At 33.3% G+C, this 270,048-nt stretch overlaps 6 protein-coding genes across 8 annotated transcripts; 3 read left to right on the top strand and 3 right to left on the bottom strand.

Annotated features, from left to right (window-relative positions):
* Positions 1-41,700: 41,700 nt before the first annotated feature.
* LOC129226338 (guanine nucleotide exchange factor for Rab-3A-like) lies at positions 41,701-63,227 on the bottom strand. The gene is made up of 10 exons (XM_054860940.1): positions 62,908-63,227; positions 61,574-61,742; positions 59,688-59,783; positions 57,615-57,692; positions 56,473-56,715; positions 51,842-51,970; positions 47,387-47,466; positions 47,145-47,244; positions 46,078-46,144; positions 41,701-41,777 (listed from the first exon to the last, which is right to left on the bottom strand). The coding sequence occupies exons 1-10, from the start codon at positions 63,225-63,227 to the stop codon at positions 41,701-41,703; spliced, it is 1,359 nt and encodes a 452-aa protein (XP_054716915.1).
* A 4,792-nt stretch (positions 63,228-68,019) lies between these two features.
* LOC129226535 (protein LTO1 homolog) lies at positions 68,020-82,369 on the top strand. The gene is made up of 5 exons (XM_054861144.1): positions 68,020-68,126; positions 70,400-70,505; positions 76,418-76,488; positions 78,322-78,436; positions 82,252-82,369. The coding sequence occupies exons 1-5, from the start codon at positions 68,074-68,076 to the stop codon at positions 82,351-82,353; spliced, it is 447 nt and encodes a 148-aa protein (XP_054717119.1). The 5' UTR covers positions 68,020-68,073; the 3' UTR covers positions 82,354-82,369.
* A 12,878-nt stretch (positions 82,370-95,247) lies between these two features.
* LOC129226397 (degenerin mec-10-like) lies at positions 95,248-139,595 on the bottom strand (the record flags this gene model as incomplete). Its single annotated transcript, XM_054860998.1, has 13 exons — positions 139,491-139,595; positions 131,747-132,054; positions 127,943-128,012; positions 122,101-122,225; positions 118,108-118,229; positions 111,160-111,320; positions 110,956-111,051; positions 103,915-104,023; positions 102,302-102,371; positions 101,321-101,369; positions 101,065-101,117; positions 100,076-100,151; positions 95,248-95,382 (listed from the first exon to the last, which is right to left on the bottom strand). Coding segments are annotated over exons 2-13 (1,359 nt in total), but the record flags the coding sequence as incomplete, so codon positions are not given.
* Positions 139,596-140,253: 658 nt separating this feature from the next.
* On the top strand, positions 140,254-181,427 carry LOC129226524 (acid-sensing ion channel 5-like). Its single transcript, XM_054861133.1, has 7 exons — positions 140,254-140,909; positions 147,589-147,658; positions 148,046-148,170; positions 159,375-159,496; positions 159,841-160,007; positions 163,414-163,510; positions 181,346-181,427. Exons 1-6 carry the CDS (start codon positions 140,473-140,475, stop codon positions 163,495-163,497), a joined length of 1,005 nt encoding a protein of 334 aa, XP_054717108.1. The 5' UTR covers positions 140,254-140,472; the 3' UTR covers positions 163,498-163,510; positions 181,346-181,427.
* Positions 181,428-202,189: 20,762 nt separating this feature from the next.
* On the top strand, positions 202,190-222,747 carry LOC129225652 (phosphopantothenate--cysteine ligase-like). 3 transcript variants are annotated; one of them, XM_054860122.1, is made up of 8 exons: positions 202,190-202,408; positions 204,854-205,008; positions 208,292-208,380; positions 211,129-211,271; positions 213,625-213,839; positions 216,708-216,824; positions 220,766-220,831; positions 222,143-222,747. In XM_054860122.1, the coding sequence occupies exons 2-8, from the start codon at positions 204,877-204,879 to the stop codon at positions 222,302-222,304; spliced, it is 924 nt and encodes a 307-aa protein (XP_054716097.1). In that variant the 5' UTR covers positions 202,190-202,408; positions 204,854-204,876; the 3' UTR covers positions 222,305-222,747. The 3 variants fall into 3 exon arrangements, with proteins under 3 accessions (XP_054716097.1, XP_054716096.1, XP_054716098.1); XM_054860121.1 differs by having other exon boundaries at positions 204,831-205,008; XM_054860123.1 differs by lacking the exon at positions 202,190-202,408 and having other exon boundaries at positions 204,839-205,008; positions 211,146-211,271.
* Positions 222,748-223,572: 825 nt separating this feature from the next.
* Positions 223,573-264,594, bottom strand: LOC129226336 (selenocysteine insertion sequence-binding protein 2-like). Its single transcript, XM_054860938.1, has 11 exons — positions 263,026-264,594; positions 255,970-256,018; positions 255,724-255,857; positions 251,059-251,133; positions 250,870-250,971; positions 247,717-247,783; positions 244,401-244,914; positions 242,426-242,531; positions 236,924-237,038; positions 235,086-235,240; positions 223,573-223,803 (listed from the first exon to the last, which is right to left on the bottom strand). The coding sequence occupies exons 1-11, from the start codon at positions 264,592-264,594 to the stop codon at positions 223,573-223,575; spliced, it is 3,117 nt and encodes a 1,038-aa protein (XP_054716913.1).
* Positions 264,595-270,048: the final 5,454 nt, after the last annotated feature.

Below are 270,048 nucleotides of genomic sequence, written 5' to 3'. Positions count from 1 at the left end.
ATGCAGCACCTATAGCGAAAGCCGTCTTCAGGTTGCATCCATGTCCTACACACACGCGCATACATACACAACTACACACACACGCACACATACACACACACAAACACATACACACATACATCTACACACACATACACCTACCCATACTTACACAAACACACACGCATACATACACACACGTACACACAACTACCCACACATTCCTGCCTGCACACAGACACAAACACAAATGCCTACACACATACACATACCCCCCACACACACATACACATACCCCCCACACACACATACACATACCCCCCCACACTTATGCCAGCACACAGACACAAACACACATACCCGTACACACAAACACCCCCCCCCCCCCACACACACACAAACACACATGCCTACATACACACACTCGTGATTGCGAAAAACATAATTTGAATTCAAGATGTCAAAATTCAAATTAATTTTTTTTTTTTTTTTCTGATCCCTCCCCATGCTTGACGAGGAAGCAATATTCCCAACAAAAACAAAATTACACATGCAAAAACTTGACGACTATCCCAATGTCTGAATTATTGCAAAAGCAAAGCAAAGAGCGAAAATTGAAAGTTTTTTTAAAAGCCTTGCTTGAATTAATTACAAATATTTTATTTGTTAACAAACATAAGATGGCAACAGTTAAAAATTTTAAATCATTGAGATAATATTTCCTATCATTTCCATACAATTAAAATCACGAGAAATACGCAGACGACAATCTATTACGATTTATCTTTCTTATTGTTGCATTAATAAAAATATTTTTATTCGCAAAAAAAAAAAAAAAATCAACACCTCTTGGAGCGATCGGCGTCAAAATTGAACCAAAGCCTGTTTACACATGGATTCACATATATTCCAAATTTCAACCAGAACGTAGCATTACTTCTTGAGATAGGACACTCAAAATGGAAAAAAAGAACGGGTGATTGCGCTACCCCCCCCTTTTTAGCTGTTGACACAAAAATAAAATCAGTTCTTATACCCACTAAGGGCTACTTGCCGATAAATTTTTCTTTCATTCCGTTCATTATTTCTTGAGATACAGCAGTCACAATTGACGACAAAAAACGTTCTATAGCTCAACCCCCGTTTGCGTTATTGACACCAAAATTGAATCAGCACCTGTTCCTGTTAATACCAACATATGGACCAAATTTTGTTTGATTCCGCCAGTTACTTCCTGAGTAATAGCAAGCACGCGTAACTCGAAAAACGTCCCATTGCTCCACCCCCCTTGGAGGAATTCGCGCCAAAAACTAATGGGCACAAGTTCACATAGGGGCACATATGTGTACCGAATTTCGTTCGATTTCATGCGGTAGTTTTTGTTGTAGAGCGGCCACAAAAAACTGGTCACACACAGACGTGACACACATACACACACACATACACACACACATACAGACAGACAGACATTTTCCAAAAATGGTCGAAATGGACTCAGCACACCTCAAAACGTTCGAATCCGTCAAAATTCGAAATTCGAAAATTTGCACGAATCCAATACTTTCTTCTATATATTAGATATAGAAGAAAGTAAAAATACATGCATTATCAATTATAATCTGTGCTCACTTTAAACTGAATTAAATCTGATAGACTACATCTGAAACATTTGTATGTACAATTACGATCAGCTTTTTACATAAAATGACTCATACTTTTTGGTTGCTTACGTGAAACTAAAGCACCAAGACTTAATAAATACCAATTAGCATTAATTTAATACCAAGTCATCAGATTCGAATTAAGCTTTAGTTAAAATCTTTAAAAACAATATTTTTATTCAACTCTGTTTCACTTAAAGAAATTCAAACAATCTTAATTTAACATGTTCTTTTAACGATACAAACTGTATTTCAAAAATAGAAACAGGAAGGAAAAAGAGAGTTATTACAATTCGAAAACTCACCCATGTGACGGGAAAAAGTCCAACAAAATAAACATAATTAGTCGCACATCCTAAATGTACCAAAATATGAGGTCGGTGAATAATAAACTTACACTACAATCAATAAACATAGCTAAAGAAACAACTTTCATATGATAAAAAGAGTTAAGAACGTTGAATGTAAAAAATAAAAAACGGACAGACGATAAAATAAAGGCTATGTCCGAATAGGGCAACCAATTTTAAACTAATTTAAAATGAAATTCTAGATGGAAACGTTGTTTTAAGATTTGGACAGCAGCCAAAAAATCTCTTTTAAAACAATTATTAGAATTTTACTTGCTCGCGCATATGCAAAATGGCAACAGGAAAGAAATAAAAATTCCTGAATAACGTTATGTTAATTAACGTTTTAATTTATATCTCTGCTAATTAAAGTCGCACAATTACGAGATTGATCCTACTGTTTTCTCTGGAAAATTTCAAATTGATCGGTATCTCGTTTGACTCCCGATTCGCAGTGGTTCTAGAGAAGATAGATCTTCAGACAGACAGACAGACAGACGCGAACAGATTTTAATATTATAGTGGATGGATACAATGCTCTTTGTGTACTGTAATTTTCAAAACAAATTTCTGATTTGTTCGTTTTGAAAAAACTTAGTATCTTAATCATTTCACTTTGCCCGACATTCCCCTACTATTTAAAACGTGTTGCATTTTTTGAAGAATTTTTGATATAGTTAGAAAATATTTCAAAGTTATTAAAAAATATATTTTATTAAACTTATAAAATCTATTATTTAATTCAAAAAATTTACTGATTGAATTGCATTCACTCACAAAAACCACATGGAGTTATAAGAAGAGCATGAGATAACTTATGCTCATAGTGTAAAAGCAACAAAATGAATTTATTTTATTACTTGAAGCATGGAAATTAATATTAATGCATTTTTGAAACATATTGAAAGTAAAAAAATAAAAACCCCGCACTACTCGAGCAAGTAGCATTTAAAATAAAGTTTTTTACGCAGAAAAAAAAAGAGTTATTGTCTCAAAGAAATATTTTAAAAATAGCATTTTCTGTATAATAGTACTTGATTAAATATGCAAAATAGAAAGAATGTATTATAAGAAAAAAAAAGAAAGGAAGGAACACATTGCTTACATTTGATGAAACCGGGAAGAGCCGGAAACATGGCGTTCGAGCGGACGGTGGAATACAAATGGGATGCTGCACATGATGGAAGATGTTGGTTACCACGGTTGCCATGGAAACCACCGGCCCGAATTCGGCCAAGCAGACTTCTGGGAAAACAACACGCGTATAAAGGAGGGAGCTCAACACGTGTCCCTACGTCACGCGCTTTCGTCATAATCAGCAGTGTGCACGATGAGACAAGAACGCGAGACGTCAAGTGCGGGTTAAAAATGTCGACATTATTGGCCTTTTCGATGTATAGGCCCTTTTGGGCCATTCCACAGAAAATGGTCATTTTGTTCCGCACGTGACACTTTATATATTTAATTAAAAATTATATTTAAAAAGTTTAATGAACATTTTTTTTGTGCTTAACAAATTACAAACTTATGTGTGTCTTCTTAAGCAAAAAGTGTCGTCATTACCCTTTAAAATTATTACTTTTTAATGAAATATATAAAGCGTCACGTGCGGGGCTAAGGGTTAACTTTTTGTAAAATGGTTCTTTTAATGATAGAAGTTTCAAGGAACCTATTTTCCCGACAAATGGTTTTTTCACATATTTTTCATCCATAAGCTCATTTATTTTGCATTGAAAAGGGGGTTTCTTGCAACCCCGAAACACGTATATACAGTAATCTACAATTTTGTGCGATAAAAAGGTGATATTTCTTATTTTGTTTTCAAGCACAAAGGAATCTACACAACTTTAACCCCTTCAGACCTGGTGTCCGGTATACCGGACACACACTTTAAACAGCTGCTAATCATTTAATAATTGAATTATTTAGTTGATATTTTTTTTGTAGTTGAATCTTTACATTCTACTTATTATAATCTGTGAAATAATTTTTCGTTTTGGGATTGACAACACTAACATATGAGGATTGAGAGATAGAGAGTGGCTCATTTTTCCAACTATGGATTTTCATCTGAAAAGCGAGTTTTTTTTTCCTGATTTTTAAAAAAATATATAATCATTAATTAATCGTGTCAAACGTTTATATTATGTTTTATAATTGTTTGTAGAACATTTTATAATGAAGTTTGTTCGGTATTTTATCGTTTTTGTATATGAAATATTGATTTAAAAAATATAAGTCCGGAATATTGGACGTGCCATAACTCTTTTAATTTTTCTCCTACAAACTCAAAATTTTGTCTATAAAATACCCTTTACCATAGTACACTGTGTACCAAATATCAACATTTTTGGTCCAATATTTCATAATTCCGACTGAAGGGGTTAAACGTGTTTTATTTGAATAGGAGTATTATCTCGAAAGTTGTTTGGAAGAATCAAAAGCAAGCAGTACTGCAGACACACATTTATCTAACCCATAACAAATAAATAAGTAAGAAATCCTCTTAAATAAATCTTTTTCATCAAAAATTATATCTTTTGTAGCTCTTTCCTTCGGTTGAAAAATAAGCATTCCGAAATTCCTTCTATTGTAGGTGCCAAAAGGAAAATAATAAATTAAAACTTTGGAATGAAAATAAAACGAATCGTCTCAACAATCATTAATTCACAGTAAAATCGTTGAATACATTTCATTTTGATTCAGCCCTATTTATCTCTGACTTGCGTCAATGATAAGCCTGCGAGAGATTTTTTTTTTTTTTTTTTTTTTTTCAATTTTTAGTGAAAATCGTTTTCCGATTTCTTGAAACCAAAAATTTAAAACATATTTAGAAATAGCAAAAATTTTTCAATTTCTTGGAAAGAAAAATATTTTTCAGTGTTGTTCGTTTCTTAGATAAATATGTTTGAAATTCTCCCGTAGGTTTTTATGTTGAATTTTTTGTATTTTTAATGATTCTTTTTTAAATTAAACGATTCTTTCATTTTTTTTTTGTGGAAGTTTAAATTAAAAATCTAACAGAAAGTGTCAGATTTGCGCATTCGCAAGTTTCTAGGTGGGATGCCGAATCCCGCTCCGATGGTCGGTGCAATTTTTTTTTTTTTTTTTTGAATTGTAAAAAAAAAAAAAAAAAAAAAACCCTTAAAATACCTCAATCAAAAAATAATGAAAAACCTTTTCTGTAGTACACATTCTTCATCAAAAGCTGCTTCCAACAAAATTGCTGAAAGCGAATATGTCTTTAAATTCGGGATCTATACTTGCCTAAAATTCCCCCGTAAACGCTTATGTTAAAATTCATTGAGTTGTTTAAAGTTGAACGAAATATTATTTAAATCAAAAATGAAATATGGGATGAGATGTCCTTCTAGAGATCTTTCGAACAAAAAAAAAGTTCGTTTCAATGGGGTGGTTTCCTTCAGACAAAAGTACTACTTTTAGTCATTGAAATGGATAGAATGAGCAAAAACATTCCATGGACCCAGAAAATACTTTCATTTTTCCAACAGTTTTTTTAAATTATTTTTTTTAAATATCCGATTTTTCAAACAAGGCGTGGTCTTGATGACGTCACAAATGATGCAATTGGCGCATCTTTCTACTACGTTTCCACGTTATGATAATCAAGCAGCGAGTTAAAATTGTGCTCTACGCTTGCTATCAACCATATCGTTGCCAATACACCTGAGTAAAGATGTGAATTAAATATTTTGTTCTGTGAATGGCAACACTGAATGGCATTTCATCATTTGTGATGTCACACGACAGAAGTGTAAACAATGAAAGCGCAATGATTTAAGTATTTTTTTTTTATGTTAAACTTAATCAAATTATTTAAAAAATTGTCAGATCCTATGTTTTTAAGCATGCTCTTTCAGAAAAAAATACTTTTAAAATTTTGGAAACGACCTCATTGAACTATTTTCACTCAAAAGCTATTAAGGAAGACAGACGGACAGCCAGACATATTGACAGTAGTTTTCCCCATCTCAAAATCCAACTTTCCAATTTTTAATTTTTTTAAAGTATTTTTTAAATTATTATTTTATTTACGTTTTTATTCATTTATTTTTTTTTTTCGTTTTTATTTTTGCGGTATTTTAAATATACATTAAGCATTCTCGCATGCTTTTTTCACCTTTCCTTTTCTTTTACGAGAAAGTAAGCTAAAAACCAAATATGGCGGGCAGAAGTTTAACTCAGTGATTGTTCTGTCAAAAGTTATACGGAGCGTTTCGCTGCAGGTTAAATGCGAAGAATGGAGCTTTTTAAGGTGAAATATTTACCTAGACAAGGTTCTGCGGCAACTTTTTCGAAGAAAACTTTTCTAAAGTACGTCAACAAAGCATTCGAGATTGTTTTGCAGAATCTCTTAAAATTTTAAACAATGTGAATGCTTTAAGGCATCTTTAATCTAAAGGATATTTTATTGGATGACACTTAAGAGCTTATAGATTTTTATTGATCCGAGAACGAACTTTCGAGTTGCAAAAACTTCCGGCTGAGTTATTAGTTTTAAAAAATGAAAGGTTAGTTGAATAGATTATTTCAGAAAGGGCGTAAATCCAATGGATTTCCGCAGGACTTACGCCTTTTCTGAAATAATCGAATCACATAAGATTTGAAGCAAAAGTTTTAAATGGAAAATTGTAGTTAACGAGCTGATGTGTTAATCACATGACTTCCTTTTATTCCAATTTAATGTCATTTTCTTATTATTGGCAGTTTTAATATGATCCAATAGTTTACTCTCTAAATATCACCAACAGTGGCCAAATTGAAACCATATCATTAAATACATATAGGGGAAACCCGGCTAAAGTGGATACCCTGGGCAAAGCGAATTTTGCCTATAACTCCCAAATAATTAGTTGGCCGGTAGCCGCGTTGTCATAGCCACGGTCGCCTGTTGCCGCTCCGTGTGCGGCAAACACGTCGGGACAAGTTTACCTAATACAACGCCAGTGAGCGAACTAAGTATGTTTTGGAGAAAAAAATATTAGTTTACAGAGATTAGTGTTTCCTTTAAACCTTAATACTATTTGTGACATGTTCTTTGTTATGTGTAGGATTTAATGTACGATTATGTAGCTTTCAATTATCCGTAGATGACGAGTTTAGATACTCTGGTTTTCTAGTAATTTTTAATAACCTCAAAAATGTACCTGAAGGGCAAAGTGGATTGGGCAAAGTGAATACCATATTCACTTTGCCCGGTCATGACACGTCACTTCATTCGAACCTAAAAGTCCTTCAATATTAAGATCTCAAGACAATAATACCATTGAAGACCGTCCTTATACTCCCATGGGATCTGAAACAACAGAATAATTCCAAGGTAATGATGTTCTCGTCGCTTCACTCAAACCTGAAAGTTCTACGAACTACTACAGTCCTTCCGTTTTACTACCTATTCCTCATCCTGTAAAACCAATAACAACACGTAAATAAAAACTATAGAGATCTACACTCCAGGCAAGTACTCCAGTAAAGGACAATCAAAGACAAAAATTTGAAAAATTAAAAAAAGACTCTTATGAAGTAACTAGATGATGTTTCGACTAAGCCTTCTCAGAAGACTATTAAAAAGAACAAGTACCAAAAAGACTAATCAAAAATCTCTACTACAAAACATAGGACTGCATAAGAGAATGATAAGAAGAAGGAAGTAAAGAAAATTCATGATGTAAGGTGCATTTTCTGTGATGAAATTGTTCATTGAAGAAGATGATCAGCCAATGGAAAACAGGATACAATGTCATATTTGTACTGAGTGGTGTCATAGTGTTCAGCATTCGAAAATGGTAATGATTTTGTTTGTGATAACTGCAGTGATTAGTATTGTAGCAGAAAAATGTTTTTTTTTTTAATATGCTCCTAAATTTTGGATGTTGAATTTTTAAAAAAAATTCTTTGCTTGTTACAATAATTACTGCAATAATTAGTATTGTAGAAAAATGCTTTTTAATATAAGCCTTTAATTTTCGATGCTTATTTTATTCTTAATTTCAGTTTTTTTTTTGTTTGTAATGCAACAACAATTAGCACTGCGGAAAAAAAATGTTTTTAAATGTGTTCTTTTTATTTTCTACGTTTATTTTATTTTTAAGTTTAATTTCTTTGTTTGCAATAACTACAATAATTAGCATTGTAGCAAAAAAATGTTTTTCGGAGATGTTCCTTTAATTTTCGATGGTTATTTTATTTTCAGTGTTTAGTTTCATGACAAATAATGTTGTTGTTCGCTTTGCCCTAGTAATAAATCCACCTTACCCTGGGTGTTGGGCAAAGTGAATATTCATGCCATTGTTGAAAACTGGCCTTATATCTAATAGTGTAATTAATATTAAGGACAATTGTTATTGCATTACGCAAGTGCATTAAATGAAGTCTGATTATAAACATTTGTTTCATTTTCTAAAGTTATAACTAAACGACAATAATCAAGAAAAGCTTAAGGTATTCACTTTACCCGGGTTTCCCCTATATATATATATATATATATATATATATATATATATATATATATATATATATATATATATATATATATATATATATATATATATATATATTAAAAATTCGCCAGATTTGTCGCCAATTTGGCGACAAAACTTGGCGACCAAAAGACTGGCGATATATTGCCAAGTGTCCGTCAAATTATAACACCACTTGAGTTTACATCGAAATTAACAATGATTTCCACCCAAAAAGGGGCAAAAGACCCCCTTTGGAGCATCTGAATGCAACCAAAAAAAAAGGTGCACAACGAGACCCCACTAGGAGTCTACGTACCAAATTCCAACTTTATAGGACATTCCGTTCTTGAGTCTTGAGTTATGCGACATACATACGCACATACATAGGTACATGCATACGTACATACAGACGTCACAAGAAAACGCGTTGTAATTAACTCGGGGATCGTCAAAATGGATATTTCCGGTGTCTGCTTGTTCCTAGTCACATATCCGCGTGTGGTCGGGTTGAAAAAAGAACTCAACATTCATATGGGGGTGAGCAAAATGGAAATTAAGGTCTATTTTTGGGTGAAAATTTTTTCGCGAATACAATACTTCCTTTTTTGTAAAAGGAAGTAAAAATGGAAAATTAAATGCTGAACTAGTTTTGTGAGTGCACTGTATGTGTTTTTGTTTCAGAAGTAAGGTCATTTAGGGATACCTTAAGCCATGTCGTTTAACTTTGCGCGACTTAAACTTTTTTTGTGTAATTGACTTCGGGGGAAAAAAACTTGGAGGCGCTGCACTCTCCTGTCAATTTTTTGAAAGTTTCCTACTCATTATTCCGCAAAAAAAAAAAAAAAAAAAAAACCTGAATTTTGACATTTTTAATTCAAATTATGTTTTTTGCACTCACGTTTTTTTTTTTTTTTTTTTTTTTTTTTTTTTGCGTGTGTGCAGGCATGTGTGTGTGTGAGAGTGATAGTGTATAGGTGTTGGTGGGTATGTGTGTGTGAGAGAGTGTGAGTGTGTAGGTGTGTGTGGGTATGTGTGTGTGGGCATGTGTGTATGTGTGTAGCCATGCGTGTGTGTATGTATGCGTGTAGGATATGGGCGCAATCTGGAGACGATTTTCGCTAGAGGAGTAGCATCGTGAGCCGGTCGACGGTGGTGCTGCAGAGGAAAGCGGGGGGGAAATAAAATCATAGCACGCCAAAAACAGTCAAGTGAGAACAATAAGCAATCGTGATTGCTCAAAAAAAAAAAATGCTTGCAATAGTACACAAAGCAAATTGCGTCATGCAATATTTCTGAAGTTTCTGGATGGAATCAATTCTTCAAGCTGTTGAAATTGTTTTTCCTACAATGTTTTTTTGTGCAATATTACAAATGATCAGAACCTTGTGATGTTGTGAAGTAGTAAAAAGGGAAATTTTTAAACATTTAGAAAAAAAAATTTTTTTTTTTTTTTTTGGTTCAAAACTGCTACTTTTATTAAATTAATTTTGCACCCTCTTTCTGAAGTGGCTCAAAGTTACCCAAAATGGCAGGATAGCTTTGAACCAGGCTAATAATTCAACCAAGATACAGTTACTCAGGTTTATAAGGAAGTCGCATATAACGAATTTATGGCTATAACGTCATAAATTCAACTTCCCTTTACATAGTATTTTGTTTTGTTTATCTTTTACTTACAAAAAAATAACAAAAGGGGTTTTTTTTTTTTTGGTTCCTTCGACTTTTCTATAAACCGGTGCGAATACAACATGTCCTCGTTTAACCTGCAAGACCTCTAATTCGCAACTCTATTTTCCTAGATGCATACTTCCCATTTCCAATTCCAAAAACGGTTGAGAAAAGATGCAGAGTTAAGATGTTGAAGTTTGAAGCGAGAAATAAATTAGTGAAAAAAATACGAAATCTAATAAAAAAGAATGCGAAGCAATCTTCGATGGGGAGAGTCCGTGAGCCAAGAGCGGAGTCCCCTAGTGCAGCTTTTCTCAAACGGTGGTCTGGCAGGCCAGCACCAGTCCTCAGAAAAATTTGGCCGGTTTCCAGAGAATTTGACTTGTCTACGATGAAAAAAATTTTCATTCTCAAAAAAAAAAAAAAAATAATAAATAAATAAATAAATAAACAAAAAATAAATAAATAAATAAATAAAAAATAATAACTATTAAAAAGAAAACAATATTTCATGTTTTTTTACAAAATCTTTTACGTGACTTTTGTGATTAATTTTCGTACTTTTCTTCAGTAGTACTGCAGAATTTGTTACTTATGTATAATTAATACAAAATTCACTTATCTAATTTTTATCATTTAGCAGGTATTTAACACGAAGCAAAGTGTTATTTGGGTATTTATTAATTCATTTTTTACTATTACTATTTTGTGAAAAAAAGAAAAAAAGAACCCTCAATTGCTCGCAGTATTTGACGGATACAGAGTTCAAAGTTTTTTTGTTTTTTTTCCCTGCAAAGAAAAAATACCCCTCATAAATCCGAAAGAAACAGAAAAAAAGAAAGGAGGGAAAAAAAAACATCATTTGTCATTTTTTTTTAAAAAGCTCCTGCCGATCCGTGGATTTAAAAGAGGTTGAGAAATGCTGCCCCAGGATAACATGTAAATGTTTCTGCACTGCACACGTAGTATCTTCGCAAAAAAACAAATATACAGTCAACTGAGACGCTCTTCCCCTCTCGGCTCAAGGCGCTACGGGATGATAATTTTCCATTTACTCGTAGAGGCTGATTGCGATGGATGGCTTACCCCTGTAAAGAGTAATTTCAGAAAAATCCTAAAATAAGTTAGCTGTTATGTGTTTTCCTATTTCAAAATAAAATATTTCGAATTTTTAATCATTACTGGAATTTTTGTAACTAAATTTTAAAGTAAAGTTTGCACCCTCTAATAGTCCAAAAGGCTGATTGCTGGTTTAGAGGAGAATCTCACTCCGAAAAAGTGTTTGCTGCCGATTTCAAAAAAAAAAAGTACCGGTTCAACTTTTTGAAATGTTTTATCGATGTTCAGAGTTTTATGTAAAATAATAATAATAATATAAATAATAATAATAATAATAAATTCGGACCGGCACCGGTCTTCAGAAAAATTTGACCGATCTCCAAAGATTTTGGCTTGTTTACGTTAAAAAAATCCTTTCTTTAAAGAAAAGAAAGAAAAAGAACATTTTAACAATATTTAATGTCCTTTTACGAAGTCTTTTACGTGACTTTTGGAATTAATTTTTGTACTTTTCTTCAGCAGTATTTGTTACTTATGTATAATTAATACAAAAATCAATTATCTAATTTTTAACATTTAAATTCTTTTTATAGCCGATATTTAACACTAAGTAAAGTGTTATTCATGCATTTATTAATTCATTTTTTATTATTACTATTTTGTGGAAAAAGAAAAAAAAACCCTCAGTTTGACGGGTACCAAGTTCAAAGATTTTGATTTTTTTTAGTTGCATAGAAAAAAGAAAGAAAAGAGGAGAAAAAAACCCTCACCAGTCCGAAAAGAAACAGAAAAAAGAAAAGAAGGAAAAAAACATCATTGGTTCGCCCATTTTTTTCAAACGCACTGGCCCATACGCGGACTAAAAAAGGTTGAGAAAGCGCTGCCCTAGGAATACATGTAAATGTTTGTTCACTGCACACGTAGTATCTTCACAAGAAAACAAACTTACAGTCAACTGACGCTCTTCATCTCTCGGCTCGAAGCTCAGCGAGATGATAATTTTCCTTACACTCGAAGAGGCTGATTGCGATGGATGGCTTAACGCTGTAAATGGTAATTTTAGAAAAATCCTAAAACAAGTCAACTGTTACATGTTTTTTTACTTCAAAAGAAAAATTTTCGAATTTTAATCATTACTTGAATTCTGGTAACTAAATTTTAAAATAAAGATTGCACCCTCTAATATTCCAAAAGGCTGGTTTAGAGGAGAATCTCACCCCGCTAAAAGTGTTTGCTGCCGATTAAAAAAATAGTACGGGTTCAACTTTTTGAAATGTTTTATCGACGTTCAGAGTTTTATGTAAAATAATAATAATCATAATATAAATAATAATAATAATAAATTCGAACCGGCACCGGTCTTCAGAAAAATTTGGCCGGTCTCCAGAGAATTTGGCTTGTTTACGTTAAAAAAAAAATATCCTTTCTTAAAAATAAAAAAAAAAGAAAGAGAACATTATAACAATATTTAAAGTCTTTTACGTGACTTTTGGAATTAATTATTGCACTTTTCTTCAGCAGTACAGCAGCATTTGTTACTTATGTATAATTAATACAAAAATCACTTATCTAATTTTTAACATTTAAATTCTTTTTATTAAGATATAAGCAGGTATTTAACACTAAGTAAAGTGTTATTCACGCATTTATTAATTCATTTTTTATTATTACTATTTTGTGGAAAAAGAAAAAAAACCTCAGTTGCTCGCAAAGTGTTTGACGGGTACTGAGTTCAAAGTTTTTCTTTTAGTTGCAAAGAAAAAAGAAAGAAAAAAAAGAGAGAAAAACTTTCACTAGTCCAAAAATAAGCAGAAAAAAGAAAAGAAGGAAAAAAACATCATAGGATAACATGTAAATGTTTGTTCACTGCACACGTAGTATCTTCGAAAGAAAACGAACTTACAATCAACTGACCCTCTTCCTCTTTCGGCTCGAAGCTCAGCGAGATGATAATTTTCCTTACACTCGAAGAGGCTGATTGCGATGAATGGCTTACCCCTGTTAACAGTAATTCAGAAAAATACAAAAACGCGTCAAATTTAATTTCTTTTATTATTGCAGGATAAAAATAATTAAATTTTAATAATTACTTGACGATTCGTAACTAAATTTTAAATTTAAGAGTATGTTGCACCCTCTAATATTCCAAAAGCCAATATTTAGAGGAGAATCTCGCCCCGCTAAAAACGTTAACTGCCGATTTTTTAAAAAAAAGTACCAGTTCAATATTTTGAAATGTTTAATCGATGTTCAGAGCTTTATTTAAAAAAATAATAATATGTAATAATAAAAATAATAATTAATAAATAAATAAAACCGGTTTTTTTTAAATGTTCTATCGATGTGCAGAGTTTTATATTAAAAAAAACGTGTTCAGTTTTTTTTTTAAATGTTCTGTCAACGTACAGAGTTTTATTGGAAAAAAAAAACGGGTTCAATTATTTTTTTTCCTTGTTCTACCGATGTGCAGAGTTTTATTCCAATCGGTGAGTGACACTTGGGTAGGGTTACTTGTAGCAAATTCGTTTTGAAATTACCTCTCAGTTTATTCTGAACTAATTTTTGATAGTACGTGACGTAATGGTTCATTAAATAATTTCAATGGGGTCGTTTCCGAAATTTTAAAAGTATTTTTTTTTTCTGAAAGAGCATTCTTAAAAACATAGGATTTGACCATTTTTTAAATAGTTTGACTAAGTTAAATATTTTTGAACAATTAGTTTAATCGGTGCGCTTTCATTGTTTAGCTTCTGCCAAAGACATCACTGATGATGAAATGCCATTCACTGATGCCATTGACAGAGCACACAATATTTAATTCGCTTCTTCACTCACGTGTACTGGCAACGATATGGTTGATAGCAAGCGTAGAGCGCACTATTTAATTCGTTTCTTGATTATCATAACGTGAAAACACGGTAGACAGTTGCGGCAAAGTACATCATTTGTCGCGTCATAAAAACTACGCCGTATTTTAAAAATCGGACATTTAAAAAAATGATTAAAAATTAAGCGTTGGGAAAATAAAAGTTTTTTTTCTCGCTCCACGTTATTATTATTATTATTATTATTATTATTATTATTATTATTATTATTATTGCTCGTTCCATCAATTTCAGTGATTAAAAATAGTACTTTTGATTGAAGGAAACAACCCCATTGCGCTAAGAAAAATAACTAAATATAGATGACATCGTATACTGAAGCAAATAGATTACATTTTGTGTTAATAACACAAAAAATATTCAATCATTTTGGATCATCTCAGCTATTTCAGCCATTAAATATACAGATGAATTTTAACAAATATCCCGACCTCAAGAAAATCATACGCTAGATATTTAATTGTTGTGTTAGATATGCATAGTAGTAATCAGGATTAAGAAACAGTAGCATTGCGATTACAAATATTTTAACACGCTTTGTTTATTTGTTGAGCGATCAAGACTGCTAGCTGATTTCATTTTGGATGAGGTTTAATGTTCCCAAAATCTATTGTTGTTGTAAATGGTTAACAGCGAGTTGAGCAACCTGTTGAAAGGATATCAATCGAGAAAGTGAATTATTGAGGGGAAAAGTTGCCTTACTGGAAATTGATACTATCGGCTAATTTTTTCGAATGTATAAATAGTGTTAGTTTTAATTGATTTTTTAAAAAAAGTTTTACTTATTCACCTATTTATTTATTTATTTATTTATTATCAGGCGATAAATCTTTTCGTATATAATGGAGTGTTTTTCTTTTGTTATTATTTATTATCTTTTTTTTTCGTCTTTTTTGCAATTTATTTCGGACTGGATTTTTCCTTTACGTTATTATTTTACTACTAGTGGCACCCGCACGGCTTAGCCCGTAGTAGAGAATTAAAATTTCTTTTGGTTCGCATGTACATTTACAAATAATGTAGGATGAATTTATCGCCAATTGGTTTGCCCATGTTACGCTTCCACGTTATGATGATTTTGTAATTTACTCGTCCATCTTATGATAATTTTGCTCGGGAAAATGTTCTTAAAATTGGAATAGAAAAGGAACAAAATCGAATTTTTGAAAACGCTTCAAGGTGCACACCCCCATGCTACAAACTAATTCTGTGCCAAATTTCATGAAAATCGGCCGAACGGTCTAGGCGCTATGCACGTCACAGAGATCCTGACAGACAGAGAGAGATCCGAACAGAGAGGCTTTCAGCATTATTATTAGTAAAGATAATGATAAAGATTTAACTTCAAACCCTTACAAACGATAATTATGAATTACTGGAAAATCGCGAGTCAAGGTATGACGGGTGAAAATTGCTTCCACATTTGAACGAAGCCATTGCTTGTTTGGTGATATTTTGATAGTTGAAATTGTAACCCTAACTCCAGTTTATTAACCCTAAACCCAATTAGGTAGCGTTCATTGTTGACCATTTTTTCGTTTTTTCATTCCCCTGAAATGACTTAACAGTGAAACAGTTAAGTTACCGGATCGAGTTTAGCCTTGTAACACTAAAGCCTTTCCCTGCGTGTTAAACATTACCGAAACATATTATCAAATTATCATGCCGTGGCGCGAGTTCCATATTTGAGACACGCGGGTTACTCGATCATCGGCTATTATTTATATGAGGATGAGGATTATTATTACGTAAATCTTATCCACCTTAAATAGTAGAAAATATTTTTCATAAACACGTGTATGCAATAATTTTGACTGTTCTGTGTTTCATTGAATAGATTATCTGTAAATGATCACCCTTCATCTGCCATGCTTCATCTAAACTCCTTATTTCCCCCTTGTCATAAACTGTTACAATCTCCCCCCCCTCAAATCTTGACATCATTTCTAGACGTCTCCAAAGAACATTGCTTTCGTCAACTGAACCAGTTTGGTTCTTCGCAAAACCTTCTAGAAAGCAATTAAAAAAATAATAATAATAACTTGTTAGTTTATGTTTTTATAAAAACTTCACGGAAAGGAACTAACTGAACTAGACAAATTCGCAACATCGAGGTTCTCCGTGCAATAAACAGAGAATGGCGCCCTGATGGGAGGCCACTGACCTTCCAAAATTTTTCCTTACTCGGCAAGTCTTTTCTGAAGATTCAGTAAATTTGGACACATAACTGCAATATTGCAATTTTTACTGAATGTCCTTTTTCATTTGATGTAGGGGAAAGTGAGGCAAAGTGAAACAGGGGGGCAACATGAAATGGTGAAATATATACCCTGCTTTTAGCGCCACTTATCTGGTAATATTTTAACTATGAAGTAACATATAGTCTATTCCCAGGAAGAAGTTACCTCTGATGATCAAAGCATACGATAATACAGGCAATTTTCAAAAATTGATACTCATATTGTAATATTTTGGTGTAAGTCAAAAATTAATTTTTGTTATTATAAAATGAAAAAGCTCTTGAGATATTCTAATATTCGGTGCGTATTTATTTAGTTAATATTAAGATGATTTGTATTTTAAATATTTTGTACAATTAGTCAAGTACATGCGGGGCAAAGTGGATGAGGCAAAGTGAAATAGTTCGCATTGAGTTTCACTCACTCAATTATTTATTAAATCACTTACGTATTCATTTATTAAATGACTCATTTAGTAATTCACTTAAATATTTGTTAATTTTTTCTCTTATTTTCTTCTTCATTTGCTTTTTTATTCACTCATTTGTTTTTGTTCATATATTAATTAATAAATAAATTTAAATATTTGTTCATTGTTTCATTATCTTTTCATTTATTCATTCACCCTTTTATTTACTGATTCATTTGATCGAAAATATTTTTTATAATCGAATAGCAAATATTTCATTAGAAAAATATTTTATTTTTCACTTTGCCCCATGAAAAAACAAAGTGAACATTTTCCACTTTTTCTTGAAGGCTCAAATTTACTGCCAAAAATAAAAATAATGTTTCAATGCAAGTTTTATTGTAAAGTACAATATTCTTGTCGTAGGTACTGTAATATTCACAACAAATTTCGAATTTGTTAATTTTGAAAAAACTCAGTTATCTTAACTATTTCACTTCGACCCACATTACCCTACTTACGGGTGCATACACGTACTGTATCATTCCGCAAAATTTGGACTTCCATTTCGCAAATTGAGAATTGCCGCTCTCCCAAAATTTTTGATTTAAATAGATTTTATTTTAGAACATGAATTTCTTTCAAATAACCTCCATTGCATCAGAACCACATACTCAGTTCCACTAAGGCTTCTTAATACCTCGCTTTGAAAATCTAATTTAACGAAGCCACTAAAACGTTAATGTTGATAAAGAAGCCATAACAATATCACCTCAATCTCTCACGAATAGTTAATCTAATATTAGTATCGATTACTAGCCAGCATATATTAAATGACAAGTATTCGAACCAAGAATACCCCGTTACATGAAAATCTATTTTAACGCGAGTGTTCGATGAAATCTTTAAATAGAATAATGTATTTTGATACAATGAATATATTTATTTTGGCTTAGGATAAATGGAACAATTAGTTATCTGCTGATGATAGTATTAATGCTATTATTGATGTTCGTTTGTGAATGGGTTTGTTTCCTTCAGTCAAAAATACTACTTTTAGTCACTGAAATTGATAGAATAAGCAAAAAAAAAAAATAACATGGAGCGAGAAAAAACTTTCATTTTCCCAACGCTTAATTTTTAATTAATTTTTTTAAATGTCCGATTTTTCAAACAAGGCGTCGTCTTTATGACGTCACAAATGATGTACTTTGCCGCATCTGCCTGCCGCGTTTCCGCGTTATGATAATCAAGAAGCGAATGAAATATTGCGCTTGCGCTCTACGCTTGCTTCAACCATATCGTTGCCAGAACTCGTGAGTAAAGATGCGAATTAAATATTATTCTCTGTGAATGGCAACAGTGAATGGCATTTCATCATTTGTGATGTCATCGGGCAGAAGCGTAAACAATGAAAGCGCACCGATTAAAATATTTTTTTTTTAAATATTAAACTTTGTCAAATTATTTTTTAAAAAAAAATAGTGAGATCATATGTTTTTAAGCATGCTCTTTCAGAAAAAAATACTTTTAAAATTTTGGAAACGAACCCATTGTTGTATTGCTGACTGTAAGGCCGTTATATTAGGGGTTTTTGGTTAAAAAGAGAATGCTTGATACCAGTAGTATTTGTACCAAAACCGTGTTAGATTTAAGACTTTTAATTATTTTATAACAATCAGCTTCATTTACATAATTTTATTAAATGTTTTTTCTCGGAACTACAGTTTGGCGACACTTTTAGTTTTTATACGTGCTGCATTCTCATAAATTTAGTGTACCAGTTTATTCCATTTCTTTTGTGCGCCGTGTGCCGTTTCTACGTTAAATTTTTAATGTGTTGTTTTTTACTTCCTTTAAAAAAAAAAGGAAGTATTGTATTCGCGAAAATTTTTTTCTCAAAAATCGGCCTTAATTTCTATTTTGCTCACCCCCGAATGAATGTTGGGGTTATTTTTCAATTCGACCACACGTGGATATATGCCTAGGAACGTATAGGCACCCGAAATATCCATTTTAACGATCCCCGAGTAAATTACAACACGTTTTCTCGTGACATCTGTATGTACATATGTATGTGCGTATGTGTGTATATATCTCGTATAACTCAAAAACAGTATGTCCTAGAAAGTTTAAATTTGGTACGTGGACTCCTAGTGGGGTCTAGTTGTGCACCTTCCTTTTTGGTTGCATTCGGATGTTTCTAAGGGGGTCTTTTGCCCCTTTTTGGAGGGAAATCATTGTTATTTTCGATGTAAACTAAAATGGTGTTTTAATTTGGCGGACACTTGGCGATATATCGCCAACTTGGCGACAAATTTGGCGGATTTTTTTTTTTTTTTTTTTTTTTTTTAAATCTGGTTTCGATTTGCCACTGTTGGTGATATTTAGAGAGTAAACTGTTGAATCACATTAAAATTGCTTATAATGGGAAAATTATATTAAATTGGAGTAAAAAGAAGTCATGTGATGCACACATCTGCTCGGTTTTTTTTTTTTTTTTTTTTTTTTTTTTGGCTATTTTTACTTTTAGTCAAAACAAAATTGTTTTATATGAGAATATATCCGAACTCTGCTGGATAATTCAACAAACCACGATGAAAAAAATTGGTGTCTAAGCTTCAGATATTTTGCTTCATTAATGTTTCGCTATTTTACTCTATAAAATGAGAAGATTTCATAAAATGAGATTCGAAACAAGTGAATTTTGCGAATTATGAAGCGAAATATTTAGGATGGTTGGAGTGAGTGCAGACCCGGATCTGCGTACCTGCAGACAACGCAGTGTGTGTGTGTGTGGGGGGGGGCACGTCCTTAAGGCCCAACGGCCGAAGAAATTAAAAAAAAAAATAGCACACTGGCCTCTGAGGAGAGGTCCTACAGATTTTATTGCAGGGGGCCCAAAATTTATAGATCTGGGCCTGGGTAAGTGGGACCCCTTTCGAGAACAGTTCGTTTTTGAAACCTTATACAAAAGTTTTGAAACAAAAAAATTTAAACTTATTGTCTTGTTTTGGACATTATTAACAAACAAAAGTTCATCATTATTTTCTGAAATAATACTTTAAGTATTCTGAACGATTACATTTTTTAAAAAATCAGATGGGTGTCGCATTTACCCAAAAGTTTCTACTGTCCATAATAAAAGTTAACTGGAAATTTTAGTTTTATTAAACAAATATTCTCAGTATATTTCTTCAGAATTCTGCATAAAGCTCATTACCATTTACTTCTTTAAATAATTCACTTCTGCGAAAGCAAGAAATGCTACTTCTTAAAAAAGGATTTAATTTAAAATCTCTATTCGGAAATTTAATCGCGACTCAACAAAAGCTAAAAATAGAATCAAGCTTTTACTTAGAAAGAGCCCTTTCTAAAAATAGCGACGCAGGTCCGTTCATTTCTCAAATTAAATAAAGAAAACAATTCAAACGAAAAACCAAAGAAGCTGTCTGCTCCAAATGTATTGAATATCTCTCGCAATTTATCAAAGCTGCGTTTTTTGAAAGTCACTTAGCGAAAATCGTATCAGTTATCTATAATCGTTAAGATTATGTTTGGTGATTTTAATACAGGAATTCAAGTATATGCGTCGTTTAAAAGTACTAATAAAACTAAAAGTAATTGATTCAAATATGAAACTAAAGGAGCTTCATTTGCCTTGCTCACAGGTTCGCTATTTTGGCAATATGACGTAGTCGTGATGATGCGTCATCAGACATCACCAGGACAACAAGCAGGAAAGGAGGAGCAAGAGTCTTGTAAACAACTTCCTGGTAAATTCGTTGCTCGGGGCAACCTCATAAAATTCGATAATTCCATCAGAAAACTTAAATAAAGCAAAAAAAAGTTCTTGAATAGGAAAATTTCTTCATTTTCATAGAGCATCTTAAAACCATAAGATATCTAAAAGGACTGTTTTTTCCCAGAAAAAAAAATGATAATGATTTTGGTATAATTGCTAACATTTTGAGGTACATATAACACACTGAGTTCCGCTCTAAAAACAGTTGTATTAGTAGCCTGTAATAGGAAAAATAGTACCCGAAACAGTCGCAAGAAGCAGAAAAAAGTTTTTTAAGTAGTATCCTTTTTTTTAAGTAGCATTTATATCATGTTAATGTAATGATACTTCGATAAATAGACATTAAAAAGCAAAATTTTAATGGCATTCATTCAAAAAGCAAAATAAATTTAAAAAAAATTTTTTTTCGAATTTTCAAAATTACTTGAATTCTGAAATTTTTAATTCAAGTTATGTTTTTCGCAATCACGAGTTGCGACAGGGCCCTACTCATTGGGGGCTATTGTTTCTAGAAACAGCTCCTGTCCCCCCAAGCCTATCCCTCCTCCTAGGCGGTTACGTGTGTATATGTGTGTGTATATGTAGGCACGTGTGTGTGCGTAGACCTGTGTGTATGCACGTAGGCGTGTGAGTATGTGTGTAAAGGCTTGTGTGTATGAGCGTGTGTGTATGTGTGTATGAGCGCGCATGTGTGTGGGTCATGGACGCCTCCGACCAGGAAAAGCGGATAGCTCAGACCGGAGCAGCCGCGCCGCGCCGTCTGCAGAGGCCGGTGAGCGGTGGGTGGTGCTGGTGTCCCTGGTCCAAGCTGAAAAAGGAACCAGACGCCAAGGACGGTCAAATGAAAGCAATAAGCAATCGTGATTGCTCAAAAAAAATGTAGCAGGTATGAATATTTTGCAGAAATCGCTATCAAAAAACGCAACTTTCTCAAAAATATGAATGTCATACATTTCTGACCGGCAATATGTATATTAAATTTAATTTTCGTTCTTTTTAAAGCGCTTGTTTTTTCACCTTAGGAAAATTGAAGAAAAAAAGAACGGAGTTTTTATGTATTTTAGTTGCTTTTCACTAAAATAGTTACCGGTTTTTACAATTGATTACAATAGTCGTTTATGGGAATATTTTGATTAAAATAGTCGCCATAGTCGTCTTTGCTGCGAAATAGTAGCTTTAGTCGATAGGGGCAGTTCAAAAAGGAGCAATGCAAATTGCCTGCAAGACACTTATTTCACAGTTATAAGCAGAGATCGCCAAAAAATGTTAATATTGAAGTCAGGAAAATATTTTAGGCACCAAATTATTTCACCGAGTTAATAGAAAAATTCTGTGCAATATAACCTGTGAAAGATTCTTATATACTTAAAATTAGTTGCCAAGGTTTTTTTTTATTATTGAGCAATCACGATTGCTTATTGTTCTCACTTGACTGTTTTTGGCGTGCTATCATTTTATTTTCCCACCGCCACCCTCCGCACCATCACCGTCGACCGGCTCCTCACGATGCTGCTAATACAGCGAAAGCCGTCTCCAGGTCGCATCCATATCCTACACACACGCGCATACATACACACACACAAACACATACACACACATACACATACACACATACACCTACACACACCAACACACACATACATCTACACATACACACACAAAAACATACACACATTCATACACACAACTACCCACACACTTATACCAGTACACAGACAAACACACATGCCTACACACATATACAACCCCCCCCCCCCCCACACACACAAATACACACGCCTACATACACACACTCGTGATTGCGAAAAACATAATTTGAATTCAAGATGTCAAAATTCAAATTAATTTTTTAAGTTTTTTATCGACTGGGATTTGTCGAAACCTGGTTATAAGTTTCTTCTTCAGTTCAAGATAATGTGACCAAAATAGCAAAACCGAAACGAGAACAGTGAAACTTAAATTTACAATATTAGCCCATTAAATTTAGGATTTTTTGCACCACAAATTTATAATTAAGAAATATTTTCGGAATTAGTTCCTCAGCATAAATAGTAAATCCTAAAAAGTCCCCTAAGCTTATATGTGAGCAGTGGCGGATTGGTTGAAAAAATCGGCCCTGGCATTAGGAGGTGTAGCAGCCCCATAGCTCTTATAGACATTAAATTTTGCGTAACGATTGGGATATCACTTAAATATGAGGAAATTATTCTTAACAACTAAATATATTATATTTAAACAAAATTTAACAGATATGAGCACTTCTGCGCTTTAATGGTGAACAAATTGATACAGTATTAGCTAAACCTTATTTTGGGGGGAAATTATGATTGTAATTGTCCATTTAAGTATTTTTATAATGCCCGGAACTTGATTGAATATTTCCTTAATGATAACACTGCTTGGCTAGTATGTCCTTTTCTGCAGTCATAACAAGTAACTAAATTGCCCTGTTACATGAAACAGATCTAGCAATGTTCATAGGTGAAATACTAGGGTCATATTCGAACGTGATGGTTCCCTCGACACAAACATACATTACTGGGCCCTGTCATAAACATTCCCTTTTATATACTGCCTTATCCTGACGACCCCCAGACTCAATGCGAGGTCAAAAACCTGGTGGGAGGAGTCGGGTACGAGCTTGACAGTCCCTTAATATTTTTTCAAACGCATGTATCAATACAAAGAAAGAGAGAGAATGTGGACTTAGCTTTTTGGATTCTAGGAGCCATTAAAACTTAATGGAAAGATTTGAGTCTGAAATAAGGGGGTCTGGGGGGCCTCACCCCCAGAAAATTTTCAAAATTGTAGTCTTAAAAACTAATTTTACACAGTATTTGGTAATGTTAGGGGAGCGTAGGTTCAGGGTTTCTCCTGCTGATATTTTTCAGAAGTGGAAATCCAAAAACAGAATTTTAAATTATCTTCGAGTATGGTATGAAGAGCGGTTCCGGGGGCTTTCCTCTGAAATTTTTAAAAATATATTAGCTCTGAAAACGCAGTTTTAGAAAATCTTTGGTGATTTTTAGTCGATATAGATTCTAAGGCCATCCAGTAGAAAATTTTCAAATTGGAAGTCTTAAGAGCCTTTTTTGGTAAAGACTAGGATACCGGCAGTTACTCGAAAATTAAGTTCTAAAAACGAAATTTTTGCTGACCTTCAGTGATGTTAGGAAAAGGAGTTTTCAGGAGGTTCACCCGGGAAAATTTTCAAAATTTAAGCACTAAAAACGAGATTTAAAACGTTCTTCATTGATGATGCCAAGAAAGAGGAGGGGCCGGGGCACTTTCCCAGAAAATTTTTGATACTGTTAATTTAAAAACACAGTTTTAGACCATCTTTGGGAATGTTAAAAAAATGGGAGAGGTTCGAGTACTTTTTTACTCCAGCAAATTTTCGAAACTGGATGCTCCTTAATGGTATTTTAAGATTGCATATTTTTAAATAATTTTACGGAAAAATATATTTTGTCACTTTCATTCCAATTGTTATAAACAGGGTCGCCGAGAGAAAAAGCGGATCCGGGAAAAAAATGATGAAGGTCAATTTTTTCACAAGTCTCCTTCTACACCTTTCAACATTAGGATATTTTATCCTCTGCTCGAGTTCAATTCCAAGCCGGTCCCCTATTCTCCAACTAAGCTGACATGACCTCACGTCGGCCCTTGTTGTAAGTTGCAATTGTGAAGTGTCATTTATAAATAAAAGCGTTAAAGAGACTAAAAGTATTTTAACTTTTTACGAACGCTAAGGTTTCCCTGCTTTTTTTTTTTTTTAATTTATTCATTAATTTTTTTTTATTATACCACTAAAAATATATTGGCAGCCCCAGAGCCCGACGTACTAAAAGTGAGGCCCTAAGCCCTCATTAATTTAGAAGCCCCCTGAAGACTGTGCAGTGTTTGATTTACATTTTCAAAGCACGAATGCACTTTTGGAGGTCTCTTTGTCTAATCACACAACTATGTATAAATCACTTATGTGCATTTGTGAATCCCCTTTGGGACCCCTCATAATCGTGACCAAGTAAATTCGTTACTGGCAGAATGATTAAAAATTTCCCTTTAAAGAAGTTTTTTTCCAATTAATAAGTCATTATTTTTTACTTTTTTAAAAATACATGTATTTTTCATATCGTTGCAATGCTATGCATAATTCTTTAAAAAATGTGGGGCCCCTTAAGAACATGGGGCCCTAGGCCTAGTCAGCCTGTGTGGTAATCAGGCCCTGGAAGCCCCATTTCAGAAATCCCCCCTTCTCGTGGTGACGGCCCTACCTCCCTCCACCCGCAAGCTTTAGCCCATGCGTAAAGAGGAACTGAGGCTGTGTTTTGCGAATTTGCGTTATTCTAAACACTTGCGCGCAAAATGTACATTTTGCTGTTAGTAGACAGGCCCGAAAGACTTTGCTGTTAGTTGATCGGTCCCAAGCATGACCGGCCCACCGGGCAAATGGCCGGTTGCCCTCCGGCTGTATCCGCCACTGTATGTAAGCTTCAATCCAAAATGGCGGATCAAAGATAGCTGCCTAGTTCTTTTGGCCTCAAGCCTTTCAAAAATCAAGATTTTTCAGTTCTGAAAAAACCTGTATGCTCTAGAAGTAATGCTGTTTCGATATATATCCTGAAATAACCAATAAAAAAAATTCAAACTATTGTTTTAACACCAAAAGATAATATTTCTCTGTTCTACGCAATATGCAGCAGAACACATAAGCAACATCTATAAAAAATGTTTTAGGCACTTAAAAAAAAAAAAAAAACTGCAAAATAATCGATATATTCCATTTATTGAGTAACCTAGTAGCTTTTATTCCATTTCTGAAAGAAATCGTGCTGTTTCTAACTTTGGAGTGAGAATATTAAGGGAAACGAGCTGATGTGTGCATCACATGACTTCCTTTTACTCCAATTTAATGTTATTTTCTCATTATTGGCAGTTTTAATGTAATACAATACTTCCTTTTTTGTAAAAGGAAGTATTGTATTCGCGAAAATACGTTTTACTTCCTTTTTTGTAAAAGGAAGAAAAAAGGACCCTCATACAGAATTTAAAAAAAATATTGTACATTATTACATTTATTAATTTTCGAACTAAATATAATATCGAATTGAAAAAAAAAAAACATACCTTATATAAAGAGAAAATAACAATGCCCTTAAAAATAAAAGCTAAAGCAGCATCGTAATTCAACATCATTATCTTCGAAACTACACAAAAACCAATATTTACATGTTTCACCTAAATAAGCAATTGCAAAACTTGGAACGTTGAAAGTCTGCGTTTTTGCATTGGCATCTGGGATCACAGTCTCACATAATTAGTTATTTTCGAGAAGTAATAAGGCACTGCGCACACCACCTTCTTTCATTACATGTCCCCATTTAGTTGGATTAATGTTGTTCTTTTAACTGTTATACTTGAGGATAAACAAGAAGTGAATGCTGTGAAGCTGCTGCATATGTGGGTGGAAGAGCTGCCATATTAAATTTTAAATTATTATAAACATCTACTGAATTAAATTTTCTCCAAGAGAAATTTTTCAGGAACACTTCTGCTTTTTCAAGGACCTTTTTAATTTGGTATCAAAGATTTTCTCAAATTAATCGCCAATTTTTTCAACACTAATTTCCTTTGTTCAACGTTATTCATTTACTCATTCCATCACTAAGAAAACTTTTACAGAATATTTACAATTTTACAGTGGATTTAGTTTGTGGAGAGTCAGAGTTTAGTTAAGGTTTCTGTACATAAAATACTTGCTTTCAATCAAATTGATGAAAACAATCACACACATTTTTTTTAAAAGCACAATCTTTACAAAATTATATCTTCTAAGTAATGTATTGTGTAATAACTATACTATATACACAGAAGCACATACAGGTTGTCTATAAATTAGTCGGCCAAAAAGAATGTTTTACTGAAAATGATTTACAGGAAAACAAATGCAAGTAGTTCTAAGATAGGAAATGGTCCAAGTTTACCACTATCAAAACCATTGATGTGGCTACCTTTCATTCTTTTGCAAATGTTCCATCATAAAATCAGTCCTTGCCAAAGATTTGTTGGCATGTTTTCATTGATTAAATCTTTTGCAGTATAGATTCTTGATTTTAGCACAGATTTAGTACAGATTCTTAATTTCAGTGAATATAGAAAGTTGCTGAGGTTAACTTACTTGGTATCCAGTAAAAATACTACCACCCAAAACACGCAGACTAAAATACTGCGTTCAAAATGTTGCTGTACAAAATTGTCAGCTGGCAAAATTACCAGTGAAAAAATGTTGTCATTCCAGAATGACGCCAACCCAAAATGCTGCCAGCATTACTACTAGTTGGACTGACTTTCAACTAGATAAACAAGAAGTGAATGCTGTGAAGCTGCAGCATATGTGGGTGGAAGAGCTGCCATATTAAATTTTAAATTATTATAAACATCTACTGAATTAAATTTTCCTTCAACAGAAATTTTTCTGGAACACTTCTGCTATTTCAAAGACCTTTCCTGGATCAAGTTGTGAACTACTAAGCTGTGAGATCAAAGAAAGCAGTTCAAGATTTTCCTTTAGCAACTTGAAATTTCTAGATTTTTTCTTTCTGAATATTGCAGACACAGTGTTCCATCCAGTGGCTGCGTGGAGAAAGAAAAGAGAATCCATCAAGGTATATGAGGCTTTTTGTATTTTCAACATATTGTAACATATTTCTTTGTACTAAATTGCTTGGGAATGCGAAAATTACCTTTATATTACTGGCATTTAGATTTCTGAGCTGATCTGTATCAGCACCCTCACTGCAACTGAGGGTGAAAAAATGCTAGCAAAAACTAGAATAAAATATCCATGGAAACCAGTGATTTTCCTACATCAGATAAAATTTGTTCCAATGTTCCAAAGTAATTACAATGTCAATTACAATTTTTTAACTAAAATTCATACTAAAATGTAGGCAAGTCTTCAATTACAAATTCATTGTTGATTACGGTCATTGTTGAACAAGGCTTTTATTAAAATTTGTAGCTTGAAGAAAATGGTTCAACCCCAGTTTCGCGGACATTTAAAATTTCCTCCCCCTTTAAATGTATCAAAATGTATGATTGAAGCTAAAACAGGGGGACACTAAGAAAATCATTGAGAAGAAAGATCTGTTGCCATTTTTTTCTGAACAAATAAAATTCTGGCTTTGTTTTGAAGTTTCTCCTGCAATCGAGGGACTTAAAAATTTTCTTTTTTCTTTATTTTCCCGAAAATTTTAGATTTTGTTTATTCAAGCCTTTGTTGAACACATGTCACTTGACATAACTTTTATTTTCGAGGTAGATCGAGCAAAGCATGCGATGCAATTAGGAAATAAATATTTTGCAGTAAGTTACCACTGCCATCAGCCAGGGCTAAGGCAGAAATACATAAAATACACTGCCAGCTCAGTTATTCCATCTGAGGACTGCAGTTTCATGCTTCTTAGCACTAATCAGTCCAGATTAGGAAATAACAATTATTAATATATTATTTCCTATTCCGGGCTGATGAGTGCTAAAAAGCACGAAACTGCAGTCCTCGGATGGAATAACTGAGCTGGCAGTGTATTTTATGTCGTAAATAAATAAACAAAAGAAAAAATACACTATATGACTATTATAATTTAATAACTGCATTATCTTACAATGCTTGTTTTGTACAGCTAGGGGTAATAGATCCCTTGTATAACAACTGAATTTTGTACAACAATCAATGTCACATTTAAAATAACAATTTTCCAATAATATATTTTCATCATAATGCTACTGAATGAAACAACAAAAAATGCAAATGAATGGAAACACATAACATAGTGTAATACAATTGTAATTGAAATGACTTAGCAAAACGAAAAGAGAATAAATTAATAGTTTCTTATTTGAAAAATGAGTTTCTGAGTGAGGGAAGAAAATAACAATAATAATTTTTGAATATTTTCCCACATACAATCAAATTTTGCCTCAGTACTCGGAACAAAGACATGACACAATAATAAATTTTTAAAAATTGTCATTTGTAAGGAAAAATATAGTTTTAAAAACATGAACTTTTACAAAACTTTGGCAAAGCATGGCTGAGGGATGATCATGCCCGTTTTTTGGAATTTGTTTTTATGGATTTTGATTTTTTTAATGATGCCTATGACTTTTTATTATTGACTGAATCAAAACTTTATATGTTGGCTACGGAATTGTTATGTCTACTCTGAATTTAATTTAAGGTAAGGTTTTACATTTATTTTGTATCTGCTAGATAGCAGGGGTGCCCGCCCCCCCCCCCCCCCCAAGAACAAGGGCGCATCTCCTCCATAAATATTGCAAAACCACCACCCAAAAGCTGGAGGCTCCCTCCCTAAAAGTGAAGAATAGCCCTCAAAACACCCCCCCCCCCCCCGCCTAAAAATTTCGATGCCGCAGTCTACACCATGACCCCTCCTCCCCCTAGGTGGGCACTCCTGTGGATGAACCGGTGGAGGGATATAATTATGGCCACCATATGGGGGGGGGGGCAAGTGGGGGCTGAAGCCCCCTCCTTAGAAATTAGAACTTCCTTGCTTTTAGTACTTTTTTCTTTGCAAAAATATTCCTTCTCCAGTCATTAATAAATAAGTTATTAAAAGTTTCAAATGTTAATAACTCTAATCTGTACTGAAATTGGTTTCCATGGGGAAAATATCTGATCCTCCCCCCCCCTTAAAATTTCTCATAATGGCGCCCATGGATATTATTGATAGCCTAATGGCTTTCAATAGCATAGACGAAAAACCAGCTTTAATTTCAGGTAAAAGCTTCCGTTTATTCGTTTGCAGGGTAACAATTGGTGGGTTTGCCCACTGCTATTCTGCATGCAAATTTTTGGTACTTATACATACTTCTTTAGTGCGTTAATAAATTTTTTTGGTTTTCCAACCGTAAGATGGAGTTTCCACTGCTGATGAGTATTGGCTCCATCACTTTAGCTTTAGTTTTCTATTTTACTTTGTATTTCTACCTTAATTTCGGTTCAATTTAAATTGATTGTTTCTTTAAAATGCTACTTACTTAGGTTATTTGGTTGGCCTCTTTAGCGAATTTTTAAGCTTTGGGTTTAGTTTTTTCCTAACTTTATAAATGTTTTTGTATTTATAATTTATATATGTATACACACACACACACACACACACACACACTTATATATATATATATATATATATATATATATATATATATATATATATATATATATATATATATATATATATATATATATATATATATATATATATATATAAACACATAGATATTCATTTTTACTTAAAAAAGTTTACTTATGTATGAAAGACTTAACTTTAACTTAAACGCAACACACACAAAAAAAAAAAAAACAGCACTTATATAGATTTTACTTTTTGATCACAATACTTAGCACATAAAAAAGACACAGGGAAATTATACAGACAAATTTCTTTACAGAAACTATTAACACGTTTCAAATCAGATTTACAATATGGAAGAAAGAGATTCTCAAAAAGCTCAAATGAAATTTTCTGTACAGGAATACGACAAAAATAAATAATGAACAGCTACATAGTGCATTTTTTAAAACATAATTTGGTTAATTTCTATAGCAGCTTTACAAGTTCATAAATTCAACAAAAAAAAAACTTTAATAAAGTTATTAAAATTAAAAGTATTTGAAGTATTTAATACATTTTAAATAATTTACCATCGTTCATGCAACAAATCGAAGTTTTTTCAAAACTTTAAAAACCAGTTTTTATAAAAAAAAAAAAAAAAAACAATTGTCTTAAGTATTGTACCATTTTCAAAGATTATTTTTATCAGCATAATACAGATTTCAGATTTGTAAACTTCAGTGTTTGCAAGCATATATGAAATTTAGGTTATTGAATTTTATTGACTTAAACTGATAAGATTCTCAGCTGTTTAAAAGAAAAAAAAAAACTGGTTGTTTCTTTAGCCAAAAAGGAGATAAAGGAGAGGTGAAAAATATGCAGCTCTAAGCAAATTGAATTGGAAGAGCTTTGTAAAATGTAAACAAACACTGAACAGAAAAGAAATCGTGACACTTTAAGCATCATTCATTGCTACTCTTCTAATTAACACATGATCATCAATCTCAATTACTCACATGTATTAATCAAATAAAAAATTCTTTTTCAATGTCGACTTGTTCGCACTCTACAGCCGTGGACAGAAAAATGCAGTATCCGTCGTAATGAGTTTTTCAAGATATTTGAAGAAATGCATTTTGGATTCAATCCTAATAACAGGAGAATGCTGGAATTAGAAGTCTTTTTCGTGCATTTTTTTTTTCAGAAATGAGTTTTCAAAATATTTGAAGAAATGCATTTTGGATTCAATCCTAACAACAGGGGAATGCTGGAATTAGAAGCCTTTTTCGTACTTTTTTCTTTCAGAAATGAATTTTCGAGATCTTTGAAAAAAAATGCATTTTGGATTCAATCCCAGTAACAGGGGAATGCTGGAATTAGAAGCCTTTTGCGTGCATTTTTTTTTTCCAGAAATGAGTTTTCAAGATATTTGAAGAAATGCATTTTGGTTTTAATCCTAATAACAGGGGAATGCTGAAAATAGAAGCTTTTTCGTGCATTTATTTTATTTTTTTTTTTCAGAAATGAGTTTTCGAGATCTTTGAAAAAAAAATGCATTTTGGATTCAATCCCAGTAACAGGGGAATGCTGGAACTAGAAGCCTTTTTCGTGCTTTTTTTTTTTTTTCCAGAAATGAGTTTTCAAGATATTTGAAGAAATGCATTTTGGTTTTAATCCTAATAACAGGGGAATGCTGAAAATAGAAGCTTTTTCGTGCATTTATTTTATTTTTTTTTTTCAGAAATGAATTTTCGAGATCTTTGAAAAAAAAATGCATTTTGGATTCAATCCCAGTAACAGGGGAATGCTGGAATTAGAAGCCTTTTGCGTGAATTTTTTTTTTTTTCCAGAAATGAGTTTTCAAGATATTTGAAGAAATGCATTTTGGTTTTAATCCTAATAACAGGGGAATGCTGAAAATAGAAGCTTTTTCGTGCATTTATTTTTTTTTTTTTTCAGAAATGAGTTTTCGAGATCTTTGAAAAAAAAATGCATTTTGGATTCAATCCCAGTAACAGGGGAATGCTGGAACTAGAAGCCTTTTTCGTGCTTTTTTTTTTTTCAGAAATGAGTTTTTAAGATCTTTGAAGAATTTCATTTTGGATTTAATCCTAACAACAGGAGAATGCTGGAATTAGACGCCTTTTCCACGTGTTTTTCTCAGAGGAAACCAGATAAGCAAGCTTGCACAATAAAGCTAAAGTACAATAGAAGACAAAAAAGAAAAATTTGCAGTTACTGCCTTTTACCAGCCCATGGCAATGTATTGAACAGATGCCTCAGAAGTTTCGACCATCTTTTTGAGAGACTGTTATTTAACAGAAGAAAAAATTTTTTGGCTTTTAAGACACTAATTTTATAGATGATAGATTTTTCAAAAAGATTTTAAACTAACATTGAGAATATTTCAGAAAAAATTATGCATGAAAATAATTTGACTATTTGACATTAAGTCATGATTGAAAAACTTAAAAGACATTAACATAGTCCTTAAAAAGAATATTTGAGTCTTAAAGAAAGAAAGAAAAAAAAAAACATAAAAGAATTGAACGTATACTTTACATTAAAATCTTGTGTGACAAAACCTTCACAAGCACACTATTGAAAGCACCACCAAGATATATATTTACAAAATATTAACATATGCCACATACTGAACATAAACTTACATAAAACGCAACAAACTAATGCAGACAACTCTGTATTTTTTCATTAAAAAATCCTGCTGTGTAGTGCACAAAACAATCCTTAGTTGACTAATAACAATACTAATAATAACTATAAAATTAATAAATAGATTTTAAGACTTTTTTTGTTAAAAAACTATAAAAAAATTCCAGCAAATAATATTGAACCACATAGGACCAAAAGATGAAAAGAAAATAAAAAAAAAGTGCTACAGAAACCATGCATCTATAAAAGATAATTTTATATTAAAACCATTTACTATGCTCTAAATTATCTGAAGTTAGCAATAATTCACAATCAAACTGTGATGGCTACTTTTCCCCCATCATTTTAAATGCCACACTTCGTTTAATAGGATTTACTTCCCTTTTTGACATTGGTATCAAAGATTTTCTCAAATTAATCGCCAATTTTTTCATCACCAATTTCTTTTGTTCAACGTTATTCATTTACTCATTCCATCACTATCTAAGAAAACTTTTACAGAATATTTACAATTTTACAGTGGATTTAGTTTGTGGAGAGTCAGAGTTTAGTTAAGGTTTCTGTACATAAAATACTTGCTTTCAATCAAATTGATGAAAACAATCACACACATTTTATTTAAAAGCACAATCTTTACAAAATTATATCTTCTAAGTAATGTATTGTGTAATAAAAACTATACTATATACACAGAAGCACATACAGGTTGTCTATAAATTAGTCGACCAAAAAGAATGTTTTACTGAAAATGATTTACAGGAAAACAAATGCAAGTAGTTCTAAGATAGGAAATGGTCCAAGTTTACCACTATCAAAACCCTTGATGTGGCTACCTTTCATTCTTTTGCAAATGTTCCATCATAAAATCAGTCCTTGCCAAAGATTTGTTGGCATGTTTTCATTGATTAAATCTTTTGCAGTATAGATTCTTGATTTTAGCACAGATTCAGGACAGATTCTTAATTTCAGTGAATATAGGAAGTTGCTGAGGTTAACTTACTTGGTATCCAGTAAAAATACTACCACCCAAAACACACAGACTAAAATACTGCATTCAAAATGTTGCTGTACAAAATTGTCAGCTGGCAAAATTACCAGTGAAAAAATGTTGTCATTCCAGAATGACGTCAACCCAACATGCTGCCAGCATTACTACTAGTTGGACTGACTTTCAACTAGTGAATTTCATTTAATATTTCAGAAGTTCTTATCTTATGAAATTAGCCAACCAATTTGTAGGCAGCCTGTGTGTGTGTATATATATATACACACACAGAAATGAAAATACAGTGGACTCTCTCTAACTGAACACTCTCTAATGTGAACACCCCGATATTCTGAACACATTTTGATGGTACCCGGCGAAACTCCATAGACTTAACATAGGAGTACTCTCTGTACTCTGTAATAACTCTCTGTACTCGGAACAACCTATAATATGAACACCTCAATATTATGAATGCTATTTGTAATCAGCTTCAATAATTACCTCTCTGTATGTTGAACAAGTTCATAATCAGTACTTGGGAATTTCTATCAACCAAATTGGAAAACCTGAAATAACGTCGCAATTTTATCAATGATTAAAGAGTATTAAGAAGATGAAGAGAAGAAGAAGGAAAATTATTTTTGGCAGATATTTTTTAATTACGTAAAATCATTCAACGGAGAAATATGAGCCTAAAGTTTCTGCCACTGAATTGCACATTTCGAGAATCGAACCATTGTATCAAGTAGTATTCAAGACCTTTAAAGTACGATTACCCGCAAGCAATATGCAGATAGAATCACCTGGAAACCTTTTCACTTAAACAATTTGATGGTAACATGTACCTTGCACGAGAATACACAATGCGAAAGCAAATTAAACTTAATCTTTTTATACAGTTTTTTTTCGATAACAGTTTTTGCTTCGATTCTGCACATCTATCTAAACATCTGGTATACTTGACCAGTAACTGATAACACTTGGTAAAGAGCTGAACATGGTCCATTAACACAATAGAATATACATGCATGCATTTCCGGTCTCCCTATATAATGAACACCCCATAATCTGAACACTTTTGTACGGTTCCATGCGTGTTCAGAATAGAGAAAGTCCACTGTATATATCTGGTGTGAATTTGTACATTTTCAGAAACCTGGATGTTGATGAGAAATAATTATAATTGAGTCTTGAGTTATGACCAGTTGTATGTGAGAAGAAATTATTTTTCCAGCAGTACCAAAACAGCATTTGTCACCAATTCACTACTGATATATCTTATACATATAAAATCTGAGTATCTATCTATCTATCTATCTATGTCCAAGCTTCTTCTCCCGAACGACAGTGAACTGACCATCGAACCAGGTATCGATGGATTCGTCATCTTCCCGTCTTCATGTTTGGCTATTTAACATAATCCTCCGATAATAATTAGCGGAGATATCAATTAAAAACTATTAATTATGACTCTTAGATTTCAAAATCAAATCCCTATTTTTCGAAGGCTTTCCTCCATTTAAATTATTATTCAGTGCTTCATCTCAACTTTCCGCAACAATGCTTTTATTAAAATGTATGTGAGCGTGAAGAAAATCATTGAGATGAAAGATCTGTTGCCATTTCTTTTTCTCGAATATGCTCAGGTAAAATTCTTGTTTTTGTTTTGAGGCTTTTCCTGTAATCAGGGGATTTAAAATGTTTACTTTATGGGGGTTTTCCGCAATCTGCCACAAAATTTCACTGACTTTTTTTTTTTTGGTTCAAGCCTGAGTGTTGAACTCGCGTCACATGACATAACTTTCATTTTCGAGGAGGACCGTGCACGTCGTAAAGTAAATGAGTGATTTACAAGTTATTTGAGTTCTTTGAGGGTTTGTACCTGGAAAACGGATTGATGTAATTCTTGTACGACCATGTGGATAGAATCCATCCAAATATTTATTTGAGTGGTATGTTGCATTAATAAACACCCGGGCAACGCCGGGTAGTAGACTATTTTATGTAAAAAACGGATTGTTATTGTGCATAAATATTTCCGATATAGTCTATCAGATGTAATTCAGTTTAACGTGAGTAAAGATTATAGTTGATAATGCATATATTTTCCTCTTTTGTGCTGACTGAAAATGTACTCATAACTTGTATCATTGATAACGATTATTAACGTTGATGAGGTGTTTTGGCAAAAATATGTTTTACTGGTGTTTTGCAAACCTTGCTTTACGCGCATTTATTTATTCCTTAACGCGTTAGAAACTAGTGTCAGTGTACTACAAAAGCATCAACTGGACTGCTCTTACATTTTTTAGGTAGCCCGTGCAACGCCGGGCACGCAGCTAGTATATATATAATATTTGAATATATGTACACACACTACTCCGGGGTTGTGGGTGAACTGGCGTTAGAAGGTACTAAAATGCTGTTTGGTTATTGCTTTTCTGGGAAAATAAATTCTTTTTCATAAGCAGCTGGTCACAACTCAGGATTATACAATTTTTCTTGGTGTTTTGGAACAGAAAAACATACAAGTTCACCTCTGATATATATATTTGCAAGCACTCACAAACAATATGAACACTAATTAAAGCCAGATACATTTTTTATGTTGAAACAGAAGGTACAGAATTTCATATGTCACATTCACATTGGTATAGTGACAAGTACTCTAGTGTTGAATTTTAAAACAGTATCTTTAACCAAAGAGACCCCCCCCCCCTTCTTTGAATTCACACGCAACAAAGTCATGAAATAAATATTCAGAAAAAAAAAAGGATAACAAAAATCTATTACTTTAGACAAACATTTAAAAATCCCATATGGTCTAAACATGTACAGCTAATTACAACTTAATATGTGTGCAGAAACCAACTTTTTTTTCCTGTAAAAAATTGAATTAAACAATCAAAAACAAGGGTGGGGTTAACAATAACTATTCTGCATGCAATAATGAATCAGAAGTGAAAAACACTTTTGGATGAACAACAAGTAACAATTTGAAAAAAATATGCATTCAGCATAAATAATCATGATCTAGCCAAGCACACTGTTAAATGGGAGAAGGTTAAACACACACTAAAACAAGCAACATTCGGAATATAAGTCTTTTTTTAAAACAAAAATAATACAATATATATATATACAAATTTTAAATGCAACTCATTTGATTAATGGGAAACAATAATGGCACAATTTTTAAAACATAAAAACAATATTAAACTTCAAACAATATTAATGATGGCTCCTGTGCTTGAAAAAAAAAATACTATTGTTTTCAGCGAAGTACAAAAAAAAAAAAAAAAATAATAATAATAATAATAATGATAAAAAAAAAAGTATAATTGCACAAAATTGGATTACTGTAGGCATGTGTTTTGAGTTTCAAGGAACCCCTTTTATAATGGAAATGAATGAATGGATGAAAAGTCCAATGTCTTTTTATCTATGAGCTTGACTGAAAAAGGTGTTCCTTGCGACCCCAAAACATGAGTGTGCAGTAATCTGCAGTTACAGTCGACTCCCGATGTGATCCGACTTACGCAAAATGGTTATAACGCGATTTTTTTCAAAGGTAAAGAATTTTATTCCTAGCGCGAATTCTTCACCCGCAACACGAAAATTTCCCGAAGGGAATCGCAGTTTTTTCGTGAATGGACCTTCATCCCTTTGGCATCACTAAGTGCGGAAGTTCCCACACCGTACTAGTTTGAACATCGCTTGTACAAATAACTACTCCTCATTTTCCATTTATTTTTTTCATTCTATATGGGAAAGTTGATGAAATAAAAAGACACCTAAGAGCGCTGTTTCATTTAAAGTTTGTGAAGATATAACAAAAAGAGAAAGTTTCTGACAATTAAAGAAAAGCTAAAGATTATGTGCTGAAACAACTATAAAATGCGTGAAAGGTAGCACGACAACTAGGTATGAGTGAATTTTCCATATCTACAATTAAAAAGCAAGAAAAGGAAATCGGTAAAACTTCGCCGAGTAGTTTCTTAGCAAAATGCAAAAATTGTGAAAATGGAAGCTGCTCTTGCATTGTGAGTTTAAGAAATCAGGAAGAGGGGTGTTACCATAGATGGAAACGTTATAAAAGAACTAGTGAAGCAACTGTATTGTGTACTTAAAATTATATAAGAATAACGGTTTGATCACGGAGCATAAATCATCACCATCTGTAATTTTTTAAGTTACAAATATCATTACTAGATCTACTGTACAGTATATGTTCTTTGGTACAACTATAGTGCATTTGTTTTTCTTATTACATAATGTACTTACCGTAATGGTTTATTTTACGTCTTTCTTTCCCAATTGATCATTGATGTTGTGCATTGTAGCAGTTTTTTATGATAAATAAAACGGTTTTTTTTTAAATACAATAAATAAAAATTCAATTTTTTATTTAAGAAACAGTAATGTATAGTTAAGAAATGGTTTTTAACAGTTTGAGGTGGTGTTTACAAGTGTCTTTAATCGTATGGATATGTTTATAAAAGTTTTTACACATACCATTTCCACAACGCGAAATTTCAACTTACGCGAAGGGTCTTGGAACGCATCCCTCACATAAGTCGGGACTTGACTGTATACGTTGTTATTTTGTACGTCTTTTTATCTGTGAGCTATTTTATTTTGCATTAAAAAATGGGTTCCTTGAAACCCCAAAACACATGTTTGCAGTAATCTGAAATTTTGTGCAGTTATAGGTTGTTATTTCTTATTTTTATTCTGCAAGCACAAAGGTAATTATTCAACTTTAAAGTGCAAAATGTTATAAATTACACTGTCAAAATAATAACAATAATAATAAATAGAATAAAATAAATAATTTTTTTCAATAAAAACATCAATAAAATAAACTTCATGAAAACAATCATAGTTTTAAATACATAACACAGAATAAGGGAAGAAAATGTGTAAATAAGTAAACAATACACATCATAATGGCATATTTAACAAAAAGCTTTTAGCATAATTTGAATTATATTTTGAAAAATCATTTTGAATGTGTGTACTTTAGTTCAAAGAAAAACATTTAATCTGAAATGGTCCCGAAAAGCTTAAAAACCAGACTTCCAAGAAAAACAATAGAATGTAAAAAAATAAAATTCATTATTAAAAATAAAAAAAATATGACCCGTACAGGTATATTTTGACAATGATGCATAAAAAGGAATTTTGTACAATATAAAAAAAAAGTACATGTAACTAACAATGTTTTGCAATTAAGTATAAAGTTATCATTTTTACTCTTACATAAAAATTGCAAAGTTAACATGAAAGAATGCTTTAATTTTCCAGTATACATCCCTAATTTGCTTCAATAACAAATAGTAGCAGCGATTTTTTTAAAAAGGCAGTTATTACAGCTACTAATAGCTTCGCTCTTGGTTAAACAGTGATATCATTCGATTTTTCATATGCAAACATTTTTTACAAATTATTAGCTGCATAAACTAAGTTTTAACAATAAACTAAAATGGAATGCATAGGAAAAGTAACAAGTAATAAATAAAGAACTAAAACAAAATAATAATACAAAATTAATAACAATAATGATGAATTATGAAAAGCTGAAACATATTTAGCTTACAGTATAATTTTTTAAAACAAAATATTACTTCATGGATGCTACAGTAAACTCTGGATATTTTCTCAGGAAAGATTAACCTCTTTGCTACTTATTCAAGGTCTTTTGCACTTACTTTTTAAAAAATAATTTAAAGAAAGTAGAAAAACAAGCACACTTGTTAAAAAATACACATAAATCATGATCAGCAAAAGCAAAAGATCTTTTCAGCAACAAACCAAAATATGAAGCACATGTTTATGTACATATATCGTGACAAGACAAATTTTCCAATGACATAAAAAAAAAACCACTTTAAACAAAGAGGAAAGGAAAAATAAAAACAACTAGCTGACTAATTTTGCTACAAAAATGTAAGGCTACTGATAATGAAGTCATATGTTAACATGTAAGCATTTGATCAATCCATTTTGACATGAAACATTTTGCATTTATATTTGCACTTAATTCCTGGAATTTTGAACTTTAGCTTTTAATCGTAATGTACAAATACAAATGTGACGACCAGCGACAGGCTCTAAGCCTAGCTAGGCTGCTTCTAGTTAATTATTAATCCACAATGAAGATCAATGTCTCTCTTAAAGCTATCTATCCCCTTGCTCATTACAACATCTTCCGATAAGCTGCTCCAAGAGCCCACACAACCCTACTAAATAGTTTTCCCTAATTTCCAGGTTAGCCTGAGATTTGAATAGATTAAAACAATGACTCCTTGTCCAGCTTTCCGTGCAAAAATTTACCCCATTAGCATCTTTCATTTTGATTAAATTTAAACAACTGAATCGTGTCCCATCTCCTTTACTCCAGGCTATACATATTAAGCCTTTTAAGTTTGGTATCATAATCTAAATCTGAAAGTCCCCTTACTAGCCTAGTAGCCCTTTTTTGAACCCTTTCCAAAAAATAATAATATATTTTAATATAAGAAACTATTCTTTTTGTTTTCTTGTGTTTAAAAAAATATTGGTCTGCTGAAGATATGGACATGATCCCATGGTCACAGCTGAACACATACAAATCATTACTTTTCAAATGCGAGGGTTATTCGTAAATTAAGGTCCAAATTGCCGTATCCATTTGAATGTCGCGCCTACATTGAAATGCGCATGCGTACCGACTCCGGGCATGCCTTGTTCATCAAACGACGCCATTTGCATTGGTATTGATGCAGTGTTCTTTGTACAAAGTCAGTTTAAAATGTTTAAAACAATTGATCAGACCGCCAAGTGTGAAATATGGTCGGTGATTCGGTTTTTGACCGCAAGGAATGTTCCAGCAGCAGAAATCCATCGACAGATAAGCGAAGTGAATGGCCCCAATGCGATGAGTGACAGCAATCTGCTATTCACACTCAAAATCTGATCAGATCTTTTGCATGGGAACGGATCAACCACTCACCATAGTCCGGACTTGGCACCAAGTGATTTCCACTTGTTCTGCTACCTAAAGGAGTTTCTCAGCGGCAAGCGTTTTGCCACAGATGACGAGGTGAAAGAAGCTGTTCAAGACTGGTTATCCTCACAGCCGGCAGACTTCTATGACTTAGGCATATAAAAGCCTGTAGAACGTTATGACAAATGTTTAAACAAATATGGTGGCTATGTAGAAAGATAGAGAAACATGTAAGGAATTAAATAAAAAAAGTTTTTGGAAAAAATCTGCGTTTGTTTATTTTTTATAAGAAATCGGACCTTACTTCACAAATAACCCTCGTACAAACATTTTCTTTGAAAATTTGATATTTAATATTATGATACACAATAGTTTCTTATATTTAAATACAGCAAAACCCCTTTAATGTGGACACTAATGGGACAAAGTTTTTGTCCGCAATAAAGGAGCCGTCCGCAGAACAGGGGTTTAATATTGTTAGTTGCCTTACAATCGGGGAGTTAAAAATTGTCTGCATTGGAGGGGGGGCTTTACTGTCTATCACAATTAAAGCTAAAGTTTAATATTCCAGGAATAAAGTGCAGATATATGCGTAAAATATCACACTGGTGTAAATGGATTGACCATATTATAACTAATAAAAAGTGCTTCAATGCAGTTTTTGTTGATTTTTGTACTGCTTAAGCTTTTTGCCAATTAGCTATGAAATTTCCTTATTAGTGATTACACGGCTCACAATTTCTTGGAAAATCAAGAGATTATTGCATGTTTTTCAAAAGATGCCATCTTACAGGCAGAAATGACCAAGGCTTCAAATCAACTGTTTGTAATATTTTTCTTTTCAAAACCATTTTTTTAAGATGAACATTGTTCCCCACTGCTATCTTTTATTGTTTTTAACAATACCTTCATAGGACTGTAGTAAACCATAAATTCATAACGGCTCCCTTTTTAAATACATTTTTCTATCATACAAATTGAAATCTCCTAGAAAAGAGTAACTATCTTGAAACTGATTTTACAATATGGATAGACACAGTTTGCACGTACCTCAAGAAACAGCAAAAATTGTTTTAAGCTGAAATATTTCTTTCAAATTAATTTTTTTTAAAAATATTTAACAATATAACGCAAAAAAAGTTTCAACTTATAGTCATGTTTTTCTATATAGTAAAAACCAAGATGAAACAATTTTTACTCATTAAAATTTTTCGCTTAAAATCCATTGGAAGATAATATTGAATACAGCATAAAATCAAACTTCATTATTTAATGAGAAAGCTGCAGACAAAGTACAAGAGCAACAGATTCATTTTCCTATGTATTAAATATTATATATATTAATTACAGCACAAATACAACAGTTAATTTCATATTTACAAAAGCAGTATTCCCAGTCGGGCCAAGCACACATCTCGCCGTTTTCTAACAACTTCCCAATAAATTTCTTGAACTGAAATTGAAAATAAATATATGAATTACCTAGTTAAGAAAAAGATAAAGTAATACTTGACACCTGACACCCTCAAAGACCACCCGCACCTACTAATTGATCAGTTTATCGGTTTAAAATCTCAGATAAATCTGAGCAAGTGGGTCTCTGAGAAACTTTATTTAAATATATAAAAAACTACATTATTATCTGTTACAATTTTGATTTGCTCTTGACAAAAATTTTGGTAATTTAACATCAATATATGTAACTAGTGAAAATACCCGGCGTTGCCTGGGTCAGTAATAATTAAGAGAAAAAATCGTTACTTGCTTTTGTTTTCTGTTTTAAGTGAAAGAATTTAAAACACATCTTTTTGACGTGATTAAAAATCGAGTTTCTTCCTTACCCATAAAACTAAAATAGCAATAAGTATAAAGAAAAAAATAGTATTGGTTTAGAAACGAAAGCACTATATTTAAGCATATACAAATTTCCAAACCATGAAATTAATCTGCTCATGTTTAAAAAGATTAAGCTGTTGATACTTTTTTTTTTTCCATGGAGTCTAAAACCTTCTCTGTATGGCTAATGAAGTACGAAGTGATTTAAAAAAAGTAGCTGCGCTCGTAATCCCCTTATACTTGCTTTAGCTATTTTGGGAAATTTCAATCATTGTGGGCTCTTGGTGCGATTTTACCGAATTTGCGAGAGTCGTTTTGGGGTACCTTCGATGATTCTCCCCCCTTCTTTCCTTCCTTTGTACAACGATATGATATTAATTTTCGTTACAGAGATATCGTCGCCAGATTCTGAGATACTCTTGGTCACCGTAAAATGGCGCTACACAGTTTCATCCGACATGTTTCCAAAATAAGTTGTAAAATCTGGTGATTGTTTGAAATTGTGCAAAAAGGAAAGTTAATGGAAGTTTTTGTGCTGTTTATGGATTTGCCTAATTTAGTTGCTGGATTATTTAACACAGTAAAAAAAGTCTTTTGAAAATTCTTTGATTGGCGATATTTTGTTTATATGGTGAAAGCTGAGAAACATTATTACGTAGTCTTCGGCTTCAAAAACAGCAACGTTGAAAAAACTGCCAAATGCATCAGCTACGGAAATCTTTCTGCAAAAATTTTGGCGATCTGCTGGTTGTTTGGATAATGAGTAGGTGTTCAATCAGCATAAATAATAATAAAAACCATTAATTACATTAAAGTTCCGTTTAAATGGAAAATCATCAGCCAAATCATGTATTATTTGCCAATCTTGTGCAAAAATCTTTCTTCAAGATTTGACTTGAGAAAAGCCTTGAACAGTCACGAAAAGCAAAGATAGTCAACAATACAACAATTGCCGCTATCGACAGGGAGTTGAGATGATACACTAAATACTGTATTGAGTTGAGGAAAGCCTTCGAACATGGAACTAAAAAGCTTATAACTCGTTTTTTATTCTACTTAGAAATTTCGAACAGGTGCCATCTTCAGCAGAAAAATCAGAGCTTTCGATGGACATATAATGTAAATATGTGCAAGTATTTTTTCATCCCAATATTAGAGAATTTATACAAAAATTGTGTTTTATTGCCCCCCTAAGGGGGTTTTGCCCCCCATAACGCGACGAAAACTACCCTATGTGTTATTCTGATGCATAAGCTATATTATTGTAAAGTTTTATGAAAATCCGTTCAGTAGTTTTTGCGTGAAAGAGTAACAAACATCCATCCATACATCCATACATCCATACATCCATACAGACAAACTTTCGCATATATAATAGTAGTAAGATAGAGTAGACAAAACCAATGCATAAAAGCTTTACAATGATACAATAAAACAAAAACAACACTAGAGAGTTGTTGCTTTACAGAAGATATAACGTGTTTAAGTGCAGAAAAAAAACTAAATTTAAACAATATTAACTGTTGAAAATAGAAAAAATATGTTTATTAGTCAACGCCTTGAAACATGAAGCCTTCAGTAGCAAAGAGACTGAAAATCGAGTTGAGTCTGATGAGGGTATGATGTTGTAAAAAGGCAATTAATATGTTTTTATTGAGTGAAAGACTATGATTACGTCTGATATGCAAAAGCGATGTTAGTGGGCAGAAGAAAATGTAATGTTCCGGAGAACCTAATTCCCGGTAAGAGCACTTAGCAGAATCAGAAAAGTTAAATCTGTGAAGATATTGTGGGAATGGTCCATGGCCAGAAAAGAAAATTATCCCAAACCTACTTTAATGGATAAAGTAATACTGCTATGAGATAAATAAATACCTTTGTGCTGAAAAGTAAAATAAGAAATAACAACGTCAAAAAGTACCAATTGCAGATTACTGCAGATGTGTTTTGGCATTACAAGGAATGCTTTTTTGAATGCAAAAGAAATGAGCTATGGATGAAAAGACATCTGACAAAAGCAAAGAGCCAGATAACTGACGGGACACTGAGAAGATGATGAACTTATTAGCAATCATCAGCGCTGCATAGGAAGTGACTGAGCTGGAGGTGGAAAACCTCTTAAGGAAGCCAAGAGTGCCAAACAAACTGGTAGCTAATATAGATTTAGCAGGGCCGGATTTGGAAGTGTGGAGGCCCCGGGGCAACGAAGAAGTGGAGGCCCCTAATCAGGGTTCGAAAAGATCATCATATTTTCGAAAATATCCGATACTTTGATACATATCCGAATATTTTGATATATATGTATATATCCGATATTTTCAATTTAAAAAATGTCCATTCAATTCATTTCGTCAAATAATTTTAAAATTTTTGAGCTCAAGAAGCGAGAAGTTGTAAGGATGACCTGCAAAGTTACCCATTTTTCGGATTTTTTTTTATTTACTTTATTTTTCTTTAACTCATAGGTTCAAATTACAAATTAAATGAATAAAAAAAAATATATTGCCATTGAAATGCTCGATCAAATAAAAAATTGATAGTAAATGGATACTCGCAATCAGGGCTTTCTTATATATCGATAATAATATTATTTTTGTGCAAGCATTTTTTTTAGAAATACAAAAAAAAAAAAAAAAAATGTCCGGGAGAAAAAACGTAAAATTTGCTGACCCGTAAAAGTTAAGATATTTTGTAAAATTTTTATTGTTGGGGCCCCTTTTTGTGGAGGCCCCGGGGCAGTAGCTCCGCCTGCCCTCCCTTAAATCCGGCCCTGAGAATTAGCGCTGACCAGACGAGTGACCCAAGCAACGGTTCAGTTCAACTCAAAGATTGAAGGAAAGGCAGTGGTATTATATCCTTGGCTTTCCTTATCTTGGCTTTCTTAAGAGGTTTTTCCACCTCCAGCTGAGTTTCTACCTATGCCGAGCTGATGAGTGCTAATAAGCATGAAACTGCAGTCCTCGGCTGGAATGACTAAGCTGGCGGTGTATTTCATGTATTTCTGCCTTAACCCTGGCTATAGGGTGGTAACTTACTGCAAATACCACTGCCTTGCCTTCAATCTTCGAGTTGAACCCAACCATTGCTTCGGTCACTCGTCTGGTCAGCACTAATTCTATATTAGCTACCAGTTTGTTTGGCACTCTTGGCTGCCTTAAAAGGTTTTCCACCTCCAGCTCAATCACTTCCTATGCCGGGCTGATGAGTGCTAATAAGCACGAAACTGCAGTCCTCGGCTGGAATGACTGAGCTGGCGGTGTATCTCATGATCATCAAAAATTCTCAAACATCTGAAGCAGAAATTGTCACTTGTGACATTAGACCAGAGTTAAGTGATAATGAAAATTAACTATTATTACTATTTTTATGCTTTTTTTGCTCTTTTTGCCTTGAAATATTTACTAAATATGTATTGCTTTCACAAATAAAACTACTATGAAACTTAAAGACTTTATAATCTTCATTCGAATGGTTTACTTGGTCCATTTTTAAATTTTTGTAATGGTGATTTTTTTTAAAGATTTTCATTTAATTACTTAAAAAGTACTGTTCACAATTTTATAAAACTTTAACCATATGTAAAACATCAAATTTTAATTTCAAATGAATATTCTGAAATTTTTGTTTTCCAAAAATTTTTTAATATGAAGCTTTTTTTATTTTCTGAAAAATTCGTAATTTGTAACTTACGTCCTTTCAACAAAAACCAATTCATATAACTTATACGATTAACAAAATGGGTGCTTCTATTTTAAAGTGACTAAACCCATCTTTAACACTTACTTTTAGACAATTTATGTGAAAATTAATTGATAATTTTACTAAGTATACCGAATTTTCGTTAGATAAAAAATGACAATTTAAAAAAACGGACAAAACACAGCTATCTGATGCAATATTCTGTAGCAAAAACTTACTTCCGCTTTTAACAAGACCTTGCTGGATGTACCTAATGTAGCAAAAGAAATCACAAACTGCAGCTATCTGAAATGAAAATAAAATTTGTTTGAAACAAGTTTTCATGCATTGCGGCATTATACTTTCAGCTAAATTTTTGATTGCTTTTAACAAAACTTAGAAAATATGAGTTCAAAATTTTAGCACAATATTGTAATTTTGTTTTGTAAGACTTGCCTGCTTTTCAAAATGGCTATTAGTAAAACTTTTACATAAATACTACTATTTCATCTGATTGAAAGTTTGCTTGAACCAAATTAAGAACAGAAATAAGAGTGATGTATACAAGTACACAAATTCAAAGGGTTGAACAGGCTAAAATATTAAACAGTTAAATCAATTGATATGATCGCCAAAATAAAATTTAAGAAGAAATAAGGGGGAAAGAAAACAAACAGCTAAAAGTGATGGGGGGAAAAACATTCCTGAATTTAAGTAATTCTCTACACGTAATGACTTTTACATTGTTTTACAATCTATCAATGTCAAAAAAAAAAAGAAGAAAGAAAGAAATCGGTGATTTGGCAAGCTAAAAATGAATTTTATAAGAGCAGAATCCCATCAATGAATGATTTTTTGTAAGGCTGATATTTACGTGACTACGATGTGCTTGCAAACACTGAAAATAAATGCCTTTACAGGATAGAAAATTTTAAAAGTGTAATTTCATGATTTTTTTTTTTTTTTTTTTTTTGTGCACTTTTAAAATTATTGGTTCCTACACAAGAAGGTTTTTCAAGAAATTAAAAGATATTTAAAATATAATAGTTTTTTAGTTGCTTGACAAAATAGCATTGATAAATTTAATTGATCAACTTAAAAGTACTTCAAGCAAATTAACAAAAAAGATCAAATGTCGTTTATTGGCAAATAATTATTTAGCAAACACATAAATATATTGAAATCATTCAAATAATTGATATTTCAACGCAATCAGATAAAACATGCCAGATTATTTAGAAATTATGCACGTTCAGAGTAGTTCTATGAAAGCAACAAAACTTATACAATTTAAAAGTGTATTTACTCTATTTCGGCACAACTGTGATATGTAGTACCACTCTGGATCATCTTTTAATTTCATTCGATACTTGCAGAGCCTTGGTGCTTCCAATAATGAGCATTTCCTATTTTAAAGAGAGCATGACTTCAATAATATTACAGAAGTAAATAAACACATAATTGAATTTAAAAGCTTCAATTTTTAATTGCTGAACTCAAACCAAAAATACATTTATTTTGACCTCAAACAAGTGAAATTATACTCACTTTGGAAATGGATTCTTCCCGTTTACTAATTCAATAGTTATGGCATTTTCCTCTATAGCTGAAAGCACAGCTTCTGACAACTGATTATGAAAGAAAAGAGAAAGGGAAAAAAGCTTGAAGATTAATCATTAAATCATTTAATTAATTTTAACAAAATAATGTCAGCAACAAATTTACAAAAATATTACACATAATTACCATGTTATAAAATGTTGCTATCATTTTATAACTAAAAGACACAGTTAACAACTAAAGGAGACAGTTTTTTACAACTAAAAGAGACAGTTAATGTATACATAATCAATCTTTTTTTATGTATTTTTTCAAGGACACTAAAGAAGCCACAGCCAGTGTTAATCAGACTTTTAATTAAATTTATGTATTTTTAAATACTTTCATGGCAAAGTACTGTCAGCTACTTTTTAGAAATTATCAGCAAACAGTATTTCTTTTTCAAATAATAAAACATACATATTTAGTATTTTTATTAATAATTATGATCTATAGGGTAGCAATTAATTTGGTTTTATTTTGTTTATTAATTAGGCTAGCCAGAAGAGACAAACCTAACATAAAAAATAAATGTTTAAGGCATTAAGTGAATGAAAAAAGTAGATATACATTGAAATTGTAATGCAAAACATCAGAATTCAAGGCATTGTTTGAAATCAGAGTAAAAAACATAACAATTTAGGCATTTGGGAAGAGGAGTGGGGTGGAATGCAAAATATCAGAATTCAAGGCATTGTTTGAAATCAGAGTTAAAAAACATAACAATTTAGGCATTTGGGAACAGGAGTGGGGTGGAATGCAAAATATCAGAATTCAAGGCATTGTTTGAAATCAGAGTTAAAAAAACAACAATTTAGGCATTTGGGAAGAGGAGTGGGGTTGAGTTTGAATACCCTTGATACTCTATTACATTTTGATCAACGATACAACAAATAAAATTAATAATTTGAGAAAGGAATATTTCAAAATATTTCCTTCATTAACAAGCGGTACCCGCACGACTTTGCCCATAGTAGAAAATTAAAAGGTCATTTGGTCCGCCCGTATATTTAACAAATAATGGATGATAAATTTCTCACCAATTTGCTATGCTAATTTGTTCGCCCTTGTTATGGTAATTTGCTCGTCCGTAATGGTAATTTCAGGAGTCGGAGTGGCAATTTCAAAAATTTTAGGACAACAAATATCAAGTTTTTTACACTTAAATGTAATTTATAAGCTTGATTTTTGTAGTGGATGATAAAATGTTTCAAATTTAATCTTGAGAACTACAATAGAATGCATTCCATCTTTTATTCTTTAACACTGACACATTATGAGGTAGAAATATTTACCAGTAGGATAAATATATGTCCAATTGTTTCTTTATTTGTCTTGTTGTTTCATCAAAGTTAATTACAAAGAATGGTGAAAAAATATCCTTAATAAAGAGGGATTTAAAGTAGGTTGAAAGTAAAAAATTTATTATGTACTTAACCTTTATCAGATAACTTGACACTTTTTACTGTCTCAAAATTATCAAAAATAGCCCTGTAAACTAAAGATACATCATTTAAAGATGCAAATGAATAATTGTTTTTTACGGCAACTAAAACTAAGAAAACCTCTACTTTCAAAAATTTATCTTGGAGTGAATTTGGCACAAATGCTTTGCATTGTTTCATCATAACCAATTTGTTGTCAGTAGAAGACGAAGAACATGGAATGTAAAATACAGCTTGATTTTTCGAGCTACTTGTCAACCTCTTATGTCTCACCGCATCAGCATGGAACAATACCTGAGAAAATCCTTAATTATCAATATTGGAAAGGTAATGTACAAACAGATCAAAATGCTTTAAATTCATCCCTTTCTGCACGGCGCCATATGCTGATCTTGTGTCCATTTCTGTCTTTTTTCCTATCACAAGGAAGAGAATTTCGTTCTCCGTTTCATTTTAATTAAAGAAATTACTATTTACATTTTTAAAGCAAAACGTTAGTGACCAAATTAAAAGACTATATGAGCAAAAAATAATTCAACTTCACTGAACAGAAACACAAAGCAAACTGACTCTTTGGGCTGGAAGAACAAGCTAATGCTCAGGCCACAGTACAAGATAAGCACTATAAAAATAAATATTACCCCCCACCCGGGGATAAAAAATTCAAATTTCGCTCTGAATATATTTTTAAAACCCAGTGTTTATATTTGGGTTCTAACTCATCACATGTATTTATTTTATTCAGTGAGCTATGATACCTCACCCCCCTCCGCTCCAACCACAGAACTGCAATTACAGGGACGGGGAGAATGCTCCAACCCCCCTGGTTTACATATTTTTTATTTCTTCTCAAAGAGGAAAAAAATCATAAATATCAGATCTTATTCTTTTCCTCTAACACTTTTTCTGCAATAGTTGCTGCGCAGCTTTTTTTTAATTTTCTTTATTATTTTATTTTTACATCTTTTCTGAAAAAGAGTGACTGCAAGAGTTACAATGTATAGATAAAACAAACAGTTTTATATTTTGCACATGTTTTGGTAACTTGCATCCCCCTCCCCCTTTTCCAGAAAAAAAGCAGCATCAGCATAGATTTTTCTTTCTTTTTTAGAGAAAATCTCTTAGGGTCTATGAAGTTTATTTTGTTCTACAATATAGGCATATCATCATGAAAAGTTTTCTTTTTAAGCTGAATTTTATTTTTCTGCACAAGTAGGGAATAAAATAATGAAAATTTTAGAAATTTTAGGACAAAACTCGAAATTTTAGGACAAAATTTGAAATTTTAGGAATTTTAGCACTCTTACCCCTGTAATTTGCTCATTTACGTTATGGCGATTTACTCATTCATGTTATGATAATTTGCTCTGTAAAATGTTCTTAAAATTGGAAAAGAAAAAGAACAAAATCGAATTTTCTAAAAATTGTTTCGAGGTGCACACCCTCATGCTACCAACTAATCTTTTACCAAATTTCATGAAAATTGGTCGAACCGTTGAGGCACTATGCACGCCACAGAGATCTGGATAGATATGCCAAAAAAGATCCTGACAGATATCCAAATTTTCAGCTTTATTATTAGTAAAAATAATTATTACCATTTTACAGCGAGAAATAACTGTCAATTCAGATATTACATTTTTCATGTCCTCATCAAATTATTATATTCTGTTGTATTTTTACATGAACATGACTCAGACAGACAAATTAGAACATTTAATCTAGATTAATTTTGTGAAGCTACTGGCATGTAAATCATAAGCTTTCTTTGCAGACAATTTTCAAACAAAGAAATACAATTTGTGTAAATGTTAAGAAAGCTCCAGAGAGTCCTTAAAATATCTCTCTGTATTAAAAAAATCTGTCAAAGAATTTGAGTGTGTATGGCTGTGCAGTTTCTAGATGAATCTATAGCTATTACCCGCTTGAAATTAGGAACGAAATTCCTTTGATGCAAGAGCTTTAACCCTGAAGCAAATTTTCAAAGTTGTGAATTAGTTTTTTCGGTAGTTAGCTTTTTAAGGCTAAACTTTCCCATAAATTGTCTAAAAAAGTGGAGGGCAGAAAAAGAAATGATAGAGCTTTTTTCTATACAAAACGAAGTTAATTTCAAGTTCAGAAATTAATTAGAATAGAATATTATTAGTTTGAATGTAGTCAAAATCCTAGACCATATTTGAAAATTTTTAGGCTCATTAGCTTCCCGGCAGATGAGTTTTTTTTCCTCGCAAACCAAATAAAATTGCAAAGCAATTATTGGGGGGTAGTTAAAAAATATGTATACAGTGAAATCCCATTACAACGAATGCCAATACAACAAAATATTTGTTTCAGTTAAAGTTTTTAGACCCGATGTAAATTCATAACATTGCTAGAAATCCATTACGAAGAAATTTTCGTTACAATATACAAAATTGCAGCCCCTTGAAATTCGTTGTAACAACACTTAACTGTATATACAAGCTTTTCAAATTAGTAAGGAGTAAAAAGTTAAAAGAATGCTTTTGAACACAAAATAATCGACATATGAAAGAATATAAAACAAAATTAATAGGCAAATTTTCAGGAAACTGAAGATGGATATTTGGGCGTTACACAGAACCCTTTTTCCAATGCAAAGAAGTGAGCTAAAAGATTGAAACACATCTGACAGAAGTAAATTTTTGTTGGATGTCTTTTCATCCATAAGCTTATTTCTTTGCAGTAAAAAAGGGGTCTTTGTAACCCCGAAACAAGTCTCAAAAGTCTCCTACAAATTAGATACTTTTAACAATGTCTTTTTTTTTTACTTTTCAGCACAAAAATATTAATTTTGTCTTTAGTAGACATAGTTTAGCTTAAATACCACTCAATTTAGTTTAGTCGGGAGGAAAAGCATTTTAGTTTTAGAACTAGACTAACATATGCAGAGTTTGCTACTTTGACTGAAAATAAAAATAGCACTGAAAAATTATACTACCTTAGTATTTGTAAAATGCAAGCATGGAAGGATATCTTCATTATATACATCTTGAAGAAAAGAGTTCTTCTTGTCAAACACCGGGTTTTGATGCCATTCTAAAAATTCCTGATGAAATACTGGATCAACCTTGAAAGAACAAAAGAAAAAAAAGGTGAACAATTAGCAAAATAACAGACAAAGTGATCAATGCAGATCTTGCAACGATTTTCTGTTTTGTGTGTCTATGACTGCATCTATGATACACAAAATGAGGGGGCGCCGCAAGGCATCCCCTCATTTTGTGGCACCCGGGCCAATGGCCCCGCTGGCCGCCCTCCCCCCCCCCCCTTTTTGGATGGCCCTGCCTGGGAGTAGAGGAAAAAGGAAAGAAATTCACATGAAGTTAATTGAAATTAGGTCTCAGATGCCAAACTTTATTCCACATAGGAAAACTGGAAATAAAACTGGAATACATAGGAAAACTGGTAAAATTAAGGGAATCTGCAATTTTTATGTGCCTCCAGTTAAGACAGCAATATTTACAGCATATTTATTATAATTACAAACAAAGTGTAACTCGTGGAACCTCTGGAAATGGGGTGTAAAAATCAGAAGACATAAAACATTCAAATAAATGTTATACATAATGCAAGTCATTTTCAGTGAGTTAAACACGGGTGCCAACCGGGGGGGGGGGGACTCACGGCGCAGACTACACTATTGAATTTTTTTTATTTTAGGGGGGGGTTTAAGGGGTATTCTTCTCTATTGGGGGGGATTCCAATTTGAGGGGGTATTTGTGGTGTTTGGGGGGAAGGTTCACCCTTGCTCTTGGGAGGATGTTTACCCTTGAATTAAATATTTTATCCAGTGAACAACCATCAAAGAGCAACTATGAAAGACTGAAACCATGAAAATGTCAACATTCATTTGCATAGACATTGGTGAATGATGGAATATTTCTAGTGAATCACCAGTGAATAGTGACATTCCAATTTCAGCATGGGTGCAAGTTTGGTGATGTGTTCAAGACGGAAAATATTTTCAGCTCCCCCCCCCCCCCCCCCCCCGCCCTGTGTGCTTAATGCAAAATTTATGTGTATAAATGATGGAGATTTTAAATATGCCAGTTTTGGAATCTGTTTCATTTGAATTTTATGCTTTTGATTTTTCTAACAACATGAACTTAGTTTAAATTGTAATATTTAAGCGTTTTGATATCATGATTCCAAAAAACCTAAAAACCACCAATAACAGGGGGGTCTGCGAATTCTCCCCCAGAAATTTTTTTAAATTGAAGTCCAAAAAACGCAATGGTAGGCCATTTTGGTAAAGTTCAGGGAAAGGAAGGTTCTGGGACTCGTACATCAATTTTTTCAAACCGATAGTCCCAAAATCACAATATTGGGTGACCTTCAAAAATATTAAAAAAAGAGGGGGGGGGTATTGACTCTCCCCGAAATTAAAGCTTTAAAAACGAAATTGTAGTCCATATTTCATAACGTTTATACGCTTTTTGAATGCATTATCGAAGGGATGGAGTTCAGGAACTCTCCATCGGCAATATTTCGAAATTGAAGTTCCAAAAACGCAATTTTAGACGATGTTGGATAATGTTAGGGGTAAAAGCGTTCGGGGCTCCCCTCCATTAGTTTTTTGCCGATCGTAAACATTTTATTGCAGCAATAAAATCGCTTGGGACATAAGATTTTCACTTTTGCAACATAATTCAGTTATGATCGGAAAGTCTACCCAAGGTAGCACCAACAAACCAGAAAAGAAAGAAAGGTGGGGGAAGGGTATGCGTGACTAATTATAATAAATTGGCGCCATTCCCCCACACAGTCTTCATTTGAAAAAGAATTCTTTTATATGATAACAGGGGGTGAAATTAGCCATAAAAAAAACCACTTCAGTGAAGTAGATACATTTTTTAAACGAGGTACAGTTTCCCAATATTCATTAATTAAAAAAAGCAATAGGGGAACTGAATCCTCACCCCAGGGAGGGGCCCCGAATCACATCCCTCTTAAGGCACTCAAATATAGTCTAAAGTAGCGTTTTAATTATTTCAGCATCAACAAATTTTCGGAACAGAACTCCTGAACCCCTTTTTCTGAATTCACCACAAATATCCTAAATTTGAGTTTTAAGGCTTTAGTTTCTTAATTTGTTTTAAGGAACAGTACCCCGCCCCCCCTTAGCTATAAACATGACTTATGACCGCCTAAAAGTTTTAATACTTTAATTTCGGAAACGTTTTGAAAGAAGCTTCCTAATCCCTTCCCCTTTAAGTCATCCAAAAATAGTCTAAAACAGAGCTTTTAAAATTTCAGAAACGGAAATATTTCGGGCTGGGCGGCAAAATACCTCACCCTCCCTCTCTTTGTGGTTATTAAAGGCAGTGTAAGTTTGTGTTTAAGATTTATTATTCTATTGTAAGAGCAACTGCCCTCCTCATATCGCCAAAGACAACCCAAAGTTTTTAGACTTCAATTTCGAAAATGTTCCGAGAACCCCCCCCCCCCCCCGAATTCCCTAACTCTTAATTCACTCAAAAAACGCCAAAATAGCTTTTCAATATTTCAGCATGGAGAAATGGTCGGGGGGAGAGCTCCCTCTCCCCCCCCCCCCGAATTTCGAGCTAATTCCCCTAAGTTCACTAAATTTGACTTAAACTTGCAGTTCCCCCCTGTTCATCACCGAAGTTTTAAGAGCTTAAGTTCTAAAACTTATTGAGAGAAAGTCTTTGAAGATTATCTAAAGCTGAGGTCTGAATGCTTCAGCTTTGAATTTTTTTCGGGGAAGAGGGATCCCGAACCCCAAGATGGTCTAAAGGTTCGCTTTTACGTCTCCAGTTTCAGAATTTCGCCTAAAGAGAGCCCCCTCTCCCCCCTCTTGACATTGCCAAAGACAGCCTAAAAGTTTTAAGACTTCAATTACAAACACTTTTCGGGAGAGGGGCCCCCTTTCTATTAAGAAATTTAAGTATAGCCTCAAATAGTTTTTAATACATCAGCTACAAAACATTTTTAGGTTAGAATACCAAAACCATCTCTCACCAATTCACCAAAGATTGCCTAAATTAGTGTTTTTAAAAAACTCCATTTTCCGATTTTTTTTTAAACCTCCCCCGCTCCACTTTTACATCATTAAGGACAACCTAAACATTTTTGACTTTAAAAATTTTTAACAGTTTTCAGAGGAAAAATCCCGAACCACTCCTAGCTTCAAAAATGACTTTCAATTCTGTTTTCCGATATTTCATTAAAGAGCCCTTGAGTAGCCCCTCCCCCTCTTAGATTGTCCAAAATACAAACGTTTTAGGACCTCAGTATCGTGGGTTAATTTGCGAACTAACCCTCTTTGCAAGAGCAGCGTTTTTTCGTAAATTCGGGCTGCCGTTATTTTTCTCGTTTCTTTTTTCTCCTCTCCCCCCCCCCCCTCCATATTTCCATTCTAGCGAGTGTTAAGATTGAAAGACATTGGAATTTAGTGATTTCTCAAGTCTTAGATTATATTATCAGAAACATGTCAAAACTGCAGGAACTGTTGCCCATCAGTGTTTCAAACCAGCTTGAAATCCCCCCCCCCCCCCCCATTCTTTCCAAAATTCCCATTTTCATTAAAATCTTTAAGTCCCTGATAGTTCCCATTTTGCCTAGTATGTGAACGCCTCTGCTGAGGCGTAAACATTTCATCCCGTCTGCAATCACTCTCAATTGGTGATTCAAATGCAACTCTAAGACATTTTTTGCAAAAAAAAAAAAAGAAAATGAAAAAAAAAAAAAAAAAAAGCCGAAAGGATGATTGAAAATACAAAGAGAAAAGGCTGAATTTTCAAATAGAAACGATAAATTCGATAAATCAGAGAGAATAGTGAGCAACTCCATGGTCTGCAATGCAATGAGTTGAAAATAAAAGAGCAACCTAAAAAAAAAGTTAAACGGCGCGAGTCTATAGCTGCTCCTCCAGAAGCACACGTTGCAAATAAAACAAGTCCATGTCGGAAAATCGAGAGAATGTCTATGTAAATTCGCGATTATGAAACGGTACAGTAATATTAAAGCATATTTTTCAAACACTCAATTTTTCTTTTTTGAATAAAAACTGAAGGAAAGTCCTCGAATTTCTCTCCGTCCCGACCTCCGTCTCGAAAATTTTGTCCAAGACGGAAATCCGTCCTGAGACGGAAGGTCTCGCACCCATGAATTTCAGTCTTTTACTTTCAATATTTTACAGTAAAACATACAATTATTTTGTTTATGTAATTGAATTTTAATTTATACCTTATAAATTAATAAATGTTTCTAAAACATAATCAATTAATGAAATTATATTTTTCTTACAATATACTCCTCAGTAAATTAGTTTTTTAATCACTGAGATAGAAAACAGGCAACACATGGACAATTACTGTCCAGAAAAATGTCCCTAATAAGGGGACAATAAATTATTCATATATAAATTCTTTAAACTTATGTATAGTAATAAATAATAAGAGTAAAATAAAACTGAGCTACAAGGAAAATACTTATAAACATATTTCTAGGAAACAAAAGGTACAAAAATAGTGACAAGAAAAAGCAAATTTTGGGAAACTTAGGAAAAAGATATTTCTTTTTAAAAAACAGATTTAACATTTTTACTTCATAGTTATCTGGAATAAAGTCTGAAAGTTGAGCTTCTTTAGTTGGAGACCCAGGAGGCGAGTCTTTGTACGAACAGAGTTCATAATTGCTAGGAGATCGTTTATGCCCTGGAGTAAACAAAGCCCTGACTCCATTATGGCGTTTGTCTATCTGCGGATGCAAATGAGGGTTGGGCATACTTGGAGTTGAAGTGATAACTAGTGTTTTTAAAGCTTGTACTTCTGCCTGCAGAACTTCAATCTAAAAATTAAAATGTAAAAAAAAAATTAAATTAGGAGAAACAGTAGTCAAAATGATAAGCAAAAATATTTAACTGAACAGTGGAGCCTCAAAAATCTGAGTATCAAAAGTTCAAGATTCTGTTTAATTTAAAGTACCAAAAAGTTCAATTTTTAGTAGCTTATTCAATAGTATGAATGACACTTTTTTTTTCTTCACTTATTTTTTTTTTCATGGAACAAAATTAAGTTTTAGAACCACACATATATATATATATACGCTTTCTAAGTGTCTTGAAAGAGAAAGGAGCAAAAACTTAGCTGTATTTTTTAAACTATGATATTCTTTATACATTATTAGAGTAAAAGAAACATATCTGATGTGTATACCGCATCATACCTTTCTTTGTACATCTATCAAATGGCAAACATTTTTAATAGTTGAAGACGATTTTTCTTACGAATATCATATACTGATGAAGCAAAGTACTGTCTAGTACATGCAGAGTAGATACTCCAAACACTAAGGGTATAAAAGTACTGTGGTTGGTCATTAGTAGTTACCACGGCACAGAGCTACTTAAGATTTCCTCTCCCCTTCAGAACCATTTTTAAGTTGTGGAGGTGGTGATACCTCCTATCAAATTCAAAGTCGAACTTATCTCCATTCAGAAATTTTACTTTCTCAGGAGCCACTAGCTTCTGCTAGAAGTGCATATTAGTTATGTGATGGCTATGTGAAAGGGGCTTGGGTCCCCTCAAGTCACATTAGTAAAACAGAAATTGCACAACCACAACCATAATAATTTCGAGTCAAGAAAAGAAGTAATAAAATAAGTTTTGAACATTTCTTTAAAATTAAAACCACTGCTTTAAGAATAATAAGCTCGATTACAATATTTCGTTGTTTTTTTTTCTTACCTTTAAATTGGCCTCTTTCAGTAGTTTTTCAGCATAAGCTTGTTTCACATTTGCATCTCTCACCATATTATTTGCTTCCTAAACAAAATATTATTGAAAAATATGAGATTATATTTTAAAGACACATTTGCAAGATTAATGAAATAATCCTGCTAAGGTTTGGCCTTCAAACCAGTTAAAAAACATGGATGAAGGCAGTGACTATTTAAAAATATTATATGCATTTAAAAATTTGTTAACCCTTGATTGGGCATGGTATTACTGGTGCACAGACCCACTGGCGCTTAACGGGCCTTGACAATTTATGACTTTTCTGTGTTAAACCAATGCAGCTCATGCATCCACCAATCAATGTCAACGTTTCAAAGTTTTTATTTTTGATTGGATGTCGCCCATTTTGACTGCAAGTGGCGCTACAGGGAACCCCTGCATGCACCAATCATTGGCAAGGTAGGCAACATGACGAAAAATAGGAGTTCCCTATAGCGCCCTCTTTGTTGCCATGAGTTTCAGTGATTGTCACAGCCTATAAGAATTAAGTGGAACCATGACTGGTGGTACTACTACTTTTTGCAGTAAGTTACCGCCCTCAGCCAGGGCTAAGGCAGAAATACATAAAATACACCGCCAGCTCAGACTGTACTTGCGGTGTATTTTAAGTATACTACAGCTTTAATTTTATTTTTTAAATTGGGGGTTTATGGGAAATTAAAGTATCAGAGCAGTATGCAAATGTAACGCCCAGTTAGGCAATCTTGGAAACTCCAATTGTGCAATCCCCTAAACCACTGCAAGGTTAACTGAGAATCTGCGCAGCAGAGCATGCTATGTCACTAGAAGAGAGAGAGGATGCAGTTTCATTTAATAAGCAGTGCTTTACAGAATGCTGTGTTCTATGTGGTCAATACACTACCCCCAGAGGTTAGCTATTACAGTTTGTTAATGAAAGGAAATTAGATCAGTTACAGTTATCAACACTGTTCATAGCGAAACAAACAATCTGAATAATTTTAGAAGAAGCTAAAAGCTCTCCAGTCGAAACTACAAAAGTTTGATTATGAAAAGACCATGATGACACCAAGTAAGTTCATAATTTGCTCATAATAAATATAATAAACTTTTGAACATTTTGTTACTTGATTTTTTTTAGAATCTCTTTAAAGAATTATACATCTAGTAGAAATACTTTTATTTGATTTAAAAACTTACTTTATATGAAGACATCAGTTCGTTTATATAAAGATACCCAGGTATGAGGCTTTTAATAGTAAGCAAAATAGGATTATTTTCATGATTCATTTTTTTTTTTTTTTGCTGATACAGAGCCCCCCCCCCCCCCCTTTATGCTTGTTTTTTAATGCTTCTGCTCTTCTTTTTTCTTAGTTTTGTTTTTATTGATCTTGGAAGGGGATGGGTATCAGGAGAGTACTCCTTGCAACTCCTTTTAAGCAGGGTATAAAAAATTCCCAATTTCAGAGGGTCGGCAGAATTTAAAAAAAAAAAAAAGATATAAAACCCTGCATATTTTGACGGCTTAAGGCGTAGTTGGGACTACAAAAATATCCGAAAAAAAAAAGACAAACAAAAACCTTCAAAATTTATATTCTTTTGAAAATAAATATCAATCAAATTAAAATTGTTTGCTTAGAGCTACAGAACAATCAAATGTTTAAAATACAACCCCTTTAGTGAAATACTAATACAATATTATTGCATTGGATAGGCTTTCTTTTGAGCAAGGGTCCTCTGATCAATTTTTGACTTCAGAAATTTTTACCAGTATGCGTGATAGCACTTTTCCCTTTAAATTGATGTTTTTTCATTGGTTATTTTTAAAACTAAATAGTTTAAATACTATTTTTCATTGCTTATGAAACTGATTAAAAATACTTTTGTCTGTTGGTATTATTCCTGCAAAATTGGTGTTTTTCATTGATAATCTTTGGCATGACCCCCCCCCCCCCCACTCCTAAAATGGTAGTCTGTATTTGCCGATGGTAGAGACTCACTATAAGAATAATTATTTTTTCCTTTATCATTATTTTATGTATTTTATGTATGATCAAAACATACTTCAAATAAACTAGCAGTTAATTCTTCCAGCTCAGCGCCAACTTCATCTCTAATTTGACTCAGTCTTGCAACCTCTTCGTCTTTTAGTTTCAATTCCTGTAAGAATCAGTTTTCATAGAATGCACTCAACAATATTCAATTTATTCCCTCAAATATACTTTAAAATACATCAGATAGTAAAATCTTACTTTTTTTAAAAAAGAAACAAATAAATTCACATTAATGCACAATATTTTTCAAAAACAAAACAAATTTCTGATGAAAGTTTAACAGTTTATGATTTTAACTTTAAATACATTCAGTTTAAGGTGAAAAAATTGATAATAATATAATGAAAGATTTTGCAGAGAAATACTTTGTAAATTATGTATCTACAAACACATATAAAAACTATCAATTGCAGTTGCAAGTGCTCCCCTTGTAATTGCTATTTGTGTATTTGACATCACACAGGTATATCAGGAATAAAGGGTGAGTAAATTAGTATTTAATGTGTGTTGGGGATTTCTTTTCCTTTATAATTGCAGAATTTCAGAATTGAAGTAGGAAATAATGTTAAAACATAAATTTAAACCAAAACTTTGAATCACAAGCTCAAAAGAAATGATAATAATACTGATTTTTAATCAAACAATTGAAAATGTTACTTTTTATAAATATTTCAATTTCAAAAAAAAAAAAACTTGACGTTGTTACCTGCAGAAACTTAATAAGTACTTAAATAATTTGTTTTCAGATTTAAGTTGATCCAATGAGAAGTTATAAGGGAACAGCAATGAAACTTTTTTTTTTTTGAGACATCAGTATGCTATCATTGGTTATTTCTTTGCGAAAATTGATGAACTTTCACAGAATTTTTCAAATGTTACTTTACTATGTATAAAAATAAATATCTATTAGCTGTGGCATCATAGAAATTTTGGAAATATGTTTCTTTTTTGAATGGAATTGATCTTATTCAACCCTTAAAAGCGCCTCCAATGTTTCCACTATTTAATTGTCTTTTATGCTCAATATTAAAATCTTTTCCCTTTAATTCGATGATTTTTTAACTTAAAAAAAGTTAGAAGCGGCTGTGTTGGGAAATTAAAATAAAAAAGCATAGCCTGCAAATTGTGTTTATAGAGAGAAAACAATTAAATATTTCGGGAAAGGAGGGAAGTAAATGTTAGGAACAGATAATTGAGTTTTTCAAAAACATTTAAAGCAAAAAACAGCTTCTGGCTAGCGTGTACATTTTATTTGAACAAAATACATTATGAGCAATTACCAAAATAAGCAAAAAGGAAACAAAGCATTATATAACATTAAAACTTGAATAATTTGCTAAATAAATTTAAAATACTTCAAAGAAACATTAAAAGTTCTCTTAACTTCCAAATAAGGTTCTAAATAAATGAAAGCCATTAAGTAAATTTAATGTTCAATTGAAATGATTTACTAAATATGTTGAACCACATCAAAAGATGCATTCCGAGAATGTTATCATAACTGCAATTTTTAATTCAAATGTAACAAATTTTAATCAAAATACAAGGAGAGTATCTAAAAGATATGAATAATTATTTTTTAAACCGATAATTTAAAATAATTTAGAGTGAAAAACATTCCGACATGTAAAATTTTATAAAATGTTTTAAAGATCTAATAAAAATCACCTTTGAGAAAATTAAAAATATAAATCTATGAAATTAGAAAAAAATAATAAAAAACCAACAACAATTTTGTGTAGCGAGCTTTGAAACCGTTGATTGGCCTTTAGAACTGTGAATCATCTTTGTTGTAGGATTGCCAAATTTGCTCCATCACCAAGATAAGGTAGCGGGTTGTCAAAATGAAATATTTATAGCTGCGACCCGGATAGCATAATTCTACCTAAAACTCACCAACTGTGCTTTATGAAGTTCTTGCTGAAGACGGGAGTATGCGAGCTCCTTCACCTCAGCCATCAATGAATTTCGTCCAGGTAAAGGATCATCCGTAGCTTTGAGTTCACACAAAACACCAGCAGGACCACCACTTGTAAAAACACAAGTGTCTTCAGGTGGAATCATTCTAAAAAAGACAATTATGGCACAAAGTTTTGATAAACAACAAGCAACGATAAAATAGAAAATTTTAAAACCCCTCAACTGAGTCGCAACTGTAGAATCAAAAGGGAAAATTGAATATTCTTTTAAAAGCCTTGTACTATTAAAAATCAGTGTCAAGTATTTTATTTGCTATTAAACAGAAACTGGCAACAGATAAAATATTTAAATCATTGCGTTTTATTTCCTTGTCGGCCAACTTTTATGCAACAATGAATTTGGTTATCAATGGCATGAATAAAGGCTGAGCCATTATTAAAATCTGCTTTAAAAAAACGTTATAATTTGAATTCTATGAAAGATAAAAATTTACCAAACACATTTTATCAGACGCAGAAAAAAATTCTTTTTTTTATATATTAAATTTTTAACTACGTTTTCACTGCAAAAAACTGTTTAGAGGTTTTTAATTAATATCTTTGTTAATTAATGTCATCCAAAGATGCAGCCTAGCTAAGAACACTCTTGATCAACTCTCCTTTCAAACAAAATTTTTTTTTCAAAATCAGTCCATCCGTTTAGGTGCTAAATTGCCACAGACAGACACAAAGACATGTCAAGCTTATAACCCCCTTCCTTTGTGTGTCAGGGGTTAAAAAGGAAAGAAAAATCCATAGTTAATATAAAATATTCCTGTTTTTCAAAGCAAAACATGCTTGTCTATATAAAAATACCTTTACTTTAATTTCAAAAATAAATTTTGAACGATTATTCTCGTCAATAAAGGCCTGAGCTATTTGGTATATGCTATGAAATTGCAAACTTAAATATATTGCTACAGAATACAATTTTTTTTTCTGCATGAAAACATCTTTTATTCAAACAAAATCTGGCTAAAGGCGAGTACATCCATTTTCCAATATTTAATTTTTCATAAAAACGAAAAGCTAAAAAAAAAATTTAGGTATGGAAGCTTAAATTAAATATATATATATATATATATATATATATATATATATATATATATATATATATATATATATATACACACAATTTAACAATTGTATAGTGTATAAAATACAATAAAAAACATAACCTTGAAAAAAAAAAAAGAAAAACTTTTAACTGTATCAAAATTAAAATATTGTTAAGTTATCAGGAAGTCAATTGATTTTTTAAAGGCTCATTACCTAGGATCTGGAGATAGAAGGGCGACGGTTTTGTCATTTAACTGCAAAACAGCTTCTGAAGGCGGAGAATATCCATTTAAGGTAAGACCATTAGCGGAAGCTTTAGCTGCCATTTCCTTATCTAACTGCGCATATTTTTCACTAATTTTTGCCTTTAACGCTGCAGTTTTTTCATCAGAGTCAGAAAAACTGTGTCCTCTCTCTGGTTTAGAGGCATTCCCTTGCATAGCCTTCAGAGCACCATCACTGGAACACCTCCTAGAGGAGGCCTTCCACATCGATGCAGAGTCCCCGTGGGTTTCTTTGTCATTGGGCTCCATGAGGCTTAATTTGTTTGCATTAGTTCTTCCTTCTGGCGCATCAGCAATTGTGGAATTCCTTTCATTTTCAATAGAGAATTTAGCAGCATGGTTCTTGTTGATTGAGTCCTGAGGGAGAATGCCTGGTTGCTGATTGTTCAAAATTTCATTGTACATTTCCTCCTCAAGTTATTTCGATATCCATTGCAATTACTGACTAAACTCCATGTGTCCAAAATCTGGAAAAAAGGCACAATTGTTTCGTAAAACATCAGATAAACTATCAGTACAACAAAAGAAAAAGAGAACATTATTTACAATCTAGAGTTTGTTAGTCATACTTTACAATCGGATATTTCAATTTGACGCCCATATGCCAAATTTGAAGGGTAAAATTTTGGACTGCATCAAATTATTCCCCATATAACAACTTGTACTTATGCAAATGAATTTTAACAAAAATAGTGCAAAAAGTTGTAGTTATCACCATTAGAAAAAATAATTGGTGCTATGGACCAGTAAGCGTGAATATATATTGGTACTGGTGGAAAAAAGAAATACATGACACAAAGATCTCCATTAACTGGTTTTGGAGATTTTTTAGTAAAACCATTGTTACAAGGGCATATATAAGGGAGGGGCTGAGGGGGCCCGGGCCCCCTCCAAAATCTGTAAAAAAAATAAATGAAGATAGTTAATTTTGGTTTTAGTTGCTCACAAATAATTTCTAAACTTTTAGCTACAAAAAAGAAAAAATAATAATAATGAATTAATAACTATGATTGTGGTAATAATAATTATAATACGTTAGATCAGAGATTTCTGAACTGGGTGCCACAGGAAGATGTGAGGGGTGCCGCGAAGTGCCCATGGTAACGATGTACATAAAACTAGATGAGGATGCCGTGAGAAAATTTTAGTTCTTCAAAGGGTGCCGCGAATCATTAAAGTTTGGGAACCCTGCATTTGATGGCACCAGACAATGGCGTTCAGAAAGGGTCAGGGGATCCGTACCCCTTACTTGCGAAAAGAACATGTCTTGGAGAAGCGAAGTTCATTTAACAACAAGTTAGTTTGAAAAGAATGGTCTCCAAAATGTTTCTCTCACTAACTCTCGTCCCCCGCAAGAAATTTAAAATAAGTTTTAGTTGGGTTGAGTAACAATGGAAATTTATGTCCTAAAAACGCATTTATTTAGGCCTTTTTCGGAGATCAATTTCAAAACAATTCTGGAAGAGGGTCCCTGAACCAACACCCTTTAACTAAGGTTACTACCAAAAATAGTCTGATATTGTGCCTTTAAGATTTAAATTTTGAAAAGTTTTGGAGGAAGATTCCTAAAATCATTCCTCACGTTTAAACCACTCCAAAGATGACCTGAAATTGCGTTTTACCTTTCAGGGGAGGATTCTCGAACTCCTCCTTTCCGAAAATTGCCTGATGTTGGGAAAAAATCTGAATAGATTTTTAAAATAACATTAAAATAAAAAATAATCAAAAGGTACTGACTATTGATCTGATAATTACGACCAAGTACCCCTATTTCTTTTACCGGTCTCCACCCCATTTTTCTTTCCTTTTTCCCTATTGGTCTAAAAATACGAAAGGATTCAAAATGCTATGCTTAGCAAGCCCCATCCAACCACTAAGACTATTGAAGAGCTTCTCAAACCTCGTTTTCAGGGCTTCAATGTCGAAATATTTCCAACGGGCAATTATGTAACGTCTTGCCTTCTGAAAGCATCGAAAATCGTTTAAAATTGCTTTCATCGAGATTCAATTTTGAAAAATGGCAGAACTCCTAACGTTCCACAGTCACGCTTTTAAGATTTCAATTACGAAAAAATTTCGTATGAGGGTCCAACTGCTCTCATATGAAATCGAAAAAGGAAAAACTACAATTTCGAAAAAATTTTAAGGTGGAGAGCATTTACATCCCTCCACCTAATATTACTGAATATCTCTTTAAAACTGCAGTTTTTAGGACTTTAATTTCAAAATAGTTTTTGGGGAGAGTCTCAGAACATCCCTGCCCGTGACATTATCAAAGTTAGTCTAAATCTGCGTTTTTAGAGCTTCAATTTCGAAAAATTGGCTCGGACGGATTTTGCTCTATTTTTTAAAAAAAGCCATCGGGGCAACTTCAAAAAGGCCCATTCCTTTCATTACACTAACGTCAACAAATATAAAAGCGTTTTTAAGATTTAAATTTCTAAAAATTTCCGCAGGAGGCCTTCCGAATTTTCCCCCGTAGCATTGCCAGAGATGGCCTAAACTGCGTTCTTTGTATTACAAATCCAAAAAAATTCTGGGGAGAACTCCGTACCCTCCCCCCTCTTCCACTGACCAGAAGCGAGAACATTTTGAGTGCCCTCCTAAAACTATTTTTTGGTTGGGCCAATGGGTGACAGTATGAAGTCCTAGTCCCACCTCGAAAAAAAAATGAAAAGGTCAAGGCACTGTTGCTCCCCCCTCCAAAACAAAAAGTGGCGGGGGAGGGAGGCTAATCTTGGTTATATGGGCTCCCTCCAAAATAAAAACATATATACGCCACTGCATTTGTTAGGCAATATTTTTAAATAATCTAAAAAGAAAGTCAAACCTTTAAATTTATTATTGTATATTATTGTATTGTTGCAGCAACAGGGACTGATTTAAAACTGCAGAAAGCATGGAGATGCAAACTTTCGAAAATTTTGAGGTTGCAGAAAAAAAGCCTTTTTTTTTCTTTCTGTTTTCCCATTTTTTTCAGGGAAAAATGAAGAAATTGTGCACCCATTAATTAAAAATTTACAAAAGAATTTACTTAAACATTTTCAGTAATTAATAATATTGAATTCTAATTCTATCCTGTGTATACAAAACAGTTTTATAAGAAAAACAGTTATACTTTGGAGCACAGGGAGAATAAATTATCTGACAGCTTGCATTATCAAAAAAAAAAGCGTTTTTATGTGTAATACTGAACACAATTTAAAACATTGAAAAAAATGTAAACATTGAAAATTTCTGAATACATTATTTTGTGCTAGAAATATTACAATTTTTTATTTTTCTTGAGTGAGAATAAGCCCTCTTTCAGAAAAAAGAACTTTCTTCCCACAAAACATTTGATTATTTGCCCCGGTGATACCCATCAAGTAAGCAAACATTTGTAAGGTAAAAAAACATTCATACACAGAAGTATAATAATGGAGAAACAACAAGAGGAGGGGGAATGGGGGTACTGTCGCTCTACACTCCAAAATTCTTATGGTGAACTAAACATAACTTAAAACAAAAACATTATATTGGGCACGAAATCACATTCAGAAAATATTGTAAAGGATCTTTTTTACAGACAAATTTTATGGTGGTTTACTTCGAAAATAAACAAGAAACAATTTAATTTTAATGTTCAGATTTTTATGAAATGTTCATTCCTTAGCACATGGATTCTAACTTCCCCAGCTTTTTAACAATGGTTCACACAGCCTGAAAACTAACAATTTATTACTAGTTTGATACACAAATTAATAACAGCTATCAAATGTTCATAAAAAATCTAACAATAAGAATTGTTATTATTATTGATTTTTTAATATTGTTTATGAGCAATATTTTTCAAAATTTAGCATAAAATCAAATTATACTAAAATGTAAAAAAGTTTACTAAAGCTTGTCCGAGAACTGGATTTGTAAAATAATTTTAATCATTTCACTACTTTAAATTTTGAGATAGAATATACTAATTAGCTTTTTTGAAATTTGATTTTCAGAAAAAAGAATTTCTAGTTCTAAGCAAAGATCTATCTACTAAACGTCAAAAATTTGATGATCAACTAAAACATGTACCTACATAAAATCTTTTGAAATTGTTATCAAAAACGCAAATAATAGTTAAAACACTGAAAACAAACTAAACGACGCATCAAGCAGATAACTTCAACAGAATAAATTGCGAAATTGAAAGAAATACAAGGATTTAAACGAACTGTGAAGGTCAGTCCAAAGAAAATGAACCATCAATCAGCCTATCTACAAAGAAGAAGGATAATAAATCAGACAACAAATTTGTTGACTTGCATTATGCTCGACAAAATCAGGTAATATAATAAATTTTAGTAAATAAACACACTCGATCAACAAGACAAAAGAAATATTCAGCAAGACAAAATGAAATGCAGAGCAAGCAACATTCTATTGACGACAAATGTGTAAAATTTTCATAGTAAGCAATTTGATGCAAGAAAAACAAGAAAGCCAATAAAGTAAATACGATGTAAACAATAGCGCAGGAAACGCCTCCTAACAAATAGATCGCTTTTCAATTTTTCGGTGCAGAAAATTCGGTTTCCTTTTCAAGTAAGAAACAAAGTGATCGCACTAAGTCTTCTCAGAAAAACTTCACAGGAGAGTAATTAAAGCACTTTAATGGCATCAAATTTTACCTTTCATCAAAATTATTTTTTTTGGAAGAGCGATCAGTTAGTGAAAATGTTTACTCGCATACACATGTTGAAATATTATTCGACTGCGCTATACGCCATCTCGTGACAACAATGTGAAATACCGTCAGCTGTCATTTCTAATGCAATGGTTAAAGTGAATAGTTAATAATATTTTTTGTTTCAAACTGGTTGAGCGGATAAAGTACAAAATATAAATATTTCAGACATTTATTCAACTTGAAAAATATTTAATGCCAATGAAATATTTCGAAATGCATTAAACAATTAAAAAGGTTGATTTATAAATTTATATTTATTATTTTACGTTGAATTGAAAAATAACTTGAACTTTCTTGTTTCACTTGCTTCTTGTTTCTAGCAAGCGAAGCTTGTCGTCTGGTCGGTGAGGGAAGGAAAGGTCAGAGGTGGAATGAGAAATGGAACGAGATATTAATGAAGTATTTAGTGATATTGCATTAGCTGAAAATAGGTTTGATGATATTTTGTTTTTTGAACTCATTTTCTTTGCAACCAAAATATTTAGGTAACAGAAAACACACACATAACGCACTGCGAAGCTTAGTGTTACCTATTCAATTGTGGGAAAACTTGATCCACATTTTGCCTATTTTTTCGTTGTGAAAAAGTAAATGGAAGTCTCTAAACACATTAATAAGTAATTTTTTTAAAAAAAATAGGGGAGTCTTTTAATTTCAGTTCAAAAGTAAAAACTTTTTTTCTGAAATTAATTGTTAAGTTAACGTTCTAAATCGTTGTATAAGGTTGATGAAATAATTGAAGTCTAAGCATTTTTTTTCGCAAGTAAAAAAATTATACAAGAATTTCATGGGGAAATCTAACATATCAGTATCAGTCATTTTTAAAGTAAAACTTTCACTGTCGTGGTTTCTAAACTTTTTGACCAAAAAGCCATTTTTTAATATTTCTCGAGACTTGCAGACAAGTATGCGTACAGATTTTGCTCATCATACAAAATATAATTCAGAATCACAGGCAAATATTTGTAATTGAACTAATTGATACATAATAATTATATATTTTTTATTTACCATTACTTTGGCATTCCTAGAATTTAAAAACATGTGTTACATACTGTACATACAAATCTCCAGTTTTCATATTGCAAATGTTCGATTCATCACTATGGGAAGTAAAATAATTTTCTCTCTTATTATCAAAACTAACATTCATTGATCTTTTAGCTAAGACTTTCAGTAATCAAAATTCCTTTTAAAATGATTACAAAATGGTTTATATCAGTAGCTACCTATCATCTCCATGATATTAAAATTTTCTTCATCAGTTATTCATGAAATAATTCCATTCATAACCTGTCAAACATTTTGTTTTACTGAAATAAGTACCTTCTTGATTTGGGAATAATCTCCTATATCATTTCCAGTTCCTATTTAGGTTTCTTTTCTTTTTAAATGGTGATCATATCCTTAGTTTCAAATGAAACAAAGCATAAAAAATTGTTTTGAAAATTTGTATTTCAACTGAATTATATGATTTCATTGAAGGTTATGTAAAATTCATCCTAATATGTGCCATTAGAAACTCCAAGAATATGTATGCATAAGAAATTCTCACAGTGGAGCTAAATATACAGTAGCCGCCGATTAATGCGATCACTTCGGAACAAATATAATTTGATAACAATAACCGAAAAGAGTCCAGGAGACACAAAATAATGATTTTTTTCTCCAATTAAGGTGCATTTATTTTGGCAACCTCAAATTAAATCATAATGACTCAGCTGAATGCAGTTTTAAATTATAAGTTGTTAAATTTACAGAATGGAAATATCTACATTATAAAGAGTTAAAGCTAAATTACGCAATTTTTAATCACATAGTATAATGGGTGAAGTAAAATATAACAGTTTTCCCTGAAATTCGTAGACCAGTTTCAAATCACATTCAGTTTTTCTATCTTTTCCAGCATGGTTTTGCTTGTTGTTTAAATTTTAATTTAACTTTGCTTTGTTTTCAATCTCGACACAATTCTTTAACAGCTTACAAAGTAATGGCAACAATGGAGTTCGTACATCAATGCCTGCAACATGTCCATCGACTGAATTTTTTTAGGTGCAAAAGAAAGTTTTCTTAGGGGGAGTCTGTGGTCACTGAAGGGCGAACTTTCTGTAGCTTCATTCCTAGAAAAATTTTGAACTGCTATTGAAAACCACAAAATGCTACACAGAAAATTAGTCTCGTCACGGTTTGCCTATGTATTTTTGTTAACAAAAACGGGGGAAAAATTGAAAGTTTATGAAAAAGTGATAACACTAAACAAAGACGCAGATTTCAATATCCGACTTTTTTAACGTGTGTTAAGATACAAGTGTTCCAAGACTTCGCGATTCTGATAACATTAAGCGAATGATAACATTAACCATGATCACATTAAGCGGTGCCTACTGTACCTTGTAAGTATGACTTTGTTGATTTCTGCATCTAAAATCTGGTATTAGAATTGGCGTTGTAAGTTGAAACTAAGGTTTCTAGGGAAGAGGAATTGATCCCCAACCCACCCCTCTCATTGAGCTGCTGCAAAGTACTAAACCTTTAGCCTACGCAACCAAATCAACATGATTTATTTTTGGAGTGAAAACTATGGGTTTTTTGTGCTTGTAAATTTTTTAGGTCACAGTTTCTGATCTTTTATGTTACTTTTTTTTTTAACTTCATAAAATATTTGACTTTTAGCGTTCGTCACCTAACGTTTTGTCTGTCATAGATATCAGAAGATTGGTTTCACTCGAGGATTTAGTTTAGGAGAAGAAACTGGTTATAAAGAAGGATATGCTTTGGGTCTACAAAGAGGAGCACAGATAGCATCAGAAGTAAGTTTTATACATATCTGTAATTGTTCTGTAAAATGTGTATATTTTATGTTTCAGGTATGGTAAGAATGCTAAACAGTGATATTCTCTCTTTCATGTTGCAGGGATGCCAATTTTCTGTCACTTGGCAAACTTACTCTTTTTCTTAATTTTATTCTTAACCCCCCCCCCCCCCCTTCGCAGCACCTATTTTTTCCGCACAGAAATTTTCATCCCCTCCTTCCAAAGGGGAAGAAAAAATTAAAGTTAAAATTGCTTTCTTTTTTTTAAAGATACAATAACTGCTGATTTTTAAAAAGTAGGACGATTTGCAAAGTCGTAACATCAAACGTTCAATCGTATGTTTTTTTCCAGCTTGCAGGACGGTAAATTCAGCCAAATTATGTCAATATTCATAAGCTGAAGCATCTTGATTTATTTTTATTTTTTTAGCTCAATTAGCTAGTTCTGCACCAAAGCCGTACATCCCAATTTTGGCACTTCCTACTGTTTCTGGATAAACTGAGAAAATGTTCAATTAAAGGCTTTTACCAGTCTTGCATAATATAGACGAATGTGCGAACGGTGTTTGCAGAAAATTTTTGGCTCTATAGAAATTTATTTTTAAACTGCTAACGTTATTTTTTTTTTTTTTAGAGGGAATTAAAGAAAAAAATCCCAGTTTATTTCTGTTAAAGCCTTTCTCCAAAAGCCTTTTAAAGCACAAGTGTGAAAAAAATAATGGTTTTGGAAGTTTTCTTCAGTTGGTGAAAAATAAGCCCAAACTATATGTTATTGCAACAAAAAAAAAAAGATCTAAAGCTTTTTCTTTTTGTCTCTTTCATATTTGAATACAAATTTAATTCTTTATTCAAGGGTGAGTTAGGCAAAATAATTATTTGTAGAACATTTTCTAGTTAGGATTTGTGTTTGCGGAAAGCTTTTTATTTTATCTAAGTCTGGCTTTTACTTTTCTCCTTATCTTATAGTTTCATTTCTATTAGAAAGCTAATCATAGGTATTTTTGTTTAGCAGTTTTCACTTACATTCAGTTCTGACTTTTCTCATGCATTAGCTAATTTTCTTTTGAAGTCTGTCAATTGTATCCCCCTCAGTCTAGTGGAACATAAAGTAAAAAGATTTACAAATGGTATTCCATTGACAAGGAAAACATATGACCTATATCAGTTATTTAATTTTATAATGAAAGTGGAATCTTACATATTTTAATGTCTTTTCCCCCATTTAGCCTTCATAATAGAGAATATATCTCATGTTGAGGAAAATTGTTTTAAATATTTCGTTTCATGTCTAAAGCTAAAGTATCATAGGAGACTGCTGCTTACTTATGTCTTTAATTTCCTGTCTATTTGGAAATACAAAAAGCATAACACATTTTGTCATTAATATTGTACATTTATTTCTTATCTTTTTAAATTCTTGTGACTAAGTTCAAACATAGAGACAACTTCTTTAGAATTTTTTTTTAAAGATGTTGCATCTCATTCAAACAAATGTAGTTAGAAGCTGCTCTGTTGAGTATTTTGTTTATCTGATCATTTTAAGGTACTTTGAAGCAGTATTTCTTTTAAACATTGAAATTTAAAATGTTCATGCAAAGTGCATGGAAAAAATGCACTTGTGCATAATATGTTTTTGGTTTGAGTTGAACATTTTCTGCAAAAAATACATTTTCTGCAATAGATTGAAAAATATTTTATTCAAATACAGTGCCCGCCACTAATAAATCACTGGATTATAAAATCAGCCGCTTTATAGAATCAAATCTGAAAGAACATAATCATTTCTATATCAAAACATGTTAGGTTTATCCTTTAATAAAAACATCCTCGCCGTTTTATAAAATCAAACTTTTGGAGAGCATATGTTAAATCTTCTCTGAACAGAACCAGGATTTTACTTTTTCTTTCAAGGATTTAAAACATTGCAGTACTAATAAAATAACAAATTCCACAAAAACAAATATAAAAAGGTGAAGGTTTTCCTTTTTTTTTTTTTTTTTTTTCCTTGGGGAGTTGAGTGAAAAAAAAAAAGAGAATGAAGAGGTCTCAAGAGAATTGTTTCAGAGCCATATATTTAGTTGGTGCTGCCTGTTTCCACTTCACAGAACTGTTTTGACATGCAGCCCTGCTCATTGACCACTGAGTCAATCAGTTCATGCTCATTCAGCTATCTACAGGGGTTGACAGTTCATTTTTACAATTGAGTTAAAATTGTTAGCTAGCAAGTCGTGATGACTTGAGTGTGAAAGATTAATTCGAAATTTTGAATAAGTATGAAAAGTTTTCTAAATGTAGTTAGTGTGATGCTGTCATTAATTTGGGGTTTTCTTAATCTTTACTTTCAAATTCTCTTATTCAAACAATAATAAGTCAATATTTTAAGACCCTTGTGAAATTTTAAAAATGTACCTTATGTAAGTTAAAATGTCAACTGTATTTTGCAACTGAACTAAAATAATACAATACAACTAGACTAAAAATAAAATACAACTAATCATAATTTCTTTTTTAGAGTATTTATACTTAAAAACCTTTTATTTTTTTTCAGTGCATGGGTGTCGGTTTATAAAATCAGCCACTTTATAAAATCAAATGTCCTCAGAATGAATGTGATTTTAATAAGCGGCAGGCACTGTACTCACTTAAATTTGTTTTCTTTACAGGAATTGTAATCATCTGGTATGCTATTTGGAATCAATCATTTTAAATGTTAGCACTTCTTTGATTTATTATTTCATTTTTTTTTAAATTTAATTTTATTTATTTTTTTTAACTTTTTTTATTTATTTACTTTTTTTATTATTCCAGTGTTGTAAAATAGTTTTGAATTTCGTTCATTTCTCAATTTAGTTTTTATTTATCATGTCTTTTAGGAGTTTGACTTATTGCTCAGCTCCCTACTCCCCAATTTTCTACCTCTTTCACTTTTTGTCATTTAAGCACAATAATGTCAAAAATGTAAGTCACTTTTTGATTGTACCACAGAGTGGATCTGTGCTTTGCTTCTGTGAGGCAAAGTCAACTTTCTGGCTTCGAATCTTCAAAAATAAAAAATTCGCCAACTGAGGTATTTTTAACGTAAAAGTGCCTGTTATTATCAATGTATTTCCTATTTCCTTATGAATGTTTAATTGTTGATCAAAGATCTCTTACTTTTTTATCAGGGTGAGTCAGAGTTGCTTAAGTCAGAGGTTCCAAAACTTTAGACCGCCACAGACCTCTCCAGCGAAAATTACGCATTTCACGGACTCCCCTCCCCAGGGTTCGCACGGGTCATGGAAATCCTGGAAAGTCATGGAAAAAAAAATAAACAAATTTCAGACTGGGAAAAGTCATGGAAAATTAATGTTTTCATTAAAAGTCATGGAAATTTATTTAAAGTCATGAAAAAATGTCTTGAGTAGTAAGAAAGTAGCAATATCTAAAAGAGCACTAGAAATATTGAGTGGTTTAGTAATATTGCATATAACTTGAACAATCTGAGAAACAAGTTCGAGTTTTGGAATCCAATTTCATCCGCTTCTGTAACAGCCGCTCGCCTTTTTTTGTAATGTGATTTTACAAGTAGGACATCACTAATTTTGAATTCACCATTATTTTCTGCACTTTTTATATTTTATATTATGTAGTAGTGAACTTGCACTTTCTTGATTTTGCCACGCCCCCTCAAAAAAGTGTAATTCAATTGCACCCGAGTTCGTTTCAACTACTTGTAAAAAATCCATTAATTTACCAAAGTTAATCTTAATAATTATGTTGATGACTTTAGAAAGTGAAAATTTTAGTCAGGCAATAGAACATAGAAACAGGGGAATTCTAATACTCTAAAACAGTGGTGCCCAACATACAGCTCGTAAAACTGATCCCTTTGTGGCCAGCTGAATTATCTGATTTAGAAAAATGAAAAAACTGAAAAACGTGGCTTTACGTTAATGAACGAATATAGTATATTGTTCAGTTACATTGGTGAGTAGATGCACTATTGGACACCAAAGGGCAATGTTTTTATTAAGTAAATTTATTATTGGAACTTAGTAATGACCCATTCAATTTTTGTCCCATTCATTACTATTCTGCCATCGTTATTGAATATTTGTTAGACATTTAAACATCAGTGTATTGCATTTTTACTTTACCTGAATTGATATGATGAAGACAAATAAGAATAATTTATTAGTTTCTGCCTGCAGTGCACTGATATTTTTTAGTCACAAGTAAGTGCCTTCTAATGAGTAACCGCCAATGAGGTAGTGGCACTCACATAAAAGTTTTTTGAAAGCCCATTTCCGAAAATTGGTAAGTTTGGCATCTAATAGTATTATTCTCTTTGTGTAACAAGGTCATGAAAATTTTTATGAAGTCATGAAAAAGTCTTGGAAAAGTCATGGAAATTTTTTATCCAAATTGAGTATGAACCCTGCCTCCCCCTCCTCGACACATGCAATGAAATTAATGATTTGACACAGTTAAATCTATTTTTTTCTTATATACTTTTCCGCTTTTTTCCTTTACATTTATTTATTCGTTGTTCTGTATGTTTTTCAGAGCTCTTGTCTGGTTTTCATTTCTTACGTTATTATTTTGAGTTATGGAAGTACAATTCTATTTAAAATTCAATTAGGAATAAAAATTTGAAGTTAGTTGAACATAACACTGTTAGCCTAGTTTAAGTGTGAAAATTTTCCATATGAGTTGCATTTTTATAGCGCATTGGGATTTTCATTATTAACTATGGTTCGGGCAAACTGGTCTTAATGCTGTGATTAGGATCTGCTTAGCCTTCGTACTGCTGCCTGTTTAAGTGTGCCTCAATTATAGGGAGCTACCGCCCTCTGTTCGCTATCGGACACCAGTCTCCAGAAACTGCAAGCAGTTTCATTCATTGCAATCAATGTATCATTAATGCTTTCAATGTTATTATAATACTAAAAAAGTATGCTTATGGTTAATATAGAAAAAAAACATCAACTAATTCCTTTTACACCGGTGCTACAACCTTGCTCACCGCTCTTGTTCATCAATTCATCACATACTAACTACATCAACAGAGTCCAGCAGGTGCAGGTTCAATATAGTATGAAGTATGCTAATATCAATATATTCTCAGGGCTAAAAATTTTAGACCTTGATGATTTGGCTAGAATGAAAGGATGATTACCCAAAATTTGGTGACTATGAAAATCTCAAGCGTCAAATGTTTTCTTTCATTTCAAATGATTTTGCTGAATACATGCAAGCATATTATGCTACGAATTTATAAAACAGTGGTACTCCATGAGTATTAAAATCAAATGCAAACTATAACGTTTGATCTATTTCAGCCTTTGCTTGAAATTTTGAATGTTGACTAGTAAATTTAGGCTTGAAAATTTTGGAGTAAAGGTTCTATTTGAAGTATAATATCCCAGCTGTAAAAATGTGCCTCAATGTTTGCATTTTACTTAATATAGTTATGTAACAATATAACTTCGTCATGTACACAAAACTAATCAATGTGTAGTGTGTTTACTTCCGATAATTTGGAGCCCCCCCCCCCCCCCTTGTTGCATCTTGCATGGGCTAAAGCAAGAACATTTTTATTCCTCATAAATGTGCTTTCTTTTCGAATAAAAATATCATTACTCGTCCTTCAATCTTAATTATATTTCACGTTTTAAATGGATAGCTCCTCAGACCCCCTGGCATGGACTCGCAGATCCCCTGACCACAGTTTGGGAAACCCTGGCTTAAGTGATATTATCCTTAAATAACATTAAATGCACAATATCTTTTTAAGCAAATCATCCTTGAAATGAGATTCTTGTCAAGCCAAGGACTTTCCTATAGCTGAAAAATACTGTTTGTTTGAATATTTTTGCTTAGTATGAAAGGTTAACTGTGATTAAAAAAGTTTTTTTTTTTAAATTTCAGATTGGCTTTTATAAAGGATTTGCAATAGCTTGGATGATTGTGTTAGAAGGTGAAGAAACTGCAAAACAGAGGTAATATTTAATTATTCTGGCTTATAGATTTATTTATGTTTCATTTACTATTGTTGATTATGAATTCTCTCTCTGTGTCTAGTTTCTTCTCCTCACGATAATTGTATTTTTATTTGCAGTCGAATGATGTTATAGACTGGCAGAATATAGTGCCTTTTCCTCTCCCTCTTATAACTAACATAACTTAATTTATCTCTGCCTCATCAGCAGTGTTAGGAATAGGTGATTTATAGGTGTATTTTGTGACTCAATATTTTTTTTCTTTTTTTTTTGACACCCAGATTTCAAAACTTAGATGCCAAACTTGTCGCCTAAAATTTTGAATTAAATTGAACTTTTTTTATAACAACTCATCATGATCTTAACCCATGATTAAAGTATAAAAAATAAAAAGAAATTTTCTTCGAGTTTCGTGCATTATTTATATTTAATGGACTATTTTATAACTTAGATGATTGACATTTGCATACCTCCTGTACATTTGTGATAACCTCATGTATGTTTGGTTTTTAAAAAACTGCTTCTAGAAATTTTATTTTGATGACTGGAATACTTATCCCAGGCATCATCATGATGCCTAGCATAGGCGGCTTGTACGAGGGGGGGGGGCAACTGTCCCCTACTCCCAAAGGTAAAAGGGCCTTACCCCTCACTTTTCAAAGTTAAAAACTAATGATTGATTGAAGTATGAGTTTTTATAGGGTGGATTGATTTATTTACAAAAGTAAAAACTTAAAAATTCCAAATAAACTTTTCTCATTTTTTTTTCATAATTATAGAACTTTAAAATGGGAGGATCTGCGGTGGTCATCTATTCCAAGTTTTGATGCCATATTCCGCTTTTTTAGAAGTTATTAAATCAGTAACATTAAAAGTCAGTAATGTAGCCCAATTTTATAAAAAAAGAAAAAATAAACAGCTTCAGGGACCACGTCCCCTAATGCCTGCACTTCATTTGAGTGTGTGTTCCTGCCCCCCACTTTTTGAATGCATCAGCCGCCTATGATGCTTAGATTTGAATTCTTATGTCTAATACTGCTCATCAATTCTGATTGTGTATCATGATCCCTCAGTTCATGCTTAAAATAACATTGATGCACTTTTTGCCTACAAGCCCAGTGTCTACTTGAGTCATGTGACATTTGTTTCTATGTGTTTGTGTATATTTATCCAGTCTCCAGGCTTGCTCACTTGTAACGGAGCCCTGTTATGCTGATAATCAAATAAAATCTAATCTGAACCTTATTTGAGGTGATGGATTTTCCATGTACCTATTTCTGGTCTGCTACCTCAGAGGAGGAGTGGACCAGATAGCTAATCCATAACATGTAATTAATAGCCTAAATTCATATACTTTTTCTGCATTTACATCTAGTTTAAAATAGAGTTGTTAGCATTTAAAGAGCTTTAAAATGGTTGGTCTAAGACGATGTTTCCCTCAGTGGGTTACACCTGAGGATAAGGGTTGTGTCACAAGTTAGTTAAAGCATAAATTTTACTATTCATACATGAACTACAATTAACCAATGCGAATGAATATTTTAACACTAGAGCTATACGATATTAATGTCCTCAAGAAATAGAAATGTCTTCTGGTAATTGCAAAATTCAGATCCTTGGTGATAGTGCAGAAGATTGCAAATTGCAGCTAGTTTTATTTTACAAAAGTGAAGCAGAAGCTTCTGAGACACAAAAGTACTTCCTGAACAGAACTAGTCAGAAAATTTATCCATTTAGTTGAATTTGTTTACTCAATTTTTCTATCTTATGTGTGTGTTTTTTTTTCCGGTTCATAAAATAATATTTTCATGTGTTACCTATTTTTTCACTTAGGAAAATAAATGCTTTAAAGTCCTTACAAGAAATGACCGAGAGCTTCCCTCACACAAATATTCAAGATGATGATGCTGTCAGCAAACTGTTGAAAATCCGAGCAAAGTTTAAGCAGGTTAGAGTTAGAAATTCTTGACAGACCTCAATATTTTTATGTGTTAATATTAATAAAGACAGTTCAATTCATTTTATATTGGTGTGACTTTCTTTAAAATTCTCTGAGTTAAAATTTTTCAATATACCTTTCTACAGACCCTGATTTCTGCAAGGACAGGTGGGACCAGAATTTTTCATTTTCTAGGGGGTGTCAAAGCGTTTATTTTCAGTGTATAGCATATCAAAAAACAGCAAAACCACACCAACTAATATAAATACATTAGTTAATGAAAAACCAATTGGGGGGGCACTTGCCTTCTCTTGACCACCTTAATGGTGGGCCTGGGTCACTTGCTCATGGCCCCTGATTGTTTGGGGGCTAATAACCCTGTTATTAATTTGATTTATGTATTTTTCATTAAGATTTTTTCACAAATAATTTTGTTTAAAAAACTATTTTGCAGTGCAATTTATAGATTCCCTTGTTTCATGACATATTTTACTTTTTCAAATTAAGTTGTTTTTACAATGACCATTGTTACTGTACACTTAAGTCCCACTGTGAATGAGGTAAAAGAGTATTTTTCCTCAAAAATTTAATAAAACTTTGAAACCTGAATTTACAGAAATCTGCATTACAAACAAAACAAACACTGCAAAAAACATTATGATTTCTCTTCCAAACAATAACGACAGATATTAGAATACTTTTAAGAAATTAAATCCAGAAGGATGGATTTAAAATACGTAACCATGGAAAAACAAAATAAAATAAGTTTAAGGAATTAAAATGCAAAAGAAAATGGTTCACAATTTGAATGGAATCGAGATTTCTTAAACTTGATTTAAAAGGCTTGTAACTTTTTTTTCCCTTTTGAGATAAAAGCTTATTTTTTCGACCATAGTTCGAGTTAGATCTGGAGTAAAAAGGTCGCTTTTTCCAATGTCGTCAAAAAGAAAGCTGTGGGACAATTCCTTCACTTTTTAGCCTACTTTCCCTGTAAAAGTCAGAGAAAGAAGAAAAAAGCATGCAAGAAGGCTTAATGCATCTTAAAAATATCCCGAAGAACAAAAAAAAAATCAAAAATAAATAAAATAGTTAGATAAATATTGAAAAATTAAAAATTGGAACGTAGGGTATTGAGATGGGGAAAAATGTCGGTCTGTCTGTCTGTCCCCACCTAATAACTTTTGAATGAATAGTCCGATTCGAACAAACTTTTTTTTGTTCGAAAGATCTCGGCGAGGACAACTCATTTCCATATTTCACTTTTTAATTTGAACTATTTTTTGTTCAATTTTGAACGGTTCAAAAAAAACTTAACATTAGCGCCTACGGGGAAATTCAAGGCAATTCCGAACTGTGAGGCGAATTGCTTCAAACAAACTTTGTAGGAAAAAACTTTTGATGAAAAACTTGTATATAAAATATCTTTTTGATTTGAACAATTTTCCGTTCAATTTTGAACAGTTCAAATCCCTTAACATTAGCGCCTACGGGGAAACTGAAAGTCAATGTAGATTCTGTACTTGAAGGTGGATTTACTTCAAACAAATTTTGTTGGAAATAGCTCTTGACGCCATTCTCCAGACTTCGAGAATTTAGGGGCACCCGACTCCGACTCCTGTGCCCGATAATTAATCGGACTCCGACTCCCCAACTTCGACTCTGACTTCTTAGCTTTGGCAAAAATTTATACACGGAGGACAGACGACTGACTCCGATTCTTTGATATTCAACTCCAACTCCGCAGCTATGGTTTTAACTATGAAATAATTATTGTTGATATGACTTGTTTTTATTTTCACGCTAAAGTTTAAATTTAGGCATTCAGTCTTCGGCGAATGAACTCAAAGTCATTCATGTTTCTACATAAAGATATGCGCAGACGATTTTTTTTTTTTGACAATGAAAATTATTTCTTTTAATTGACATTTTATTGTTTTTATTTATTTTGGTAATTGCATCAATTCATTTAAAACATTATTTTTGGCAACAGGGGAAAAAGAAATTATTATTATTATTTTTTTTTTTTTTTTGATGTATTTATTTTAATGAACTTATCAATTTTAATTATTATTCTTTCATTTTGAAAGCTGTTAAAGAATTTTTTTAATGGAAAAAAAGTGTATAAGCTGCTTTGTTTAAAAGGTGCTTCTTTTTTTAAAGATGAGTGAGGAATATTTTATTCCTAGAAATCAGCTTAAAATATTTAAAAAATATTTTTGAAACAATTTGCGATTTTAGCTATTTTTGAGAATATTTATTGATCAGGTACTAGAAAGTTGTATGGGCATATGGGAAAGTAGGCTCGTTTAGTTCTAGACACAACTTCTTGTTATTGATTAATTCAATGAAGAAAGTAGTACCTAAATTTCAGCTGAGTCTAAAAAAATTTGAGCAAAAAACGCAAATAACTCCCGCCGTAATAAAGTTAGCCTTGAAACAAATGACGTAGAACGCAGAAAATTCTACCCTTTCAAACAATATGTAATATTAATATGTGCAAGTTGGTTTTTCACCCCCATACTTTTGGTTTTTAACCCCCATACTTGAGAATTTATGTGAAAATTAAACGGAATTTTAAAAAAAACTATTCATCGAGTTTTATTCGAACTGGTCTGCAAACCTTTTCAGGACTTAAAAGAACAAACTGAAAATTTCAGCGCAATCGGCCAGGTTGTTCTCGAGTTTTGCGAGTTCAAACACACACACGCTTTCATTTTATACTATGTAGAGATGATGTTCTTAAAAACTTCGTTTCCAGTTTTGAAAAAGTGAAAGCAAAAGCCAGAAACATTATTATTTGACTTAAGAAAAGCCTTGAAGAATCACATGAGAAACAAAAACAATATCAAATTTAAAGTTTGTTATCAACCAAAAGTTGAGATGAAGTACTGAATAATGATTTGAATGGAGGAAAGCCTTCGAAAGTAAGGGATTTAAATTTCAATTGCAGGTTTTCATTTCGCAGAAATTAAGGGGTTTTAATTAATTTCGCCTAAACTTACTAATGTTTCGAAAAATCCTTTCTTAGTAGATACTTTTGTAATTATGTGGACATGCCTGCCAAATTTCAAGTCAGGTATCAGTGGTATTTGCTGTGCGTTGATATATATATGTATATATGTTATCTCAGAACATTGATTTTTATATTAAGGGATTTAAAAATATCCCTTTTTTATTAGAATGTGAAATGTCGGAGTCTACAATATTTTTTTTGACTCAGGCTCCTTGAAGTCAGATCCGCACCAAACAATTCTGTAGTTGTCATTAAAACATTTTTTTTCTTTTTAAAGAGAGGGATTATATTTCTCAGCAAATCATTCTTATGCATTGTTTGACATTTAACTGGGAATTTTCTTGAGATTTTATAGTTGTGAAATTCATGTTAAATCATATTTGTAAATATAAATTGATTAATAACTAGGATATCTAAAACCTTTTTTATAAAAATCTGATTTAAACTTTTAAAAGTTTGGTTTTTTTTCTTTTGTAAAAAATGCATCTTTTAATGCACATTTAGAGACGTTTTTTTTTTTCATCCCAGCATCTATTGGTTAACGCATCAAATTCCTTCCACAGTTGCGAGTAATGCCTAAACATGGTTTGGTCTAAAAAACATGCTGAATGACATGATTTGAAAATTAACTGCAATTTTAAATTCCCTGTCTGCACGTCAGCTTGAAATACAGATTGAAATTTCATCAAAGTTTTTTGAGTTTATGAAAAAAAGAACCCAATTAAAACATTTTTTTTCACTTGATGATGACATTTCATTTGTTTGATTATCAACTACAAATTTCAAAGCATATATTTAATTTTTATTTCAGGTCATATCTATTCTAAATGTGGAAACAGAATATGTAACTGAATTAAGGCCAACTAGTGAACAACAACAAGCACCACCACGACCAGATGAACTATCATTTTGATTGAGACACACGAAAGTATCATTCATGTTTTTTTTTCTCTTTATGTTTATAATTTGTTAGTTTTTTTTCATTCAGTGCCAAAGATTTTTTACATAAATATTATTTAAGGATTTTAATTTGAACTTGCTTTAATTCTTTTGGTAAGCACTAGAAAAGCAAAGATGTTCATTGGTGTTAAATGAGTGTGATTTTCAAAGTATAGTTAAAATATTTTGCACAACTGCAAATTTTTCAAAGTGTTAATTTTTGCAAACAAAATATCATAATTATATTTTTAGTGCAAGAAAGAAAAAAAAGGCCGAGTTCATATAAAAAACACACAAAGCAAATTATTTGTTTTTACTGTAAATGTCCAAAAGTATGCAATACAGGATCGGAACTCATGCAAAACATTCTGATTATATGCATCATTTATATGTACATACTGTGTATTTAATCATTAACAATTTGTTTCCAAGCTCTTTGTTAGGTCTCAATGTTTTAATGTATATAAAATAATATCAATATATTTAAACTTGTTTAAAAAGAAACTGTATATTTTGTAAAAGACAAATCATCAAAATTGCTGTTAGATTAAGTCAATGCTAATTAGAAACGATAGAAATGCTAAAGAAGAAATGGAAAAATCACTTTATCAATTTAAGTTTTACTCTGCCTGTTTAACTCAATATAATTCTGTTATTTTACTGATGTTGATATTTCAAGCTTTAGATACACATAAGATGCAGCATTTTCAAATTCCATGCATTTCATAATGTATTTGAAGCATTTCAAGTTACTCTATTGCATTTTATTTGATCCTTTGCTTTTATAACAGAATCTTTTTTTCTTCCATTCTATATCTCAATTGCTTCAGTTATATTTTACAATTTTCATTTTAGCTTTAACACTTAGATCTGCATTTGCTAACAAGAAACATTGCTGCATGGCAACAATGTGTACAAAATATCATTCAAATTCAAAAAGAAGTGTAAATTATAAAGTGAAATTGTTAAAATTACAAGCTTTTTAGTTTTGAATAATGTAGCAGAGAGGCACTCACTGCCTGCAGAATGCATTGGCAAGTGTATCCTTGAAAATGATTAAAAGATCATTGCATCTCATCCCTCCTTGTCCAACTTTCTTAAGAAAGTTTTCAAAAAGTTCCACACTTGATAAAATGGTATGAGACCCCAGTTTAGGAATCCCAAACTTTTCCCTAAAATATTTTTTTTAATCACTTTTTTTAAAACAAAAAAAAAATATATATATATATATATTTTTTTAGTTTTAAATGTTTAAAATTGTCAACGTTCAGCAATTACTTGTTGAGAACAGCTTATTTTCAAACGTGTAATCGATACCATGTGTTATGCGTAAATAGGCGTTTTGCTGTAATTGTGCAGCAATCTTCTAACATCTCCTTTTGGTTAACAATAATTCTTTTGTTCTTCTCAAAAGGATGCAATACAAAGCCGCTTGAACAAAATTACAAAATTATTTTCAGTAGAAATATGATTTATTTTTTATATTGATCAGCCCATTGTATAATAATAAAAAGCAATATATGCAGACCAATGCTGCTGCTGCAAATTATCTACGGCTTTTGTTTTAGCATAATGAAGCATACTTCAATTCAGATTGATCAAAAAATAAAAGAGAAACCAGGAAAGATGTGACAAATAACACACAACTGAAAAGTTTTCAATTTTTTGAGTCAGAATCCAAAACTGAAAATTCCAAGATCCCGAAAGGTAGGGGTCCGGAGCATTCCAGATTAGGGGTCCGATCAATTTCATTTTATTCTATTGCCAAAAGCAGACATTAAAAATAAAATGTAAATTTTTTTATTCTTGCATATTATTTTTGATGGGAGTTTACATGCTGTTCTGTAGACAAACTGGAATGTTTTTAATCAAAAGTATTGGACTTGTTACTCCTCTCCTTTCTCACCCCTACTTATTCTTTTATCAGCTCATACCCTGAAAGCTTGGAAAGTATGTGCCTATGTAGAATGGTTGATTCTGTTCATGAATTAAATGAACAGCTCAATATATTATATGTAACATAAGTTTAAAATTTAAACTTCTGTATTTTAAACTTTGACAGAACTTCTATCTGATCGCATGGTATTATTCCTATGCTATACATCATATCTTGTAAAAAAAAAAAAACATGTATGCAAGTTGATAAAATCTTCAATTTATCATCACTGTATTATTAGTAATGTATTTTTCGAGTCTGCCAGTTTTAAATTTGATATTAGTGTAGATTATATTATTTGATTTTTTAAACATTTTTTTGAAAAAATTATTATTTAACTTTCTAATTATCTTTTTGTTTTGTCCCATGAATAGATTGATATTTTCTATCTTTTTGATTGATGAAATTGAATTGTGTGATGCTGGTGAAGAGCAGTATACAAAAACATTCCACTAATGTTTATAAAAATAACTTAACAACTGCCAAATTGTTGCCTTCTACACAATCATTACAATGTCCAAAGATAATTTATCATTCCAAAGTATAAAGTTAATGAATAAGAGTTTTTACATGAAAATTGAAGAAAAGTTGCTCACTATTTCACATATAATACATTTATCCTCTTACTAAACATTAGCTTTAACAATTATGCAAAAATGTGCATGAATGAGTAGAGAAAAAAAAATTAATATTTTTCTTTATGCCTTCACTTTAATTTCACTAAAATCAAAGTGATACATGTCATTTATTACTAGTTCATATCTTTTTAAGTTTGAAATTTTAAGACTTGTTACTGTTTAGTGATAGAGATTGTGTAAGGAACTGTGTGTTGAATGGTTTTTTAAGTGCTGTTATGCGCAGCATTTGCTCTTACGTGTTCAATATCGCACTTGTACTTTGTCTTCTGTAATTATGTAGTAATTACAAATTAGTTTTTAATTCACTGAATCATTTCTTAGAGGTTGTACTTTATTTCATGCTTTTAATGTTTTTGTCCTTTTACAAGTTTGTTCAGTGACATGCAGTGAGTCAGTATTTTTTTTCTCAAACTCAATAACTCATCAAGCATAAACTACATAAGTTGCTTTAAAATGTCATTTTATAAATCCAATTTATATCAAATTCATTATGAAGTAACTAAACAAAAAATTAAGTATTTTAATCAACAATAGTTCACATTGATGCCACTTCTAAGCACCGTGGGCGCCTATATTCAAAATTTTTAGGGGAGGGGCTCAGATATGTTCCCGATGGTTTAGCAGGATATTTTCCCCATGGAAACAGATTTCAGGACAGATTAGAGTCATTAAAATTTGACATTGTTAATTACTTATTCATTAATGGCTGGAGAACTAATGTTTTTACATTTTTGCAAAGAAAAAAGTACTAAAAGCAAGGAAGTTCCAATTTCTAAGGAAGGGGGCGAGAGCCCTGACTCCCCCCCCTATATGAGCGTCCTTGCTAAGCACTAAACATGGAATTCTATCTTTAAAAAATAAACAGCTGGACTTGCATGCTTCAATTTGAAGAGGTTTTGCACCCTTTTTAATTTTAGGATAGAAATCCATCTGCCGATTTTTTTTTTTTAAGACAGAATTTTATCTTCAGTACTGAAAGGTATCACCCATGATAGTTCAGCATTTTCATCCTTGGTTTTTACTGGATCTGGAAATCAATTAGTGTAATTAAGGATGCATCAAATACTATATTTTGCCCAACAGAATATCAAATGTTTGGTTGAAATTCTAACTGAATACAGTCGATTCTCACTCTGAACGCTCATGGGACCAAAAAAAATCTTCACATTAAGGGGTGTTCATTATAGAGGGAGATGGAATTAATGCATTTGTGCTCCTCAAAACTATTAAAATGTGTTCAGAATATTGGTGTTCGAGGTAAATATATAAAAACAGCTCACCGCTAGATGCATGCTCTGCAGTAGCTATGTTGAGTCTTTGTGTAGAACTCGTTCTGAAAACCTAATGTTAATACTCATGAGTGTAAATATAGTTGTTTATGTTTCTAATTTGTTCAGTTATCGTGCCCACACCCCGCATGTCACCGTACAATTGGTGTGTTCACATTAAAGAGCGTTCAATATGTATTTTTTAAAATCCTTTTACCTGTAATATTTGTATTTTTTGGTTTGTCTGCTGAATAGATTGTATATCGAATACCAACTGAATATTTGGTGCATCCCTAATTGTAATGTCCTGAGAGTAAATATATTATCTGATCCAACAAAGCAGGGTTTCTAAATTTGAGTTTGGTCACTTAATATCCATTTCTTTTCATTTCCCCCCTAATTTCACAATTTAAATCATTAGTTCAACTGATATTGCTCAATTACTTGAATAGTTCAAGTGATGAACTATTTTTGATACAAAAATCCTAAATCAAAGAGCTGCAAAGTATTGCTCATTCTTGAAACGTTATTATGTATTTGGAGGTGCTTATTTATTTTTTTTTTATTTGGTAGAGGGGGGGGGGATTTCATTCCCACCAAAAACATACCTTCATTTCATTCTATGCACTATAATTCTATTACTTACATACTACTTGGTGAATTAAGAGTTAGTAAATTATTCATTCTTAAATTTGCATCATCCCTTTATGACAGGCATTATAGGTGGTCATTATAGTCATATCATCTCAGTGTACCACAGATTAATACTTAATCTGTGGTCCACTGAGCCTACTTATGAATGGGCCAGTCGTAGTCTAATGAAGATTGTCGAAATACTTAACTAACATAACATAAACTTATCTTTTTTCAAGGTACACCCCAGAAAAAAGACTGTGGCCCTTTTTTCACTCAAGTGCCAATTGTTTTGGTTCTATGATAATGTTGCTAGAGTGATCTGACAAAAGGACCATTTGCTTTGCTAAATGTTTTCTAGCGATAATATGAGAATAATTGAGTTACAATGCACATTTATTTTAACTCATAGCCTACACTTGCATTTAGGTGTGTGTTTTAAGTGTTTGTGGTCCAAAGGATGCAAAAAGGTCGAATGGTGCTGTTTATGGCCAAATCGGAAAATGAGCTCAAGAAAGAAGTAAATTCCTGATTAAACAAAAATTCATCGACATGGAAATTGAATTCCGAAAATTTATCTGCTTTAACACAGTGAAAATGATTTGAAGCTTTGTTTATAGTAAAAAAAAAAAGTTTGACCTGGTTTATGTAAAATAGCTACGAAAAAAACTGTTCCCCCATTCTAAAAAAGGGGGCATGGTGCTTCCAGATGAAATGGCACTTTAAATCAAATAAAAGGCACCTTTGTAGAAAGTTTGTTGTAGAAAAGGTGTTTTTTTTCTTTTATGTTTACTGTATGCATACAAAACCGAAGTATTTCTCATTAATTATTTTTCTGTCACTACTACTGTAATTTTTTAAAAAGAAGTGCTAAGAGTCTTTTTAATGTTTAGTTTAGAAGATTATGTTAAAAACATAGAAAATTCTGATTTATATTATATTTAAACCAAATTATAAGGGAAATTGAGGAAATGCATATCAAGACCTATATAATGAAAAAAGCCTGAGGGGGACCACTAAAAATTAAATAATGAAAATGAATCAGTAAATTTCGATGTTTGCTTGAAAAATATTCAACATTAATTTTTTAATGATTTTGTTTTTCAAAATTTAAGTGTAGTCAAAAAAAGGTGTGCCTAAACATTGTTCATAAAACTTGTAATGTGCACTAAGCTATTTTGTATTTTAAAACTATTGCCTTAATTTAACTGCAAATTAAATGTTGGTTACTTATTTTACCACTTACTGCATGTCATTTACAATATTATATTGTGCGTTTGGTGCTATAAGTTAATTAAATTGGTGCCCCGTATTAAAGATGGTTCTTCCTCTATTTCTTAAATGTGTAGGCACTGCTTTTTGAAAGTGTAAAAAGTTAAATGCTCAAGACTGTCTTTGAAAAGATCATCACATCTTCTATAATTCTGTACTTATATGAAATATAATATTTAGTTTTTAGTGAAATCTAAATTTGTTCATTGATTTTGAACAATTTATTCATAGTGTAAATATATGCATGATGGAGGTGCAGTGAAATATGTGCTGTTATAGCTTATTTTTGTTGGCTTTAACAATCAATCAGCATATTGTACATTTTATAAAAGTTACTTTATTGTGTGTTGCAGTTATCCTGTTGATGTATCTAAAATAAAATGTTTTATTGTTTTTATAATCTTTATTATGAAATCTAAATTTAAAAATAAAATTTATGTAATTCAGCAGAACATGAAAACAGCTGTCTTCAAGTTAGAGAACTATGGTATAAGTCTTGAAAGAAATTTTCATATATAAATGGTTTGAAAATGTTTCATGAAGCAACTAAGGTAAACACACCAGTAGTGGCCACTTCAAGGTTTAAAATGCACTAGTGGCAGCTACAGTGAAGTATATTTTTAAACTGTGGTTCTATAATATTAATTACCTTACACTGACGCAAAGAAAGAAAGAAAAAGGGGGGAAACTCCGAGAAAAGGTAAAGATTAAGTAAAATTAACTTGTTAGTTTTAAGTGTTGTGGCACTTAAAATAGTTAATTGTTTTTCGGTAAGCAGTTTTGATTTCTTTTTCCCGCCACCCCTTTTTTCTTCTTTTCCCCATTTTCTTTTCTACCCCCCCCCCTTTGTTTTGTTTTCTTTTTTGGTGGGCGGGACGGACCCGCCTTGGCTCTCTGCAGCCGTGTGTGGAGTCCATATGACAAGCTGCCTGAAAAACCATATTGTCTCCTTCAGAACGGGATTTGTGGTCAGCTTATTTATTAAGCATCTCACAAGTTGTACAAAACTTATGTTTACTTAATTTAATTTAGTACAAGAAAATATTTCTTAGACAAAATTTCTTAATGTCTTTCTTTGATATTTCTTTCCCTCTTTAGTTTTACAAAAATGAAAAACATTTTTAAGGTTCAAAATTAACCAATAAATTGCATGTTTTATTGTGTGAAGCTCAGTTTTAAGAGAATTTTCAGATACTTCAAAAATTCTCATTTGTTTTTGATCGATGTTTTGGCCAGGATTCGCCAATATATATCAGTAGATATATATCCAATATTTATTTTGAAAATAGCATGATATTTTGATATTTATTTTTTTAACTATGGTATTTTCAATACAAAAAGTATATTAATCATAGTAATATTGGTCATTTAATAAAAATAACCAAAAAGTTATGTACTATATTTTTATGATGCACAGTAGAACCTCTCGATAAGGGACACTGAGGGTACCGAAAATTTTGTCCCTTAAATAGAGGTGTCCATCCTTCGGAGGTATTCGAGTTTATGTATTCAATGTATTCTACACAAAGTGTGCCGTCGACCATCCATCGGCCGTCAGCCCACACGAATGAATTGAGGAGAGGGAAAAACATGCGTAAATACATGAGAATTTTATAACGCATCATGCATTATGAAATTCTTGAAAAAATACATCCTATTAGTGCACATTAATGTCAAACTTTCACCAGTTGAATTTTAGATTCTTAAATTGCAGTGAATTCAATACTTAGTAGGCGTTCACATTCATTTTTTAAAGCTTTTGCTGTAACTGTCCCTTAAATAGAATGTCCTTTATTCAGAGGCAGATACATGCAGATCTCCATTCAAAGGGACTGGGATTAGAAAAAATGTCCCTTATTTGGAGGTGTCCCTTAAAGGAGGTTCTACTGTATTAATACATCATTAATATAACAAAGTAATATAATATTCATTTTTTACTTGTATTTTATATTCATAAAATTACTAGTAATGTAACAATTTTAATACATATTAAAAGTGCCTAGTTAAATATTAAACGTAGCTCAGAAAAAAAAGAAAATGTCTCATGACTATGCACCAATATTTATTTCTGAATCAAATAACTGTAAAAGTAACTAACGGAAGCAAAATGAGTAAAACAGCTAATGCAAAATTAACTCCATTAAAAGTGATAGATATGTAAAATGAAATATTCAACATAAATATTAAAAGAAACCTTAATTTGAAGTCTTCATATTGTAATTATAATGTAAGAAAGCAAAGAGTGATTGGAGGATGCATTTACTATTTTGAAGATTTTAGTTCTAGTTGAAAATATCGGATATATGTATCAAAATATTGGATATTTTCGAAAATATCATGATATTTTTGAACCCTGGTTTTCGCCCACAGGCAGGTTTCCATGGCAAGGTAAGTCTGCTTTATATCCCCTGTGCTTTTGGCAGCTTGAAACAAACATTATGCTAAACAATAATGTTGAAAATATGATTTCTACTCAACCAACTTGGAATTTCACTACTAGTTTGAAATCATTTTAGTCTATCGAACAGAAGTTGGTATTTTCAGAACAAACATGTACATAGTTTGCATGGAAGCTCCCAGAAGCGTTCATTCTTGGTTTCTTCTCATTTTTGGTGTACTTTACAGATTAGATGTATTTTGAGACCATTTAATCATAAATATTATAGTGCATTGAAGGATAAGTGATAGTGGATGTTAACAAAGAGAGCTGCTGTTTGGCACCAATATTTTACACTTTCATGAGTTCCTTGTTGGACTGGCGATTCTTTTCATGATTGTTTCACTTCTGACTGGCGCTGCTTTTAATCATCCCTGCGCCAATAAGACATTGGTATCCCCAAGTGCCACGTTGCTTTGTTTACTTTCACTATCATTTCTCGCTGAATGCACTATAGGTTGGTGCGAAAAGAACAACGTTTTCCGAGTCACTTTAGTGTGGAAAAGTTGTGGTTGGTAAGACATAAAAAACAAATACAAAAAAATCTTTAAATCAAACTGTATCAATTTACAAATTGTGTAAACAAGCTTGAAAGTTCAAAAAACAAACAATTTTACCGTTTCTCTGATATATAAAAAAAAGCTTCAATGTTTTTTTTTTCTTTATATTGTGCTTTAGGACAAGAACAAAAACGTTGCAACATATACTATATCCGAAAAGCAATTTATTTTCTGCTTGCAGATCACCTTTCGATTCTCCAGTTAGAAGGGAAAGCCTGTAAGAGGGTTTTGACGAACTTTCCAATGAAACTAAAAGCAAGGCGATCCAATAATTATTTCGCGTACAACGAACCATTTTATGCCATTGATCCTAAAATTAAAATTCAAACGATTTGGTACATTTTTAGAGTTTTACCCACCCCCCTTGATCACAGCTTTTTCAGGGCTTTAACATACTTAAAAAAAATCAAAACGCAATTTTTCTTTTTTCAATGAAATACTCGCAAATTTATGATTTTCTTTAAAATTGGAATAAAAAATCCTGGAATACCTTGTTCTTGATAAAAAGGTACCCTGTGTTCTATTCTGCATCCCCTGACAACATGTTAGATGAGTAGTTAAGGCATGAAACATAACAAACTCACTTTCATATTTATAATATTTGTAACAATTGTCCAATTTCATTTTTTATAGTAATTTAGCAATCGCCAATCAACTCCCCTGCTCCATGATAAAAATGTCCTGCTGTAATTGCTGATTCTTTCATAGTCCCACTCTGAAAATCTTTAATAAAAATCATTCACTTTATTGAAGATTGAATGTAGTCAAACCTTGTTATCGTGACACCCGGATTTCACAACACTCAGGATGTCATATCACTTTTTCAAAGTTTCGAACCTATGCCATATAATTTTAATGTTAAGTGGCTCCGGATTTTACGACAGCTTTTTTCCGAGCAACTCCGGTTACGACGACGCTTCGAGCTGAGCAGACTGGATCAAATATTTCTTTGCAATTGAAAAATTTTCAGTAAAATTATGAAGACATCTGGAAATGTTTTTATAGGAACTTCGGACTCTGACAAGAGATTTGACCGGGCATGGCACCTTGAGAATGGTGGGGGGCGAGTCGATAAGTTCTGAAAGGTACAGGTTTCAGACTTTGACAAGAAGGACAATAGAAAGGACTTCAAAGTAGGTGGATTGTAATACTGGAGGAGGGAAACAGCAAGAGAAGAGAAAGACCATAGCTACGTTAAGCTGTAGGTGGTCACAACAAACTTCTCCCAAGAGAGAAAAAGAGATAAGGGGCTCCTCATTAGATTGAAAATGGACACACAACTCTCAAAGTGGATAAAAGGATTAGAAAGGGTTTTTTCACCTTCGAAAGGTGGGGCTTAGCCGTCAAAATCTAATCAAATTGCAGACAAAAGTGAAGTGTTTTTAATTGGTTTCTTTCTTGCTGGTAAATTTATGAAAGAAGGAGTGAGGTTATTCAAAAATTTATCAAACATTTTATTGGAAAGTATTGTAGAATTGAAAAAAATAATAATAATAATGTTTTTTTTTTTGAATAATTTTTGTTATATTCACCAATAATTCAAATTTACATTAGTTAAATTTAATTAAAAACAAACAGTATTAATTTCTTTATTAAATCTAATTTTATGGTTAACTAATGTTAAATTAAGAATTTTTTCAACTATTCCGGTTATGCCGTCGCTCCGGCTATGACGACATTTTGTTGACAGTCCCAAAGGTGTCGTGATAACATAAGTTCGACTGTACTCTCTATATGAAACCCTGTAGCTCTCATAAAACTTGAGTCATAGCATTTTAAAGCAAATTATAGGCTTAAATTATTTTTTGTGATTGCTGATTTTTATCCCCCTCCCCACTCTGAAAACTTTTAGATGCGTTAATTAAACATATCTTATAATTTTTTCAATTTTTCAAAAGACACTATATCAAAAATTTTTGAATTTGAAAAGTTTTTGAAAAAACAAAAAAAGAAAAGTTTTTTTCGAAAATTGTTCAATTTACATGTCAAATTGAAGGGCATGTACTAATTGTTTCAAAAATGAGCTTTTAACAACTCTAGCTCCCATAGAACGTGAATTGAAAAAATTTTGAAGCACTACCAGCACGTTAAAAAAAAATGGCTTATTTAATTAACGAACTTTAAAAACTAAACTACTCAACAATTACTTTTGATGGACTTTTTTTTTAATTATGTAAATTTACGATGTCAGATCGTTATATTCTTGAAAGTATCATGAAGATCTAAGATGATTGACCCTTTAAAAAGAAACAAAATTTCTTGATACTCTCAATTAAAGCTGTTGTAGCTTTGTTTTGCTTGTTAAATTGATAGACAACGATTTTCAGGCTTTAGTTTTATTTATTTTTTAAAATAGCAACACCTAGCAAAAAAGGTTCATTAGCCATTAGATTTTTGTAATTCTAGATTTTGAAAACATTCGTTCACGAAGTCAAATAATAATAATAATAATTTCTTTGAAAAAGTATTTTATCAATAATTAACTTTTATTTTTTATGCATTGCTTACAAATGATATGCCACTCTTTAATTATGTCAAAACAGTGATGTTTTTTTTTCGAACAAAAGTACCTTAAGGAAAAATAATTACCGTTAGGTATGTCAGACACATGTAAACCAAACAACGTTCTTTTTGCACTTCCTATTCTTTCAGCAATAATTTTAATACAGTTTAAGCGCTAGAAGTCATTTTGGAAGAAATTTATATTGATTTATCCACATCACTCGGAGTCGTACAATTCCTGGTTCGATTCCGCGGGTCCAAGGTACAGAACATTGTTGCATCGAATCATAACTTCCCCGAGATTGCTTGACGACTTGTCATTAACAATTTCTTCACAATCGGCCAGCTGCAAATTCATGTATCCATCCACTGCAATTAGATATCCTCTGTATACCAATCCCCATTTCGTTCGAACTATGATGCGTTTACCAGTCAAATTATTCAGAAATGGTTTGGGGTTCACAGGCAAAGCGGATGTTTCTTGCTGCATTTTATATGTTAATCCAAGACAATCTACTTGAAAACAATCAAAATCGTAATGGACTGCGTTAATTTTATAACAAAATTGAAAACGTCCTATTCGATCACTTTCGATTTGATTTATGCGATAAAAATGAATTCCGAACGGCTGCAAAATGATTCCGTATTCCATTTGCAGTTATTTATCGCTCTTTGGCTTTTTAATCTTTTGAGGAAAAAATATATTAAAACAAGCAAGGACAAATGCATTGATATCCAAAAAAAAAGTCGATTTATCTAGTTGACAGGGATGTCCACCTGGTGGGGGGGGGGGGTCATGGCTCAGCCTGCGCCATTGGAATTTTTAGGGAAAGTTGTTTGTGGGGTTCTTTGCGATATTTAGGGGGGTCCCCCCTTAGACCCGCGCTTTTAGAAAGGGCATGCACCCCTATATCGTTGACACATTAAAAAAAAAAAAAAAATAGCTTCAATATTCGAATGAAAGACTTCCTTTCGACGCTGCTAAAATAATGAGGTAGAATTGAATATGGTGATCATAAATTGTTAGCAAAATCGTGTGGATTTAAAAAAACTGATTGCGTAAGCTCTGTTTTATAATTTAACAAAAAAAAATGAATTGCCGAAAAATCTGTTTTAATTAAGTTTCTGAGTAGTATCATTACACAGAGACAGGATTTACAAGACAGAGTTTTTTTCTTGTGTGTGGGGGGGGGGGGGAGGAGAGGATCTTGACTGATTCAAACCCGGCATTTCAAAATTTTCCGGAGGAAGGGGAGGGGGACAAAAGATTAAATTTATGCATTCTGCTGTGTCACTGGGCTCTAATAAATGTGTGTTATGAATTTGGACAAGCTAATCTTTAAGTGGAGTTGCACGGTGAGGGAGGTGTACAATCCCCCCCCCCCCAAGCCCCATAGTTAAAACAACATTGTTAATCCTAGTGATGCAGCGACGGAGGGTTTTGGAGGTCAACACTTTCCCAGAAACCTTTTGTTTTCACAAAGAATACTAATTCTAATGTGGTAATTTATGTTCAGGTAAGGACTTTTGTTCCCTCTCCCCAGAAGGCAATATCTGGCTACACAAGTAACTCAAAAGAAATAGTTTTTTATTTTCCTTTTGTTATACATTTATTTGTTCCAGTACATTTTTTTATTTTTCTTCCTATTAGCAAAACAGAGGAATACACCATTCACAACATAACTATAAACATCTAGTAATGAAATGCCAAGCCATAAACCAATGTATCCTCCAATGATACTAAATACTTGAATTCCCTAAAGAAAAATAATTGTTGTTAATTGTTATCAGAATATTTGGTACGTTTCCAACAGGTAAATATAATGATCTAAACTGCCGTAGGATGGCAAAGCACAGTAACTGATTTTTTTTTTTTTTTTTTTTTTGAGCAATCACGATTGCTTATTGTTCTCATTTGACCGTTTTTGGTGTCCGTGCCTTTTTCAACTTGGACCAGAAGCCTTTGCAGCACCACCGCCCACCGTCTGCTGCTGTCCGCGGCGCGGCGCGGCTGCTCCGGTTTTGAGCTATCCGCTTCTCCTGGTCGGAGGTGTCCATGTCATACACACACATGCACTCACACACACCTATGTGCATATACACAGGTCTACGCACACACAAAACTATGCACAAGTAAGGCAGGGCAGAGGAGAGGCAGACTTGGGGGGGGGGGGGACAGGAGCCGTTTCTAGAAACAAAAACTCCAATGAGTAGGGTCCTGTCTCAGTTCGTGATTGCGAAAAACATAATTTGAATTCAAAATTTCAGAATTCAAATTAATTTTTATTATTATTTTTTTTTTTTTTTTTTTTTCATTTTTGTCATAAGATCTTTATTGTATAAGCTTGCTTATTTGGTTTCCGCTGAAAATAAAGCGCGAAAAAAAAAAAATGCGTCTCATTCCAACGTCTTCCAATTTCTAGTATGGAATCAAAAATGCGTTTCTTCAAATATCTCTAAACCTCACTTTCTGCAGATACTGCGCTTCATCTTCCCACGGCAGTAAATATCTCGACCAAAACATACGTAATGTGTGTTTGAATCGTTATACTTTACTCATTTGATTTAGAGTCGCTATATAGACAGGCCGACGCATCAGCTTAAGTTAAGCCATTTCGGATCGGATTTCTCATTGTTGTACTGCTAGGGTTACCACAGCAAAGTTTTGGATTTCGCCAAATTTGCTGAAAATAAATTTTATTTAATGAACAATTCACGTGCCGCTAATAATTGCTCACAGTGAACAATCACCAAACGCGATAACTTGCCAGAAAAGACAACCACTCAAACACGCGCTCCGATCCAAAAAGGCTAATCTTAAGCTGATGCGTCGGCTCGTATATATAGGGGCCTTAATTTGATCGAGCCACTGACATGTTTTCTCAATTCGGAACTCCAGCGCTCGAATACGCTACCTTGCGGTGATTTACAAAACTGCCGATGGAACTAAAACATTGCCACGTTTTAGTTCCATGTGTGTCTGTTGACGTAAACACAGGCAGTTTGTTCTGAGTATTTATTAACGCAATCGATGTGTCTTAGTTTGCTTTCAGCTACAGAAATTAATTCGTCCCCTAAGAGTATTCTCGAACTTCTCAAAATAATGTTAGTTTTCCTTATTTCTTTCAAAAAAGTATTAAATGGTGGACGCGTAAACAAGAAAACTCTGGATTAACAAAATTGGATAACGTTATACCAGGTAAAATTTTTTATTGTTTTGTATGAATTTGTAAGAATATGAGTTTTTTTTAATCTTAAATTAATTTAACTAATCATATTTTACAGCAGCATTTAGTTGGAATGGACAGTATGCAAAATATTTTCTTGGATTTATTATCGTAGAACAAAATGAAAAATGTTTAACCTAGAAAGAATTTACTTTATTCCTTTTATTCTCAGCTGAAAGGTTTCGCCAAATTTGTTTAGGGTTATAATTTTGGTATTGTGCGAGCAAAGTAGCCTTGGCGAGATTTCGCGTTTTTAGTTAAACCATTTTTAATTTTTATCATGAGTGGAATAAAATGGTAGTAAGATTACAGAATTCGATAAGTGAAAAGAAATAATGGTCAATCAACTGAAAAGAAAACTACCACCATATATCCGTGAGAATTTTGTTGATGATTTGCATAACATGACACAATTAAATCGTAACTCAGAAATTAGAAAAATCGAAACAGAAAATTTTTAAATGAACCGATTCGGGAATTCGAGAGAAATAACTCAGCTACAAATGGAAAAAAAATAAGCGCTAGCCAAGCAAGGCAAAGAAGTATCATCTTCTTTCGATAATAATTTGTAATGCCATATTGAATTTTCTAGCATTAATTGTTGTTCTTGTCAGGCCACAATTATTATTTAGTTTTATCAAGAATTGATAAATATCGAATTCAACATCATGGAAATAGCTGCTTAGAACTACGAACTACGTAGTTTGCATTAATCTTTGACGTTTAGTAATGCTTCTTGAATTCTCATTTCTTTCTACGTGGGCCAGAATATCCACAAGACTTTGAAAATTAATTTAAAAAGAATAAAGCGAAAAAATCATACGTACGAACAAAAATCACAACACTTTTAGCATTTTCTTCGTTACCATGTGCGTTTGTTTTAGTTTTCAATTCCGCCATTAGACAGTGACTTCAGTGCCCCCTACAGTTCGTTGGAGTTGCGAATAGGATTTCCTTTTTCTTTCCTAATTTAATGGAGGGATTTAACTGTTATTTACCAAAAAAAGGGAAAAAAAGAAAGAAGCAGATGTTATTTTATTTAATAATATAATTCCTGCTAATTTTAGCTTCCCGTTTTCATCTTTAATGACAGGATATTTGTCTCCAGCTAGGTTATGGCTGTTCTAGATTAATATGTCCAAACCAAGGACGAAACTGCAGTCTCTGGGTGTCGTAACCGGCTGTCGGTATATGCTTGTAGTTCTGCCTTAAGGCCGCTCAGTGCAGTAACTTTCAGTTTATTTTTGCACCTCATTGTATCGACACCCCAAAGTCTCTCATGGTCACTTCTGAGCAGGGGCGTGCACAGAAATTTTGGGGCCCGTCACAAATGACTTTTACGGGCTCCTCTCCATATTGTTTACTCCTATATTTCATCACTCATTTTAAAAGGGCCACCTGTTGGCCGGGCTTGGGCCCGGGCTAACAAGTGTCCCTTCTCCCCCCCCCCCCCCCCCTCCTTGTTCACGCTCCTGCCTCTGAATGGTTTTGGCCGTTTGCGTGGGCCTTGAAGAACGACTCTGCTCTTTTGGACAAGACGAGGGTCCGAGCATCTCCTGATCCAGTACCCGTAGAGGTAATTGCTTTGTTGTGGGAGCTCATGGGACTCTGTGACTGTTACAGATTTAATGCGCACCAGTCACAATTAACGGTCTTAGACCGATTGGTACCGAACCCATAACATTAGGTGCCGGCCACGAGCAATGTGAGGGCAGCGCTGTGTGGCTACTGGAGATATTAGAAAAATATTTCTTGTATTACGTGAAAAGATTGCTTTTGGTTAACGTTTTTGAGAATGTAATTATTCAAGAAGCGCATGGGAGCGGGGGGGGGGGGATTCATTACAAAAATAGTACCGTAAAGTGGCGCTACTTGAACCCAAAATTTAATATTTTTTGCGAGTTTTACTCTGAATTTTTGGTTAAACCTCTGAATTTTGGTGAATTTTTGGTTTTTAATGTGAACTAATAACCTTGTTTTTACCACTTTTCAGACGTTCTGCTACCACTTAGAGCCTTTTTAAAACAACAATTGTAACTCTTTATATTGTTTTTCTATTTTTAAAAATTGGGTTCAAGTAGCCCCGCGCTGGGGCTACTTCGTCCCACTCAGCAAATCCATTAGATAAAGCTATAAAACAGGTTGTGGTACCAAGAAGGACCAGTGATTTTAAAAGAAAATTCAAAACGTTCATTCTAGTGAGCAAATTATTTAGATAAATTTCAAATTGTTTATGTAAATTAATATGAAATCAACGTATACGTAAAAACGTAGTTTTAGGCAAACATATAATTTCTCAAATAGAAATATAATCTAACTACAGCTTAAACCAATTGAAATGCTCATAATTTAAACATTAGAAAGAATGAAAACTCCTCAATTTAATGGTTTGGGTGGATTTATTTTTTCTGATATAATTTATTACCTGCTATTCATCGCTACTATAAATACTGCAAGATGCCCAGACTTTTTTGAGAACGATTTTTTAATTTCCTTTTTAGAGTCAAAATGGGCTGATGCCGAAGACATTTCTCCGGAATGAGTTGAATCTGGACACAATTGTAATGTTTCCTCTTAATAATCCGCATTATTTCCTACTCTAAGGGATATCTTTTACTTTCTGACCCTTTTTATCCCCAGATCTGCAAATAAACGGGTATAAATAGTAACTAACCTCTTTATTTTATAAGATTACAAACCTTACTTAACATAATTTAGTGATGAAATGTGGCCTGGAGCTGCTTGAGCACTGGGTTCAAGTAGCCCAATTTTATGGCAACCAGTGCACTTTTACTAACTTACATTAGTTACTGTGTTAATTATATAGCTATAATCTTGAAACACTGTTATTTTATTGAGAAATGGAATGCAAACATAAAACTATCTTTACCTTGATGATATCAGATGTTTCCATGAACTTACATGTGAAAGTTTGCAGACACTAAAAACAACTGTTTATACAACTTGCAATCATAACCTCAATCAGAAAAAGACGGGAATAGCAGAAACTTTGTTTCACCAGCCTCTGCCTAGTACTGCTACCTGTAATTTAGGAGGTTTTTAAATCTATACATTGAGTTTTATAGGACCAGGACGGATTTTAAACACTTTTTTCTCATGGGTTCAAGTAGCCATGGAGGCTCAAGTAGCCCTCCTTTACGATACTGAATGAGAATTATTTTTAGAGGGAAAAAATAGCCACTAAATTTTCAAGTCTACTTACGTTATATTTTGGCTTGTGACTATAAACTTCAGAGTCTGCCGATGCATAAAAAACTTTCAGACATATGAAGTTTTTCCTGAAAACACGGAAATCGAATATGATTAGGGAAATTTTCCACAATAGCATTTTTTTCTTTTAATCAAATAGAAACATTTCAATGAATGGAAAATAAATGGATATTTTTAACGTTAACAAATTGTTAGGGGGCAGTTGTATTTTGTGTTTGATATTGCTTATATCTGAGACGTTTAACATCAAAACCAGCGCTATTCATTTTTTAAAATTTTACCGAAGAGGAAGAAAACATGTTAACAACTGCCCACTTTATTTCGCAACCAAAAAGGAAATTATTTTCGTTTGAATAACATTGACATTTAGTGTAATACTTCATCGTTGTTGTCAGTGAAGCCGGGCGACGGACGCAGCTAGTTTTAAATAGTTCTCTGCCTCAATTTTCTGGTATTGCTGTAGCAAGCGATTCACCGCTCCAATTATCTAGGTACTTAATAGATGGCGCAACTAAAATCAATTATTTGAATGGCGCTATTTGTTGTATAATTAGATAACTGCAGTGGTAGAACAACTGCTACAAAATTTTCTTTACTATTTTCCCTAAACTATATCCTCGATAATTCGGGAAAATTGCTAATCAGGGATTTTTCTCAACGTTCTTAACAAAAATAAAATGAAAAAGAAAAAGAAAACTTTTTTTCGAGAATGTCTGAAACAACTCAAATATAAAAAAAGAAATTGAACGTTTATTGATTTACAAGCCTATACCGTCAGCATGATTATAATATCCAGAGACTGCAGTTTAAACTACAGTCTCCGGATGTCATAGCTGGGTTGTCGGTAGTATTGCTTGTAGTTCTGCTTTAGCTCTGGCTTAAGGAAGGTAACTTGCAGTTTATTGCTTCATTTACCGCAGCATAAACTGGATGATGTATTGAAAAAAATGCATATAATTTTGATTTAAATCATTACATTACCTGTTTTCTTCTGAGAGTGTGCGATTGAACAAATCTTCACTGTAACATGCTCCCTGAAAAATAGTACGATACATTAATTGAGATAATCGACTTAAGTGTGCTTTTCAAAACCTCACAGCCGTTTCATGATTTTTTATTATTTTTATTTTGGTCTTTCAACCATTTTTTCGTCCTTTTTTGAAAAATATATTTTATGCTTCAAACATCAGTTTTACTTTGAATAAAGTAAAAATAAATCTTGCATTTGCATTATTACCTGCTGCAAAATGAATGAATCCACAGAAATGTAGCTGTATGTTATTTTCCTGTAACAAGAATTAATATTAAATTAAAAAGTTTTAAAAAAGTATCCGACCCTTAGGTTCGATCATCATATGAAAATGAATCGTGTGGGTCAGAACACACAAAAAATTTTAATACATTAAACTTTTGTCCCAGATAACAGGGAAAACACAGTAAAGGATAAATAATTACAACTACTTCACCCTCGTTTTATACGAATGGTCGAAAATCCGGATAATCCGGTTAGTATAAGAGTAAGCAAAGCAAATCTTCAAATAAGCGGACTTATCCTTCGACAAAAAACCACATTTTGTAACAGAAATAGTTTTCACAGTATTTTGAAGCACAGAATTGTTTAAAAGACATTTGTTTAAAAAAATCACATAATTTCCTAACAAAGAAGAAGAAAAAAATTACACGGGGCGACAGTCAATTTGGTGTCGGGGTATTTGTTGCCGGGTTGCGTATAAATTTCGTGCCGAACATAACATTAATTTTTGTCTAGGAGCTCAAATTTCTAAGACATAGCATTTTAAAGAAATGTACGTGACACGGGTTTAAGTTCAATTCGCGGGTGAAACAAAATATGAAATTTCATTAGTATTATATCATACAAATATTCAAAGTATGATTACAATTATACCGAACAAACCAACTAGGCTGTGGTCTTGGGTCCCCAAATTTTAAGGGCTCAAAAAATACTAAAATTGTTCTGGTCTGTTACTGAAGAAAATTAAGGTTTTATCTTTTTTTTATTTAGTTTTCATTACCTGCACTCCAAAAAAATATTTAGAGCTGGCGTTTGAGGCCCTCAACTCTCTTGTTCGGCCAAGCCTGGTTTTCCATGAATGCTTGTGTCATGAAAGCCAGTCAAACTGACTCGGCTCTATAAGATACTAGTATTTGTACAAAAACATAGGTGAGAATCTGTTGTAACTGGTAAACTATTACTTACCTGCAAGGCATTCGACATTCAGGGTAGCAAAGCTCTTTTATTTGTTGATCGTATTCTTTAAGACATTGATCTAGAAATATAATTTATTCAGAAATTTTCTTAGATAAAATATACCATATAAAAATTATGTATAATATCTCATTCTGCAGCTTACTTCTGTCGAAAAGGTCATAATTAGAAGGAAAAAAATCCAGAGAATTTATTAGCAGTCTTTGTTGAGTACAAATATTGCTTAAGTAAAAAACTACCCGAAAACTTTGTTTACGGTCATACACTTCAGTATAGTGGTTGAATATTAGCTCTGTAGTATAGTGGTTCTAATAGTGGGATCTTAATGCATTTTCTGATCTCGTTAATCTTGAGCAGGACGAATTGATGACGAAAAAACGGGTCGCTGTGGCAGGAGTCATAAAATTCAGGTAATTCAACTTGTAAAGAGCATGTCTTTCTTACATGTCCCATTTCGTGTCATTTCATCTATGTGTTTTCAATCAAGATATGCTTATGGATTTAAGCAAAGTGTGAAGCGTGCTTCTGCTGACTAAAGACCCCCCCCCCCCCCCCCCGTGGTATACAGGAGTATACTGCTGACAAATCTTGGGCACCATTGCACTTTTCCGTAATTCTACAGGACATGAATGCCTGTTTGCTTATGGTTTAAAAATCGGAGCTCGCCCTTTTGTCCCTTGTGCGGGCTAACTCATATGTTAGACGCCTTTTATCTTGACTCGTGATCTGCCCTTGTGTTTTTATCCGGTAAAGTTCAGAGGTATTGTTAGAATTTACTTTTCTCCGCACGCACCCCACCTCTTAGCCGTGGGCCTTAGGTTCCATCTCACGGGGGGTCCGCGTAGCGGGCCCCCCGCGGGACTGAGTGCGGCGGTCGATAGTCATCTGTGCTACGGACGGGCTTGGTGTTTATTGCGCCGGGGAAGGTCACCATACTGAGCTTCCGCTCAGCTGGGTGTTTACCCCTTAATGTGTGGGTCTTGCTCACCGTGAGATACGGTATATCTCCCCGTACCTCGTTAGTGTGCCATGACCCCCGAAAATTTGCTGCGCGAGCAGCTTGTTAGAAGGTACTAGGACTAATGACGTCATAGCCAATCTTCTGGGCATCCTCAGAAATATAATAACGAATTCACTGAGCGAGTAACGCTCCTGACGTCACCAACAATAAAATCCCTCTACGGCATGATAATTTGATTAAAAAAAAAATTTTTTCGTAACGTTTGACATGCAGAGAAATGCTTTATTTTGACAATGCTGAACTAAATCCGGTAACTTAACTGTTTTACGGGTAAAGACTCATTTTAGGAGAATGGAGACAGGAAAAAATGGTCAACTACGAACTTGACCTGGGGTAAAATTTCAACTATAAAAAATATCACGAAAGAGGTAATTGTTTCGTTTAGATGTAGAAGCAATTTTCACCCGTCGTACCTTGATGGGCGATTTTCTAGTTTGTTATAAATAAATACATTTGTAACGGCAAACTGGCATCCTTGCAAACTAACAGATGCGCCCATTTCCATCTGCGAATCCCATATCGCTGGTCAAACAGTAACAACGCTCATTTTTATTTTCAAGATATTTATTGTAATTAAAATTACCTTCTTTAGGATCCCAGCAAGTTCTTATGTCGTAGATGAGAGAGAGCCTGTGAACAGTGCAATCACAGAAACGGACATGCATGTTGGCGAAACATTCTGACATGCAACCCTGAAAGACAAATTTTAGATGCCTTTATACCAGAGTTGGGTTTTGGACTGTCCAAAACTGGTTTAGAACAGGACAGATGGTTTTTATCGTCCAAAACGGTCTAAAACTGTCCAAAAGTGTCCGAAACTGTCTTAAAGTGTCCAAAACTATGCTAAAGCTGAAGGGGTGTAATCTAATCGATTTGTTTTTACTGCAATATTCGTAATGAATAAATATTGATATTAATGCGTTTTAATTATATATAATGAGTATTTGATAATATTTTTCTCCAACATGTTCGTTTAAAAATATTTTACTTAAAAAAATTGCCAATAACTATTATATAAAAAATTCCTTATGTAACAGTTGGTAGAGTTATGAAAGGAAATTCCCAACGCCACCAAGACAACTAATTTCAGGTCCATTTATAACTCAAAGGAATGTTATTAAATGTATAATATTGAAGGAGGGAAAAAATCTTAATTTTTAAATGGTTTTTGCAAATAAGTTTTACATAATGTTTTAACGAAAATTATTTTCTTTGATCATAGATTAAAGAACAAGAAATTAATGATTAAATATTTAATTATAAAACTTGTGCTATGCTTTTTTTAGTTCATATTTTTAATATAATACATTCTTTAACTTCAAAAATTTGTAATTTATTGCACTATATTTTAAATACATTCTTTTTCACTCATGCATAAATTAATGAAAAAAAAACCTCCTGCATTCAAATTGAAATTTTTAACGCAGAATTTAATTTCTACGCTTCTCAGCTGCATAAATAAGTTATATGTATATATGTATATATATATATATATATATATATATATATATATATATATATATATATATATATATATATATATATATATATATGGGTGTTCCAAGATATAATGGCAAAAAAAAAATTGTGAAATCGAATACGCATACCCTACAAATTTTTTCCATTTCACCTCAGAAACATGAGAAAAAAGTTTCATTGCAATAAAATAACGGGAACCCGTGCCGACTTGAGATCAAAGTTGGACCTGAAATCCTGTACGGCGACTACAGTGGAAAGATTTCTAACTGCATAATTCCTTACTACACGCGACGTCAATTTATTTAAAGCAGATGTTTACAACAATATTAGACTAAAAGAAACATTACTGCACATATTTTTAATTCAATGTCTGCTTTTTGCAGTCAGGATAGAGCTTCCGCTGCTCTTGAACTCAACGTAACACAGATTGTTTTTGTTCCTCATCAGCTGTTAGCAAACCATGAAAGTCCTGCATCATTTTTACAGCTCTTTCAGCTGCATCGTTTACTGCCCTAAGCATCGAGACAGTCTTTTTCACATCAAGGAATGAAATATTATTGACCATACCATAAAAGCTGGATGAATTTTTGTAGAGCAGCTTTTGAGATAATTGGGTCCACATTTTCGTACACTTTTATCAAAAAGCACAAATCTTTGTTGGGTGCTTTGACTGCCAAAATGTATTGAAGCCATGGTTTCACGTATTTCTCACTACATACAAGCAGACATCAAACAATGCTTCATTTTCCTTCGTATCTAATTTTAGTTGTGAACTAAATAAAATAGTAATAATTTTAGGGAGTAAATCGCTCGAGCCATCCATTGAGCTTTGTGCATGGCTCCCGATGGTCTTATTTTAAATTCATTTTCTGTATCTCCACCTAAAAGTATGAGAGGCAATTTTATGAACTCTTGATAGTCATATTACTATGTTTAGCATGGTAAAAGCCAAGTAAATTTTCCAAATTAGGGTATGCGTTTAAAAAAAAGACTTTCATTTTTTTTGGGACACCCTTATATATATATATATATATATATATATATATATATATAAATTATTTATTTATTTATTTATACTTGAATGTTCACATTGGATATTAAATAGTCAAAAAAATAACTTAGACACATTTTGTTCTTCTTTTGATATTTTCTCACAAAATATAATTTCTCAAAAAATAGTTTTGGACATTTTCGGGCACAAGGGTTTTGAACAGGATGGTAAAAATCTGGCCAATCCTTTCTTCATTTACGCACATGCATAAACATAGGGAAATTTGGTTACTATTATCAAAAAAATAAAATAAACTCATGCTTACAAATTGAAATTATAATCAAGAATTCAACTTCTATTTAACTAGATTAAAAGGAGCTGCACTAATAAGTTGAATGTTCTCATTGAATAAATGTTCAATATAAAGCGTTTCTTTGATACATTTTTTTTTTCTGTTTTAAATGTTTTTTCACAAAACACAGTTTTTCGAAAAATATAGTTTTGGACACTTTCGGACAGTTTTGACACAAGGGTTTTGGACAGGACGGTAAAAACTAGGGTTTTTACCTTGGTTTTTACCTTAGTGTCCAAAACCTTTTCAACCCTGCTTGATACATATACAGGGTGTTCCGTTTTAAAAGCAAAAATAAAAATGAGTCAAAAAATATAAAGTTTAACTTTTCATACGAGCCCCCGTTCCTCTAACTTATATTTAGGGAAATAATCTCCATTAAAAAATAATTCCAACCCAAAACGTTTGAAATTACTACGACCAATATTTATCAAGATACGAAACGCAGCGTTTTGTGACTTACACCACTTTTCACTCGCGTCAATAACGGGGGAAAATATAGCGATTAATACAAATACAAATACAAAAGTGACGACCAGCAACAGGCTCTGGGCCCAGCTAGACTGGTCCTAGTCAATTTACAATCCCCAGTGAAGATCAATGGCCCTCTTAAAACTGTCTACTCCTTTGCTCATTACCACCTTTTCCGGTAAGCTGTTCCAAGGTTTCACTACCCTGCTAAAATAATAATTTTTCCTAATATCCATGTTAGCCTGAGATTTAAATAGCTTAAAACAATGACCCCTTGTCCTGTTTTCAGTGCTAAACTTTAGCCCCGTAACATCTTTCGTTTTAATAAATTTAAACAGCTGAATCATGTCCCCTCGGTCTCTTCTTTGCTCAAGACTGTACATTTTTAGCCTTCTAAGCCTGGAATCATAATCTAAGTGGGAAAGTCCACTTATTAGCCTTGTAGCCCGCCTTTGAACCCTTTCCAATACATTAATGTCTTTCTTAAGATAAGGAGACCAAAACTGAACAGCATACTCCAAATGGGGTCTTACCAAACTTCTATATAAGGGCAGAAGAACTTCTTTAGATTCATTTGAAATAGATCTATTGATAAACCCAAGCATCTTATTGGCTTTGTTGCTAGCAATGCTGCACTGTTGGCTAAACCTTAAATCCTGACTTATTAGGACCCCCAGATCAGTAACTTTGTCTGCCTGACTAATGACTGAACCTTGCAAATAATAACTTGTACACTTATTTCCATGCCCTAAATGTAGCACTTGACATTTCCCAACATTAACAGCCATACCCCATTTATCAGCCCACTCCGTAATATGATCTAGATCCTCTTGCAGCTGATTTGCTTGTTCTTCATTTTCTACAGTCCCCATAACTTTGACATCATCAGCAAAACAATTCATGTTCCCAGAAATATTTTTGTGAATATCGTTCATAAAGACAATGAACAAAACAGGCCCTAACACTGATCCTTGAGGAACCCCGCTTAAGACCTCACTCCAATTAGAATAATTTCCCCTTACAACTACTCTTTGTTTCCTTCCGGTCAGCCAATTTTTTACCCAAATGAAAGTTTTCCCTCCTATTCCTATATCAGCTAATTTGCTAAGTAGAGCAACATGCGGTACCTTATCGAAAGCTTTTTGAAAATCAATGTAAACAACATCTACAGGCTTCTTATTGTCCAAAGCCAACAAAGTGTTTAAAATTATATGTGTGCATAGAGGTGGTTTTTCAAACTGTTCGAGGTTCTGTCGTGTTTTTTTGCGTATCATGGCATTACATTTGCATTTATTTTTGAATAGGAATGAAAAATATAAACTACTTTGTTTTTTTGCTTCGACAACCTGTCATTCTTCTGAAAGAGCGATAAGTTCTAATCTCATCTTTTGTATGGTCCCTTAAAACTTTAAACTAGAATATCTCCTTGAATTTTGGTCGCACAAATGTCAAATTTTTTGTGTTAGTTTTTTCTTTCAATGGAGATTATTTCCCTAAATATGAGTTAGAGGACTTGGGGCCCGAATAAAAAGTTAAATTTTGTATTTTTTGACTCATTTTTATTTTAGCTTTAAACTATCAATATCTTAACTCTGCAACTGATTTTGAACATTTTTGCAATTGGAAGTATGCTTCTAGGACTAACGGTTGCGAAGATAGAGGTTTTGCAGGTTAAAACGGAACACCGTGTGTATATCTACAGTAAAACCCCAATTTTACGGCCCTGGAATCTACTTTTTTTCCCTCACTTTAAGTTTTTTCATCGGGTCCCATCATAAGTTTTGTTGCCATTTCCGTATTTTACGTTTTTTTAACCAAACCATCAGTCCCTTGAGAAGCGTAAAATCGCGGTTTCACTTAAATATTTTACACCTTTCTTCGTCCCAAATTAGTTGTTGATACTTTTGTACTGAATATTGTTACTGATGATTTTATTATTTTGTTAAAATACTTTTTAGAGATTTCAGATTACAATGCAATCAATTAAGAACATTTACCCTACTCAGCCTTTCATCTTTAAATCAGAACCAAATTACAGCACTCTCTTAACCACGCCCATTATGTAAAGACTATCCCACCAAAAACATTCTGTAAAAAACTAGCCAAGTCTCGATGGAGCTGCTTGTTTATCTCTAAAAAGTAGTGAAATCTAGACAAAGTCATGACAAGTCTAAAGGTTCCTTACTGCGATTTCTTTATTATTATAGTTAATGTTGTGTGACTTGGCCGTTAGACATTCTTTATACCTTAGTGGGTACAGGTCAATTTTGTTTACACGTTTTCCAAGTGGCAATTTTCCATCGTCAATGGGTAGCGGTTCTGGCGCAAGATTGGTGCACTGGTGTCATGGAGCACCTGGTTTTGTACCCTTGCGTACCCTTTAACGGCCAAGTCACACAACATTAACTATAATGATAAAGAAATCGCAGTAAGGAACCTTTAGACTTGTCATGACTTTGTCTAGATTTCACTACTTTTTAGAGATAAACAAGCAGCTCCATCGAGACTTGGCTAGTTTTTTACAGAATGTTTTTGGTGGGATTTCACTTCTTTTTGTAGAAACATTTAATTTGTGTAATGTTCGAGTAGACTAAAGTTAGGCTAGATTAAATTAGAAGATGTGTCCCACTACGCTGGACTTTTGCAATGACAGTCGATTTTTTTATGTACCAATAGTAGAAGGGGGCATTACCATATCTCTAATACACCTGAGGGTTCTTCATTAGATACTTCAGCTTTCGATTTTTGACATCAAATGAAGCGGCCCGCCAAGTTGAATATTTTTTGTAAAGGCGTTATGTCGATCTCTAATAGTTTGGTCGGGCTCTTGTGTTTTCTAATCAGGGTCACTCCAGATCTTCAATTAGCCTAGTTTTTATAGTTTTCCCTTTATGTGGCCATCAAACCCTAACTCTGTACCAAATTTCACCTCTCTGAGTTTATGGGAAGTACTAGTTCTATTTTGATGATCATGAGTGAGTGAGTGAGTGTCATAAATGCGAAACTTTGCTTTCGCTTAACTTCGGAACTAAATGACCTACAGACTTGAAATTTCGGATTTTAAGTATGTGATTATAGCTTACTAGATGACGAAAATTTCTGCGTTCTAGTCTCATCAGAAGGTTCTCAAATAGGGGCCTGAAAATGCGGCGAAATGGTTCCATTAAAGGATGGTACGGCAGTGTTTGCTTCGCGCTCGACTTGGCGGAGGCACTGCCGTGCCCCCAAATACCATCAATACACACTTATTTGATGCATATGATGCTGGCCGTGGTGTTATGAATAATTGTCCATTTATAAGTATACAGTAAACTCTCGATTATCCGCGCAATCGGGTGGCGCAAGTGCTGTGAATAAACCGCAAAAAGGCTAAAATGAGGGACGAATACGGAAAAAATTATCCTTCCTCAAAAAAACTTAGCTGTATTGATTTGTAATAACTTTCGACCGACAGTGAAAATATATATAGAACTGAAAAAATGTTTTGTATTTTTGCTCAACAAACCTAACATCAATAAAGAGCAAGTTTGTACAATGAAGAAGTCACAAAAAATAAACCAATTAAAGTAAAAAAAAAAAAAAACAGATGCAATTGAGTTTAAATTTACAATTTTCGACTAAAAACAGCAATTGTTCTTTTCTTTTTGCTGCAAAAGTACATGTTCCTGATTGTCAATTGACTCGTGGATAATCCGCTTGCAGATAATCGGGAGTATGCATATTTTTAACATGCGCTACAGCTAAGCGTAGACTAATCACAAATCAATCTGACTTCGAATGAACTGCAAGGACACATATTATTGAACAATCACGATTGCTAATTGTTTTCATTTGACTGTTGAATGATGTCTTTTTATTTTCCCCCCGCCTCCCTCTGTAGCACCACCGTCGACCGGCCTCACGATACTGCTCCTATAGCGAGAACCGTCTCCAGGTTGCGTCCATATCCTACACACACACGCATACATACGCACACATACACACACACACACACACGCCTACACACATACCAATACACTCATGACTGCCCGCAGACACAAACACGCACGCATACACACATACATACGCACTCGTGATTGCGAAAAACATAATTTGAATTCAAAATGTCAAAATTCAAATTATTACTATTTTTTTAATATACATTTTGCTTTCATACCTGTGAAACATTCCTTTGGAAAAATTAAGATTTTTGTAACCTCATTTGTCACCAATGCGTTGACTTTGTAGCAAAGCTCTTTTCATGATAATTCTCAATAAAAGAGTTCTAAAAATAGTGGTTTTTCTGAAATATAGAGAATACAATCTGTTTTATGAAATATTTCACTCCATACCTCTTGAGTTTGCTTTGATAACGTCCGCACTTCTTTCAACCCAGAATAATTTTTGCAGTCCGTTTGATAGGGTGAAGGCAAAACATGAACCATGCTCTGCAAACCAAAAAAGATCAAAAAGTTGAAGATTTTCCAATGCTCTGTATATGTTTTTTTTTTTTTTTTTTATAAACTTGCGTATTGATGAAGAAAAATATATCTTACTTCTCTTATTCCGTAGTTGTACGTTCTTCCTGGTTGTAGGCTCACCCCATCGTATTGGGGATTAGGTATGGTGTTCGGGTCATGTATAGTCATCCGGGCTCTGACAACAGGATTCATAGGGCTGTATTCATCAGATTCTAGATTCATCATAATTGACAACTCTGTAAAACAGTGAAACTCCGTTACAACGAATACCAATACAACGAAACATCCATTTCAACGAAATACATTTTTAGTCCCGATTTGATTTCCACTACATTGCTTGAATTCTGTTACAGAGAAATTATGGATCCAACGAACAAAATTTGCGGCCCGTGCAAGTTCGTTGTAACGAAATTTCACTGTAAAATAAGACGACCATAAAGAGTATTTTCAAAAGAAATTTCGTCTATTCGTGCTGGTTTTGCTTGTAAATGTTTTCTATTATCCCTTCCCCCTTCTCTTCTTTTCGTCTCTGTTGCAACTTATCAATCATTAAGTTTAATTTCTCCAAATGACCGTCCTTTTTTACTAGCTGCGTCGCCCGGCTTTGCACGGTCTACCTCGAAAATAAAAGTTACGTCAAGTGACGCCTGTTCAACCCCCAGGCTTGAACAAAAAGAAAAGAAAAAAAATCAGTAAAGTTTTGCGGCAGTTTGCGGAAAAACAACCAAAAAGTAAACATTTTAAATCCCCCGATTACAGGAAAAGCCTTTAAAACAAAATGAAAAATTTTACTTCTTCATATTCGAGAATGAAAATGGCAACATGTCTGTCGTCTGAATGATTTTCTTCACCGCTATAAATTTTAATAAAAGCATTGTTGCGGAAAGTTGAGATGAAGCACTGAAAAATAATTTAAATGGAGGAAAGCCTTCGAAAAATAGGGATTTTATGTCGAAATTTAAGTGTCCTAATTGATAGTTTTTAATTCGGAACTCCAGCGCTCGAATACGCTACCTTGCGGTGATTTACAAAACTGCAAATGAAACTAAAACATTGCCACGTTGCGTCCCACGTGTGTCTGTTGACGTAAACACAGGCAGTTTGTTCTGAGTATTTATTAACGCAATCGATGTGTCTTAGTTTGCTTTCAGCTACAGAAATTAATTCGTCCCTTAGTAGTATTCTCGAGCTTCTCAAAATAATGTTAGTTTTCATTATTTCCTTAATAATTGGTGAAAGCGAAAATTCTGGATTAACAAACTTGGATAACGTTATACAAGGTAAAAAATTTTATTGTTTTGTATGAATTTGTAAGAATATGGGGGTTTTTTTAATCTTAAATTAATTAAACTTACCATATTTTACAGCAGCATTTAGTTGGAATGGACAGTATGCAAAATATTTTCTTGAATATATTATCGTAGAACAGCGGTTCCCAACCTTTTTCTCTTTGCGAACCCCTTGGAACAGGCAAAAAAGTTCGCGAACCCCCTGATGTTGAAATTAGTAACATGTAAGAAACAATAAAAAAACAGCATGTTTGCTTTCCATTTTTTGCAGCATTTGATTGCAATAAACAAAAATATAATTGTAAAATATCATTAAGTGCAAACATTAATAAAAAGTTAAAACTACATCTACAAGAAAAATTATAAACAAGAAGTTTTATAAACCAACTATTTTTTTTTAAGCATACTTTAAATTGGGGAAAAAATCCTTAATGCGATATTTGTGGCTGTTTGACGGAACAAAGAAACTGAAAGTTTGGTTCAATGTCTGACAGTTTGAGTCTTAAATCAGGCTCTGCATTCAATCTGCTTCGGTATTTATCTTTGAGATAAGTATAGGAGGAAAATCCTTTCTCGCACAGATATGTTGTACAAAATGGTAATAAAATTCGAATTGCTTTTTTGGACAAAACGGTATAGTCATTTCTTACACTGAGCCAGAAGTCAATTAACGAGAGCTCTTTAAAGATAGTTTTCAATGAATTATCACAGGATAACTCGATGAGCATTTCCTTTTCAGGTAATGTCAGGGTGTTCTCTAAGCATGGATTTCCTTCAAAAGGATTGCGTATCCAGTTGTTTGAGAGAGGGACGTTACGCCTATTAGGAAAATACTCGTCAAAAGTTAGTTCAAGATGTTGCAGATGTTCACATACATTTCTTTTAACGCTTTCATCAAGTTTCATTGAGTTTTCTGATAAAAAACTACTAAGAGAAGTGAAACAAGAAAACTCACCCATTTCCAGGCATTGGATCCAGAAATTCAATTTTTTTTTACCATAGCTTCAATTTTATCATATACAACGAAAATATTAACAACTGCACCTTGCAAGGATAGATTTAATTCATTTAATTTTGAAAAGATGTCAGCTAAATATGCAAGCCTTTGCATCCAAAGAGGATCGAATATGCAAGTGGACAAGTGAAATGGATGATCAACAAAAAATGCTTGGACTTCTGACTTCAATTCAAATAAGCGTGTCAAAATTTTGCCACGGGAAAGTCATCTAACTTCTGTGTGAAGAAGTTAAGTAACATGAAGGCTTCCCAATTCCTCACAAAGCGCGTGAAATAGACGGCAATTTGTGGCACGTGATTTTATGAAATTTACAATTTTTACCGCATCATTCAAAGTAGCGGATAATTCTGCGGGAATACGCTTACATGCTAATGCTTGTCTATGAATGCAGCAATGAGTCCATTCAATTTTCTCGTTGATCTTCTTTACTCGCACCACAAAGCCAACAAATTTTCCTGTCATTGATTTTGCACCATCCGTGCACACACCCACACACAAAGACCAATCTATTCCATTTTCTTCAAAGTAACTGTTGACCAGTTCGAAAATTGCTTCTCCAGTTGTGTTGGTTTTCAAAGGTTTTGCAAATAGTACATCTTTTTTAATTGTATCGTTAAAAATATACCTAACATAGACAAGTAATATTGCAGCGTTTGCTACATCAGTCGACTCATCAAGCTGGATCGCAAAATTATTCTCTTTTATTCTATTCACAAGTTCTTTCTCTACATTACTTGCCAAATCAGTAATTCTGCGTGATACTGTGTTGTTTGATAGCGGAAATAGGTCAATTTTTTTTGCTGACTTTTCTCTCAGCATACACTTAGCAATATCTTTAGCACACGGTCCAATTAAATTTTCTGCAATTGTATGTGGCTGTCCAGATCTTGCAATTCTATAACTGACTCGATATGAAGCTTTAAGGGCCATTTTACTATCTTCGTTGAATTCTAACAGGAACGTAGAGACGCTACACTTTTTATTATATTCCAATTTTCTTTTAAAATATTCGATAGGTTTGTCCTTGTGTGTCGGATGCTTTGTTTCGAGGTGTCTTCTCAGAAGTGACGGTTTCAAACTGCTGTTCGCTAGAACTTCGTTGCAGAGAAGACAAAGCGGTCTAGGTTCAGACTCTTCTCCAGTAAAATAAAAGCCCATTTGTAAATAGTCACTGTCATATTTTCGCTTTTTTCCTAGTTCACTTTTCTGTTTAGTCGGGGGAGGCGGCAGTTCATTACAGCTATCTATTTCAATATCCTGTGTTGATTCGAAAGTTACTGCTGATGTTGAGGGTTGATCGATTGACTGCTTGTCCATTTGTCGCTCAACCAAACTATCAGTTTTCAACCATCGATCCATAACAGCAGAAAGTTATTAAATCATAAAAATTACCAACACGATTATAACTTCACAAACAGAGTAGCAAGTTCATGTAGCGAAACCAATTGCAAACAAAATCACTTGTTTTCAAGCATCTCTAAAATATCTCTAAATACGTCTGTTAACAACTATTTCCCCAGAACTATGAGCATGCTGATGTTATATATTTTTGAAAACGAACAGATGGGTAAAATCCAGTAATAAATTTTAAGTTTGGAGCCTTTTGCTGTCATGTCTGCTATTCGATGACTGAATTCGAAGGAAATTCCCGAGTTATATTTCAACCAGATTAGAAATAATACCCCTATGATGCATTGTTTGAGAATTCTTTATTTTTTTCGACATATGTATATTATGTATATTGTTTGATTGACTCCGCGCGATGGCGCCTTTTTAAGGTCATCGTGATCCCCGCCACAGCTTAATACAACGTTTCTGCATGGCGCCTCGCAATAAAGAAGGAAGGATATCTCTTTTTGTTGTCTATCGAAAAAAAATGAGAAAATTTATTTTTAACCAAGATTATAAAACCGCTGAAAGTTTTTTTTTTTTTTTTTTTGAGCTTAATAAAAGAGTCTGGCGCGTTTTCAAATTAAAAAAAAAAATAGTAACTATGTGTGCAAATTGAATATTTTATAATTTTTCACCAAACTAGGAAAAATCCGCCATTGCACCGAAATTTTCGCGAACCCCCTTCCTGCACCTCGCGAACCCCTGGGGGTTCGCGAACCACCGGTTGGGAACCTCTGTCGTAGAACAAAATGAATAACCGAGAAAGAATTTACTTTATTCCTTTTATTCTCAGCTGAAAGGTTTCGCCAAATTTGTTTAGGGTTATAGTTTTAGTATTGTGCGAGCAAAGTAGCCTTGGCGAGATTTCGCGTTTTTAGTTAAACCATTTTTAATTTTTATCATGAGTGGAATAAAATGGTAGTAAGATTACAGAATTCGATAAGTGAAAGGAAATAATGGTCAATCAACTGAAAAGAAAACTACCACCATATATCCTTGAGAATTTTGTTGACGATTTGCATAACATGACACAATTAAATCGTAACTCAGAAATTAGAAAAATCGAAACAGAAAATTTTTAAATTAACCGATTCGGGAATTCGAGAGAAATAACTCAGCTACAAATGGAAAACAATAAGCGCTAAATAAAGAATAAATACCTTTGTGCTGAAAAATTAAAATGTCAGTAATCCAACGTTATTAAGCACAAAACTTGCAAATGATTGCAGACACGTGTTTCGGTGTTACAAGGAACACCTTTTTCAATGCAAAGAAGTGTGAGCTTTTGGATGAAAAGTCATCCGAGAAAAGCAACACGGTGGAACAGGAGGTAGTATAAATATCAAAAAATAGAAATTAAACAAAACAAAAAAGATAAAATGACACATGGAGACAAAATTTATTATATAATTCCATCAGGAAAAAACCGTTAAGTAATAAATTTTAAAAGAAAACCCATAAACAATGCAAAAAGTCCAAAAATGAAACCACTCTGAATAAATTAGCAATAAATTTACCAGCGGGAAAAACTATGTATGGAAGCAATGTATCAAATGGAGAAATGCAGAAAAAACAGAGTGAAGGATAAACATATTGGAATTAGTTAATCACAAAACGAAATAAGAAAGCAAAAAATGAAAAAATAAAAGTAAGAAATGTACGACGTTTACATAAAAATAATAGAAAATCTAAACCAATTTTAACAAAGGAGTCCACACAGAGGAAAAATAGGGAATTGCAGTAAGATCGTTAACTAAATTAGAACGGTTCCTCAGGATGTGAAAAGATTCCCAAAAATCAAGATCCAACGAATTGGGGCATTTTTGGATAATTTGATAAGAGTTAAAATCAAAAGAGTGATTCGATTCCCAACAGTGTTGAGCAATACTGGATTTATTCAGCTGTTGTTTTCTCACATAGCTTTGATGTTCTTTTAACCGAAATTTCGGTTAAAAGAACATCAAAGCTATGTGAGAAAACAACAGCTGAATAAATCCAGTATTGCTCAACACTGTTGGGAATCGAATCACTCTTTTGATTTTAACTCTTATCAAATTATCCAAAAATGCCCCAATTCGTTGGATCTTGATTTTTGGGAATCTTTTCACATCCTGAGGAACCGTTCTAATTTAGTTAACGATCTTACTGCAATTCCCCATTTTTCCTCTGTGTGGACTCCTTTGTTAAAATTGGTTTAGATTTTCCATTATTTTTATGTAAACGTCGTACATTTCTTACTTTTATTTTTTCATTTTTTGCTTTCTTATTTCGTTTTGTGATTAACTAATTCCAATATGTTTATCCTTCACTCTGTTTTTTCTGCATTTCTCCATTTGATACATTGCTTCCATACATAGTTTTTCCCGCTGGTAAATTTATTGCTAATTTATTCAGAGTGGTTTCATTTTTGGACTTTTTGCATTGTTTATGGGTTTTCTTTTAAAATTTATTACTTAACGGTTTTTTCCTGATGGAATTATATAATAAATTTTGTCTCCATGTGTCATTTTATCTTTTTTGTTTTGTTTAATTTCTATTTTTTGATATTTATACTACCTCCTGTTCCACCGTGTTGCTTTTCTCGGATGACTTTTCATCCAAAAGCTCACACTTCTTTGCATTGAAAAAGGTGTTCCTTGTAACACCGAAACACGTGTCTGCAATCATTTGCAAGTTTTGTGCTTAATAACGTTGGATTACTGACATTTCAATAAGCGCTAGCCAAGCAAGGCAAAAAAGTATCATCTTCTTTCGATAACAATTTGTAATGTCATATTGAATTTTCTAGCATTAATTGTTGTTCTTGTTAGGCCACAATTATTATTTAGTTTTATCAAGAATTGATAAATATCGAATTCAACATCGTGGAAATAGCTGCTTAGAACTACGAACTACGTAGTTTGCATTAATCTTTGACGTTTAGTAATGCTTCTTGAATTCTCATTTCTTTCTACGTGGGCCAGAATATCCATAAGACTTTGAAAATTAATTTAAAAGGAATAAAGCGAAAAAATCATATGTGCGAACAAAAATCACAACACTTTTAGCATTTTCTTCGTTACCATGTGCGTCAGTTTTAGTTTTTAAGTCCGCCATTAGACAGTGACTTCAGTGCCCCCTATAGTTCGTTGGAGTTGCGAATTGATATCTCCGCTAATTATTATCGGAGGATTATGTTAAATAGCCAAACATGAAGACGGGAAGATTACGAATCCATCGATACCTGGTTCGATGGTCAGTTCACTGTCGTTCGGGAGAAGAAGCTTATAGATACGCTCAGTTTTTAATTATATAAGAGATAATTGAACTTAGAACAAATCTTACCTGAAGATCGGCCACTTCGAGGTCTGAACATGCTGGCATTGAAGAGTTTGACTGAATCATTTGCCCATTTTGCGTTGATGGTGAAGCAATTTGTGTATTCGTAATTGAAGTAGCTTCCGATGCTGAAAGTGAGAAATTGCAACAGAAATTAGTCTATTTATTGTATCACGTTAGAGCCGCTATATAGACAGGCCGATGCATCAGCTTAAGTTTAGCCATTTTGGATCGGATTTTTCATTGTTGCCCTGTTAGGGTTACTACAGCAAAGTTTCGGATTTCGCCAGATTTTCCGAAAATAATATTTTATCTTATAATCAATTCACGTGCCGCTAATTATGCTGACAGTGAACAATCACCAAAGCGATAACTCACCAGAAAGATAGCCACTCAAACACGCGCTCCGATCCAAAATGGCTAATCTTAAGCTGATGCGTCGGCTCGTATATATAGGGGCCTTATATCACGTAAAAGCTTCGTTATGATAAAAGTTAGGCAACTTCGTGACAAAAGTGAGAGAAAACATAAATTTGAACTTACCTACGCACATATTCTAAGCAGCAATAAATCTATAACTATCCTTTGTACAGATTTGTTATGAAAAACATTATCGTATCATATTTCATTTTGTAAAAGATTAAAATGCTTTAACATTTTTAAAAATTTATTTCAAACCTGAAATTATTTTCATTCTCTTTTAAACAGTATTCTTAAATAGAGCATTGTTTCCTTGCTTTCTTTTTTTTTCTTACTGCATTCATACTATTGTTTTAATGCTGATGATTTTGGAAAGTATCCTCACATAGATAATAGACAATGATCGAGTAACATTCCTGGCGTCGTCAACAATGAAACTGGCGCCATGGCATGATAATTTGATAACATGTTTTGGTAATGTTTAACACGCAGGGAAAGGCTTTATTGTGACAATGCTGAACTCGATCCGGTAACTGAACTGTTTTACTGGTACGACTGTACCATTTCAGGGAAATGAAGAAACGAAAAAGGAGTCAGCAACGAACGCTATCTACTTGAGTTTGGGGCTAATCCACTTTAGTTAGGGTTAAAATTTCAACTATCAAAATATCATCAACAGGCGATGGCTTCGTCCAAATGTAGAAGCAATTTTCACCCGTCATATCTTGACGAACGATTTTCTAGCATAAGAATAAATGTCGGGAGCTCTGCTGGCTGGTACACCATACTTTAAAGCTACCTTCTGAGCAAGACTAAAATGTTTGATGCTACGTAGCAGCAACACGTTCCACACAGTTTTTCTGCAATTTTGTACCATGGACGCTTATAAAAACATCAACGTTATGTCGTAGCTATGAAATTTCATCCAAATCCCTTTAGCAGAACCGTAGCTGTCAGCCTCTGAATACTATCACTTTAATTTTAACTACCTTGTGTATGTTTAAATTAAAATGTTACGGGTAGTAATATTAAATGAGGAGTAATTTATCAAAAGAAAACATATCCACTTTTAACAAAAATTCATTTTATGACATTTTCTAAATCGTTCATATGACCTTTATCAAATCACTTACTCTTAAGAAGTCCAAACGAGGAAAATCCTATTTTATTTAAGGGTAAAGTGTGGCTTTTTGATCAAAAGGTAACAAATCCGTTCTCTGCACTTTTTATTTTGAACAAAAGGGGACATATCCTGAAAGAATCTGTAGTACGAAGACTTTTAGATTCAAAGCAACACATGCCCAAATTCCTCAAATTTTAATCCACTACTTTTGGGTTCATGTACTTCGATAAGAGAATATGAGAAGGTGAAATATTAGAGTTTTCATGAAATTGGAATATTCAACATTCAGGTTTTCGTTTAAAAGGGCACATATCTAAAATTAAGATGGTGATGTCTCCTCTGGGCCATGATTTGCTGTGCTTTTGTGCTCAATTCTGTACCCAGAGAAGTTGATAAAACTCCCTTGATAAAACTTCTCACTTCCTGCACATTTTTGGAAAATGGATATGTTCTCTTTCGATAAATTAGTCCTCAAATGCAAAGTTTCGTTTCCAAAATATCATAATATCGTTAAAAACTACACATCTCATTTTTAATGTGAAGTGTAATTGTTTAGAAAATAAGAACTTTTATGGTCTTTTAATTTTTATGCAGCAACAGTATGCAAATATCAGTCGAGGGCAAAAAAACAATCTACAATAGAACCTCATTTATCCGGCCCCCATTTATCCGTATAAAGTTTGTAAAGTTAAAGAGAATTGCATTTGCCGAAATAATAATTTTTAATTATCTTTGCAAGAGCGGATTAATAAGTTCGCCAAATATTCAATTTTATTTGATTAAACGTACAATTCCTTTATAGAACGTACAATAAAGTATCTAGTACTAATCTAACAAACAGCATGACGAACTTTGGAGCGTCAATCCGACAGCACTGCAGCTGAACTATAAATGATAAAGTATTTGTGAGAAGCGGTATTACAGTGAAACCTATGTATAACAATACTGTCTACACTGTAAAAAAAAAACTGTAAATTTTGAAGAAGTTATCCGTATTTTTTACAGAAAAAAACTGTTCGTAATAAAATACAGGATTTCTCTGTTTTTTTGAATCTGTAACCGGTTATATTTTGTTTTTCTTCGAATCTTCGAAATTTCGCCCGCGTGTTTGGATTTTGGTTCTCGTGCTCGAGTTTTTGATCTTATATTTATTTAAAGCGAGTAAGCCTTAAATCGTTTGCAACTTCCATTTCATTGCATCCTAATCAATATTTTATTATTATGTTTTTTTGTCATCTGTTACAGAGGCATATTCGGAAATTTACCTTTGTATACATGTATTTCGTAGTAGTATAGTAAATATTGAAATGGATTTATGAAAGTATAGTTTCTTTTTTTAATCTTCATAAAATAATAAATCAGCTTGAATAAATAATAAAAATACGGAAGATTTCTGTAAAATAAACGGAAGAAAACTGGCGTCCTGGCTGACAGTTTTTTTCTGTAAATTTTACGGATTTTTTTTACAGTGTATAACAATAAATCTGTCTATAACGATATTTTCCTTGGTCCCAGCAAAATGTCAGCATAAATAATCGAACTGCCTATAACGATAACTTGTGTATAACAATATCTTTTTTAGGTCCCAACCCCAACAATACCGTTATAGACAGGTTTTTGACTGCATGAGTTTTGTAACAAAGCATTGTTTTTACTTCCTTTTACAAAAAAGGAAGTATTGTATTCGCAAAAAAAAATTCACTCAAAAATCAGCCTTAATTTCCATTTTGCTCACATCGAAATGACTGTTGAGTTTTTTTTTTCGACCCGACCACATATAAATATGTACCTAAGAACGTATAGACGCCTGAAATATCCATTTTGACGTTTCCCGAGTTAATTACTACGAGTTTTCTCGTGACGTCTGTATGTACGTATGTATGTGTGTATGTATGTCGCATAACTCAAGAACGGTATGTCCTAGAAAGTTGAAATTTGGTACGTAGACTCCTAGTGGGATCTAGTTGTGCACCTCCCCTTTTGGTTGCATTGAGGTGTTTCTAAAGGGGTCTTTTGCCCCTTTTTGGCGGAAATCATTGTTAATTTCGATATAAACTCAAGTGGTGTTATAATTTGTCAAACACTTGGCGATATATCGCCAGTCTTTTGGTCGCCAACTTAGTGACAAATTTGGCGATTTTTTTTTTTTTAATTTGGTTTCAAATTAGCCACTGTTGGTGATATTTAGAGAGTAAACAATTGAATCATATTAAAACTGCCAATAATGAGAAAATGACATTAAATTTGAGTAAAAGGAAGCCATGTGATGCACACATCAGCTCGTTTGCTGTAGTAATGATGAGTGCTTATTTAAGAATGTGTCTTGCTTATACCCGGATTATTTTAAAATCTGGATTGCCTTCGGTGTCAGTTCGTCCGGATAACAATGCTGTACTGTATTAAATAATAAGAAAATGCAACACCATCAATAAACAGCGGATCAAATCAATACTTACAGTCCATCGCAGGTGGAATCTTCAAAAGAACAGGAGCGTATGAAGCTCTCTTTTCGAGTGCCCAAAAATATTCTTATTGATCTGTTCAGGTATTTATAGGTGTCCTGCAGCCTTGTAATGTAGTTCTGATTAATAAAGAACAAAGTAAATTCATGAGTTAGCATTTAAAATATTACAGAACTATGGATGATCTCGGTGCAAGAAAGGGGCAGCTCCTTTTTTTTTTTTTTGAGCAATCACGATTGCTCATTGCTTTCATTTGACTGTTTTGATGTGCTATCATTTTATTTATCAGCACCCTCCGCACCATCACCGTCGACCGGGTCCTCACGATGCTGCTCCTATAGCGAAAGCCGTCTCCAGGTTGCATCCATGTCCTACACACACGCGCATACATACGCAGCTACACACACACGCACGCACACACATACACACACATACACCTACACAAACACATACACATACACCCACGCATACATACAGACACCTACACATACACACACACAAAAACATACACATACACACAACTACCCACACATTCATGCCTGCACACAGATGCAAACACATATGCCTACACACCCCCATACACATACCCCCCCCCCCACACACATTCATACACACAACTACCCACACACTTATGCCAGCACACAGACAAACACACATGCCTACACACACATACACATACCCCCTACACACAAACACACATACCCCCCACACACAAATACACACGCCTGCATACACACACTCGTGATTGCGAAAAACATAATTTGAATTCAAGATGTCAAAATTCAAATTAAATTTTTTTGAGCAATCCCGATTGTTTATTGTTCTCACTTGACCGTCCTTGATGTTGTGGTTCCTTTTTCAGCTTGGATCAGGGACACCAGCACCACCGCCCACCGGTCCCTGCAGGCCCGGCTCCGAGCTCTGCCTCCTGGAATCCTTTTCTCCTGGTCGGTGGCGTCCATGTCCTACACACAGGCACGCTCATACACACACACACACACGCACACGCTCATACACAAGCCTTTACACACATACACACACGCCTACGTGCATGCACACAGGTCTACACACACACACAAGCCTACACGTGCACGCACGCGCTGCTACACACACAACTATACACACATAACCGCCCAGGAGGAGGGGCAGGCTTGGGAGGACATGAGCCGTTTCTAGAAACAGTAACCCCCAACGAGCAGGGTTCTGTCGCAACTCGTGATTGCGAAAAACTTAATTTGAATTCGAAATTTCAGAATTTTCAAATTAATTTTGAAAATTAAAAAGTTTTTTTTTCTTTTTCGCCCGTTTTTCGTATTACACACAATTATTGCGTATTGCACAGAAGAAAATTATTATCTTTCGTTCTGTACAAAGGCGAGACATCTCCAACCACGGATAAGATATTAACGGATAGAAATTTTAAACAGTCCATGTTTCACTAGGAAGTAAAGAGAAAATTACCTATTTTGTTGTATTATTTTGAAAACATTCTTTATTAATAGAGAGGCATTGCATTTTTAGAGCCAAATGTTATTTAAACTATTATTAAAAATTTAAATATTATTTGAATTATATTTAAATATTCAAATATTATTTGAATCTACTACATTAAAATTCGACTTCTTTAACGTGAAATGGCAACACCTGTCTGTATGTATGTATGTATGTAAATTTGCCATTCTAATTCTTGAATACGGTAGCGATTTGAGGTTTGAATCAAGTATCGAAAGATTTGTAAGTTTTCGGGTACCATGATTAGTCAACTTGCATCTTCATTCAACTTTATTTAGTGGAGGTATTGATTAAAATCTTCGATTTTTCGGGGTCGCGTTTTCTCTCCAGTAGTACAGCGTCGAAGGCGCTGTACTTTGGAGGTTTCGGTACATCATCGGGGGAACAGAGTTGTACACCAATTCGACGCAGGCGGCTATTATTAAAAATCCAAATTTCCTTTTAGATTATTACACGTATTTAGTGGAAGAACGGGACAGTTCGAATTCGTAACTAATATTTTGACAAAACTTACATTATAATTTAAAAAAAAACATTGAAATTGGTTTCAACAAAGGCAATTTCAACATAATATCAAATCTAAAGACAAAATCTTTTTTTTGCGATTGCTTAAAGTTCGACCTAAATGTAGCGACTAGTTTAGAACTGGATAGGGGGAGGGGGGAGGCGTAAGAAATTTTCAAGTTTGATAAGGATTAATCTTTACAAATAATAAAGCTGAAAGTCTCTCTGGATGTCCGGAGGATGTCTGTAGGATGTCTGGATCTCTGTGACGCGCATAGTGCCTAAACCGTTCGGCCAATTTTCATGAAATTTGGCACAAAGTTAGTCTGTAGCATGGGGGTGTGCACCTCGAAGCGATTTTTTGAAAATTCGACGTGGTTCTTTTTCTATTCCAATTTTAAGAACAAAATTATCATAAGATGAACGAGTAAATTACGAAATTATCATGACGTGGAACCGTAACATGGACACAAGCCAATTGGCGAGGAAATTCACCATACATTATTTGTAAATATACAGGCGAACCAAAAAACCTTTTAATTCTTCTATTACGGGCAAAGCCGTGCGGGTACCACTAGTGAATAATAATTCCGAACTACTGTTTTAAAGAACCTCAGGTAAGCAATACGACATCGTATTTATCTAAGGTTCACTTGTCACATAAAGTAATGGACCATGTGGCTCGCTATTTAACAATCCCAAAGCCAATAAAATGCAATCTGTAAGCAATATTGATTGCTCAAATTTAAAAAAGAAAAAAAATTAAATTAATTTGAATTTTGTCATCTTGAATTCAAATTATGTTTTTCGCAATCACGAGTGTGTGTGTGTAGGCGTGTGTGTTTGTGTGTTGGGGGGGGGGGGGTATGTGTGTCTGTGTCTGTGTGCAGGCATGAGTGTGGGTAGTTGTGTGTATGAGTGTTTGTGTGCGTGGGGGCGGGGTATGTGTGTGTGTGTGTGTAAGCATATGTGTTTGTATCTGTATGGGTAGTTGTGTGTATTTGTGTGTATGTGTAGGTGTCTGTCTGCATGTATGCGTGTGTGTATGTGTGTAGGGGTATGTGTGTGTTAATGATATGGACGAACCTGGAGACGTTTTCGCTACAGGAGCAGCATCGTGAGGCCGGCCGACGGGTGGTGCTGGCAGAGGTCGGTACCGGTGGGAAATAAAATGATAGCACGCCAAAAATAGTCAAATGAAAGCCATAAGCAATCGTGATTGCTCAAAAAAAAAAGAAATGCAGCAATTTTCGCACAGAACTCTTTTTGGGGGAGAGGGAGGGGTGAACCTATTTAAACTGCCTTCTGACTACTACAGCTTTGCTAAAAATTCGTTGTTGTCAGCATTTAAAATATTAGCGGTCAAACCAAAAAATTAGACATAAAAATTTTAACATGTTATTTCATTCAAACCTAAAATAAATTTAGTTGTTACAGACAGAGACCGAGATTATCTGATGTTAATATTACATCATGCAGCAGATGAAAAATAAGTGTGGTTTGTTTTCGATAAATTGAACGCTAAAAGCGTTGAGAATGATTAATTATGCTGCATTTTTATTCACTGCGAAGCATTGCGTTGGAAAATTGCATTACCAACTTGTCAGATCCTAAAAATTTTTGCGCTCTCACCTTAGCTTGCAAAATATGAACTATTAAAAGACTAATCAGACTCAAACCTGTTTTGGTGCTGTGGATAAGGATCGTGTCAAAGAAAACTCATAAAACAAATCACACAAAATTTTACCAGACTCAAAAAAAAAAAAAAGAAAACAAAAAAAAAAAAATAATAATAATAATTTGAATTTTGACATCTTGTATTCAAATTATGTTTTTCGCAATCACGAGTGTGTGTGTGTGTGTGTATATGTATGTGTGTGTGTGCATATGTGTGTGTATGTATGTGTGTAGGCGTGTGTTTATATGTGTGTGTGGGTATGTGTGTGTGTGCATATGTGTGTGTGTGTGTGTAGGCGTGTGTGTATGTATATGTGCGTAGGCGTGTGTGTTTGTGTCTGTGTGCAGGCAAGAGTGTGTTGGTATGAGTGTGTGTGAAAGTGTATGTATATATGTGTGCGTGTGTGTGTGTAGGTGTGTATGTATTCAGGATATGGACGCAACCTGGAGACGGGTTTCGCTAGAGGAGCAGCATCTTTACGGGCCGATCGACGGTGGTGCTGCAGAGGGAGGCAGGGGGAAATTAAAATCATAGGAACGCCAAAAACAGTCAAGTGAGAACAATAAGCAATGTGATTGCTCAAAAAAAAAAAGAGGTTTCGCAACAATTAAAGTTTTTTTTTTATAATGCAGCGAGTAAGGATCACATAAAAAAGTCCCACAAAGAAAACAACTCAAAACCTTGCGGAATGGCTTTTAATCGCTTTTTCAAAACAAAACCAAGACACGAGGATTGGCAGCAACTTGGAATCTCGACCAATCATTTAGAATCTGATTTAGAAAATTCACCTGTACACCTGATAGCATTTTGAAATATTTTGTTTGCATATGTTGGGGAATGTGGGGCAAAGTGTAATGGTAGGGATAACTTACTTTTTTCAAAATGAACAAATTGAAAATTTGTTCTGAAAATTACGGTACATAAAGAAAGGATAATGTATTTTAGAATAAAACTTGCATTAAAACATTATTTTTCTTTTTTGGTAATAAGTTTGTACCTCCAAAATAAGATGGAAAATTTTCACTTTTTTTCCTTGGGGCAATGTGAAAAATGAACTAATTTTCTATTGATTTTCTTTCTATTCGATCATTAAAGATATTTTTGATAAAATAAATAAGTAAATAAAAGAATCTATGAATAATAGAAAAGAAAATGAAACAATAAATGAATACATAAATAAATTAATGTATGAGAAAAAATAAATGAGTGAATAAGAGAGTGAATCAATAAGAAAATAAATGCATGAATGAATAAATAAGGGAACTATTGAACGAAGGAATGCAAATGAACTAATTAATAAATTAACATGCAATTAATTTGATAAATACTGAATAAGTAATTGAAATGAACTATTTCACTTTGTCCCGCATGCACTTGACTAACTGAATAAAGCATTTAAAATACAAATAAGCTTAATACTAAATAAATGAATAGTGATCTGACTATTTGTAGATCTTAATTAATAATTCAAATATTAATAACAAGAACTGTATCATTTAATAATATCAAGAATAATTTTTGACCTACAACAAAATGTTACAAGATGAGTATCAATTTTTGAAAATTGCTTGTGTTATCATATTCTTTGATTTTCAAAAGTAATTTTTCCTTGACTGGAATCGACTACACATAGTACTACATAGTAACATAGTTAAAATAATACTGGATAGGTGGCGCTAAAAGCAGAGTCAATATTTCCCCATTTCACTTTGCCCCACATTCCCCTACATATACAAAACTTTTCAAAACGTATAACCATTATCCTTCGCAGTCTGTCAAAACGCAAACTCTCATGTAGTAAGTTCAAAATCGTTTTCGTCGATTGGGGGGAAGATACTGCCTCGTTTTGTTCAGAACTTTGAACTTCGTCAATTATGCTTTAATTTGATTGAAATTCTCGTATACAGCACAGAAAAAATCCCCCCTCCCCCCCCCCCAAAAAAAGAAAGACCGAACAAAAAGTTTTTAATGTATACTTATTTTATTTAACACAAACAAACGTTAAATTATGCACTAAAATGTGTCACTCATTTTGAATCTCATTCCTTATTCGTATCATCAACGAATTTACTAAACGTAGTGCAAAATGAACAGAGAATAAAGAGGCCATAAGTGCAATTAGGAAAAGAAAAAAATACTCGCCTCATAATTCTCGTTTTCCCTTGGCTTACAAATTTCTGAATCGAGTTTGCACCACTCTTTGTGACGAACTCTGAAAAATTCAAATTTGCACATTTACAACCATAACTGACCAAAAAACTTAAAACTGTACTAAACATTTTCTGTTCTTTGTAGTTATTTTCGTTGTACTTGTGTTCATTAACAACTATACTCACAAAATTAGATACAAAATTTTGAATTTGGAAAATCAGACGTAATAGAAAAAAGTCATCTACTTTTCCAAAGCTAACGAAATCTTCAAGTGTCTTGACAGTTACGAATTTTTGCGATCTATATGTTCTTTTTCTCATCTTATAATATTTTCTTAAAGTTGCTTCTTACGTATTTTTCCACCAAACGTATTATAGTCCACCTCAGCATTGTAGGAGAATTGGTAGGAAATGGGGAGGGCAGTATACGCGATAATAAAGCCTTCCACAATGTGCACTAACCGGGAGTTTGACTTGAGTTTCAGTTGAAATTTATTTCCTAAATTTTACGAACGAAAAATCTTGTTTCGCTGCCGCTTCATTATAGCAACCCTTGCTTCTCGTGTTTTCAACCTGCTTTGAAGTGGACTCTTCCAAAGACGAATGCCAACAATGCTGAGGAGGACTGACTATATATATTACATATTTCTGACAAAACCCCATCAATTCAAAACAACTTTTAATTGAAACTCGCCCGTTATTTTTGCTGCATCCTGTATAACGAACGATTTCAATGGCACCTTCTATACACGAGTCAGTAAGATAATATGTGAAATATTGCTTACCTGTTCTTCATTAATGAGATAAAATTTTTTTTACCCTACAGGATTTATAAACAATATGTGATTCATCAAATTATAACAGAGTGTGGCTTGCTGTATAAGATCTGATAAAAAATATCCATTAATGTATTTTAGAAAGGAGTGTCATTGAATGAGCATATTTTATGGGAGGTATTTGGAGCCAAATTTGAAAATGTGCATTAATCGGTATATGAGACTGTTTCTCTCTATCTTTCCCTTTAATATGATGGGTCATAAGTTTTGCAGTAGTGTTTGACAAATGTGAGTTTTCAACAAGTGCAAATCCAGAAATTGTTCAAGGACGGCGCGGTTGAATTTTTAAATTAGCTCTATTACTACGTATCTAGTTTACATATGCTCGGGGGCGGGGACTTTCAAAAAATTTTTACCTAACACAACTAAAATATAGAGATCTATCCAAGGAGGTCCCCGAACCTATTCCTTTGATTTTCCGTTGAAAGATGTATTCTAAAACTGTGTTTTAGGACTTCAATAATAATTCTGGGGGAACGTTTCTAAACACCCTCCACTCAACGTGATCAAAGGTCGTCTAAAATTTCGCTTTTTTCGAATTTCAGTTTCGAAAAATTATTAGAGGAAAGTATTGTGGAGGGAAAAATTATTGGAAGGAACCGGTTTTCCCGCTAATACTACATGAGATGCATACAAGTGCGTCTTTAAGACTTAAATTTTGCAAAATACCCTGGAGAAGGCCTCCAAACTCCTCTTCCTAACATCATCAAGAATCGTCTGAAATTCCCTTTTTGAAACTTCAATTCCGAAAAGCTTCCGAGAAGGAGATTTGAGCCCCACTCATTTCCATAGTGTCGTCAAAGATGATCTACTCTTGCGTTTTAGAGCTTCAATTTGGAAAAATTGCCGATGCAAGGTCTCCCAAGGAAGGGGCGATCGTCCCCATCGTCCATCCCTTGACGGATACAAGGGTGTATCCGTCCTTGGTTTTCCAGATGCTTAGTTAACATGTGTGCATGTGCGTGAAGCAGTAAAAAAGGTGGTATTTAGGCAAGCTTTTCCCAAAATATGATTGAATACTGATTCAAAGTAACCAAATTATGATTATCAGCATCTTATACATATAAAATCTGAGTATCTATCTATCTATCTATCTATGTCCAAGCTTCTTCTCCCGAACGACAGTGAACTGACCATCGAACCAGGTATCGATGGATTCGTCATCTTCCCGTCTTCATGTTTGGCTATTTAACATAATCCTCCGATAATAATTAGCGGAGATATCAATTAAAAACTTTTAATTATGACTCTTAGATTTCAAAATCAAATCCCTATTTTTCGAAGGCTTTCCTCCATTCAAATTATTATTCAGTGCTTCAACTCAACTTTCCGGATGAACGCTTTTATTAAAATTTACAGCGTGAAGAAAATCATTGAGATGAAAGATCTGTTGCCATTTCTTTTTCTCGAATATGAACAGGTAAAATTCTTGTTTTTGTTTTGAGGCTTTTCCTGTAATCAGGGTGTTTAAGTTGTTTACTTTTCGATTATTTTGCCGTAATCTGCAGCAAAATTTTGCTGTGTTTTTTTTTTTTTTTTTGTTCAAGCCTGATTGTTAAATACGCGTCACATGACATAACTTTCATTTTCGAGGAGGACCGTGCACGTCGTAAAGTAAATGAGTGATTTACAAGTTATTTGAGTTCTTTGAGGGTTTGTACCTGGAAAACGGATTGATGTAACTCTTGTACGACCATGTGGATAGAATCCATCCAAATATTTATCTGAGTGGTATGTTGCATTAATAAACACCCGGGCAACGCCGGGTAGTAGACTATTTTATGTAAAAAGCGGATTGTTATTGTGCATAAATATTTCCGATATAGTCTATCAGATGTAATTCAGTTTAACGTGAGTAAAGATTATAGTTGATAATGCATATATTTTCCCCTTTTGTGCTGACTGAAAATGTACTCATAACTTGTATCATTGATAACGATTATTAACGTTGATGAGGTGTTTTGGCAAAAATATGTTTTACTGGTGTTTTGCAAACCTTGCTTTACGCGCATTTATTTATTCCTTAACGCGTTAGAAACTAGTGTCAGTGTACTACAAAAGCATCAACTGGACTGCTCTTACATTTTTTAGGTAGCCCGTGCAACGCCGGGCACGCAGCTAGTAATAATCATATAAATTGTCATTAAAGCAGTGGTATCGAAGAACTGACTGAAAGAAGAGAAAGTGGTAGAACATGATGGTTCGTACTTCAAACGCTAGTTAACAGTTCATTATTTAAAAAATCAGAAGTAATGCCTTGCAAAACTTATGACTCATCCTACTAGTTCTGCTGCGGCCGCGTGCTGGTATGGCCGAAACGCGCCGTACGGTTAGACAAATCAATGCGCATTGGAAAAAAGAAATATTACACATTATTTGTTTTGGTCGATTCGTATCCACCACATCAACACATGGAAAAGAATTGGATACGAGTTCACTGGGTTTTAAATTATACGCAGTATTGACGTGAAATAATTTTCATTGAGAAATTTAGCTGGCGTTAGAACGTGTTTTGTTTTTCATTTTATTAATAAATAAATTTTTATTGCTCATTTCAGTTTCATCCTTTTTTTTTTCTCCCACTTTATTTTTTACTGTTGGTAATTTCTAAATCAGGCAGGACAAAGAAAATTTCCATGCCTTTAGGTCTTGTGTGCAAATTGGGGGCATGGAGTTTGCGAGTAGCGCCATCTATCGATGGTCAAGCCGGTTGTTGACGTTCTGTGTTAGGAGTAATGATGGTTCTCTGTGCTAGGTGATCCTTAAAAAAAATTTCCATCAGTCTCGTGGAGTTCAAAAAGACAGTATTTGGAAATAGTACTTCCACATTTGGAAAATATTAGGATAAACTTTTCGAAATCTGACACACAACTGACATTGGTCCAAAAAAGAAAGATAGGAAAAGGCGCCATAAAAAAGGGGGAGGGGATATAGAAAAGAAATTGGAAAGGAATTTTCACCTGTTTCCGTTGCACACAGTTACTCCCGGAAATGTGAGTACAGGTTCTTGGACGACATTTACCTCCATCGTAGTTGGGTATTGAAAATACAAGTTTAAGAAGGATGAAGTCTGGTAGAGGCAGCCAATTAAGTACGCAATGGAACCTAAGGCATACAATACTCGGAACAATCTATTCTTTTTCGAAAGATTCCACCTCTGAAGTTTGGAAGTTTTGTCGACACCACTGTCGTTTGGTGTTTTCTGATTTTTCCAGTCTGGTGAAAACTTTTTCCATTGAACCTGTTTTGACATTCTTTAATGGACAATCTGTAACAGAATTATTGAATTAATAAACTGTTTGACTTTTTGTAGAGGCGTCAATGAGGGGCAGGAGAAGGATCGAATTGGAGACTGCGCCATTGAAATTTTGAGGGGTTGGTGGCATTTTAGAGACTTTTTGAGCTTATTTGGTGGGGTCTCGGGTGTTTCGTAGTACTTGAGGGCAGTGGTGTTCCCATAGCCATATACTCCATATACGCCGTATACTCTCAAACATTTTTAGACGCATAGTGTATATCCCCTCAAGCTTCAAAAGTTTTCATATTATGACATATTGTGTATATGATCGCATACACATGTTGTGCGTAATGGATTACTGGGAGTATACCCTCAGAAAAATTGATGGGAACATCACTGCTTGAGGGGGGGGGAGAGGGGGCTTGTGAGCCTTTCCACTTGGAAGGGGGGGGGGGTAGCCTCTCCTATTTCTTAAGGTAACCATTTTATAATCTTACTAGCAAAAATACCCGGCGTTGCCTGGGTCAGTAATAATTATTAGAAAAAAATCGTTACTTGCTTTTGTTTTCTGTTTTAAGTGAAAGAATTTAAAACACATCTTTTTGACGTGATTAAAAATCGAGTTTCTTCCTTACCCATAAAACTAAAATAGCAATAAGTATAAAAAACAAAATAGTATTGATTTAGAAACGAAAGCACTATATTTAAGCATATACAAATTTACAAAACATGAAATTAATCTTCTCATGTTTAAAAAGATTAATCTGTTGATACTTTTTTTTTAACATGGAGTCTAAAACCTTCTCTGTATGGCTAATGAAGTACGAAGTGATTAAAAAAAAGTAGCTGTGCTCGTAATCCCCTTATTCTTGCTTTAGTTATTTCGGGAAATTTCAATCATTGTGGGCTCTTGGTGCGATTTTACCGATTTTGCGAAAGTCGTTTTGGGGTACCTTCGATGATGCTCTTCCATTCTTTCCTTACTTTGTAAAACGTTATGATATTAATTTTCGTTACAGAGATATCGTCGCCAGATGCTGAGATATTTTTGGTCACCATAAAATGGCGCTAAAAAGTTTCATCCGAAATGTTACCAAAATAAGTAATAAAATTTGGTGATTGTTTGAAATTGTGCAAAAAGGAAAATTAATGGAAGTTTTTGTGCTGTTTATGGATTTGCCTAATTTAGTTGCTGGATTAATTAACACAGTAAAAAAAGTCTTTTGAAAATTCTTTGATTGGCGATATTTTGTTTACATGGTGAAAGCTGAGAAACATTATGACGTAGTCTTCGGCTTCAAAAACAGCAACGTTGAAAAAACTGCAAAATGCATCAGCTACGGAAATCTTTCTGCAAAAATTTTGGCGATCTGCTGGTTGATTGGATAATCAGTAAGTGTTCAATCAGCATGAATAATAATAAAAACCATTAATTACATTAAATTTTCGTTTAAATAAAAAATCATCAGCCACACACACAAATGATGTATTATTTGCCAATCTTGTACAAAAATCTTACTTCAAGATTTGACTTGAGAAAAGCCTTGAACAATCACGAAAAGCAAAGAAAGTCAACAATACAACAATGGTCGCTATCGACAGGGAGTTGAGATGATACACTAAATACTGTATTGAGTTTAGGAAAGCCTTCGAACATGGATCTAAAAAGCTCATAACTCGTTTTTTATTCTACTTAGAAATTTCAAACAGGTGCCAATTTCAGCAAAAAAATCAGAGCTTTCGATGGACATATAATGTAAATATGTGCAAGTATTTTTTCATCCCAATATTAGAGAATTTTTTCAAAATTGTGTTTTATTGCCCCCCTAAGGGGGTTTTGCCCCCCATAACGGGACGAAAACTACCCTATGTGTTATTCTGATGCATAAGCTATATTATTGTAAAGTTTCATCAAAATCCGTTCAGTAGTTTTTGCGTGAAAGAGTAACAAACATCCATACATCCATACATCCATACAGACAAACTTTCGCATATATAATATTAGTAAGATTATAATAAAGGTAATATATAGCAAACTCGGAAGCTTAACCAGTGATGAGGTAAGTGTACGAACTATCTAAAGGTTTAAAAACAATCATGTGACTCCAAGCATGGTAAAGTCCAAATATATATATATATATATATATATATATATATATATATATATATATATATATATATATATATATATATATATATATATATATATATATATATATATATATATATTGCGGAAACAATACATTGTAAAAGCACTTATTTTCGCGAGGCTATAGTTATCGTATTTGTTTTCGCGAAAATTACGGCTTGCGTAACTATCAGGGTCAGTCAAAAATAACGAGTCAGAGGATGTAAAAAATGTTTCATCCGACATTCCTCAAAAATATTAACCGACATTGTTTAAACACTTTTCCCACTGGAAAATTAGTCGCATAATTCCATGCTCATAAAAGTCCTCTGGCTGCTGCTGGAACCAATTACGATTACGCACGTGCTCCTTTACTTCATCGTCCGAATGAAATCGTCGTCCCCGAAGTGCCTTCTTGAGTTTCCCAAAGATGTTGGATCACACGGGAATAGATCTGGACTATAAGGGAGGTGATTCAAGACTTCCACTTAAAGTTTAGCAAAACTTCCTTTATTGCATTGTATGTCGGTGGTCTAGCGTTGTTGTGCAACAGGATGACTGCACGTGAAAGTTAACCAGGACCACACACAGCCAATGCAACAAAGGAACTTTTGCGAAAATTTTAAAGTGGAAGTCTTGAATCACCTCCCTTAGAGTCCAGTGTGTCTTGCCTTCTTCAAACAAATCTGAAACGATATTGATCGGAGCAATAGAGAAGAACATCAAATTTTCGTGTTTGTGAGAGATGACGGTTTCGAACAAAAACAAGGTCGTCACACTTAGCATGTTAAGAAGTCATTTTGTTTACTTTCTGCCGAGCTTCTCAAAAAACGATTAACATTTCAGTTTCAGTGAGAAGGTCACATTGATTATGTAATTGATAGGAAGGTGTAGGACGGGCAATCCCTAAGAATGACTTCACCAGAACAAATAATAATGCAAGCTTTAAAGGGCGGTTCCACCGTATGTGTGTGACATTTTTACACTATTTTTTTCTTTTCAAAGTTATTTTTTTCATTTGCTCAGCATCAAAAAATCAATTATTGTTCAATATTATTTACTTTTCATACTCTTAAAAAACAAGCATGTTTAATGTAATTATTCTCAGTTTTTTACTTCCTTTTGCAAAGAAGGAAGTATTGTATTCGCGAAAAAAATTTCACTCAAAAATCGGCCTTAATTTCCATTTTGCTCGCCCCCGAATGAAGATTGATTTTTTTTTTTTTTGCAACCCGACAACACGTGGATACATGCGTAAGAACGTACAGACACCTGAATAATCCATTTTGACGATCCCTTAGTTAATTACAACGAGTTTTCTCGTGACGTCCGTATGTATGTGCGTATGTGCGTATGTGCGTATGTATCTCGCATAACTCAAGAACGGTGTGTTCAAGAAAGTTGAAATTTGGCACATAGACTCCAAGTGGAGTCTAGTTGTGCCCTTTCTCTTTTGGTTGCATTCGGATGTTTCAAAGGGGGTCTTTTACACCTTTTTTGGGGTAAAATCATTGTTAATTTCAATGTGAACTTAAGCGGTGCTATAATTTGGCAAACACTTGGCAAAATATCGCCAAGCTTTTGGTCGCCAAGTTTTTTCGCCTACTTGGTGACAAATTTGGCGGGTTTTTTTTTTAAATCTGGTTTCAATTTGGTCATATTTAGAGAGTTAAAACTGCCAATATTGGGAAAATTTATCTATATAAAACGTTTTCTTTGCTTCGGTTCACAACAGACTTGGAATGAAAGTATTTAAAGTTTTTTTTGCTCACTCCGAGTCACTATGATCTCTAAATTTAAGTAAAAGGAAGTCATGTGATGCACACATCAGCTCCTTTTTTTTAATATAATTCATTATTAGTTTCATAAAACTTGAAACGTGTGTGACAACTGAAATCCTTAACTGTCACACACGTTTCAAGTTTTATAAAATTACTTATTTATTATCATTTCAATATAGGTGCGGCCCGCGGGTGAAAAAAGGTTGGCACCACTGAAGTATATGGAGGCGTAAAACGTTAAAGCGCAATATCTCATTTGAACTCAGCTGCAGATAAGTCTTTTGCGCTTCTGAAAAGTGTTACGCGAATGCATAGGTTTGTATACATAGAACACAGTCCCCCTTCAGGAATATAATATAAAACCTGGAAGACAAAGCCATGCCAAGAAAATATGGGAAAGATTGAAGATGTTAACTGATGATGGATAATAAAATGTATAATGTGGGGACACATATAATGTGCCCAGATATCCTCATTTTATCGGGAGTAGTGTTCTGATTTTAAAATCTTGTCTTGATCCTGAAAATGTCCAAATTTTGTCCTGAAATTCGAATTTTCGTTCTCATTTGACCTGATGTTTCTTAAAATTTTATGATTATCAAGTTAAAGGGACGTGCGCAGTAGGGTGGGCCGAAAAAGGCCAAAAAAAAATTTTTTTTTTTCGAAATTCATTTTTGGATAGCACGCAAAAGTTGCGCAATAAGCTACCGAAACCTCAAAACATTTTTATTGAATTTTCAATAATATCTAGCAGCGCCCCTTTGACACTGAAAATCATGAAAAAAGAGAGTAAAATCATTTTTTGTAAAAAAATATTTTTTGAAATACACTTCAAATGTTAAACTGGAATGCAACTAAAATGTTATTATGAGCCATTTTTTCAAAATCAATTCATTGACTGATTAATTAAATAACATAATTTAGTCTTAGTTATTATGTCAGTACTTGAAAATCGTTCGTCAAGGTCTGACGGGTTAAAAGTGTTTCTACATTTAAACGAAGCAATTGCATGTCTGGTGACATTTTGATAGTTGAATGTTCAACCCAAACTCCAGTGGATTAACCCTGAACTCCGGTAGATAGCTTTCATTGTTGACCACGCTTTCGTTTCTTCATTCTCCAAAAATTACAGTTTTACCAGTAAAACGTTAAGTTACCAGATTTAATTCAGCCTTGTCAAAATAAAACATTTCCCTGTATAGCAAACATTGCCAAAAAATATTACCAAATTATAAATAACTTACTGAGTTTTTGGTGCTTCAACAATGAAATACTGCCGTCATGCATATAATCGCGCGAGTTTCATTGTTGTTGTCAGCGTTACTCGATCATTGATTATGGCTATTATAGATATGAGGATTAAGAAATTGTATCACATATGTTCTAGAATTACATGCATAGAAAATAATTTTTTTAAAAAAATCTACAAATTTGAAATGTTTTTGATGCTTTATGCATGTTGAATATTAGGTGTTTGAGTAATATTGTCCCTTGGTGTCTGACGTTGGAAACACTTTCCAAACTTGAAGTTAGGCACGAATGTATCCCTCTCGTTCTGTTTTACCACAAACGTTCATATTGCAGATCCTAATATTAGTTTTACATAACATTCAACAGCCTGCGTGTGACAGGAAAATTTCTTGTAAGTTTAAATTCTGTAAGCTCTCTCTCTCTTTTCTTTACACATTTTTTTCTTCAAGATCTTCTCTTTCAGATGCATTGCAAGAGGCGGCTTTGTTACAGCACAGTTTGACCAACCAACTTAATCAATCTGATCTGTTGCTTCGAAATTGAGTTTAAGAAGCTTAAAGAATCGTACACCATCCGACCTCTTCATCTTTCTTTTTCTAGCCCTGAGATTCGCCTAACTGCTAATTACCGAATGCAATTTTAAAGACAAACAACCACCAAGTGAAACGATACCTCTGGGGGTGCCAGACCAGAAAGTTATTCGGCTCCTGGCCTGGTTCTAAATTCTCGAACTGTCCATAGATGGGGACCACCATCTGTTGCGTTGTCTTCTGAAGGCAAGGCACCTGGCACGCAGTCCTTCATAGTTTGACGGCCAGGGGTCCCTTTGATAGTTAATAGTTGATAGTAAAGACAAACAACATGTTAAGTATAAGTGAAATATGCATTGTTTGAGAAAATTTATCTGTTCTACATTGCCTGGAAACTGCCTTACATCATTTTACAGAAATGTTGGACACCATACGGAAAATTTGATTTCATTTTTATTTCAAACCACATTAGATCATAAACCAGCATTACATACTTGATGTGCAAGTATAAGATTTTGTGATGAACTTACTTGGACTGCTTAGTACAAGTGCAACAAGCAGGTTGCAGTTGTCAGCCATCGTTCATGGTTGAGTTTGCCTGAGCTAGTTTCAACCACGCTAGAAGTGCAACTACCAACTTTTATGGCAAGACATATTCGATACAAATACTGTTGTATAGTACTTAAATTGTCGATGTATTTCGAATTAAATGCCTGAAGGGTGCAGTCAATTTTATTAAATTTGACCCCTGGATCCTTCAAAACTCTTTTAAGAACTAACCGATAGGTCCAGAATATGAATGTGATCCTTTTGTGCAATCGTCCATTTCCATAATAAGAATCATTTCATTAGCTTGTTGAAAAAAAAATATATTCCATTGTAAAGTCCATTGCATCCAATAACTGAACAAATATCGCTTAAAATTGATTGAGTTTTGTTTACATTCTAACAAACTCATTGCGTAATACGTATTTCCGTTGTATTTTAGCACTAATTTCAAATATACTTATAAATTATTGTTCTTTAAAAAAAAAACTTTTCTTCATTTTCTCAATTTTTTAGTTAAAGGGACGCATCTAAATACCGCACGAAATCTATGAAAGTTTCTGGGCGTTATAACTTTTTCACTGGTTAACATTTCTGCTGTATGCCTGAACTATTTTCGTATTTTTTTAAACACATTGTTTTTTAAAAGAAAAGTATATCTTTGCCATTTTTTCAATTCTTTAAGGCCAAAAGCGTGTGGCTAAATAGTCAAGCCAGTTGGGGAATTTTTTTGAGGGTTTTAACCAACCTATATAGCAACTTTTCCACACTATCCAAAAGCGGATTTCCAAAAAAAAAAAAAATTTTTTTTTTTGGTCCACCCTAGTGCGCACGGGAATCACCAGGGGTACTCCCATTAGATTAGAGAGAGAGGGAAAAAGAAAAAAAACGACGAGATTAAAAGTTTAGAGAACCATATTGTTTTGCTCTAATGCAGGCGGCTGAAAGGAAACTAAAGTGGATGTGGCTGACTATCAAGGAACTACTGTACTGCCATGTTAAATGGCCTCTAAATTAAAATAACTCGACTGTACAGATTAATTTTTGGGTTTTAATATCTGTTTTACCTTTGGTCAGGTTTTTTTCATAGTACAACCATGGAAGGCATTAAACTGCAATTCATTAGATATTTTACGTAGATATTTTGTGAATAAATCGCCTATGTCTCTGCAAATAAATTCCGAAAGAATTATATTAACTTATACATGTTACAAAAAATAAGAAGTTTACCTGGATTATCATGCGCACAACAGCTTAGTTTCTCACACTGTGGCAATGTAAACGCTTGATTATGTTTCGGTGCAAAAAAGAACTTTTGTTTTAAACCGAACACGCAAGTATTTCATCGATCTCAAGCATCCCAATAGGTGGAAAAAGAAAACCATTTACGGGCAAATGAAAACAAAACGGAAAAATGGCATTTATCATGTTCTTTTCTGTAAACGGCAGGTGCAACTTTATTGACAATCATAACACAGTGATCCATGCGGCATCCACTATATTCAAACTATTTCAAAACTACTAAGCCCTTTCATTCTATGATTGATATTTCCTCGCGTAGATAATACAGTAATTGCGAGGTTGATATTAGATACTATAGAATATTTTTCGTCTTATATCTACAGTTGAAGTTTTCATTTTCTTGGAATGTATTTTCCTAGCCGATGCTCAAGTTGCGAATAACAATGGCGGTTTTATTGTCCAGATTTGTAAGTTTATTATATCATTTATTTCGCAGACGATAAATAAGAAAACTTATTTTTCAATGACGTACAAAAGACTGGAAAATTCTTAAGAGATAATATTGATATAGTTTGAAGATTTCGGATTTCGTGTATAAGAGTATTGATTCGGGAGAATATTTTTCACATTTATTTTACATTCTTCTTTTAGTTTCAGGAATACTTAAAAGTGCAATGATATGTTTTCTGAATACAACTAAGCACTGTTACAAGCAGTTAGCAATTTCAAACTCTTTTGAATTTCCGTGTGCATGTTTAATGAACAGTACAGAATAGGACTTTCGGAGAATAATTTTGTAGCAATAAAATGCAATGAAAGGAAAGAGCGGCAATACAATGAAAAAGATAATAATCGAGAATGTATTATTATTATATCCGAGTGATATATTACCAGTTGGTTATTTGATTTACTAAGCATATTGCATCTGCAGTACATTCCCTTCGGACATACTGTCTTTCAAGTTTCATGGATGTGTTTGGCTAAATCTTTGCAAGTGTTAGAAAATCTCGAAAAAGAATTTGACTTGATGACACAGAAAGGCAGACGATGCAGAAGAAAGAATTCTTTTTACAGCGAAAGAAACAAAAACTATCCCCTAAGAGAAATGCAGTATACTTCTGAGCACTTACAGTCAAAAACTAATAACGAATCATATAAAATATTTACAGAATTTCCTCAAAAACACAAGAACGAAAGAAAGAGATTTAAGGGCAAGAACTTTTTGAACCATCAGCAATCGCGAAGGCTCCTCAAGATTAGCGGTTTCCTATGCATTATAATCGGTTGCTTGTACCAGTGTTTTTCGTTTCTGCTGATGTATTTGGAATATCCTACGACGGTTGAGTTTAATGTTGTTAATGAAGCAACAACGGATTTTCCAGCAGTCACAGTTTGCAACAGCAATCCGTAAGTAAAATTTGCTTTTATTTTTGGGTTTTTTTTTTTTTTTTTTTTTTTTTTTTTGAGCAATCACATTGCTTATTGTTCTCATTTGACTATTTTGAATTCCTATGATTTTATTTTCCCCCCGTCTCTCTCTGCAGCACCACCGTCGACCGGCCTCACAATGCTGCTCTTCTAGCGAAAGCCGTGTCCAGGTTGCTTCCATATCCTACACACATACACATACATACACACACCTACACACGCGCTTACATACACACACACCTACACACGCGCTTACATACACACACACCACCGCACACACACACACCTACACACACACACATACACACAAACGCATACCTACACACTCACACACCTTCACACACATACACACTCCTTCATACACACACAAACAAATACACATACACAACAAACAAATACTCATGCCGGCACACAGACACAAATACACACGCCTGCATACACACACACACTCGTGATTGCGAAAAACATAATTTGAATTCCCAGTTGTCAAAATTCAAATTAATTTTTATTTTATTAAAAAAAAATTTAATTTTTTTTAAAATTTATTTATTTATTTTTTAAGTGTAAAGTTACTTGTCAGGGTATGACTATGATGGACTTTGAACCACAGCCGGAGCCTTCGTTCAGACTCCTCTTCGCAAAATCTAACCTGATTTCTGATTGGCTGGTTCAATGTTTCATCAATTTATTAACTTTTTGGAGATAGTAATTAAAATTTAAAAACAAGGAGGGGGCACTAAACGTTCTCCATTTCACTTTACATCATTAAAGTTAGCCAAAATTGGCACTTTTTAAACTTTATTTTTGAAGAACTTCCATGGAGAGAGGAGCTCCCAACCCCCTAAAATCAATTGACATAGCCTAAAATCGACTTGAATTTAGTAAAAAAGAAAGAGGCGGAAAATCATTTCGTGGATGGTAATAATAGTAAGTAAGCAATTCCGAAAACACTGCAATAGTTGAAGTTATGGAACCTCTGTAAGTTGACATTCGCTTAACTCGACATAATTTGGTGGTCCCTTAAAATGTCGAGTTACCCAGGTTCCACTGTATTGAATTTAGTAGAAATTTGAGAGAGGACCATACTGTTCAAACAGCTTTCTTAGAATTAAGAAAAATAGCTTATTTTTAAGCACATAACTTACTAGAAATCGCTCCAAAACAATTTGGCTAAGAGTTGAAAAGCAAGAGTTCTTACTTATGAAATGTACCCCCTTCTCAAAAAACATGTCCAGTCAGTTTTGAGAAAAAGAGTGTCTCAGAAATAAGCACAGGCTGTATCATTTCCGAGTATATGGTTGCCTCAAAAATGAGAACGTGCCTAATCTGTTCAAGAACACGAATGTCTCGAAAATGAGCATATAAAGAGAACATGGCGAATCATTTTTGAGAAGGGGGTATATTTCAAAAGTAAGAACTCTTGCTTTTCAATACGAAGCCAAATTGTTTCGGAGCCATTTCGAGTAAGTGATATGCTTTTAAAAAAAAGCTACTTTGTCTCAATACTAAGAAACCTGACTTACCGTGTAAAATCCAGTTATTTTGCAAAACATATGTAACTCTATTAATAGAGTTACATATGTTTTGCAAAATAACTTGATAGCATTGAGGTAAAGTAATAAAAATTTTGAATTTTTCAAATTTATCATTTTCGCTATTTATAATAATTGATCTGATGCAATTTTAAAATTTATTTTAAGGTCACTAAATGTGCAGTCAAAAATGTATGCGTGACCTACAAATGTTTTGAAAAAACATATTCAACAAAGAAATATTTGATAAGAACCGTTAAAATACAATATATCACATTCCCTCCACTAAAACTTTGATACACAAAAGACAAAATTTAGCCGAATAGCGTATTTCATAAAAACATTACTGTAACATTATTAACAATGCATGATATTGAAATGTGGGGAACATTTGCTTTTCTCATCAGGTTTACTACAAACGAATGATTTGTACGAATTGTGGGAATGTCAATTCAGTTATAAATTTAATGTACTGAAACGTTTATGAATGATCAATAAAAACAGTAAATTTTTGAACGATTTGAATACTGACACTCAATTCAATTATACAACTGTTTAAAAATATATAATATTTTGTCAAGCAAAGTCTTTCCTTTGTACAAATGAAAATCTAATCGAACAGTAAATTTTGTAAAACTTTTAAAACAATGTTAAAATATTTCTGCAAGAAAATATATTTGTGAATTTTCTGCTATTATTATTAACAATTTACAATAAACAAATCGCTTAATGCGGTTTATGGAATCATCCTTTAGTTCATAAAAAGTGTATTTTAGTATTAACCAGTAATGTGAATCTCTTTTCGAAACATTTGAACGGACATTTTATTTGAATAGCAAAAAAATATGCAATAGGGTAGACCGGGGCACATTTACGCATTGGGTACGTTTACGCAGTGCCCTTTTTCCAAAACGAGTTATAACTGGAAAGCCAACGCAGTGCCCTTTTTCCAAAACGAGTTATAACTGGAAAGCCAACAGCTCCCTAGCCAATATTCTCAAAAGTTTTTGAGCATCAGTCGAGCTTCAGTTTAACATGCGGATAGGAAAATCTGTTTTATGCCAAGTTGAGTAAATTTTGTGTTGAACGTTTTGAAGCTTATTGTGAGTAAATAATACACAGTTAAGAACAAATAAATATACAAAATTAGCAGAATTTTATCCTTTTTTGAGAATTGTATTTGTATGGACAGAAATGTTATTAAATTTTCTTGCACGTTAAAAATAAATCCAAACTTGCCGACGGGGCACGTTTACGCATTTTCATTGGAGTACATTTACTCACGTTCTTACTGTGTCTTGCTATTCTGTCTTACTTCTAAACGGGCCTCGGACGCTTATTTCGCTCTGTACTGACTCAAATCTTTAGTATTTTCAGGTTATTTAGTTTTGAAAATCACCATTCAGTTTAAATTAAGTAAAAGATTCGTATCTTATAACTTACAATCACATAGTGTTGTCTTCATGATTGTTCAGCTTTAACTTTACACACTATTCAGCCTGTAATACATTTTCTTTATTTTTAAGATAGTAAGACATTAAGTTCAAAACACTAAAATAACCACGTTAGATGTCAAAATAATGAAAAGGCTTATCGATTATCCAAGTATTTTTACCAGTAGGCCTTCCACACCGTCACATATGTACTACCCCAACTGAGACCATTTGAAAAAGTAGGACCAAAGCTTAAGAACCAGGAAAGGAAAAAGAAATAAGAATACTCAGAATCCTAACTGATACTCCGATTGAAGAAGCCCTCAGACAAGAGCAGTTAGAAGCTACAAAGGAAAAAAAAAATAGGCAGAGCAAAACAAGAATGAGAAATTACTTTAAAATTTAAAAGTTTCTGTTGAAGCAGAAATAGAAGACATCAAAGAAAAAAGTATGAAACCAAAACAGGAAGTGCACTCTGTAAAAAGGAAATTAATGAACGATTCTGTTTACGAAATAGAAAATTGTGCTTGCATCTATTGTTTGAAAGTACACAACCAATCGAAAAAAGGATAAGACAGGTTTCCATGTCTTAGAAGTCAAAACGCAGTCCCATGACAAGTATGCGAAAAGAAATACTTTATTTTTGTTAGTAAAATCTAACAGTGATGAAGAAGATGACTAAATAGTTTATGTTTTTAATTAGCAATAAGTCCTATGATTTTAGGACTATAAAATGTTCTTTAATTAATTATTTGAGATTTTCTTATTTTTAAAATTTTTTAAGAGAAATAAAATATTTAAATTTGATTAAATATCTATTTCACTTGCTCCTTGGTATCATTTTAATATGCGTAAACGTACCCCACTCGATGCGTAAACTTGCCCCGTGTTTGGGGCAAGTTTACGCAACCGACTTGGACTCAAAAAACATTTTTTTACAGTTCAAAACACAAGCTGAGCAAAAACTGAATATACAAATTTGGACTTCATTAACTGCTTCATAAAACCACAATGTCTAAAATTTCCTGTGTTCAAACATAAAAATTAGAAAATTCATTGGAAAAAATCCTCGTAAATGTACTCCGGTCAACCCTACTTTTTTCAACTATAGAAATGCAAATTAATCGAATGAGAAATTTTTAAAAACATTTAGCTTGACGTTATTACTAATTATTAAAACATATTTCTACGTTTCATGAGATTTCGTGCCATATTTGTTATCAATTTGAACAAATGATTTGATGCAATTTATAGACACATAAATATTGGTAATAACTTACAAGTAGTACCCTTTTGCAAACTACAAAAACGTCTCTTTTTGAAATATTTCAGCAGAAAAATTATATTTGAGTTAAAAGAGGATAGTGCTCAAGTGGTATTTTCATACATTAATACGAAGTAAAATTTAATCCAATCAAGATATAGTAACTTAATAGATGCAGTGATAGCAAATTCATTGCAATTGCATCTAATTTTGCCAACGGTGAGAAATTTAGTGCAATGTAAGCTAACTGACGCAATGATTATGAATTTAACGAAATATCAACTTAATTGATGCAATGTCCTTTAGAATTTTATTAGAGAGGAAATTTTGATTTTCAGTGTATTAATCTTTCTTCACTTGCAATCACATATTCTTATATCGTCAGCTAACCGTAGTTGGTATTCCTTTGATTTTTCAGATTGCCTTGACGGCGAGAATAAGTCTAGCTCGTTGTTTTTAACCCCTGACACACAAAGGAAAGGGGTTATAAGTTTGACGACTCTGTGTATCTCTGTGTCTGTCTGTGACACTCTAGCGTCTGAACGGATGGACTGATCTTGAAAAAAAATTGTTCGATAGGAGAGTTGATCGAGATTGTTCTTAGCTAGGTTGCATCTTTGGATGACATTAATTAAGGAAGATATTAATTAAAAACCTCTAAAAGGTTTTTCGCAATTTTTGCTGTGAAAACATAGTTAAAAATTTAATAGCGAAATAAAGAGATTTTTCGGCGTCTGATAGAATGTGTTTGGAACTTCCATGTTTAACAGAATTCGAATTATAACGTTTTTTTAAAGCAGATTTTAATAACGGCTAAGCCTTTATTCACGCGAATGATAACCGAATTCATTGTTGGCCGACAAGGAAATAAAACGCAATGATTTGAAATTTTTATCTGTTGCCAGTTTCTATTCAATAGCAAATAAAATACTTGACATTGATTTTTAATTAACAAAAAGCTTTAAATGATTTTCAATTTTACCTCTTGATTCTACAGTTGCGACTCAGTCGGGGTTTTTCAAAATTTTTAACTTTATCGTTGCTTGTAAATATTTATTAAGAGAGACTAATTTTTGTCGTCATGGTTACAAATGAGTCGAGGAATTCAAAAACCAATCTTCTCAACAAACTTTAACAAACTAGATGACTGATTTTTGTACTCATCGATTCAAATCGCATGCGGTTTGCGCTTGTAGTGGAACCTCGGTAACTCGACATCACAAGGGACCACAAAAATATTTCCAGTTGAGCGGATGTCAACTTACCGAGGTTCCATAATTTCAACTATTGTAGTGTTATCTGTATTGCTTATTTACTATTGCTTACCATCCACGAAATGATTTTTTCCTTCTTTCTTTGTTTCTGCTTTAAAGCAACATAACAAAATAAATTGGACAATTTTAAGGACCATATTAGGTATAAATCCAAATTTTTTGAAAAGAGGTAAGAGCTTCTTTTCAATCGCTCTTAAAGAGAAAAGTCCTGCTCGTACTTGTTTGAAAAACATGTCTTCCTAGCCCTGGGACTGCACCAAAAGCAGAGTGTGGTGGCTGATTCTTCTGGGTACAAGGGAGAATTGTAAAAAAGCTCTTTCTGAAAATCAATGAATTGACTGACCTATAAACCACAAAATTCTCAAAAGTGCTCAGTGTGAAAGAATATCGGTGGCAAAAAGGGACTAAAAAAGCAAGTGGATGTCGAATTATACAGGTTCCTGTAAATGTGTGTCAAGTAAATGTGTGTTAAATGTGTGTGTTAAATGTGTGTGAGAGGTTTGCATCCATTGAAATTAACATTTGATCAACCATTGGAAAAATAAATGTCGACTAACCGAGGTTGTGGAGTTACCGAAGTTTCACTGTATTCATTTTTTTAAGGCTTAACTCAAGCATATATTACATTAAAAAACAGCGTTTTTTTTTAATAGTAAAATCACTTTTTTTTTTCAGAAAAGCACCTATTTAGATGAATGTAAAAAGCAAAACCTCACTTAAACACAAATGTTTCAGATTATTAAAGCTCTCATCGTTTAAGATTGATGAGAAATAAAAATAGCTTAGTGCATGAGTGCAAATTGGCCATAGCAGCCATATCTTTTCTCCCCCATCCTAATTACCATTCCTTTTTTCTTTTTTTTTTTCAATTTTTTTTTAATGGTTATGCCTCGTATTACCTGATCTAGAAAATCACCAGTCATAATATGGTGAGTAAAAATTTCTTCATTTCCGTCCCATTCCATTTCTTGAAACAAGAAACTCAACGGGTCGGGTTCTATCGCAATTCGTCATTGCGAAAACATTAATTTGAATTCAAGATGTCAAAATTCAAATGAATGCTAGAGCCTGGATGCTGTATGTTTTCCCCCCTGTTTTTTAAAGGCAGGAACTATTTGAAAAACTTTTAAAATTCAGTTTTTGTTTTCTTTTCAGTGTGCGATATAAAATATGGTGCACGGAAGAGAAATATGTCTGTGATCACAGAAGAAATGAAACTTTGGAGGTAAGTCCCACATTGGATAGAAAATCTACTTTTTTTCTCCTACTGTTCGAAATAAAATGTTCGAGTTTCTTTCAAAAACAGCAGGTATGTATGAGTAGCCTTATCTTAGTTTTGAATCCTAAAATCTACACTATTAAAATCTGTTCGCGTCTGTCTATGTGTGGGTCACCAGAGCCGCCGTTGGTGGCGAATGGGGGTTGGCGGGATAGGCGAGCAGGGGGTGGAACTCCTAGTTATTCTTATATTTTCTTAATTGGTATGTATTTGAATTTGTATGTATATTTCATTTGTATGTATTTATAAGGAGTAATTTCTCAATATCAATGAAAATGCTTTCAACTGAATGCTTAATGTTTCCCTGAGTTAATGAATGTATGCTTGTCTTAGGATCTTAGAATACGACAGGGCGATCTGTATGACCGTTTGAGCAAAGATAAAAGAATAAAACTTGGTTATCAAAAGCAAGACTTTATTATATATGCTGAATATGAAGAAGAAAATGTTACTGATGAGTAAGTTGCGATTTTTCTTTTATTACAAAATTCATACAATTTGGCGTTGGCTTGGTTGAAGATACAATTTTCACATTGATTGAAGACGAATTTTGATAACGATAAACCTCTATATTTTCAAAGAAAGGCATTAGTCGGAAATGTAGAAAACTTGAAACAACATCTCTCATAGCCCTAAAATGTATTTTTTTTTTCCACATTGTGAATAGCACTAAGCATTTTACAATAAAAAGTTAGATTGCAACAAAGAAAATAATAATTTACTATAGTTGGGGGAAAACGTAACCTTGTAGCATTGTGAAGGGTACACAGATCCTATTCCTATTCAGAGTCACAACTGACTACAACTGTATTTATGTCGAGGACTGCATACTAAGTGCCTTGCCTCCATTATTTTATATACCGATAGATGGCAGCACCATCACCGGATCGAACAGTTAATGAGAATTTAGAACTAGTCCAGGAGCTAATAGCTACCTAGTACTAGCACCCCCAGAGGTATCGTTTCACTTGGAGGACATTGAGACCACGAGCATATTTAACGTCGCCCAGTCCCCTTTAATGACGACGGTGGGTCTTCGACCATCGAGGTTCGAACCAAGACCCTCCGGCCCCGAATCTGACACTCTACCGATCGGGCTACCACGGCCCCTACACAGATCCTAATCACAGCATAACGACGTTGCCAGGTTAGGTTTGCTCCAGCTATAGAGCAAAAATCTAATGCATATGCAATTACATTTCGCTTCTTTTGATGTTGTGCATATATTTACAAAAAACAGCAAATCTTTTAAAGGAATGCATATGACTGTAACTTTCACTCCTTTTCAGATTTTGAATTAAAAAAAAAAAGACAAAACTTTTTTTCCTGACAAAGAACGAAAAATTGAGCGAACTATGGAATACCACTCAGGCAAAACAAATACTGCCCTTTCTGGTAGCTGCAAGAAGGGAGGGGGAGGTGGGCTGACAGCCTAATGGATTTAAATGATTGTAAAAAATATCAATGTTATTAATCTTAAATTTGTTTTCCATCATTTTAAAATGTATTTGATTTATTAAACGTTATATATTTTATATCGAAAAATAGCACAAAACTGCTCATATTTTCTTGCACTCGCGTTTGTCAAATTTTTATCATTCCACCAAAAAAACACACGCCCTTCTATGTCAGAAGCCAGGGGTGCCCATCCCCCCCAAGCTCAATGGCGCAAATTCCCCCCCAAAAATTTTCTCGCTTTCGAATTGGGTTAATAATAACAGTTTTTATTGTATATAATTTCCAGTGAAATTCACGGGGGTGGGGGAGGCAGCGCTAACAAATACCATTTGAACTGAAATTTTGTTGGATTGTTGACCTGCCTTCCCTAATTTTAAAACGTGGACCTTGAGTAAACAAGTTTTGGGTACCCCTTAATTTTGCTACACCTTTTTCTTTCAAACGTATGAATAATTACAGGGACAACTTTCTGGCTTGGGATGGAGCCATTACTAGATGTATACAATATGAACCGTGAAACGGAAATTTATTGTCACTTAGATAGGGGGTCCGGGGAGTTTCTCCCACGGAAAATTTTCGAAATTGTAATTTTAAACTACAGTTTTACACGATCTCTGCTGATGTTAGGGGAATAAAAGGTTTGGTGGCCCCTTCCCGGTAATTTTTCAATATTGAAACTTTAAAAGCGCAATTAAAAATAGTCTATCGTTGTGTTAAGAATGTCTTTCTTTTGTTTTCAAAATTGTAGTTCTAAGAACACAGTTTAAGATTATCTGTGGTAATGTTAAGGAAAGAAGAGATCCTAGGGCTCTGCCCTGGAAAATTTTCAAAATTTGAAGTCTTAAAAACGCTATCTATGGTTGGGGGACAAGCAGTTTTCTGAAAGTGAAGTTCTAAAATCGCACTTGTAGCCGACCTTTGTGACGTTAAGAAAGAGAGTTTTCGGAAGCTTTCCAGGAATTTTCTCGATATTGAAGCCCTAAAAACCAAATTTAAGACGACTTTTTAATAATGTTAATGAGAGTGGGGAGGAGGGAAAGGGGCGCTTCTCTTAAATTTCCGAACTTGTAGCTTTAGAAACGCAGTTTTGATATCTCTTGATAATGTTAATGAAAGGTGAATTTCGGTGCCATTCCACCGGCAATTTTTTGAAACTGATACTACAAAAACGCAATTTTAGGCTTGTCTTTGATCGTGTTAAGGAAAGAGGGGGGAATCAGGGCTCTCTCCTATAATTTTTTCAAAATTGCATTACTAGAAACGCGGTTTTAGATGACTCTTGATGATAAAGAGGGTGTCATTCTGGCGTTACAGTGGGGGCGCTCTCCTGGAAGTTTTCCAAAATTGAAGTCGCATAGCCAAAAAAGACGGATCACACACACCGTGACACATATTTTTCGGAAATCCTCAAAAATGGATTCAGCAATTCAGCAACATCGAAAATCAGAACTCGGGAACTTTAAGGAATCAAATCTCCTTCTATACATATCGGACATAGAAGAAAGTAAATATGATTTACGAAAAATAATTTAAACACCTTAAGAACAGACTATTCTACGTACATCAGCGAAAACCAACATCACTGAAAGTTTTAATAAAAATCATCTAATGATAAATTAAAACAATCAGTTTAAAAATGGTAGAGAAGATGGGAGTAAAGTGAAGTGAAAAATTCTTCATAAGCTTAAGCTAGTTAATGAAGAAAATATATAAATTGTCGATTGGAGGGATAAAAAATGTTATTCGCAAACTTCTAAACTAGTTCTTAACGATTGTCAAGGTGCAAATGAATCAATGAAAGACTGGAGCATACTAGTCGGAATTATCACAATCCATGAAACATTTTTGGCCTCCCTCCCTCTCATCACTGTCACACGTATTCAGTATGCAGAATTGTGCTACTTCCAGAAAATTTATAAGATATTGAAAAGAAATCAAATCGTCTGATCCAGATTTGAAATGGACACCAACTCCCTGCCGTCTGTGATGCTCCTTTAATTCTTTAATTGAAAAAGAGACACGGTAATTAAGTTTTGAAAAGAGTACCAGGGCCGTTGTTATTTCAAAACACTGGGGGGGGGGGCTTTTGGCGGCCCCTTCATTTTTTCAAACGCATCCTCGAATGTGCAGAGAGAGACAAGATTTGGCTTCTGGTTTAGCAGGTATAATATTACTAGACCTCAGTACTAGCAATATAAATAATCGTAAGGATAATATTCAATCAGAATTAGGCTGTGTCGGAGGGCTACCTTCTTACATTATTTGCAATTTGAAGACATAAAAACACAGTTTTAAACTATATGTTAAGTTTTTTTGGGGGGGGGGGAGGGGAGAGGACTTCCAGGATAACCTCTCCCGATAATTTTACCAAATTTAAGTTCCCAACACAATCGTACGTTACATTTAATTATGTTCAGAAGAGGGGATCCGGAGGATCTCCCTCGGGAATTTTCAAGACTGTTATTTGAGAAACACAGTTTTAGACGATCTATGGTGATGTTAAGGGAGGAAGAGACTCGGGGTCCTCGTTCTATAACTTTTCAAAATGCGAACTTTAAGCACGCATTCCCAACTGTGAATTATTTGTGATTGTGACACGTAAAGGGGGGTCCCGGGGCTCTCCCCCGGGAAAAATTTGAAAATTGTAGTTCAAAAAATGCAGTTTTAGACGATCTATGGTGATATTACGAGGAAGAGAGATGAAGCCTCCCCCCCCTCCCCGAAATTTTTTGAAATTTCGAAGTCTTCGCGATTGTAGACTTTTTGTTAAAATTTAGTGCACCGCCAGTTTTTTGAAATCAAAGCTCCGAAAACGTAATTTAAGCCAACCTTCGATGGAAGGGGGAGGAGAGGGGGAGTTTTGAAGCGGCTCGTGACCAGAAATGTTTCGTAATTGTAGCACTAAAAGCTAGATTTAAGACATTTTTCGATGATGTTGGTGAGAGAGAGAGAGAGAGAGGGGCATTCTATCGAAAAAAACTTCGATCCGTAGAAACCGCAATTTCAGACGATTTTTGTTAATGTTAATGGGTGGAGAGATTGGCAAATTTTTAAAATTGAAATTCAATTAAAGTAATCGTAGACGATCTATTAATACTGTTAGAGGGGTAGAAGGGTTCGGAGATCTCACCTCCGAAAATTTTTCTAAATTGAAGCCTTAACAAGAAAATTTTTGAGGATCTTCGGTAATATTTGGAGGACGACAGTTTCGGGACAACCCAGGGAGTTTTTTTTTTAGGGGCACTTTCATGGTTTTTCGAAATTGCAGTCCTAAATACTCAGGTGTATGCCATCTTATTGACGTTAGGCTAAAGGATGGGGTTTGAGAACATTTTTCCGGGATTTTTTTCAAAACCTAAATTTTAAAAACTCACTTCCAGGCCAGCTTTGGGAACGTAAAAAGAAGGGTTTGGAGTTCCCCAGTCTTCGTTTCAGTTTGGCTACTTCCCTCCTATCTTCATTGTCAATTTTAATTACTGATAAACGTATTGTGGTAATATTTTCTTCCAATTTTCCTTTGCCAAACACGATTATTTGCTTAGATTTTCCATAACAAAACTTTCAATTTCCCCCCTAATATTTTTGCTTTCTTGCAATACAAGCGTTTGCGGCCTTGGAAAAAGGACTTATAACATTTTGAACAGATGTGGTAATTTTATACGATACCTTAGGTCTCCACTTCCACTTCATTTTATTTTAAATATGCCATCTGCATCTCTTGATCAAGCTATGATTTACTTACAATTTTTACTTTCAAAAATTTAAAACTTTTGGTGCGAGTATTCATTACAATACTTTGAATCTCTCTTTGCATTTAACTGTTACTACTATTATTTTTTTCTCTCTCTATTTCAAATTTATTTCGGCGAACCATACATTTTTCTCCACTTAGCAATGATTTTCAGGACAATATTTTTCATCAAAAAAAAAAAATAATAAAAAATATGGGAATGTTTCGGCGAACCCTATCCTATGGGTTATTCCAATGAAGCTGTCCTATTTATTTATGTTTTTTTCTTTTTAACTGAAGAACCATGAAGCATAGTTTTGTATAACGAGGGCCACCGAGAGACAAGGCGTGCACCATGTTAGTTTTGTCGCCTTTCCTCCCTCCCATTATGCTAATTTTACTCTATGCACAATACTTTAATTTGAGCCGAGCCCATTGTTTCCGACTAGGCAGACATACCCATTCTGCGGCGTAGTGAAGAGTGTATTGTACTGAATACTTTTTTTTTTTGCGTTAATAAAAATGTTTGAAGCGTACATTTCCGATACTCTTAATAAAAGATTCATGGATGTTCCTAAATTGTATTTTAAACTTACATTTTCTATTCAAATTTCATAGAAAAATACTTTTTGTCACTATTATTTCAATTGTTCATTTATAATTGCTGTTTTAATTTTTTTAAAACAACGAAGAGTTTCCCTTTCTCTTCGTGCGTTTTCATCGCTAAAATGAAATTGGCTGCTCCACTTCTGAAAAACTGAGACCCAAGAGGGGGGGGGGTGTAGCATCCCCCCTCTTGGCAACGGCCCTGAAGAGTACGTGAAAAAAAAAGTATTATTAATTCATCTATTTCTTGTTGAATAAGTTTAAATATTTTTTCGTTCCAAAATTTCATGTTCTAAAGAAAAAAAATTGAAAAAAAAATCCCCCCCAAAAATTTTGATGGCGCAACTTGCGCCATAATCCCCCCCTGTGGGCACCCCTGTCAGAAGCCAGGGTGTCATCCATGTCATGCCCAAATCTACTTGTGGGCCTCACAAGTAGAACTTTTAAAGCAGTCTGCGACGCTGAGTAAAAACTCGAAATAGTTTGCAGGTCGACCCAGGATTCGATTTGTCATAACGCTTATTATTACTAAGGACAACATGCAAATAAAATACAAATTTGAAAATTGCGAGCAACTAGCGAAAGTTTTAAACTTTGATTTAAAATGGGGAACTAAAGCGCAGGCAGCTACCGGATCGGGTGCTTTTGGCTCTCAGCCACCGAGGTCTCTTTTTACAGATGTAGGCACCTTTTTAGTTTTAGCTTTTTCTTTGTTTCCTTCTAAACTGTTTTTGTGCTTTAAACTCGATAAATTTGTGCAGAATGTAAAAATACAAGGGCCGTGGTAGCCCGATCGGTAGAATGTCGGATTCGGGGCCGGAGGGTCCTGAGTTCGAACCTCGATGGTCGAAGATCCACCGTCGTCATTAAAGGGGACTGGGCGACATTAAATATGCTCGTGGTCTCAATGCCCTCCAAGTGAAACGATACCTCTGGGGGTGCTAGCACCAGGTAGCTATTAGCTCCTGGTCTAGTTCTAAATTCTCATTAACTGTTTGATCCGGTGATGGTGCTGCCATCTATCGGTATAAAAATAATGGAGGCAAGGCACTTAGTATGCAGTCCCGACATAAATACAGTTGTAGTCAGTTGTGACTCGGAATCGAAGTAAAAATACAGTTAAAAAACAAAAGTTGATTCAAAAATAAACTGCTTGCCAACTTGAATGAAACTGGGGCCTCAGTGGCCGAGCGGTCTAAGTGACTGCTTGACACTGGCACAGTTGAGGCGGTGGGCTCGACTCCCACTCTCGCTCCGGTTGTACCTTCCCTTTTTTGTGATGGAAATTCTCCCCCCCCCCCATGTGTTTTTTATATGTCTAATAAAAATTCATTCATATCATGCGTAAGGGAGGCAAGGGGCCTTGGTGGCCGTGTGGTTTCGCCAACTGCTTTGTAAGCAGAGAGGCGCGGGATTTCCCGTCGATTCGATTCCCGCCGTAGCCCTGGTTGCTCCCGCATTCCTATGTAATGTACATCTTTCATGTGTATTGTCGCGGAAATAAAATATGGAAAAAGTTATTATGTGGATTATTAGAGGTAAAAGCTTCTCCGCTGAGAATAGCTATATATCCCAATGTGTGCTATCATAAATCAAATCAAATCAGGGAGGATCCTTAGATTGTAGTCCTCATCAAAATAAAAACCTGTGCAATTATGCACCAAAAGAAAGAATGAAGTGGCGACGGAAGTCGCAACACAACGATGTTTTTGCTACCGGGGTATTATAACTACTTGATTCGTTTTTGAATTGTGCGGTGCGTTAATAAATTTTACGTTAGCATGTGTGGCGAAGCTTTTTCTTTCCTTTGAGGTAGGAATGAAACAGAATTAACTTTATGGTAAAGACCTCATTTTTAATGCAGTGTAAGATTAGATTGAAAAGATTACTTTGTGACTAATCCGTTCTAATATTTACGTGTGCATTGGTTTAAAAAAAAAAAAGATAAAGAAAAAAAGATAAATATTTTTCGTTTTTTTGATGTTTTCATTTAACTAAAGCGTATTGTTTGGCTCCCTCAATTATTTTGTATTTTATTATTTTACAGCATACAGTAGGCGCCGCTTAATGTGATCACTTTGGGACAAATATAATTTGATAACAATAACCGAAAATAATCCAGGAGACACAAAATGAAGATTTTTTTTCCAATTCAGGTGCATTTATTTTGGCAACCTCAAATTAAAATCACAATGACTTAACTGAGCACAGTTTTAAATTTTAAATTATTAAATTAACAGAATGGAAATATCTGAATTATAAAAAGTTAAAGCTAAATTATGCAATTTTTACTCACATAGTAATAGGTGAAGTAAAATATGATCGTTTTCTCTGACATTCGTAAACCAGTTTCAAAGCACATTCAGCTTTTCCAGCATGGTTTTGCTTGTTTAAATTTTAATTTAACTTCGCTTTGTTTTCAATTTCGACACAATTCTTTAATAGTTTACAAAGTAATGGCAACAATGAAGGTCCTACATCAATAACTGCAACATGTCCAGCGACTGAATTTTTTTTAGGTGCAAAAGAAAGTTTTCTTAGGTGGAGTCTGGTCACTGGGGGCGAACTTTCTGTAGCATCATTTCTCAAAAAATTTTGAACTGCTATTGAAAACCACAAAATGCTACACAGAAAGTTAGTCTCGTCAGGGTTTGCCTATGTATTTCTGTTAATTGAGGAACAAAAAGGGGAAAAAATTGAAAGTTTATGAAAAAGTGATAACAATAAACGAAGACTCTGATTACAATATCCGACTTTTTTAACGTGTGTTAACATACAAGTGTTTCGGGACATCGTGATTCTGATAACATTAAGCGAATGATAACATTAACCGTGATCACATTTAAGCGGCGCCTACTGTAGTTTGTATTTACTTGATTCCATCTAATTTTCTAATTATTTAATGTATCATCATTTGTATGGTAAAACGAATCAGAGACCGAAAAAGTGAAAACTTACTTGTAGTTACGTAAAATGAAATCTTTAAATTTATTACAAAAAAATAATAATTAAAAAATATTGGAAAAATTATTTTGAACGAAAGTGGAGCACATATGCGTCTTGGGCAAGTTTTACATAAAACGCGTACATTTATTAAATTTGCCATTTAATGTATATTCGCTAGTTGAAACTAATGCTACACCACTTAAGTTCAAAAAAAGAAAATTTGAATTTTTGACATCCTGAATTTAAATTACGCTTTTCGTAATCGCGAGGGTGTGTGTGCAGACGTGTGTGTATGAATAGGGATGTATGAGTGTGTAGGCGCGTGTGTGTGTGTGTATGTGTGTGTTTGTAGAATATGGATGCCCCGCCCAGCAGCTCGCTGGAGGAACAGCATCGGGGAGCTGGCCGACGGTGGTGCTGCAGGTACGCCACTGCATGGTATGTGTATATTAGTGGCGTGCAATGATATTCCCATCAATTTTTCTGAGGGTATACTCCCAGTAATCCATTACGCACAATTTGTGTGTATGTGATCATATACATAGTATGTCGTAATATGAAAAATTATGAAGCTTGAGGGTATACGCTATATGTCTAAAAAATGTTTGAGAGTATACGGTGTATATGGAGTATACCCTATGGGAACACCACTGGTGACGTGCGGTCCACCCAAGCAAACCAGACCTTGATGGATACTCCAAAAATAATTTTTATTTCTCTTTTTTATGCTCATGAAAGGTAGGAAGTAAGAATCATAAGTTTTTTACAGTTTGTGCAAATTTGCGTGTCAAGGTTGCAATGTTTTAGTGTAGTTTCAAGGCAGGGGGTCCTAATATACAGACCACCATCACTATTTAGACCTGGACTGCATTTTCAGGAATACAGCTGATAATTTCCAGTGCCAACTGTCTACGATAGTCTTCAAGATGAGTTTGTTTGTTGTAGTGGAGTGCAGATCGAAGTGGAAGAAAACTCTTGGTAGTCTCTCTGAAGGATCAATGCAAGATCTTAAAGATTGAGACTCAACTTCTTGAAATAACATATTTTGATTTCTGCCAAACTAAAACCAAAAGGGCTGTAAGTCTTTACTCTTTGGTTGTTGTGCCAAATGTGCAGATACCGGGAAGTATGATGTTGGGGGTCATAGCTAGAAGTTTTATTAAAGTATTTAATTAAAGTTAGTCTTGAACAGAGCTATACCAGAAGAACATCTGTTTGTGAGTCCAAGTATAATGCCAGCGGCGCTTAGTTGGACACGTTCTAATTTCTGAAGATTGATTTGGATGCGCAGGAATAAATTGGTTAGTCATATTCCAGAATAGTTCTTATAAGTGAAAGACCTATTAGTTAAGAGTGCTTACATCTCAGCTCCCCAATCCCTTTCTACTAGAAATTGGACGATGTTAAGGCGCTTATGGGCCTTTGAAACCAAGTGGTCTATATGTCTGTTGCTGTTAAATTCAGGATCCAGAATGAATCTTGGTACTATGCTTGGGAAGTTTTTCACATATTAGAAGTTGGACATCGAAATATAATTTTGGTTAATAACTGTATGGGTGCTATGACACTACTGATTTTGCTGGATTGAAAGTCATTTTATGTTCTTTTACAAACTTCGAAATTGCAGCTAAAGTTGCGTTAAGGTAAGGATCGCTTCGATGTTAGTCGCATCTGTCTTTGAATTTCAAAATACAATATCATCAGAAAAGATTGTTATATCAACAAGTTTTGATTTCCTTTTTTCTACACCTGCCAGAAACAGGGAGAAAAGAGTTGGGCTTAAGACTGACCACTGGGAGGAACGCCTTGTCCCAGTCTAAACGAATCTGAAAAGATTTTATTGAATTTAACTCTAATGGAACTGTGATACAGGAAAGCTGCTATCCAGACCAAGGCTTTACGTTTAATATTTAAAGGGTCGTGTAGATTAATGATAAGCTTAGCTTTCCACACAGTATCCGTCACACACAGGCCTTGGGTAGGTCTAGCAAAGCCGCCATAGAATATCGAGTTGGTTTAAAGCTTTGGGCGCATCTGATCTTTTTGGCAAAAATAAAGTACTTGATCAGTAGTACTATGCCCATTTCTAAACCCGTATTGTTCAGGTGAAATTAGTTGATAAAGGTCTAGAAAATATTGAAGTCTTCTAAGGATTATTTTTTCCATTGGTTTACTAGTCATACTAGTTAAGGCTATAGGTCTATAGATTTCAAGGGACCTTCTTTCTTTGTCCAGTTTTCTGATAGGAATAACAGTTGCTCTCTTCCAGTAACTGGGAAACTGTCCACAAGTTCGAGAATGTTTTTATCTAAAAGTCTTTGCTTGCTAATTATGCTCAGGTATTCTAACGTTTGGCCTTGTATTCTGTCAGGGCCAGGACATTCGTTAGAACTAGGAAGGTTATAGCTGGAAGTAGTTCTTGGGAGGAGTATCTCCGAGTGAGGTGAGTGACCCTAAGATCTGTACTGCGACAACCATTGATTATGTTCTTTACTCTTTTTTAACAGGCCTGTCTTTAAATGAGAATTTCAATCTGCTAGTTACTTAATAAAAATGTTTATCAGTGAAGTAAAGATGCTTCAAAGTTACACTTTGAAGCACAAAATTTTGTGGAACACAAGAACTAACATTCAAACACTATTTACAAATGGCTACCTGACTGCAACTGAGCAATGGCGATCCCACAGGTTGTTGACAAAAAAAAAAAAAGTGAACTAGTTAACACGTCTACCGATAGTATGCACCACGTATATGGGGGAAAAAGTCAGGGGTTCCATTAGGGGGGTAGGGTCCCACATTAGTAAAATTTCTCTACCATTAAATCACGATTACAAGCTATGTCATCTGCGTAACGTCAAGTGTTATGCTAAATGCTTGTTCTTATTTCCAGCAAAATAATCCTTTTCATTTCGTTCCTTTCAGATTTTCTTGGTATTATGATTATGAATTTACAAATTGTTTCACGTTCAACGCTCGCTGGGACGGAAAGAATAACGGAAGTAGAAGTGCATTTGTTTTCAATCCGGTCACAGGTATGGCTTCAGGTAATCTCTCTAATTTATTCTAATATTGAAGTTGTTTGAACTAATTTCCACTGTTTCCGAAGTTATGTTTCTAGTGGAGCGATTGAAAGAGTAATTTCATCAGGTAACGGAAGTAAATGTTTGGTGTGACGTTACAAATTTTTATAATTCAACAAACAGCTCAGCCACAGGACGAGTTTGATATCAGATTGCTGGATCGGATGCGATTTCGCTCACGTGACTGGTTGAAAACGACAGTGTTTTATCTTATATTTAGTAGTGAAAAATATATTGATCATGCTTTTTAAATTATGGATTGAATGATTTGAAAAAATAATTATAATTGAAATAATTATTCATTTTAGAACTCTTGCTGTGTGTAAACATGGATGTAGACAACTACAGCAACATTACTGGCTCAGTTTATGGAAGAATTCGATTGACAATTCACGAAGACGATATCGTGCCTAATCCTACGTATGATGCAGCAAGTTTGGAAGCGGGAGGATTCTATTCATATGGCGTGCAAAAGGTTAAATAAAATCGTATATAATTTAAAACTGAGTGTATGTATCTATGTATGTATCGGTGTATGTATCTATGTCCAAGTTACTTCTCCCGAACGCCAATGAACTGACCATCGAACCAGGTATCAATAGATTCCTAATTTTCTCGTCTTTATGTTTGGCTATTTAACATAATTCTCCTATAATAATTAGCGGAGATATCAATTAAAAACTATTGATTATGACACTTAGAATTTCGACATGAAATCCCTATTTTCGAAGGCTTTCCTCCATTCAAACTATTATTCAGTGCTTCATCTCAAACTTTCCGTAACAATGCTTTTATTAAAATTTGTAGCGGTGAAGAAAATCATTGAGACGGAAGATCTGTTGTCATTTTTGTCTCGAATATGAACAAAATAAAATTATGGCTGTTGTTTTCAGGCTTTTCCTGTTTTCGGAAAATTTAAAATGTTTTCTTTTTGGTTATTTCTCCACAATCTACCTCAAAATTTTACTGATTTTTTTTTCCTCCCCAAATCTGCTTGTTTAAAACGCGCGTCACTTGACATAACTTTTATTTTCGAGGTGGAGCGTGCAAAACCAGGGCAACGCAGCTAGTATATTCTTATTTGTCTGATAAATATGATTTTGCTAGATGTTTGCATATATTAAAGAAAAAAAAAAGTCGCACTGGTTTATTTTGATTCATGATTTCTCTATTTTTAATTACTTCGCCCACTCACTTTAAAATGGCATAATTGCCATTAACTGATGAAATTTTACTATAGCATTGTATAGTTATGAAATATTAAGAAATGGTGATAAAAAATATTAAAAATGAATTTTTAACCTTGCTAAAAATTTATCCTACAACTTAGAATAATGATTATGAAAATCATTTAAAATGTAATTATTAACCAGGTTCAAAAGTTATCCTGCCATTTAGGGTAGTTTTGAAATGTGAAAGATGTAATCCAGAATCGATTTGTTCATCAAAGTAGTTCAACTTCGAACCAGAAACATTTACTAATATGTTTCAACAAGTTCTAAGGACGAGAGATTTCAACACCTTCAAATAAGCTTTAAAGAGTAAACTTTCAAACGGTAACTTTGGAATTATTGAATTGTAGAATTTGCCTGCAGATTTTGTAAAAAGAGAAAGAAAACTGATATTGTAACAATGCTACCAGACATCAGAGTGGAGCAAATTTCCTTTTGCAATTTTTTTTAAAATTCAAGTACAGTAAACCCTTCATAATCCGGAAAGCCATTTTACAAATAAAAGCCCAGTTAGAGCATTAATGTATTTTTGTTGGCCGTATTTAGTATTTTTGTTATTTTTTCTTTATGCAGTTTTATATTTCATTCGCTTGAATTCAAAATACAATTTTTACTGCGTACAGTAGTGTGATAACTTCCAGTACCACTAGTTAGTTTATGTACCTCCGTACTTTTATTTATTCAGTCGACCCGATCCCCTATTAGTCAGGATTGATGAGAGTGTACCCTACTGCATATTATAACAAGTTGATGTGTGCCCCACATGACTTTCTTTTACTCCAATTTTAATGTCATTTTCCCATTATTGGTAATTTTAATGTGATTCAATAGTTTACTCTTTAAATATCACCAACAGTGGCCAAATTAAAACTAGATTTAAAAAAAAAATCGCCAAATTTGTTGCCAAGTTAGCAACAAAACTTGGCGACCAAAAGACTGGTGAAATATCGCCAAGTGTCCGCCAAATTGTAACACCACTTAAGTTTACAATTTGGCGGTGATTTCACCCCCAAAAAGGGGCAAAAGACCCCCTTAAAAAACACCCGAATGCAATCAAAAGGGGAGGTACACAACTAGACCTTACTAGGAGGTCTACGTACCAAATTTCAACTTTCTAGGACCTACACGTTCTTGAGTTATGCGACATACATACGCAGATACGCACATACATACATACGTACATACAGACGTCACGAGAAAACTCGTTGTAACTAACTCGGGAAGTCGTCAAAATGGATATTTCGCGTGTCTATAACGTTCTTAGGCACTTATCCACGTGTGGTCGAGTCGAAAAAAAAACTCATCATTCATATTCGGGAGGTGAGCAAAAGGAAAATTAAGGTCGATTTTTGAGTGAAAATTTTTTTGCGAATACGATACTTCCTTTTTTTGTAAAAGGAAGTAAAATAAAAGAAAGAAAGAAATACAATGGAGTAGTATTATATTTACATGGTTTCGCGGCTTTAAAATATTGAGAGGAATCGATCAAAACTGGTCTCACGTAAATGAAAAATTGCCGCATGTCATGTGATTCAATAGCAAGATAATTTTGATGTAAAGAGAAATTTCCCCTTTGAAATCCCGAAAAAAAAGCCCACAAAGACCTGCAACTTTCCTCATAGTCAGGTGACAGGTGTTCGCAAGCCCATTTGGGAGCAATAATTTACTGCCAATCATTAGTTAGTACTACATAAATTATGGTCTACTCAAGTTAAACGAAACATTTCTTGCTGAATATGAATCGACTTTCGCTATTTAGACAATAAACTATTAACAAAAACAATTAATGCAAGTTCTATTGAATAAAAAGTGCTAAAATCACATTAGAAACTACATACTTTTTTTGTAATAAATTCGTCATAAATTGGATGGGGGGGGGGGGGGGGGGGCGAGATGCACATTGTCGGAGAAAATACATCTGTACACCGAATTTCATGTTTCTAGGCCTTACCGTTGTACAGGAAGCTCTTCACACACAAACTAACTATCATCTTTTTATTATACAGGTAGTTATCAAAATAATGGAAACACTGAGACAAGTGTGGTGCTGGAAATCGCTACTCTGCCGTAAATGTTCTGTTAATAAAGGCGCCTTCTGACTGTAATCACTCACACTGGTGAATCCAGATGGTGATTGAGTACTGTGGTCATTTTTTGCTGCTATTGTTCGGTTTTTTTAGACATTACAATGCGCTTCAATGCCCGTCGGTTTCTTTCACTGAGCTTTTTCCATCCACTATTTTGCTTTGCCGAGCTTGTGTTACTGTGCTCTGATGTGCTGTCATGACTTTAGATACTGTAGCTCTAGAAACACCAAAAAGTTGAGATGTTTCAGTTACACTTGCTCCAGCTAGACGTGCTCCAACAGTTTGGCCTCTTTTAAAATGTAAGAGGTTTGGCATTTTACGTGCTTGAAAAAAATTCAATACTTCCAGAACTTCAGTCGAGCCATCTTATACAACCAGAATATGTACATTGCTACTTATAAAAAAAACCGGGGCATCTAGTTTTATTCTTTATTACTTACGAAGTACAGTCAAAAAAGTCACTTTTATTCACAGGTGTTTCCATTATTTTGATAACTACCTGTATGTATAGAAAAGATGGATATGAATAGAAGGAAAGATGGAAGATTTATTTTTTTGACAGGTAACAACTACTTTACTGGAATGGCCTTATCAAACAAAATGCCGTAATTACAAAGAAGAAAAAGAAATCAGGGACTGGTGCTAGAATGAGTCAAAAGGTAAGATATCTTTCAAATAGAATGATGGTTTCATTCTTTCATTTGTGTAGGAAATCATTGATTTTGTCAAATCCGATCGGAAAGATCGAAGTAATAATATGTTTGTTCATTGATATTTTAACATTATCATTAATTATCTACCCCCACTTTTCCAATTTTTTTAAATCGTGAATCTCCCTATTATCAAAATATTTCCGCAAAAGAATCAAAGAGCAAAACTGAAAAACCATTGTAAAACGCCTTGCTTAAATTAATTTCAAATATTTTATTTGACGCAAATAGAAAATGGCAATAAATAAAAATTTTAAATCATTGAGAGTTTTCGATATTTTACCGGAGCGTCACGAAACAAATTCGAATAGAGACACCCTGATTAGCTGGCGATATGAAATATACTTTACGTCCTATTCTCATACCTACCAAAATAAACATGAAAAAAATTCATAAAAACCCAGTCATAGCCGTTTCGGCGGAGTTCAAACACTAACATCGTGACAGAAGATTTTTATCTATTAGATGAGTATGCTTTTCTGAGTACGTGTAACACCTCAACTCTAACCTTAGAAAACCTTAAATTTGATTTATGACAATTCTCCAATTTTTTTGCTCTGCGAACAATTTTACACTCACTATCTTCCAAGAAATGCCATAAAATCCCCCCGTTCCTTCTTCCTCCTACTAGTAACCAGGGAGGTAGAAGGTCCTACTCCGTGCTGGTAACATAGAGAGGAAAAGATCTTTTTTTCCTGGATTTTTGAAATCATATTCCTTATTCGCTTACTCCTACAGCATGAGAGTCGTTTACAGCTGTGTTGCTGTCTTGAAGGGGATTTTCTAATCCCAAAATTTCCGAACATTTTGGGCTGACAACACATTCTAAAAACGGGTGAAATTGTTTTGAAAAAAAACTCTTAAAATGGTTGTATGCATATTTGAAGAATTTTTTCGGAAAGAGGGGGGAGGGGATCGAGCTTCATCATAGTTTCCAAACATTTTACTTGGGTCCACTAATCACTCCCTGCGTGCCTTGTCTCATTTTTGCTAATTGATAACGTTCCAACATGATTTCGGTATCATACCTGTTTCAATATTTGCTGTAACAAAATAAAAGCAAGTTTTCTGAAACTCACATGAGCTCTCGCAAAAACACTCACCCTTCGACTACTCCGGCTATCAGTATCGCACTGACAAGCCGCGTTCACAACACACTTTTCTACCCCGTAAATCCCCGCTCCGGCTCCGCAAAAACCGATTGAAAAATTCCCCGTTTACATGTAAAAAAGAGACTATACAGAAACCAGAGGAAACCCTCCCCAGCATCTTTAGTTTTTACCCAGCATCTTTAGCGGCTATACCCAGCAAGTAGACGAACTTGTTTCGCGCAATGCATTCTGGATAAAAACTCCGCTTAGACTCTAGAAGGAAGCAAGAAGGAAAAAAAATCCACATACACAACACAAATTCAAAAAATAGAATACTTTTATTTTTATGGGAAAACGCTTAATCTAACAAAGTATAAAAGAGCAAAGAGGGTTTTTAAACGAACTTGTCGTCTTTCTTTGACTTGAAAGTGTACATAACATTTCATATAAACTTAATTAAAAATTATCTTAGTCAAAATTATCCAAAAGTTTTATAGTGATGATACTTTACATTGAGTGAAAAAATGGAACATTAAAATTTAAATGTTAAAAATCATTTTGTAAACGAAATAATATCAGTATTTTGATCATCAGCGTCATTTTTAGAAAGAATAAACATCTTTAATCTTTCAGATATATTTTCCACCTGCTTTTTACATTCAAAAGGATACCATGATACTCTTTCCGCACTCTCTTCAATGCGGAAATTAGTTCAATTTTGTTAACAGGCCTTAGGTCTTGAACCTTTTTTCCATTACATTTGAGGCGATGCCACAGAGCATATTTTAAGGAATTTTTACTAGGCGACAACAAGTTCATCATAAAGAGTAAAAATTATTGAGAAGGTTACAGCCTTTTTTCTCAACAAATGTATGCATAATCGTCGCCTCAAAGTGGAATTTCTGTAAGTACTGTTTGTTCTAGTGGCGGCTGTATAGATCTTCAGATTTAAAAGGAAGCCGATATGAACCAAACCTTAAGAATAGTATTAACTCCGAAGTAAAGGGGGTCCGGGGGTTTATCTCCCCCGGAAATTTTTTCGAAATTTTTAGCCTTGAAAACGCATTTTAGACGATCTTTGGTAATGTTAGGATTGAAGAGGTTTCGGTGTCACTCACCTGTCTATTTTTCGAACTTTTAGCTCTAAGAATGCAGTTTTTAGACGATCTTTTTGATGATGTTAGAGTGAGAGGTGAGATTTGAGGGCCCATATCAAAGGAAAATTTTCTTTTATTTGTAATTCTAACTGACTTTCGTACATATTATGCGCTCCGGTGCGACTCCCTCCCCACGCACCGTTTTTTGAAATTGAAATGTTCAAAACGCAAAACATTATGTCCAATAATGTTCAGAAGAGGGGTGGTTCGGGGTTGTCAGAGCGGATTTCTTTCTGCAATTGTCGTGCTAAAAACGAAGTTCAATACGTTACTTTTTGTGATATGACTGTGGAGGAGTAATTCAAGGGCCCGCCACAAGAAATTTTTCTAATTTGCATTCTTAAAGATGCATTCTACTTGTCTTTGATAATGGTAGGGGAGAAGAGGTTTGGAGCACTCCCTCGGAAATTGTAGCTCTAAAAAAATAAAAGATGAAAAAACTAAAACCACGAATACGGCTAAAAAAAAAAAAAAAAAAACCCTAAAAGATAAGAAACAAGGTAGGTGCTGTTATCTAATATCATCGTCCTATTGAGTAAAACCAGTAATTTGATAGGTTAGATACTCCTGTTTATTTAGTTCTATTGAAAATCCTCTGCCACTTTCGCATTAATAACATTATAATTCAATTCAAATGCCGTTGTGTCAGTGCGTTCTCAACTACAGTTCTACTATATCCGCCTACGACTACGGTATTTGAATTGAATTATGTTATTAATGCGAAAGTGGCAGAGGATTTTCAATAGAACTAAATAAACAGGAATATCTAACCTATCAAATTACTGGTTTTACTCAATAGGACGATATGGTATTAAACAGCACCTACCTTGTTTCTTATCTTTTAGAGTTTTTTTTTTTTTTTTTTTTTGAGCAATCACGATTGTTTATTGTTTTCACTTGACTGTTTTTGACGTTTTCTCCCCCCGCCACCTTCCGCACCATCACCGTCGACGGGCTCCTCACGATGCATGCTCCTATAGCGAAAGCCGTCTCCAGGTTGCATCCATGTCCTACACACACGCGCATAACATACACATCTACACACACCACGCACACTACACCTACACGCACATACACAAACACATACACACTACGCATACATACAGACACCCACACATACACCACACAAAAACATACACACATACACCATAGGCGGATTTAGGCTGTGAATTCTGGGGGTTGCAACAATATAGCAGTGGCGTAGCTAGGGAGGGGGGAGAGGGTGGTCCGCCCGGGGCGGCGTACTTTTCGGAGGCGGCGATTCAGCACTTTTTGGTGTGAAAAAAAAATCAAATAAGGGAATCATACTTTAAATCTAATACTGGAGGCAAGGAAAAAGAAAAATCCTTTGAAATGTAAGGTTTTTGGTATGACTGAACGGTCATTTTCAGTGTTCAAAGTTGAAATATTTCCGTAGTGAGCCCTTGAACCTTCCTCATTCACTTAATGTCCTTAAATTGTAATTCAACACTTAAATTGTATTTTTTTTAAAACTTAAATTTCGGAAAATATTCAAATATGTAATATCAAACATATTTCTAAAATATATAGGGTCTGGTGGGGTAAAGTGGTCATAAAATCGTAGGTTTTCAACTTTGGTGGATAATAAATACAACAAGTAATTTAAACACCTCAACTTTTCTTGTTGTTATTTTACATTGCATTATTAAAGAACACAGTACATTGAAGTTTAGAAAAAAAAATATTGATTTAATTAGTTTTATAACACTTTCTTTTCCCTTTGTATTTATGACCACTTTACCCCATGGGATGGGTTGAAAGTGGTCATAGCATGGGGTAAAAGTGGTCATAGTTAAAAATAAATGCAAAACCGTATTAAATAACCCTAATATTTGTATATTTCAGTTATTTTTATGGTTACAAGTATATGCACTAATATATGCGTGTATTCACGAGTATATACGTGTCGGTGTAAACATGAGTAATCATGTTCATATATGAGTAGATACCGTGCATACCTGAGTATATAAATGTATAGTAGACGTATATACGCATATATGTACAAGTGTACATGTGGGTATATACATAACTGTACATAAATGTATATACGGGTGTACACGAGTTAATTCGTGGATTGCATCCAGTGCGTGTTTGTACGTGTCTACTCACGTATATACACGTATATATGGAAGCACTAGTATATACGTATGTATACGTGTAAACACAATTATATACCTGAAAAAACGTATATACGTACATTTATGTGTCCGTGCATATTCGTCAACCAGTACATATATGTATTCACGAGTATATACGCTTACATACATGTATGCATACAGAGTGAATCCAAGCTCTTGAGCAAAAATCTAAGGGGTGGGTGAGAGGTGAGGATAAAAAGCAAAGAATAATAAGGAGTTTATGGTCGTTGACGCGCTACATGCACACAAAGCCAGAAACTGATGGATGCAAAACAGGTCACAAATTTTTTACACAAAGATGATTTTACTCAAAATTTAGTTTTTAAGAAATATTTAGAGCACTTTTTAAAAGTTACGGCCCGTAGTAGTTCTAATACACGCATCGCAACAAAGGCGCAGCGACGGATGAAAGTTTTTCAAAAGTCTCGTTATTAAAACAGAGAGTGCTTTGTGATTGCGACGCATGCATTACAGCTGCAGGCCGCAAATTTCTTCAATCGCTTTAAAACCTTCTTACAACCTAAAATGTTGTGCAAAATTGTCTTAGTGTAAAAAATTTGTGACCTGTTTTGCATCCATCAGTCTTTGGCTTTGCGTGCATGTAGCGCGTCAGCATTGTGTTTGTGACCATATGTTCCTTGTGATTCTTGCTTCTTATCCTCCCCTCTAATACCTGGTAAAAATTTTCCCAAGAGTTTAAACTAACCCTGTATACTTGTATGTCATATGCTTGTATGTAAGTATCTACTCGAGTACGTACGTGTATATACGTGTCTACCTGAGTATAAAAGTGTTCGTATACATACGAGTAAAAGCAAGTATATACTTGTATAGTCGAATGTATATCTGCATAGATAAAAAATACCCATATCGCAGATACCCATATACGTATTTATTGGTGCATTTATGTGAATACGTTTGTTTACGTGCCTACACGAGTATATGCGTATGCATACGTATATACTCGTATATTTTACCCCATTTACGGTAAAAACAATACATATTAAGTGAAATTAATATTTAATTCATATCTGCCTTATACATAACTCTTAAGTGACATTAGAAGAACAATATTCGTTAAGCCTAATATTATGACCACTTTACTCCATCTTACTGAAATTGTTCTAAAAAATTATCTAAAATATATTCAGCTAACTGCTAATGAGTAAGTGATCTTAAGACATGTAGGAAGCTTCCTGTGCCGTCAATCTGTTCATAATTCTTACAAACAAAATTTCCCAAAGAAGTTAAAAGAGGTGTTTAGATTTTTAAAATTTTCATATTTACACAAAATATTTTTTTTACCAAATAAAATTTTGCCAGGTTTGGAAATTTTGTATTCAAAATGTAGTTTCTAACTCCCCGAACCTAAAATAAAATTTTCACATTCATTCGAACATTTATTTCCAAGCTATAGTCATTTATTTGACGTATGACCACTTTACCCCATTGACCACTTTCCCCCACCAGACCCTAATCTGTTTATAAAAGGTTTTCTCCAGGGAGTAGCTGATATTTCTTCTAAACTTGATTTAAAATATGAGACTGAACAATTTCCTCCCTCCTTAAACCCCATTTCTGAAAAAGGTTTCTCCATTCGCCTTAATTTAATTAAGAATGTGTTCAAAGCGGAAACAAATGATGTAGTGTTAAGAGCTCTTGCTCTCGAAACAATAGAATCCTGTTACCCCAGAGAGAAATGGTTGATAATATATACTGACGGCTCTAAAGTGAATGGATGTGTTAATACTGGTGCTGGTGTTTACTGTGAATTTTTTTCCTTTTACACCCCCATTGGCAACCATAGATCAGCTTTCGATGGCGAGATTGCTGCCATTTGCCAGGCCCTGTCGCAGCTCCAGCCACATTTCGACTCTTTTTCAAAAGCAGTTGTATTAACGGACTCAAAGGCTGCACTCCAAGCTATCGATACACTTGCCACTCCCGAACTTTAACCACCGATAATTGTTTTGAAGCTCCTTAACCGGCTTGCCAGAAATAATAAGACAGTTGTTCTTCAGTGGATTCCGGCCCACTGTGGAATCCAAGGTAATGAGATGGCCGATTTTTTGGCCAAAAAGGGAGCATCGGTTCTTTAGAGAACCAATCCTAAGCTTCCATTTAGTAACATCAAAAGTTTAACAAAGAAAATCTTTAAAAGACACTTTTCACGAAGAACTCAAAAATCGCAACAGCAACAATTGAGCTGATTCTGAATGTCCCTAATTGGCCTAGGATGAAATCTGTCGCCATGTTTCGTTTATTATCTGGCCATGATTGCCTACGAAAACATCTCTGTCGTATCAACGTGCCTGACCCTTTCTGCACTTTGTGTGATCTCCACGAAGTAATGGACATGCTTCATTTGTCCAGATGTCCTGCTCTCCCTCGGACATCCATCTGGGAACGCTAATGGATTGCTCGTTTTCATTTATAATTTTGTTGTTATCCTTTTGATATTCAACTGTTTTTAAATGTGCCATTGGAAATTTAAAAAAAAAAAATAATAATAATCTATTTATGTATATAAAATATCAAATATATTTCTGTAAAAGTTGTTTCTTCGCCAGTACTGAATTAATGCAGGGGAAAAATTATTGGAACTTTGTTATGGAATAAAAGCTGACTCTCTATTGTCCCCAAAGGCTTAAACTGACTTCAGTTTTGATAAAGATTCGGTAGAGAACCCTTTTCCACCAGAAATTACTTTTTTAACTGCAATTTTTGATGTAACTTCAGAGTATTTCTCCGAGATAGACGCCTGACCCCGCCCCCTTTATCTTTGTAGGAAGAATACGGATCAAATCACTTTCCTTTTGCTACCTTAAATGAAGTTTTATATTTTGAGCGATAATTTGCAATGCTTTAATGTATTAGATATGTCTCAATGAAAAGATGGCAAATAGAGGAACCGCCCCGGGCGATAGAAACTAGCTACGCCATTGCAATACAGGGGATGGAAGGGGGGATACAGCACTGCAAATGGCCACTAAAGCTGCTATTTTGACCGCAATTTTGATGACAAAAGCGAGTATTTTGCAATCAGTTGTAAAATACAGCGACTATTTTAGTAAATGTAACTAAAAATAGGAAAAAAGCTAGTTTTTTTTTCTAAGAAAAAAAATTTACAAAAATAAATAAATAAATTAATAAATAAATAAATAAATAATCACTTTTGAGTTCACCCCCTAGTTACCCGGAAAAAAAGGGAAGTTTTACCGCGTTTAATTTTTGAAAACAATCGTTTTAAAAAGTGGGAAAATGAAATGTAATAAAACATTCACGACCAGAAAAAAATGAATTTTATATTTTTGTATAAAAAAAAGCTTCGTAAAGTTTCGTCGCGATCGTAAAAGATCGCAATTTTCGTAACAGTATCGTTTTTGTGAGTGCGATTTTTGTAAAGGATTAGTTTTTGCAATCGCAATTTTTGTTTCTCAACTACTTTTTTTTTAAACTGTTTTTTGGTTCTAAATTTATTTTATTCGTACTATACATTCATTTTTTTCAAACGAGAGCTAATTTTCTTTCGATCGGAAATATGAATGTGACGCTTCGAGCTCTTTTTATACAGTCAGTCTTTTACTGTTGTCTTTAATATTAAGTCAGACAGTGAGAAAAATATACTAGAATGTGTCAGTGCTAGTTTCTCTAGTGTTTATTCGGGGTTGGGCTAAAATTTGGAAAATATTTTTTGAAGTTTTCCTTTTTAAAAATTGTTTGGAGAAAATTTACCCCACGTAGGTCTGTCCCACTTCATGGCATTTAAATAATATAAATGCTTTTTTTTTTTAATAGGAGACTATTTTAGAAATTATTTTCTGTATTTGGTAACTATTTTGGAGACTATTATTTATATTAAAGGTAACAAAAGTAACTAATTTTAGTAGCGGAACTCAGTGATAGCACTGCTCCGCTCCCTTCAGAAAATTTTGAAATTTTTAGTGGAAATTTTCGTTTTTAGTTGATTTCAGAGTGATTTTATTGTATTGCTTACTGGAATGATGTGTAAGGACTTTATATTTCTTTGAGGAAGTACATCACAATAGCCATATTTTTGGTTGTTTCAAAGAAAAAGAAAATTGTAATGTTATGCCAATAAATACCAAATTGCGGAGCATAAAATTATTATATAATACAGTTCTGAAAAATAATTAATGGCATGTTTCTATTTGATTTATGTAATTATTTATCATCTTTCTTTTTTTTTAATGGAGAAATACTTCTTTTTAATTCGTATAGTGCAGTTTCTCTCGCACTGGCGATATGTGGTTACCGGGTCACACAATAAGCTGCCTAGTATTTTATTTTTGGGTTTGCTTTCAAGTAAATTAACTTGCATTTAGCTGTAGAAAAATACAAGTTGTTTTACAAAATTCCTGAGGAGAAATTTATATTTTCTCCTGATAAAATATATTTCATTTAAATTTTCTTTAAAAATCCAACCAAAATTGTTGGGGGTGCGGCGCACCCCCTGGCACCCCCCGTAAATCCGCCTATGACATACACACAACTACCCACACATTCATGCCTGCACACAGACACAAACACATATGCCTACACACACATACACATACCCCCTCCCACACACACACATTCATACACACAACTACCCACACACTTATGCCAGCACACAGACACAAACACACATGCCTACACACACATACACATAACCCGTACACACAAACACATACCCCCACACACAAACACACACGCACATACACACACTCGTGATTGCGAAAAACATGATTTGAATTCAAGATGTCAAAATTCAAATTAGTTTATTTATTTATTTTATTTTTTTTTTTTTTTTTTTTGCCGTAGTCGGTTTTCAGTTTTTTATTCTTTTATTTTATTTAAATATTTTCCGTTTTAATCTAAGATGGACAAAAAAATAATAACGTGAGTAATTTACGGTAAGCATTTTAGTTTGATATACAAGAATATCATTAACTTAAAACTTAAAAGGTAAACTTAATTTATTGCTATTACATGAAGCTGATAGAAAATTTAAATAATAAAAGATTGATTTAACTTAATAAGACTATAATAGTAATCAACACCAAACTTGTTTCTTACCCTTTGTTCCCTTAGTCGGGTTATTAATAAATTTATTTAAAACCCACTCTAAAAAAATCATTTAAATTCGAGTTTTGCAAGGTAAAATCAACTCCTCCTATTGTTGAAGTCGATTGATAGCGTTACTTGAGCCATAATAACGAATCAATTGACACTTATTCATGAAAGTCGGATAAATAGTTTAGGTGCTGCAATAGAACATACGCAAATACAAAGACTGCTATTTTTTTTAAAAAAGCAAATTATTAATGGATTTTTTTTTTTTTTTTTTGCTCTATATTTGTCTTTTCCCCTGCGACACATAAAGTTATGCTCTTTTCTTTCTTCCTTTCTTTTTTTTTTTTTTGTGTGTGTTTTTTCAATGTGTATTTGCCTGCCTTTTTGGATTTCCCTTAAGAAGGGGAATAGCATTGAGAGAATGATGCAGGGATCCCAATTTAGGGGTCCCGGGGGTTCCCCCAGAGGGAATTTTGGAAAAAAAAATCTAGTAAAATTATGCAGTTTGAAGCCATATAAAGGAAGATTGGAATCGAAAATATTCGGGGAAAAATAGGCAAACAAAACTTTTTTTAAATTATGTACTCTTGCAAGTTGAGATAGTACACAGTAACATTTTTTTAGCGGTCGACACATCAATGAGGCAGTCGACAGAGAGATAGAGCGAGGGAGAAGAAAGTATAATGCATTGTTACTTGCTCTCATGGACTTTCGATACAGTTAGTTTTTAATCACCTCTGCAACCCATCTACAAAGTGCTTTAAAAGAAATAGGGTACACACTTAGAAAATAGGTAGCAAGAGAGTAACATAGTGCCCATTTGAACAATTCATAATTTATACGCTTAGTAAGAAATAAAATTGAAGCATACTTCTTTTTATGAATATACTTTAATCCAATGTTAAAGCAACCCCCCCCCCTCGCGCGCGCACACACACACACACACACACACACAAGGGAATAGAGTTTGATGGAATAATGAACGATGCTAAGAGTAAGAGTATAATTTCCATGAAACCTATTGTTCAGTGGCAAATCATGTAATTAATTGAGAAGTTCAAGAAATAAACTGCTAAAACTGGAGGTTATGTCCTAGCTGGGTCCAAAAATGTGAAAGTTCTGTCTTTGGACCTATTGTCCGTCGGACATTGTGTCCGTTGGACGTTATGTCCGCTGGACGTTATGTCCGTCGGACGTTATGTCCCTCGGATGTTTTGGAACTGGACGTTATGTCCATGGACGTTTTGGATCCGGCATTCCATTGAAGCACACACTGAATTTAACATATTTTGGAACTCTTCCTTATCAACTCCAATTTGTTAGAAATTTTAAAATTCAAGGCTTGTAGCCACATTTTTGTAAAATTTCAAGCATTTGAAAATGAAATTGATTTTTTTTTTCAAGTATTTTCATTTTTTTAGGAACGACAACTCACACAACTTTTCGTGATAAGCAATAGGTAAGCATAACTAAATATTAAGCGTGATAAGCATAACTAAAATGTAAATCCGGGCCCTGGAAATGATAGTATAAATAACAAATGTCCCAAAAACATTTTTACAAATTAAAAGCGGTAATGGATAATTAAAGTAAAAGTTTTTGAAATAAGTAAATTTTCTTACGAACCAAACTTACCCTTAAAAATCCTTTGTTTGAATCATCAAAATGAGTTTCAATTTCATTATAACTTTAAAAGGATTTTTAATTACAGCTAAAACGTGTTACAAATGACTCCATCATTCTTCAGTCCTGTTGCCTCGAAACTGGAGAAAAAATAAATAGATTGCCAGTGCCTACAAGTTTCAACCGCGAATCCCTTTTATTCAAAAAGCCATAAAAAAGGAAGTGGTAGGTGTGGTATAATCCTCTGTTACCCTAAAGCAAAAATTACTGAAAAGAATTCCAGGAAGCAACCCCGACCCTTCAGCCTTCGGCTTTTCTTTCGAAAAAATACCTCTCTCTTTGCATCTTTGAATGAAAAACAGCTGTTTTCGTTCCGCAAACTGCTTTTATTGCCGTCCCGTCCCACCAAGTAGTGTCCCTGCAGGGTCCTGTACCCTGTACACAGATAGACGTGAAATCAGAGCCCTGCGTGAAATACTTATCGGCTATCATCAATGAAAGAGCTAATCGATTGCTTAATCTGGCGCCGAGTGCGTGGTGGGCCGGTCCCCAAGGATAGAAAAAGAAGGCTTTCGTCATGTACGAGTCGACGGTTTTTTTTTTTTTTTTTTTTTTTAAAGAAGGCAAGGGTCTTCCTAAGAATTTTACAAAGATTTGAAATCCGTTTACAAAAATGAGTGTACCAATTTTAGATTTTCCAGTGTCGCCCAGTGGTTTGATTTCGCATCTTCTAGGCGACAGATTTTTTTCACTAGGCGACAGTAGTGTCGCGCAGTTCCTATGTTAAAAAATGCTCTGCGATGCCACAAATTTTTGATGGTATTGAGATCGGTAAATTTGCTTGTCCAGTTTAAGGCAGAAATTCCTCTTTCTGCATAAAATCTACGAGTTGATTTCGAGATGTGACATGAAGCGGAATCTTGCTGAAAGATAAATGTATCACTAAATGTGTCCCTGTTGTGCCTCAGAAAAGAGTATCATGCAGTAATCCAGTTTATCTTCATAAACAGCAGAATAGGGAAGTTGCAACCTATTAAATGTTCATATTTTGACTATTGGATATTGCCAATACACCCTCAAAACTAAAAAATTCACCATCGCCGAATTTGAAAACACCGTGATTGATTTTTAATGAATTTTTAAAAATCCACGCGCAAAAATGCGCTCTTCTGAAACGTCACGAGCCTACGTCACAAGGCACTAATGGGCAGCCTCCCGCCGAAGGTCCCTTGTTTCGCTAGGGACATTTTGAGCGCGCTGATATTTTTATTTTTTAGAAATTCTATAACCCTTTTGAACACACTATGGAGGCCGGATTCGTTAAAGCACAATCTAAATAATCTTCCTCAAGTAACATCAATGATGATATTCGAATATTTCCGAGAGGATGAGAGGAACGCGAAGAGACGCCAGGAGTTAAATGCGAGGAGATAAGCCTTTTACCTTTCGTCTTCGAAGGCAACTTCGAAGCTGTCCTTCGGCTTCTCCCGTATCGGAAGAGCGCATGACGTCACTTCCTATGCCATTTGACGTCACAAGCGCTTGAACTTTAAAAATTAATTAAAAAAAAAACTACTTATCGTATCTCAAAATTTTTTTCACCTATGATGTTCATACATGTTACTCTATCATATAAAAATACAAGAAGTTCCGTCTAGAACTAGACGAGCCTACTTTCCCGTATACCCATACTACTTTCTAGTACCTGATCAATATTCTCAAAAATAGCTAAAATCGCAAATTTTTTCAAACATATATTTTTTAATATTTTAAGCTGATTTCTAGGTATAAAATATTCCTTACTTTTCTTCCAAAAAAAAAAAAAAAAAAAACGAACAAATAAAATAGCAGCACCTTTTAAACAAAGCAGCTAATACACTTCTTTCCATTAAAAAAAATTTTTAACAGCTTTCAAAACGAAAAAATAATAATAATAAGTTCATTAAAATAAATACATCATATAAAAAAAAAATCGTTTCTTTTTCCCCTGTTGCCAAAAATAATTTTTTAAACGAATTAATGCACTTACCAAAATAAAAAAAAAACAATAAAATGTCAACTTAAAGAAATAATTTTCATTGTCAAAAAAAAAAAAAAAAAAAAAAAAAAAATCGTCTGCGCATATTTTTCGAGTTTATTCACCGAAAACTAAATACCTAAATTAAAACTTTAGCGTAAAAATAAAAACAAATCATATCAACAATAATTATTTCACAGTTAAAACCACAGCAGCGGAGTTGGAGTCGGAGTCAATCTCATTTTGGGATAAAAGAGTCGGAGTCGAATATCCAAGAATCGGAGTCAGTCATTTGTTCTCCGTGTATAAATGTTTGCCAAAGCTAGAGTCGAAGTCGGGGAGTCGGAGTCCGATTAATTGTCGGGAACAGGAGTCAGAGTCGGTGTCAGGTGCCCCTAAATTCTCGGAGTCGGAGTCGGGAGTAGGTCGTCAAGAGCTATTTCCAACAAAGTTTGTTTGAAGTAAATCCGCCTTTAAGTTCGGAATCTATATTGACTGTCAGTTTCCCCTTAGGCGCTAATGTTAAGAGATTTGAACTGTTCAAATCTGAACGAAAACTTGTTCAAATCAAAAAGATATTTTCGATACATGTTTTTTATCAAAAGTTTTTCCCTACAAAGTTTGTTTGAAGTCACTTCACTTCTAACTTCAAGATTTATTTTTGATTTGAATTTCCCCGTAGGCGCTAATGTTAAGTTTTTTTGAACTGTTCAAAATTGAACGAAAAATTAATCAAATCAAAAAATGAATTATGGGAATGAGATGTCCTCGCGGAGATCTTTCTAACAAAAAAAAATTTGTTCGAATCGGGCTATTCATTCAAAAGTTATTAGGGGGGAACAGACAGACAGACCGACAGACCGACAGACATTTTTCCCCATCTCAATACCCTACTTTCCAATTTTTAATTTTTCAATATTTATCTAACTATTTTATTTATTTTTGACTTTTTTTTGTTTTTCGGGATATTTTTAAGATGCATTAAGCCTTCTTTCATGCTTTTTTCTTCTTTCTCTGATTTTTACTGGGAAAGTAGGCTAAAAATTGAAAAATCGAAAACTTCCCTATTAGCATTCTTTTACGATACATAAAATTGCTCAGTTCCTGCAACTCACATGCATCTCCATACTATAAAGCAGGGCTTCGCAACCGGTGTGCCGCGAGAAGGAATTGTTTAAGTTTTGTTTAAGTTTGTTATCCTTAAAAAATATTTAAATCGGTGCACTTTCATTGTTTACACTTCTGTCTGATGACATCACAAATGATGAAATACCATTCAGTGTTGCCATTCACAGAGAAAAATATTTAATTCGCATCTTTACTCACGTGTATTGGCAACGATATGGTTTATAGCAAGCGTAGAGCGCAATTTTAATTCGCTTCTTGATTATCATAACGTGGAAACGTGATAGAAAGATGCGCCAAAGTGCATCATTTGTGACGTCATCAAGACCACGCCTTGTTTGAAAATTCGGACATTTTAAAATATTAATTAAAAAATAACTGTTGGGAAAATGAAAGTATTTTCTGGGTCCATGTTTTTTTTTTTTTTTGCTTATTGTATCAATTTAAGTGACAAAAAGTACTACTTTTGACTGAAGGAAACAACCCCATTGGAGTTTTTATAACCATTATTTTATACGATTCACTCTAATTTGCGTTCATCTCTCCTAATTTTTAGAAACTTTCTACTTCATTTACTTCGGTTACTTTTTAACTGATCGGTCCTTCTACGTTCTTTTACAATCTTGGACACAGTAAGTTGTAAAACTTTCATTTAATCCAAGATTAACTGGTTTTCTTTCCTCTAACTTTAAACAGTGATACAATAAGCAACCTCCTTGTTTAAGATTTTATCACATTCACGACCCATTTTTAGCAAAAGAATAACGTAAAATTTTCCAGGCGCCAAAATTTATACTTGTTGCAACCTACGCAGTTAACAGGTATGCAAATACTTTCGCTACTTTTCAAATTTACATTAAATGAATTAATTATTCTAATTTTTTGACCCATATAAAAAATAACGTAATTTTCAAATGTGTTAACGACCCTTAAATTGTTTAAAAAAATGACTTAAATGTTGTTAAAATTGTTTTACCCCTTCATTAATAACATGTTTTACTTTGTTTAATTAGCATGCGTTCATTTTACCCGATTCACTGACAAGTTTTGCTTAAACAGTTATGATATTTTATTTTTTTGAATTTGGGTTGTACCCCGTAAAAAACCGGAATGCGGTGAAAAGCAAGTTTTTCCGGGGTCGAAAGTGTCCTTGGAAACGACACTATTGAGAAGTAAGAGAGCGCAGGACCTTCCCCTATAGCGTACAAATAGGCGCTGTCCATAAATGATGTCACGTTCAGGAAATTGTGACAGTTTGTGACAAGGAAGAGGAAGGGGGAAGTAAACAAGAAGTTCTGTCTAGAACTAGACGAGCCTACTTTCCCGTATACCCATACTACTTTCTAGTACCTGATCAATGTTCTCAAAATAGCTAAAATCGCAAATTGTTTCAAACATATTTTTCCAACATTTTAAGCTACTTTCTAGGAATAAAATATTCCTCACTCATCTAAAAAAATTAGATCCCCAAAAAAAAAAAAAAAAAAAAAAAAAAAAAAAAAAAAAAAAAACGAACAAATAAAATAGCAGCAACTTTTAAACAAAGCAGCTAATACACTTTTTTCCATTTAAAAAAAATTCTCCAACAGCTTTCAAAACGAAAAAATAATAATAAAAATTAATAAGCTCATTAAAATAAATACATCCTATCAAAAAAAAATCGTTTCTTTTTCCCCTGTTGCCAAAAATAATTTTTTAAATGAATTAATGCACTTATCAAGATAAATAAAAACAATAAAATGTCAACATAAGGAAATACTTTTCATGGTCAAAAAAAAAAAAAAAAAGTCCTCTGCGCGTATCTTTATGTAGAAACATAAATGACTTCGAGTTTATTCACCGAAAACTGAATACCTAAATAAAAACTTTAGCGTTAAAATAAAAACAAATCACATCAACAATAATTATTTCACAGTTAAAACCATAGCGTCGGAGTCGGAGTCAATCTAATTTTGGGATGAAGGAGTCGGAGTCGAATATCCAAGAATCGGAGTCAGTCATTTGTCCGTGTATAAATTTTTGCCTAAGCTAGGAAGTCATAGTCGAAGTCGGGGTGTCGGAGTCCGATTATTTGTCGGGCACAGGAGTCGGATTCGGATTCAGGTGCACCTAAATTCTCGGAGTCGGAGTCTGGAGTTCGGCGTCAAGAGCTATTTCCAACAAAATTTGTTTGAAGTAAATCCGCCTTCAAGCACGGAATCTACATTGACTTTCAGTTTCCCCGTAGGCGCTAATGTTAAGGGATTTGAACTGTTCAAAATTGAACAGAAAATTGTTCAAATCAAAAAGATATTTTATATACAAGTTTTTCATCAAAATCTTTTTCCTACAAAGTTTGTTTGAAGCAAATTCGCCTCACAGTTCGGAATTGCCTTGAATTTCCCCGTAGGAGCTAATGTTAAGTTTTTTTGAACTGTTCAAAATTGAACAAAAAATAGTTCAAACCAAAAAGCGAAATATGGGAATGAGGTATCCTTGCCGAGATCTTTCGAACAAAAAAAAGTTTGTTCGAATCGGACTATTCATTCAAAAGTTATTAGGGGGGACAGACAGACAGACCGACAGACAGACAGACCGACAGACAGACCGACAGACAGACAGACCGACAGACAGACAGACCGACAGACATTTTTCCCCATCTCAATACCCTACTTTCCAATTTTTAATTTTTCGATATTTATTTAATTATTTTATATGTTTTTGACTTTTTTTTTGTTTTTCGGGATATTTTTAAGATGCATTAAGCCTTCTTTCATGCTTTTTTCTTCTTTTTTTGACTTTTACTGGGAAAGTAGGCTAAAAATGACATCACGCATTGTTTTAAAAGAATAAGTGTGTAATAAAAATTAATTTGAATTTTGACATCTTGAATTCAAATTATATTTTTCGCAATCACGAGTGTGTGTGTGGGGGGGGGATATGTGTGTTTGTGTGTACGGGTTATGTGTGTGTATGAATGTGTGTGGGGGGTATGTGTATGTGTGTGTAGGCATATGTGTTTGTCTGTGTGCATGCATGAATGTGTGGGTAGTTGTGTATGTGTGTGTGTGTGTATGTGTGGGTGTCTGTATGTATGCGTGTGTGTAAGTGTTTGTATGCGTGTATGTGTGTATGTGTTTGTGTGTGTATGTGTGCATGTGTTTGTGTGTGTGTGTATGTGCGCGCGTGTGTGTGTAGTTGTGTATGTATGCGCGTGTGTGTAGGACATGGATGCAACCTGGAGACGGCTTTCGCTATAGGAGCAGCATCGTGAGGCGGCCGGTCCACGGTGATGGTGCGGAGGGTGGCGGTGGGAAAAATCAGCGTTACGCCAAAAACAGTCAAATGAGAACAATAAGCAATCGTGATTGCTCAAAAAGTAGCGTGACATGTGATAAAAGGGGGGAGGGGGTACGGTCAAGTGTGACGCTGTGGGACAAAAGGAAAGGGGGGGGGGGATTTTGCAAAAAGTTTTTTTTCTTTTTGTTGTGAGTATTTCGCTCACGGAGTGAGCTCTGCGTGAAAATTGAAAATATACGGTCTCATATCTCTTGCAGAATTGCCTGCTGGAATGTTACAAGACTGAAACTGAACATTTTTGCGGTTGCACGTATCGACGGCTTTCCTTGATGTATAACGCAGAACCTTGCGAATTTCAGTCTCAAGGTAAGTAAAATATTACACAAATGACCCAGATTGAATTTACGATTGAAGTGGTTTTAAGTAAACAAGAGTTAGTTTCCAACTATATAAGGTTGGTGTACCAATAGGCTATGAGACCAATTAGACCAACCCCCCCCCCCTCTTATTTTTTCTACTTAGGATTGACGAAAATTCGCAATATCTTGATTTTATCGTCATCAAAAAGCTTAACTGATGATAAAGCGTTATCAAGAAGCAGTTAGTTATCAACAGGCAAAAGTGTAGCAACTGTTATTACAAAAGAGTCTTGTCAAAATAGCCTTATCATATTTGATATTAAATTTTGTTTCTTCATGGTTCCCTGTAATTTACTAGCAAGAAGAAAAAAAATTTGTTAATTATTGCAGAAAACCTCATTTATGTAGTTGATGAATTCAAAAAGAAAATCACTATACACCGTACTGCGATTCGATAACCATAGAAAAACAGACTGTAACCTAATAAGACTACGATTTGCTTTATTAGGACTCTATTGTTCTAATTAAGACACTGAGGGTCGTGCGAAGGATATGATCCCGGTGCTGCATATGTGCACGAACTGTGCGTAAGAGTAACCATAAAACAGAAAATAACGAATAATCACTTCCCCGAATGTGATGATTGATCTTTGTCCTTTCCGCTGAAGAAAATGCGAAATTTTTGATGGTGTTTTTGAGTTTATCAAATGTGGTTCAGTATGGTTTTGCATTGACAATAAATTTTTTTTTTTAAAGTTTAATAATTGTTTTTGCCGTTTTTTCAGAGTCATCCTTATTGGGAACTCGAGTTCCTAATAAAGCCAAATTGCCATTTTTGGTGGAACTGCTGATAAACACAATTTTAACTTAATCTTTTACATGGAATGATTTTTTTCTTATTTTTTACTTGCTTACTCCAAGGCACCAGTATCATTATATTGGTGTGAAAAGGATGTCATGTGATGCACGCATCACTCGATTTTTGAGGTAGAGTATTGTTCGTTTTTCACAAGAAGGCACTTGACTCCTCCCTCGTCACGTGGTATACAGCTCGATTTCTGAGGTAGAAAATTGTCCGTTTTCCACAAGAAGGCACTTGACTCCTCCCTGGTCACGTGGTATCCGATCATTCTATTTCGCTGTTTTCGGCAAAAGGTATATTTGGATCATAGGATTTTGTTGCAAAAGCTGCAGTTTTTAAAATGTAAGAATAACTAAAATGGCAACAGACAAGCGAAGCAAGTGATGTAAAGGACACTAAGACTTTTTTGCACATTAAAATGCAAGCTCAAGTTAAGGTCTGGTTTTGTCTCCTTTAGAAGCGCATGGGTTTGTTAACCGATCACCCCCGCGTAAAAGGGAACTCGGCGTTCTAGAAGGCGGGGCGAAGTGCCTTCTCGTGAAAAACGGACAATAGACCTTGCAGCGCTGGAAAACGCAGCTAGCCTGCAATAAGATTAGATTCCTTCTGCACGAAAATCTCAACTGGGGTATATTTTGGCAAAGGTTTTCCAACAAGCATCTCAAGAAAAACGTTTCTCCATTTGTTTTTCCTTTGGACGACATTCGGTACTACAAATAGTTGATAGACCAATTATAAAAGTTTAAGTACTTATATGTGTTAGGAGTTGTACGTTACTTAACGCAATGTGTCATGATTTTATTTTTTTAAGTATCTAAAAGCGCTTTTCTTTTAGTTCATTGCTTAGGCGTGATCGAAGAAAACGTGTTCGAAACTTGCAACTTTAAATGTCCCATGGCATGTCGGTAAGTTTCTTTAGTTCATATTTTAAGCTGTTTTTTATAACTTTTCATTATTATTTTGTAATTCATTTTTAATTTTTATTTAATGTTCCCAGACAAAACTTAATTCTATGCCAACAAGATTTTTTTTTTTTTTTTTTTTTTAAGCTAAAACTGATTCTAATTGCTTAGTTTTTTTTTTTTTAAAGAAAGGTTTGTCTTTTTCAGTAAGTTATCGCCCTAATTCCAGGGCTAAGGCAGAAATACATGAAATACACCGCCAGCTCAGTCATTCCATCCCAGGACTGCAGTTTCGTGCTTATTAGCACTCATCAGCCCGGAATAGGAAGTGACTAAGCTTCAGGTGGAAAATTTCTTAAGGAAGCCAAGAGTGCCAAATAAACTGGTAGTTAATGTAGAATAAGCACTGACCAGACGAGTGACCGAAGCAATATGGTTCGGTTCAACTCGAAGATTGAAGGCAAGGCATGGTATTTTCAGTAAGTCACCGCCTACCGTAGTATCAAGGATTACTTCTCACTCCAGAGTCCCCCGTAACTACCACTATTTGTGGCTTATATCAAAGATTACTGGAAGCCATTAAAATGCATTACCGTATAGCACCGTTGCACGATAACTTGTTTTTCTTCTGGGTCGGAATGAGACTGCGAATTTGCAATTTGCAGGTCGACCCTCCATTTCTCAAGATCAGATTTGCAGATCAGAACCGCTGAGGACCTCCACCAGAGTCTCTTCTGGCCTCGTCCTGCACCTCAAGATCAGATTGGTATCCTGAGAGGTGTCCTTTGCTTAGGCCGTCGGTGGACTGTCCGGGAATTATCCTTAGAGTTTGGTCTTGGTCATATTGTGTCCCGAGTATTAGGGTGACCCGCTGATGATATCGACGATCAGCACCTAGCCAGTATCTTCAACGGCTTTCCGACATATGGCAAGGCAAATGCTAAAAAGGTGATTACCTTAAAGGATAGTCATGAAATTGTACTTATAAAACCATTAAATATTGATCTATGCCTATGTTGTCATTGCTTATTTTACAACTCTCGTATTTTTTTTTTTTTTTTTTAACGCTTTTTACAATGTTTAGGATTCATCTATAACTGATTTCTATGGCTGAAATTTAGCATTGCGTAATAAGCGCACATTTACCGTATATTTAAAAGACATATATTTGTGTATCATAAAGACACATTTGTTTCAAAGGATACTCTGTTGATAACCAACAGCTGTACTCAGTGATCGCCACGCCACCTGTATGCACGGACTACGAGAAAGAAAGGTAGCGAGAAGAGCGCATGTGCGACTTTTCGTCACACTATCACAACTACGTCACTTCCGTCACACAAAAAGTTGGCGGATCAGAATTTCAAAACATTCGCATAAAATGTTTCACTTCAATATGACTTTGAATTAGATATGAAATATGATTAATAATTGAGACAATAGTTTCCAATCCCTTGGGAGGCATAGAAATTATTGTGATGGGGGTTTTGCAGCTGCTACCAATATTTTTGAGGGGAAAAAATTGAAATCAGTGTCGAAAAAGACGAACCAACAAGACTTTCTATGGCTTTCGGGTTTAAGCGCCGGCACTAATGGCATTCAAATTTCACTGATGTTAAATTTTGAATATTTTTCTATAATTTTGCACGATTTGGTAAATGTTGTAAAACTATCAATGCTCTTATACAATGTAATAATAACTAAATATGATTCGGTGCATAAAAACTACATACTATTTGGTGGTCAGATTATTACGAAAATAGAATGGGGCGGGGGGCAAAGCAGTTTTTGAATGAAAAAAGGCGAGCGCGGGAGAGTGAAGTTTGGAAACCATTGAATTAGGAAGTTTTTTTTTTTTTTTTATGAAAGATTAATTAGTTCGTGCTCTTTTCAAGTAATCTCTTCTTTTCGTTTTATAGCCAGGTGGAATTTCAGTATGTTGCCACAGATGCAGAACCATTGCAAAAGGTAATGTTGGAAGTTTCACTGTTTAACTTTTCAGAAATAGCATCATGAGCAGAACACGTCCCCCCAAAAAAGAAAAAATTATATCTCGTTCAATGCCCATAGGGAAGGTGCTGCTCCTTCTAGCTTCTCATTGCAACCTTTCCCTTCTGACTGAGGTGTTTAGCAATGATTAGTCTCAGCCTGGCTACCGCCGGAGGAAGGGGGCGGGTTGTTCCTAGTCGGTGTAGCCGAAGTGTGAGTGTGTTTCTCATTGTGCGAGATCTGGCGAAACTTTTTTTTTATTTTGATTGTGAATGATTGGGTGATTAACTGAAAACTTATTTTGTTTTATTAATTATTTTATTTTGTTTCAATAAATATTAAACTAGGTATGTACCTCAATGGATTAAAATAAACAAATAAATTAAATACACATTATTATTATTGAATTTAAGGAAAATTGGTGGTATGAGAAAAATTCTTACACTCGAGTTATTTTGGCCTCCTACACACAAGGCGGTTAGTTGAATCAATTTTTCGAAAACATTGCCTGTCAGCTGGTTGAATGGCGTTTTTTGTTGTCTTCACACGAGTCAACTCACTTGTATCAACTTTTCTTCTAAAAAGCCGAATTTATTGGTAATGTCTTGATGAGTTGAATCTACTGAAACGTTGATTCATTTAAAAGTAAGCATGTAAAAGCAAGTAAATAGGTAAGTATTATATACTTATCTCCTTACTTGCCATCATTCTCAATGGGGTCCTTTTCTTGACTGAGCTGCTTCATTATAGCAAGTTAGCTATAATAGCCCTTGACATAAACTAACGACTTAGAGAGCATGAAGAAAATTGCTCCTTTCTCTAATACTCATTTCTAAAGGTTCATATTTATCCTGCACTATTCCAGTATTACTTATTGATTTCTCCAATTTGCCTATCAACCCTTCGTTTCTCACCCAAGTTTCGTTCAAAATTCCTCTCATTAATAAAACATTTATCAATTGAAAAACAACAATGTTCTTAAAATAATTTTGATCAACAAGTATAAGTTCTACACAAATAATAAACGAGCTTCCTCTCAGCAAAAGCAAACATATAATTACAAATCAATCGAAATAATAATTGTTTCGATTTTCTCTTTTCCAGCGAAAAACGCGTGACGAATATTTTGTTTTGACTTAAAGGGACGCTTTTAGATGTCACGAGCAAAGTAAAATGTCCGTCAATCACCAAAGCCGAACCTATTATTAAAGCTAAACTTTGTGTGAATGCATTGAAAAGAAATTGACATTAAGATGTATGGAATAATTGCATATGATCATTGTTTTTCTTGTGATGTGCAAAACTAAAATACGCATAGATAAATAATCTTTCAAAAAAAAAAAAAAAAAAAAGGAAAAGAAATGAATTCATAAAAAAAAAAATAATAATAATAATTTATAAAAACACTTTCAAAGTTTTAAAGTCCAAACTCTTAATGTATATTATAATATAAATCTTTTCGACGCTATGATTTTTCAAACATTACTTTATTAGGTGAAAGGTTTAATTTCAACGGGGAAAAAAATTGTTTTTTTGAAAAACGAAAGCTTACAAAAACCCGGTCTAAGGATGGTACTTTTCCGGCACATTTTCCACATTTTTCGCCAAACTGGTCAAAACAAAATGCTTAATTAAAAAAAATTTAATGAAAAAAACAGACTTTTAAAATTTCGGATACGACACCATTAAAGTTATTCTTGAATTATTTATCTTTGTAGGAATCTACATTGTACGACAAGATGCAGTTGGACAACATATTCACATCATATGATGAAATGATGTAAGTAAAGAAATGTACACAACGAATGGATATTGTTAAATATTTTTTTAATTAAATTTATTGCTACATTTTATTTGTTTATTTATTTATTTGTTTTGGAAATAAAGTGTGTTATCGTCCGCGCGTCCACAAATATTTCGTGCAAATATTTTTCATGTCTTGTTTATTGATTTTTTACGCATTGTTCGTACTTTAAAAAAGCATAAAATTTAATACATAAAAAAAAAATTCTAGCCCGACAACCTGTTTTGATAAGAACATGTACTGCTTCTTGGTAAGGTACTCAGTATTTTAATACAATCGTGCTCGTTTATAGCGAAGCTGTATATAGCGAATTTATGACTGTAACGTAATAGCATCAATTCCCTTCACATTTTGCTGTATGTTATTTATTTATTTTTTTATAACGAAACTAGCTGCATTGCCCGGATTTGCCTGGTCTACCTTGAAAATAAAAATTGTGTCTAGTGAGGTACATTCAACAATCAGGCTTAAATAAAAGAAAAAAAATTTCATGCAAAATTTGCCTTCCAAACAATGACGACAGATATTAAAATACTTCTAAGAAATTAAAATGAGAAAGATGGATTTAAAAAGCGTAACCATAGAAACACAAAATAAAATAAGTTTAAGACGTTTCCTGAGGAAGATCGAAAGAAACAATATATTGAAAAAGTGTAACCGTGGGAAACGTGGAAATAAAATGGTTAACAAATTGAATGGAGGTGAGATTTTTCAGTGGTCATGCTCATGATACAAATCATGAGACAAATGGTTCTCAACCTTTTCACTATTGAGATACCCTTCCGAATCCTAAGCGGAGCAGTTGGTCTTAACCACATGAGCGACGTGAGGACGCGCATTGTCGTGTAGCAAGATCATACCATTCATCAATCTTCCAGGTCGTTTGTTCTTGATTTCGACACGCAGCCGATTCAGTGTTACACAATGCACAATATCGCGAATTATTTAGTCTCTCCAGCTTGCGTATATCATGCTACCTAAGTCATGCGAAGCGGTTCACGCAGGAGCATTTGATTAATCTGGGTTAGTCGTATTAATGGTTAATCCGAATTATTAAAGTTATATTCCAATTCAAAATTCTCTTGATATAATGTTAACAGAAAAGGTATGATTACATGACACAAGAATTTAAATGGCATCGTGTTCTATAAATTACAGTTAATTGGATTGTACTTTCAAATCTTGAGCTCTCTTTTATAAAAAGTTTTGTACAAGAAAAGGAAATATATTTTCATTTTAATGTTCTTAGCCAAAGTTGATTTAAGAAAGCTTTTTTTTTTTCCCCTCTTCAGCAAGAACATGGCCTGTGTAAGAATTCATTACGGCTCAACAGAAAAAAGAACTTTGACGCATCGTCCAAAATATCCGGTAATTTGTATTAATATTTTTAATTATCTTGATTAAAACATACTACCGTTTATTACCATTAAAAAACGTGGTTAAATAATTAACTTTTTATCTCAACTACTGTATAAACATTACAACTGCTTTATTTTTTTCTTTGGACGTTTGAAAAACTATAAAAGTGATTATTAATAAACAGTATATTAGTTATATATTATTAAGGGAAAAGTGAAAAACTATAAAATATATCATTACTTGAATGAACTGAAACTGCAAAAGTCATACGTAATTTATTTATTTATTTTTTATCTCTTACTCCTTCTGCAGTCTGCCGTCAAAGAAGTTAAACTTCAGATAACGTCATGGCGAGAGCGGCGTACAGTGGACGCCGGTTAATTGAATGAGTGGTTAATTGAATCAACCGTTTTATTGAATCAAAATGTAAACAACAGAACAGTCCAGAGCCGCTTTATTGAATCAGCCGCTTTATGGAATCAAAACTGTTTAAAACAAACGTGATTCATATAAGCGGAGACCACTGTATATGCGTACATACGGAGTGCGGTATATCAACCTCCTGTATTTTGGAGAGGGCGATGTGTGAGTTGTGGTGGGGGATATGGTGGTGAAAGTGGTTTTGATTGATAGCAGTACACGCGCCATTTACTGTAGTTGCAAATCTTAACACGGTAACCATCGTCATATGTTGCGGAGGTGTGTATTTATCATGGTGATTTTTTTTTTTATTTCGACTCAGCAAGAATTTTGTGTTCGGTTTCAACTTGGCTCCCCGTCCCAGATAGAAAAAAAAATCATGTTTAAGTATCAAACTTTAGAGTCGCTGGTACTGTACTGAAAACAAAAATAACTGGCAGACCTCAGACAGTTACAACGTTGAAAAATAAGGCACACATAGGAGCGTCCATCGAGGAAAGTCAAAACCGTTCAGCCCTTAAACATACACCTTCCCAGCGATTTTCCGATACGTTTTTTTGTCACCAACCAATTGAATGAACTATTAAGTCCGCCTCTACACCTAATATTTTTTTTTCTGCATCTGCCTTTGAGTACTTTGTTGACATACTTCCTATCCCTTCTTATAGTCCTCTCTATTTTTTTCTTTCAAAATGTATTAGTATATCATATCTGATTCAAAATTTTCCTTATAAGATGAAAAATAATTCCAAGTAGTTTTTGGTACTTAAACTCGAAAATATAAGAAACTTGTATTTTAATGTACAACGTGCACTTAATGAAAAATATATTCTTTACATTTTTATTTATATGTTACTAGATTATTAAGTAAAAATATAAATAAGTAAAACTACTGGTTTAAATTTTTTTTCGTAAATAATCTCCTTTGTGAGTTTTAACCTTTGTTTTCCATTTGTTGATTGATTGATACAATTTTGGCACGCGCGCGCGAGTTCTTTTTAATTAATCGACAACACTCTTACGTAGAACATCGTTACGTAAATCATAAAACGTAAAAGATTTTTAACTTTATTTTATTTATTTATTTATTGTTGTTCTTGCTGTTTGATGTTTAGAACAAAGCTTACAAAATCAAATGTGTTCTCCTTTGCCTTAGAAATTGTCTAAAAACAACAAATTAAAAGTTTTTTCAAACTAAGATTTCTTTTTTTAATAACATAGTTTTGTGCATGACTGTGCATGTCTTTTCCTAAAAACATAGTAGCTTCAAAAAAAGATTTGCTATTTCTTTTGAAAAAATTTAAAATTAAATTCACTTAAAAATAATTTAAATTCATTGTAACCATTTGGTGCAGTTTTTTTTTCACTTATTTATTAAAATAAGTTAAAGTAAAGTTTTAAACTGTAAGTTGTACCTTTCCATGTCTGTGTAACGGGAATCGGCGTGTCAAGGGCCAAATAACCTTCCCACCCTCCACCCCTTTTCCCCTTCCGATTGTCATGATCACGGCACTACGAACCCCCCCCCCCCCCCACCTTGTTTCGGTAAATATTATGTGTTGCAGGTGTAATGTGGGGAATAGTTCATAATATCGTGACAAACCATGACAAACAGAAGGGGAAAAGGGTAGGGTATTTGGCCTTGATATGGCAATTCTCGCTACATAGACTAGTAATACTTCTTAATCGAAAGAAATTGATTGCAATGATTTGCTAACAGTAAACAAGTCTTCTTTTATTTTTCAGTTAATTGAAATGTTCAGTCTTCTCGGCGGATACAGTGGACTTTGGCTTGGATTTTCTCTGTTAAATGGATATGAATTCTTACTCAACAGAATATCTTATCAGTTAAAAAGGAGAAAAATTCTCTCCTTAAAATAACTGTTATAGAACAAAAATTAACTCATTTAAGTGAAATTACAGTGGTGCTTTCAAACTCTTAAGTTATTTATCTAATTTAAAGATCACACAGTTTTTAATAATTGAATAAAATACATAAATTTCAATTGTATAAATTGAATTTGTATGAAACTGTAATTGTATAAAATTAAAATAGTTTCAAAGAGAGAAAAATTCTTTCCTCAAATAACTGTTACAGAACAAAGATTACCTCATTCAAGTGAAATTACATAAGTGATTTTAAACTTCTTGTTAGTTATCGAATTCAGTGAAGATAATTCAGTAGATCCTCATTGGTCCGGAAAAATAGAGGATCCAGGAAGTCCGAATTTATGAAAGTACGCATAAAGCAGAATAAAGCATAAGTTAAGAATGGTACTTAACTAACAGTAAACATTGAACTTTTAATTCAAAAGAATAAATATAAAACAGCAGAAGGGAAAATGTAGTGTATGTAGCACATACATTGTTTTACTGGCCTACAAAAATATATTATTTCGATAACTCGCCTTTTATTTATGAAGTATATACATCAAAATCTAAATGGTTGCCCGGATTAAGAGAAGTCTGGTTTGATGGAGTTCGGATTAATGAGGATTTATTATGATTTAAACTACGAGTCAAAAACTCTTACTTTCTACATAATTACGACATACTTATTTTTTAAACAAACTCATTGGCCGAGTTTTTATCACGAATGATTCAATATCAGTCTGAGAAGGGCGCCTAAGTGTGTAAGCCTCAATGAGATGACATCTGCCTCCAGCTCGGTTATTTACTATTCCAGACTGAAGAGTCTACAGCAAGGACGAAATTGCAGCCTCTTGATGCGATAGCCGGGCTATCGGTATATTGCAAGTAGTGTCAGTTGGGGAAATGGAAACACTCTATTATCCCACTTGTGGTAATTTTTGAAACTAAAATGTTGGTGAGTGAAGACTAAGAAACATAAATATGACATTTTGAAAGTGACGCGTTTTTATAAACAATTGTGTGAACGTCATCATCGTTTGAAGATGACACTGAAAAAAGGTTGTTTTCTAAGTTTTAGTAATCTTTCATTTTCCTCTCCCATAGGGCCGGATTTGGAAGTGTGGAGGCCCCGGGGTAACGAAGGAGTGGAGGTCCCTAATCATCAGGGTTCGAAAAGATCATCATATTTTTGAAAATATCCGATACTTTTATATATATCCGCATATTTTGATATATATATGTATATATCTGATATTTTCGACCCGTGAAAGTTAGGATATTTTGTAAAAATTTTATTGTGGGGGCCCCTTTGTTGTGGAGGCCCCGGGGCAGTAGCCCCGCCCAAGCCCGTATCCAGAATTTTTTTTTTCGGGAGGGGCCCGGATTAGCACATTGCCCTAACACACACATATAGTATATACAGACACACCAAACGCATAAAAATGTTAACATAGAAGACTTTTTGTTTCGATTTTTAATGATTCCACTGTTTGGACTGTTGTTATTTTAATTTCTTATTATTTTTCTTACTCGCCTTGTAGTGGTAAGGATAACAAGAGAGTGTCCCTTTAAGTCGAATGTAGAACATCCATAATTTCAGGGGGTCGGGGGTTTTCCCTCTAGAAATTTTCGAAAAAAAAAAGCTGTATTTTGAGGCCTTATATTAGGCAATTGTGAATACAAAATTATGAAAAAAAAAAAAAAAAAAAAAAAATAGGCAAACAAAGTCTTTTAAAAGTTATACATTCTTTTGCAAATCAAGATCAAACAAAATAAAAACTGCTTGCTCGACAAATCATGGAACTTAATGGACAGAGAGGAAAAACGAGAGAGGAGAAAAGAGAAGCACTTCGTCATCTGCTCATATCGGCTTTTAGTGAAGTTTGTTTTTGATCACTCCCCCTACCCCATTTTTTTTTTCATTAAATGCCCTACAGTATGAAAATTGTACAAAATAGTTTAAAAGAAATGGTGTAGACATTCAGAAAATAAGAACGGAAGAGTAATATTCTGGCCATTTGGACAATTCATACTTTATTTTCTTGATAAGATACAAAATTGAAGAACTTTTCAAGGAATTTCAAAAACTTAAATAATTTTCAAAGGCTCTCGAACAGTTGAAATTATCTGAAGCTCTTTATTTACACTTTTCAGAAGTTAATTGTTGCAGCCTTACAAAATGATTATAACTTTGTAAGACACACCCGTTTTAAGTTAAAAATAAATGCAACGAAATATTTCTCGAAACAAACTTTTTTTTTTTCAATCACAAGTAGTGCAGAAAATGAAAGAGAGTAGAGTAAGTGTTATTTTTTTTCGTATACTAAAGATATTAACAGTATGCAGTAGAAGTAAGAAAAAAAAAAACAATAACAACAGAACTTCCATGATACTGAATTCGGCATTAAATAAATGCAAGACAAGAAACATATCAGTCACAAAAATGATCTTGAAAGTTATGCTACAAAAACGCGAGAATCTTGATTTTTGCATTTTTTACTCAGGATGTATCAAGGAGCTGAATTTGTCACATCTTGGTAATAAGATACTCGCCTAATCGGAAACTAGGGGCCCAGCCTTTGGGGAGTCCCTGGCTCGAAATCAGTACAGTGTAAGTTTTATAAGAGTTTTAGGGGGAGGAGGGCAGGGTCGTGCACAGAGGGGAGAAGGGACACCTGTTGGCCCGGCCTCGAACTTAAATGGGGCCCAATATTTTTAAACCTAGAGTTGAAAATATGGGTAAGCAATATGGAGGGGGCCCAAAAAAAAGCATTTGTGACAGCCCCAAAATTTCTGTACACGCCCCTGGAGGAGGAATGCACAGAAGTCAGTTTGGTAGACTTGAAAAATCTACCGAACTGACAAAGGGCCTGCCTTAACCCTGGACTGCCCTGAATTGAATTGGGAAAGAGAGCAGGAAGTCCTAATTAAAGGTCTAAATTTCAAGTGTGACTTACAGCTAATGAGAACTAGAACTGCTTTTTCTGTATTTCTTCAAAATATTATAAATTTTAAATAGTAGCAAAATTAAGAATTAAAAAAAAACATTGTTATTTTCCTTTTCTGACATTAGGAATTTAAAAAAAACCTTCTGTTTTACGGTGCAAAACATTTCGGGTTTCGGGGGGGGCCCGGGCCCGTCAGGCCCCCCCCCTCTGGATACGGCCCTGGCCCCCGCCTGCCCTCCCCTAAATCCGGCCCTGCTCTCCCAGCAGGTCTACAAATGCGAAGCCACTGACTCGTTCCACTTGTCATGTGGATGGTTTAAGATTTATTTATCTAAAAATATTTATTTATAAATTTAATCCTCCCAGCTATTCTTTAATGTGCATTTTAGGTGTTTCCATTTACCCCATAACACAGTTTTCTGGGGTAAATGGAGACAACTGAGTTTTTCATTCTTCGTTTTTTTTTTTCTTTGGAAGACTAAATTTCGGCGTGAAGTACACTTTTTTTTTTTTTGAGTGTATTTTACATGAATTCGGAGCATTATTTTAATTTATTATTTTTCTTTTTAAGTTGATTTCAGTTTACGTTTGGAGGATTCAGTGGGTCGTCTGCGACCAGAGAGCTACAGATTAAGTATTGCTCTATAAAACTTTTTAAGCTTCCAAACTGATTGTGTATAGTGGGATAATCTACCCACATCTACCTGATGGGAAAACAAATGGAGTGTTTCCATTTATCGTCTAGTCTCTAAGGTAAAGTGAAACACACTCGGGTACTAATTACCCCAGCTTTGCCAACAATTGACGATTTGAACCGCAACCTTTGCTTCAGGCGCTTACATAAAGCGATAATACATACCTGCGATCCAAAAATTCATAAGATATATCTAGGAGAAAGTTTCGCAAAATCTCTTTGTATTGATTGATATAGGTAAGAGCTAACTTCTTGTATCTTCTATAAATACTATATCATATGTATATTTCAATCAATTTCTATAATAGGCGTTACTAGGAATTTTTCTGTTCTTTCTTTCTCTCCTTTCTTTCTTTTTTTTTTTTTAACATTTTACATTTTTATGAAATTGTGTAAATGTATTTTTCATAAACGATAGATGGAGATACCGCAATTTCTTATTTTTGGATGACGTCAAACAATATAAGGATGTATCGAAATTTCCAACTTTCCAATGACGACACGGGGGGTGGGAGGAAGAAGGGACACATGTTGGACCGGGCCCGAAGGCGGCCCAATATTTTAAAAACTAGGCGCGAAATATAAGGGGCGCCCGGAAAAGTCATTTGTGACGAACCCCAAAATTTCTGTGTACGCCCCTGTGACGACAATTTACCCGTCATTAGAGCTCCTTGAAAAGGACAGGCTGACTTATCCGACATTTTGGTTCCAAGACAAAATTGGATCCAACCTCGTTTCTAGTATTTATAAATACGTTATAATATTCGCTGGTTGCTATGTCGTAAAGCAATTGATGATAAGTTGAGTAAAATGTCATCCAAAGTAAATCTATTAGAAAGATTACTTAGTTCACAAATTCAACAAAAACGTATCAAGAAATGTTTACTGTAATAAACCTCATTTTTTCACCTTATTTGTTTTTAATTTGTATAAATTAAATCGTCTTCATCTACAGAATAAAATACTCAAACATCAATCAGGCAACACATCTAAAGCTTTCACACCACTTTTCTGAAATGAGACTTTTGCACAAATACTATTTTTTTCGCCCGACAATTTTAGAACCAAAATGTCGGATAAGTCAGCTCCCTTTATATAGGAGCCTTACCCGTCATGAAGTAGCGCGATGACGTCAGTGCCTGATCTAGGAAGTTTCCGAGGTGGGGAAAAGCTTCAAAATGCCGCCCCCCCCCCATCCATCTTGCTTTAAATTTTCTATGGAGTTGTATTTTTGTATTTTTAATAAACTGTCAAGTACGAAAGGTTTGATTAAAAATTCACTGTATACCAAGCATGTCAGTATATAAATATTTTGTTAAAACGGAGTTGTACCGTAACACAAATTGCAATTAAAAACCTTCTCCCCTTTTTTTCCGAAAACGAATTCTGTATTCAGATCCTTTATTTTTAATCTTCTAATTTTCGCCACTTAGTCCACAATCTGACAGCACACGTGTTGGAACACTTCTGTAGAAAGTTTGAGCAGGGAGAATGTTTTACTACAAAATTTTAATAGGTGTCCTGAAAAGTATTTTGAGCTTTGGGTGGACATTTGCAATCTAGTACATTTTCTAGACTGACGTCATCAAAGATGGCGGCAGTCCGCCCTCATAAATGCTCGTATCTATATTAATACTTAACCGATTTGATTGCGCCGCGTTTCAACTATTGCTATAAATTAATAAATATTTATTTATTTATTGTATAACACACATTCCTTTACAAATAATAAAAAAAGACTGCAGACAGTAAATGCGTTGAAACATGTTCAATTTTAAGTTAAAGCAGTACGGTAAGTAAAAATCTAAGATCTAATCTAAAAAGTAGACTTATAGGGGGGTCCGGGGCTCTCCCCCGGAGAAATTTTTGATATTGCCTAAAAACGCAGGTTTAGAGTGTCTCTGGTGATGTTACGGAGAGGAAGTTTTTGTGAAGACTTTTGAAGAAATTTTTAGAAACTGAAATTTTAAAAACGCTATTATAGGCGATATTTGTTGACGTTAATTAAAGAGAGGGGACTTGGGGGCTGTTTCCAATCGATTTCTTTTTTGAAAACAAGAGTGAAATTGATCATTCCAAAACGCAGTTACTGACAAACTTTGATGATGTTAGGGAAGGTGTTCTGAGGATCTCCTCAAAAAACATTTCGAAATAGAAGTCCTAAAAGCTAACGTTTTTAAGCAACATTTAGTGATACTGCGGGTTTAAAACTATCCTCTTTATTTATTTATTTATTGGAATTGTAGATTTTTTATTTTCAGATTTTACTCGGGAGCATCACTTCCCTCTCTTTTAAGGGGACTGTGTGATAAGCGCTTCATACAGTTGTCGTTTTTAAAAACCCAATTTTGGTCGAATTGGATGAAATCAGAGAAAGAAGGTTTGAGGGCCTTGATCGGAATTTTTCCGAAATTGAAGTATGAAAAATGTGATTGTAGACCACATTTGGTAACGTTTATGGCTCAGCAGTTTTTCAAAATTGTATTTCCTAGAAAAGCAATTTTAAATGATTTTCGATGTTAGAAGGCGAGGTCACATGGAATTTTGCGAAATTGAAGCCCTGGAAACGAGATTTGAGACGCTTTTGAATAGTTTTGGCTATTCGAAGTGTTGCATTTTGAAGACTTTAAATTTTCTCGCGACGTTCTATACTTTTCCCTATTAAAATTATTTCTTTTTCCCAAGGCGCTCTTTAACAATATGGAACGTTTTTGAAAAATTAACATACTCGGCCATCTGGGGAGGTGTGGGCCCTGTGCCTACAGTTGTACATGTTATTCCAGCTAAGGTATTTTCTTTATAATTTCACAATGACTTCTTGTAAAGTCTTGTGTTTTAATGTAGAGAGGATGGGTCTGGAACACTTCATTTTAGACTTCTTGGACAAAATTAGCCTCCCCCCTTTTGGTTGCAACACTGTCGTATAGGTCTAAGCCAATTGTCAATAAAATGTCGTTGAAGGTTTGCATTAAAATAAGATCTCAATATGTGACCCTTAAAATTAATGCTAGTAAGCAGGAAATTCTCAATGTCAATGTTCTTAGCCTGATTCAGCTATAGTTTAAGTTAATCTAAATACTATTTACAGAATGACCCTCTTCGTAATACCTAAACCAAGTGTTATTCTGTTATTTTAATGCTTTGTTCTGTGTAATACCGGTCAGATGTTACACCAAAATCTCCAAATACTCGTATTTTATAGTTACACAATAAATACTACAGAACAAAGTTAGGAGTTTTTTTTTTTTTCTTTTAATTTGGGGAAAAAACTGTTTCCCTCCTTTTTGTGCCCATGACGGAGAGCCATATTTTTACTCGCTTGACGCTTGCAAATGCCTCCGGCAAAATTTACAGCCCCACCCATCCTCCAGATTCCAAGAAAAGGGCGAGTTCGAACATTTGTTAAGGAAAACTTTACAAATTCCCTCTTTTTTTTCTTTCTGGTTTCAGATTTTAAATGTTTAATATTTCTTGCATTTTCCAATTTTTTTTAGAATGAGCCTATTTTTCCTGCCGGAAGCACCCGGGGGAGACTAGGTCCCCCAAGAGGGCGTCAACCTGGACTTCCAAAGCCCTTTGGGAATCAAAGTTAGTGCAAAACGCCGAAGACGCAGAGGTTCGACAGCGCAAGAACAAAAAGCGGAAGTCACTTATATTCAGGGGCGGAAAGAAGGAAGGAACCAAGGGCAAACAGGTTCGAGGGCACCCAAAAAAAGAAAGAAAGGAACGAAGGCGCAAGGGCGCACAAAAGGGAGGAGAGGGAGCGCACCGGCGCCGGTTGGCCAGTTCGCCCCTGTTAGCACCGCTCGAATTTGCCGCCCCCTTGAAGTTGCCACCCGGGGCAACCGGCTTGCCCCCCCCCCCCCCCCCCCCCGTAGATACGACTCTGGGTGATGTAAAGCACGATAGAGAAATATCAAAACTGCCGGCTAAACTGCGTGGTTGAAGATTTCGTCAAAATATCACTCAAACGATATAAGGGAATCATCTGTCGGATCATATATCGTAACCCGATGACCGCAGCAATATAGGATTATTAATTTTTCGAAATCATTGAAGGACATGTGTTAGGCGTTAGGGAATAGCATCAGGATCAGGAAGCCTGGTTGGTGACTTTTCTGTTCCAGTCATACATTTGGGAAGAAGAGCGAATACGAAGTCCAGACAGTCGGGAAGATTATCTTTTATTTTAGTCTTGCTTCCTGCTTTGGCTATGATATAATTTTAACTTGCCGATAAAATTACCCATGGTGCTACGAAATCACAGTTTAAAATGCAAAACAATGTTCATTGTAACCGCCTTCTGTTAACAATAGTTTAAAAAAAACTCAAGCTACGGGAATTTCGGGGAATAAACCCGGAAAGTTGAGGGACATTGGAAGTTTTGGAAGTAAACTAGCTCCATTTTTTTTCACGTTGATTCTGGGTTTGAATCATGACTATGTAATACTTTTTCAGAGGATATCATTGATAAAAAATCTATGTTCTTCAGCATAGCATAAGTAATTAAAAATTGAAATCGAATTAAAACTAAAAACATGTTTGTTGAACAAGATTTTTTCTTTTTTTGGAAATAAATTCAAATTGTTGGTTGATATTCAAAACTTATAACGTAAGCAAACCTTGCTGACGGTATCGGTATTGAATAATATATGACTTATCTTAGTGGTGCTATTATTGAAGTAGTTGAAGTAAACAAATAAATTATTTACAGAATAGTATAGTGTTTATAAAAAGTAAAACGCTCAAATCAATTAGTTAAATATTTAATTACGAACTAATTTTAAAAAGAGTTAAAGTAACTTAACAGTCTATTTAGCGTAAATTAATTTAAAAAAAAAGTCACGTAATTTGCATTTACAACAGTGAAAAGGATTACATTTTAAAATCATGTACGAAAAGTGTTAAAAATTAAACTAAGTTTTCCTTTTTTTAAATAACATGAAAATTCTCAGAAATTTTCATTTAATTCCTTCTCTAAAATTCCCGGTTTATTCCCAGGAACAAACTCGGTTTTCCCTTCCTTTGCAACACTAAAAATAGTGTACATAGTTCTTTTCTTTGATCGTAACCAAAAATGTTTACTGAAGCACAAGGATTTTTCAGAGCACACCTGCAAAGATGTAAATTGCACACAAACCCAACCTGATCACCAAACTCAGGCAGTCATCGAACCTCGCTACTCCTTTGTACTTATTGATCGCTCGGCCACTGTCCACGGACGTCGTGTCTCACCACAACTTATTGAGCACCTTATTTAGCTACAATTGTTACCAATATTCCCGAATGTTTATAGTACAAATGTATACTCAAGAGTTTTTTTTATTTTTTAAAATGAACTTCCTTAAAATGGTTAAGTTTTCGAAGTACAATTTGTCCCATGTATTTGTGCTGTCCCATGCTCTGGTTTTTTAGAACTAATGGCGCAACTAATTGTAAATTTTGAAAATAGACCGTCTACGGGTATTTTGATCTAAAATTCAGTGTTAGTAGTGCTATAAAAACTCGTTTCATTTAATAATCACTGGACTTGATGAGTACATCGTGGACATGAGTAGAACTAAAACAGACTTATATGACTGCATGAAAAATGCTGAGAAAAGTGAGCATCCAATAACAATTACAAAGAGAGTATCTCCCAAAAAATGAATCGTTCATCATTCTTTTACAACATTTGTAAGTTTATCTAAGTGGCCAAAACTGGATAAAAATCAGTTTTATCCAGTTTTGGCCACTTAGATAATTATCAAATTTTAAATGAAAACGAAATAATAATTAATTAAAAAGAAATGCAAAACAAACCATTCGGAACTCCAGCGCTCGAATACGCTACCTTGCGGTGATTTATAAAACTGCGAATGCAACTAAAACATTGCCACGTTGCGCTCCACGGTGTCTGTTGACGTAAACACAGGCAGTTTGTTCTGAGTACTTATTAACGCAATCGATGTGTCTTAGTTTGCTTTCAGCTACAGAAATTAATTCGTCGAGCTTCTCAAAATAATGTTAGTTTTCCTTATTTCTTTCAAAAAAGTATTAAATGGTGGAAGCATAAACAAGAAAACTCTGGATTAACAAAATTGGATAACGTTATACCAGGTAAATTTTTTTATTGTTTTGTATGAATTTGTAAGAATATGAGTTTTTTTTAATCTTAAATTAATTTAACTAATCATATTTTACAGCAGCATTTAGTTGGAATGGACAGTATGCAAAATATTTTCTTGAATTTATTATCGTAGAACAAAATGAAAAATATTTAACCGAGAAAGAATTTACTTTATTCCTTTTATTCTCAGCTGAAAGGTTTCGCCAAATTTGTTTAGGGTTATAGTGTTAGTATTGTGCGAGCCAAGTAGCCTTGGCGAGATTTCGCGTTTTTAGTTAAACCATTTTTAATTTTTATCATGAGTGGAATAAAATGGTAGTAAGATTACAGAATTCGATAAGTAAAAAGAAATAATGGTCAATCAACTGAAAAGAAAACTACCACCATATATAAACTGTGAGTACACATTTTATTTATTTTGTTCTGAGTGAATTTGAATAAATATCAGTTTTTCAATTCGATGGAAAAAAAAACGAACTTAACAACATTGACTGGACACTTTTCCTTAACCTAATTCCACATAAATGATTTAAATAACCTTTGTTACTACAGTATCCCACTGAAATAGACAGTATGCAAATAAATTTTCTTGAAAATATTTATCGCAGAACAGATTGAAAAATCCAGAAAGAATGTTAAGAATTTGAACAATAAAAAAAAAAAAGTTCGCCAAAAATCTGTTTATAAGGTTATGGTTTTAAAATTGTGTGAAAGAATAATGTATCTTGACAAGATTTCGCATATCAGGTAAATCATTTCCATGACGAATGAATTAAATGCATGATTTCTTTGGATATCCAATCATATAGTCATAGAAATGAATTATCTAGTGTTAAACGTTACTCTTGACAGTCTGCCACGTATGTGCACTATGTGACAAAAATGTCAACAAATGCCGGAAATGTCACGAAACTGAACTTAATATGTACTAATGTATAGAAAAAACGGTACAAAATGAAAATGCCGTTCGAAGCGAACCAAAAATTATGAATTCCGAATTCAACATCGTGAAAATGGCTGCTTCAGAACAACTTACTGTGTGCTCTGCATTAATTGCTTATTTTCGTAATACTTTTTGGTTTCTAATCTCTTTCTATATGGGTCAGAATAACCAAAAGACTTTGAAAAATCTTTTCAAATGAATAAAGCGAAAAAATCATACATACGAACAAAAATCACAACACTTTTAGCATTTTCTTCGTTACCACATGCGTTTGTTTTAGTGTTTAAGTCGGCCATTAGACAGTGACTGCAGTGCCCCCTATAGTTCGTTGGAGTTGCGAATAGACAATCAAAGAAGTAAGATAAATAAATACCTTTGTGCTGAATAGTAAAGTCAGAACAAACAACGTAAGTAGAAGCACAAATTTGTAAATTACAGCAGACACGTGTTTCGGCGTTACAGGGAACGCCTTTTTCAATGCAAAAAATAATGAGCTTATGGATGAAAAGACATCCATAAGCAATCAAAGAAGTGTTTGTAAGCCTCATAAATGCATGTGCTATCAGAATCAGAGACCAAGGAGAATCGACTTTTCGTCTGCTAAAGTACTTAGAGTCCGGACTCTAAAAGTACTCACAAATGTGGTGGTTATACCGGCAATGACGTTCAGGTGAATAGGGTCCTTCCTTTTTATAAAACGATAGATGGAGTTTATTCCAAGGAAAATGGCAACAGAAAAATAGTTGTCTGCTTCACAGCATGTGTTTACTTTAATGATGGGTAATCTACATAGTAGTAGTATTATGAAATCTTCGTGAACTTGGAAGGAATGAGGAAAAAAGCATACGCTATATGATCCAGGATATACAAGAGACATGTCATCAATCAAGTACTTTTGACTTTAAAAGTCTTTCATTCAATCAACGTGATATCGTCAAAAGTGGTGTCAAGATTCTCTTTACGTTTACAATTCATGTTTCATGAATTTGTATTATTAATTTTTTTAAGTTCAAAAGAAATTCTTTGGTCTGTGCCACTTCCTTTCGAAACTTCTATCTGGTTTGTATAGTTTGAGTATTTTTGATTTCAATTTATTACTGTTAAGAATAATTGAAAACGATTGTTGTAACATCATTGAAACTTCGAAACTTGTGTGATTTAAAACAAATTAAACTAAAAGTTTTGAAAAGGTCAGCAAATGCAGTTATTTATCGAAATCAGTAATTGAAATCATGTGTTTCCAATTGAAATTGAAGAAAATTAAATTCTGAGATTAATTATTGTTTGCTAAAATTTTAATCATAATTTTTTCTTTGCTTCCCTTTTAAATAGTAGGTACATCACTTGTGAAGATTACTTAAATTGAAAAATACAAGTGTCATTGATAAATGTTTCTTGTAACATATTATTCCCTTCTTCTGATGTATATGTCTTTTTCAGAGATATTTTATACTTTTAGAGTGATTTTTGTTTATTGATAAATTTTAATTTAATTATTGTTGGTTTATTTTCACTTAACACATTTTGTAACTTGTTTATAATTTGTAACCGTTAAAAAAATGGATTTGTTTTCTCCTAATTGTATTTTTTAACTTCTATATACTCATTAAAAGGTAAAATAGAATGAAATGCACTTGGGAAAACAAATTAATAGATGAATGAGCATAAATTAATACCCAGCATTCTGATCCTATTTATATGGTATATTTTCAAAATCACCATCAAAATTATCAGTTTTATCATTAAAAAAATTTATTATTGTATAAAAGTACAAATATTTTTATTTGATACATCTGAAATCCTTGTTTTTTTTAGTTAAAGATTTTTGTAATTGATTTGATCACCATCTTCCAGTTTATTCCTTTACTCTATTTTTAGAAAAGTTGTCAATAACCACATTTGTACATTAAGCAATCAGTATGTTACTGACCAATGTTATTTTATCATTTGGTCTTCGAGATTAGATCATTTTAATTCAGTATGATTCCTCATGTATTTTTGTTTTCAGACTTTCCGTCTGAAAATTAGGAGAATTTTTTTTTCTCCTTTAAAATCCTATTTTGAAATACTTTCATGCATATTTTTCAGTACAAAACATGCGAAAGTAAAATAAAAAAGTTCTGGATTTTCCAGTTTTGGATTCCAAAGCAAAAGTCACACAATGAAAACGGCTAAAAATATGCAGAATTATTATTAGGTTTTTCATAAATTTACTGTTAAATTTTATTTTGAAGGTCTTCCTGCCAATATTTTTTTTTCCGTATTACGCTCTGGGGCACTCTGAATTTTAAAGAGAGAAAAATTCTCAATTGGCTGAAAGGAAAGCCAAATTTTGCTGAATGATAAAATATTGTCTACAAACAAACAAGCATCTAATAAAAAGGGACATTTAGGCATTTAAAAATTGAATTATTGCAATACTGTCTCTATCGCTGGGTTGTAAGAGTTTCGGCCAGTGGTGGTTTGAACCATGGATAAAACCGGTTTAAACCGGCCGGGATAAAATCAGTTTTATCCAGTTTTGGCCACTTAGATAATTATCAAATTTTAAATGAAAACGAAATAATAATTTATTAAAAAGAAATGCAAAACAAACCATAATCAATCATCTTTCATTATTTATCTAAATAGTATGTTTTACAGATTATAGAAATTACAGCATGTTTAGAAGATAAGGTTTATATGAAAAATATGCAGCAACATTAAAAAAATAATAGAGTGAAACATTGTAAGTTGAATAGATAGATTTTAATTCTCACACACAAATGTACAAAGTATTTGAAAGTATTTCAAGTAATTTTGAAGAATAAATGAGAGAAAAAAAAATATTTTAGAAACATATATACGCATTTTTTAAAAACAAAACTAAAGGTACAGGGGGAGAAACACTTTTGAAAATTTAAAAGCAACACTACTGAAAAGTTGCTATATTTATGTTACAGGCGTTTTGTATTCCTTATGTCTGTTGTTTTAGTTGTGAGTAATTTAAGTTATTAATTTTGAAGAAAGTTGAAATTTGTTCACTACTATTGTTGTAACTATGTAAATTACTTCACTAATATTATATTTAATTTACTAAAATTGCTGTGCTTAATTTAAAAACTTCCAACTAACAGATTTATTAGTTGCAAAACACACATAGCTCACATACATACAAATTAGAAGTGTATTTTCATGTAATTTTGTTTTGGTCAGTTCTATGATGGTTAAATCCAGTTTTGGCCGGTTTTAACCAGTTTTAGCCAGTGGCTTGGATAAAATCAGTTTTGTCCGGCCAAAATTACAACCCTGCGTCTATCGTCCAAATTGTCAGACAAAATTTGCCAAAGAAAGAAATATTTTGGTTTTTCGCAGTGTACCCGACATGCTACTGGTAGAAATTTCGAAATAATAGTAGTGTTTAAAAAAAAATTATACTGTTATTCTGCAAAAAATAAATAAATAAATAAATTATCTACCATATAATTAATTTCTTTATTAGATAAATCATTTCTTCATATGAAGCATTAGGTCAGCTGGGATCAAAAATGAGTGAATCTTCTTGGAAACAATATTATGAAGATAATCCACCACCATCAGATTTGCCCAAGATCAAGGCTCAGTTGATTGAGTTTTGTAGTCACCATGCTTCAAACAATACCCGTGTGGTGTTGGTCACGGTATAACATTTTTAATTTCATTTTCTATCTATATTTCCTCTATTCAGCAACCTGATATATGTTATTTTAATTCTTTGTGATAATAACTGAGTTAATCATGCATATTATTTTTAGTTTGTCGATTAATGAAACATTTTACTTATTGGATAGTGTTAAACATTACAAACAGAAATGTATGTACAATTAAACTTTAGGTCGCTTTCCTAAGACATGTTTCAGCTTGAATCTAAGCTAATGCAAGTGACATTTTCACTACCTTGCAGGAGAGCGTAAAAAATTTTATCTGGTGTAAACACAAAGGTTGGGACTCAAACTCTTATGATACTGATAAAGCGGTGATCCTCAACAAGTAGTCGGGCGGACCGGCAACGGTCTGCAGAAAGATTTAACCGGTCCTCAGAGAATTTCGCTCATCCTTGTAAATGCAATTTCCTTGTTCAAAAAGAATATGCATGTGTGTTAGAGTGCGATGAGAATGGTGGACATTCGATCCTGGACCCCTTCTCTTGAAAAATTTCCCCTGTGCGCCACTGATAATATCCCAACAAGATCTTTATCTATGGTTTTTTATTTATGTTTATTGCAATAGTTAGTTAAGATCTTATTCTTAGCATTTTAACCTTTATTGTAACAATTCTTTAACATGAAGTAAAGTTTTGATACTATATACAGTGGCTCCCAAAAGTGTTCGTACATCTTGAAATTTTATAGTAAAACCGAAATAACGCAAAACTGAATTTGAATATGAAGTCCAATTGTTTTCCACACCATTCCTATACCATTCTGAATAAAACCCAGTAGTTATTTTCAAAATATTGCCAGATTCTATTTTTGAAATTTGTCAAAAAACGAAGAGACAGAGAAAAAATATGCCACAAAAGTCATCGTACACTGAAATATTTTCGAATATATTCATGATTAAAATTATCATATGTGGTTTTTTTATTACTTTTGCATTGTAATGACACTTTAAAGTCATTTACCTTTCAGTTTTTGTTTATTTATTCCCTAATATTCTGCTTATTATTTCTTAAATGTCAGGTATGCGTAAAAAACAACAAACACGACTCGAAATTTGATTCTTTCCCCTCACAGTAGACATAAATTGGTTTAAAATGTCTCTAAATTAGTTAATTTATACCATTCTATAGTGAAGTGCTTGATAAAATGATTTAAAGACAAGAATCGGATCGAAAATAAGGTAAGAAAAGGTCAACTGGCAAAGTTAACAAAGCGTGATCGGAGGTTTACAGTTAAAATAATTATGAAAAATACACATTTGAGTGCTGAAAAAGCTTCTGCAGAATTGAATGAAATATTTTGTGTTTAATTTTCACCTAAAATTGTTCGCCAAGTTCTCTGATTAGCTGGATTAAAGGAGACCTCTTCACGCAGAAATTTTCTTGTTCGTGCGAAAACCGGTAAGCTTATGCTTTCCGTTGTAAAATCAATGGTAAATAAGCTCAAAACGTTTTGGAACAACGTCTTACTTATAGATGAAAATAAATTCAATATTTTGGGTTAAATTGTTGTATATCTGTCAATAAAAGAAAAAATGAGGAATTTAATCTTAAGAACTTAGTTGGATCAGTTAATCAGGACTGTGAAGGTGTTCTTGTGTGAGGGTGCATAACTGCATCAGGACTTGGAAATTTGGAATTTTTAGAAGAAATAACGAATCATGCTGTTCATTTAAATATTAAAAAAAAAAAACAATTTAAACTCTTTGCCCGAAATTTGGTAATTGGAAACAACTTTGTTTTTTTAATCAAGATAACGATAAGAAGTACACGTTTGCGTTTGGTGCCTCAAAAATTGTCCTTAAACTTAGAAATATCTTCTCAATCGCCAGATTTAAACTTCAGGGAACATATTTGGAAATATCTGGCGGCTAGATTACGAAAATACACCATTGAAACGAAAAGCGAACTAGAAACAGTAAGACTCGAAGAGCAGCTGAACACTTACTCAGAAATTGCATAAAAAAAGAAAGAAAAAACAATGATATCTATTCCCAGACATTTAAAAGCTGTTGTTGATACTGCATGATATTCTACTAAATAATAATTTTGAAAAAAGTTAGATTATTTACTATTTTTTTGACATTTTTTCGAAGTGTACGAAGACTTTTGTGAAATAAAATTTCCGGTACTTTTTGGTTTTTGATTTTAAAAAAATTAAGTTTTAATGTTTCATTAAAAAATTTCGTGTAGCTTTGTTAAAAATAGATCACTTATCTTATAATAATTAAATACCTATTCCGAAATATCAATTCTAACCAATGCATGGGGCCTATTTCATTGAAAGTCAAAGGTGTACGAACACTTTTGGGAGCCACTGTATTCATTAATTCATTTGTTGTTATTATTATTTGGTAAGAAAGAAAAAAAAAAACCCTCACCCATTTGCAAATTTTTTTGACAAGTGTTTAGCAGTCCCTGGGTCAAAAGTTTTCTTCTTTTTCACATTTAAATTCATACCAAAACAAATTCTGATTAACACATCAAAACTCACAGCCTTTTAACTGCCCGCAAATCTGCAAATGCTAAGTTTGTTTTTTGTTTTGTTTTTTGCAAAAAAAAGGATGGAAGGTGAAAGATAGAAAAATAAAAGAAAAAAGAAAAGAAACATCATCAGTCCACAATTTTTTTTCAAAAGCTTTGCTGGTCAGTAAGTCCGAAAAGGCAGGATTTTTAGTTATTTTTTTTTAAATAATTACTTTTTATGGCTCAATGAGAGGTAAGATTCTTACATACAATGCAGTAATAACCTGAAAATCTCCGTTTTCGGACTTACGTTAGTCTGGCCACGTGGTACAGTATTTTTTTATGTAAGTTGTACACTTTGTACACTTCTTTTCTCTGCCTTTTATTATATAAAGCAGGAGTTCTCAACCTGGAGGGCACTGCCTCTAGGGAGAATTGAACGAATTTCAAGGGAAGGCACAAGTGTATAAAAATTATGAAATACAAACTAAATAAACAAAACTTTGACAATTTTTTAAAATGTGCTGTGCACAAACTTTAACATTAAAGTTAAATTTAGTTATAAGTATTTTTTCCCAAATGGGAGGGGTTGAAACTCTAAAAACCCACTTTGAAGGCATGGAGTGGATCCTTTCTTGATTTGGGTATATATACAAGTTAAAGAATAGTTAAATATTTCTTATTTTACTGATTCTGGGATAATATTTTTTCAAATTGGTAATTTTATCTAGTTCAGAACTTGATCTTTTATGTTCCTTGTTTTGCTGGCCTTTCCTAACTTATGTTCTTTGTTTCAGTCTGGTGGAACAACAGTGCCTCTTGAACACAACACTGTTAGATTTGTTGATAATTTTAGTGCTGGTACCAGAGGTTCATCATCTGCAGAGTATCCTTAGATAGTCATTTTTTTTTATTAATGTATTAAATTTTCAAGCATTGAATCTTTTTAGTAGTAAGGTCTTTTTAATTGCATCTTCTTTTATTCTTAAACAATGTTACATTTATACTAGTGTGATAATACTTGCAGCAGAATTCGTAAAAATGTTTTTTAAGAAATTTGATAGGTTTACAGTGTGTCTTGCACTGTAATACTGAATGATTAAAGAAAATAATAGCTCAAAGTTTTTCTATTTTACATTTGATTTTTTTTTTTTTTTTTGCATTAAAATAGATTAAATTCCTTAAAGTTCAAAAATCTTACTATCACTTTCATAGGTTTTTATTTTATACTAACATATGCTTTAAATGCAGAAAATTTGAAATGAAAGGATTGTTCTTATGCATATTGTTACAGGGTGGCGACAGATCAGGGAGATCAGGGAAAAATCAGGGAACTTTATTAATCAGGGAAAAGTCAGGGAAATATCAGGGAATTTTTAAAAAATAACAAAAAATCAGGGAAAATTGATTTTATGAAGAAAAATTTTTTTGCTTTACAAAATTAAGTACTCTAATTTCCTACGCATTTTCCGCCAATTATCTGTTTAAAAAAAAGTAAAATAAATGAGGTGCGGTTATACACTGCCGCATATTTGTGCATCTCTGTTACTAAACGTCAAAGTATTGAATCTTACTTATTAACCACAGGATGAACTTCCTAAGATTGCTTCTGTGTCTGTTAGGTTGTTTATTTTACCTAGCTTGAAATTTCCTTATACGCTTTCAATGCTACGTAATATAAACAACCATACAGGCAAAGAAGAAGCCTTCATTCCTTTGCTTTTATTCCATTGTCTCGAAGTAATGAGTGTACTGTAATCACGATTTCAAGAAGAAATCTTTGGTTTTTGAATTAAGGCCTTAAAACCTTAAAAGTTATTACTTCTTCGCATTTTTAATTTAATTGCTAGAATTGAACTTTCAATAAAAAAAAAACTTTGTTTTTTGCTGTTATACTATTTGTTGTCACCACAGATTATAAAGGTTTTCTTTTCTTCAGACTTAAGGGATTCTTTAATTTTATAACCAAGTTGTATTCTTCTTTTATATATTTTGAAATTAATTAATTGATTTTTTTTTCTTGCATTTCAAAGTTGTTTGTTACAAAAGCAATCTAAGATTTTTTTTTTGTTACATACTGAAATCATTTGAAATAGAGTTAACTTGTGAACTTAAGTAAATATTTTTATTTTTTTATTCTTAAAATGTTGTACATTCATTAAAACCTATGTTCTGGATTAGAGAAAAGCTTCCTATGAATGGATGTCAAATGGTTTCATCTGTTTTGCATAAATATGTCAATTAGTTACATAAGAACAACTACATTACTTCAATTCTTTCACTATTACTTGTTATTCTTGCAACAATTGTTATACTGTTTGAAAACTTAGTTCAAAATAATCTCAATTACTTTTTAGTTCTATCATAAATACACATGTTTTTAAGAGTAATTTTAATAGTTTCTTAAAATTCTTATGCTAAGTGGTTTCTGCAAGTAAAGTATTTTTTTTTTTTATAATTTTCTATAATCTTTCCATGTAGAAAAATTTAATATACTGTTTTGTAGGGGTTTTTTTTCCAAAAAAATTGACTTGATATGTTTTTTTAAACCATTTTATTAAAAAAGTAGCATCTTTTAAAAATATCTTTAGTTCAACAACTTTGCACAACTTAAAACGTTTAAAATACTGCATTTTATACAAACATACAATGGATTTCAAGTAGAGCAAAGAAAGAAAACATTATCATTGGTAACGTAAATCACGGAAATTTGGTGAACCTAATCAGGGAAATCGGGGGAAAAGTCAGGGAACTTTTTTTCACAGTTCCTGTCGCCACCCTGTGTTAGCTCATGATTGTCAGTCAGGGCCAACAAGAGGCCATGTAAGCCTAGTGGGAAACTAGGGGCCCGTTCCTTGTGGGGACCCAGTTCAGAATCAGAGTAGTATAAATTTGACAAGTTAATTGAACATTAATTACTTAAATTATGGTGTGTTCATACTGTTTTGAACATACTCTGGCTGAACTGATTATACTTATAGGTACATGCATGTACTTATATATACATGTGGATTTGATCACCTAGAATTTTATACTGTGTACGTGGGGGGGGGGATTCTGTAGGGCAGATAATTTCTAACCTCCTTCTGACTGCACTCCTATCACCCTATCAGACATGCATAATTGAGTTGATGTACTGCAATCCAGGGCTGTTCACCTAAGGGGGAGGGGGGGAGCATGGCGCAGACTACATCATTGAAATTTTTAGGGGGGGGGTTGAGGGGATTTTTTCAGTTTGGGGAGCTCTTGCTTTTTGGGAGGGGTCTTTGCAAAATTTAGAGGGGGCGCACCCCTGCTGCAGCCCGTATAACTTCAAAAGCTCTTGCATTATTTCTCATTGCAATTTTTTTCATGTTACTTTGATAAGATATTCAGACATAAAGAACATTAAGATACTGAAATTACAGCAAAGAAAATTAAAATAAAAATAATTTTGTCTTCAGCTTTTCTAATCTCAATTTAATCTTGAATTGAGGAAAAACTCCTACCTCAATAGATCTTCAGGCATTTTTATTAGTCAATAAGAAACAGCTGTTCCTTTCTGTCTTTTGTTTTTGTATCATTTTGCTCCATAGGGTTGAACCAAATATACATTGTCAACTAAATAGTTATATAATTTCTTAACAAATTTTCGATATTTCTTAAAAGCAGGTTGTGCTGTCATTTTCTTGCATCGTAGTAAGTCATTGGAACCATTTGTGAGGCATGTTCCAGTATCAGACCTGATGGAATCTCTTGTTACTGAACAAGCTGTGGACGGAAACTGGAGCATTACAGGTTTGCCAATAAACATTTAAATTTTTTAAAAATAAATCTAATTAATTTTAATATTGCTATGTTTACTTGCATATCCACCCCCAAGACCAACTTTGAATCATTCACTCAATAAATTGGTTCTAAGATTAGAAAAGTACAGAAATGATTTGAAGCATCCTCATATAAATAATAGCTGATGATCAAGTAACCCATGTGTTTCAACAATGAAACTCGTGCCACGGCATGATAAATTGCTAATATGTTTTGGTAATGTTTAACATGCAGGGAAAGGCTTTAGTGTTGCAAGGCTGAATTCCATCCTGTAACTTAATGTTTTACTGGTAAGATGTGTCCTTTCAGGGGAATGAAGAAACGAAAAAATGATCAACAATGAACACTACCTATTGGAGTTTAGGGTTCATCCACTGGAGTTAGGGTTACAATTTCAACTATTAAAATATCACCAAACAGGCAATGGCTTCGTTCAAATGTAGAAGCAATTTTAAAATTGCTTCTAGTGTTTAATAATATTCTATCATGAAAATAATTAAAAATAGGGACAGATGCGAATGCAATTTTCTTCTTTTTAGAAAGTGGTATTTTCATTTGACTTAAATAAGATAGCCCCTGAATCCATCCCACTTAAGATTCGAAATGCAAGACCAACTGGCAAACGTCCGAGAGGAAGTCTAAAAATTCAATAGCTGGATTGCTTGGAAAGAGACTTCAAAACTATTAAATCCCCAAATTGGAGAAGTCAAGCGAAAAACAGACCCAACTGGAAGAAACATATGGAAAAAGCCAGGACCCACAATGGGTTGTTGAGCCAATGATGATGATGATAAACAAGATGTGAAGGAAAATGTGTCAATGAAATGCCTTTTTTTTAAAGTACTGTCACCCACTAGCAAAATAATTAACTATAACTGCTGCTTTGACACATTTTATTTACCTTGGCAGCAGTTTTTGTAAGTGTTGTTTAGCATCTCCCACAGAGATTGCCGGAACTGAGGAGTATATAGGAATTAGTTGCATGTTACTTTTTGGAGCAAAGCAATTTGCCAAAATGCACTCTGTGCATGAGAGTTGCAGCTTGCTTTCCTCCATGAAGTTTCCTAATTATGTACCAAAGTGAGACATCTGTATCTGTAGAATAATGCTGCAATTGGATTTTACAAAATTGAACTTTAATCACAAAGAATATAATTTCAAAAAGATTTTTAAAAAACTGGCTTTTCCAAGGTAATATGAGGCTTTATAACCTCTCATTGGCGAACTCCTAAGTGAATTTCAGAAAATGGTAGCAATTAGTTTGGATGAGTTATCATTTTTGGCTGTCTAACAAACATGGGATAGTTATTCATACATGCCAACCCTTCCGGATTTCCCGGAAGTTTTACGGATTTTTATGTCCTTTTCTGTTTTTCCGGTTATGAGCAAAATCTTCCGGATTTTTCACGTTTTGTAGAAAAAATAATTATCTCGCCAATTTTGGCGCTAACGAGACTTTTGTGGAACGCGGCACCGCGTTATAGGCCAAGTAGCCAAGGAAAGGTTGCCGTAAGAGAATGGCACGAGAAGAAGCGAGGCAAGATTATGACGTCACTGAGTGATACAGCGCATGACTTCATCGGGATCCAATCAAAGCAAGCGTCGTGGCGGGCAACTAGGTGCACAATTTCGGCGCCAATTATCTTCTCATTCTCTCAATTCGAGCTGTTTTTGCTTCGTTCTTTTTTTAAGATGACTAACAAATGTTATTTCCAAACTTTTAAAGAAAGCAATAAAAGTAATATTTACTAAACGAAAGTAAGTTCAATTGATATAAAATTCAGAACTAATATATTGTTAAATGTAAAGAGGGTAGGTGTCCTGTTTGATTTTATTTTGCGTTAAAGTCTTGTGGAGAAAAATAAAAAAATCTTCCGGATTTTTTTTTCTCGGAGGTTGGCAGGTATGGTTATTGATGAAGGGGATGATAGTATTGGTGTGCCGCAATAAATATATAATTAAATGGAATTTGGCAGAACTATTGTAAGCTTTGTGTCTTTGAATCATCATTGGAAATTTTAAATAGACAGTACAGTGAAATCTTATTACAAAAACTTCAAGGGACTGCAAATCTTGTTCAGTGCAATGGAATTCAAGTAATGTAATTAATGGCGATTGAATGGGGACTGAAAATGTATTTGTTCGAAACAAATATTTTGTTGCATTGGTACTCGTTATGACATGATTTCGCTGTAATATATTAAGTTCTTGTTTCTCGTTTACTTTATTGTTTATAGAATTGCTGCAGTAATTTATTATTGCGCCATAAAAATCAAACCAACCAACCAATTATGACATTAACAAAAATCTTTTGTTTTTATAGTTCATGGTGATCTGTGTAATAAATTAGCAGAAATATCAAATGAATACAAAAGGCTTTGCGCGAAGAAAATGCTGATCAAGATTCCATTTACTACCCTATCATCATATTTTCATATATTATATGAGGCTTCCCATGCACTGAAACCTATGGGCAGAAATGCAATATTGTATTTAGCAGCTGCAGTATCTGATTTTTACATTCCACGTCAAGAAATGGTAAGTTTGAAATGTCTTTTGTCTCATATATTACATGACACAAATGTGCATCAAAATTTATAGTAAGTAGCTGCAAGGCCTGCATATAATTTTCAGCTCAAACTTGATGTGCTTCGGAAATTAGAATAAAATCCACTCAAGTTAGTGCAGAATATTTTATTTATTCAGATAACTAATATGAAATTTGAAAAAAGCAAAGACAAGAGCAACTAAATGTTGCTCTTGTCAGGTAGTGTATGAAATGAAAAAGGAAATTTATAGAGGATGAAATATCATTCAACTCAATCCATATGCAGCAGAGGCAAAATATTTTTGCTTACTGTACCCCAATTTCTCATCTCCTGTCACTTCAGCCAGACCAACTTGTTTGTGGTAAGAAAATTTAGTACCTTTTGTAATAGGAACAGAAGCAACAAATGATACTCGGTCGGTCGGCACATTTAGTCGGTAAATGTATCAAAGTTAATAGGGAAATAATCCAAAACTTTATCATATAATTTTCCCTTCAGTCAGATGTATGCAAAATAAAAAAATTAAAAAGTCAATCAGAAACATTGGTCTTCCTACTTCCTATTACTGATTATACCTTAAAACACTGTAGGCACCTTACACTTAATTTGACTTGATTTAATTTTATTTACAATGATTAAAAAATGAGGTAGTGAGAAAAATAGGGATGTAGTATGAGCCCCCCCCCCCAAAAAAAAAGGTGATAACAGTACAAGTAGTAGGAAAACTTCTTTGTTTTTGAGCAAGAGATGGTTCTAGTAGGCCTGGTAGGTTTTGCTATACAGCAAGATTTGGAAAAAAAAATTGAATGAAAGCCCACTTAGGACAGAAACTTTAAATGCAGTTTACTCAAAACTTTATGAAGTCCACTTACTCCCTTTGCTTCTCACTGCCTCAAATGAAAAATTGTCTAGTTCTTTTAAATTTTTTATATCACATGGATTTGAACACGAGAGGACATCCTTTTCTCATAAACTTAACAAACATTAAAATTCTTTTCAAACCAGTCACATTCTCACCACTCAAAAAAAAGGCCTTCATTTACAATTTTTTCAAAATAAAATAATAAATGTTGTATTTAATTTTGAGTTTAATCCTTTGTGTTAAATATTCTTTAGTACTGTTATTTATTGTATGTCTTGAAATTTATAGTCTTCAGTTATCACATTTTACTTTGCATACATATTTTTTCTGAAAAGCTTTTTTATGATCAGTTACTTGTAGAAAATTGTGTTCATAATTTTTTTTCTGTAGTTCTTACTTTTAAAATGTTTACTTACTAGTTCCTACTTGTAAAAAGTTAAATACTTTAAAGCAAATTTTACAATGCACAACAAAAAAAATGAAATTGTAGACATGTGTTTAAGGTTACACAAGCTTTTGTCAGATGTCTTTTTATCAATAAGCTAATTTCTCTGCAATGAAATAACAGAATTTTAAAAAAAAAATACTAAGCACTTTTCATAATGCACTCAAAAGGACAAAATAACTTTTCTGGGTCAGAAAGGACAATTTAAGAATTCCTGTAGTTTTCGAAAATGACACCACAAGCGAAGAAAAGTGTGGATCAAGTCATGAAGAGAACTTCTTCTCATTATCTAGCTTTTAATCACAACTTTGAGTGTTGAAACATGCATATTTTTCTTATTGGGAAAGTTTGGTTTGAAATGACTAGAACCGCACTTTTCTTTTTTTGTGATGTCATTTTCTTGGAATTTTCGAAAACTACAGGAATTCTTAAATTGTCTTTTCTGACCCAGAAAAGTTATTTTGTCTTTTTGAGTGCATTATAAAAAATGCTAAGTATTTTTTTTTTAAATTCTGTTATTTTATTCTTTTTAGTGTAAATGTATTTCAGAAATAGAATAATTTTACCATCACGAAACGTCACCTTATTTTTTCATATAAATGCTCGGTACTAAAAGGAAAAAAAACCTACATACGTGTCTAAAACTAAGCAGTTGGCACTAAAAATGAATCCTTGTTCCTCTCTAGGATTTATGCTCGCTAATTTTATGCTTGCTTCAGAGACACCTTGATTCAAAATTTTCATTATGATTGCTTTTAACATTACTGTTGCAAGGCAACAAATTTTATAACAATGGGTTTTATATTTAAACATTTAAACAGGGAAATTACATGAAATTTGCTGTTTTCTATCCCAACTGAAATAATAATTTTATTTTAGAATTTTAATTTTTCAGCGTTAAGTTGTACCTTAAGATTAAGCAAATCATTTAGTGAAATCCCAGTCTCTAATTGGTCTCGTTGCTGAGATATAAGCAAAAGCAGGCCTAAGATTACTCCGTGACAACCAGGCCAAGTATAATAAAAGTGCTTAAAAAAGGGGGTTAGTTTTAACTCCAAAACACATGTCTGCAATTTTGTTGCTATCTGTGCATTTTAAACCTTTTGTTAATGCTTTTAAAATATAGTACATGTAAAATGTAATAAAATTAGACTATTTGCTTTTTATGTACTTCAATCAAATACTAATCAGCATTAAACATTAAAATTAACTCAACATAAGTGAAAAATGAAATAACATTGATGAATCATAAATGCTCTACATTTAGTCCTGTTGGTGGTATAAGAGTGCAGGCAGTAGTAGAGAGTACATAATTGAGTTTTTACAAATTCAAATATATTTTTAATAACTTCCATTTTTTAAATCTTTATGTAAAATTTTTTAAACCTCGAAACTCTTTTTGTGTGTGTGTATGTTGCTAGAAAGCCAATGTGTTAAATATTTTTACTGAAAAAGAGTTATGTCAATCTTGTTGCATGTTAATACGATTTATCTATATATTTTTCTTTTCATAACCAGTTTGAATTACTTAAGATTTTTTTTTTCTTTAGGCAACACACAAGATTTCATCGGATGAAGAGCTTAGCTTGAATTTAAGAATGGTTCCTAAATTGCTTCAACCCCTTGTCCGCTACTGGGTTCCTGATGCATTTGTAGTTTCATTCAAAGTAAGTCATGTAAAATTTTCTTGAAAGATCGTGCAGTGGAACTACAGATGTCAAAACTAATTGGGGCCGAGCACAGGCACTGGTAGAATCATATGCAGGGGTGCATCTGCATTTAAATGACTAGAAAAATTGTTACTAGTATTTTAATTATTTTTTTTATTTGTATATTTGCTATAAATTAATTAATTAATTTAATTTTAATATCTTTATTTATTTTAAAGCAAATTCTGAGATGTATTTTCATCTCTGTTAGATTTTTTAAATTTATTGTTAAAAATTGTCCCCAGCATCTTGCGTCATTACTATCCTACAGTTTTTACACGCTTTTCAAAGGCTTCTCATTTATAGTAGCAGCCACCATAACTTATAAAATAAGACTTTTGCCTGTGCAAGTTTTTAAGCTTACTGATTAAGTGTTTTTAATATCAAAGTCAATAGGGAAAATATAATTCTGTCGATAACATCCTTACTCATAATGAGTTGGGTTTAACATTATAAAGCAATTTTGTTCTTTTCATGCTAATATTAAATGAGCCTTTGTTAAAAATATGTCAAGTTTTACAAATACAAATACAAAAGTGACGACCAGCAACAAGCTCTGGGCCCAGCTAGACTGGTCCTAGTCAATTTACAATCCCCAGTGAATATCAATGGCCCTCTTAAAACTGTCTACTCCCTTGCTCATTACCACCTCTTCCGGTAAGCTGTTCCAAGGTTCCACTACCCTGCTAAAATAATAATTTTTCCTTACATCCATGTTAGCCTGAGATTTAAATAATAACTTGAAACAATGACCCCTTGTCCTGTTTTCAGTGCTGAACTTCATCCCCGCAACATCTTTCATTTTAATAAATTTAAACAACTGAATCATTTCCCCTCGGTCTCTGCTTTGCTCAAGACTGTACATTTTTGGCCTTCTAAGCCTGGAATCATAATCCAAGTGGGAAAGTCCACTTATTAGCCTTGTAGCCCCCCAATAGAACCCTTTCCAATACATTAATGTCTTTCTTAAGATAAGGAGACCAAAACTGAACAGCATACTCCAAATGGGGTCTTACCAAACTTCTATATAAGGGCAGAAGAACTTCTTTAGATTTATTTTTTAATGACAGTGGCAATATTTTATTTCTTGTCTGGTGAAATACGTTAAAATATCATTACCATCCAGTTCAAAAATTATAAACATGTAAGTGATAAAGATAGACTAAGGATAAAAACATACTAAGTGCATTATTTCTAATATTTTAGATGCTTGATTTTGTAAAACTTAATTTTTTTCCTTTGGATGTTTTATTTCATAAGTTCAACTGAAACTCATTAGACAATTAGTTGAAAAGCATTTTAAAAATGTTCAATACCTTAGTACTTTCTTAGTATATTTATTTTGATTTTAGATAACAAATTTAATGAAGTATTCACTAATCAATTGATTCATGAATCAAAATCTAGGGAAATTGATGAAAGAAAAATACTATTGCATTCAGAAAATTTCTGACTTTCAATATTTCTGAGATTACTGAGGATATTTTGTGAAACTTTTACAGTTTACAGACATACATATCTTGTCTTTCTAAAGAAACTTTGGAGTGCAAAAAAACACTTTTCTGGAGAATTGCCCATATAGCTTTTTTCAAGACTTTTAAAAATTACATTCCCAATGTTCTTTCATAAAAAAATATGTATGACATTCTTGTGTTCAGTTGGGTTGAAGAATTTGGAATATCTAGAGCTTGTTATTATTCTGTTATGAGGTTGAGTGGGTATTGGAGGGGGGGGGGGGTATGGATATCAAAATTCTTAGTTTGTTTACCTCATATTTCACTGTTTAAGTTTCCATAAAAATGCATCTAATTTTTTTTTAACCTCCGATGCAAAAAGGAAGGTTAAACATGTAAAAACATAAGTTAAACATATGTATCTGTAAAGTAAGAAATAACAACGTCAAAAAAGTACATATTGCAGATTATGCAGACACGTGTTTTGGCATTACAGGGAACGCCTTTTTCAATGCAAAAAGTAATGAGCTTATGGATGGAAAGACATCAGACAAAAGCCAAGAGCTAGATAAGCATACAGCTTAAAAAATAAAAATAGCGGATTAGATTGAAAAAGGCGTTCCCTGTGGCGCCAAAACACGTGTCTGCAGTAATCTGCAGCTTGCTTTTTTGACGTTGTTATTTCTTGCTTTACTGTTCAGCACAAAGGTATTTATTTATCTTTTGTGTATCTGTGTTTGTGGCATAAAAGCTCTTAAATGGATAAACCCGTTTTGATTTTTCTTAATCTTAATTTGAAAACCGACTTTTAATTCAGTGTTCTTAGTTGTTTTTGCCAAACTTATGACTCACGAGCATGAAGCTAATCCATGTAGATTGTTCTAATATTCAATACTATCAATCTAAGTCTAGGTTCTGTAACCTTCCAAAGCACCAATTATTTCCATTCAGTATTAAGAATTATTGTTGAAAAAATTGTTGTCAAATAGTAAGAATTTGGTTTCTAAAAAAAGGATGGAAGCTTCACATTAATAAAGCATGTAGTAATTAATAATAATAATTCTTGGTTTATAATTTTTTTTCATTTCTTATGATTTCCCATGTTAGTTAGGCAAAATGTAAATACAGTGGCTGCCGCTTATATACAGGGTGGTTATAAAATAACGTGAGCTGTTTAGAATTCTCTAGCAAGTTCAGTATTGGATGAAACATTGCCAAATTTCAAGGGCGTACAAAGTAGACCATGGGATTTCGATTTCTGAAATTAAAAATTAGTACAAAAAATCGTCACCAGGGGAAATTTTGGCGTTGAAAAGGCGTATTATTGTGAATATAGAAGGATTGAATGCTAACTGCCAAAATATATGTATCAATTTTATTCCCAAAATATGATTTTTACTAACAAATTAGGTTCAATATGACCAACATCGAGGTAATTTCCATGCACTGCATACAATGCACAATATTTTCCACACATCCGGGGGGGGGGGGGGAGGGGGGATTATTTTCCTCTACCTACAATGTTATTTGAGTTTTCAAAGTTGAGACATCAGGAACACGTTATATAAACACAACACCATTCAGAAATCCCCATGGCGGAACGTCACAAGGGGAAAGATAGGGCGACCACAGTGGCCATACCGTAGGAAATGCATGACTAATAAATCTATCAAAGAAATGTCGCCATACACTCAGTACCTAAAGCTCAACGTGAGGTGGTGCACCATCTTATATGAATATTATCCAAGAAGATATCCTTGCTTTCACGCCAAAATTTCTTCGTGACCCCTTTTGGCATTATTCTTCTCCTGTTACAAATTGAAATTTCTTGTTGGTTTTATTGAATCTTATTTGAAAGCAGCAAACATTTGTAGTTAAAAACTTGATGTGTGCTAAATTTTTTAGCATTTAATTCTTCAGTATTCCTAAGTAATACACTTTTGCAGCGCCAAAATCCCCCCTGGTAGTGAATTTTGGTACTTTTTTATTGCAGAAATCAAAATCCCATGGTCTGCTATGTAATGCCTATGAAATTTGGCAATGTTTTGCCCAATACCTCACTTGCTAGAGGGATCTGAACACCTCACGTTATTTTACAACCAACCCTGTAAATCACGTTTGTTTTAAAGTTTTGATTCCATAAAGTGGCTGATTCAATAAAGCTGGATTTGTTCTGTTTTTTACGATTTAATTCATTAAAGCAGTTGATTCAATTAACCAGTGTCTACTGTAAATTTGAATTTCATACTTATTTTGGCAAGCAAGATTCATCTTAATATTAGGTGTGACGTTCAGGTAGAAGAGGCTAGGCAATGCTGTTCTTAACAATGATTCATTTGAGTTTTTATTTAGTTATTTATCTTTAAAAAAAAAAATTATTATTGGTTTGTGTTAAAATAAGTTTAAAATTTTTTTTTTTAAATATATTTTTGATCTTTTTAACAGTTGGAAACAGATGAATCAATTCTAATAAGTAAAGCACGAAAAGCACTAGAAAGGTACCAACATAAAGTAAGTGCTTGATTTATAAGTTAAATAATATACATTGCATACATAAGAATTATTTGTATAAAGTATAAAAATAACTAATATTCATGGAAAATTCAATAACTTTATAAATTTACAGTGACACAAATAGCCTATCTGTTAATTAAGCAGCATACCTGTTAATTCTGTACAAGCATTATAAATATGAAGGTATTGAATCTAGTTTTGCCATTGTGCTTAGGTGATTGGTTTGGTTGACTGGTCAGCTATCAGAGCTAATTGCCAAGTGGACCAACTTAAATGACTTATTTTTTCTTCTAGCTTTCCTTAAAAAATATTTAAGTTTTTGTCCTTCAAATCCAAGTTGAAATTGTAGATGAACTAAAAAAGTTTAAAGTTTTTCAGTGCTGAGGGAGCCCATAAGTTTTTTTTTTTTTTTGGTATATGTAGGGGTTTGGGGCAAAAATTTTGAAATATGTCTTTAAAACAACTCCTCCCCTCCCATCCAAGTCCATTTTAATGAGTTTTGTTAGAACATCTGTATTTAACACATATGCTCTTGTATGTATCTTGCCAAGGGCGCCCATATAGGGGGCTTGAGCCTCCCCTTTGAAATTAGAACTTCCTTGCTTTTCATACTTTTTTCTTTGCAAAAATGTAAAAACGTTTATTCTCCAGCCATTAATGAATATGTTATTAAAAACGAAATATTTTAATGACTCTAATCTGTCCTGAAATCGGTTTCCATGGAGGAAATACCCTCCTAACCCATGGGGAAAATATCTGAGCCCCCTTACCATTTTGCGTATGGGCGCCCTTGTATCTTGCATAATTCAAAAATGGTTAGTCATAAATGGTAAAAATTTCAGTATGTAAAAAATTTATTTTCTCTTTTTGGTTGCAGTTGAAAAGCTCTTTGTCCTTTTTTTTTGTGGCAAATCAATGTTAATTTCTAAATTTTTCCTACCAAGATTTTTTTTTCCTCATAGCCATTACACAATTCATCTCAGAATTCGGGGAAATAATTTACAATATTTAATGAAGGTTGGGAATCCATCATACTTACTATTACCTTTTAATCATTTTCCATTACACAATTACAGAAGCTTTGTAATTGCAAAAAAAAAAAAATAAAAAATAAAATAAATAAATAAAAAATAATAAATAAATAAAATAAAATAAAAATAAATAAATGGTTTTATTATTTATAATACTATTATTACTAACACCAGACTCAATTTGTTTGATTATAAATATATATGTAATTTCTTAATCTTAGTAATAGGATAATATGGTGAACAATTCAGATTTCTAAAATTTGAATTTTTATTTCAGCTTGTCATTGGCAATGAACTTAATAGTCGTAAGTATAAGGTTACACTTGTGACGAAAACAGAAGAAAAGTCGATTATCTTAAATCAAGAAGAAATCTCAGAAGGAAAAGAAATAGAAGAAAAAATAGTTGAAGAATTATTCAAGTATTATGAAAAACTATAATATTTTTAAATTATTTATGTTATATAAATACTATATTTTAATTAGTTAAACTGTAGTTTGAATTTTTTTTGTATGGGATGAATATGTGTTTGAGTTTTTCAGGTTTCTACTCTGGCTGTCACACAAGTATATATTGACGAAGACATAACACCAACAAATTCTCTTTTTCCACTGACAGCACAAAAACTTGGTTCATATCACCGTTTATAATAAGAATTAATTGGGACAAATGTAGTTAGAATGTGTTTGCTGACCCATTTAAAATTTTTTTGGGCTCCATCTACAAAATATAGTTGCATAAATTTTGAAGCAGTGTTAGAAGTAGGTGGTTGTTAGTCGCATTTTAATACCAAAAATTTTCCTTTGGTGTCTAAATTTATAAACTTAGGTGCCAAATTTAATGCCTTAAGTTTGACACCTGAGCTCTTCTTTCTCGACTCGTGATGATTAAGACAAGCGATTGAATTGAAGAATAAATTTGTAAAAGTAATTTTGAAATACAATTAATTTTGTCTTTGAAAACCTTTTTCTTTTGGTTTGATAAAGCTTTTTTTGTTTGTAATGTGATACAGTATAACTTCGATTTAACGATACCCGATTTAACAATTTATTATTTCCTCAATTAAATGATACATTTCACTGTTCCATATTTGACGGAATTAAATGTCTTTTCTCCTCGATTTAAAGATATCGATTGTTTAACGACAACTTTTTCCAGTCCCTTGACAATGGTTAAATCAGGGTTATACTGTATGTATATAATTCATTCTGTAAAAATAGCACTTAAATTACTTGTTTTGACATGTAGAAACCAGGGCCGATCCTGTGGGAGGTCACAGGAACTCACTGGGACCTGAGAAAAAATTTCCTCATTTACCAAATTTTTTCTGACGATTCAGCAAATTTGGAGACATAACTGCAATATTACAATTTTTGAATAACTAAATGTCCCTTTTTATTAGATGTACCTATGCGTGCATAGCTGTATTTTATCATTCGGCAAACTGAAAATTTCTTCCTTCCCAAAAACTTAAGGCTGGGGAACCAGCCTGTGCAAGAAACTTATCCTAGGTGTCATCATGATGCCTAAATTCATATTCTAACACTGCTCCAAAAAACAAATTGGCCATATCTATAAATGTGCTTCAAACAGAGATTTTATCACACTCAGATGCATGATAATGAAGTTCAAAAAAACATAGGTTTTACTAACAGTATTTAATATAGCTCTTTAATATAAAAATATAGTTAATAATTTGTTTACAAGATTAACTTTCAACAACTTCCACATTAGGCATATCTTCAATTTTAGGATTTTCTAAAAGAGTCTTTCTCAGTATGTCTGTACGAATTTCCATTAAGCTCTCGGGAGCCAATAGGCGAGCTCGTATCAGTTGTTTGATGTCCTCATCAGATAGTTTAAGCCTAACACCTTTGAGAATTTGTTCGTAATCTTCTTTGCTTTGATTTAGTAACTCAATCATCTTCTTGAAATTTACCTAATAGAGTAGAATATTAAATAAAAGTTTAAAATGAAGATTTTTAAAAATATTACCATTTAATGAATCAAGTTTAAAAAAAAAAGCATTCAATGGAACAGTATATAATAAGTATATTAAAAATGTTTTCCCCAACCTTACCTGTGGACTTGCATCCACCAAAATAAAAAATCAATGAGCAAACATATTTAAGTTAGCATTTTGCAAATTTTACCTTTTGTCTGTGTAACTTTCTGCAGTTAAATGTGATAAACATGACTGCCGACTAGTTCTCAAGGACAAAGCAACGCATTAATATCCAATCAAAAAAAAAAGTTCTGCAAGTTTTTTTAAAAAGCTCTGCTCTGCTGGTCCGCGGGTCAAAAAAAGTTGAGAAACGCTGCTCTAAGGTTAACATATGGACCAAATTTTATTTGATTCCACTCATTACTTTCGGAGACCAACACATACGCATGCATAAGAGAGAACAAAAGAAAACGTTTGATTGCTCCACCCCTCTTGGAGGAATCTGTGCAAAAAACTAATGTTTACCAATTTACATGGGGATAAATAGGTGTATCTTATTTCATTTGACTTCATGCAGTAGTTTCTGTTATAGAGCGATCACAAAAAACTAGTCACACACATACAGACAGAAAATTTCTAAAAATGGTTAAAATGAACTCAGCACACCTCAAAATGTGCCAAAAATTTTCACAAATCCAATACTTTCTTCTATCAGATATAAAAGAAAGTAAAAATTGAACAGTTAGAACTTTGCTACTATTTATATACTTATTGCAGTTTATTACATTTTGAAGTACTTTAAATTACTGGAACTATCTCTGATAGTTGAAATTCAATGAAATCAAGCATTTTATTTATTTATTTATTTATTTGAGAAAATTATAAAGACAATGAAAAATGGAATTCTTAGAACTTTGCCATTACATAATACATTTCTGTCACCAATTAGTATGTTTTGCATTATTTCTAACAAAAATACTGGAACTATTTCTGACAGATAGAATAAGGTTTCTTTTTTTCCGTTAGAGAAAATCAGACACGAAAATTGTTCTTGCTGAAAACCTTGACTTAATTGATATGTACAGTAGGGTGGAGTGAAAAAAACGAAATTGAAATATGTAAAGCCTACTGTCTGACCATCAATTACATGAAAAGGCTAATATCCGGTTTATAGGCGGAAATGGACGTATCTATTAGTTTAGAGGGGTGTTAGTTGGTTTGTTACAGGTTAACACTTTTGCCTCTCTATTATTTAGCCCTAGTTTTGTAAAAATGAAAATTTACTCTCTCAGCATCATTTTTTAAATCTTAAGTATATTCGATCTATATTCTCACGGCAAAAACTAATTGATTTACTTATTCACAAAAAAGTTTTGAGCTTACCATTTTGCTTTTACGTTCCTGGACGAAATGAAAATATTTTCTTTTCATTTTGTTGTTTCCATCATAACTATTTTTGTTTCCAGTTATTTTATTTTTGGAAATGCAATAAATGAATAAGATACGAGTGACATTATAAAACGTGTGCTTCAAAATCCCATCGTTATTTTTCCTTCTCCCTTGCTGGATTCATTCAGATGGAATCGTCTTTACTTGGCACATTGTCAAATTACATACAATCCGTGGTAAAACAGTATGTGTGGAAAAGTTGCCTCTTACCAAGTCTATTTATCATACAAAATTTCAGTTAAATCAAACAACATCTTTAGCTACCCATTTGACTTTGAATTTTAAGTAATTAGTCTGAATTTTCATCAAACTGGCAAAAATGAAATGATAAATACAATTACCTCTCATTTGAAACTTTGAATGTTTGAAATGAAACTCTTGATACATAAATACTTAATATACAGTTAGCTGAATGACCTAGGTAATTGCGAAATTGCTTTCAAACATGCATTAAGCTTACTAATCGCACATGCTTTTCCAGTGCACTTTATTTGAATCCATTCTTTGTTCTTGTTAGTTGTCTTTCTTTTTTAAATATTCTTTGTAGTTCGATTAATTTCAAACTATTGAGTTACAACTTCAAATGTAAATGAACGATGTTTTTGTGTATAAACATCTTGAAAGAAAAAACACAAAAAAAAAAAGAAAAGTTTTTCTTTAGCATCATGAGATGAGCATAAATTTTTATAAGTGCAACTAAATTCCAGTCAGTTAAAGTCAAATAGTTATCTGCATTGAAGTTTATTGAAAGATGCTTGAATTCTTGAACATAGTTATCGAGTTGAACCACATTTTCCTTTTTGAAGCTGTTGAAGGCTCTCCTGCACGTTTTATTTTGTTGGTCAGCATTGACAATAGAATGTTTTCTCGGAATGACTACATTATTTTATTACACTGTAAATTGTAAAAGTATTCCATTCCAATCCGAAGTGATCGTTTAGATTTAATATTAAAAATAAGTCCGGCTCCATAATCTAAATATGAAAGTCCTCTTACTCGCCCTTAGTGCACTTCAGCTCTTTACAATCAAAAATATCTTTCTTTGAATAAGGAGACTAAAACTGAACAGCATACTAAAGATGAGGTCTTACCAAACTCATATATAACTATCAGCACTGATAAGAATTGAGGCTGATCTATTGGAGTCATCATCTTATGCTACATGTGGAACTTCTTTCTCATTTACGATGCTGACCTTTACTTATAATTGTGTTTTTCTCCTTTCAAGTTGTTTATATGTAAAAAGAGCATTTTCTTTTACATTTGAAGTAGTAATTTCAATGGTTTGAAATAATAAAAACTAAATAAACTACTTAAAGAGAGAGAGAGAGCCAACTAGAGCAAAGAACGCAGCTCATATCAGTGAATACAAAGAAAGTGCACTGACAAAGCATGTGCGATTTGCGCACTTAAAGTACGTTTGAAAGCAATTTCTCGATCGCCTAAGTCATTCAACTACAGTCAATTCACGATAACTCGAATCTAAAGAGACCAACGAAAAACTTCGACTTATCGTAAGTTCCACTTACCCCTAGTTTTGGTTTTCGACATTTTTAAAGAAAAACCATCGAATATTTTAATTAATATGTACATATAACAGACAAAATTACCGAGAAAAAAAGTTTGAAGCTAGTTTCAGCAAACATTAGAAGTATCTGTCAGTGAATTAGTTGAAATCTTCAAAGACTTTTATACATTTCGTAGAATACTTAGTTACGCTCCTTTAAGACTGAAACATTGGAAAAATGAAAAAAAAAAAAAATTAAAAGTAGTTTCGAAATAAGTAAGTACTGAAATGTTAAGCAATGCGTTACTTAGAAAAAACAGTGAAAATTCAATCAATTTTATGCGACATTTGTACGCCAATTTTAAAAAATGCACACACTCAAATAAAAAATAGTTACATAAGATGCTAATTTTTTAATCTTCGGTTCCGATTGTTTCTCCTAGATAATAAACGGCGCTCAACTACTTCTATTATTCCTAAGATTATTTTATAACTATATTATATATATTTGACAGATAGAGCGCTTGAGTATTAAAAAAATGTGAATCCTCTGAAGTCCTTTAAACTGATTAATGAATTGAACGCAAGTATTCTTCTTTTTCTCAAGCCATTTCTTCCTCTCGACTTTATGACCCACTTAAGAGACAAAACCCCCCGACAAGAAATGCTGTAATTCTGCACCTCCACAGCTTTGAATTAAGCAATTAAAGGGGTCCTCTCTTGTGTCCAATGTCTACAATGAGTTGCCACTGAAGCATCTTATACCGGAATTGAATGGTTGCACAAAGTGGCCACATTCATATTCTGGAGCTATCGAACAACTTCTTAGAGATTGTGAAAAAAATCCGGTGATCAAATTTGATAAAATTGACTGCAATCTTCTGGTTTTGGACATGTAAGATATAAAAAATTTAAGTACTGAACAACAATATTTGTATAGAATCTGTCTTGCCATAAAAGATGGTAGTTGTCCTTCAAGCGTGGCTGACAGTAGCCCAGGCAAACTCAGTCAGTCATGCGCGATGGCTGACAACTACAAACCGTTTGTTACTCTTGTATATAGGTACTCCAACTCCATCAGAAAACCTTACAATGCTTGTAAAGTATGTAATTTTAGTTTATGCTCCAATGTGGTTTGAAATAAAAATGAAACCGAACTGCCAGTACCGCGCCCAACATTTTTGAAAAATGATTTTTCTTGCAAGACAGTTTCCAGACAACGTTAAGGAGATAATTTACAAAGTTCTCTCAAGTAATGCATATTTCGCTCATCCTGAACAGCTACTGTTGACAATGTTGTTTGACTCAAGAAAATTCATTTGGGAATTAGCTGTTAGGCGCATTCTGAACTCTAGAAATAAGAAGACGAAGAGCTCGGATGAAGCCGTTGCTCAATCTAAACTCAATTTTGAAGCCGTTGATTATGTTGATTTAGTTGATTGGGCAAACTGTGTTGTAACAGAGCCACCTCTTACAATGCATCTAAAAGACCAACAATGGAAAGAAATGTGCAAAGAACATTCTACAGAGTTTACTTTAGAGAAATTTCCCTGTCACACGCAAGCTGTGAAACGTTGTGTGAAACTAATAACCGAAGCTGCAATAAAAGTTCGTGGTGAAACTGCACGAGATGGATACATTCGTGCCTAACTTCAAGCTAGGAAAGAACTTCCATCATTTGATAACAAGGGACAATATTATTCCAAAACATAATATTCATTATGCATGAGGTATTATAAATCAAATTTGAAGATTTCTTTTTTAAAATTTTATTATCTATATATGTAGTTCTCGAAAATGTATGATACTATTGCGTGATAATAATTACTATGATTAATGGCGCTGTTTAATTAATTAGTCTATGATTTAATTTTGAAAAATAATTTTCACATTGGTTTTTAAAGAAATTCAATATTTTTTCATTTTTCTCCAATTTTTGATGTCGGAAAGGAGTGGTTAAATGCTCATTAAAATCAATGAAACATTTTATGGGCTCAAACTGGCTCATTATATAACATTTTCGGTGCATTCCAGCAAAATATTTTGAATTTAGTTTTTTTAAAAAAATTTCAACAAAAATTCATTTTGCTCTGTTTTTTCGGTTTTTCAGTGTCAAATAGCGCCGGCTAGATATTTTTTAATATCCAAGAAATTTTTTGTGAGTGCTAACTAGCTCACTACGCAACTTTTGCGCGCTATCCAAAAATTGATTTCGAAAAAATTTTCGGCTTATTTCGGCCCACCCTAGTGCACATCTTCATTCGTTTCAAATTCAGATTCATGGATTCTACCGCTTTAGAAGTTTTGCTTTTTCTTTTAAGATCACTGACAGAGTACTTGCTTAGACACCTTTAATAGTAAAGAAAACTCACTTTGTCTCACAGCAAATGATCAAACTAAAGAATGAAGGGGAACATGTCTTAGCTTAGGTCAGCCTTTGAATAAAGGTACAATCAGTGGACTTGACAGCTTAAAAGCAAATTTGTAGTCCAGCAACACGTCAAAGTGTAAACAGTACAGTTTGACAAAACAAAAAAGCTAACTCATTTCTACACACGTAACTCTTTTATCGCACATCCGCTCAAAAGGTGCTCTTCCTGCTTTAGAGGTCTTTTGTGCAGGAATTGTAAGTGAAGGTGAATTAATTTTTCTCTCATAGTCACTTGTTTATTTTTTTTCTTTTCGTTCTTTTGAAATAAATTTTGAGTCATCTTTGAAAAAATTTCGAGTTAAAGGAAGTTAACTTCAACATATTGAGAATAATTAGCATGGAGTTAAAGACAAAGGGGTTGGGACTTGATAAAAACTTAGATTTATAGTAATATTCGAGTTATCGAACTTCGAGCTATTGCAAATTGACTATATATATTGAGTATTTATTTATCAAGGTTTTAATTTCAAACATTCAAAGTTTCCAAATAGAGGTAGTTATATTTTATCATTCCATTTTTGCCAGTTTGGTGAAAAATCAGGCTAATTACTTAAAATTGAAAGTCACATGGGTAGCTAAAGATATTATTTGATTTAGCTGAAACTTTGCATGATAAATAGGCTTGGCAAGAGGCAACTTGTCCGCACATAGGCTTTATATATATCTCAATTTTGTTTTTTTCACCCCACCCTAATGTACAGTATGATATTTTACAAACCAATACAGTCAAAGTTTTGAACAAGAATTTTTTTTGTATCTCTTTTGCCCGTCACTTTTGGCCAGGGGTGCCCATCCCCCCCCAAGTTCAATGGTGCGAATCCCCCCGCCAAACAAAAAATCTCAACCCTCTTTCCCTTTTCATTTTTTAGCCTTTTTTTATTTTATTTATTTAAAAAAATATTTTTTATCTATTTATTTATTTATTTGTCTTTAATTATCACTATTATTATTCTTTTATTAAAAAAGTACTGTGCTACGCCAATGACACACACACATACACACACTAAATGTATAAATGAAATAAAATATAAAAAGAATAAAATGAAATAAGTAATTTAACCCATTCCATGATCAGCCCGAAACCCCTTAACCCGCATGCCGCAGATAACGAACGAAGTTGCTTTTTGCTACGTTCTAATAGCGCTTTTCTCCCCATTTTGCTATCGGGATTTTAATGTTGTTTTTGCTGTTCAGCTTGCATTCGAAAATCGCTTCGCTTTATTAGTTTTTTGGCACTGAATTAAATAGTGCAATAAAATACAAGGTTGCTAATATGTGCTGAAATATTCATTAAATTTACACATTACATAACGGGAAAATAATAAACAATAGAGGATAGGACGAAAAGCAATTATTTTTATAACACTAATTATTTTATTGATTTATTTTTCTTTTTGCTTTTATCTCAGTATATCATTTTTTTCTTTTTATGCACTTAAGAAATCAAAACTGCTAAATGTAAGGTGAGCTATCTTTTAAAAGGGCTCAACAAAACATTCTTCAAACAATTGACTGATCGATCCAATCTGTGAGCAAGGGAATTGAATGGATAAAAATGCTTTAACTGTGGGAATGATTTTCTAAGAGGATAAAAAGTATTCTTTGGTGTCTTTTGATACATTGTGACCCTTCAAAACGACCAATAAACACAGTGACATCTCTTTGCTTTTCGGTTCTTTTATCGTAATTGCGATGACTTTTAAATCCCTTCTGAGTGTCCAGATATCAATTGCTCTAGCGTGGGAAGTATTTTAAAGATAAATGATTACAAAAGATCTAAACTTGCGGCTAATCCCCTATTTCCCTAAAGGATACGTTTGTGCATGCAACTAAAAGCCCCCAGCTGAGAGAGGAATAACAGAGACTGCCTGGGCGGATTCCCTAAGGAGGTGTCCCCCTTGGTGTCTTGTGGTCAACCCTTCCACATTATTTTCTTACAGCAAAACAGTTTGAATCAGAAAGGAATTTCAAAGCAAGGTTTACTGCTTGTATTTGAGAACATGTCATCAGAAGAAAAAAAAAAGAAAATCTTGCTTGAAATCGAGTCGGATTGTTTTTCTTTTTTTAAAACATATTTGGATAAATTTTAGTTAGTTTCATAGGATTATTTACTAATTAAGGCAATTTGATTATTGAAAAGAAACCAAATATTTTATTTCTATTTTAAAATCTCATAAAAGAAGGTGCAATTAAAACATTGGAGCTATTTTAAAACAATAAATAAAATCTGAAAAAGAAAGGGAGAAAAGGAATGTTTCGCTTTGTATGAGTAAAGAGAAAAGAACTCAAGATATTATCATTTCATTTGTACTGTAGTATATATTTTATGTTTTGCATAGGGGTCAACTATTACATATAATCAATGCGGTCGTCATAATTTTTGTTTGTGAAATTAAAAATATTCAAAACTATATCACTAAAAATCCATCAAAAGATGCCGCGAATATAAAAAGTTAAAATTTAAGTTTGAAAATATCACGATTAAAAAAAAAATAAATAATAAAAAATAATAATAGTATACAAATAAATAAAAAGCGTAGTAAACACGTCATAATAAAAAAAAAACATACTCGTACAAAATTAAGATGTGTAAGATAATTTTAAAAAAATACTGTGTAAAATCTTAATATATAAAAATCAATGTCCTGAGATAACATATATATATACATATATATATATATATCAACGCACAGCCGAAACCGCTGATACCTCAGACTTGAAATTTGGCAGGCATGTCCGCATGATTACGAAAGTAACCACTAAGAAAGGAATTTTTTGAAATCTCAATTAGTTCGGGAGAAATTAATTAAAACCCCTTAATTTCTGCGAAGTTAAAACCTGTCATTGAAATTTAAATCCCTTATTTTCGAAGGTTTTCCTCCATTCAAATCATTATTCAGTACTTCATCTCAACTTTTGGTCGATAGCGAATTTTAAATTTGATATTGTTTTTGTTTCTCACGTGGTTCTTCGAGGCTTTTCTCAAGTCAAATAATAATGTTTCTGGCTTTTGCTTTCATTTTTTCAAAACTAGAAACGAAGTTTTTAAGAACATCATCACAGGTGGACTATCCTTTTAACCCTTACAGGCGCGGGTCATTAAACCTTTAGAAATATAATAAAAAAACACAATGGATGGGATAAATTGGTTATCTGGACATAGATTTTACAGTCAAAATTTTTTTAAATTCACCCCCTCCATCTTGGGGTGGTGTCCCCGTTTGTGACCACCGCCCGCCTAGAGCAGAAATTGTTTTCTGAAGTGGTTATGCTTACCACGTATGACAATTGGAGTAATTTCAAATATTTTAAGCTCTTAAGCATTTTTACTAATTATTTCAATAATTTATGCCATTAAGAATATTTAGAACACAAAATTCAATATTTTTACTATAAAAATTCCAAGATAAAGATGAAGTAAAATTCAAGAACGTTCATATAGACTACATAAAATTATCTAAATAAGCAATTTAAAATGTTAAAAATATTTTTGGCACATTGTTCTTGCTTTATGTGCATTCCTTTTGTGCTATAAAATATTAAATGAAAAAATACGACTGTATAATACCATTTACAGAAAAAATAATATCAAAGCTGATAATAAAAAAGTATACAACTGTCTGGTAGGAAAAGCAGATCTCAAATGTGTGCAGGCATGGACCTTCAAATTCACCTGTTCTGGGTCAAGAACCCAAAATAAATAAACAAAAGCCCATTGTAGACTATTCTTTTGTTCCCCCTTTTCTGAAATGTATCAAATTACATCTTTCACCCACAACAGTGAGATCAATGCTCTAGACGGGCGGTGTCCACATTTGGAGACACCTGGAAAGAAACTTTGTTTATGCATTCAAAAATGAACTCGAATCTTTTACAAAATTATGATTGATTAGCTCAGGATTCCTGAGGGAAAATGGTTGACTAATTTAGTTTATGGTGTAAATTTTAAAATTTTGGAAAAAAATATTGTATTTGAGCTTGAAAATCGAGGTATTTTGAACAAGAAATTAAGACAACAAAAAGAGTCATATTTAATAGTGCTGCCATCTCTGTGCATTACAGAGAAATAAAAGCAACTAATGCAGCGATTTTTGGAGTTTTAAAAGAAAAAACTTTTTTTTAAAGAAATTTTTAAAATTGGTGTCCCTTTTTGTGACCACCGCGCCGGAAAGGGTTAAATTCAGAAGAGTGCAGTTTCCCGTAAAAGTTTGCTTTGCAATAACCGTTAATAAGTCACAAGAGGACAGACATTAAAAATAGCAGGGATCGATTTAAGAGAAGACTTTTTTTCACATGGCCAATTTTATGTAGCTTGCTCCAAAGTCAGTTAATCAAGCAGCTTAATAATTTTAGCACCAGAAAAAAAAAAAAAAAACTAAAAATTTTCTATACAAAGAAGTTTTTTCATTAAACATAGATATAACAATAAAATGTGGATGGCCTGTGTTTGCAAACATAATCAATACTTTATAAGAATCGTTAATGACAGTTAAAGATCGGTTAAGGACAAGGGCATATATATAAGGAGTCCAGGGGCCCCAGGATCCTCCCAAAATTAGAAAAAGATATAGGTAATAAGTAATTATTATAGGGGAGTTTCGAAACCAGGTGCACCAAGCATTGTTAACCCCTGCTAATTCCATTACCCGAGCAATGCCGGGTACGGGAATGCTAGTAAATTATAAAATTTGAGGATTATGAACAATTTAGTGAAGGATGCTTGTGTAAGAAGGTAGATTTTTGATAACAAGAAAAGAATATTTCTGTTTATTTGCTTTATTCAGGCATAGAAATATTGTTAAATGTGTAAGGAAATATTTTCACACTTGTTCATCAAGAGTTCAAATGCCAGAATGCTGAGAAACAAAGCTTCCACGAAAAGATAAAAATATAATGCCTGATTAATTGAAGCATTATACGTGTCCCAGCCAGGAGTACTTGAAAAGTTAATATCTTAGTAAAATAAAATAAATTACAACAAATTTCGTGAAATACTATAAGTCACATCCCTTTTGTCTAAGAAAGAGAGCTTGATTACCGCTCCCCTAAAAGCACCAGAACCCAACAGAGAAGCGCAATAACAGGGTTTTGCCCCTGGAAGGATCGCCGACACATATTCGGCCGAGGCAAAAACTGCTAGAAACGCCGTGACGACACAGGTTCGTCGGAGACAGTTAGGAACCATTTTCTTGCAATGAGCCTGAATCGGCCGGGGCAGTATTAACACAAACTGCACGGCCGATCCTGTATCGGCCGGGGCAAAGAATGGGTTAAGTTAAAAATAAAAATCAATAAATAAATTTGTAAATGATTTTTAAAAAATTTAAAAATCCCCCCCCCCCAAAATTTTGATGGCGCGACTTGCGCCATAATCCCCCCCCCCCCTGTGGGCACCCCTGCTTTTGACCTTTTTGTCGTTACCCGTGGTTTTACAATCTGTGGTCCCCATCCAACAAATTCCACCTATAATCTGGAGTTTGATGCAGAATATCAACATATACACAAATTAAAAATGGAATGATAAGAACTTATCTACAATTTAATAAATTTATATCACTACTGTCTGACTACGGAATGGCAAACATCCGGTTCACAGGCAGAAATGGACGCATCTATAAGTTTTCAGGGATGTCAGCATTTGCAGATGTATGTCAGCCTCTAAATTAAGCAGAGTCTCATTCAAATAAGTGGGAAATGCGCATCAAATTTTTACTTTTTTTCCTTATTCAGCTAGACTCCTCTTAACTGGACGTTTGCCAATCCCATAAAATCCGTTGTTGAACAGTATTTAGCAGCTTTTGAGGAAGTTTAAAAATACTGGAATTTTTTCTGACAGATGAAATTTATTGCAAAATCAAGGATTAATTTTTTTTTACAGCAAATTATTACCTCTGAGCCTTCATAATTGAAAACCCCAATACAACTGACTCCAACTGGCTTATGGCACAATCTTCCCAACATCTTTTTTCGAAGGGCAAAAATACATGGGATTTGATGATCAGCAGCTGCTTGTTTTAGATCACAGAGAACATCATTTAGACCACCTGAAATTTTGATTTGAAATTTTGATTAAAAAAAAGGTTAATCTTTTTCTCTCTTTTAATGGTTGTTCATACATTTCTCTTCACTAAAACAGCAAAATACAGAATAAATTTTTATTTAATGAAAAAAACTTGTATGGAGATTTATATTTAATAATACCATAAATTATATAAAGACAAAATTAAAATTCATAAGTATCAAACATCATGTAAAATGACTGAATTTATCTGCAAAAAATTACATACATTTTCTACTGTTTTGTTTCATACATAAAAAAATGCCAAAAAAAGAAAAACTATAATACTGCTTTGACTTATTCATTGTCTCCCAATTTAAAATCATTTTAATTAAAAACAAAGGGAATAAAAAGTTTTTTTTTCCCAGTTTAGAAATACAATCTTTAATAACATTAAAATATTTTAATAGAGTAATTTTCAGAATACATCATACAGGGTGTGGCAAAAGGTATGACCTCATTTTGGAGAGCACTGAATAAAATACTATTAAATGTAGAAGATTGGAATTTTTTTTATTACCTTTGGTACTTCAAACAGTTTTTTTACATTAACGTTTTAAAACGATATCTGCAAGATGGCGGCCTCCAGTATCAATGCACTATGGTATGGACATCGTCCCCATGCCCTACAAGAACTGAAAATTATAATCATCGAAGAGGTGAACGCCATTCTGATTCAGATGTGTTAAAACGCAGCCAGAAGCTTCCAAAATCGGCTATTTCAGTGCATTGCTACTGGAGGCCGCCATTTTGCAGACATCGTTTCTAAAGGTTACTGTAAGAAAACTGTTTGAAGTACTAAAGGTAATAAAAAAATTCAAACCCTCTACATTTAATAGTATTTTATTTATTGCTCTTCAAAATGGGGGCATACCTTTGGCCGCATCCTGTACTAGGCACCTTTCAATTTAATTACTAAGAACATTTTGCCTTTGTCTGAGAACCTTCCTTGACAATATATTTTCCTGCATCTTTTTTCAATGCTTTAAGAACATCTAGGTCTGCTTTCAAACTAAAACTCACATCAAATTGTTTTGAAAGATTTTTAAACAACATAAGAAGTGAAGGAAGTGTGTTGATTTCAGCATTATACTCCTCTAAATCATCCTCAACATAGGCCCGTCATCTCGAAACTTTTCCGGGGGGAGGGGGGACTGAATGTATGTAAATTACTCCATAAAACAACAAAAGCCACTCTCACTTACAGGTAAATACATTAATTCCCAAAGCTGGGGGGGTGGGGGCAAGAATTGTCTCCCCTAAATGATGGGCTTGCATCAACATTGAATCATTTCAACCAACAATTTTGAAATATAACAGGAAAAGAAATGACTAAAGGTCCTATAAAAAACTCAGAAAGACATGTTCATGGACTTATTATAACTAAAGGGGAGAAATGTGTTTAATGTCCTACAGGGGATTAGGTTCTTGGAAAAGCCAATACATGAAGAAAAATTTAACTGCAGTTTTCAAATTTCCCAACATTTTTTGTCTGGTTAACTGGACTGTTTACAAATGATATTAATGAATTTAGAAAAGTTAATACCAATTCAGTAGTTTTTGGTAATGGAAACACTGAGTAGTTCCATTCAAATAAGAGAAAACAAGACGGGTTATTTTGGGAACTTTAACTGGGAAGAGCGTTAAACAGATAATTCAAAAAACAAACCTTCAGTTTGGACGTTTTCAACGTCAGTAGCTAGAATAACACATTTAACTTTCCTTAACTTCAGATGCTTTTTCACTTCCTTTATACCACAGGTAAGGCGACGTTTCATACGAGCCTGTTGATCAAACAAACTTTATTAAAATTTGATCATATTAATATATATTACGATAATAAAATTTTTATTTTATAACATCATAGCCAATGCTTTAAAGTTAAGTTTGAGACTGCAAGTACAATAAATTTATGTAACCACTCAACCAATCATCTATAGAATGAATTACAGAAGTTAAAAAATAAAGCATTAAGTTGCCAATATATGATGTCTGCAAAAGTAGTGTAAAGTTCAGCTTACATTTTTGCCACGTTACAAATCTCAAAGTGACATTCGATTCAGTATTCATGAAAAATAAAACACACCAATTTAAATAAAGAATAACATTGTAAAAAATCTAGTTTTATTTAGCTAAATTGAATACTTCTTTAAAATAATGTTTTAGTTCAATATTCGAGTGGCAATGCTACTTAAGAAAAAAAAAAGAATTACATGATGTGACCAAAATTTTACTTTCAAATGGATGACTAGCTCAAAAACCAACTTCATCTACAATAACATTAACGAAAATGTTTTTGATTGTAACAAAATTAGACAATATTATTAAAAATATCACTAAACATCTTTTTCAAACACCCAAGTATGGCTTCCAACAAGTACAGGTGTTGATCAGGATTTTTAGGCCCGTATTTTGTGAAAAAAGGAAATTTTTTATGAACTTTTATCTTTTTTGAGGGAAAAAAACTAGTTTTTGAAAAAAATTTTTTGTATACTTATGCAAAAAAATCCTGTCAAATCACAAAGAGCATGTTTAGCTATTACAAATCTATTCAGTAAGTTACGGCCCTATAGCCAGGGCTAAGGCAGAAATACATGAAATACACCACCAGCTCAGTCAATTCCAGCCGAGGACTGCAGTTTCGTGCTTAATAGCACTCATCAGCCCAGCAGCATATAAGCTACCTTTACTCCTGTTCGGTCATAGGAAAATTTCAGGCCCTCTCATTGGCTTAATCGAGTGTCAATCAAAAGTTCAAAGACGCCATTGTAATGTTGCTAGTCGTCTTTCGCACTGTGTTTCTTGTTTGTAATCTGCTAAATACGAATAAGCATTTGCAAATGATAGCTTTAATTGAATGTTGCTGGCAAAAACAGCATTATTATTTCAATCAATTTCATTCTTTGCGAAACAAATGAAAGCTGCCTTTCAGCTACTATGCTTTGAAATAAAAATAGGTGGCGCCTTCTTTGGGCAAAAAATGCATGCTTTACAAAATTGTTTTGATTTAAATTAAAGTTATTTTAAAAATAATTCTCATGGTAAATTATTTTGTAGATGGAAAAGAGCGAATTCTGCAATTTTTCATATTCTTAATGATATTTAGTGCAATTTAAACAGCACTTCTTAAAGAAATGATTACCATTTAACTTAATAATAAATACTTCTAGTGAATAATTTAAATACATAATAATTTCTAATATAATTTTCTCTTGTGCCAATTTATTTCCAGCTAATTTCTATTGAATATGAGTTAGCATTCAAGAATAAGACCTTTAATTTAGTGAGTGCATCTGGAAAAAGTTCCTTTTTGTTTTGGAAGAATTTCCTTCTTTACAAAAAAAAAAAAAAAAAAAAAAAAAAAAAAAAAGAAGCTGTTCACACACTACTATTGGATAAAGTCAGCTGAACAAAATATCATATCGTTATTAGTCAAAAGTTTTATAAAGCTCTCTAACAGGTTGTCCATTTTTTTTTTAAATGTTAATCCATTTTTTTTTTTCTATATTTTGTTTATCTTATCGTTCATTGGTTGGATTGCTTTATGTGTGTCTTCACTGCATAAATTCACAATCCTGAATTAAATTATAAATAGTCTCTTTATAAAATGCTTAAACAATTGAGATGTATGTATTTAAAAAAGAAAGGCTTCCACCTTCATTAAATTCAATTTTTTTAAATACTTTAAAAATTTTTCAATGAATGTATGATATTTAATGTATTTGAATGATTACAATCAAATTGTTTCAGAACTATTCATGAAACCACGAAGGTCTTATCAGCAGTACAGCAAAAAAATAAAGAAAACTTTTTTGCTAATTTTGCTGAAAATATTTAACAGCTGCAGTTCTCTTCATGGGCCAGTCTAAAAAATTTCGCTGTATTTTTTATTACAATACATTAAAAGTCATATATTGATTTCAAAATTGTCTCAAAAATGGTTGAGCTTTTAAGTTTTAGAAATTTGTGAAACTTTTTTTCCCCAAGTGCATTTAAGTTAAATAGTAAATGAAACTGCATGAAATTCTCTTGAATTGCCTCATCAACTGTGTGTGATAATTTTTTTTAATTAATAATAAATGAATTTAAGGTAACAAACTGTGTGATTTCTGAAAGTTTGACTTGAAATAACATATATATAATTTTACATTATGAAACATTGCTTTTTAATGTTATTTTTAATTATTTAATTCAAGAGTTTAAATTACTTATTCCTTTTTACATAACTTTAAATATTATGATGAATATTAAAAGATAAAGAATTTGCTGTTTAATTAAAAAAACTTACATTGAGAATTAGTTGACAAATGAGTTAAATTAAACTTCAATAGCTCCTTCTTCAAAAGCGCCATATTTTGCTTAAAGATAATGCTATTTATTCGTTTAATTATATATTTTACAGGGTTTTTTAAAAAAAGCAGAGCATTATTTTATTTTATGAGTTATGAAATTAGAAGGAGACAAGAAGGATATGTTTGTTAGACTCACTCAAAATTGAATTGGAAGTCTTATTCTTGAATGATAACTCATATTCAATAGAAATTAGCTAGAAAAAAATTGGCACAAGAGAAAATTCTATTAGAAATTATTATGTATTAAATTATTCACTAGAAGTATTTATTATTAAGTTAAATGGCATCATTTCTTTAAGAAGTGCTGTTTAAATTGCATTAAATATCATTAAGAATATGAAAAATTGCAGAATTCGTTCTTTTCCATCTACAAAATAATTTACCATGAGAATTATTTTAAAAATAACTCCAGTTTAAATCAAAACAATGTCGTAAAACATGCATTTTTTGCCCAAAGAAGGCGCCACCTATTTTTATTTCAAAGCATAGTAGCTGAAAGGCAGCTTTCATTTGTTTCGCAAAGAATGAAATTGATTGAAATAATAATGCTGTTTTTGCCAGCAACATTCAATTAAAGATATCATTTGCAAATGCTTATTCGTATTTAGCAGATTACAAACAAGAAACACAGTGCGAAGGACGACTAGCAACATTACAATGGCATATTTGAAGCTTTGTTTGACACTCGAATAAGCCAATGAGAGGGCCTGAAATTTTCCTATGACCGAACAGGAGTAAAGGTAGCTTATATGCAGCCTGGCACAGGAAAGTGACCAAGCTGGATGTGGAAAACCTCTTAAGGAAGCCTAGAGTGTCAGACAAACTGGTAGCTAATACAGACATAGCACTGACCAGACGAGTTGTCGAAGCAAACAAACCATTGTTTCGGCCGTGCAATGGTTCGGTGTGTTGAACCAAACCATTGTTTCGGTCACTTTTCTGGTCAGTGCTAATTCTGTATTAGCTACCAGTTTGTTTGGCACTCTTTGCTTCCTTAAGAGGTTTTTCACCTCCAGCTCAGTCACTCCTAAGCCAGGCTGATGAGTGCTAATAAGCACAAAACTGCAATCCTCAGCTAGAATTGACTGAGCTGGCGGCAAAATTTCATGTATTACAAATCTAATCTGAAATCGCTTTGGCCTAAAGGAATTCTCTGCGAATGACCAAGAAGCTGCAGGGTTCATTTTCAAAACTGATATTTTGCTTTCAGACAAATTTATTGCACTTAAAAAAGATGAAAGAAGTTTTTACAGATGACATTTTGTGAAAGGTTTAATTTTAATTTGAAATTTTGTGAAGTGGCCCTTTTATGATAAATAATTTTGTGAAGGGACCCCAAAGCGAACCCAATTTGTACCCATGAATAGTCAGCAGTAATACAAGATAGGCTGGCAAATGAATTAGTAAGTGTTAACAATACCTCAATTGAATAAATTATGCAATGTTCTTTTTTTTTGTGATATAGGTGTTCATTTCTTCAATATTGTACAAAGCATTCTTATGTTTTTTAGGCTTAACTGTTAAATATGAGGGTTATGAAGACACTGTAAAAGGATATTTAATTCCTATGAAATGTAGTCTTCCAGTTCAAAATTTTAAATATGCCTCATAAAAAATTATTAGGTAATTTTAATCAGAGAAAATGTGTCAGTTGACTTGATTATTATAGCAGCCTTTGTAAAATATATAATGTACAGTTATAATCTGCACCCTATGTTATTGAGGGCACAAGTTTGAGAAGGAAAAAAAGCATTGTTCAAAAACTTTTTAAATGAAGTTCAAATTTTTTCTACAAGATTAATAGTGAAAACAGACTCAACCCCTTCCCCCCACAAGTATATATGCAAATTAAATATATAAACAATGAACATGAATAAATTTAACAAGACAAAAGTCTATCAGGAGTAAAAGAAAAAAAAAATCATTAAAAGATTCAATGCATCTCCTTCAAAATTAATTTGGGCAATCAAAAAATAGTTTCCTTTATACTGTTTTCTAAAATCAGTTCTGAAGTCAAAAAGAATATGAAATCAAGTGTAATATTTAGAGCTGTTAGAGTTTTGAATACATTTCATAAATATTCATTTTAAACTATTTTGAACATTATCTCATAAAAGATATCATGCACCAAAAAATAATTATTACTGCAAATAAATCTTGCAACATACTGATTAGTTTTAAGAAAACAAATTAGGCACAGTATTCTTCCAATTAGCGGATTATCTAAGTATTCTTTTGGTTTATGTAAAAAATACTTCATAAAAAAGATGAAAGTTGTTTAAAGAACAAAGATAGGACATTTTTGTTGGATTTGAGAAACAAAAATAAAACAAAAAGAGGTAGGTACTGCCAATAACCATAATGCACTAGTTATTTATTATAATGTTTTGTTTAGCTTCAACCATGAGCATTTATCATGTTCAAATTTATTTTATATTATTACACAAAAATAATTTCATCCTTATGTTACTTATTCCAGTGTAAAATAAACGGTTCCAGATGATCCCTGTTTTCCAATTTTAGGTGCCACCAATCGCAGAGCCTGGGAATCATCTGGAACACACTGTGCACTCAAGTCCGATTTTAGTGAAGTCCATTACAGCAAAAATCCCATTTTAGTGAAGATTTTGATGATCCCCAACTCAAATTCATAGTAGGAACATTGCCAACATTCATAATATTGGTATAATAACAAAATTTTGTTTCAGCAAAAAAAATCTTGCTGGTCTGTTTGACTTTGTTAAAATGGGATTCGACTGTATTTTCAGTTTTACAGCAGTATTTCAAATTTTATTTTTTAAAAAAACAGTCAAGCTCACTTTCACCGGGTCCTTTTGGTGCATTCTGTCCTGAAAGCGGACAAGATCAGACAGCAGGGCGCTCACAGCGTCGTCAATTTCTTGACTGGGGAGGTGATTGCAGTACCTTAAAAAATAAATAAACTGAAAAGTGTGCTTTGATATGTAACACATTAATTAAAAATACAGTAAACTCCCGACTATCGGCAGTCGGATTATCCGCGGGTCATTTCACTATTTTTTTTAACGGTCATTAAATGTTTTTTAAACTTATGATTGTGTTATTGTCCGTTTTTAGTTTTTACTTATGAATATTGTTTACATTCAATGTTAGTAGATACAATGTAGCAAAGTTTTTAGGAGAAATTTAAACGTGTGTGTGAGTGTTACTCATATTTTTTAGCTATTGTATACAGTAGTAACGTTGTTTAACTATTATTCGGATTATCCGCGGTTTTCGCTTATTTGCTGTTAGCATGCCGCCCTATTCCACCGATAATTAGGAGTTTACTGTATTTGTAGAAGGTCAAAATAGATGAAGGGGCTAAAATTCAAAATTTTAAATGGAGGCCTGATCCTTTACAACAGTTTGATAAGATCTCATTTGAGGCAGTGAGAAGCAAAGGGATGTAAGTAGACATTTTCAAGTTTTGAGCAAAATGCATTTAAAAAAAGGTCCTAGGTAGGTTTTTTATTGAAAAGTTTTTCTAAATCATGCAGCACAGCTGCATCTCTACCAGAGTTACTAGTACGATTTCTTACCGCAAAACAGAGGAGAGGTTCACCTAACTTTTGTACTTTTTGTCTCAAAATTTTAAATTTTGGCACAAATATCCCTTTGCTTCTCACTACCTAATTTTGATTATCTTACCTAGAAATGTAAAACTTCCAGAAATTTTGAGGGGTAGAAAAAAAAGTTTTTTTAACAATTTTTTTTTTGCTCAAAAACCTAAATGTATGTAACAGCTATGTTTTCTTAGAAAATAAATATATATATATATATTAAACATTTTTAAAGATACATAAAATTTGGTATTTTTTCAAAAAAACAAATATGCATAAACTTAATTACTATTAAAAAAAAAAAAAACAGTAGCTTTATTTGCTGAACACACCAAAAATTATTTGAATTTGTGAAATCATTAATTGAACGATTAATTTTGAGTAAGCTGTGATTTTTTAAAATTGTTTACAAGATTTAAGTGCAATTTATTCAGTAGAATAGCCACTTTCTATTTAACACTCTACAAATCTAGGCTTAACCAATAAGTTAAACTAGGGGTTTTACAAAGTGGGTGCTGCAGCACTCTGAGGTGCCCTGAAGTATTCACAGCAGCAATGTGTATAATATAATAGATACAGACTAGGTTTTTTTTTCAGTAAGTTACCAGCCCTATAGCCAGGGCTAAGGCAGAAATACATGAAACACACCGCCAACTCAGTCATTCCAGCCAAAGCAGTTTCGTGCTTTGACCAGACGAGCGACCGAAGCAATGGTTCAGTTCAACTTGAAGATAAAAGAATGGTTGAAGAAAGAAGGATGGTCATCGCTAATTCTATATTAGCTACCAGTTTGTTTTGCACTCTTGGCTTCCTTAAGAGGTTTTCCACCTTGGGGATCCCCCCCCCCCCAGGCCTGTTAACTGTTACATGACTTGGCTTGGCAGTCACTTCCTAAGCTGGGCTGATGAGTGCTAATAAGCACAAAACTGCAGTCCTCGACTGGAATGACTGAGTTGGCAGTGTGTTTCATGTATAGACTAGGGTGTCGTGAGAAAATTTTAATTCTTCAGAGCAGAGGTGCCCACTCCCCTAAATATCACGAAGACCCCCTCTCCCGAAGGAGAAAAATAACCCTCAAAACACCCCCCCCCTTAAATTACAAAGGCTCAGTCTGCGCTATGACCTCCCATAGGTGGGCACCCCTGCTTCAGAGGTTGCCGCAAATCGGAAAAGTTTAATGAACCCCTGAGTTAAATGATAAAAAAAAACTTACTCTCTAAAGTTGCGAGTATGTATCAAAATCTTGGAGGCTTTTAACCTTTCCTCGTCAGTGCAGTAACTATTTTCACTTAAATCTGCATTTTTAACTAACATGGTAAAACCGAACATAGAATTCAGCATTTGAATATGTTTGAGAGTGATAGAATCCGCAACTTGCAACCTCCTAGCTTTCATTTGCTTTTCAGTTTCATTGTGATCAGTTGAAGGACCAACCCAATCGCTTTGTTCTGGATCTTCGTTTGAATTAACGTAGTAATCATATTCATCTTCGCTGTTGAATATACTAGAACTATCTTCATGTGTAAGTGTGACAGCTTCTCCAGCTCCACAGTTAACTTCATTTGTACTATTTTCTAAATGAATTGTAGGTAGTTTGTCAATTATATTTTCTTCTAATAGCGGGTTCACTGAGTTTACTATATCAGTTGATTCACTGTCCCCAGGCATATTATTGTTTACTTCACTTGCATTGTTTTCTGGGGTAAAAAGGGGCAAAGCCTGCTTACCTGCAAGTTAAATAAGTATACTACAATTATATATGAAAACTTTAGAAATGTAAGCAAAACTTCATTTACAAAATATTATTTCTCACACTCATTTCCCTGCATAACTTTTTGAAAAAGTCAATAATAGAGGATTGCTTGCTAAAAGTGTTTTGGGAAAACTTTTGCAGGGATCAAAGTGACTAAATCATTAAATATAGGTAATTTTTTGAAAATATATAGGCCAAAAAAAAAAAAAAAAAGAAAAAAAAAAGAAAACAATGTCAACAGCAATCATTACATTTTGCATTCAAAATATTAAAAAAATTACCATTCATGTGTTACTCATGAACACATAATTACACCCTGTCGCAAAAATATAGACACAAGCATGAAATAGAATTCACAGTAAAAATATGAAGGGAAGGAATTTTTTTTTATTTGTATATACCGTATTATCATGCATTAGCCAGTATGCCAGAAAAAAGAGGGGTTGACCAGCATGCCAGTAAATTCAAATTTTCTGGCATGCCGGATAATTCAAGGTTTTTTTATTTTTTTCTGCAATAAAACAAAAGTAAATTTCCCCATTCAGTTCCAATCGGAAAGCAAACCACTGTAATGAAAAAGAAACAAAAATTATTTTAGGTTCCTTTTAAAGAGGTCACTAACTTACAGCTTATAAATATCTGCTGAGTTTTACTTTATTTTTTATAAAATTTTTCATTATCGAATAATATTTTTCTTGTTAAAATAACAAATGACATGTTAGTTAATATTATTACAAAATTAAATTGTTTATTTATCATAATAAAACATATATAGAACTTATATTATTTTTTAAGCTGAACATATATTTTTTCCAGTATTAATTTTTATTTTCCTAACCTTGATTTTTTTGGCATGCCGGAAAGGATTAGCAAGTGTTATGGAAAATCTGGTGTCCCCCAAATTTTGCAGCATGCCGGCTAATAGGGGGCAATACGGTAATAATAAACAGTAGGCAAAGCACAAGTTTGGGTAAATTTACTAGAAAAAACATCATAAGTTTAATTTATTTAAAAATATAGAAAATAGGGTGTCCATAAGTTATAGACACTTTGTAATTTATAAATTATATTTAAGGTTGTGAAATACAGTTCCAAATGTTAATAAAAAAACTGATTCTGTTACCCTAATTACTTCAAACACGCAGTTTTCCATCAAAAGCATCAGGTTTTGCATTACAATGCTTGCTCATTGCTCATTTAAGGTCCTTAATCAAAAAATATTGGCTCCCATTTTATATAATTTTCTTGCTAGATGTTCCCATGCTTTTTCCATTGGATTTAAGTTTGGAGTAAACGATAGCAGTCCATAACATTGATGTTGTACATGTTGAACTGCATATATGTTGTGTTAGGTTCATAAGTAGGCGTTTTGTCTTGCTGAAATACACAGAGTGGTCCTCCCAGCAAGTTCTGTATGGGAATAAAATGATCCTCCAATACTCACGTATAGCCAGAAATGTTTGTCAGTTAAATCCAAAACTACCACAAATCTCTCCGTTTAGAAGAAAATGATTGCTTATAGTGACAAATGGCTTTTCCCAAGGTGGCTGTCAATATTTAGCTACCAGAAAAAGTAGAACTTGGATGGACCTGATGAATATAAATTTTACTGGAGTAATTTAAGAAGCAAAGAATAAGTGTTTCTAGAAGACAGCAGGGAGGAGGATCAGTAATAACTTTGGGTAGTTCTAATTATTGTTGACAGCCGTTTATTAACATAAGAAATCCTTTTCTTCTTAACGAACCACCCAAAGTCATTACTGATCCTTCCGCTGTCTTCTAGAAACATTTATTCATTAGCTTCTTAAATTATCCCAGTAAAATTTATATTCATCAGGTCCATCCAAGTTCTACTTCTTCTCACTGCTAAATATTGTTGACAGCCATTTGTCACCACAAGAAATCATTTTCTTTCCCAGTTCAAACAGGGAGTTTTGTTGTGGTTTGGGATTCAATCGACTAACATTTTTGGAAATTTGTAGCAAGAAAATGAACCGCCACAACTATCAACAAAGATTAGAGAACCATTTCAGTCCAAAACAGGATTTGCTGGGAGGACCAAACTGTATTTCAGCAGTACAAAGCACCTACTCACGTCTAACTCAACAAATATGTATGTAGTTCAACATGAATAATAACAATGTCACGGACTGATCATTGCTCAGTCCAAACTTAAATTTAATGTAAAACGTATGGCAACATCTAGTACCAAAATTATATGTAACTGGAAGCCAATATTTTTCTACACAGGACCTTAAATGAGCAATAGAGCAGGCATGGTGCGAACCATCGTAAACTCTCCCCATAGGTAATGCAAAACTTGATATTTACGATGGAAAACCGTGTTTTTAGTTTCTAGAGGTAATGGAAACACAATTTCGCAACTGTGATTCTCAACCTTAAATATAATTTTTTAATTAAAAAGTGTCTATAATCATGGAACATCCTATACTTTCTTCTTGAAAGATATTCTCTTATTTTGGGAATCCACTGATGGTGTTCTTGGAGTGTCAATTACAAACTTAAATTTCAATGCAAGACAAACCTGCCCAAATCCCTGTGAAAATATCTAGTCATTTACCCTACTAAGACCCTTTTAATTCAATGTCAACTTAGTAAGACTTTCCTATTTGTCCATTAAAATAAAATTTGTTTTTAAGTTAAATTACAAAGCAGAAATTAAACTTTAACAATTAATAGTCAAACTTCCAAAAATATAACAGATGAATATTAAAAACAACAGAACTATTTCATCACAAAATAAGATATTACATACTTTCATTCAAACTATTTTTCAGTTGAATCCGTTGTTCCCTTCGAGTTTTTCTGTCCATCAAAATTATCTTAGAGGGATTAAAAAAAAAAGAAGATAAAATTACTTAATTTAAAAATGTCACCAAATATTACCAATATTTATTAAATATTGTGCATAAGATATTGATACCGAATTCAAAAAACATAAAGTTAAAGAAAAAAAACTAAATTTAATAACTAAATTAGACAATTAGAAATAAAAATTGTGAATAATTTGCATGGAAATCAAGTTATGAATTGCAGTTGGCTCTTTGTTTAACGACGCTATATTTAACAACTTTCTCTATTTAAAGACAACTTTTCACTGTCCCGGATGCTTCACTACAGTTTTAGAAGCATTCTGTTTAAGGACGCATTCTACTTAAGGACGATTTTTTGTGGTCTCTTGAAAGTTGTTAAGTAGAGAGCCAACTGTATTTAAAAAAGAATTCTGTGTTAAATTGAAGTAACTAAACTACGGGGCGGAAGACATAAATTTTAATATTTTTAAATACCATGGAAAATGGCATGTTATCATTACGTGTACTATATGCTTATTTTATTGATACAAAGTTTCTATTTCTTTTTTAGATACCTATTTCCTACTAGTTGGCTTCCAATTTTGAACACTCATTCATAATACCAAATGAAAATAATTGGTTGTTTTGGAAATTTACAGATCAAATTTTTTTATTTGTAACCATAACAACAGGCCACATGGATCAGCTTAGCCGGGCAGAGGTAGGGCACTACTGCCTTATAATAATGAAAAATGTAGAAACGATTTCCATTACAAAATTTGTAATAAATTCCATTGGATTACTCAAATTGTCCAGGCAATCAAATGTCCCTTATAATTTATTCATTTTGTTTAAGAAGATCCGGTACAAAATGAAGGTCTTTTGTATGATTAAAGAATAAATGTGTATAGATTGTTTATTTTATTTACGTACTAGTGGTACCCGCACGGCTTCACCCGTAATAGAAAAATTAAACGTCTTTTGGTTCGCTTGTATATTTACAAATAATGTATGGTGAATTTTCTCGCCAATTGGCTTGTACCGACGTTACAGTTCCACGTTACGATAATTTCGTAATTTATGAGAGTTTTTTTTCTTAAAATTGGAATAGAAAAAGAACCACATCAAATTTTCGAAAAATCGCTTCGAGGTGCACACCCCCATGCTACATACTAACTTTGTGCCAAATTTCATGAAAATCAGCCGAACGGTTTAAGCGCTATGCGCGTCACAGACATCCTACGGACATCCTACAGACATCCAGATATCCTCCAGACAGAGAGACTTTCTGCTTTATTATTAGTAACTAGTGGCACCCGCACGGCTTCGCCCGTAATAGAAAAATTAAAGGTCTTTTGGTTCGCTTGTATATTTACAAATAATGTATGGTGAATTTTCTCGCCAGTTGGCTTGTACCGACGTTACAGTTCCACGTTATGATAATTTCGTATCTCGCCAACTGGCTTGTGCCCATGTTACGATTCCACGTTATGATAATTTCGTAATTTATGATAGTTTTTTTTTCTTAAAATTTGAATAAAAAAAGAACCACATGGAATTTTCGAAAAATCGCTTCGAGGTGCACACCCCCATGCTACATACTAACTTTGTGCCAAATTTCATGAAAATCGGCCGAACGGTTTAAGCGCTATGCGCGTCACAGACATCCTACGGACATCCTACAGACATCCTACAGACATCCTACAGACATCCTCCGGACAGAGAGACTTACTGCTTTATTATTAGTAAAGATTAATAAATTATTATTTTTGTGAGGATACATAAAGTTTTATCAATCAAAGGTTATTGCTAGATTTTGTTTTGCGAAAAGAAAGTAAATAAAATATTTTCTTTTCTTTTAATCATAAAAGTTTAATATAAATTTTCATATTTTTAAAAACTTTATTTAATTGTTTAGAAGTATTAATAATTTATGTTATTGATTCAAAATAACATGCAATAATAATTTTTGAATACAAAAACAAGTATAGCAAAGGGCTGCATACAAAGCAAGAATTAATAATACTTTGATCATAGCCATAAAGCAAAGTATACAATTGGAGTAAATTATACAATTTTTATCAATACTTCTTTAAAGAATGTTCACGATTAAACAGGCACGAGAGAGCAATATAGGGGGGAAAATCCAAAAACATATAAAAAACTTATTTTGGAAAAAAAAATGTTAAATCTTATTTTGGACTAAAAAATTGTACGATATTCAGGCGGTGGTGGATTCATGATTTTTTAGATGCACAGGGCCTCCATGACACATGGGTCTCAAAGGTGATCCAAAAAGGCACATAGAAAACATTTTCCGTACCTCTATTCATCACTGAGAGTTTAAAAAATGCATTGCGACAAGCCCCTAAACCTAGAAATCCAATTATATTCAAGCACACTTTAAAAAAAAAAAAAGATGCACAATATTTCTGAAAGTATACATAAATGTTAGTAAAAAAATAAATTTCTTGCAATTAAATACTTAATCTTCCATCATCACTCTGTAAATGTAACTTGTTTGCTGAATATTCTTTACATGAAACTAGCACAACTAAAAATAGGTGATAATTAGAGTACAATGTTGTTTAAGCCTACCTCACTTCATAAGATTTTTGGGGTTACAATAAGGGAAAAGATGGGCAAAAGTTTAAATTTTTTAAATGATTAAAATCTGAAATTTTCTCAAAACATTTTAAAAACCTCTGAGAATTTCTGTCTTGATTAAATAAATTAATAAAAAAATTATAATATTTATTAAGAGGTCATTTTTAATGAACATTGGTCCTTTTAATGGCTTTTAGCCCTGATTAAATAAAACAATCATAATACTTTTTAATGGGTTATTGTTGATAAACAATTGAAATTTTCTACAAATTGAGATACATGAAATTTATCAAGAAGCACAAATAATTCTTTTAAAAAAAGCGTTCCACTAGTAGTTAAATCCTTACAGAGCCTAAGAAAAAGAATACCCAATCCTTCTCACTAATACATAAAAATTTCACATCTTTCTTATCAAAAGCAATTAAATGAATTACAACAATGATAAAACTGGAGTTTAAAAACTTTCTATTTCAAAATTAGCATATTTATAAGAAAATACAACTTAAAACCTTTTTCATATGGGAGGGCCTTTTTGCTTTTGGAACCTCTCGCTCTTTTCCCCTCTTTACAACAGGTTTAGAATCCAATAAATTATGTGGCCGAGAGTGAACCTACAGAATATATTTCAAATGTAGGATTATGAAAAATATTAGCATGAAATATGAGTTGCAATCAGTAAGAAAATGCGGCATTTTTACCATTTTAGAAGAAGCTTTAGAAGATGATGTAGGAACAACAGGCCCTCTTTTTTCTTGATTTTCCTTCACCTTAGGCTGTATTTAAAATTGAAAAAAGTAGAGTATAATTGGTGAGAAAATAATAACAAATTGTACAGTAAAAAACTATAAATACAATAAAATATGGCTGTAAACTTGTGGCATTAAAGCTGGGCTCTCAATTTATGTCTGACTAAAGTATTGCACATCTTTAACGATCCTTCAAAGTCTCTGTTTTTCACTTTTCATTACAAAAATATCTTAAAATTTGTCTGTTTTAAGTAAAATAATAATCTGGCTTAATATGTTATTTACTTTCAAGTAAATTAGATGATGTTAAAAAAAAAAAGAAAAAACATTAAAAACACTATGCTTGAAATGAAGACAATATGAAAGGTTACTACAACATAACATTGCAATACTTTAGGAAATATACTAACTGTTATCTTTTCATTTCAAAAATAACTTAGAACAATACTTCCCTTCCAGGTACATTAAGAAAAAATTTATTTGACTAACTTTTTTTGTAAAACTAATATTTTTTGAAAAAAAAAAAAAAAAACTGGAGCTAAGAAAAAAAAAACTACTGAAATTTGTAGTTAAAAAAAAAAGTGAACAAGGGAGCAATAAAATAAGTTGAAATACAATAACAATATGTACTGACAGTTGAGTTAAAGCATTTCATAAATTTTATGCACTCGAAGAACATTTTAAACAAATTGGAGTTTCACATAATACATTTGATTCATCCTATGTTATCAGTAACACTTGTCTTATTCTAACATCTTTCACGTGAAATCTAGGCATACCAAATAACATAGAGTTGGAATTCTGGACAACAGCAGAAAAAGGTAATTTGAAATTAGTGATATGCCGGATTGTTAATAACGCTGATCTGCGGATACGGATGATTCATGTCTAGATCCACAAATACAGATAGATCTCAACTTTTTTACCCAATTTAATTCCGGTACAAGTGTAAAATTTGTGAGAGAAGGTTTTTCCCGTAAAGGTTTTTCGCGTAGCATAATGTTGTTCAAAAATACATCTACGCCAAATACATCATCTAGATCTCACTGGATTGTAAACAAAGTTCTAGAAGTGTAGAGAAGAGTTGGTAGGAATAGTACAGCACAGTATTTTGCACAAACAAAATGTAAAAAAATATTTCTATCTTGTCCAATAGATGTAGCAGCAAGAATCTAAAGTTGCAACGTCTACTGGACAAGGAAGAAATAATTTTCTGCACATTATTTTGGCATTAATGCAGCCCTGGGCAATTCCTCCCCAAATCGACCCTGTTGACGAAATTGCAGAGTAGGGAAACCTTTACAAGTGGTAAAAAGAGAACTTGGTCTCACTTTTTTAAAGAATGATCAAAAGAACAAATTGAGGAATATTTCTACAGTGAAACCTGCATAAGTTGACCACTAGCGATGCACTACTTTAGTGGTCAACTTAAACAGGTGGTCAACTTACAAAGGTTGATTTATATGATAAGGAATAATTCCGTGCCTGAAAAAAGTGGTCAACTTAGACAGGTGATCAACTTCACAGGTTTTACTGAATCTCCAAATTAATAAAAATTGACTACAATGATAGCTTATAATTTTTATCTTATACAGTGGAATCCCGTTACAACAAATGCCGATATAACGAACTATCCGTTACAACGAACAAAATATGTGGTCCTGTTTTAAAACCTGTTAAGATAATATATAAAAAATCTCGCTTTAGTGAAATGATTTTTTTTCAAAAATTCATTACAACGAAATGTTTTTCTCAATGCCAGTTTGAATTTTTTTTACTTATTGCTGTTTTCGGAAATTAAAAAACGACTTTCACAAGCCGTAACGTGAAAACTCCGTTTGTACTTTCGAAATAGAGCCATTCAAGGTGGAATTCGTTCACTTTGAAACATAAACTGATGTATGACAACAAATGTCATGACGTATGACAACAAATGTCAATGTCTTTCCTAGTGGTCAGTAAAGTATCATCAATTAGAATCTTTTATAATGCCCTCTGGGAAAAAATCTCGTACAAAAGAAAATAACCATTTTTGTGAGGACAACCAATGAACAAAAGGGTTAGTGTTAATATATTTTTCATTGTTTTTTCGGAATAAATAATGTTTAATTATATTTTAGATCGTTAATAATGGTAAAATGTCGCAGATGTAATTATATTAGAGTGGTGATTTGCAAAGTTAACACATTTATGAAAATAAAGGAAGTTTTAAGACGATTCCGTTACAATGTACAATTCGTTACAACGAAAAATTTCATCGGTCCCTTGGGGTTGGTTGTAACAGGATTTCACTGTATAATTAAAAACTGAGTGTATGTACTTATGTATGTCTAAGCTACTTTTCCGGAACGACAGTTAACTGACCATCAAACCAGGTATCGATGGATTCGTAATCTTCCCATCTTTATGTTTGGCTATGTAACATAATCCTCTGATAATAATTAGCAGAGATATCAATTAAAAACTATTGATTATGACACTTAGATTTCGACATAAAATCCCTATTTCTCGAAGGCTTTCCTCCATTCAAATTATTATTCAGTGCTTCATCACAACTTTCTGTAACAATACCTTTATTAAAATCTGTAGCGTGAAAAAAATCATTTAATGAAAGATCTGTTGCCATTTTTTTTTCTCGAATATGAACAAAGAAAATTTTGGTTTTAATTTTGAGGCTATTTCTGCAATTGGGGGATTAAAAATGTTTCCTTTTTGGATATTTTTCTGCAATCTGCCGCAAAATTTTACTGATTTTTTTTTCCGTTCAAGCCTGATTGTTGAACATGTGTCACTTGACATAACTTTTATTTTCAAGGCAAGCCATGCACAGCCGGGCGACGCAGCTAGTAATAAATAAAAAATAACTTTAATGTAATATAATAGTGATTTATAGCTATCCACAAGTAGAATTTAAAATATGAAACGCATTTTAAGACTAAAAGATCTGTTTAAGATCCGCCAAACATAAAACGGATAACAGATTTTTATTTTCCCTTGTATATCCAGGGCTATGGAAACGGATATCCAGCATATCACTATTTGAAATCTGCTATGTATCATAACGATTTCAACATTCATTGCTCAAATAACTATCAGAGCAGCTGACATTTATTTTCTGTTTAGCTGTCTGTTATTTCTATTTTGTCTACTTATCTATTTTTAAATAATAGTTTTGCTTTCATTAGTGAGTATGTTTCTCTGTGCACACTGAGACTACTTTCTGAATACACATTTGATAAATGAGGCAATGAGAAGTAAAGCAGACTTTTTATATTTTTGAGTAAAACACTTATACAAATTCTAAACCGTAGGTAGGTTTTCACGATTTTTTTCTCTGAATCATGCTGTGTAGAAGCACCTTCCTGGCCTATTATTACAACATTTCTTGTTCCAAAACCAGATGACAGTTTCTTCTACCATTTATTCTAGCTATCTTCAAAGTTTAAACTTTGGCATTTATACACCTCTTTGCGTCAAGGTACTTCAAATATAGTATGTATTTAAAGCCGTAACAGGGGAGGTGAAAAAGTAGGACATAACAGGGGCGTGAGGCCCAGAAACTGCTCTATTTTCAACTTTTTTAAAAGCTGTGAAATTAAGAAACGTTCATGTAATTGTTTTTAGATGCTTGAACTTTTGTTAGCACGGAAATTTTTTTTTTTGAATTTTGAATAAAAATGTACCTTTTCCAAGGAAAATTTAACTCGAGCATTAAGATTTTTTGAGAGAAATCATATGCTGCAGTAAATAATTTACTACTCATAAAAAATGAATCTAGTACCTATTAATAATTTTATTTTAGTTATTTAGTGCATACGGAACATTTTAATACCAGAAAATTGATTATATCAGGTTACAGGAAAATTTTGAAAGCACCTTAACTATTTACAGGGTCCATTATGAAAGTAATGAGCATTTACTGGCAAAATTTGTTTATTGATCGTAATTTGTACAAATGTTCAATATTCTTCAAAATACATTCCTCCTGCATCAATTCACTTGCGGAGACGTGTTAGCCATGCCTGAAAGGCACCCTGAAACTCCTTGAAGGGAATGCCTCTCAGGAACATTGTAACATGGTGTTGGATGTTTTCCACGGTTTCCCAATGTTTTCCTTTCATCTTTCTCTTGAGTCGCGGAAACAAAAAGAAGTCACATGGAGCTAAGTCGGGACTGTAAGGGGGTGAGGGATCACCGGGGTGTTGCTCCGGGCCAGGAAATTGGTAATGATGAAGGCTTTGTGACTTGAAATGCAATCGTCCTTGAAGGCTTCTTGCAACATCTGGAATGTTTTGGTTGCATTTTTTCCAAGCCTCACGCAAAACTTTACGGCGTTTCGTTGTTTAAGCGAACGCTCCATCGTGTCATGTTACAAAAGTTGAAAACACACTTCAAGTGGAGGCACGTATCTCCTCTCACACTGCTCGAACTCAACTGACGACCGGATGCATTGAAAGGGCATGTCCCCCACCACATTTTCCAGCCAGTTTTACCGTGCTGCCATCTATCGTCGCGTCACAATAACATTATGCTCATTACTTTCATAATGGACCCTGTATCATGAACTTATTCACAATTAAAATACATAGTCAATGCAAATGTGAATCAACTAATTACCTTTGATGCTGCCAGCATATCAAAAAATGATATTGTAATTGGATCATTAGGATGTACAACAGATTTTTGATCCTTTTTTGCTTCTTTGGGAGCCTCAAGTGATATTGCCCCTTTCAATGAAGTTTCTTGCAGACCTGTAAAGGAAGAAAGGAATTAAGTCTTAAATATAGTAGCTTTATCCAAGCAATAAAGAATAAAATTTGCTTAAAAAAAAGACTTAAAATACAATAATAAGTTTTAAAATACCTTGTGCATTTTCAGTATCATCAGCAGATTCTTCAAGTTGCTCATAAGTCTGCAAATGATAAAATGATTTTATAAAGATATGAAGCATACATTTTTGGTTAAGAAATCTAACAATATCATGAGAAATATGTGCAACATGAGAAGTATAACCAACACAGGGTTCTGAACGGAGCAGAATAGTCCCAACGTAGTCCATGTGTGTCGTAAAAGGTGACAGGGTTTGTACTCAGTTTCAGAAATAAAATGAAGGAGTTTTGGAGGAGTTTTGAAGGAGTAATATGAGATTTTGAAGGAGTACTAATGGGCTGTCCATAAATGATGTCGCACTTTTTTTTCAACATGTTTGACCCCCTTCCCCTTTGTCACAAAGAGTAACACTTTATCTTACTCCTCCTCTTGTCACATGTTACATTTTTTAAAAGCATATTGTTAAAACAACTGTGTCATGTTACTTTTCATCACCCTCTCTCTTCTCCTTGTCACATTTTCATGCACCCGTCTCCCCTCAAGGCATGACATCACTTGTGGATGATTCATTTTACAATATCATAATTTAATCATCACAGTTATCATAACTGTGATTTGCTAAACAATTGTTTTTTTAACACAATCACTTAATATACACTGCTCAAAAGAATTAAAGGACATTGTAAGTCTTTGTACAAAAAAAGGTATTAGCAAATATTTTTTGCATAGAATCGAAGAAGGGAATTACAAATGCAATTTTTTTTAAATTTCAAACGTCATTTTTCAATCATTTTGAGTTTGACGGTGAAGATGACATTTTAGTGGCGGCGAAGGAGATTTCGCTCTTTACTTATTGTAAGACAAAGCAGAAAAGAATGATCGACATTCAGTAAGCTCGTTGTTTTGATGAGTGCGATGCCTCAACGAACTCATTTAACAGAATCAGAAGCTTCTAAAGTGGTTCGCAGGCTAAAAGGGAGCCAAACACAACCCAAGGCAGCAGAAGCTGTTGGAGTTTTGCAAAGTGTGATTTCTAGGATATGGAAATTTTTTCAGAGACTGGAAATGCTGGCCAAAGATCAGGGCAAGGTCGCTCGAGGGCCAACAACGTTCAATGAAGACCATTATTTAGCTTTAATGGCTCAGAGGCACCGAAGTAGGAATGCCATTCCACTACAACGACACCTTCGCTCGAATACTGGCACCACAATTTTGACACAAACTATCTGAAATCGCCTTCACGCTGTAAGTCTGTATGCTCGTTGACCAATGGTGTGTGTCACATTAGCTGTGAGGCACCGTCCTGATACAGGGAGTGGACAACAGAGCATGTAAATTGGAGAAGAAATGAATGGAGCAATAATCGTTTCTCTGACGAGTCCCATTCTTGTATTTATTCTGATAATGGAGTATTTTCATCTGGAGGGAGCACGGCATTAGAAACAATCCAGCGTTCGGGCCAGAAAGTGTCAGATTTGGTGGTGGCGGTAGGATGGTGCATGCTGGCGCACCCATCTGCATGTCATTCTCAATAGAACTCTGACCCGTCGTCAAAGTAGGGATGAGATCCTCAGACCTATTGTAGTCCCTTACCCTGCAGCAATTGGAGGTGAATTCATGTTAATGGAGGACAATTGCAGACCACATCGCTCTAACTTGATGAAATATTCTCTTTTGGAGGAAGGAATCATAAGAATGGAATGGCCAGCGTGTTCTCCAGATATGAACCCAATAGAGCATGTTTGGGACATTCTAGGTAACAAGTTTCTGGATGCCTACCACCTCCACAAACTCTCCAAGAACTGGGAAGAGTCCTTCAGGAGGAGTGGGGCAGAATACCCTAGTCCCTCATTAATAACCTCATTGATTCCGTGCCTCAGAGGTGTTTTACATTGCTGGCCATCCGAGGTTACCATACCCCTTACTAGAAGCAATTTTTTTTAAAGGAAACCTCAATTTTTACTCGCTTTTCTCATATGTACAAAGTGCGTTTTTTCCCTTTTGTACCCAAAAGTTTTGAAAAAAGTATTTTTTTCTGCCATACAAATGTAATTTTTGTCTCACCTAGTTTACTGCGTCTGTTGATAATGTATCAATCATCCAAAAAGTTCTCCAGGTTCAAGATCAACACAAAACCTCAATATCCTTTAATTGTTTTGAGCAGTGTAGTACATCTGCTTATGTATTTTAAAATATTTTAATAATAATTAGACAAAATGACTATTGTAGCTGAGAGTGGGGTGGAGGGAAAAGCAATAATCATAAAACTTAAAAAAATAGCCAAGCACAATTTAAACATGTTTTAATTCACTTATGAAATGTTTTAGTCTTCTAATAAAACTTTCACCCTCAACTTTTATGACTTAACTATGATCAATTTGTAAAACACATCTTTATGGGGAAAAAAAAAACATCCACACACACACACAAAATTACTACATTAAAATTGCCCTTTTGCTCTTGTGGCGAAGATAAGTTGTCGATTGAAATATTTCAAGTTACTGTCATAGAGGAAGACTATGTAGTCTTGAACTAAGAAAGAAGGAGTTTTGAAGGAGTTCAAACCCAAATGAAGGAGTTTGAAGGACCTTTCAAAAAAATTTCCTAAATGAAGGAGTATTGGAGGAGTTTTGAAGGAGTGTACGAACCCTGGGTGATTAAAATGGATACCCAATCAAAGGTGTGCAGCACCGTGCTGATGGATGGATGGCATCTGGGTTGTATGATGTCTAAATGGTCCCCTCGAGGGACCGGGCGAAGCCTCCTTGTAATTTGCATAGCACTCGTACAGGGTGGTTGTGCAGGTGTTGACCTTTTACCACCGCCCAGTTTCCAGCTCCTTTGGAACTGGATACCGGCTTGAAGGAAAAAACCAGCAACCTTGCTGCTAGAGGAGGTGAGGGTGCAGGTCTACAACACACTGGTTGCTGAGAGGGCATATCTGCAACCCACCGACACAGTAGTAGGGGGCAGGGGGGTACTCATTTATGCGCAAAAATGCAATAAGCACAGGCAGGAGAGGGGAGGCTGTTACAGAAGGCAAAAGCCACTTGGCTAGCCATTCCTGAGAAGGTAGGAGAAACCAAACGTCATCAATCCGAGGTTTCAACTCCTTCCCCTGCACAAACTGCAGCATCTTAAAGAGTAAAGATTGGTCAACCACAGTCCTATGCTCAAGCAGTGTGTATGTTTAAGATAGCTGTAATGAGAGAAACCTTCCCGTCGGAGAGTTTTATCTCGCGATGACATTGAACATATTTAGCTTGTCTTTCTAAGGAGGACAGACCTGATTCTCTCTGAGGATCATATGCCAGAAATGCAATAGGCTTCTTAACAAAAATAGTATTAGGAAGGCTTTTAGTCTTCTTACTGGACTTCAAACCAAAAAGCGGCACCTTGCTAGAATGGGTGTCAGCAATGATTCAATTTGCGGAGGTTATTTCTTTAAGGAGGAAACTATTACCCACACCCTGTGTGATTGTCAATTTTTTTCTGCCTATAGGTTTGAACACCTTGGTCATCATTTGCTTGAACCATGCGAGATTTATGATATTCCTATGAGGTGTTTGATGAATTCTGCTTCAGCTACTGGTCTGTTTTAAGACTTCTGTTTGGAGACTAGTAAAATAGACCTCTGGTCGCAGTGCTTGGTTCAGTTGAGCCCCCCTTTCATTCATTTCATTTCATAACCAACACATTCAAGATTCAAGTTCCTAAAAATTTTCTGCCAAAAAAAAATGGTACACCTCCTGAGTCTTATATCACGATAAACAGAAAAAAATGTAAAGCTGAGAGTGAGTAGAGTACTTCTAAGCAACTAGAATGTTTTTTGAAATATATTTACTCCTTTTTTAATATTATCAATTGGGGGGCACCTCAAAATTGGCAATCAACATTTGTTACTCATAAAAAAAGTAACAATTCAGAAATTCGTTTAAAAATATCAAAATTTTCTGCGAACAGAGTTCGTGTACATTATTTGGGTCTGTTTCAGAACTTATAACTTTCTGACTTTGAGAACTGAATTAATTAAATTTGTGACAAATAACAATGGAAAAAATAAATAAGAAAAAAATTTGTCAACAAAAAATTCACAACATATTTCATTAGATCATATTAATACAATACTGTATTAAATTAGAAAAAGAAAAAAAAATCAAAACTTTATTTTAAAAAATATTTTTCCTTCCTTTTTTTTTTTTTTTTTGGAAACTTAAGAAAATATGCTGGCTTTTCTGTGAAAGAGTATGAAATTTTAACAGAACCAGGGCATCACTTTGTCCTGATCATATTACAGTAGAACCATGTTTATGCAGTTCTCCAGATTATCCAGATCAATTTTGTCTCTTTAAAAAAAAAGAAATAAAAGTTTTTATTTACTAATTGTGATAGCAAGAACATAACTATAAGTACACGGAGGATTCGCTTTTTATTTTGCTTAAATGTACAGCTCCAACACATATTGTACAAGAAATTATGGTAATCTAGCAAACACCACTTCAGCTGAACTATTATGATAAAGCGTTAGATTAATTCTACATGGTTTCCCTATTATATTTTGTCATTATTCTTGGATCAATATGTACCAAGGATTATGGAACACTCATCAAAGACATAGCAGTTGCCTTTTTTTTTTCAATTAGGATAATGTGACCAGCTTTTTCAAGTTAAAAGTCAGGACACATGACAGGGGGGGGGGGGGGGGGGGGGGGTAGAGTAGTTTTTTTTTCTACAGGCTTAATATTTTACGCAATAGAAAAATGCCAAGAAATAACTCAAATGTACCAATAAAGAACTCAAGTTGAAAATAATTTAATAGTATTGATGTAAAGAATATTGCATCATAGATCATACAACAAATTTATTAATCAAAATTATTATTTATAATAATTTTGACCATGTAAAATGTTATCAAAATAACATTTTACATGGCGTTCTTACGTTTACTGACAGCAAAAAATCGAAAAAGCGTTTAAAAATCTAGATTGTATGTTATATTTCTTGTGTGACGGAATTTAAACAAAAAAATGCGGGACTTTTTCGACAAAGCGGGACACTTTGGCAGGACGTTCCCGCAGCGGGACAGTAAGACAAAAAGCGGGACGTCTGGTCTTATTAAATTAGGAGGATTATGCTGTAGTTGCAAAACTAGCAGAATAGATGAGTTAAAAAATAATATGGTAGATGATGAAACATATGCAAAACATGATGGGTAAGTAAAACCTGTTTACAACAATACTGTTGGGACCTAAAAAAATATTGTTATAGACAGTTTGATTATTTATGCTGACACTTTGCTAGGACCAAGGAAAATATTGCTATGTACAGGTTTATTGTTATAGACAGTATCGTTACACATAGGTTTAACTGTATTAAATTTTTTTATTTTGTTAAAAATCAATGCTATGTCGCAGGATGAGTGCATGTTTGTCTATAAACAAAATAAATTGCAATAGGTGATGAAAAAAAGAGATGAGAATGAAACTAGAGAAACTAACATTGAGAAAGTCTATACAGTGAAACCTGTGTATAACGTTATATAATTGTCTATAACAATATTTTCCTTGGCCCTAGCAAAGTGTCAGCGTAAATAATCAAATTGTCTATAACAATAACCTGTCTATAACAATATTTTTTTAGGTCCTAACAGTATTGTTGTAGACAGGTTTTACTGTAGATATTACAGGGTGATATTTTTTTACAAAGAAATTCATTACGACAATATTTTAAAAGAATTATTAAAACAGTAAAATATAAAGTATCAAATTTATTAAAAGGCAAAGGATATATGGTATTTTTAGAAGCAAATCATAAGATACACACTCCCAAAGCAGAATACTTGACGATGTTCTGCAACATAAAATCATTTGACCAAAATTGCTCAGCAAGTACTTCAAGGATTGTATACACAAGCAACTAACATGGCCTTACCCACAAATTGGGAGTCCTAAATCGTTTCACACAGGAGTTTTATTATTATTTATTATTTTTTTTTAGTTTTTAAAACTCACTGCTGCTATGCATTTCTGTGGAACCTAAACCGATTGAGATTCTCCAAAAATATTTTACATGCTTTCTAAAATGTATATATAGAAGAGGCAATGATACAAACTTTTCTAAAAATCCGAACCCAGGTGTCAAACCACGTTCTTTTGGTGAATTTTACATGGCATAGAGGAGAAATTAAAATAATGTTAATAAATAAATAAATTACTAAATAATACGTAAGATGAGTCGAGTTAGGGTAGCAAATAATAAAACACTTCAAAACGTTCTAAATAACTGCATTATTTTTAGGATGCAAAAGGATTGAAATCTCAAACAAGACACATAATTTTCGGTGATGGACGTTGGCATGTATCCAAAACATACGTTTATGGAGGAAATTGCAGTGGATGAAGGTCGATTGAAGACAATAAGAAAAGAGGGAACCAAAAACGCAAGAAAAATCAGAATCTTTTCAGATTTATGAAATTTCTGCGGAAGCTGCAGATTTTCTACAAATATCTTCCAACTCAAGACAGAACTTTGCACAAATTCTGCAGATTTCTTTAAGATCAAAGTAAATCTTAAGTTCCTGCAGATGACTTATCAAATTCAACATTTTTTGCGAGTTTTCCGCTGAATTATTGTAATTTCTTAGAATTTTAGATTTTCTTATAAATTAAAGAAATCTGTAGAATTTGTGCAAAATTTTATCTTGGGTTGGAATATATTGCAGAAAAAAACTGCAGTTTCTGCAGCTTTTCTGCGGAAATTTCACAGAAATCTGTAGAATTTCTTCGAAAATTTGTCTGACTTTTTCTCTCACATTTGAGCAGAATTGTTCTGCAGCTCAGGCATCTGTTCTGCGACACACGTCGAAAATTTAGTAGTATTCTGCTTTGGGCGTACACACCATATATACCCTCCAAAATAGGATTGATTATCACAAAATGAAATTTTCTACAAGCTCAAAAAATGCAAATTTTCAATCTTACAATACTATTCGAATTCGTATCACTATTGCTATGAACACTGATAAAGTAACAGTATAATTGATATGAATAAGTTCAATAAAAATTCAGTTAACACAAAAACATTGCTCACTTCTGATAGTTCATGCTCTGAGGTGATGAACTTCAAACTCTCTCTTTCGAAATGAATGCTTTTCTTCTTTGGCTTGGTTTTTTTCAGGTCCACCACTTTCCCCAATTCAGGATACTCTTCTGAATCATGTATATTAGTGGATATATCATTTGAAACTGAATTATTAGAGTACTTTGTCTGGTTTGTAATTTTGAAATGAATCTCAGGGGTTACCAGAGATATTTTCCCACTTCTCATTGCTGCCTGTCTTTTTATTTTGCTTTTTCTTTTCCTTTTCTTTTTCACTTCTCCTTCTGCATCAGTTTCTATTGATTCACCCTTTTTAGGCATTTCTTTACTCGCAAGAGAGTGATTGTCACCCTTGCAATTTGTGGAAACTATTTTATTACATTTGAAAGAATTTTCAGTTGGAAGGTGTTGCTGAGATTCTGGGTTTCTCCGAGAACTACTAACTACACGTGACCATGCATTATTATCACCATATTCCACGGAAACATTCTCTTTAGACATTTCTTTACATGCAGGGGAGGGATTTTGATCCTTGTAATTTATGGGAAGTTTTTTATTAGATTTGAAACTTTTCTCATTTGGAAGGTATTGCTGCCGTTTAGCATTTTGGGGAGAACTACTAACAACATGTGACCATGCATTACTATCACCATATTCCACGGAAACATTCTCTTTAGACATTTCTTTACATGCAGGGGAGGGATTTTGATCCTTGTAATTTACGGGAATTTTTTTATTAGATTTGAAACTTTTCTCATTTGGAAGCTGTTGCTGCTGTTTAGGTTTTTGGGGAGCACTACTAACTACATGTGACCACGCATTACTATCGCCATAATCTACTGACACATTCTCCTTAGACATTTCTTTAGATGAAGGGGAGGGATTTTTATCCTTGTAATTTATAGGAAGTTTTTTATTAGATTTCAGAGTATTCTCATTTGGATGGTGTTGCTGCCGTTTAGGGTTTTGGGGAGCACTACTAACTACATGTGACCATGCATTACTATCGCCATATTCTACTGATACATTCCCTTTAGGCGTTTTTTCACATGCAAGGGATGAATTTTTACCTTTGCAATTGGTAGGAACTTTTTTATTGTGTTTGAAAGCATGTTCATTTGGAAGATGTTGTTGATGTTTGGGGTTTTGATCAGCACTACTAGCTATACGTGACCATGCATTAGGGACTGCTCGACTCTTTTCGTTTACTTGAGAAAAGTCTTTTAAAACATCCTCAGTTGAGTCTTTTTCCTCACATTTCACAGCCCAGCATGTATTTTCAGACGAGGTATTTTCATTAGTGTCAATCACTACAGGCACACCTGGTATAAATTCAGAAAAAGTTTTTTTGCCTATTGAAAATCTTCTTGGTACATTTTCAGCAGGTTGAGAGACCTTTAATCTGTTGAATGAATAGGAAAGCAATGTTTTATCACATTGCAAGGATTGCAAAGAATCTTTGGTTTTGTCCTTTTTTGAAACTTCGGAAAGGGTAGGAAATTCATTTTTATCGATTAAAATGTCGGAAATCTTTTTTTGTTGTGAAAAGCGATGAGCCATTCTTCCCCTAGAAAAGTAATAAATTAATTTTCAAAAAACGAAACTCAATAGATAATATAGAGCATTTCAAATCTAGACTTGCATTTCACACACACAAATCTAGAAGAAATGATTGCAACAACCTTAAGGAAAATTTTAGGCAGGCACAAAAATGTATCATGATAAAATTAATAGCCATTTTTTCTCTTTAATTAGAAGGGTCCCCCAAAGCAGAATACTTTACGATGTTCTGCAAATGTAAAATCATTTGACCAAAATTGTTCTGCAAGTACTTGAAGCATTGCACACAAAAAAAACGCGACATTTTCCACAAATTGGGTGCCAAAAATCAAAATTGTTTCATGGAGTTTTTTTTTTTTTTTAACGACTGTTGCTATTTATTTCTGTGGAAATGAGATATTTTTGGAAACATCACAGCTTTCAACTAAATGACGAAATAAAGAGCACTGAATTTGGAAAGTTAGTTGATCATGAAAACAATAAAATAAAAAAAAAACTTTAACAAGGTGTCAAACCTAAACCAATTGAGATTCTCCAAAAATAACTTATATGCTTTCTGAAATACATAGAACGAGCAAAGATAAAAAATTTGATAAAAATCCAAACCTAGGTGTCAAACCACATTTTTTTGGTTAATTTTACATGGCATGAAGGAGTAATTAAAATAAAGAGATTACTAAAATAATAAATAAAATGAGTCGAGTTTGGGTTGCATATAATAAAACACTTCAAAATTTTCTAAATAATTGGAATATTTTCTGGATGCTAAGGGGTTGAAATCTCAAACAAAACACAAAATTTCCGGTGATGGAGGCGTTTCAACGTTGGCATGTTTCCAAAACATACGTGTATGGCGGAAATTTCAGTGGATAAAGATCGATTAGGAAAGTCCCTACAAAGGGCTTATCGAATTCAACATCGCCAGCTTTCCGCTAAATTATCGTAATTTGAGAGGATTTTAGATTTTCTTCTAATTTTAAGAAACCTGCAGAATTTCTGCAAAATCCTATCTTGAGTTGGAAGAAATTTGTAGAAAATCAGCAATTTCTACAGATTTTCTGCACTGCAGTTTCTGTAGATTTTCGACACCACAGTTTTTGCAGATTTTCAGCACCACAGTTTTTGCAAATTATTGGCACTGCGGTTTCTGCAGAAATTTCATTGAAATTTGCAGAATTTCTACAGAAAATGTGTCAGTTTTCCTCTCATATTTGAACAGAATTGTTCTCCAGCTCTGGCGACTTACGTCGCAAATTCAATAAATTTCGCAAATTTACTAAATTTGTACGTCCCAAATTAAGTAGTATTCTGCTTTGGGGGAAGGGTCGAATAGAAAAAGGTAAGTACACTGGCGTGAAATATAATCATATCAATATAAATATTAATAGCACCACATATTTTTAAAGAGATTAAAGTCCTTAACCACCTTGTAAAGGCCCTTACATGTGCATTAACGTTTCCTACAATCAAATGTGCAAAAATAAACCAACTATTTTAACATAAGTTACCACCTCTAAGCAAAGGCAGAGGCAGAACTACATGCAAAATACTAACAGCTCAGTTACCCCAATCAGAGACGATAGTTTCGTCCTTGTTTGGACTCTGACAGAATAGGATCAGTCCCATCTACCTATTGCTGAAGGATGCTGACCTTTATGCTGGAGGCAGATGTCATCTCACTGAGGTAGAGTGCCAACAAACTGGTAGATAACAGGGGTGCCTACAGGGGGGGGGGGGGGATTATGGCGCAAGTTGACGCCATCAAAATTTTTTAGGGGGGGGATTTCCAAAAAATTTTTTGATTTATTTTTAATTTGAATAATTTATTTTATTTTATTTATTCTGTATGCATTTAATTTCATTTATTTATTCAGTTTGTGTGTGTGTATATGTGGTATGTCATTAGCGTAGCACAAAACTTTTCTTTTTAAGAATTATAATAATATTTAAACAAACAAATAAAAAATATTTAAAAATATATATTTGCGCCATTGAACTTGGGGGCGGGGGGCACGCCTCCTAGTATAATAGATAAAGTAAATTTATCTCACCAGCAAGAATCCACAGACATGGTTGAAAATAATACAAGGGGGCACCCAAAATAAACTGGACTGGCATGCAGCTGATCTGATGTATTTGAATGTTTTCCAGCTAGATGGCTCAAGTAGAGACGTTCATAAAACAGCTGTGCAAGTGGCATCAGTGTAGTTGATAACGTCTGATCATAGTGTTGGTTTTCTCAAGTATTATTGCTTTCCGCCTGCAAACTCTTTATGGCAGATTTAAAAGAACAAAGAGTCCGCTTGAAATTTCGCTTCATGCTTGAAAAATGGGCGACAATGCTTCAACAAGGTTTCAAGAACGATGCTATGAGCTGTACACAAGTTTTCGAGTGGTTTGGGCGATTTAAAGTTGGTGAGATGAGTGCTGAAGATCGTGCTCATTCGGGGCGCCCTTCAGTGTCTTGAAATAATAAAAATGTTGAAAAATCCCAAAAAAATCAACTAGAATCGTCGTTTTAAAGACTGACGAAATTTCAGGAGAAACAGGAGTGAGTTCAAACTTGTGCTGGTGATCAGGTGAATGGTTCCTTTCCCATGATAGTGCTCCCACACACTCAGGACAAAAACTGTTGAATAAGGAATTATTCGGCCTTCACTATTAACTGCTACTTGGCCTCTGAGTGGTGGCTAGTCGTTCCTCAATCTCCGTATTTGCCACACTTAGCCCCCTATGATTTTTTTCTGTTCCCGAGGATGAAAAAAATTCTGAAAGTAAAGCGTTTTGATGGTGTAGAGGCTGTCAAAACTGCTTCGCAGAGGGCAGTGAATGTGATCAAAGTTGAAGAGCCCCAGAGGAGCTTCGAACGGTGGAAAAAAAAAAGAATTGACAAGTGTATTGCTTCTAAGGGTGAATACTTTGAAGGAGACTAAAGAAATTTTGTCAATAAATTGATAAATAAATATTTCAGAGCAAAAATCGGGGGTTTTTTTTGGGTCCCCCCTTGTACAATCCTTATTCAACATGATTGGGTTTAAGTTTATTTTGGAAGGACTTGGGCTCCTTCGGTTCGCCTTAAATACATCCTTGTTGGCTAGCTTACAGTAACATGACACATGATGTAAGATTGGAAATAAAAATAAATTGTGGTTTGGCACATTATCTTATTTTAATCGAACTTTTAATGTTACTTAAAAACTTGATTTATTCTTTAGGCGGATCGTTTTAAATTTTGATGAAACATTTACTCGTTTTTAATTGTATAACTAATTTTTTTGGCAGATTTTTTGAATTATGATGGAATTTTTGAAATGTCTGTGGTGGCGCCAAGACTGAACGGAAAATCCTCACTACCAAGACCGCATATTTGATTTATTTCAATCACCATTTTACTTTAACACGTATTACATATTTTAACTTTTTATGTGCTTATAATTTTGTGTTCACTCGTCCTCTCATACGATTGAAATATATGTAACAAGTATTTTTTTCTATTAAAAGGTCACAGCAAGAGAAACTAACGGCTAACATTAAAATATAAATCTCAAGACTTACTTTTAAAACTCTAAGTGATAATTTATTTTAGCAAAATTTGTTATAATCCAGAATTTTTGTGAAAATTTCGATTCTGTTGTTGCATAACCCATATCAGCTTCTCCAAGATTCTACGTTTAAATATCCTTTAAAAACCAGAGAACTAAGAACATTAGTATTTCATTAGATAGCGATTAGAATAAAATTAGTGTTTGTCTAATCATTACGAAAATTGGAAGTCTTACAATGACAATGTTGTTACGAATTTTGTGGAAAAAAAATATTTCAGCCAAAGGGAACTTTTGTTTTGTTGTCAAATAAAAAACACTTGATGCCAAACAACAGAACGCAAAGTAACTGACTCATGGAAATAAATGGTCTATGGAGTAGAGAAAGTATAGAGTTTAGATTGGAGACATTGGAGAGGGACAAAAGTGCGTATTTTTCGGGAGCAGTCCCCATTTTAGTAGAGTCCCTGTAAGGACTCTACATTTTGGCAACTATAGTCGCCATACTTTAAAGTAGTCAAAATCATATATTTTCCTAATTTTTAACAAAAAACAAGTGGATTTTTGAAAAAAGGGGACAAACCTCATTTGTCCTCACTTTTTCAAAACTTTATTTCACCGGCATGGTTTTCTTCCTTTCGAGTATTCATGTTCTTTTTCATATTTTCATATTTTTGAGCAATCAGATTGCTTATTGTTCTCATTTGATCGTTTTTGATGTTCCGTGCCTTTTTCAGCTTGGACCAGAAGCCGCTGCAGCACCACTGCCAACCGTCCTCGGCAGGCGGCGCGGCGCGGCTGCTCCGGTCCTGAGTTATCCGCTTCTCCTGGTCGGAGGCTTCCATGTCCTACACACACGCACGCTCACACACTCGCCTACGTGCGTACACACAGGTCTACGCACACACACAAGCCTACACACTTACACACACAACAATGCACGTAACCGCCTAGGAGGAGAGGCAGGCTTGAGGGGGGGGGGGGGGCAGGAGCTGTTTCTAGAAACAATAACTCCAATGAGTAGGGTTCTGTCTCAGTTCGTGATTGCGAAAAACATAATTTGAATTAAAAATTTCAGAATTCAAATTAATTATTTTATTTTTTTATTATTTGATTTGATTGCATTGTGTTGCAACTTTCCCAAGATGAAAGAGATACTGCTTTTAAAATTGAGCATGAATCTGACATATATTTGGTTCTAATCATGTTTGAATTTCCTGAGCAAGTATTAGTGCAATCGTGTTGCGTATTTTCAAACTTTTACGCTCCTTCTTGTAGAAATTGCACAGGTCCTTGTCCACAGATGAAGAAACCCAAGAATTTCAGGGAATTAAAAAAACTTGATGATGAAGTTGAAGTTGAATAAGAGTCTTCAGACTCCAGGTTGATGAGAGGACTGCGTGAAAAACGCCTTGCCTCTGCTAGTTAAAATGAGCGAATATTGAATCAAGGAGATTGACCAATAATGGGAGGATCATTATATTTCTTCTTTACAAGGACTGGGATATTAAAAAAGGAGTGCTATCGGATCTTAGTGAATAGTGGCTTGAGGAAAATCGGACGTCAAATTGCAAGGATTATTATTAATATAAAGGTTGATACTAAACTTGTATTGAAAAAGGTACACAATATGATATAAAAGGAAAGATCAAATATGAATGCAAATAAGGGATAATTGTAGGAATTTAGGAAATTAACATAAACTTAAGAGACATGAAGAACGAAACCAAATCAAGATATAAAAGCAGGGAGAAAATGAACTCAAAATTAACAGGGCGAAAAGCCAAAAGGGATTACGGTTCTAGAAAAAACGAGGAGAGAACCGAACAATAATCTGGAGAGAAAGCGAGAAGGGGAGAGGCTAAAAAATCGTCAGAGCAATAAACAAGGTGTTTAGGGATAAGTTGAATGA

This window comes from Uloborus diversus, chromosome 7 (genome assembly GCF_026930045.1).
Source record: "Uloborus diversus isolate 005 chromosome 7, Udiv.v.3.1, whole genome shotgun sequence".
Classification (NCBI taxonomy): domain Eukaryota; kingdom Metazoa; phylum Arthropoda; class Arachnida; order Araneae; family Uloboridae; genus Uloborus; species Uloborus diversus.
This window is presented reverse-complemented; position numbering and strand designations above follow the sequence as displayed.

What these genes read in the sequence shown, in the direction of transcription:
- LOC129226338 (XM_054860940.1), bottom strand. Translation starts at nt 63,227, where the DNA reads ATGGAGCCCAATGACAAAGAAACCCACGGGGACTCTGCATCGATGTGG. An exon ending in GGGAAGAATCCATTTCCAAA is followed by an intron (nt 47,245 to 47,386) that starts GTGAGTATAATT and finishes TCTTTAAAATAG; the next exon opens with GAAATGCTCATTATTGGAAG. An exon ending in CACAGTTGTGCCGAAATAGA is followed by an intron (nt 46,145 to 47,144) that starts GTAAATACACTT and finishes TTTTCATTTCAG; the next exon opens with ATAGCTGCAGTTTGTGATTT.
- LOC129226336 (XM_054860938.1), bottom strand. Translation starts at nt 264,594, where the DNA reads ATGGCTCATCGCTTTTCACAACAAAAAAAGATTTCCGACATTTTAATC. An exon ending in TGATACTGAAAATGCACAAG is followed by an intron (nt 255,858 to 255,969) that starts GTATTTTAAAAC and finishes CTTCCTTTACAG; the next exon opens with GTCTGCAAGAAACTTCATTG. An exon ending in CTAAAGCTTCTTCTAAAATG is followed by an intron (nt 250,972 to 251,058) that starts GTAAAAATGCCG and finishes TATATTCTGTAG; the next exon opens with GTTCACTCTCGGCCACATAA.
- LOC129225652 (XM_054860122.1), top strand. Translation starts at nt 204,877, where the DNA reads ATGAGTGAATCTTCTTGGAAACAATATTATGAAGATAATCCACCACCA. An exon ending in CGGAAACTGGAGCATTACAG is followed by an intron (nt 211,272 to 213,624) that starts GTTTGCCAATAA and finishes TTGTTTTTATAG; the next exon opens with TTCATGGTGATCTGTGTAAT. An exon ending in ACATTCCACGTCAAGAAATG is followed by an intron (nt 213,840 to 216,707) that starts GTAAGTTTGAAA and finishes TTTTTTCTTTAG; the next exon opens with GCAACACACAAGATTTCATC.
- LOC129226524 (XM_054861133.1), top strand. Translation starts at nt 140,473, where the DNA reads ATGTGTTTGGCTAAATCTTTGCAAGTGTTAGAAAATCTCGAAAAAGAA. An exon ending in GAAGAAATGAAACTTTGGAG is followed by an intron (nt 147,659 to 148,045) that starts GTAAGTCCCACA and finishes TGCTTGTCTTAG; the next exon opens with GATCTTAGAATACGACAGGG. An exon ending in GAAGAAAATGTTACTGATGA is followed by an intron (nt 148,171 to 159,374) that starts GTAAGTTGCGAT and finishes CGTTCCTTTCAG; the next exon opens with ATTTTCTTGGTATTATGATT.
- LOC129226535 (XM_054861144.1), top strand. Translation starts at nt 68,074, where the DNA reads ATGGAACGAGATATTAATGAAGTATTTAGTGATATTGCATTAGCTGAA. An exon ending in GAGCACAGATAGCATCAGAA is followed by an intron (nt 70,506 to 76,417) that starts GTAAGTTTTATA and finishes TTTAAATTTCAG; the next exon opens with ATTGGCTTTTATAAAGGATT. An exon ending in GAAGAAACTGCAAAACAGAG is followed by an intron (nt 76,489 to 78,321) that starts GTAATATTTAAT and finishes TTTTTCACTTAG; the next exon opens with GAAAATAAATGCTTTAAAGT.